Consider the following 281,727-nt stretch of genomic DNA (forward strand, 5'->3'; position numbering starts at 1 on the left):
AATTAAATACTGCCGGAGTCGGAGCTGGTGCCGGATAGCCTTGTCTATTCATTTACATAATATTTACATACAGCTAAATGTTTTACATTGGGTATGGTATTCAAATTCTCGTAAAAATTATAGGGTAATAATATATACTCACAGTACTTCTACTACTGAATAGTTGGAAGCTTATGGGATAGTGAAGATGTATTTGTCAAGGATCCCTTTACCTTAAAGCTTTTATTTTCATAAGGAAATCAACTAAAATAACCATTGACCCATCCCCTCCATAAAAAAAGGTTTGATTTTGTATAGTCTAATGGAATAACGATATAAATTGAATTACACTTTTCCGTGTTGGTGTGTCCATTAATATTATGGTATAATTTAAGCGGTCAAATTCCATCAAACTCAACTCTCTTCATCAACATCTCTTTGGCAATCGATAACCACAAATGATGGGGTCAACGTCAACACCTCCAGTGCAACCAATACCAAACCAATTCAATCCCATGTTCAATACTCGTAAAATCCCCACTTTTTGTGCCTCTAGGCCCCTGTGTCTGTGTCTAGCCTTTAGTGTTCCGTCTGCCGTGACCATCAATTAAATTCATTGCCAAACAAATATTGTACAAAGGAATTATAAAAGCAGGCGTACGTCGGGAGAGACACATGTTCCACAGTAGCCCGTGTGTTTCCGACAGATGTACACGAGAACAAGTACTCTACTACTGCTCGCATGGAACCCAGAGAACCATCGAGAGGTGCTTTTTTTTGTTTTTGTTTTTTCCAACTGCCAAAACCAACATACAAGCCAAAAGAGATGCCAGCATTGTGTTGATTGAATGTGCAACTGTCTGTCTGTTCCGTTCTCTCCATCATTGGGGATAGACCATGTCCATCCCATCCCATCGCATCCCTTTGCTGTTTTTGCCACGTAGCAGGCGTCGTCGTAGAAGAAACGATACAATTTGCGCCGACATTCAGTAAACAAAGACTGCCAAAATATCTGGTGGGTGGGCCGTTAGTGGGACCGAAAGGGGACTCCAATTAAAGTTTTTATACTGTTTCCGGGCTGCACTAATGCTCGAACAAGCATGTCCCCAAGCTGCAGTTCCCCACGCAGTCATTTCGTTAATTTTTTGGAATGTTTCTCTCTTTCTGTGGAGAGTGTGGAATGTGGAGAGTGGAGTGTAAGCTGGTCGATGGTAATTGTAATTGAAAGTTGCTGCTTTTGTCTGACAAGCCCATAGGCAGGCTTTATTTTCTCTCGGAAAACATTGAACAATATTGCAGCTTTGTCTTGAGACATGTTTTTGCATATTGTTTGAAAATAAATCGTGCAAAAATAGCAAAATAAACACTGACAGCAGCAGTTTGGAGCAGGGGAGTAGTGAGTAGAGTAGTTGGGCAGGGGATGAATGGGCTGCAGGGGAAATGCACTCATAAGATATACTAAATAAATGAAATGTATGAAAGTAGACAGCAAACGCTTTCCACTTCATTTCCCAGAGTCAACATAATAAAGGAAATTCGCTGAAAGCTTTCAAACGAGAAAAGCATCATCAACCCAGTAGAACGAATAATTTCCTGTTTAATTCTCTCAGCAGAATGAAATGCAGCAAATAATTTATAAGGTAGCAGCACATCCAGAAAATTTGTTTGAATATTTTTGCATATGGGCCATTAAATTTTTAGTTTTTTCTTTGTTTTCTATATAATTAAAAGTGCACACTTGGGGATACCTTCCTGCTCTTTAACAATTACACGAAATATTAGTTATTTTTTTTTAACGTTTAAAAAAATCATCAGTACAAAGCTCTTTTTGGGCGTAGTTGTATGTGAAGTTGAATTTTTATCATAGAACTCGAGCTGCAACTGCTGCAACTCCCATCATCCATATTAAAGTAGATAATAAATAAAATATCAGTTGAAACTCGCATCTACTATATGCCCCGAAATGCATTATATACTAGCCATATGTAGATGTCACCATCTCCGCAGGCTTGATCCTTTGCTTTTTTAAAGTACTTTTCAACCAAATCCCTTTCATAATTATTATACTACATTAACAAGCATTAATATAGACATTCGCTTCAGAAATTTCTGTAAGTGTTTATTGTGTAATTGGGGGAAAAAAGTTCTATAGAGCAAAAGTTTCTGAAACACATAATACTCGCACATTCTTTGTCGAATGTGTAAGAACTTGACAGGCAGTGGCAGCAGTGATGAAAATACAGATAAAAGATCTTAGTGGCTATTTTATGGTTTAAATACTTTGTGGCTTGAAACTTGAAATAATGCAACGAACGAAATAAAACAAGAAAATACGTCCAAAATCTGCAGCCGACTCAAGGGGATTTTATGCTGCCATCAAAGCCTCAGTAAACCTTTTATCAGCAGGCAGTAGGGAAACTTTTTGTGTTATTTTCGTGTTTTTCTCCCGTTGGAAAATCCTTCATAGATAAAGCGGCATTTTGCACTTGGTGAGCAAGACACTGTGGAGAGGGAGAGGTAGAGGTAGAGCTGCGAAAGCACGCAGAAAAGTTTATACAATTTTTATTACATTGCTTTTTATTTTGTCGAAATCTGGGAAATCAAGAAAGTCAAGCCCATATGCAAAGCTCTCGCTGACAAGTTAAGTGGTCTCTGAGCAAAGATGGCTTCGGGAACAGGCCCCAAGACACAACCGCATATGGTAGGTAGTACTTGGAAGCCCCCGCCCGCTTTCTGGCTTGGCATTATTTTTATTGTCAATAAATTTGATTCAGATTTACCCTGTCTGCGGTTGAGCTCTCTTAGTTGGCATCCCTTTTTAATATTTCAACCTTTGGAAAACAATGAACTTTCCTCACTACCATTGTAGTATTTCTATTTAATGTCAAAGTGCATCTTTGACTTTTATGAATAATTCAATTGGCATATTGTGGGCCGTACCTATAATTTATTTACTGGGGATGCTATGCGTGACATGAAGGAAACGAAGGACGTGAATATACCCTAGATCTCAAACAATTAATCAATTATGCAGCGTCGTCCAGGCCACGAAAACAAATCAAGGCTAACGAAATACAATGTTTTGGGAGGACTTTTCCTTTTCCCCATTTGACAGCTGACAAGATGACAAATTTCGGACCGTGAAAGTTGTGCCTGATTGGCACCACCAACCAACAAACGTTTTTCTCTATTCTCTGGCATATACGAATCGTTTTTCCCTTTCCTCTGGCATGTAAATTATGTCCAAGATATTTGGTTCTTTTGATTGCCAACAAAAAACCTAATTGACTGGCTTTAAAATTAATTTTTTGCTGTGTGATCCTTGAACTGAACATTCAAAATGGCAACTTATAGCCATGCTGTGGCCTTTTGGCCTGGCCTGTTCTTTTTGTTTTGGGGCTTGGGGTGGAATGTTTGTACGTGATTGGAATGGCAAATGTTATGAAGAATAAGGGAAAATTGCTTACGAATGCCGCTGACAGCTTGTATAATGTAAGTGAAAAGCCTGAAATGAATCGGAAAAGTAATATTGCTCAAGTGTAAAGATATTGCTGCGGTTACCGAATAAACGTTTGAAATTGGGAGAGTAAGAGGTCTTTCAACATGGGAAGATTATTTTATGTTTTTTGGAAACTTTTATCAATCGGTTACTCTATTTAACTCTGTATTTTTTTTTTCGATTTTAGCCCTTCAGATACTGGTTCAAGGCAATGAATATCTGTGAATGATAATGCTAATTGGCGCACTGTCAAATCGGGTAAAATATTGTCTCTTCTCTGGTTTCAGAAAACAACAACAACATAACTAACATTCTTGCTTTTTTAATTAACAAACATTTTGCTCGTCAATGCACATTAAAAGCCGCTCTACTGGAAAAATCTTAATTAAACACTTGACTTTTGGGTTTGGTGGGGGGAGGCGAGTTGGGGATTGGGGCTTGGTGTTTGGCTTGCTTTGTTGTTTCAGTTGGAAAGCGTCGGCAACTATGGCAACTATTTGCGGAGAGGAGGTTTTCAATTCACAAAAGTTGTCGCATGACTTGCGCAAAAGTTTTCCTCTCAGAATGTTTGAGTATGTGTGTGTGTGTGTGTGGTGGTAGGGGAAAGACTGCAAAACAGTTTCACATATGACGATGATGGTGGGGTTGAATGGCAGTCCAAGATGATGGCACTTAACGGCAACACATGGGGCTGCCGTCGTTGCTTGAATTAAATTTTATATTCCTTTTAACTTTGCGTTATACTTAGTCAAAGGCGAAAGCCAAAAGCCCGCAGAACCAACTTTGCCAACTTATTAAAGCAACGTTATTATGCATATACATACATATATCGTAGTACTCGTGTGTGTGTGTGTATGTGTCGCAATTGACGAAAAGTTCCGTCATTAACATAAACTTTCGTCAAAGCACACAATTTTCCAGTGGCACAGAGAAAACGACCGCGCCAAAAAGAGTAGCATATTTCCCTTCTCTGATCTTAAGGTGATGCATTCCTAGATACTGTATAGACACCTCAGTCTTACTTATAAGTAGGTTTAGAATGGACAACACCCTTGACATGTTTCTTGTAACAAATTACTTACCCATTTATCATTCAAATTTACTGGCACTAATCTATTGGCTTTCAAAACTGAATATCGATACAAGCACGAGCATAAGGAAAGGTGCTATATATTCAGTATTGCATTCGACTGCTGTGTGCACACTCGAATGTGTGGCAGCAACGGAAATGAGGTCGCTGCAACGAAGGTGCGGTGCACTTCTGCAGGAAGCAGCGCCAATCCAGTTATTCTGCGCGGAAATGAAACACGCTTGTGGACCGTAGGGACCTGCAAAGGGACCTTTGCTGTTCCATCTGACAGTTGGTACAAATTTTAGTTGAATTTTAATCTACAGGCAATTTGGGTGCCTCGATAAGGTGTGAATTGATGAAAGGAAAAAACACTGTTTGTCGTACGTTTTACAATTTATTTATTTACTTTACTTTTCTCATAATTTAATTAATGTTTATGGTTTTTATATATACTCGAGTCTAAGTTGTTTATTTCAATTTAATTACACTTTTTATTTGGTTGCTCTTCGCTTCGCTTGGTTTTCGCATCTCAAAGTAAATGCTGCATTTACTTGCACGATAGAAATATGTGTTGTTTATGTTCATAGAATGAATAATAAATTATATATTTAATTAATTACAATAAATTGCATAACAAAAATGAGCCCCCTTCTCTTTTATAATTTCGCTCATTGCTTGGTTCAAAACATACACTCGAATATTATATTTTTATATCCGATATTTTTACAAAATTATAAATTTTAGTACTATTTATTATTTTTTTTGTTCGATTTAATATATGTATGAGCTTTAATTTTGTATGATTTTTATTTTGAAAATGGGTCGTCGTCCATATGCAACAAAAATATTGAAATTTCCATTTAAAAATTACAATTTTATTGCAACGTCAACGTTTTTCAGAATACACTTTTATCTGATTTATCTGATTTTTTTTGTGTACATATGGTAGTATATTTGTATTACTATTGGTTTTTATGTCTCTAAGTACATTACATTATCTGATGATACATAAATTTGACTGTGAAAAATGTTTTCTAGTCCAATGCGGCAGCTTCTATCATATTTTATAGCAATTACAATGACTGTGTTACTCGCTTTACTAGTTTAAGAAATTCGTTATTCGTTTTTGTTTTGTTTTGTTTTAACCATTTCCTTAGTACTTTTAACCCCATTTGAAAAGCTCATTTGATCAGAAAATAGAATGATAAAATCAAACTGAATTATAAAGTAAGAAGGAACCCCGCTACAGAGTATAGAAAAATGCACTGCTAAGCAGAAGAGGGTTGCGCGTCGCTTCTCTCCGGCTTCTACTTGAGCTCCTCCAGAGCTCCCGTCTTCTTGTTCTTCTTGACCTGGGCATACAGGGAAGCCGCCTTGTAGTTGATGGGCCCATAGTGTTGACTCTCGAGATCAGCATAGATGAATTCATCATCGAACCTGGTGGCATTCAGTGGCTGTTTTTGTTTTGTTTTGATTGATAAGCAGACACATTACTTCTTTAGACATTTTCTAATTGCTTTTATGGCTGGGCTCTGGGTCATGCGCGCGGCTCATTGGTTAGGTGCAGCTTCTCTCATGCATTTCAATAATCTAGTAGTGCCATTTTATTGTATTTAATTGCTGGGATTAATCTTTAAGCTTTCAGTAAACAAATGGTAGCTGCAGGGGGACAGAGAATTATAGAGGTTATGTGTCAGTACAGATACACAATTCTGGGAGGATCGGTATCGGACTTTGGATCGGATCGGATGGAAGATATCAAAAGCAGAAAACCATATACGAAGACAGCGGGTGCGACAGTTGAAATAAATTAATTTGTTGTTGTTTGATTTATGATAATTATAACAAAGATTATTGAACGAAACAAAGAATTTACCTTTTTTTTTCTATTGTGACATATAACATTTAGCTCAGTTTTTTTGAAAATATATTTTTTGGATTTTTGTTTTGATTTGAAATTTAAACAATTAATAATTTAGTATATATAGGTATTGCTGCTTTTGTAAGGATCCTCAAAGTCAGAAACATGCTATAAAAAATTACAATTTGTTTAATTTAGGAGACATTGTGATAGCTTTTTTTGTATATTTTGTAAAGTAAGTGGGAGAATAACTTTCCAAAAATCAATATAGTATGCCGCCTAAGAGACTTTTCAAGTTGCTTTGGTTTCAAATTATTGCCATAATAATAAGTAAGAACTAAAACTAGAAAGTACCTAGAAAATGAGGGTCTAAATAAAAAAACGTATGTATACCCTCATTTATTTTGTATGCCCACACATTAGCTACATATCTGTCTGCATTTATTATTAAATTATCTTATACACATGACTATCAAACTTAACACACACAGTCTGATTTTCCTACAGTACTAGAGTACTTAATTAACTTATCTAATTCATGTTTTGCTTATGCTAATAGTGATAAACGATAGATGTACATGTCGATAGTTAGCGCCAACTAAATAAATGCTTTTTGGTTGTGTGATTCGATTCGGTTAGTGTTGTTAGACTGGTCTAAGTGCATTTGCTTTTGTAATTGTATTTCTGTATTTTCATTTGCATTTGCATATGCATTTCAATGGTTTCGATTTGCTTCTTCTATTGAGAATAATAAATCTTAATGTTAATGATATTTATGTCGGAATGTCAATGTGTAACTATCTATATACACTAGCAATTAGTGCGAGTCTTCGAAGATTAAACACTTTTTTATTTAATCCTATTTGCAAGTATCATGTTACATATATATATTTATACGACCAATGGATGATTCATTCTGGCTGAGAATATCGGCAATGTGGGAACAGGAATGTACGGACAACGGACTCTGGAAATATTTCTTTAATGATAAGCCGATATTTTTTGATTGTTTCAATCTAACTTATACCTTACCATATTTCACTTTTTTTCGGTTTGCCAAGCTTATATAAATGTTGCAGTATTTGGATCTTACAATCTAAGTGAATTTTACACTCGCACATCTCATTGCCTCTGTTCATATAATATTTAATACCTTGTATGCGTCGCGTAGGCCTGTTTTTCTTTGGTGAATTTCGAAATTTTGCTTTCTAAATGTGAACTTCACGATAGCTTTGGGTCATAAAGTACTTGAGTGCACCTGCAGTGGCATTGGCAATCGCCGATTCCTGGTTGGAGCTACGTACTGGCGTGTTGGTCGGTGCTGTTGTGGTCCGCAGGCTGCTGGCATCATCGTTGTCGTTATCGTTGTCCACCATGTACTCCTCTTCGCAGAAGCTATAGCCCAGATCTTCGTCTTCCTCCACCATCTCTGGTGCAGATGATGGCTGTGCAGATAATTCTATTGCCTCCTGCGTGGTGGGCTCATTCTGTGGGTAGCTTGACCGCGGAAACATAAAGTCTGGATGCGTTTTAGTTAGAAGCTCTAATGCCTCTAATGAGGCGGCGGGATTTAGTTGTCCAGTTGCACCAGAGGGCTGCTGTGGCTGCACCAACGGGGAGGCCTTCGACTCTTCTGTATGCTCTGCTTCGGCAGCTGCCATGGCTAGAGTTGGCGAAATTGGCTTGAAGGCATGCCGCTCATTCAGAGCCAATGGACGATACATCAGAGAGCCCACATCCTGCTCCATTTGCTCCCTCTCCCGCTGCTGATGCTGCAGTTGCTGGCGCAGCTGTTGCAGACTGCCGTTGGCCGTCTGGTTGCTCTGAAAATGGAAGGTGTGGTGCTTACGCAGTGGTAGGCGTATTGGCCGTCGCACCACCAGACAGTCGTAGGCCCCGCCATCCGCCAGGGGCCGAATGACCGGATTCAACGGCGGTACATATCTCAAATTCTCGACGGTGGTGAAAGAACCTAATCTGGATGCCTGCAGCAGCAATTCATTTGGCATTAGCAATTGTTCTTGATGTTCTCCACTGGCACTAGCACTGGCATTTGCATTTGCATTGGCATTGGCATTGGCACTGGCGCCATTCCCGATCTTGATGTGGCTAATGTCCGTGTTGCTGTTGCCAATTTGCTGCTGGCGTGCTGCTGACGTTGCTGCTGATTCAACTGTCGCAGATTTGGTGGGGCAGCTATCACCGTGGGCATTAGGGGCTTCTGTATTGTGGCTGTGGGTAATAGAGGCGTCGACATCATAGTCGGCTGCTGCGTTTGCATACCCATCGTACAGCCGCCGTTTGATATGTGCGTAGGGGTCGCTGATGGTTTGCCGTCGTAGTTTCTTGTTCCCGAGGCAGCCGCCGCTGTTGTTCCGTTTATTGGCTAGAAATGGATTAGTAGCCAGCGTTTTGTTGGTCTATTGTTAGTCGAGGGAGTCGAGGTTCAAGTTGAATCATGCAACAACATTAGTGGCGTAGTGGTGTGGCGTGTTGTGAGTGCGGCAGTGTGATTGTTTTCGGTGTGTATCCAAGAGATACAAAAGCAAAACAAAAAGCAAACATGAAAGTAAATTAAAAAAATAATACAAATCAACCATTTGATATAAAGATCATTGGGGAAGACGTTCGATGTGCTCTTTGCTGAATTATAATCCTTAAATAAGTAAAGCAGTTCGAAGTACATTTTTACCCATTTTTTAATTGAGTTTTAAATATTAATTTCTCGACCATTTTTTAATAAATAAATTTTCAAAAAATTACACAAATGTGAAATACAAAAACTGAAGTAAACAGACGGACAAATCGACTCCTCAGAGGGGTAAATTCCCCGATAAAAGCAACCAAAATTGAAATGGTGTTAGCCATGACTTTGATAAATAAACTAAAGAGCTTCCCTTGGGGGTTCTGCAAACTTCTGTAAATTCTGTAAATAGATACGCACCTCGTGAGCATTGTACTGGGGTGGTGGCCCTGTTTTACATTTGCCTCTTCCGGTGGCATTAAGACTGCTGGCCACGGAGAGCGTGGAGGCCGAGTGCGTCGGATGGTGGCCCAGTTGGTACTGCTCGAAGTCTTCGGGTGTCGTGATTTCATTCGCCATGGCCGCCTGATTGTGCTGATGCTGGTGACGGGGGAAACGGAGGGAGGCAGCTGTGCCGCTGGTGCCGCTGCTGTACAGCGATGTGCAGGATGAGAGCGTTGTGGGATCCGCAGCGAGGGCCACTGCATGACTGGTGGACGAGGCGGATTCATAGGACGAGTGCACATGTGTTGGCGACTCTGCATGAATCAATCCCGCACACTGTCCATCCATATTAATGTAGACCGTTTTCCGACATAGTGCACCAGATGCGCTGGCATTGGCCATTCCCCCTGCCCCTGCCCCTGCCCCAGGCCCTGATTTGTGGGCCTTCGATGGGCGGTGCTGCTGCTGGGACAAGCCCGATGGCAGTTGGGACTCGTAGGAGCTGTTGGATATGCCCGAGTCGCTGCGGTAAATGCTCAGGCGTTCGGGCTCCATCAGCTGGAACTCCGCGCCACTTCCTCCACCTCCTGGATCATTTTTTTGCTGGTGATGGCGATGGTGATGTTTTTTCTTTTGCTGGACGACAGCAGATACCCCTAGCCCACCTCCGCCTCCACCAGAGTGCGTGTGCAGCTGCACAGTGGCCAGATTTGGGTTTGGATTGGTGTGAAGGTTACTGCTGCCGCCGCCCATGTCCATGGCCGCATCATGGCCGTTGCATTTCTCCACTACGTTCTCGTAGACGGGCGGATCATAGAGGCGCATGGGCTTGCCACCGGAGTCAATATCGCTATGGCTATTGCCAGCAAAGGAATGATGTCTCTTGCACTTCGACGCCAAGGATGTGTCGGTGGCCGAGGTGGGGGACGTGGTCGAACCCAGTGGAGTGCTTATATTCCCATTGTACGCTGCTGGCTTCTTGACCTTGGTGCCGCCGCCTCCCGGGAACTTTAGAGAGTAAAACTTCTTGTCCATGTCCACGACTCCTTTGCTCTTCTTTCCCCGCTGCATGCTGCCGTGCAGCTCCTCCCCCGCTGCATCATACTTGCGGAAGTTACTGGCCGCCAAAAATGGGTTCGTGTTGAGCAGCGCCGTGCTGGGAACGGGTGGCGGCGGCGGTGCCGGAATGCGCTCCACCACGGCATAGGTGGGCTGATAGTCGTGCTCGATGGCATTCAGGAGCTGCACATTCGACGAGGAGTTGGTGCCGAACTTTTGCTGCTGCTGCGACGTGGCCGGTGGTAGTTGTTGTTTCTGGATCTGTTGATGCTGCTGATGCTGCTGGTAGTATTCGGTGTAGCTCTTGGGGAAGCAGTTGCTCAAATTATATTGCACTTGATGCGTGCCAGAGTCCAGTCCCTGATTATGTGGGGCTGGCAGGTGGTGCATGGTATTGTATTGTTGTCCAGGTTTCTGGTGCTGATAGTGTTGCTTCTGCTGCTGTTGCTGCAGGTCGCAGTAGTGTTGCTGCTGGTGTGGATGAGGATGTTGCAGAGTCTGGTGATGCTGCTGTTGCTGATGCTGGCTGTTCGATGGCTGACTGATACTTCCATTGAGTCTCTTGGGTCGTGGAGCTACGCGCACCACATTTGTGTTGTTATTAAAATTTGTGGGGGTAGTAGAGAACTGGCATATAGGAAGCATGCGGCGTGTTGTTGTTAGGCAGAGCCGAGCAGACCGGGGAACAGCAAGAACAAGGCGAGCGATGGTGGAAAAAAGACACTTGGATTAGTTTTTGGGTTAGTTCTGTATGGTTTATATTATTCATATTAGTCATATGGAAAAGCTAGGCAAGCTAAGAAATTTTTGGGACGTGTTTGAGCAAATCTTTTGGGAGGAGATTTTTTTTTTTTTTGGTTTTGTGTATTACTAGCGAACAACATTGATGGTTCAAGGGATGGGTGTGTTTTAAATTAGAAGAAAATGAAATATAATATAGTCTTAATTTTACACTAATTATACCCAAATTACAAGAAAAGAAATACTTTAAATCTAATTATAAACGTAACCTATATAATTATGGTGTATAATCAGCAAATAATTGAAAAACCAAAGGCTAAGATTAACTTGGCGGCACTTAAAAAAATATACATATATGAATTAATTTTCTTGTCGTTAACTGAAACGAATGTCTTGAAAGTTTTCGCTTCAGCATGGTAAGGAATGGAAAAAAAAATACTCGGAAATGACCTGTGTGAAACATATTAAAAATGAAGCAGAAACAACGCTAAACAATGTCAAGAGACACATTTCGAGGGTCGCTATAGATTAATGCAAGTGTTCTACGAGTATATGCTATAGATAGCTCTATATATGTATTTATGTAGGCCAGAAACAATATAGATTTTTGGATAGTTTTATAGCAAAGAATTAAACGATTCCCGACTTTCAAATGAAATCAATGCAATGCAAAGACACTTAAAACGGGAAACCAAATCAAATCATAAGAGAGATATACATCGATCGACAAAAGGCAATATATATAGAGAAAGCTTGGGCATAGGTATAGTATTTGTATATCATGTATAAGGTTTTTTTTTTTAGCTATATTAAAGAGTGTTTTTGAGTGCGCTTCTCGAGTGACAGGTGTGTATATAGTATATAGTATGTAGTATGTGGTTTGTGAGTGAGTGGTTTCCAGTGAGAGCAGTAACAAATTCTAGGGATATGTAGTTAGGGTAGCTGAAAAATTCGTTATATCCGTACCTTGTTAGGTGCCGTTTGCAGACCATGAAACGGTAGATTCTCATACTCGCCAGGTTCCGTCAATGGTTCCCCCAGTGAAGACGACTTGTCGTGTACTATATATATCGGGGCACACACGGGTACGGATCGGTTGATTTTGCGATTAGTGTTTTTGGTTGTATTTTTTCATAACGATTGGGGTTTATTTTTGTGTCCATTTTTATTGTTTTATCATTTTTTTGATTGGAAGCAAACGAGATAAAAATTAAATCAAATTATTAGAAAGAAATGGAAGGATAAATAAATTGTATTGAATGGAAATAAGTAAAATATAAATTATAGGCTAAAACCGTTTCACTAAAATGAATTGTTAATTATCTTTTTTGTTTTCTTTTCTTTTTAAACTAATCTAAAGACCTAGTGTTTCCCTATTGAAATAATATAAGTTTTTTCTTGATTTATTCAGGGGTATTTTACTCTTGAATTGAATGCTGAAACATGCTTAAATTTGAACATTAACGAAGCATGCAACATCGAGGTGCATAGCAAACTGAAAAGTTAACAAAGAAACATTTAATTATACAACAGCATTTGATGGCTTGTGCTGTCCTTTTTTTTTATTCGTTTCTTACTTGTCGTCGTGTGGTGTTATATGAGCATCTCGGCGTTTGATTCATTATAGTAAATTACTTACGCAAAAGATTTTTAAAAATAAATTAGAACATTGAGGAATTTGTAGAGATTGCAATGATGTTTTTTGGCAAATGATTAATGTTGGATACCATGAGATAATAATATCAAATAATATTGAATAAAATCAGAAAAGGTAGCTTTCTTTTTCTTGCATATTTTCATACAGATGAAATCTCATTTACTTGATCGAATTTGAAAGTCTATTCACAGATGCGTTCCATTTCGAGCAAGTCACCTTGTATCAATAAGCTTACACAAAACAAAGTCATGTTGGAATATTTGTTAGCAATATATTGCAGAAACATGAAGTCAAAATAAAGGAGAAAGCTACTCGAAATTAAGTTTAAAAAAAAGTATACAAGAAACGTGTAATAAAATGTAAAATGGTTCATGGACAAAAGGGCCAGGAACCATCATGAGTGATGGGCTCGAATGAGAATGCGAATGCGAATGAGGATGAGATGAGATATAGTACCTATGAATGGTTAAAGTGACTTGCGACATGTATTCTTACTTTGGACGTGTTCGACCTTGCTGTGGGGGGAGGAGACCAGTATGCTTCGTTTGGCCATTGGTGGCAGGGAGGAGGAGCAGGCGGTGCCCATGCCCTGCTCCCTGCTGGACCTGACTTTGATTGGAATGCCGCTGAACGGACTGCTGTTGCTGTTGGTGCCTTTCAACAGTGCCTTCTGTGGGTGGCCAAGGCCTGGTGGCCTCAGTGGCAATGTGGGTGGCGGTGGTCGCGGCGGCGGCGTTCGACCACTCCGACCGTGTGGTGGTGGCTGTTGCTGAGGGAGCGATGAGGTCGCCGGCTCGCCAGCGACGAGTTGTAATGAAGAATGGGCTCCCTGTGAGGGAATTGCGAGTGCTTTCCTGATTACGTCTGTTGTTGCTGTTGTTGTTGTTGTTGTTTTGGCCGGATCGGTTTCCTTGTCTAATGAAGGCGCTTGAAATGTCACAGAGGCACGTGATGGGACACTGCTGGGAGGACTTTTCACCGACGTCGTTTCCCCTGCTTTTGTGGTTGTTTCATTAGTGCCTGAGTTTGCGGGCGTCTTTTTATAGGTGACTATGTACAGGTGATTTTATGTGCGTGTTTATGGACGTTAGGCATTGAGGCAAGGCAACGTAATATGAAATGTAAAATAAAATCAAGCGAATAAATCAAAATAAATCATAATCCAAAATGGTAATGGAATATCAACAAAAATACTCTACCACTGCCACTGCAACGTATCCCCTTGAGCCTATGCTGTGCTCCGAATGGGGAGGAGGAGGAGGAGGTGCTATCGTTATGGCCACCACGTCCCCGCCAAAAGGTCTGCAATAGGCCCACATGGCTCCGCTGGCTATCCCGAGTGCCATCATCCGATGACTTCTTAGTCCTCTGAAAAACAAATGCCAGAATGCGCTCCACTTTGCTGGCATTTGCACAGGACGAGGATGAGGACGATGCTGTTGCAGCTCCTGCTGCTGGTGCATCTGTTAGGTTCTCCAGGCAGGCTGCTCCCTCTGGGGCAGTCTCCGCCTCATCTGTTGATGGTAAATGTTCTTCTTCAGCCTTCAATCTCGTCACTGCCCCCAAAGTGTGGCTCCCCGTTCCCGTACCCGTTCCGGCTTCCGTAACCACCGTCACCTCAGTTAGCATTGTGCTGTTGGAGTTGGTCTGGCTCTCGTTCAACACGGCACTCAATTGGGCCGACAACTGACTTGCATTGGCCACATTCACATTCCCACTCGTATTCGGATGCGGATTCGAATTCGGATGGGGCTTCAGTGTCATCCGATTCACGGCCAGATTTTCCTTGGTATCGCTGCTCACGTGGAGCATTACACCCGGACGGAGGGGCCAGCGTGGTGGGGATTTGGGTGCATTGCCATTGAAGCGTGTGACAGGAGGGGGTGTGGATAAGATCTCATTGTTATTCTCAGTTTCGGGTTCGGTATCGGGCACTGCCAGTATTGGTTGGACCTGCTGCTGCTGCTGCTGTTGTGGCCTATGATTCGCTGCCGATAAGGTGGCTGGCAACAGACTAGCCGACGTATCTTGAATAGGCAGTGCCGCGCCCACTTTTGGCATTACTGGCTGATACGACAGCACACTAGTGATCATTCATTTCCGATGTAACGTATGCAGGCAGGTGTAGGCAGTGTGTAAGTGTGTTCGGATAAGAATAAAGCAAGCGGGTGGGCAAATGGCAATATGTCCACGTAAAAGTGTCGTTTCGTTGTGTGAAATATCGGTGGCAATACAACAGTACATACAGTATTAAATTTGTTCGCAGTGCACACAATTTGCAAGTTAAAAATGTACCGAGGCAAGCGTATTATTTTGTGGAACGAAACATAAGAAGAAATATAAAATTGTAAAAATATGGAAATGGCAAAATACAACAATCCGAAGATTGATACATAGCATGCAAATACTTAATAAAATTATCAAAAATAAATTAACATGAATATAAAGCTACAGTCGATATTCCGACCGGAATTATACTATTTAAGGTACCTAATTAAATACATATGTATGTACTATACATGAAGGGAGATTGTAATACTCGAATATTAATCATGAAAAGAAAGAGTCCCACAGTTCAAGTCTTATGGATGCTGTAGGCCATTCTTCACCTTTGGGGAGGTTATTATAAAAATTGGCATTTTGATTTCAATCAGACTTTAGGTGCATATGCACAGCAAAGGATGTCATCCATAGCTCATTTAACTCCTAAATCCAGATATCAAAACAGACAGACACGACTTATGGTTCTTATAGAAATTACTTTTGAACATGGTCAGTTGTAGAAGCTCGACTTTGTATTCCCTGTCCTAAGCAAGTTGCAAATAAAAATGCTCTAATTAATATTCTCAAAATCTGTTGTAGGTACAATTGTTAGCTACATCAAAGCAACTTCAATTACTTTTACTATTAGTTACATATTTCCAAAAGCTACACAAATCGTATGAATAGTAGGAGATTGATTATTCACTTACCTTTGGCTGGCGCTTATTGATACTTCCGTGTGATCTTTATACATGTTGTAGATGTGTAGTAGATGTGTGTACGAGTGTGTGGGGATGTTCGAGTGTGTGTACGTACGCATTTCATGCATATTTCGTGTTGTTAGCGATTAAAACAGCGTGTAAAGTTGCACCGAGCAGTCGAGTCGGGAGGCAAAGCGGAGTAGCATAGAGACACAAATACAATGGTTGTACATATGTTGATGGATATTCATCGAGAGACATCAAGCGATAATATTATACATATGGACAAGCAGTGGGCGTAGCAGGCGGTCGCAGTTTTGTTTATTTGTTTGTTCATATGGTTGTTAATTAGTTGTAGATGGTAGATGTATAGGTGGTTGTTGTTAAATTCAAAATAATGTTGATTTGTAGCATGTTTTGTGTGTGTGTTTTATCGAGTGTACGAGTGTTTGCGGTTCATGTTTGCCGTTGTTGAAGAATTAAAAAGATACAATCGAACCGAACGAATGTGTTCGGATGGGAGACAATTTTTATGATTGCAAATAAAAGAGAGAAAAAAAAGTGGTCATCGTAATTAAATATTCTCGTTTTAAACAAACTCCTAGTGTTTACTATATCCTGATCAAATAAGCGCTTAAAGTCGCTCAAAGAATTTAATTTGAATAAAATTCTGGTTATATTCTCGAACATATTCATATGTCTGCTTGTTCTCATGCAATCTGGGGCCAATTCTCAAGTTTTTGTTTTTTTCAGGGGAACTGAGATATGTATCATATGATGATTAAAAGAACATGCAAAGAGGCAATACAAAAAGCTCAGCACATGCTTTGGGATAACATAACATAAAAGATAAACTAACTCAAAACTAGAAGCAGGTTAACTTAAATAATCGACATAATAAACCAAAATTGATTGTATATTTCGGGAATAGGTTCAATGTTTTTCGAGTTGGCCTTAACATATATTCTGCACGTATATTCTGTTTTCTAATATTGTTCGTTTCGATATTTTGCCTAAAACTATGCGATTTTTGAAAAGGGTTTCCATTAAAGCAGAACTTTTTGTCATCTTAGCGAATTTATGTAAATACATATATTTGGTTGTTGTTCTTTGGTTTGCCAAAGAGTACTCGTACTCACATTTATCTTGGCGCCGGCGACGACGGCAGACGCATATGATTATGCAGCAAATGATAATGACGGCCAGCAGCAGTCCCAGTATGGCTGCAACCAGAATGATGAGTGTCGTCTTCTCCCAACGCTGCCACCAGGCCAATTGTTCTGTTTTTGAGGAATAGTGAAGAGCATATTATATATTTACGATTGCAATCATTGGTAGTGGAAACGGAAAGCTCTAAAGGACAACTTAGAGTGAATGGTATGGTATGGTGGGTGGGGGGTGGGGTTGCGAAAAGTAATTTATAAACACATGCAAATTTCTCAAGAGTGACATTTGGGATTCAAGTCTGACTGCTTGAATGTGAGACCGAGCCCCCCGACCCCAGCCCCAGCCGCAGTTGCATCCTCTTCCTGCACAGACAGGACAAGTCCGTCTGGCTTTCCGCCTCTTACATTTATCATCTTGTCACACGGCTTTTCCTTTGAGAACCAAACTCCCTGCTCTTCACATGTGCCCTGACAACATGTGCTTTAGTTGTCTTTCATTGTCTTCTACTATACATATATCGCACATAACTCAGATGATTATCATCCGAACATATGAATAAGTCTGTGACCACATCGGTAGGATTTCTCCCCCTCATATTCCGTGCCTAACAAGGCCGCCAGCAAACAGTTAGCGATGCGACAGATTTCTAACTGAACTAATGGGACACTCTCTACAAATGAAAATTAAATGGTGTTCAATATGGATTTACTTACTCTTTGGGCGCACTATTTCGATAGAAAGCATTCAGTTAGTGTTTAGCATGAGAGGGGATTACACACAATTTTGGGAGTAAAAATATGGCAAAAGAAAAAAACAGCATAATCAAAGAGAGTTTTTAGTAAAATTGTAGCATACTTTGGGGTTCATTGAACCGTATAATGAGAATACTTAAAGCATTAATGGAGGTTTCTGTGTTCAACAAATAACAAATGGATCTATGCTTCGGCCTTTACCTTGCCACCAAATAAAAAGCGCTGAACCAGCTGTCAAGATAATAAATAAAAAATATTTTGCAAATTTTGCTGTAGAAACTTGAAAGATATTTAGGCCGATTGAAATATTTTTGGAATGAAATGAATATGTGTTTTGAGCAGCATCTGATTAAGCAGGAGACGAAATATATGCTGTATTTTTTTTCGGCAATCTTAACTATTTTTGTGTCTTAAATTATGAACCAATTACAAATATTAGCCCACAAAGGCGACCAATATTTATTTAGACTTTTAGTGGTTAAAAAACGGAAATTTCATCAGAATCGATTCTCTTCTCAGAGTAAAAAAAATACCTTTTTCATATTAAGAACTTCTTAAGAATATTTTGTTAAATGTAGCATTAGTTTATAGAAATATTCGTCAGATTTAAAGGGCTTTTTTTTGGTGTTGAAGCGCAGCGACATGGCAGTAAAAAGATTGTTGTTCGACAAGTTACAGTGAATATTACTTACCAGCAACTTCGATTTCACAGAATGCACTCGACCCGACCGTATTATTGGCCACGCATCTGTAGGTCCTGGCAATGGCATAGTCTTCCTGCAGGACATAAAAGCTCTTGTCCGCGTGCGCTTTCTCATCGCCGCTGCCCAAATATTCCACAGTTTCATTTTCCGCCTTAATTGACCATGAAAAGTCAGCCTGAAAATATAGAAAAATGGAAGAAAACATATTCATTGTACATCCCATGCTCCTTTTTAGTTATATATGTTTTTAATTAAATCTGTTTTAAGTTCATGTTGATTCCTTTTCCCCATTTAATCGATGGCTGGTTGGGTTATTGAATTTTCATCTTGTCGCTCGTTGAATAATTTCCAATCAAATAATTTCAACCGACTGACTCCTCACCTCCGACCGCTGTGTGCATACATCCACGTACTTTCCGTGGGCGTCTCTCTGCGGTTCTTGGCTTATATGCGTGGCTATAAATTTCAGTGTTTTCTTCTCCCTTATATTTCTCCTTCGCTTATTCACGTACTTCTTAAATTGCCACGGTGTGGCACCGCCACAACTCTAGTAACGGTAACGATGGCGGAGGAAATGCAATTTCAGAGTTGCAGGAAAAAAGAGCCAATCGAAAAAAACGAAGTGAAAATAATTCCGAGCAGAAATGCTGCTCTGATTTATGCGGCACATGGTTAAATGCGAATTTTAAAATGTTTGCAAGTTGCTACCAAACCCAAAACCAAACCCCGCGACTGAGAGGTAAACTTTGACAGTTACCAGAACCACAAATAGTATTAGAATATTATGAGAAAAGTGAGGAGATTGCATACCTCCACAGGGTTTCCGAATGCTGTGCAAATCAGTGTATCCTGATCGTCGATCTCACGTCTCTCAATTTCACAGCGCGGTTTGACTAAAATCAATATGAAATCAAACAGAATAATACGATTAATGAACAGTCAAAATATGCATATATAGTAATTATTTTATACTTACACTGCACATCGATGACTGTTTCGGCCGTGCTCTTGCCATGCTTGTTGAAGGCCAGACAGGTGTAGGTGCCACTGTCGTTGCGTTGCATAGGAGTATTGATGATCAGTGTTTTGCCCCTTATCGTTTTGTCCTTGAAACGCCATTCATACGAAGGTTCTAAAAGTCACAAATTGAGTAAATATATGCACTCCTAGGCATTGCATTGCATGGCCAAAATACTGACCTGGTTTGCCAAATGATTGGCATATGACCTGATCTGGTGTGGTACCTTCCTGCACATAGACAGTGGTATTTGCAACGGTCGTATTGATGGGAGCATCTATCACATCAAAGAGATATATAAACTGTAAATATAAATCCATCTTTTGCGCTCGACTTTTACTCACATTCAATGTTCAAATAGGTGTCACCATTGATGCCAGGTCCCACGGAATTGTTCGTCGAGACGCATTTGTAGTTCGCATTGTCTGCCAAGATATCGAATTTCGAATTTGGCCAATTTGACAGGTTAAAGTGCTGCAATCGATTAGAGGAACACAACACAATATGTCAGACAGTGGTAACAATTTGCACAAGATACTTTTTGATTTGGTAATCGGATATACACGCGTATGAACACAATTCGAATACAATTTGCGATTGATTCCATTTATTATGTGAATCCGACAACTAATTGCTACGAAATTCGAAACTGCAAGCTCATTTTCAATCAGATGTTTCGACTTACCAAAACCGATAGCATGCTCTCAAAGTCGCCCGTTGCCGGTGAGGCATCCATATACTTCTCCTTGACAAAGTAGCGGGTATCGTTCTTCTCAATGGGTTTGCCATCCTTCTGCCAGGATATCTCACAGCGCGGAACGCACTCAATGCGACAGGTTAGATTGGCATTGCGGGTGGTGTGCAGCACACCCGTATACTGTGGCAGGTTCTTGATGAAAAATGGCGGTGCGTGCACCTCCAAATTGACTGTGGCCATTACGCCCTTGCCGCCCTCGTTGTACGCATAGCAGGAATAGTTGGTACGGCTGTCGAGGCCAACAGGTTCCACCGTCCAGTCCCTGGTGACAATGTCCTGCAGCGGACCGCGACCGCCTCGCAGCCAACGATATCTGTTGGGTTGCAGAACCATTTGAGCGACAAACGTAAATTTGCCCATTTTGCGGTAGAGTGCATAGGACGAGGGCGAGGACGAGGATGATGTCGGTTGTTGGGCCCCCGTGTATAGGGTCAAGATTTGCGATTGTGGCGTGTAGGTGGTGAGCGTGAGTAGTGTACAAAGGGAATGATTCAGATTTAAATCAATTAGAGCGTGAGTTTCTTTAATTTCATGGACTGCGGGTCGGGATACGGATGCGGATGCGAATGCGAATGCAGATGCAGATGCGGATGCGTCGCTGCTTGTTAATGTTCTTGATGATGATGGTGGTTGCAGCTGCAGCTGCAGCTCTTGCTGCCTTTGCAACAGCAGCGCCTCAAAGGCCAGGTCAGCCTCGTGCGGCTGCAGTGCTTGGACGGTGTGGTAGGCGATTAGTGGTGTTGGATTATGTGGTTGTGGGTTGATTTGGTTGTGAGTTTTTTGTTGTGATTCTTGTTGTTGGCTGGTGGTGGCTGTGTTGCTACAAACCTATTCGATTCCGGATAGCCCGGATCGTCCACAGAGCAAGAGAAGATGACGCTCTTCTTTTTCACAGCAACGAGGGGGAAGTGGGTAAGCGTAGCAGGTCCTGGCTCGTAATGTACCTGACAGAGAGAGTGGGTGAGAGAGAGAGGGAAATAAAATACAAAATAAAAGAGGGGGGTCGATTGAACCCACCATTAGCTCTTTCTCTTCGCTGCGTGGACCCCAGCCAGCAGCATTGAAGCCCTCGCAGGAGTAATTGTAGAAAAATCCACGTCCAATGCTCTCCAGCAACAGTTTGCTGGGATCAATATGGCAGAGATCCTCCTTTAAAATAGACGCACAATAAACTAGTAATAAATTCAAATGGCTAATGGATGGTGTCTTGGACTTACTCTAGTTTCCTCGCAGTCGGGCAGCTCTTTAAGCAACGTGGCATTGGCGTACCAACGCACCTTCGTGAGTACTGAAGGATTAGCCTCTAAAATATTGCAAAAGAGGGTCACGTTCGACTCGTCGCTTTCCTTCACAGGTCCCTCGGGTATCATTAGCACCTCCACAACGGGCACATCTGTTCAAATAAACATTGTCTAAGCAATACATTCTCTTCGTGTAGACTTAGAGCTTCTCTTACACTGGACATCAAGATCAATTTGCTGCTCCGATATGCCTTTGCCAATCGCATTCGATAGCTGGCACGAATAGTTGCCAACGTCTTCCTTATCGGTGGCCTTGATAACCAGAGCCACATTTTCCGAATTGCCGCCCTGATAGTGATCCGTATCATTCACATTGACAATGTCGCCATTGCGATACCTGAAAGTAGGATAACGAAAGCAATTTTGTTATGAAAACTTCCCATAAAACGTTTCATCAGCAGTGAAATGCGCAGTGAAATCCTCCTAAATCCTAGGATGGCAACGAATTCCAGATGAAAAATCACTATTTAAATTAAGTTTTCCGCCTACTCCTACTCTGGCTGGTGGCAAATTCTTTGCACTTTCCGCTCACATGAAAAACAAACATGAAAACCCCTTAAATGCACACACAAACGGCAGGCAGCGCAGCGACGTAAATGAAATATATGCCTTCTGCCCACATCTCGTGGGTGGTGGATGGTGGATGGTGGGTGGTGGGTGCACGTCACTCTATTCATTTACTGTGTAATTTCTCAGTTGCGAAATTACATGTGGTACATGTGGCATGGCATGGAGAATGGAGCCACTTGCCACAGATGACGACGAGGACGACGACGAGGACGACGACGAGTGTGTTTAAGTCTGGTGGCAGGCAGCACAGTACCCCAGTACCATCCCCATTCATCATAAACGCGAGGCTCACCCATACCCATCTACCCCAGCCCGCTTCACTCTCTCACTCTCTCACTCTCTCTTTCACTAATTAGAAGCGTGTGTTTTTCTGACAGTTTTGTGCTCTAGATATTTTGCCCCAAAGTGGAAGGCAGAGGTCGAGCGACCGACTCCACTAGCATACTAGCATACGCTGGCGGGAGAGGGAACGAAACGCATATCTTTTGAGTTTCAGATTTGACAAATTCAATATGCAGAACGCATATAATCATCGTACATTCATCGTGGTGTTGGGAGGATTCTGCGTGTGCAGGCGGATTCCCATCTCCAATCTCGCATCTCGAATATCACCAAAAATTGCAATTTGCGTGCCGTGAAATGAAGTGATGCGCTGCATTCGCGAAAATATGTCTGGCATTTGGCCGATGAAATTCGCGGAGCGGAGCGGAGCTCGTTAGCCACGTCCCTGTCCGCGTGTTTTGGTCACGAAAGCTTACTTATCCCGCTATGATTTTGCTGATTAATCTGTGTGGCTCTGCTACTGGCAGGGGCACGTGGATCAATTTGAAAAATGGATCTATCAGTCCAACATCTTGTTTAATTTAAAACGTATGCCGAAAATTGGTTGGTTGAGTCTCGCCCAATTCGAATTCACGGAGAGTAGGACATCGTCAACCCCGGCAGGATTCGATCTAAATTCACATTACGCATTTTCCGTTTTGATTTTCAGCTGCTGAATGCATCCTCGCAGTGGGAATGGACCGCGTGCGATGATGGGGCGGGGGAATACCGAGGGAGAGCGATGAGGTCCTCGGAGAGGAGATACGCCACGCCGTGCGCACTTGTCTAAACAGAATGCGGTTCGCACCGCACGCACCTTAACCCTGGCGGTGTCCGTCCGTTTGACTCCCCTACCTCGCCTACCTCCCCTACCCTCCCGTACCAGAATCATTCATTCTTGCGCCACGGTGTACTGCTGTCAATTTGCTTTTGTATTTGTTTTTAATTAGATTTTTGTTTACTGTGGAAATTGTAGTTAAATTGAGTCCTGGATACAGCCGTTCGTTCTTCCCCATCGCTGTCAGAGTCAGAGATTGCCAACCCTTTGAATGTCCCCTGAATGCAGCTTACACCTAGGTCAGACACATGTATGGCGCGTCAGGTCCTGCCTTGGGGGGCTCTCAGCACACAGGACACACACGACTTTAAGCAGTCGAGGACAGAGTCAGAGACCGGGACAGGAACAGGGACAGGGACAGAGTAGACGTCTGTCTCGTCTGTTTGTTAGCTTAATTTCATCTCTGCCTCATAAGTAAGTATTTGCTGAGGGACTTGAAATGAATTTCAATTTCTTTGCATTTAATTTCCAAGTCACACTTTCTTTGGGGGATTATTTACTTACCACACAACTTGGGTTAAAGATGCCGGATTGGCGAAATATTCACAATTCAGGAGGACTATTTCACTGGTATTTGTGACCATTTCAGGCGGACTGACCCTGACAACAGGAGGATCTGTTTGGGAGCACAAAAGTTGTTTGAATATTTCCATTGTTGATTGTTGATGATCCCTCTACTACTTACACAACACTTCCAATGTTTTGGTCGATGATATCGGCTTCTCTCTGTTGATTTGTAGTACGATATTCTCAGCCTCACATTTGAAAACACGATCATTCTCAAAGCGAGAGGCATTAAAGACGAGCTCTGATTGTGTGTGATAGGTGCCATCCTCCTTCTCGAACTGTAATAAATCAATTTAATTAAAGATTGCCCGAAAGATTGAGTCAAATTCACTTACCGCTTTTGTTCGTATCTCGGTTAAGTCATTCTCCTCTGGACTTATAGTCGATGTTGCATTGTACCAGGTGAGGTTAACAGCAGGGCGAGCCCCGTAAATCTATTAAAGCATTGAAAACTGTTCACAACTTGTCGACATATGCCCATTTAACCCGCCCTAAACATACTATGTATGTTATTATATTTCCATTAGACAACAAGTGCATATTTCCCCATACACACATTCGACTACACTCTGCAGTACCTTGATGGGATTGGCATAGAGGAGGCAAAAAGCGATTGCACAAAATTCCATTAAAACATAATACGCAATCAATATACAATTTTGTATAATTTTGCAGCGCCGAGAAGCCTTCTCTAGCTGCCTACTAGTATATTTCCCTACCACCAGCTCCTGTCGCTACAAAATTGCTCGACTCCTTCGATAAAATGCAACGAAAAATGCTTATACTCGAACAGAGGACAACGAAATCATGTAAAATGGCGGAAGTCCTTACGAGGCCTGTGACAATGCCTTGTCGAAGGTAAAAGGCACACACGTCAGAACACCAGAATACCGGAAAAGTACGAGTAGTTGCCTTGCCTTGCCGGTGGTGGTGGGGGTGAGGGTGGGTTTGTTGCTCCAGTTAAGGCCAGTGAGCAAGCCCTAGTCGACATAAGGCCATATTGAAAATCGTACAATAATTGGCAGTTAATTGTTATCAATTGCTTGAATGTGATGCTAACGATGCGATGCTAACACGCTTACAGGTGGCTCTCGACTTTTTTATACACTGCTGGAAAATCTATTTTTCATTAAGTTCTCCATTTAATATAAAATTCCCTTTATACTTTTATTCCCTGCATTAAATTCTCTATACTTACGTCACATTGTAGCACTACTTTGCTGCCCTGAACCGTATGATGTTCCACTCCCTTGATGAGTATGCTCTTTGGGGGCACTGTGGAGTAAGAGTAATATTCAGAAGTTACTTTAGTAAATTGCTTCAAATGTCTGCCATTGTAATTGGCTTTTGTCGGTACTTCCGGTGCAAGGATTCTACATTTTCCGGCTTGGCTCTTTTATAAACGAAACGAAACGAAACGATAATAAAGGCAATTTGCATTTGGGTTTAGGAATCAAAAGTCCTTTCTATCAACAAATTGGACTACTTTTTAATGTAATTCCTGAAGGAGGTTCAACAACGTTTAGGTCGTTGAGTTATTCAGGCTTTAGTTTTTTTCGCCATTTAGACTAGACTTTCGATTTAACATTACCTTGCAAGTCCACGCTAAATTTGGTAACAATCGCTGACTTTACCGCCGCTGATTCCACGCGACATTCAATGTCCTGAGCCAGATCCTCACGGGATAATTGCCAGTCCAACTCCAGTGTCGAAGTATAGAGGCCTTCGTTCAAATCGTGAGTGGGAGAGTCTGTGGATGGGCAAAAGGAGCATTAAGAAAGTATTCTACATCCAGTGAAAACAATGAAAATAATTTAATGGGAATCCTGACATGTCTTAAGAGTATTTGGCTAAAGGTTGTTAAACATTAAATGTCCGTTTTGGGATAATAATGATAAATATACTGAAATTCGAGAGGATTTTCTTTTAGTCTTTAGCCCAAGACTACTTGGGCTTAAAAGTATATGCATACTCGTATAAATAACCCTACTTTAACCTGGTTTAATTTTGAGGGGCTGGTCCGGTAGATTTATTTAAATCTCTCGTTCTAGTGCCGTGTACTTAAAAATTTAACAAAATTGCCTCTAACTTTACGTTTATGCTTCACAATAAAAGGACGTAGCATTTTTATGAGCTGAGCGCGGTTTGCTATGGCTATTCCTATTCCATATGCAAACTGATACGAATCAGGGCGGAGAGCACTCAAATCCCAGCCAGGGCCGCTCTTTATAGCCACTCGTCAGTCGTCGTCGTCGATGTCAGTCACTGCATTAAACTTTGTGGCGCATCGTAAACCCACCCACGGATCCATGGACTCACGGACTCACAGACCCACAGAGACTTTAGTTGGTTCGAAGGCTTATGCATCAAATTGGCTACTTAGCTCTGGTCTCCGTCCTGGAAATCAATAAACGCGCTTCGGTTGCTTTTACGACTATGATCTGGAAGCCAAAAACTGTTCGCCCCGCTACCTTTTTCAAGGAGTTGTCATGCTGCCACTTGTGGGGTTTGGAGTTTCTCTTAGGAATGGATAAATGGAGGGAATTTTTTTTTTGTACTCACACGTTGCCAGGCGCTTGGTGCCACGGAACCAGCCGACATCTGGCTGGGGTCGGGTGTTCTTCACGGTGCATGTGGCCTTCAGGGCCTGGCGCTCCTGCATGGGACCCACCACGCTGCCGTTCTCGATGCGATCGCCCTTTGCATCCAAAATCACAACCTCAGTGGGTGGCACTGCAGGGCCGACATCGGTCAGTGTTCGAAAATCCGACATACATATATGTAGAGGTGTTTTTCGGTTGGTATTCGGTTTTGTGTCGGTGTGTTTTGTGCGTAGGTGTTTCGGTTTTGGGTGTGAGTGTTGTTCAATTATTTGAAAGGTAGAAATTGTTGAATTCGTGTTTTAATAAATCATATTATTTTGGTCTTTGGTTTGCATCCAAAAAATTATAGCAATATCCCCCAAAAACTGAATAAGTTTTTAAATTAACATTAAATAAAAAATGAATAAATATTCAAAATGAATTAAATGAAATATGAAAAAAAAATAAAACAAGACAAATCCTAGAACAAGACTCTAAAAAAATGAATTTATTTAAATAAAAAACCAGGCCTATGGCCTAGAAATAATAATCCATAAAATTCCAAAAAAATATGTTAAGATAAAACGATACTTCTCAAGCATAAAGAATAAAACTAGGTTATTTTCTCTTCAATATGCTCATTGAGATTCTTGTTCTTGCTTAAGGTTATAACTAAAGAGAAACCATCGATAAAGGTATTAATGATAATTTATGAGTTTAATTTACCAATGTTTTCTACGTTGTTAGCACGTAGATATCATAGCCAAACGTTTTGTAGGTTGGTTTTTTTTTCGTATTTTGTTCGATTTGTTTTTTAAATGTTTTAATAGCAATGCGTTGGATGTTTTTAAATATCGAGTTTAGTTTTGCAAACATATTTCGAATGAAGTTTAAATTTAAATTGTTTTTAAGTTGAGTTCCACATATTGGGTTTTAGTTTTTCGGTTTTCGGTTTTCAGTTTTGCAGGTAAACATTGCACACAATATTGAAGAGGAAAAAACAAATTTGTTTGTTTTTTTTTTTTGGTGGGTGAGTACACGGTAGTAGTTGTATTTTTTTGTGTGTCGGTTTTGGTGCCGATGGGTTGTGATGTGAAGCAGATCGTGATGTGTCAAGAATTTTTTTTGGTTGAATTTCAAAATTTTTTTATTGTCATGGAATTTTGCGAATTTTGTTAGGTTGAGTATTAGATAACGATGCATGTATATGTATATGGTTGTATGTAGTGTGTGTGTGTGTGTGTTATAGGATGGTATGTACGTATTATAGGGGGGAGGATTTTCCATGTCGATGTTGACGAGCGTTTTTCATTTATTTTGTGGGATATTTTTTCGAAAAGAACAATCAGTTAAGAGAAAATATTTTCATGAGTTTTGACACGTTCAAATGTTTTTTTGGAAAAAGTAAAGAAAGAGAGAGAAGAGAGCGGTTAAGGGTAAAGTCGGTTGGGGTTGCAATTCGAAATGATCAATCATCAAATTTCGCACGATAGAACAATAACGTACACAAGACTATGGGGTTATATTAACAGGAGAAATGCGTGTAAAATTAGATATATGTATATCTCGCGATTAGGGGACAAGCACAATAAGCCTTATAAACAATTCCAAATCGGAGCACACATGCACCTCTGTACAAAATTTTTTTTTTTTTGCTTGGTTTTAGTTTTAAATTCAATTCTCATGCATTTGTATCTTAATTTGTACAGGTATAAGGGTTTGATTAAAAATGAAAGCAAGAAACACCAACAACAAATAAAAAGAAAGCAATTGAAATTGATATGAAAGAACATCAAATATTACAAGCGTTGGTTACATGCAAGAAAATGCTCCAGGGATCATTCCCTGGAGATCATTGAATGGGTGACTGACTGGTTGAATGGTTAAATGGGTGACTTACCTAAGACTCTCAATTCCACTCGATAGCCATTGAAGTTATCACACGTTTCTTCTGGTATAAAAAATGTTGTATCACATAGATAAATATCCTCATCACCTATTTTCAAGTCCTTAATAACTAGTCTGTATGGATTTTGTTCAACAGTTACTCTGTAAAAGGATGAAGGGGATTTTTGATTACAGCTTGATTTAAGCGGAACTCTTTTTACTCCTTAATTTTCTTACCTATCCTCAAATTCTTTATTCACACTCGTCACATTGCTATCGCCGAGCAGCATGGCAGCAATGCGATCGTCGCCTTTGAACCAATTCAATGAATGCAGTTTGCCGCATTTTTCCTCATTAACAGGACAGGGAAGGACCACAGACTTGCTCTCCTGTTCACTGATGGTCCGATCTGGAAAGATGAAATATTGTGGTTTAAGATGAGTATAACATAAAAGATAGCAAGTGCTAGGATTGTTTTAATGGCCATAACCATTAAATCAGCTTCTTGCCAACATTTAACTGTCTAGAAATTCCTTGCATACTAAGTTTATTCCCACAAATCCCTCATAAATTTCAAGAATATTTGAATAGTTCTTCTTCTTTCTCCATCCTCCACTCTGTCCATCTACTTTTGCTACTTTTTCTTGCTTTGGCTTTTTGCTCGACCCTAAAAGCATAAAAATACAATTTTCTTATCAGCTTAAAAGCCTATAACATAATTTGAAATTTACGCTCCATTTAAGTCGCTTCTACTGGTGTGTGCGTGTGTGTGCTGTACGAATACGTACGTGTGTGTGTGTGTGTATGTTCTGATTACAAAATATCATTTATTCCACACGTTTCCATCCATCCTTCGTACTATAAAATCAAAATAGCTATCCTGTCCATCCTGTGGGCTGCTTTTGGCGCGAAGCATTTCCTAAACTTACGGTACATCAGCCATAACCGACAATCACTTTACCGTCTGGCTGGCTGGTCGGTCGCTCGGTCGGTTTTCCTATTTTTATATCCTTCTCTCTTCCATATCCCTCGAGTTTTTTTGCCCCTTCGATAAATTGCACTCTGATATATTATATTATGCGGCTAGCCGCTGCTCTCTTGGTCAGACAATTTTATACAATTTAATAGCGATGTATGTATGTACCTTTCAGGTATGTTTTATTTGTGAATCGAATTATCAAGATACAAAAGAGTTCTAATCGCACATCCCACATATTTTTAACACCAATGAACAGCAAAGGGTAAAGCCACATTATTCGAATAGACGCCTAAAAAAAGCCACACCCAGAGTCTACATATCGGATGAAATGAATGCGACACGACACACACACAGAAGAAGTTGTTAGCAATCAACTCAAGCATCAAACTTTGATTTGTATGACCATAAATCGCACTTTATTTTTGAATCAGCAGCCCAGCCCCTTTGTCGAACATCTGTCTGCCCAGTTTCCTGCTCAGCAGTACCATATTTGTGGCTGACTGTTCATAAATTTTACCCTTGGCAAGAGAAGAAAGTTGGCCAAAAGTTGCACACACACACACACACCTTTAGTATAGCAGCAGCATCCCCCCGCCCCCGCTTTAAGCCATTGGCAATCAGTTTTCTTATCTGCTTGTCTTATGTGTCCATCCCCACTTGTTACATGGCCATAACTTTTTGTAGTCTGGAAACGCCTTTAGCTTGGCTTTTATAATTCTATTTCCGTTTCCGTACAAAAAACTTTGTGCTTTTTCCCTACGCTACGACGATGTGAGTATGTATATTGTATGCCCATACATATGTATGTGGATATGTATGTATGTATTTCTACACATCTTTTTCACATGTTTTGGGTATTCCATTTTCTTTGTCTGCTTTTGGCAGTATGGGATTATTATCGTCTCTGCCCTCTCCGGACTCTGGACTGCTATACTCCGTACTCCAACTCATGGACGGGGTGGTGTACGTGCTATACGTTTGTGGAGCATTGACACTGACTTTGTGTGTCGCTTAGTGGTTTGTCTCTATCTTTGCTACTTTGCCTGCCTTTGCGAGCTGATATTGTGGCTTGCACCATGCTCAAAAAACATGATTTAATCCCTTAACTCAAGGAATTATCACCGAGTTGCATACATTTTTTTTTGTCATTCCAAGCGAAAATGTATCCATGTAGGCTGCCATTTACTTCTGCCTGAATACCAGCATATCTGCTATTCATAGCACATGTTCATCAATCAATTAATCGATATATAAAATACTCTCCCTGGTCTGTGGCATAAAAGCATAAACGTGGGAGAGTTCCGAGTATAAATAATTAGAAAATAAATAAGATGAGCATGACAGCTGTGGGCGGACAGAACATGTATTTGATGTACATATACTTCTTGAATTTTCATTGGGAAAAACACTGTACTGTATATCTAATTAGTGAAGAGACTGCGGGGTCTGTCGGTGCTGTCGGTGCTGAGCTGTCAGTGGGCAAATTATGAAACAAATGAAGTTGAACCAAAAATTAACCTCGAATATTCATCAAATAAGTCAACGCATACAAAATTATATAAACAGAATCAATTTAAGTGAAGCGGCACACTTTGGGAGTGTGAGGGGTGGGCAGCACTTTCGCCCAGCAGGTGGCAAAGCCATTCCGACAATACTAATGGGTGGCAGGAGGAGGTGGAGGAGGAGCAGACAAGCGGGGAGACTCTTGGCATAATTTCAATATGGCGTCTACTGCTACAGCGCGTGGCCAGCAGCCGAAACTGCCACTTAGAGGCGGCCGTCAGGTCTCCTTCCGGTACTGCCTACGCGTACACCTCATCTCATCGCTTTCCGGGGGAACCCGACGGGACGAGACGCGACAGGACGTGATGGGATGGGATGGGATGGGAGGGGGGCATTTCATTGTGCGATGAGCGCGGAGATTAGAAAATAACAAAATAAAAATTTGCGTTTATGTTTCACTTGTTTTTATTTTCGCTGGATTCCTTGCTCACACCCTCTGCCCCTGCCCAAGCCCTCTTTCGTTGACACTCATTTCTGACAGCTTAAGGACATTTGAGGGTCATGTTCCCCACTCCAGCGTCAGCCACTCAGACTTTCTTGGGACTATATCCAGATTTAAAATGACATTTTCATAATTCAAGTCTGTGATTCAGCGCCTCCTTTGTAATAAACTTGCCACTTTTCCCTACACTCGAGTGGCCACTGTGGCAACGTCGCCGTCGCTGTCGCTCTGTTGACTCCTAATTGTGTGGGTTTCCCCTTTTTGCTATTTACTATGTCTCGAGTGGGGAAACCCTCTCTATCCCCCTCCTCTGCTTTATTGAACCCATGCTTAGCAACAGCTGCCCGTAATGAAATTAAATTATGGTTTCTCTAAAGGCACACACACACACACACTGCAGGGCTGGAGGAGGTTCCAGTGCCCACCGGGTAAGGGAAAGATTTTCTCATATTTTCCGGGGTTTGTCACATTAAAATTTAGTGCTTCTTTTAAGTGCCGGTAATAAGATATTTGTATGCTTTTAGGCGGTTGGCTTTAGGCAGACAGCCCAGCCCTGCCCAGCCCAGTCAGTGAAATGAGCCAAGTGCCAGTGCCAGTGCCAGTGCCATGTGTTGTGTCGGCTCGTCTCTCTCTTAGTCCCCTCTCTGCTGGGCTACAAGCCCTTACTCGTACTAGTACTCGTGTGCATGTGGCGTAGTCGTTGCCTTTGCATAATTTAAAAGTACCAGAAAGCGACAATATATTAAGGATTAGGACTATAGTAGGATGCTGTTAAGAGTGGCAGAGATCAAAGTGGGACGCAGAAGAATATGTCTAACCGTTGCTTTAAAACTGGGCGGAAAGTCTAAAGTTCATTAGTGGAACTATTTCTGATTAATTTGAGTGCCATGTCGTTTCATTTTTCATGCGCAAATGCTTTTTAATTGGTCTGTTCCTTGGGGCATAATTAATCGACAGGGAAAACATCAGCACAGACCAAAAAGAATTTGTAATTTTATGTAAATGTCTGGGGATAGGAATAAGGGAAGATATGATGCGGATAATGGACCTTCGTTCTGAAATGCTCTAGGAGCGTAGAAGAGTTGAAATCTTCACACTCGACCATAGGATTCTCTGCTTTCATTTTGTATTTTTTTATTTTTGAAGTCCTTTTGATAGTCTTGTAACTAAATGTCTGATCTTTCTCCATAGGCGTTAGCGTCTCGTAACTTCTGATAATATACTGTATGTATCTGCGACCAACTCCAACAGACTGTACTTTCTGTTTGGTTTTTTATTTTGTTTTAATTCTGCATGCAAACTGCAGGGGAATAGGGTCTGAGTCTGACTGTTGTTGTGTCAGGGGTCTGGGGTGCCACTGGGACCCTTGGAGCGTAACGCTGACAAAAAGGAACGACATTTGTTTCATTACCCCGAAGTCTTGACCCCTGTTATCGGGGGCAGTCTTCCAGTTGGTGCCGCATCAGTGCACCAAGTAAGAGGTTCTGCGGAGGGGTGTTACGAGTAGCTGTTGCTGCAACATAAAAAACACTCCGCGTGCTAGATAAAAATTCCTTACTTAAATGTTAATCTTACTGCACATGCACTAAAAAATCTATATAGAAAATTCGGAAATTAAAAACATAAACTTTAAGCAATTAAAATCGAATTTTTAGACGTAACGAATGCTGATTAACAAATAAAAAATGCAACTTAAGGCTTAATCAATCAAATTGACGTTTAAAAGCAGAGCCACGTACGCCTTCTGTCCAAGACACGGATCGCCACCTACTGCCTCGAAAAACATTATGTAACGACACCCTTAATTCCGAAAATGCTCAAAGTCAAAGTGTAATTACGTCCGAAAAACATTGACATGAAAAAACGAAAGCAAAAATTAAGAAAGGGAAGAAAGATGGGAAAAGGAAGTGAAAACAAAGCGTCTATGGGTAAAGAGGGGGCAAAGGGGAAAGTTTTTAGAGTTAGTGGCGAAAAGTTGGAATACTTTGAGTGGAAATCAACTGAAAGAATAATATAGATACGAGGACTCGTACCTAGCCTTCGTTTTATTTGAAAACAAAGATTGAACTTCCATGTGGAGTGTGGAGTGGAGGAAAGAGTTTAAAGAGTTTCTCATTTTCATAAAAATGCGATGTTAATTGGGCATAAATAAAATGTATGCAGAGGAGGTCTTCTCCCTAAACAGATTTGCAATCAAAAAACCTATCTCGACTTTTGCTCACTTGAACTCAATTTTCCAAGCGGCCTGAGTGTCTGTCTACAGATTAATTTTTATCTTTTCAATGGAGCTTAAGGCTCTAGAAACACACAGCAACGAAACCATATTAAAGGCAGGTCAGGGGCACGGACAGGGGCAGTGGCAGTGGCAGGGGGAAATGAAAACTTTGGTCCAACAGAACGACCAAACCAACGATAAAAGCGCACTCCTCTTCCTATTGACTGGTTACCACTTCCGACGCGAACTCCATCCTTCCAATCCACCACCACAGGCAGCACAGGCACAGGCACAGGAGCAGTCAAAAGGTAGACCCCAAGAGGTATGCCCTGGTCTGGTTTGGTCTGGCTCTGGCCCATGGCCCATGGCCACTGCCCCGATCCGGTTTTACTCGTACTGGTACTCGTACTCTTGCTCGACTTTCTCGTGGTCCGGGGTTCTTGTTTTGACTGCTAGAGCAACATATGCAAATTTAATATTTTTATTAAAAAACTTTTTGTTGTGGACCGCACAAAAGAAGAGGTATTGTACAAGTAGGTAGGTGGAGAGAACACACAACAGAGAACAGATGTGGAGATGGAGATGTAAGGAGTATTCTTTAGACACACGAGTGGTGAAGAGTAGTGGGGAAAATGGAGAGGATTTTGGGGTGTAGTCGGTGGTTGGAGCTGGGCTGTCTCTGTTTTGATAAGGAAGCGAATTAAGTGCTGCGGTGCTTTGGTGTTTTTAAAAGCCGCTACCACGCTTCTCCCCGTTCCAATGCCACATTCAACAAAAGTTTTTTTATTCAGGACATTGGCACTGAAAGGATATCGCATTTCGTATGTGAGAGAGTTTACCATCCCCTCTTTGTGTATACCCTGGCAGTGTGGGTGGTATGTTTTTCGAAGAGAGTATCTCAACAGGCAGCTTGATATTCGTTCGATCTGTGGGCATAGCAGTCATAACTCTGCAAGAGTATCTTGAGGAAGCTTTTTCACAATATAAAAAATGTATAACGTCAACTAAATTCCCTTTACTGAACTCGATGAGGGGTCCACGTCCACCTTGATTACATTTTACGGATATCTGTGGTTTCGCAACCATCAACTGTCGTACGTCAAATTGTTTGTGAAAGGACAACGAGCAGGTATAGAGGAACAATACATATATGCATGTATGTACCCTTTGGTTGGTCTGAAAAACGTCAGTCGTCGATAAGCAAAAGCCGCTTATGCAATACTCAGAGCAAAAATATTCTTTTTCGTTTGACAGAACCTTAAATGTTAGCAGGAGAGGAGCATCCGTCAGTACTCATGTGTTTTTGTGGTCATGGGAACGAAACTTTGAAGATGAAACAAAAAGCGGATTGCATCTCTGCTGTAACCGATTTGAAGAAAAGGTTTAAAGTGGTTCGAAATCGATTTAATTATTTAAGGGAATTCAACTCCATTCAGAAAGAGTAATAATCCCTTACGCACTGTGGAGACTTTGACACCTGAACGAACAAATCCTGACTCCGAGGCAATACAGTTTTCTGAATGTTTCTTTCTGGGGGGAGGCAAAAAAAAAACAACAACAAAATGTTGCTGAAGTACAAGAAAAAGTTCTAATAATAAAGCAGTTCACGTTATAATGATGGGAGCATGTTATTCCTACAACAACATCACACAACTAACAAGCAACAAAAAGCAAAACAAAATTGCTGTCAGCAAAAACTTTTACCAGAGTAGAGAGCGGAGAGCAGAGGCAGAGAGCTGAGAGAAAACTTTCCATCATCATCAAAATGCGCTCAGGCCTAATTTAAATATGTTTGAACTTTTTGCTGTTTTATTTTGCCGCCTCGTTTCCTATTATTTACATACGACACAGAGTACGAGAGAGAGAGTGAGAAAGTTCTGGGAGATTTGCCGACTTTTTTCAAAGGCAACAGAAGCCTCTCTTTCCGAATGCTTGGACAGCTGTAAGTTTGACACAACGAAAAGTTTTGTTTGCTAAGAAGGGAAAATACTGGCCTGGCCTGGTCTGTCATTCTTTTCTTTTCCTTTCTTTTCCTTTCCTCTCCTTCCCTTGTTTCCCTTTTGCTTTTCCGAGTGTGTCACATTAATGCAAATATAATATGCCGCGCCCCCTGTGTTGACATGCGACAAATTACAAAATGAAAGCTTCTCAATCTTTGTCGTCGCTTCCTTCTTGTCCGATTTGTCAGAATTATCCCTTGGCCTGCTCCTGCTGACCCCAATGGATGGCCCCAGTGGATGCTGGCCGACACCTTAGGAGAAACTTTAATGCAGCCGCAAGTCAACATCCAACAAAGATCTTCGGTGCCACACAAAACTAAACCAAAGTTAGGGTTTCAAGAGTTTTTAAGTTCTTAAGCACACACACACACACTGCAGCCAACGACTTGGTGTGGCAGGGGAATGGCAAGGGGCAGTGGAAGAGGAAGGTGTTGTTTTGTTTGAATTCCAGATTTAAGAATTTTCTTGTACTTTCTGAAGTATCCTATAATTCCCACAAGGTTGGAATTACTTATTTACTGCAGTGGATCCGGAAGGGAAGGATGATGGCGAAATGATTCATGAACTGCTTTCCCCAATGCTCTCTACACCAAAAATGAGTAATATCTCCATATTTCCGGAAATCGGATATATCTAGAAGTAATTTAAGTAAATCGCTGGCCAGGCCAGGAAGCAATTCTCTCTCGAAGTAAAAACCAACTAAAAATAATAATGAAAAAATCAGAAAAAGGAAGAAGCCGTACGTGTGCTCTCGTACATATGTGCTGCAGCAGAAGTTGTCCGACTCCGACGAGCAGTTGTTGCAAACCAAGCGAATGTTGCATGCAGCAAACAGAAGGCAGAAGTGCGAGTGCGAGTGCCAGTGCCGGTGCCGGTGCCAGGCAGGTCCCCGAGGTATTAAGTTTCACTTTCAAAATTTGCCAACTGTTCAACTTGTGCTGACAGTTGGTTGAATGGTCGCCAGTCGGTAGTTGTTGGCAAATATTTTATGCTCATTGATTTTGTGGCATGTCGCAAGCGACTAGGAGTCTACTATTGGGAGTAGCCGTAGAAGGCAGTGTGCAAATCCCCAAGAAGAGTAAACACAGTGGGGGGGGACCCCTGAAGCCTTGACATGCTAAGGTGGAATTTGCTCTGCTGGAATAGTCTGCTCGATATCGGGTTACTAGGGGACTCTGAGGATCAACCAGAAACTGATTTATGAAAAGCTGCCTGGTAAGCTCTATGCCGCACCCCAACCCGAGTCGACTCACTGCAACGTTTCTATGGTAAAAAAAAAACCTGAAACTCAGCACAAGAAACGCTCCCATTTTCTTTTAAATTTTGTTCATCCACCTACCGGCGAGAAGGAAGGGTAACAAAGCTAGGGAATGTCAACTTTAAACTTAGTAAACGCCCTCAGCGGCAGTGCCTTTAATCAATGTCAGTGGAACAAGAGGCGGGACAAAGGGCGGGGAGGAGTTGGATTATGCACGAGCGCTGTTACACCCAAAGCGGAACATTAGCCAATATTTGCACTTCACTTTGGTTGAAAAATGCACTCACATAACTTACGGTGATGGCGGGGGGGAAGGATTCTTAGCCGAAGGAATCACGAGCAGGTGCATGAGTCACGGGAAAATGCCATTTCCCTCCACAGAGTGGGGAAAATCACAAGAGAAGGATCACAATGAGCTAGTTTTTACGTGGATGGAGGAGAAAACAAACCATTTAATTTGACCTGCCCTGACACTTTCAGGGCCATCTACAAGGGGCGAAACGCATTCTGCAGTTCTGCATTCTGCAGTCTGAACATATTCTGTATCTTCAGACACACAATTCCCATCTCTACACTTTTGTGTATGTCCTTGTTCCTTTCCAAATTAATGGTTAACTGTCAAATTGTACAAACTAAACGACATTTTATGCATTGTCAAGAGAGAGAGAGAGCGAGCGAGAGAAAAACAATCAATGTGGAAGCACAGAAAAGTTCATGTCTATCCCCTGAGGAGCCCACAAGTCAACATCCATAAAATGATGATTCAAATGTAAATATTTTGATTTATTCTGATTTCTGTTTATGTATTTTGAACAGGAAACCTCATACGGTTTTCAAAGAATTTTGATTTGAAATTTGTGGCACAGATGGCGGCTACAGAGAATAATATAACATTCTCTTAAAAATATGAACACCTAAAAAGCAGTTACAGGCGGTACTCTAGGGTGCCTCACCAGTGGGGACAATGTATCTTAATTTGCGACAGTCGTTTGAGCCACAATTACAAACCAAACCCTGCCCCGTTTGTCCACATTTCAACTAATCAAAGTCCGAACTGTTCCAAAGGGAAATGCTTTCATTTAAAATGCTAACAAAAACTGCCAGCCCAGCTAGCCAAAGACACACAAAGAGTAGAGATGGAGAACAAGTACACTATTTATAACAATTTTATGAATTTTTCTGCCTCTGTGGTCGCAAACGGCGGAGGAGACACCCACTCGATGGGTGATGCCTGATGGGCGATGGGCGATGGGGTGTGTGTGTGTGCTGATTGGAAGCGGATGGGAGGAGGAGCTACTACCAATTTGCATATTCAATTGCTAGAGTGGCAGTAGGAGACAGGAGAGGAGACACAAGAGGAGACACAGAGACTGTGTAGAGTAGTACGGGTATTATTGGTAGACAGCCTCCCCGAATGACAACTGACTTGATTAGAGTGGAAGACTGGCGACTTCCTAATGGACAGAGTGCTCTCCTACATAACAAATATCCTGAAATAGTACTAGCACGAGTACGGGTAGTAGTACCTGTCCATAGCACAACTTATCCTGTCCCGTCATGGGGCATGGTCTGGCCACAACCTCCAGCACAATTTTGTTTTGGCGTTAATTAGCATTGCCTGATTGCTGCCAGCTGCATGCTGCCAGCCAACAACAACATCCTACAAAACAGCAATATAATCGAAGCGGAATGCCACCAGAATGGGCAACAGGAATAGCATTTGACAACAATTCAATTATCGCATTAATTGATTTGCCTTTTGGTATTTGCCTACCGCGTGCTGCAAGACCACACAGATTTGATGAGAATTTTGGTGAATATAAATCAATAATGGGTATTCCTGATTTTGGCTTTGGAACTAGCCAGGTTAAGAGCGTATCAACGAAAGATGAACTTAATAAAGCCATTGCTATTTGCCACTATCATTCAATTCACTTAAGCAACTCCCCTAACTTAGTTGATTGCCAGCAAAGCAGTTCTTAAAACCCACATCATAAAAACATCCTTCAGTTTAAGGCCATTCAAATTAACATCATTGACAAAATGAGCAGTTGAATGTTGAATGGGGCGGGGCTACGGCTACATTGACTAATTCAAGACACCTGCTTCCCATTTAATACCGTGAAATACACGAAATCCGTATCTCAGACGCGCAATGCGAACAATCAAAGCCGTATCGAAAATTTGTTTACCGAGAGAGATGCGAGACGACACAGACAAAGACACACGCAATAGTAGGACGCGACACATACAAAGGCGTAGGAGTACAATCTCTCTCTCTCTCTCTCGCTCTTTCTCTCTGTGGCATGGGGTTGTATTGGGGATAATGGTGTGTGCTGTGTGCTGTGTGTGTGTGTGGTGGGTCTTCCATGTGTTGCTGATAATGTTTGTGCTGTCAGTTGTTGTTGCTGCTGCTGTTGCTGTTGCACATGACATTCAATTGCCACAAATCAAGATACGGCTATGTGGGGAGAAAGAAAAGCGAGCAAAACGAGCCAAAAGCCACACAGTCTGTCTAAGGGATACGATTTTCGGGCGGGTGGCGGTGGGCACTGGCAGCAAGAAGGATACTCTACTCGTACGCGTACGAGTGCGAGTGAGTGTATGTGTGGGTGGGTGGGTGTATTATAGTACTCTCCCTACCTCGCCTACGCATTCTCTTGGAGGCACGTGCCAAGCGTTGCGTTGCGTTGCGTTGTGGAGACGTCTCCCGATTTTGGCTTTTACAAATGACAAGCCCAGTTTGTGCCACACATTTGAATGCTTTGTGCCTGTCGCTGTGTCGCTGTGTTGTGGTGTGTGGCATGCTGCATTGTATTTTAATGTTCCTGCCGTTGTGTTATCATAAAATAAAATTTGCCGCTGCGTACGATTACTTGTATTCGTTCGTGTTTGCAATGCAGGAGAGGGAAGGAAAGACGAATGGACGGGAAAAGCCCAACATGGGCATGGCATCATGGCATGCAGTTGTGCTTTTGACTTTTAAAATGGGTTTAAATTTAAATGGATTACTGCCCTGGCAGAAGCCACGCCATTCCATGTCATGAGAGGGTTTCAATAGAGATAGGGTTACACAGATACAGATACAGATCTGAGCGGAGTATCAATCCATCCTGTTATCCAAGTCCAATTATATGCCCTCTCCATATAAGCTCGTATAGAAAGGAGGCGGAACAAGCAATGAAATGCTAAAATGAAATGCGTTTCAATGCAATACAAAATAGAGAAAATAATACAACACTCTGACTGTGACTCTGCCTCTATCTCTGCCGATAGATGAGTAAAAATACATGAAATGTTTTTGTTTTGCCATGGCATCCTGTAAATGTTGCACATGCAGCATCCGCCTCGCTTGTGGTGATGGGGGGTAGGGGGGGAATCACTCTGCTGCCTCTGATGAAGCGCAAATGTTTTCTCTTGCTATTATTTATAGACTAATTCATTTTGTGCGGCAATTGAGCAGAGTTTTTCGGCTTCTCTTTTCATTTGAGGTATTGGCCCTATGCCGATTGTATGAAAAATAAACATTGGGCCATAACACGACAGACACACACGTACACTGTACACTGTACACTGTCTGACCCAAGCCATATGTTGTTGTTCGTATTCGCATTCGCATTCGAGATATAGCTAAAAGTTAAATAGCCCGTGCGGACCATAAACTAGGCGAAATGAAAAACTCTAATGAAAGTCATAAAAGTATAAAAGATATACGAGTAAATATATACATACCTACATATATGTATATGCAGATATTTATACACAAAGTGGGGGACAGAAAATTTCATTAAAAAAAAAAAAGCGAAGAAAACGGCGCCAAGTTTGCACATAAAGTTTGTTTTTACGCTAAACGTGTGAAGAATTCGCACCCCTCGAGTGGCTCGAGCCTTTGGGCCAACAACACACAGTACCAGGGCTTAGAATATTTAATGTTTTTCCCGGGGGCTCGCTCGCTCGCTCTTCTTTGGGAGCGTCTATGTACTATAAAAGATGTACTATAATGAAAACTGGAGATCATAAAACATATGCAAATGGCGTGGGAGAAGCAGACCCAGAGCCATTCGCAATTGCAGCTCCGCCAACATTTCTCTTTCCCATGCACCGAACCATGGTAGCCCAAGTCGAGTCGAGTAGAGTCGAGTCGAGTCTCGCAGGTCAGCCGCCTCGAAACAAAGCTGGGAAAATGTTTGTCTCTCTTTCGTGCTATCGTGCTGCGGAAAGCATTCCGTAAATGCATTTCCCATGCACTGGCTGGGAGCAGCAGCAGTCAGCTCAAAAAAGCCAGAAGTTACGCTATAGAAGCAAATAAATGCCTTTGTACAGCGGAACAGAAAGAACAGAAAACAGCAAGAGTAAACCAGCAAACCTCTTGGAATAACTCGGAAGATAAGTTACAATATTTAATTAAATGAAGAAGATCATCATTCAGACGTAATCATTCTGCTTCCTCGGCATACCTTCCAAATCTCTTCTCGGTTTCTCACACACTACTCAGTACTCGAAGAAAAGTACCTGCAGAGTCTCTCAGTTGCTTTATGATCATCTCGCGTGTGCTGCCCAATTCCATCGTCACTTTCTTTTAATATGTTTATTCCGCTTTGCCTATCACACAGTTTCGGTTGTAACAATGCCCCTGAGCGCCCTTGAGCATTGATGCTGTTCTGCCAGCAATTGTTTGGAGTGGTTTTAGTTTCATTTTGTGATTATGGAAATGTCTCTAATGAGATTCAGTAAAATGTGAAAAGAACAAATGGAAAATACCATCATAAAAAACAAAGCAGTAAAATTTGTTGAATATAATAATAAAGAAATTGAATATTTTCTCTCTACCCCAAAAATGGAATTCTCCAAAAGGGGGGTGGGGTGGGAGGGTTAGTTCCATAATAACATTTTCCATGTCCTTGCTCGTTAAAAACTCTGCTCCTTTTTGGCATAACCGTCGAGGCCTTAGTCGCGACAAAATGCAACAACGAGAAAAACTAAAAAAAAAGTTGTAGTTGCACTATGGAAAAATGGGAAAAAGAACAATGGGGAAAAAGGGCTTCAAAGGGATGGATGAGATGCAGTGCTGAAAAGTGAACCGACGCGACGGTTGGCTGGTGGCTGGTGGCTGGTGGCACAGGACGACGACGACCCAGCCAGTAGCCGATGCCAAACAAATGCTAATGAAAAGAGGCAGAAGCAGCGGCAGCAGCAGCAGCAGCAGAAGAAAAAGATCCACAAACACTCAAGAGAGCTCTCTTTTTTATGGCCCTTGCCACTGTTTCCATTTTCTATTTTCCGTTTTCCACTAGTCTGCTAAATTAATAATAGAAAGTAACGAAGGAAAGGCGCTACGAGTGTATAATTAATTAAATAATAAGCTAGCGCCCACCCATGGCGAATATTCCATTCCCTGAATCCGAACGGACTTTTTACTCTTTAAGTTTGCTGTTCATTTAATATGCATGATCTTGTTGTTCGGCAGCAATGTTACAATGCAGCTCGTTACGATTTCATGGACTGCACAAATTTGGGAATCCCCGCAACCAAACCCAAAAAAATCATTTGTAATATTTTCCATTCCCCCGTGCAAGTGCTGCTGCAGCTGCAGCTGCCAGTGCTGCTGCATGTGGCAGCATAATTAAAACTCTGTGTTTTCGCATGTTTCGGCAAATGCCGAAACTATGGACAAAAGTCCATAATGCTGCGTTTTGCAAAAACCAAACTATGCTACGGCAAACGCATAATTAATGCATTAAGAAGAAGCTGCATGCCAAATTGTGGGGCGGTCGCAAGGCTTAATTTATATGTGTTGTTTAGTTGGGCTTATGTAGCCACAGTTTTCAGTATCAGTTCTTACCAAATTGTGCACTGACATGACCCACAAATGCCAGGCAGAGTAGCAGCAGCAGTTGCAGTGGCGTCGTTGGGTGTGATGGGTGTGAGGGGCGTTGAGGCGTGGGCGTTCGACCCGGCGACTTCTTGGGGATGCCGCCGCTATGTGGCGAGCGTCTCAGCAACATGTTTCCAGTGTTACAGACAGTTGTGGCGCCAGTGTTGTTCTGTTGCTGTTGCTGTTGTTGTGTTAGCCGAGAGTATTAAACACCTGCTTACGGATTTGTCCTCACTCACGAGCATTCAATATCTGTGCAGGGGGGCGGAGTGTGGGGGTGGGTGTGTCGGTCGAGTCGAGTCGCTTCTTTCGTTTCACAATTTCTGGTTTCTCCCTTTTGCTGTTTCGATGTCAGTTTTGTATTTCAATTTTCAGCCGCCGCTGCCGCTCGCTTTGGCATTTAGTTGATTTCTTTTTGCGTTTGCTTTTACAATATCATTTCCTTTGTTTCACATTGATTTTTCACTTGTATTTTATTTTATTTTCTTTTTTATTATTTATTTTCTATGATTTTGTTGGTGTCGTATTTCAATCATTGAACATTTAGCACTTGGGTCTGCAAAGAAATCAGAGAAAGAATAATATAAAGATTAATATAAAACAGAGAGCCAAAATCATCTAAAGTTTCCATGGAAATGGAAATAAATGTTCCCATTGGACTATATTTTATTTCTCTTTAAATTCAGCTTAAATAATTATAATGCTTTGCAAATGAATGTTTCGAGTTCTATTTGATGTTCTCATTCCACACACATTCTATCCTTAAAGACATTCGTGCATTGTAATTGAAACCAATTCGCGTTTGAAGCAAGCTCACGTATCCATTACTGATTAAATTTTCCAGTTTCGCGGAACCAGAGGCGGAGCTGATATATTTTGTTATGCTCGCGGATGATTGAATAACAATTTAGAGTGTAAAAAGCCAATTCTAAAGCCAATTAATGTTACCCTTGGGTATTGAAAAGTTAGACGCAACGAAAGCCAACTGCTTTCAACGAAAGATTCTCAATCTCAATTTTGGTTTATTTGATTTTGGCTCGGACACACAAATACACAAAAACAAACAATATTGATGCGATGCTGGTCAAAATCAGGCCAAACATTGTATTAGTTCTTTCCGGCGCAATTTCCTAAAAGTATGCTCCACAATATTTTGTAATTTCTTTCGCTTCTTGTTGTGTTTGTGTTTGTGTTTGTCCAGCAAACTCTTGACTATTGGTGAGGGGGGGATGTGAGGAAAACGGCAACGGCAATGGCGATTTGTGTATTTTCGAGGCCACTCCGATATTGATTCCAATTTGTGGGTGCATGGGGCACAGCGTTGAGGCACAGGCACAGCCCCGAAGGCCATCCCGCCGCCATATGCCCACTGTTTGCTTGCCGTTTGCTCTCTCTGCCAAAAGCGAACGAAGCGGGAAAAATAAATAAATCCCCTAGTATATGTATAGAGCAGGCGGGCGGGACCAACAAACACTGAATAGTATTAACAAATACTAAGCCGAAATTCTGTTTTCCAATGAAAACGTGACTAGATGGGGGCCCCCACTGAAAACCGCATGAAAATATTTATGTATGCCATCGCAAAGATAAATTTATATGTATTTTCCCATATACTCGAATAGATATTGGCATATGTATATGTATAATACTTGACCAATATTTGGCACCCCACTCCACCACACCCCACCCCCCCCCCACTATGCCACATTTTCCACACATTTTGTCTACTCGCCCACATATGTACAGCGCCTGCTCTGGGATAAAATTATATGAGAATGCGTACGAGATCTTTGCTGAACAAGGATATGTTCGGTACTTTATGGATAATTTTCCAAACACCAAAAAGTATATCAACAGAATATATGGGAAAACCTCAATATTCCAAGCCATGGCTCTCTGCACAATTGAATATCGAGAAAATATGAGACAACAACACCGAACTGCGTACGGGAAGGCAGGAAGAAAATCAACTTAATAATCTTAAAGCCATTCAGTTTAAATGGCTGTCAGAATGGACTGCCATCAAGAGGGAGCATCAACAATGTCTAGCTTACTAACTATCAGTCCATTTCCCATGCACAGTATCCCTTATTCCCCCCCATAAGCACCTCCCTTGGGGGCCACAGCCACCTCAAGGATCTGTTTCCGTGCGGACATTCTTGATTGACAGCAGCTTTTTCTGCTGGGAGGCCATTAATCAGCTTAAGCAGCCGGCGCGTGCGAAATTAAAATATGGCCAAAGTGAGGCACCGGAATCGGGAGCTTGATGGCCAAATCAAGTGGCATCAGGTAGCACAATATATATCTTAACAAATACGAGTATATAGCTTTTAGCATACCGAAGATGCTGCCATAGGACTTTTTCTTTTTATGAGGAAAATAAAGTTTGCACTAAACATTCTTTAGGTAAATTTCGTAGCTCCTTTTACGCTTTCCGAGTGTCTAATTTTTGCCACGTAATTTATCTCTTTCTCTCTCTGTGTGCTCGGACACACACACACACAAAGAGGTGTGTGTTTGTTGGTTCATTTATTCTCATCTCTCATCTCATCTACGAGACATTTCTCGTTTTTGCTACCTTTCTCTACCGACCGTTCTTTTTGGATCTCTGCATGCATTGCGTCCGATTCGTGTGGGCCTTGTGGCCATTCAACTGTGAGAGAGACAAAAAACCAACGGGAAAACAACACATAAAAAATTATTCCTGTTTCTTTTCGTTTCTTGGCCCTGGCGACTCGACTTTTTGCTCACACATGAGATATGCGATTATTGTCGGCGTATGCCTTTGTATGCACATAGCAAAATGATCTAAGGAACAAACGCTTACACTGACACATCCTCTCTCACACATCTAGAGTCTTGTACACCGACCGACAATTGTGGGAAATTAGGCAGAAACATAGTTAATGCGATTTTCTTGATGAGATATCGTTTAATGGGCTTTTCTGTTTATATTTGCCGAGTCTCTTGCTTTCACATTTCCTCTCTGACATTAAGCCAGAGTGTCGGAAAGAATATCTACCATACCCGACCATAACTTTTACTCGTCCTCTTTTTATCGATTCGGATGTGGTAAGAGATGAGCTTCGTACGTAAATATATTCGACTAATGTACTCGTAGATTTCTCCACGTTATTCCCAGCACTTGAATGCGATTCCGGGTTACTACTTCAAAGGGAATTTCGTTGGTTCATAAAACCAATTAAAGGCAGTTAAGATATTTGTGTGGGAAGTCTTTCTCCTAGACAGCTTTCTCCCGTAAACGACTCATTAGAGTGGCATAAAATGTCTTGGGAAATCAAACGAGAAAAAAAAGGAAATCCTCTTCCCGGACTTGCTGCAGTGTTTAGCAATTTTTTGCAAGCTTTCAGCTTTTAGTTAATGAATCGCGAATACACAACTTTAACCTGAAACAATAAATATTCTGCGAATTATGCGTATGGAGGAGGTTTTCAACGACTTGTCGACACGTGAGAGCCGCATTAAATAATTTCCAGGTGGCATCATATGCGGGTCGGGTCGGGTCGTTTTCATCATTCACAGGGACGAAAGCGGTTGGGACCTTTCACAATTAAAGTGTTGGAGTGAGGGGGGGAGTGAGAGTGAGAGGCGAGTGAAAATATATCATGACTGGCCACACTTTTCACTGTGTAGTGTGGAAAACGGAGGCTAAACCAAGATTGGATGGACGGACGCCTCTGCCACTTCTCTTCCTCTCTGTGGGCTGCCGTGCAGAGACAAACCCATAAAAATGTCACAATTCATCAACGACGCTAAGTAGTTTCATGTTTTTTGCTTCTTGTTTTTTTTTGTTCTAACGTCATGAGGAGAGTGGCTACAAATTTGTTGAGCTTTTAGCGTGACCTCAGTGAGCTTTTGTTTCCTCTTTTTTTTGGTTTTGTTTTAAGACTCCACTCCTGCATGGGAAAAAGGCCAACAACTTTTCCCCTGAAGCATGCAGCATACGAGTGTCTGTATGTATTTGCCAAGAGTAGATATAATCGTTTGAACTTTAATGGAGCAATGTCCTGACAACGTCATCATCATCATCAGCAGCAGCAGCAGGAGCCACAGAAGCAGCCCCTACCACCAACCATGGAAACTTATTATCAAAACAGCAATCAACAACTTTTAATAATTTTCCATAGATGCCAAAACAGAATGGCGACGCGTCGTTACGCTGCACACTCGTGATGGAAAAAATAAATAATCTTTTTTATCGATGCGTGGACCCACTGCGACTAACTATAAAAAGCGAAAAAATGAAAATGTAAAAAACGCAGGAAACAAATGGGATATGGGAAATGGAATTTGCGGATAAAATTTATACGCTGAATATGTCACAAAAGCTTTTAAACAATTTTCACCCAGCTTTTTTGCTCACTGTGGTACGAGTATCTTGTCTTATTTTCCTCCATTCTATTTTGTATTCTCTCTTTTATTTTAAATGCATTTATATCTATTTTTGTTTTATTCTGGCGAAAAGCTCATGCATTTCAGTTTTTATATTGTTTACGCTATTGGAACTTTTCAGTTCTTGTCGGTTTTTGGTTATTTTTGCGCTCGTTTTGGGGAACTGCGTGTGCGAATCCCACAACAAAGTTGCCTCAGCTCTGCTCTGTGTGGGAGCACGAGTGAGTGTGTCTGGTGGTCTCAACGAGAGACGAGAGACCAGAGACCAGACACCATAGAGAGAAAGAGAGAGAGAGGATAGACATGGCAAAAGTGAAATGGTTATCGCGCTTGTTTGATTTAATTTATTGGCTTAGCGCCATTGTGGCCTGATGTGCAACACTTTACACAACACTTTTTTTCACCCCTCTCCAGCCACGGCTACAGTTGGTGCCACTGCCACTGCTGGTGGTGGCTGGTGGTGTCTGTTGGCCAAAGGGGCAAGGACGATCCCAGTGGAGTGGCTTTTTGGGGATTGGGGGCTGGCGCTGCCGCTGCCCGACAGGCAAGCAGCGTTCGCTTCCAGTCAATCTACTCGGTCTGCCGACTTTATACCCATAGTGGTTGCATGTCGTTGAGTTTTTATATGATTATTCTTTTCATTTTTTCCGCCCGTTTTTTCTCTGTGTTTTCCTTCTCTGATAAGAGCTGCTGATTGCTGGCTTGTCTTGTGGGGAAGCAACTCCGTGTTCGGTTGTGTGTGTGTGAGGTTCGGTGCGGGAAAATGTGTTGTGGTCTTGTGGTTTTGGTCGGACATTGATGACAGAACTCAATTTATTCAAATATTGTATGGTGGTGGTTGCCACCCACAAACTGATTGTCCGGCCCCATTCCTTTCCGCAGAAAAATCTGCTAATAAGAAATTGAAAATGTAATAAATGTACGACATTTCCCGTTTCCCCATCCGCATCTGAGTTCTGGCTTGATGGTGGTTAATTTCCAATTTGTCCCCATAAAACAATGCTCGAAAAGCGCACTTGACAAGGGTTTTGCACCCTGTTTGGCTAACCTTCGTGAGCATTTGAAAACAAAAACATGGCTTTTTTGGGGAAGGAAATATCGCCACAGACTGGCTAACAACTTCAGCCCAAAAATATATTAAATTATAACTTCTGAATACAGAATGGATGCATGAAATCCGTTGGGCAATTGATTTCGCCATAGACTTGGCGATGTTTTATGCTTTACACTGGCCGCTGCTCTCTTCTCTCTTCGCTCGACACACACACACACACACACATTGACATTCACATTTTGTGTCTGAGAAAGCTTCTCCATGTACCCAAATGTCACTCATTGAAGTTTGATTCGGCAGGCCGTAAACACTAAGGAGTCATCAAGAGTCACGCACATTCCATTGGATTCCGGCGGATGAATGGTGCGATGGAGGGGTGTAGGGGGGTGGGGCGGAAAGTGCGAGGCGGCATGTTCCTGCTCCTTTTGACATTTGCTGCCAAAGTTGATATTATTAATTTACAGCTCGCGTACACACAGACAGACGCATGCAAAGGCTCCCACACATGTGTGAGAGGGGGGTCATGCGGGGGCAAGTGCCGCCCTAAAATATGCCGCACGCATTTTCTTGGCTTTCGAATTTTATCGACGAGTTTGCCAACGGACGGAGTCATGTCACGGGGATGGTAGGGGAGCCGGAGAAAGTCACACACTCTGGGGCCATAATCATAAAATCATTTTATTGCGTTGGCAATTTCATTATTTAGGATTTTAATGTAATTTCTCCCCATTGGGGCACTGTAGGAGTCGGAGACGGAGTCGCTGCCGCTTCGCTACTTTTCGGTGGATAGGCAATTGATGGGGCGGCCCGGAGCGGGGCGAGGCGGGGCTGGGTGGAGAATTCTTGATAATTAGCAGCGCGGTCGACAAAAGTTGCAGCGAACAAAGTTCGACGTGGCCCCAAAACAATTTCACTAATTAATTTGCAAAGTATTTTTATTGTGCCGCAATTCTCGAATGTGTGCTTAACCCAACTCTTGCGTGTGTGGCAAGAGGCAACACAAAAAAAAAAGAACAGCGAAAAAAAGGTAACACCAGATAAGGATACACAGGCTAACACTTCCATACGCGTGTGTATGTATAGGTTTCACACAGCCACTCTTACACACCCATAAATGTTGATTAGAATGTAGAATAATAAATTTAACTTGTACTCGTCGTATGACGCGGAACGGTACCCCAGTTGAATGCATGTTTTTGGCTAATTCATCAACCAACAACTTTCGAGTGGCCAACAGCAAAAGAGAACCGCTGGACTTATAAATGTGGTTACTCCTTTGGGATATATACATAGCTCAGATTTGGATCGAATTTCGCTTAGCATTGAAGAAACAAAGAGTTCAATGGGATACCCTTCGGAAGTAAGACTGCAGCTTGGATCAATTTGGACCAGCAGGACTGTTGTCAGTATTTTTGATATTTCTTTAGCTTTGTGTGTCTCCCAAAATCTCTGAAAATACTTTCGATGCCATAGAATAGGACACTGATATTGGCATATCGACTGATGATGATGATGATTAAGTAAGTGTATAGTTTCCCATTTTAATGGCAATTTCCTGGTCCAACTTGATTTACCCTGTGCCATGTGGCTGTCATAAACCATGTTTCGAAAACAAGGGCAAAGCAAGTCATTGTCCTTGGGGGCGAACAAGAGCCCTAGAACAATGCACTTGCAAAATGATATGCAGCTAGCAAAAGAGACTGCAGACAATGCCAAAAACGAAAATATGATGCATGGCTGGGCGGTTAGCGAGTTGTCCCCCCAGTGCCCCCTTGCAGTGCTCGATCCTTTCAGTTTTCTCCCGCTACTGACTGTTTAGTTGGCAAACAACGCTGCACAACGCCTAGATGCAGACTACAAATTCCAGACCAGACATTGGGCAAATAATAAATAGCCAGAGCAGTAGGATGTAGAATGTACATACATACCATACAGAGTAGTGTAGTAGGATGTGCAGCGGGAAAGGAAAAGAAAGGCGGCTGAAGCAAAAACTATTTCCCCTCCGTCAACATCATCATTATGAAGTCTATGACACATGGCTCATATGGGTCTCCAGGAAATGGATGGAGACACGGACACAGACATGGACACCCGGACGCCCGCCCAAACCCCAAATGAAAAATATCGTTTAATGCGGTTTTCTTTGTTGCTGGTGTGGTGGTGCTGGCGGTGGCCTTTCGGTCTCCGTTGCCTTTGTTTGTGCAGCAATTTATGACATGCAAAATAGAAACCGAAACAAACATATCGAAAGGACCGTGGGGACAACGGACAGCGGACAACGGACAGTGGGTAAACATGTTCATGGCTTTAACCGTAATGCGTCCCGCAAATATTTATGTGGTCGAAAGGCCTACAAATGTGTGTCTGTGCGGTGGTGTCACCCACTTGGTGGGGTGTGAGAAGAGTCCTCCGCGTGAATGGGGATTGCGGATGGCGAATGGAGCGGATCCCATTAATATTTTTATTCGGTTTACTCCAATGTTATTACGATTTTGTCCGCTGGGTAAATGTTTGATGTTCGCTTGATATATTATTTTATTTTTTGTTTAGCCGACTGCCGGTCGCATCTATGGGATTCAGATAGATACACTTGTGGCTGGTTTGCTGGCTGTCCGGCTACAAACGGGCAGCAAGCACACTTTGATTGCGACAAGCGCATTAATTGCTTTTTTATTTGCTTGTTTATCGTTATCGCATGTACATACTCGTACATCTTTATATATGTTTCTTTTTATGTTATGTCCTCGTTACTGGTACATAAATACGCCAATTCGAATTACTAAAGCTTACAGAATCCTCTGCCAAACGATGCAATTTGGTAGTGAAAGTAAAAGATACTATGTACTGCCAGCTAACAGAAATTTTCATTTCCCATTTACACAACTCCGAGTAAAAGAATCAAGGGGCGAGAATCGAGAAACTCAATTACAACTTTGGGAATCAGAAGAAGATTCCCAAGTATCAAAGGGGAAACAGAGGTCAAAATCAAGTGTGTGTGTGTGTGTGTGTGTGTGTGTGTAAGATCTGGGGGAAAAGATCCGAGAAATTGAGTTGCGCGCTTTTAATGGTAATTCTCTGCCTCTCTCTCTCTCTCTCTCTCTCTCGGTGGCAGGCAGACCCCCAGACCTTGGGAAAATTGCGCCAAAAGGCGTAGCCGTAGCTGTAGCTCTAGCGACTCTTTCGTTTTCGTTGTAGCAATTGTATTCTGTTTTGGCTTGGTCACGACAGGTGGCGAAGTGGAGGAGGCAAAAACCTTTGAGCTTTTGTTGTTCTTTGCTGTTGATTTCTGATTCCAAAAGAGGAGAGAAAAAACAACTTTGAGTTGCGTAGAAAATTAGAAAGAAACTATGCTGAACGCGTGGGAGCCAGAGCCAGAGCATGAGCCCGAGCCCCCGCCCAAAACGAGAAGGAGTGAAAGAGAGAGATCAAATGGGAAAATATACAGATATTCTCTTTGGAGATGGAGATGGGGATGGGGTGTAGGGAGTAGATGGAGCTCAGTCATCCTTTCACTTTAAACAAGACCGTAAGAAGGACTTGCTCTTTGGCCTTCTCATCCGCTTGATTGATTGCACAAATGAAATAAACTAAACGACGTGGCTGGCACACCTGAAAGTATGCTACAATTTACTCAGAGTCTCTGACTGGCAGAAATTCTATCTCCATCGAAAGTAAACTCCCCCGAAGCGAAGTAACAAGGAAAAAAACAGGAAGTGGGAGTCGAGTTGAGTTGAGTTTTCGAGTAGGTGGAAGGTCCCCCTGCAACCCCCCTGTAATTGTAACAAATGAAGCGTCTTTCCCCATGATACTTGTTCTAGTCTGTGGATAATACAGTCTCGTTTCGTACGTTTTAAGTAGTCTTACGCAATATTCAATGACTGATTCAATTGAGGGACATACAGGCAATGGTAGATGTATGTACATACATATGTATTTATGTATTTATGGTTTCATTTTCCAATTTAATTTACTTACACAATGAGACTTTGAACAATTCTCATTTGCATAAATCCATAAAATTGAAAGCTCTGATTCTGATTGCAGTTCCAATTGCATATTTTGCGTATGATTTATAATTTGGGATTTATAATATTTTATGCTGCATAAATTACATTATTTATTATTCCATTTTCTATTTTTTGTTTTTGTTTTTGCTGTTTTTGGTGTACTGCTAAAGGCTTAAAATGTCAGAAAAATATACATAAAACAATTCATTTTTAACGGGCCTCTCCGTTAATTGAATCTACGTCAATGGGTTCACGATTATTTGTGTTAATGTTTTTAAATGGTAATTACTTTGGGCCTCAATATACTTTGTTGTTCTTTGTTTTAAATATTGATATTCCTAATCATTACGAAAATTGAATTTCGATTTAATATAATTAGGTATAATAATATGATATGCAACGAAAAGTAAACACTCTGCATAACACTCCCAATTATTGGATCCAATACGCAATCAGAACACTCTGACAACAGGCAGTTAAGCCTGCATGAAATGCAACATTCCCAGGGGTGAGAAGAAGATGCGAGTAGACCTCGTCAGACCTCCGGTTCAATTTATTTAGGCCGGTTCCTGTTCCAGGCATCGGGTTTCGGTTTACCCCCGATCACCCATCCAAATCTGCACCCACGTGCACTTGTCTCCAGCCTGGCCTGGCCTAGCCTCCATTCGGAGCAGACCGTCATTGTCCGCGTCGTCGCATGTGGTCATTAAAGAAATTTCCGTTGTGGTCATCGAACCGTGAATTAAAATGTGCACAACCTGTTCCCGTCCCTCAAACGTTTTTTCGTTGTCTTTCCTGGCCGAAAGAAGGGAGGGGAGGAACTGGCAGCAGGCAGACCTCCTGGCTGAATTCCCGGAATGGGGTTTTTGGATGGAACAATAACGAAAAGTTATTCCGTTTGATTCCGGCCTCTGTTTTTTGTTTTTGGTTGTGTGTGTTTTCATTTACCGCAGGGAGGAGGTTGCAGGTGCTGATGGCACTGCAGATGACGCTACGCGTAACCATATTGACCAATGTTTTACACAATTTATTTATGTGTTTATGTTGTAGAAAGGGGAAATCTATCTGGAAGGAGCTACGAGAATATGCTGCTCCAAAAGAAAGATATAGCCTCATTCCATGTACAATTACATATATTCACATATCTTTTGGTTCGGGATTATTTGTATCTGCGGCTATACATGTAACCCCGATTTTACGATTGAATATATACATATGTAGTACATATGTTTTTTTATTTTACCAGGCATGACACATATTTTTTCTTGAATTATACGAGAAATAAGAAAAAATCATTGCGCGCTATTTTTAAAAGTGGATTCGGCTATGATATAATTTCTGAGTGGTAGACCCGCGACTTCTGTTTAGCCGGCACATCTCGCACAGATCGTCGCATACACCACGAATCCCATATCCATACATACATACATATCTATCTACATATGTACATATAGAGGGTGTATAGAGAGATTTTCGGTTTCGCTTTTAGCACACATATTTAAAACATTCGCTCATTTTCGAAAAGAATATTTCTCAATGTTGTTCCTATGACAACATTTTCAGATTTAAATATATATGTGCATATATTTTGATCGGTGATTTACTTGTTGCTGCTACCACATGACACATGAAATTATGTTTTGAAACTGCTCCTCATATTTATATTATTATAATTAGAAATCCAAAACATTTTCTCGTAAAAGTTACGAGCTTATTCGAGGGATATTCTCTTTTTAGATCGCCTTTTTTCCATTTTGACCGGAAGCCAAGTTTTCAAGGCCAAATTCTGATGCTAATTTAGTGCACATTTTTCGTCAGAGAAAGTCTTTGATGGAAATTATAGTTTCCCTTCCCTTGGAAATTTTATTTTTAAACAGATATACATTTATGTATAAATATATATGAATATATATAATTTAAACCATTTGTTTTATATATTCTTCGTTTATTTTACACTCTCCCTCTGTATTTTTTAGAATTTTAATTCTATTTGTTGTTAATCTCCTTTTGTTTCGTATTCCTTACTTTCACGTTGCTCTTTGGTTTGGTTCCGTTTAATGCCACCATTCAACAAAATTATTATTATTTCTTTTGGTTCACACGCGTTCTACGCGACGGCTACTACGACTCGAGGCGAGCCGAGGGGCAAGAGACCGACAGAAACAGATGCGAAACCGGCAGTACGTCCACGTTCTCAGCGCACGGCGTTCAAAATGAAACTGAAATACACTCGAAGGTGGCCAGAAGCCAAAGAGCCAAAACGGTAGCAGCCAACGCCAACGCCAACGTCAGCAGCTGCGCCAGCAGCGCTGCCACTGGCTCTGCCTCTGCCACTGCCTCTGCCTCTGCCACTGCCTTGCCGTCAGTGGCATGTGGCAAGTGGCAGAGACAACACTGCTACGCGAAGCGGAGAGAACAGCCAACCAACCCTTAAAGTGGCTCCCGCGCGAAACGTTGACGCTGAAGCTGAAGCTGGCGTCGTCGTTTTCTTCCCACAGCTGGTGGCGGCGGTTCGGTCAAGTGTTTTGGGCCAGGCCAGCAGCGATACCGTCGGCCACATGTTAGCCGTCTCTTGTAGACTTTTCAGCGGCTTTCAGCTGCTTGTACCAAAATTTGACTTTGGCATCTGCGGCTGCTGCATCTCCTCTCCGGACTCTGTTGGTTTGCTCTAAATGCCAAAAGTGCTCGCATCTTAATTGCCAAACATTACGGCACGGATCGAACGGTTGTATTTTGTTTGCAATACAAAGATCCATTAATGATTATTACTAAGTAGATTTGGCCAATAGATCAGAGACTCATTTTAGTACAAAAATACAACAGTATAGGGGGATGCATATAGGTGAATCTTGACCTTGGAAATTTACATGAAATGAGGCGAATACTTCTGGGTCACACAAACAGACAGAGACACCGCAGGTTGGCTGGCTGCTGGATATATCTTTGCTGATTTTTCTGATTTCTCACCATATGCCAAACGATTTAGAAGCCTACGAGAGATGTATCCCAAGCAATTTCGGACGATTTACGCTGTGTTTATTTTTGGCGCTCAACAAAACGACAGCGACAAGACACACAAATCGAGAAATTGGCTTGGGACGGGGTTGGGGACGGGTACGGGGACGGGACATGCACACGCAAGAGAAATGCTAAAACCAAAACTGGCGAATGGCCAAAGCAAACGAGGCACTGCCTCAAAGGCACAAATACACCCCCCCTCCCCACATACTCTACAGTGCCACAAAAAGTCTCCACAAAGAGACAAGACAGCGCCGCTGAGAGATGACTGAGAGAGAGAGGGCCGATTGCTGGGGAGAGATTCAAAGAATGAGCATAGCAAAACAAAGGGCCGATAGCGTCTTGTATTACAGGGTGGCGGGAACTGTCTGACACCTGTGCGTCCTTCCCCCATCCCTTGCACTACGCACGTTCTGCCGCCACACAAACACTCACACAACATACGTACATACGTACATGTATATCAAAGGTGTATTAATGAGGCACGGGGCTGCTGCTGTTGCTGCTGTTGCTGCCACACCGCTGACACAGCACACGCCTCCACTCGATAGTGGAGTGGCAGGTGGGCAGGTGGAATTGACCTTCTACCTGTGGACCACATCGGATGTGTCCACCCTGCGGCGGACCCTTCGCTGGTAATTGAGTGCGCGACTGCTTGTTGTATTATTTATGTTTTACTTGGCTTGCATTTATTTTAGTTCATCCCCAGGGAACAGCCATTGGCATTGAATGTCGCAGCCTGCTTACACAGGATGAACACAGGGAATCCAAGCAGTTCCCTCCCAACTCCACAACTCCACTCACAGCCTGAATCACTGGCAGATTTGGTTTGGTTTGGTTCTTTTTAGCACTAATTCAATTGCCGCAAAATGGGAATTTTACTTTTAATCCTTTCCACGGCACGCGACAAGAAATGGCGCGGAGGAAACCGTTACGGAAAAACGACGTGAAAAGCAATGGGGAAAAAGGGAAACGAAACCGATTTTATTTTACCCACGCATCACACAGTGGGCCCAACACCTTGTCCCCGATTTGCTTGGGCTTTAGTTTCTATATAGCTATGGCAGTAGAGGAGCACATCTTGTCGGGTCGGGTCGGGTTGTGTTGTGTTGGCAATGTTCGCGCTTCGTTAGCTTTAATTCCTGTAATTTGCTGCAACGATGTGCCAAAGGGCGGCCGCCAGACAGGGATGGCAACGAAAGCGGAAGGAAACGAAAGCGAACAGTGAAGAGTGAAGCACAAATGTCGCGACATTTTCACAAATCGAGAGTCGCTAAATGGGAATGGGAATGGGAATTACGGCAGTTCCCGAGCGTCTGTTCTGGTCTGGCCGTGAGACGGAGACCGACCACCATTCTTCGCCAAAGGAACTTTCGCTCTCGCCTGAGCAAACAAACCACCAGACAGGCAGGCAGGCCCCCACGCTCTAGGGCGCATCGGGAGCAACCTCTTCCTTTACCGCTCGCTTAATATTTAATGACCAGCACTCGCCGTGGACTGGAGAGAGAGAGGATTCAGGGCCAAACAGAGACGAGAGCTGTGCCCTGTAATTGCAAAATGTTTCGCCATGGAATTTTATTTACATTTTCCATGAGCTCTCCATAGAGCTTTCCACCCGCTGGCGCTCCATTTTCCCTTGTAGCGTTCCGTTCGTCTTCATCTGCGTTTATACTTCCACTAGGGCCTGCGTTTCTAATGTGATATTCGTTTCGTTTGAAAGCATTTCATTTTCAAGCTGCCAGATGCGTTTTGTTTCCCCAGAACGAACGAACGAACGAACGAACGAGCCCCCGGATAATGAAGTGTACGAAGAAATTCTACCAAAAAGCTCTATTTCCGACATTTCATTTCCCTTTTATGGGGATAGAAGGGGTTCTATCGTCCTCTATTTGCACGTGTCTAAGTATATGTATGTACAATGTACAATGTACATACATACATATGTATGTGGGTACGGGTAAGTCTTAACAAGTTTAGTGCCAAAGGCTTGGCCACATTTGATTTAGGTTTTTCGAGTGCTGCAGCACTCAAGGATGTTGCAACAAGGAATGGAAAATCATAATTCATGCAAAGACCAGAGCATTTGGTACATATTTGAGCTGAGGCTAATCAAAGAGAGTTGGTATATGTACACACGAGTACATAAGTGAAAGAGAAACAGTGAGAAGTGGTCATCAATTCACCTTCTTCTATAGAGCAGAATCACTCAGGGCGATTTCCCTAATGGAACAGCCCCAAAATACTTTTCTGAATCCATCAACGGTTAAAGCGTGGCCAATCCAATGGGTTGTTTCGTGCACCCATCCCTTGCCCGCAATTAGTCGGGACTGCCAAGTACGACTTTACTCATTCAAAAATTAAGTCACAAAAGGGCGCAGGCTCTTCAATTTCAGCAACTTCCGAATGCCGTGAGGAAGTGTTCGCTTCCGAACCTCTTTCCCTGGGTAAACTTGAGTTCTTTTCACATTTAAATGAGGCAGCCCCCGAACAACCAAATCCGAGGCCCAGTACTAGTTTGAGCGCGTGGCCAAGCGGCAGCATAAAATAATTTACCAACCGCACAAAATGAGCAAAAATTTGCATAATGTTGGGGGGGGGGATAAACAAAAACTAAAAAAAACTAATTTAAACCAAAAATTTAAACAGCAACAGAATGAGAGGGAGAAATATTTAAATGTTGAACGAATATGATAGAATTATTATTAAAAACAAAAACAGCAACAACATAAATGTTCTTGTTCACGGGCGGAAGGGGGCGAACGGAGGGAGTGGCATGGGCAGGGCACAGTGATGGGGAAATGGGGTGAGCGGAATACATTGTTTTCATTTTTAATTAAATAAACAACTCCCGACAACGACGACAGGGAAATTTCTGCTGCTGCGAAGTTATTTTTCCGGCTGCAGAACGAAACAGGACGAAGTGCATCCGCAGAGCTGGGAAACAACGGAGCGGAGCGGAATCCCCGGTACCCAGTACCCGGTACCAGAACCTGAACAGAACAGGGAATGCAAAAAAAAAAACAAAATGAAAAAAATAGAAATAATATGAACAGAGCCGGGGCAAAAGAGTTGTAAAGAAATGGACCACAATGCCAGAGCGGCACTGGGGAAAACGCAGGGTAGAGGATAGAACAGAACAGGACAGGACACGGCAGGACAGTACAGGAAGGGGACGTACAGATCCAGCTCCGACTCTGACTCTGACTCCATTGAACGTGAACTGACATTAGGGATTAAAAGCGTAGTATTTTTTCCGGCTATCCTTGCCGCCGGAGAGCCACACACTCGTGCAAACTCGCAGCAACAATAGCAATAGCAACAGCAACAGCACCAGCAGCTGGAAACTGGAAACAATTCGCCATTCATTCGTTCATTCATTCATTCATTCATTTGAACTGCGCGTGCAACTGCAACGTGCATTGGGGAATCCTTAGCCGGATTCATTAGTGATTTTTTTTTTTATGTTCTTTATTGTCTCCCCTCTCCGCTGCAGGATATGTTGGGCCAGGAATTGTCAGCGTTGTTTTCGTCTTGTTGCCATTTGTTCTATTATTTATTTGTGCATTTTTTTCCCCAGTGCTTGTTTGCTCATTACACACGTCATCATGTCAACCGCCAGCAGCCACGCTGGAGTCCCCCTTCAGACCACCTCTTTACGGGGGCTTAGAGTGGGTTTTAGAGTGAGTTGATTGACCAGGAGAAGAGAGAAACAAGAGAGCGTAGAGCACAATGGAGCATGGACGGCCATGCCCCAGAGCCATCGAATTTAAATTGAAGAAAAGCTGGCCCGAGGAAATGACCGGAGAGGGTGCTTATGCTGTCATACACATTTGTAACTATTTTTAGTATTAATACTTTCCAATAAAGTCATACATAAGTCAGGAGTAGAGTAGAGATTTTTCAGAATTTCCCATCATTTTGCCACAAGTTTCCTTGGCAATAAGATGAGCTTTGAAGTTCATTCCTCCCCCCCCATCGTATTGCTGTCCCGTGTTTAGCCCACAGCCATTCAAGGCAATATCCCTGCTAAACAAGAGAGCGCCCAAACATCCTGCCCTACAAAAACATGTCCTAAGTCAGTCCGCGGGCTAGTTTTATGTTGGAAAAGTATAAAAGAAACGCAAGACTGCAGAGGCAAATCCTAGAAGCAGGACTAGTAGCTCATTATACAAGGCATGCGGATCCCACGATAGAGATTCGGCAGAGTCCAGGGACTTGAACGGGTGGGAGGAGGAGGAGGAGATGTATGGGCGTGCCTGCTGGGGGGTTTCTCCAAACATAAATCAGAGCGCCGCCTGGCAACTTAAAACGCACGTGCGCCTCGAGAGCATCAGCAGAAGGAAGGAGCACAAGAAGGAGCAGCAGGAGCTGCAGGGGCAGGAACAACAACGAGTCCTGATATAATTAAGCATCATAACTCGAGGGATATTTGCTGGAGAATGGGGAATGCGGATGGGGATGGGTATGGGTATGGGGCAACCGGAAATGAGCGAAAGCTTCCGTGGCAAGCACGAAAGTTAATCAAAAGCTGTTGCCTGTTATTGCTTTGTTATTGTTGCTGCTGCTGCTCCTTGAGCTCGAGAGCAAGCGCTGGAACACAGTTTAATGTAGTGAAAGATTTTTTTTTTATAAACTTTACGCAAACAATAAGGTAACCGAGAGAACGAGACAGACAATGAGAATTATGGCCAGGAGCCAGCAAACAGCCGAAGCAAAAGTTGTAAACTTTGATTTGTGGCATACGCAAACAAAATCAGAGCTGAGCCACAAAAAGCAGCCATGCCATCGCATTAAGTTGCCATTCCATTCTGTACGCAATGTGCACCACCACCACCACCATGCCACATCCCCCCACATTCCACATTTCACATGCCACATCCTACAAGTATCCCACAAGCCCCGCGTGCTGGTCAGTGGCCGACCGAGGCCGAGCGGGTGGACTCAAGACTCGGCGTAGTGGCCTCGGGCCACTCGCAAATTGGTAGCCCAAATGGCTGACAACATGTCATCCAAGTCCCTGTCGCCGTTTGATGTGCAAAACGTACCGCCAGGCTTCAGAAGTTTCATTTTGTCTTTGCCTCTCTTTCCGTTTTGTTCTTCTCCTTCTCATTCCTTTCTATGCCTTGCCTTTGGTTTCACCGTTTTTTTTTTGCTGAACCTCTTCCGTTGACAAGCAGAAAGGAAAGTTTCGACCCAAAGAGGAATCCAAATTGCCTCGCGGCACCGCAAAATGCAAGACAATGACAAGGCAGTGGGTGGAGTGCAGGTGGAATACAGAATACGCCCCCAAATGTTTTTCTCATGTAACTGAACTTCCTTGAGAGAGTCAGTATCGAATTTATACAAAAAATACTTGTTATTTATTTATTTATAAATAAACCATTAAAATTTAAATTTTATTGGTGACATTCTCCCTATTTAAAGCAGGGCAGCAGTTCAGTCATTTTCATTGTCATTTCCTAGGTAAAGCTGGCATATTTGACAGTGGGCTGGACACGAACATCTGGGGGGCTGGCTGGACAACCATCCTCTACAGCCGACCGTCCGGGCAAACCGTATCATTTGAGTCCTTTTCAATTATATGTCGCACTAATTACACGCTTTAAGCCGCCGACGGATCAGAGGCCGTAATTAAATTCAGACCAACAAAAGCGGCAGCGGCAGCAGCAGCAGCAGCAGGAGATACGTTGGCCATGGGTTCAACGGGGGAGAGTGCAGAACAATATTGTAAATTTCTATTAAGCGAAATTCCCTAAGCTGATTTTGATGTCTGACTGTCAAGCGACGCGTCGGGCGAAGATAGCAACCGCAGGAAAGGGGGCAGCCACGCCTCCAAAATAAAATAAAACAAGCAGGAAAGGATATTAAGGGAAAAGAATAGAGGAGACCAACAACTCAGATACCCTAGCAGATACACATTGTATGAGTAATTATTATATAGACATAAAGATGTATTTGCTGCTGGTAAACATCGGGAATATATATTCAAAAATACTTCCCTTTTCCGCGTCACATACAGCTCCACAAATTTAGAATACCCATTTTAGGAGGGAGCAAAAAGGAAGCTAGCGAGCCGCATAAAATTTGTATAATGTAAAAAAAGGAAGGGAAACGCGGGGATTTGACTGTATAAAACAAGAACAAATTTTCGGCAAGCCCTTAATGCGTGCAAAAAGGATTAAGTCGTACATACCATACATACATACATACACGTACAGTTGCATTCATCTCTCGAGAAAGGGAAAGGAGCAGGGCAGGGTAGGGCAGGGCAGGGCAGGGCAGGGTGGAGTGACATATGTAGGATTCTTCTTGTATGCAAATGTCATTCCGTGGGATGTAAAGCGCCTTTCGTCTGTGAGGCGCGAGGAGAATACGATTTACATACATTTAAATTTACATGCGACGGCATCATCGACGGGGGAGCCAGCCACCAAAAGAGTGGATGTGGACGCAAAGACAGGCCGGGACGGGCGAGACGGGCGGCACGGCACGGCAAACACACGTATTCCGATTTCCACGCGTTCGGGGTTCCGCGGGACTTTGGCGACAGGCAACAAACATCATTAAGCGGCAAACATTTGCCTCTTTAAAAATCAACCGTAGCAGTGTCCCGCTTCCTCCTGCCCCCCTGCCCATTGGAACCTTACTGATTTGTTGGCCCACAGATTGATTTGGGAGGAGGAGGAGCAGGAGCAGGAGTGAGGCAGGCGGCATATCCGTGCAAGTGACAGCCCGAAAACAAAAACGCATCCAACGGGCACGTAGCACTCCCCTGTCCCCTGCTTGTACCAGCAAACACACTCCACTCTCTCACACTGCTAATGCTTCTGCCACTGCCACAGCCACTCGGATTCCCCCCATTCCACTCTCCGGCACCATCTCCGGGGCCCATTTAGAACCGTGGACGTGGCAGAGTCCTTGCTTAAGTGGCTTCTGTTCCTCCTCACTGCTGCCATTTCATTTATTTTTGCAAATTGATGTGATGTGTACATGATATGACAGAGGTAAGGATCCACACACACACACACACACACACACACACACACACACTCGCGCGGAGACGGACACTGACACGACAGGGAGGGGGGCAGGACAGGAACAGGAACAGGAAATGTGAGTTGCGCGAATGGCAAAGATGTTCCATGGATGTTCTTCCTGTGGTTGCCGCTAATTAGATTTCCCATACATATGCGATAATGGGGAAAGTTAATCAATGAATCCCCGATACAGATTTACCGATTGAAACATATTTTAAAGCATACTTAATTCGGGGGAGCACGCTGCAGCTCCAGCTGCAGCTGAAGCAGTAAAAGTCGTTTGCTTTCTGGGTGAAGAAGTTCCAATAAATCCGTGCCACGCCCTCAAGAAATGACGCTACCCTTAGGGTAGGGCAATTTCTTATAGGCAGCCAGCCTGCCGCCGCTCTATAATTTGTTGGAAATGCAGCAAGTCGCCTGGCATTAATATCTATATACATTTTTCATCTCTCTGTGCAGGAAAGGAGACAATGCAAAGAGCGTCATCTGGCCCAAAGACGGAGCCAAGTGCCAGGGTAGGGTGTAGCGTGTAGACGTACTGGAGCACTAGAGAGAGCTTTTACATGGCTGGGTGGCCTTTCTCCTTTGGCATTTTTGAGATATTTCATTGCCAGCATGATGGCATTTTCAGAGTCGACTTTGTCCGTGTCTGGGTCTGTGTGCCCCACTCGGTTCCGGAGGCTGCACTGCTTTTATTGTTCCTTTTCTCCATCTCCGGACCCGAGCACACTTTCACTTTGTCATCTTCCGGAATATTTCGTGCAACTGGCAATTTCGATGATGAAATTTCTTAAGCTCTGCGTCCTGAGTAAAACGCTTGGTCCTTCTGGTTGGACCTGCTGAATATACGAGTATGTACATATCTACGGCTTAAACCGAATTCAAAAGGGCACTGGCACTCGAAGTCGCATTGGGAACTTTCGCAAAGGGAGTTTTCGTTTCCCCACCATCATTTAATTAGCCCAATTAGCGCCCACACACGACGCAGCATCGTCAGCTGCCTCTCAAATTGGACAGAGAGGAGAATTTGGTTTTCGGCTCATTTGCCTCGCTGCTCCGAATGCTGAAAGGTTTATTTGCATTAATCTGTCAAACTAATTGACTTGCCGAGTGGAGACATCCACGAGACTCTCTCAGCTACTTTTGGGCAGGAATTCGCCCTGCCCTCTCAGTGGCTTTTTAAAGGTGTGCAAAATTGAATCTGCATACGTAGCTCGAAATCGATAGGGGATGATGGATAATGATAATGGTGATGGGGGGCCTTGCTCATTGTAGTGCTGGGAGTTTGATTGAATTTCCTTCGGATGTCAGACATGTGTAATCAAAATTTTATTTATTATTGGAGGGGGGCCACTGATGTGCCATGGAATTTATTCAAAATGAGTTCTCATCATATTCCCATCATCTACCATTCCTTTCAAGTTACAGAATGCTGAAATTCAATTTTTTCAATCATTTTTGAAACTTTTTTGAACCAAAAAACAAAACAACAATCAGCAGCAGCAGCGGCAGCGGCGGCGGCGGCGAAGAGTACTTCAAAGTTTTTGCCGTTCACCTACTCGAATTCGCACTACGTTTCCGGATTCGCTCATTTGCATCTGATTAAAAGTAACAGGGGGGTAAAAAAAATCCGAAACAAAGAAAAATATGTAGGTAAAAGTTTTGAACTTGTTAGAAGGCAAGGTGCTACCCATGGTGGTGGGGGGAGTGCAGATAATTTTAAAATTCAATTTCAGAGTCGGGGCTCATATTTCACATGAAGGAGCAGCAGCAGGAAGCGCAGGAGGTTGGATCGGATCCCACACCTCAGAAATTCTGCGCGCTCTGATAAATCAGCCGCATATCTCTTACATAACAGACATTTGTCAGTGACATGTGAAGGCCCCCCACCCCACCCCCGCTCGCCGGCAGCTGTCAGTGAACCAGGCTGACATGTAAAACTCTCGAAAGGTCGAGAATCGTGAAGCGGCGGGAAGTGGTAGGGGAAGTTCCCCATCCTTCCGACTTATGACTTATTTGCCAATCAGAAATTTAATGATTTCCTCTCGCGCTCTCTCTCTCGCTCTCTCTCTCGCCTCTCTCTCTCTTGAGCATCACTCAAATTATAATTACAGCCACAGGCAGCCAAAGGCAGGCATCAGTACTCGTACTCGTATTCGTACTCGTCCAATACCTCCCTTGGTCCTTGTCTTAATTCCTGGCTTTATTCTCTTTTGGCTCTTTCCTTTTCGTTTGATTGCTGCACTTGACATTTGATGCATTTCCAATGGGGCAGCCAGAAAGGGGCTGCAAGTGGGGCTGTTCTCATTTGCCGGTCGACTGAAGTTCATTTATCTAAGGAAAAATGCCGTGCAGTCCAGGAAAATATCCCAAAAAAAAAGGGAAATAAGAAAATATATTAGTAGTATTTTTTAGCCGCAGACGTAAACAAGGCAAAATCGACACAAAATGCCAGATGGAAAGCGGCTCCAAAGGGATAAACATCCACTTTAAAATACCCTTCCATCTTCCATCTTGCATCGTCTATTGTGCATGGGAATGCCAATTACAATGCAAAATTCATGGCTGATGTACATACATATCTCTTCAACTGCAGGTCCCCAATGCATCCCCACTCCCCTCTCACATTTCATATTGCTCAATCAGAGCTGCTGTTGCTGAATGTAGTTCTATCTTTTCTTCAGAGACTACTGATTCATGCGTTCATGCCAAAATTCTCGACAGTTGCTGTTTCAGTTGCAGCAACGAGAAAACAAATGGCATCCATCGCCCCCGAAAGACAGGCGAATATATAAAAATCTGCCAGTTTGGAAAACCGCACGAATTTATTGCAGGGCAGGGCAGAGGCGCCCAATTTGGTTCCGTCTTTTGTTGCCTTCCACGTAATTCCATGACTCCATGACTACATGCCCCACGCTTGCTTGCTTGCTGGCTGGTGGCACGTCAGATTTGTTTGCGCATCCGCTCAAAGGCGAAGGAATGCTCGTATGTACGGAATGGCGGGCCAAAGGATTCGTTCGTTTGCCACTCAGGTGCACGGATAGCCGCTGACTTGGCAGTCGATGGATGGATGGATGGATGGATGCGGCGGCAGGCAGCCATCACGATACTCGAACACTCCCTCCACTCCATGCACATGCGAATGGCTACAAACAGTGGCAGGACTGTGGACTGTGGACTGTAGACTGCCCGATTCACTCAATGACTGCCTCTGCCACTCGTACGGTTAGACAGTTTGTTTAGCCATTCAAGGGAGGAGGCCCGACCCTGAGCCCGAGCCAGGCCCAAGCTCGACCTTTATGCCTCTGAAGCTGATAAAATGTCTACACAAGGGTGCAGTATGGATGATGGAATCGAATCGGTAATCCGTATAGCAGGTGAATTGATTTGATACGTTGATGCGTTGCAAGAGTGCAGCCAAATGTGGAAAAACTGCAATCAATTTTGAACAATGAAACAAAATTGGCGTTGCACAATTTCCAACTACATTCTGGCATTTATTTTAGACTCATTGTGTAAGATTGTGGACGACCCTTAAATGTCTTAAGTGATCCCAATTAGTAAGTAAACACAAATTTGATCACGAAGTTAACACGAAATCTGCCAAAGAAGAAGGGGGAGGGTGGCCAGAACAAGTGACATCCTGTCGAACTGCTAAAAGAAATCAGTGTTCAATTAATGGTAATCATGTCAACGGAGCCAAGTGCCAGAGGGGACCGGCACCGAGAGAGCCGAACCATCTGGGCGTTAAACGAAGCAAATAACAATCCAAAGGCGGCCAAACAATTAACGGAACAGAACGGAACAGAACGGAGCAGAACAAAGCGATTCGAAGAAAAGCGAGGCCAGGGAAGGGCAAACAAAACATTGACAATTGCAAAATCCATTTACGAGCAGTGCAAAAAAGGATAAATGGCGATAAACTACCGCACCTGAAAGATGTAGAGACAGAGTGCGGGGTGGGGTGTGGTGGGGTGGGTTGGGGTTTCGGTGTGGGATTCCATCGAATGGCGACTTGGCTTGGCTTTGGCTTGGCTTTGGCTGATTGTGACAAATACTTACAACAGAAACAACAACAACAACAAAATCGCCAATGCAATGTAGCACAGTGTACAGTGTACACTGTACCGATGCAGCGCTAATTCAATTATCGCTTATTGACATCAATTTGCAGCAAATGAGACACGGGCCAGGAGAGAGCCACGGCATAGGGAGACGCCCCAGAATGGGGTGAGTCTGTGTGAGTGTCTGGAATCGCTGTGCATGGCAGCTGAAGTGCAATTGACACTTTTTGTGATTTAGTAGCCAACGTTTTGGATTACCAAATGCGCAGCAACTAGAACAACTAGTCGCAGAGCATCGGCAAAGCTGGAGGAGGAACGGGGTCTGCCACTGCCACTGGCACTGGGAACAACTGGATGGAACAACAATTGCTAATGCGACAACGAGTGGAAATGGAAATGCAAAACAGTCGACAGCAGCAGGTGCAGCCATTCGACGTGCTATATGCAGGACCTATACCCAGCACGAGCCCATGGCCCAGCACTGTGTCTCTCTCTCTCTCTCTCTGAAGTTGCCGTAAATAATTCAAGTGCTCTTCAGTCCGTAAAGTGGTTTATACTCGCAGTAGAGTGGTGGGCTATGGTATGGGAATGGGGATGGGCATGGGCATGGGCATGGGAGGAGTTGCTTTTGCATTGACAAACGCTTAGTTTTAATTGCATTAACTGTGATTTATTTGCCTTCGCAGGCAGTGCCACGGCATTACCGAATGAAATCCCACAGAGAATATTGTCATACATCATGTGTGTGTGTGTGTGTGTGGGGTCACCTGGAACGAGTATTCTAGATTGGATGTGAATGGGTAACTAACAAGTAAATTGAAAAGCCATATCTAGCAGTCATATTTCATTTGAAGCCGGCCAACACAACATCTTTATTGTGATTGCATGTTGCCAAAGGCCACTGCAACAGGGGGCAGTGCTGGGGTGCTGCTACCACCCCTAGTTACACATCATTCAATTTGCGCTTTAACACCTTTTCTTGCCATCCAATTAGACGTTTTTACTGGCCCACATGCCTCTGCTATGCCACCACGCACAACAAGTCCTCCCCGCCCCACTGCTCCTGGAGCTATGTGTTCCTTACCGTTTTTTTATTTTTATATGCAATTTGCTCAGTTGTAATTGCTGGCAGTTTGATTGCAAACAAGCCCGTTTATGGGTCCTCCACCCTCCACCCTCTCCACTCTCTTCTGGCTGATACTCGCACTCGTAGTCGTACTTCGTATTATAAAATCATTTTTCACACCGCCAAGAGCCAACGCCAACATCAACGCCAACGTTAACTCATTCCATTACAGTGCTCGGGAGTGCAAATGGCATAAATAAATAAAACGCAAAATAGTAAAAGAAAAGGAAGGGAGGTTCTGCGTTCTGCGTCCTGCGTCCTGCTGCCTGCCTAGACTTGGCCATAAAATTGGCGTCAAATTACTTTGAACGCAGCCAGCAAGGATGGACGGCTGGACGGATGGAGGAACACTGACGTTGACGGCTTCCAAGTTTCATTCCCCGATTGGCACAAGACCTGGGTGGGTGGTGGTAGTGGCTCTCGCATATTGTTTCTACAGGGGAAAGACCGAGCGAAAGGAAAGGAGTGGTTGTGGCGGAGATGGAGGTGGACTGGCGGGAGAGGCCTGTTATTGCAATGCAAATTCATCACGTAATCGTTAACAGGCCATACCCTTGCAAATGGCAGAGGGGGCAGTGCAATAGGTGGGGGTGCCACTTCTCTCTCGGCAATTCATTTCAGTCAAGTGCAGTGCAAGGCAGTGAAAAGACACACGGCCCAAGTCCTGAGTCCTGAGTCCTGGGTCCCTGGCTCACTCTGTGTCCTGTCCTGTCCTGAGTCGTGAGTCCTGACCCTGGACTTGGCAGCACTTCAGCCTGCTGCCTCCTCCTGCTTCCTAGCTGCAGCTCCTGTCATCAGTTGCCAGTTATGCTGCTGCCTCCTTTTGTTTGTGGGCCTCGGCCTCGGTCTTCTGCTTCGTCTCTCTGCTGCATACTCGAACTCGGAGGCAAAGTCCTCAGCGCTCAACTCTTTGCTGCAATTGATTGTTGACCTTCATGGCATTGCATAAGAGAACTCGTACTCGTGCTCGTACTCGTACTCGTACCTCCATGTAGGCAGCCAGCCCATTGTGCGAGTACGTAACGAGATTGCTGGCAATTTTCACCTACATTCCTTGGCAATTCTTCATATTTTCTCTCTCTCACTCTCTGTGGAAATCAACGCCTTTCACAAAAACCAAGACACGTTCACGGCACACTTTTCAAAACGATGCCGACCCGACCCGACTCGACTCGAGCCGACCCTCTCGGCTTGGCCGCATTTTGTGGCGATTTGTAACAATTTTATGCAAATATATAAACAAATATACGAGTATGTATACAAATTACCATTTTTCAGAAGGCGGAAGAGCTTCGCTTCGCTACGGTTCAACCTTTTGCTCTTTCTCTTTTGGCTTGTTTGTGGGTGTGGGTGGCGGCTGTCTGTTGACAGCAGGTGTTGCAGATTCAAGACAATTTCTAGGATGACAAAAATGTTGTTGCAAAGGCGGGGGGTGTGGGGGGGTAGGACAGCAGTAACACAGCATTGACGAATGAATGAATGGCATCTAATGAATGTCATTTACCACTGTACCTGCACCTCCACCCTCCACCATCTGACACCTGACAACGCAACCGACTCCAATCAGCAATGTAAATCAATTCAACAAATTCTGTCGCTCTGCCTTCGATTCATCTGTTTCAGTTTGTGCTTTAAACAATTTTAAATTCGATCTTTTGACCTTTGATGAAACCCTAACCCCGACCCATGCACTGCCTGGACTCTCCATTTGAATGGGTTACACGGATTAAACAACAACATAAAATACTTGGAAGATACCCAATCCAATTCCCTGCGACTCGCAAAAAGATGTGCGCACACCCGAGACACTTGGCTATTGATACTGGCAGCTTAATGGGGGGGTAGGATGAATTCCGCTCCCTGCTTACATTCACTAGAACACAATACATGTATGTAACCCTGTAGCTGTTACTTGTACCGGGAGTCCAAAAATATTTATAGCTCCCACAGCCGCAAATATTTACCACACTCGCTTACTGCACGCGTTCCCGTTCCTGTTCCCGTTCTCGTAGCCCTGTCCCTATTCGAGTTCCCGTTCCAGTTTTCAGTTGCAGTTTCTCTCCCTAGCGTCCAGCCATTATTTATACGCTGCTAATCTTCCACCATGTGAGATTGTGTGTGACTCTGGCTCTGGTTCTGGCTCTGGCTCTGACTCTGCTTCTGACTTTTTGGCTCGATCTGCCAGGGGCTACACTTTCACACCGCCACACTACTATATTGTTTATTGCGGCTCCAGCTCCAGCTCCACCGACTGCTCCTGCAACGAGAGTGCCATGTTGGCCCTGTCCTAGAACGGTTTTTGCAGTGCCGGCTGCAGCTCTTGTGGTGCATTGCAACGAATATGACCGCAAAATGCTAAATGCCTTTTCAGTAACAGTTTAAGTTTGCCGCATTTTAGCCAAAGTGCAACTAAACCAAGCTACGCCCAACGTCCTGCCTCCTCCTATGGCCTCCTGCCCTCCTCTTTTGGTACGTACCTCGGCCCTGTGTCAATTATGGCAATTGCTTTGTACACTCGCCGCAAAATGCTACCAGAGTTCTGTGCACCTTCCACACACTCGTAAGATGTGCTCCGAGCGAGGAGGAAGAAGCTCTGTTTGCTTATGCCAAGGCATAATTTGTACAGACAGAGCAGCAGAGCAGCAGAGCAGTGAAATTTATGCTCAACCGACTTTGAGCAGACAAATTGATTATCGCTTAGCTGGAATATTTAGATTTATGAATACACGAGTATACGAGTAGGAAGCTACATAATTGGGTTAACATGACTTCAAATATTGTTCATTTCTGAATTCAACTCCAAACCTTTTCATGTTAATTATGCACAAACATGAACAGGATTCTACTTTCAACGACTCTTGATTTATATATCGTACAAATCCGATAAATCTCTATATATTTATCCATCAATTTAGCTCACCAAGTGTTGTTCTTTCTCGTCTGTTTCCAGTCTTCAGGTACGCTTACAGACCCATACAGACCACCCTAGTGCTCCACGAGTACTGTGTACTGAGTATAGCAACAATAGCCATATGCAGAGTGGAAATATTTGGGTCACAGAATGCAGAAAACGATTATATGTACAATATGTAATATGCGAGCGACATTAAAGGGGCGGGAAAGGGGGCTGGTGTAGATTCGCAGTGGCAACAAACTGCACAAAATTTTTCCAGTTTTTGGTGGTGCACAAAAATATGATCGCCATGAAAATATATGGTATGTGTTCATTTAAATTTATAGTTTGCCCAAAAACAGCATACAAATGTAGCAACAGTTTTAGGGCTCTGCTTTCAAATTCTTTTACATACATACATATTTACATAAATGTACAGCGGTGGTTAAAATATAGCAGTTAACAAAAAACGTAATAATTAAATAGCTATCTTCAGATTTCTTGATTTAAATAAAAACTGCAATGAATTTATCAGTATAATAGCCTCATAAGGTCAAAGGGTTGTTTTTATGCTCTCTCAAGATTTTATTAAGTATCCAAATACTATATAAATATATTATAAAACATTTTAAATCCTTGTGCCATATTTTAAGTGCTATTATTTTGACCTTGGCTGTATGTAAACACAATTTAACCATGCCAAATGAGCAAAACAACAAGTGAAAGCTGCTGCTGCAGTTGACGCCTTTCAGGGCTCACAAACTAGAAAAAGGGGCAACCACCTGCTGTTTTCTTTCTTGGACATCCGCTTTAAGTAATGCCAACAATCCCTTTAAAAACAGCTATTATTTTGATGTGTACATTCAAATGTTCAAACAGCTTACATCTTTTGTGCAGTTTATTGATTATATTCATCCAAATTCCAAATAACTTTATTTTTGATACGACTCGCAAGAGAATATTTAAACAATTTTGAAAACAAACCACAAAAAATGCTATCATCCGCTCAGTGGCTCTTTTCTAAAGAATGCATTTTGAGGAGCTGTCCCCTGTCGCCTGTAGATGACAAAGTGACTGTGGAACAAAACACAACCGCCACGGCCAGGGACCAGCGTGGACCATGAACCGTTGCGGAACGAAAAACTCTTTCGGGGCGCCGCGCCTGGTAGGAAACACTGGGCTGTGTGGTCTGTCCTGTCGGTGCATAGCACAATGTTTTAGCGAACAAAAACTGAATGGACCCGGACCCTCAACGTCCCTCGAATGCGTTGACACCACGCCGTTGCCTTGGATTTCCTTGCTCATCAGGAGCTCATTCTTTTATTTTTTGTGGATTGTTATGCGCAAAATATTCCTGCAAGCGAGAATTCGGACAAAAGTTTTGAGCGGAAAACTTTGCTAATTACACGCGAAATGTTTGGTTTGTGGACTCGACCTCCGTTGTTCCCCCGAGCCTGTGTAGCGTCTGGGAGAAGAGAGCTCCAGGAGCAGCGGAATTCTAGCTGTTTGTCATAATTAATTTCTGGCGACCATGGAGTGTTAGCAGCTCCTCCAACAATGTTTTACCCCTTGTCGCAACCGCGCGATGACAGCGTGAAAAACATGGAAAACTTTTAAATATTTGCACTGTTCAGAGAGTATCACGCACTAGTCATAGTTGGCAAGCTGCAGCTCCACAAATGCTAATGTGACTATAATGCGAGAACATTGAAACATTTATTTCCATCTCGCTGTGTGACACTCCAATCCTATCCCATTACCGACTCGCCCATAAACATTAATTAAACTCTCCGCGCAATAAAAACAAATAATGCTACACTCGTAAAGGCTCAATACCCGTGTGTTGTGTGTACCCTGCTACATCAACAGTTGAGCAAATTATAGCGCACTTGTAACTTGCCAAGATAACACTAAAAATACACATTTGTACGATACAGTTGCTGCTCGTGTTTTCCCATAGAGCTATAGAGAGCGAAAGATACACATACATAACATGTTGGCATATGCGCACGACCTCACGGCATTCATAAAAGAAAGAGAGAAGGGTCCTGGTCTGGTCTGGTCTGGTCTGGGTAGCAAGGAGTAGAGTAGAGTGGAGTACAGTGGGACAAGTGCATTTGAATGGCGTTGAGGAATTCTTGCAGACACAGCTGTCTATAGATTGGCAGAACGGCCACACTGCGACTTATTTATAAATCAGCTGCTGCAAATCAGTCCCAGTTATACCATTATGAATCATGCGTTGAGAGTATTCATTGTTGATCTACCCAGTAGATGCTCTGCTCATTAGCGTTCCCCAACATTCATTCGCCATCACATGCCGCCCACAGTAGCTGCGGGTTTGGTATTAAAAATCAGTAAAAAGAAATCAACAGACATTAAAAGCGATGACGACGAAGGCGTTAAGGATGATGACGCCGATATGGCAAGGTGCCAGGAACCCAAGCGCCCCAACCCCAAGTCTTTGCAAAACAGGACGGGACGTCGACAGGGTATGGTTGGGTGGATGGGGGGACGTGCATGAAAAATAAACAAAACTTGGGGCCGCACAAACAGTGTTGTGTGTATGCGGGTGGCAAGGGTGGTAGGGAGGGGGTGGTTCCGAGGATAACCCACCTGTGGGCACCCACTCGAAACTGTCAATTATGTAATGCTATACAATGTTTATTATAATTTTTATGCTGCCCCCGCCCACGCTGAAGTACGTATGCCGTATCCGGCGTAATTACATGTCTTGCGCTAATATTTATGGAGCTCGTAATAAGCAAAAGTCGTACACTTTTATGACTGTATTAATGAGGCTGTATTTTCAGGCTCGGCTTGGCTTCAGTATCGTAGGTTTATTTGTAAACACCTTTGGGGGTTTCGCTTACGTCGCGACGTGAGTGTGCTGCGACTTGTGGACACAGGGACTCCGGGACTCCTGGACTCTGGCTGTCCAATTAATGATGCCGGGCAATCACGTATACGTAACCCGAAAACTAACAAGCTAACCGTGTAGGACAAGTCGGGGGGACCATAAACTTTAAGCTATCAACACGTTCGGAATCAACTTGAAGCTCGAAACTTTGACTCAATTAACATGTGGCGGGGGTCGGTCCACGGGGAGAGCCATAGTCCTCTACCTGCCTTCGGGTCACGTACACAGTCGCGACGAGGACAAGGACGAGGGCCGCCACCTGGACACTTGGCAGAAATGTAAGCAACGAACTGCAGACTGCAGACTACAGACTACAGGCATGGCTACGCTTTCAACAATGAACTCCACGTGGACTTATTAAGTTGAACATCTCCTCGCAGTTGGGGTCAGCCAGTCAGCCAGCCAGCCAGGCAGCCAGCCAGCAGCCAGCCTGCTCCACTTTAAACGTGCCCCATCCATGTCGGTGATTATCATCCAATGGCTGTCATAGAAACACACAGTTAAATCTGCTTTATATTATTTAAAGCCATGGCCCTGTCGTTTGTTTATCATTTTAATTTCATGCTTATTATACCTCAAGTTTGTCTCCTGCTGCCCCCCCCCGCAGGTGCCGTGCAAACAGGCAAACATGCCAGATGATGAGTTATGCTCGGCACTCGGCACTCGGCACTTGTATGTATAGCCACCGCAAAGCAAACAACTCTCAGGGCGTGAGGCACCACCATTCATGCACCATTCCCCCGATGCACTGCAGCCGCACCCACCTCATATGGTCTTGAGAGCAGCAGACTTTGTGCTCTTTGAATCTTTTTGCATGTGCGTGTGCGCTGGCTGGGCTATTGAATTAAATAATTTAATGCTCGACGAGCACAAAAGTGCACCAACATACACAGAAGGACTGACAGACATGTCCTTGAACTTCTGTGGAACGCCTTTAAATTATAGAAATTACGAGTAGGGGCTCGCTCCGCTCCCTCCGCTCCCACCGCTCCCTCCGCTTCCCTACGAGGCCAGCACACAAAAATGTGTAGAAGAGCCGTCAAAAAGTTTTGTTTGCCGGCCATTTTCCCCCAGGTAAAGGAAAAGTCTTCATGCCAGGCCGCTTCCACCTCTCTGCACTCTTCACTCATTACTCAAACGCAGCTCTAAACTTTTGCCATGTGCCTCATGCTGCATGTGTTGCAACCGCCTAAAAAGTCAATGTCCTGTCGAGGGGCGTCATGTGTGTGCCTGTGCCTGTGCCTGTGCATGTGCATGTGCTCGAGTGTCTAACTGGCGTCGTCGGCAGTTCCTCGTGGCAATACCCATAGTTTCCTGGCCACTTGTTTACCCACGACAACGACGATGGCGGCGCTGCGGTTTTCCACGATTTTCCTCGCTTTTAATGGCGCACTCCAGCTCCAGCTCCAGCGAGTGCTTTCGGGAAATTCGCCCTGCCTCGCAATGCCTTCGCTTTAAACGTTATTATAGCGCCTTTTTATGGACATATAAATATCATCGTTAAGTTCGTCATGAAAAAAAACCAAACTACTAGCACCAGGGCCTGGCTCTGACTCTCGCTTTGGCTCTGTCTCTGGCCCTGGCTCTCTGTCTGTCTGCTTGCCATGTGCGTGTGTCGGTTGAGGCGGTTGTGTCGGGGTCTCTAATGATCGCTCCGGCCAGATAGCCCGGTTGCCCCACAAGGATTACTTAGTGCAGCGCAAACAAATTACTGTTAATTAAACTCGAATGAGTTTTGCGGCGTACTTGAAGGCCCGGCCCCCGCTGCGGGAGATGCCTCAGCTGTGATACGAGACGCCACGAGCCGATGCCATACTCCCAGAGGCAAGGCAGGTTACGATCATATCACGTCTATGCGGTTGCCCCCATCTGTCCATACCTTTAACTAGCTAATTTCGAATTATAATTGCCATACAGCCCGTACAGCCCACTGGGGGAAATCTTTTCTTGCCTCTTGTCCTCGTGCTGGGGTCGAATCAATGCAGTTTGCAGTTGGTACGTGCTGATCCATTTAGGTTAAACATTTTGGGCGACCAATTGGCAATTTAATGCTCCAGTTCTTGCGAGCAGCAAAAAGGGAATCGAAAATCAGAGTCCCACCAGAGCAAATACCCGGAATGTTGTGGCCGCCCCAAAAACAACTATGTATTCCCTATGGCTGTTCCCCTGGGCCTGCTTAGTGCCGTAAGAGTACTCGAAGGATTCATTCATATGGATTATATACGCACACTTACTCTTGTCGTCTTCTGTCCACCTGTCCCGTGGTCGTTTTTCAATTTTGTCCTTGGGTAACGCCCTAAAGTATGCAAATGTGTTCATTAACACATTTCCTCATCTAACATGCCATTAGTCAAAAAATTACGCAGGGTCGACCGCAGACGAACGGCCACAACGGAAACTCTGCCACTGGCTGGACGGAAGAAAAACAAAAACAAAAAAAAAAAGGGGGAACAAGGAAATCAAATAGTTTACCTACCATTAATTACAGCCAGGGGGGCAGTGCTCCACGTTGTTTGTGTGTGCACGCCCCAAAGAACAACCAGGACGACGAGGCGGGACGAGGACAACTAACCAGCTAGCAGTACATGGCGGCAGGAGGGGGAGGTTAGCAAAAGTTTCGGGCAAACACCGAGTAGGTAGCCCCCGATACCAAACTTTGTCTTTGCACACACACACACACACACACACACACACACACAAACGGGGAGAGAGGTGAGAGTGTGTTATGGGTATTACGGGGTTAGGATTGGGGCAGCTTATGCGTCAGCCACAAGGTATGCAGCAAATATTTAGATATGCCTATGCCATCGCCTATCATCGGCTTACCTTGTGGCAAAGAAAAAGTTGTGAAACGAGCAAAAAACTAGAGGGAAGGGCGAAAGAAAAGCCTTTCAGCGTGCAGGAGGGTGGGGTATGGCAAGGGGATATATTTTAGAACGCTTAATTAACACTTTATTAGCTTTACCTTGCCCGAAGCGAAGGCTTAACCAGGCTTATGGCTTAGCCTTTTTTTAATGGATGTCCCGACGACTGGCAGCTTGGAGGTAGAGTTGCGGCTCGTGTGTGTGTGTGTGTGTGATTTTTGCGGTAAATATGGGGAGCTGACCGCAAAAATCTGTAACAAAAATGTTTAAAGGCTGGAAAAACTATTTGAGGGGCCGCCCACACCCCCGGCCGATATAGGATTCCGGCTCGGGTTTGGCCATCGAGGAGAATGTGTGTAATTTGATAGGAGAAACCGACCGGAGCGTGGCATGAACCCGGCGGCAGGTAATCTTTGATGCGATAAAAATCATATAATTTAATTAGGCTCATGAAATTTCACAGGTCCGGAATGGCTCTGGGACGGGGCGGAACTTCAAATGGCCAAATGGCGAGCAGCAGGGGATTGCCTGTCATTTTAAGTTAAATTTAATAAAATTATCGCAAGTGTTTCCCTCACTGGCACCTGTGCCATAATCTGATTAGGCTTAAAACAATTTGAGTTAATTTAAAACCCAATAAACATAATAACAAGACCTCGGACAATGTACCATTATGCAGTGTGTACTCGGGGGGGGGGGGTTCTGTTCACTACACTGTTCTCTAATGAACTTTAAAATAAATACACAGCTAATATGCTAAACGTTGCAGTAAACATTCAGTTTTATGTCTCAACTTTCCACACGGAAACCCTCTTAAAGCGGCCCCGAAAGAAACTCTGGCGAACACTGAGGCACTGAGACAAGTTCTGGCCTACGTAATTGAATGAAATGCCCGGGTCGAATGTCCTCCCCGCCAGGAATGACCCAAGTAAAAAGAGAAGGCATAAACTTATCTTAATTGAATTATCAAAAATTATGCGCAACACTTAAGACGACATTGGGGCCGCCTTCCCGCCTTCTCGTCCGGAGGGGCTTCAGGCCTAAAAGAACTGTTGCTCTGCTCTGCTGATGGTATAAGTAGATATTGCTTTAAGTATTCTCCCCTCCCCCATTACACCACCCGAAAGAGAGACGTGCTGGGGCTACGCCGCAGCGGCTAAGTCGTCAGGACAAAATACGCTTAGAGGTAAATTTTGTGGCATTTAACTTTTCAAATGTCAAGAAGACGGGGAAATGGCAACGCAACCCTCCAAGCGTATTCTCGATTGCCGCTTGAGAACTAATGAAGACGCTCCTTATAATTTATGGTCGACCAACACGCAACTTTGTGCGTCTTGTGGAGGCGGCACGCCACACGCCGAGGCTGAGGCTAAGGCTGAGGCTGAGGCCGTGGCCGTGGCAGGACAGCCATTGGGACAGGAGTCTGTCGCTATTCGTTTCTTGAGGGATTACGTCAAGTGGGGTATACGTATATTTGTAATTAACAATTGTCTATCTGTCTGTCCATCTGGGTTTCCGGGCCGTTCGAACTTGTATCCCCCAGTGGGGCGGATGCGTTGCACAAATGCTTTGTGTTGCGTTAATAAAATGGCGTGTAAGTGACATATTTAACTCGCAACTCGTTAATTGTTTGCGTTGTCGCATTGGCGAGACCATAAATCATTTGCCTAGTTTGTGGCATGATTAATGGGCAGGACGAGGAGAGGGCCACTCGTGGAAGGGCCACTGTCTGCATGGGTTCTTTCACCTCTTTAAGAAGTGGGTTTCCGTTGCCTCAGTGCTCCACGCGAGCACAGATTTCATTACCCACTTTCCAGCACGTACTGGTAGGCCAGTGTAGCAGGGTTTTATTGATTTCCATTGTGCCCAGACCCAGACCCCACCTTCCACCGCTCTAATTTTCCCTTTTCCATTCCCTTTTTGATTTATGCGCAACTTTCGCCAGCACCAAAACGAGGCGCTGGCTTTTGGGGCCAACTAATTTGACCGCAAAATCTATTAAAAACCAGTTGCGATTCCCCCCGAACCCCCTACCAACCACCCAGCAAGTTGAAGTGTTTGACCTGAAAAGTATTTATGTTTTATTTTAGTTTTATTTTCCATTTTCCATTTTGTTTATTATATACCCTTTTACCGTTCTGTACCTTTGTGCAGTAGAGGGGTGGGGAGGGGGAGGGTTATGGCTTACCTGTCTGTCGTGGAAAATTGAAAAATTTGTTTTCTGGCCAGCGAATCATGGCTATGGCTATGGGGTGGGTGGGTGAGTTCTGAGTGCGCTTGACGCTTCAAATGGAGCGTGCCAAAGTTGCCCCAGGCAAAAGTTTTTAATTTTAATGGTGCACGAAATTATTGTGTGAATAGTTGGCCGGCTGTAGGAAGGAGGCTTCCGCGTGCTTCCTTCCCCACTGCAGGAGGTACCTGCCTGGTACCTACCTACCTACCAACCTACCCACCTGCAGTGTTAAATTCCCTTGCACTCCCGCCCCAATTGACTTTGTCTACCTTTCGACTGTGTACTCGTATATTAATTACATTGCGGGCTGGTTGACAGCCAAACGATGGGGAAGGTAAGTGCTGGTGCGAGGAAATGGAGCGAAAAGAAAAAGCTCAAATAAAATGATAGGGAAATTGGGTCTGGTAGATGGTAGATGGTAAATTTATACAACCGACACTCGCTGGCAGAAAAGATTAATTACCAAAGCATTTAGTAGAGTTTGCCGAACACTTAAGATAATTAACTTCCACACAAAAACTCTCGTACTAGTATGTGTGCCGCTACACATACATACACACATACTATACGTATTCGTACGAGTATATGGGAAGGTATTTGGTTTCCAGCTCTCCGATCGTCGAGTGCCATAAGTAGTTTATAAAGAAGAACACCCCCCCTCCTGGAATCCTCGCCCACTCCTTCCTCCTTCCTCCATCCGTTCCATCTAAACTTTAGCAATAAAAATTACGGAATGTGGAAAAACTCGCTGAACTCAAGTGCATCATTCAAAAATTGTTGGCCGTCTAGACTGAGAAATTCGTTTTTGTGCCTTGCTGATACCCGCTAAAAAAAGCCCCCCCCCCCCCCCCCCCCCCCCCCCCCCCCCCCCCCCCCCCCCCCCCCCCCCCCCCCCCCCCCCCCCCCCCCCCCCCCCCCCCCCCCCCCCCCCCCCCCCCCGGGGGTGACACACATGCACCCAGGGGAATTGGCCCCCCCCCCCCCCCCCCCCCCCCCCCCCCCCCCCCCCCCCCCCCCCCCCCCCCCCGGTCCCCCCCTTCTCGTTTTTTTTTCTTTTTTTTCTTTTTTTGGTTTTCGGGTGCTCTTTTGGTTTATTACAAAAATTGTTTACAAAGTTGTTGCAGGGCCAAAACCCTGCCATTAGGGGAAGCATCAAAGTGGAGTTCATTGCGGAACTCAGGGTAAAGGGGCAGGGCAAGGAGTCGGCCGATTTGGCCAGAAATGATGGAAAAGTTTGCTTGCATTTTTCAGAAAAGCTTTTTGGTTCTGTTGTTGTTTTTACTTAGCCTCCGATTTGCGATTGAAGGGAGCTTGTTGTTTTTGCTGTTGGCTGGGAAAGGGGGTTGGGGGAAAAATAAAAGCAGTTCTAATTTTATGTTTAGCAGAAAATGCGATTAATTCTTTGACAAGGAGAGAGAGGGAGAGAGACCGCCACTGGCCCCCTCACATAATCCTCGCATTCTGCACAACGGCACGTCGGCGGGTGGGCCTGGATGGAGGCCTGGACTGAGTGAGGTCTCCTTTGAGTGGCACATTCCTTCAGGCCAAAGCTATTTTGATTAGAGGAAATTTAAGAAAAGACTTCCCAACCAGTTAAAGGGTGTGTATGTGTATTCAAAAACTCGACTGACTCTACGGAGCTTATGAGTTTGCAGAATTTCGAGTTTGACAACGAAACTAATTGACATTCGAAGGGATCCATGGCTGGGGTGCCTAAATTGAGTTTTCTCGCAGCACACACGAATCCATTAGCACTGCGTCCCACGAGAGCCCAAAACGGAGGAGAAACTTCAAAGGGCAGCCGCATATTTTTTTGTGCCTGGTCACTTTTTTTTAGTTTGTTTTTTTTTGCACCGCCCGTCGGCGAAGTTTCGCTGGCCTCGGAAATAATCACCTCGCTAAAAGCATTGACCCGACCCGACCTAGCGTCGGCGTCACCCTCGCCAACCCACCTAGTCTACTAGTCTCCTGGTCTCCTGGGCTCCTCCTAGTGCCCTCCCATTCGATCCATTAATGTATCGCAGGCAGGACCGACTGCAGTTCCAACTCCTCTAGCTTTCCAGCTTTTCTCCATCTTAAACTTTTGCGCCTTGCGGTGCTTTGCGGTATTTTCGTGTACGTGCTCTTCATGCCAACAAAAAAAAAGTAGAAAAATAGAAGCAAGTCGAAAATGCAGGGCAGGGCCGTGCAAAATCCATCTGGGAATGCGGGACCGGGTAAGGACACGCACTTCATGGCGCTTGCTTTTTATTTTAACATCATTAAGTATTTCTAATTGAGCGCCGCTTTGAAATTAAAATTAGATTTTTTTTTGCACTTGAATTTAATTTGAAATTCTGCCAGGCGGAATGGGGGCAGGGCGGCAAGTGGGCTGTGTCATGGAGATAGTAGGAGAGACAAGCCTGACGCGGCATGCCGCAACATTTAAGACCTACTTATTTTCTGTGCGGTGCGGCATACTCGCACTTGCTGGATTATGCATATGCATGTGCATGGTCTCCGGTGTTTGGCCCACTAGCGGTGGTTGCTTATCCTCAGAGTGCTCCAGAGTGCCAGGGTGCCAGAGTACCAGAGTACCAGAGTGTCTGTGGCCGGAGAATCCAACTTTGCACCAGTCACCTACAGAGAGGAAACGTAATTTATTTCAAGTGACTGCACAGCCGCAGCCACAGCCGAGCAGTGCACAGCAAGCAGAGCAGAGACCGCGAGCAGAGACAGCGACAGCGACAAAGAGACACATGTTTGTCTCGGCTCGCGCCTCTGATGATGACTCTTGACCAGCATTCATGCCGTGGCATTTTAATTTCATGGCATACTTTCAGCATCATCATTTCGTATGCGGAGCATGTATTTTGTTACGCCTGTCAGACAGCCATTCCAGGAAGTAAGGAGATCCACAGCGAAAAAGCTAAATAATTGTGGCCAGGCCAGGCCAGGCCAGAGACAGGGACAGGGAAACCTTGCTGGCCGAAAGGAAAGCACTGGCTCTGAATATGTTTTGATTTGTGTACCTAACCTCCAGTTTTTCTTCATCAGTAAGAAATTGTTTCGCGTGCCGGGCTAATTTGCTAAATCAAATGTTCGTAAATAGAATGTGAGGAAATGTGGGGGTTGGCTAAATTGATTATGTACGAATCTGAGATATGACGAATAAATTGTTTCAGTTACAGCGGAAAGGTTCTAATTTGAACCCCGTAATTGGTAGTAAAAGATGCGATGATAAAACTTGAGATAACAACTAATTTTCGCTGCCACAGCTATGATAAATGGATATTCTACATATCGTATATCCAATCTCCTGGCCATTAATCAGGATATTGTTTCCACCAACTAAAATCTGAAGAAAAAAAACTTTACTGAATACAAAATCAATAAAAAAATAATGAACAAAATAGCCACAAAATGTCAACAATTTTGCATACAAGAGTATGGTATGCAAAAGTATTTGCCAAATGGGAATTTCTACTGTAAATTTATGTTCTTTTTTTGTCCAGCAACTAATTGTCTACGTAAAATTTTTGTAATCGCTTTCTGTTCTATTAGAAAATATAAATATTTAATTAAAAATTAACGCTATGTGATTGCGTACCACTTTTCTGTTTTATTTCCACTGTTGGCAATTAATTTCAAATGCGTGTTCGTGTTTTGCAGAGAACATGAATGAACCGGACAAAAGGGGATTAATAATGCAGAGCTAATGAAAATAAAATTGATTAAAAACTGCCTAAATATATATAAAATATATAGCGCACACACATACATACATATAACCATTTCGAATTCAGTTAAAATTACGAAGGACATAAAACCTTTTCAGGTGAAGTCGCGTTCAACCGGAAAATTTCCAATTAATTACTAACAAAAGCGGAAATTGATCATTTTAAATGACAAAAAGGTGTCGCATAGACATCGGAGCCTGAGGATGGACAAGAATTTTCACTGGCTGCGAATTGCAAAATTTATTTCGTAGTGAAGCATTCTCAGCTTATTTAATACTTGATTGGAGAAGAAAAATCTGTTGAATATCCAATACAGGAATGTTCCTGTACAGTTATGAATGCCTGAAGCACCTTCTAATTCTCCTATAAATGCCGAATGTCTTTATTAACCTCCAAACTGACACAAAAGGTGAAACTCAATGAAGCAATCCAGGAATTTATTGGGCAACGATGTCCCAGCCCCTGGTACCCTCCCTCTTTTAGTTTCCTCCACAATCGATAACAATAAATAATATTCTGAGGCCTGGGCAGCAGTTGCGCCTCTCCTACTTTGAAAGGATACACTACACCCATCTATGCCCCCCCACCCACATAAAAGCATAATTTCAGTGGACACCGGAAAACCTAATACCCTAAGAATAGTGTCAATAGTTGGGTGGTTATATTGTGTCTTCCTGTCTTATACTTTTTGATGATCGGATCATATGATATATAATTATCACAATGTCTGTTTAAAGAGAGTGTGTTATGCTTCGCTTTAAAAATACCATATCCCTCGTTAGGGTATTCACATATTTTTGACTGCTGGCCAGAGTACCCAGGCCAGAGTTGGCCCCAACACAGGAGACTCCTTTCGCCATGAATTACGTCGTTTAGCTTTGACCTTTGACGGGCCCGCTACATATTTTCTACCCTTGAATTTCCCTCCATTGCCCCTCACCGTTTACGCTGCCTGTGTGCGTGATGTGTTTATTAATTCCATTCATTTTGGTTTTTGTTGGTTTTGCTGTATTACAGTACTCTGCCTTTGTCGCTGCTATATGGAGCGGTCGACATTCAATTACGTTTTTAGTCCAAAGCATTTATGGAAATTACAAAAAACAAAAAAAAGGAAAGACAATAAAGGGCACACAATAGCAAAGCAAAGAGCAAAACATCCCAAAAAGAGTGACAATTTGTATAATTAGTTCGAAGAGAAAGGGGCGGTTCGGTTACGGTTTCGGTTTGGTTGGGGGGGAGAACAAGGAAACTTTTACCATCGAGGCGTATGCGTTATGGTTCAAATTGGTGAGGGCCCTTCGTGATTAGGCGCATTAAATTTTCACTTTAGCTGGAATATGCCTATTATATTTTTGGTCTTTATTTCGATTTGGAATTCAAATTCTCCAATAGATCCACGTTGGACTGTTTTTGTGGGAGAGGTACCCGAAGCTCAGTACTTTATGGTTAGTAAATGTGGGTAGAGTACATTCCGTTACCTCTTTCAGACACCATAAATGAAACAAACAGCTAACACACACTCACACACACACAGTGTATGGTATGGTATGGTATGGTAGTATCCCTTGTAGATGGAAAAGAATGCAACGTTTTCCATTTATTCGCCTCTTCTACGGGCTGCACCTGTGCGTGTGCTGCATAGTTTTAGGCTGTTGCACTTTGTACATCTGATAAGGCGCTGTGCCTAATGGCCTCTGGGTGTTGCTTGTTCGGCGTTAGTGTGTGTAAATGTTTGAACTAGTCCGTACTCTACACTCCACTCCCCCCAGATACTTCTATACTCCCATACCATACTCTCTCTCTCTCTGCAAATCGCCTTCCATGTGCGTGCCAGCGACCGGAAGTTATTTCAGACGTTTTTATGCCTTTGTTTCGGGCCAGGTTCTCCTAACCCTTTTTTGGTCACTCGTTGTTTTTGGCCCTGCTTTGGGCATGGCCATGGCATGCGACCCGACCCTGTGCGTGAGCACTGCCAGTACTACGAGCTACTACCGGGATTCCATGTGCCGTTCATTTTATTCAGCTGATAATCGTTTAGACTTTAACAGACACATTCAGTGGCCCACACAACTCGGCGTTCTCCCCCCGTTTTCTCGGTTTTCTACCCGTGTGGCGCTCGAATCGCTCGCCAGAGTGTGGCTAAACAGCGGAAGCGGAAGTGAAAGCGCAGTTTCTGTGTGTTGTTTCACAGACGGTAGAAATGAGCCTGAAGGGAGACGAGACCAAGGACCAAGCAACCTACGGGACGACAACGATGAAATTTACCCACTCGTGTTATGTTTTAAGCCGAGTTTTATTGATTTAAACCAATGCGCGGTAAGGCTTTGAGCTCTGGAAGTGTTCGGAAATATAGAAAAGGTTCAATGGTTCGGTTGGGGGCGTTTTCAATGGCAGTTGAATTATATTTCTGCACTCAAGTGGTCCAATGAATATACGATAATCCTGAATCAACTTGTTGGCTCGAATATAAAGCCTTTCTATCCGTTGATTATATATTACAGCTAACGATTTATCAATCCCAAAATGGTAGACAATTTCTTCTCTTTTTTTCGCTTTAAAAAGTTCTTGAAAATTAATTTAATTAATAATATTGAATGCATGCTGTATACAGCATGTCCGGTCCCCGTTTCGGCAAGCACTCAACAATGGGAATTACAACCAGGGTTAGAGGACATCAGAGCGGGAGAGGTGGGTACGGATGAGTACGGATATTTTCACACGCCGTCGGGCTGTCAGAGAGCTGTCAAAAAGATCAACTAGTCGTCAGAACGGGGGCCAGGACATAACATAACAAGTGTCAAGTCGAAAAAGGATGCGTACTCCTCTACAAAAAAGGACACAAAGTTTTCCCCCTTTTTTTTAATATTGTTGTTTTCGGTCCGGTCCCTTTTGTCGCTTTTCAATGAAACGCTGCGAGAAATGGCCAGAAAATGAAATAAAAATTTGTAACGCCATGAAAGTTTTCCCCCAATCCCTTATTCGGTTTCCTCCTTCTCCAGCCGTAAGCATCTGGTCTTTTCTTTTCCCTTCTGGCTGGGGCCCCAAAATCGCATTGAGGAAGCAATAAAAATGTCGCCTAATTGCAAAAAGTTTTTGCTTAGATTTTCATTATTTTATTGCGTACTTGTTGGATTCAAGTTGGCGGTTTTTCTGCCCATGACGCGGGTCATTGCGTGCTCTTATACTTGGGGCTCATTCGTAGTTTGCTTTGCCACTCCAGGAATAAAGTGTCCGGGTAGCTTTGGTTGGTGAGCCACGGGAAAGTGCAACCAAATCTGCGAATGGCATAAATATACACCTCGTTGTAGGGAATCCTCATTAGGACTGGCGACCGCAAAACGTGTGTCTGTATTCTGATATATTTTGATTCTAATGGATTTTTACGGTAATCACATACACATTTAAAAAACCATATCCGCCACATTGTATTTATGGAAATGATATCCCTTTAAATATTCCATAATTCAGTTAAAGCCTTTGAGCCTTCTCTCCCCCCACTGCCCCATAATTTATATGATTTTTTCCCACTGCAATTCTAGTTTGAGTTTTATTATTTTTTCGCTTATTCTACACCTGCTGCTACTTCATAACGATTTTTTTATGAAAATTAAAACCATATACGGGCGACTGCATTCCGTGAACGTGAGCACACACACACAGTGGAGTTTCGCTTTAAATAACTTTGCGACTATTAAATGCATACGTGGCATGCGGCATTTAAACGGTCGTTGTTTTTGTCGCGGAGATCTGGAAAACTGAGTTGAATGTGAATACATTTTTTATGGAAATAAAAGCCCCACCTCTGCCTTGGCCACTCTCCACGAGTAGGCAATGTTCACACTTTTAAAGGGATTTCCTTTTTGCCCTGATATCGCGAAACGGGGTAGCTGTGAGGCACACAGAGTTTTCCTGAACTTTGATTTCATTTTGATGTGCACAATCTTTAACCCATACAAGCTCTTTTAATTTGGAAACTATATTTATTTTTTTTCGGCTTGTTTGGCCAACCCATTACGTTAATTAAAAACGCTCTTGACCTGCGCCATGTTCCCTTCCGTTCCGTTCAGTTCAGTTCAGGTGTGTGTAAAAATTTACATATAAAAAAAAAAAAAAAGGGAAGCAGGTTCTGTTGAGGACGTCTATACACACACATATGTATGTATGAACTATACACATACGAACAATATTTCACGATGGTATTGGTGTTGAGCGCCGCTTTTTTCAAGTTTGCACTGCCAACGAAAATTAATTAAAAGCGTATTTTACATTTTTAGCTGCTACAAAAAATTACAAACAAAAATTTGTTCGCTGGAAAAGTATATGAAAGGGAATAAAGATCACAAAATGAAGCAAAAGAGATACATGCAGATGTATATTGTGACTACTAGGGATCCACATAGCTGTACACGTAGCAGCTGCACATTAATTGTGTCCTAAAAACAGGATTCACGAAGCACTCACCCATTACAGTTCAATCTATTTCGAATATAGTGAGAGCCACTAGAGAGCGGCTTATGGCTGTAATAATTATTCTACCGGGAAAGCTTTCTTCCCCCAATTACACAGAATATAAAACGAGCTCGTGTGCGGGATAATGTAATTTGATAATTTTACAATTTCCAGAAGTAAGATGGGGTTGCATAATACCCCAAAAACCAAAAGAGGTTTTTGTAAACCATTGAAACTTCTTAAGAGCTCTTTTCTCCGCAACCGAACGACTCGGGGCCTGGCCTGGCCTGGGTGCATTACTTATGCAAAAGTTTGCCAAGAAAACGACACGAGAGGAGCAATTCAATGGTTCCCCTTTGCAGCCCCAGCCACATCCCCTATTCCCTATCCCCTATCGAACTGATGGAGCTGATTTAATGGTGCATTTATTGGCAATCTATTCCACGGCTATGAAGAGCTTCAGGGCGCGCACCCCCCCGTGCGGTATGTGCCCGTGACGTTGATACATTTGCCAGGACGCGACTCCTATGGCACGTGTGCCGAGTGCCATTGAAACTAATTGAAAATGCGTCTCGCCCAGACATACAGGCACGGCAGAGGCAATGGCAGAGGGAGAAAAACTCCGTGAAAACCCTGTCGGTAAAAGTTTTCTCCATCTTAGAGTTGCTTTTAAAATGCAAACTCAGCCACACACACTCAGCCACACACACACACACAGATGAAAATTATAAATAATATATAATGCAGCATCTGTTTATGATGCATACATAGGTACACATACTTGTATGTACATACATATATACAAAACTATATCCCCAAGTTGGGGGGCGGGTGTTAATTCTGAGCCCTGTGTGGAACTTTTTCTACACCTTTCTATATGTGTGCATGATTTATGGCAAACTGACATTGATTGATTCGGAATTGATGGTGTGGAAAAGCGGCTGATGAGCGAGAAAACTTGCCTGTCTGCCTGCCCGCCTGCGCGGCCATGCAACACTATTCCGACAGACAGCGCCATAATTATTGTTCAGATTCCATTGTACGCGCGAATTTACCAAAAACATTCGAATTATGCGAATGGAATTTCGCATATTTTGCATACTAAATCGAGCGAAAGGAAGGCTGCTGCTGCTGCTGTAGCTGTTTGGCAGTTTGAGGGACAACTTAAAGGGGATATGTGGCGGTATGTTGGATAAGCTGCATTATCCTTTCGCAATTCAACCCCTTCACGCATGTATGTACATATGTATTTGTTGCATCTTAATTAAATTTCTGCCTCCGTGAAACATTTCTCAGAGAGCCTGTCCGCACATGCATCCATCCGCATCCCCGTGCCGTCATCTGTCACAAGACCACAGGTGACTGACAGTTGCCATTTGGTTCCTTTTTTGTTTGTTGTTTTTCTGCACTTATTTATTTATGCAAAAGGCAATTGTTTTTTTGTTTCTGTTCCTCCCACACCCCGGACTGTGACTGTGACTCCGGAATAAATTTGTTGTGCAATTTAATAAAAAACGTTTTTAACGTTGCCACAGAGTTTGTTTTCGGCCTTCCTCCTCCCGCTTTGCATTTGCAGTGTATTTTATTCATTTATTTGTTAAATAAAATCAATAAAAGTTGATTGATTGGTTGGAGGGGTGGTGGGGAGGAGTCTGTGGAGCAGCATTGCAGGTCAATTTTACGAACAATTAAGCAGGGTACACTTTAAAGATGCAGACGGCTGTGTGTGTCCGTGTGTCCCACTCTCCAGCGCCTTTTAAGTTAGGACACGTTCCAGGCTTTGGCTACGAGGATTGCAAACTCCGGATATCGGACCCCTGGACAGACTCAAACTACGGATTGTCGATGGCAAACAGTCGTCGCTTGCATTGGTTAAACAAGCCCGAAAGCTCCAAGACAGGCGTTAAAGCACGTCCCAGTCATCGGCAGCGTCAACGGTTCATTCACTTTCCCAGAGCACTCTCGGAGCTCCATCTGCACTCGCTCCACTCGCTCCATCCGCTACCGCAGTTTGTGTCAACATTCTCCAAATGACGTTGATATTATTTGGCGTGTGCCGCAGCGAGAGAGCTTTCTCCCTCCCTTTCTCTCTTTTGCTCCATTCGCCCCTAATGAACTCATCGTTGCTCACTTGACGCTGGTCACGCTGACTTTTGCTCTGCGGCAAGATGGTTTTGGTATAGGAAAGGAGGATGGTGAGGTGAAGTGAACTGAACTGAAACGAAGCGAGAAGAGAAGCTGCTTCCGGGCTTAGTGGCGCATTGCATGTGCTAATTAGAAATACGTGCTAAAAATTCGCATGAGATTGCCGCCGCCTCGAACTGGCGTCCTGGCATCCTGGCAGTGCTGCAATTGCCATTATTAGGAAGCTTCGGGACACACGATAGTTAGGTCATCGAAGGTACATCGAATATGGCAAAGTTCATGCAACCAGTGGAGCAATCAGTCTGGGAAATTGTAACCTCATTAGAACGCTGAAAATATCATGAAATAATTTCTGGTATTCCTATATTTCTATTAATCAAGGGAAAGGTGTGGCACATCGTGGTTAAGATAAAAGGGTTTTATTTATTTCCAAAATTAAATTTACTTTGGAACTTCGTTTTGGCTGTTGTTGGTCAGCTAATTGTTTGCAATGGATCCACAAAAGGGAACACTACAGAAGGGACTGGCAGAGTACTTGCGTTTCTGCTTTAGAAAACTCAAACTATTTCCAAACACGATACCTTCTCCCACCTTCCCACTACCTTCTTCTGCCATGTGCAAGTCTATGCAAGTCTGGTGTGGACAAAGTTTTTAAAACCCCGACACGTGCTTGGCATTGTAATGCAGTATTAAAATGTATTTTTAAGCACAAACAGTGCCCCCAGGTATGCATATTAGCCATATAATCGTACACTCGTACACTCGCACACTCGTATGAGCAACAGACAGCCAACAGCAGTCCTAGAGGGCATCTTTCTCTCTGTCTCTCTGACACAGCAACTGCAATCCAATGGAGTGGTGGAGTGGCCGTTTTGGCGGTGGATTAATGTGGCATTCGATTATGTAAGTCGTGGCCTGTGGCAAGACACACTCGTAAATCAAATCGATATTTTGAAGAGTCTCCGCCTCAGCCTCTCAGACGACACATGTTCAGGGCTGGGTATGCGATGCCGACTTTGGTTAGATGACTATCAAAAACCACTTTGGCCGGAAATAGCATAATATTTGCTCACGCCAGCACAAACTCAAACTCCAACTGAAACGACAAACACAAACACAAGCACACACACACACACATACACACACACACACGTGGGGTCTGATTGCTTCCAAAAACGCGCTAAATGCTCGTGTCGCCAGCGTCACCATTCGCCCACCAACGGTCCATACACCTTCCCCGTGGAGACGGATGGATGGGGCACAGACACAGCCACAGACAACGCCAAAGTCGCGTGCGAGGGGGGGCGCACATAAAGCAAATATTTTTATGATATTTTATCATCTCTCGGGCTTTGGATTTGGTTTTTTGGTCGCCTTTTGAAATTCCGCTCACATGCGCCGCCTCCACACTAAAAATGCGCTGAGCCCTGATCCCTTGCCAACGTTACTGTAGGAAATGGATTTCTGGTTTATTTTCCATCCGCCGGGGCGGCGAAAAGGCAAAATCCCAAATTCTATTTGTTAAAGCAACCCCTACCCCACCCACTTTTGACAACCACTTATTGTTCAGCTCTAAGGTGTCCTCCGCCAGCAGCAAGCAGCTTCTGGCATACCTTTTCCCCATTTCCATCTTAGACATTTACCTGCTGTGGAAATCGATATCATTTACAGCATATGGTAAATGGAACGTTAACATATTTGATTTCCCTTCGGTGCATAGCAACCAAACTGGAACCCATTTTATCCTGATTTACTCAGCAGCTATCGGCTATAGCTGGTCCGCACAACTCCTGTTACGAATTAGCCAATGAGTCTGGATCCTAAATAATTAGCATGCCTTATCCTGCATCTAACTACCACTCAGAGCTCTGCTCTGGGTCTCTGACGGCTGCCACACTACAGGAAAAAAGCTGCAACAAGCACATGGCATGCATTAGCCTGACACACAGAGAGAATGTCCCACAGAATGTCACTCTGTCCCGCTCCGCTGTCAAGGGATGTGCAAAACTTCTCGCTATACGAGTATGAATAGTTTGCATTATCACAAAGTAGCCGCGCGTTAAGTCGACGACGCAGGGAAAACAATTTTTAATGCCTAATGAAAAACAATGCAGCAGTAGCAACAGCAACAGCAGCTCGGGGATGTGTAAAAACTTTCTCTGAAATGCAACTAAGGGGCGAAAAATTGGAGCAAAAACCAACAGACAAAAACTGAAACTGAAACAGAAGCAGAAGCAGAACAGAGCCCCCCAAACAGGAAGGCAAGCACGCACGTGGAGTACGACTGCCAGTATGAGTACTGCGGCTAAACGGGGAGGAGGGTAAATCGTAGGTAAACGGAGTGACTGGCGTATCTATTTGTTTTTGGCTGTTTAGAGCTAAAAAGTTTCCGGCTTTTTGTGTGCCATTCCTGTGGCGCGATTCGTACTCTGGCACCGGGTACTGCCGCTGTGGAGCGGTGCAGTAACAAACAGCAACAGCAAGCCCATTCAGTGGCTGCCAGTGCAAAAAGTGACAAAAGAAGCTGTCAGTTGTTGCGTTGCCAGCCAAAGTGAGCTAAAACAGTTGCGAAAAATGCAAGAAATGTTGCGCATACGTCCCCACGGGCGACATTGCGAAATTCAAAATATAATCCCCTTTTGATAAACCACAAAAATTAGCATGGAATTCAACTTGATAGGTGGATTCTCATATCTAAATGCGTTTCACCATAGAAATGTTGCAACATGTCTTCATAATGGGAATGAACTGCAGCTCTTGTTACTGGAAATGTTTCATATTCGATACTGATAAATTCTGTACAAAATCCCCTTTGATAAACCACAAAATTAGGGTAGATATTCAACTTGATGGGTTACTTGAGGAGTCGTTTAATATCGCCTCAAGGCCTGGCCTGACGTTGGTTTCATGTGCGAGAGACAATTATACAGTGGCCGAATAATGTCTTCGTGCTGCAGCTGCTTTTAACTTTATACACTGGAAAAATCAGTGACTTGGGAAACTTCAGTCTGAAAGTATCCAACAACAGCTGTCACTAACTACAGAAATAATGCGCAGATGGAGAAATTAGAAAAGTATAAAACTAAAGTCAATAAACTTATAAAGTAGAGTCTAGAAATCTTGTAGGCAGCTGCTGTATACGCATACATTATTCATACATTGTGTGTACGTACGTTTTGAGTGGAACGAGTGTCAGCATATTTTGAGCCTTCCTGTCGAATTAACCAAGAGGCGGATTTGGGTCGGGTTCGATGGTTGAGTAACAACAACCATGAGCCATGAGCCATATTAAGAGAGTTGTGCGACATTGAGCAATTATAAGCCAACGACAAGCAAAAACAACACCACGAAACGACAACAACAAGAGCACTAATGCCATGACACAAATTCCTAATCAATCTTCACGACTTATTCATGCACATAAACCTGAGCGACAAACAAGCGAACTGGAGAGCCGAACCCAAAGCTACCCCAAAGTGGGGTGGGTAAGGGTGGCGGGCGGTGGAGTGGAGGGTGCCTACTGCTACATACACATACGAGTATGTGTATATGTAGCTGAGGATCTGCGTGTGTGGCTGTTTGAGTTTTGCAATTACAACTTAAGCACACAATCATTATCATAATCCTTAATCGATATTATGGCTTACGACTGGCAGACACACATACCTACCGACACATATGCATGTACGTATACGTGTACGTGGTAAACTGAAGGGGCGGTGGTTCGATGTGTGTGTGTGTGCTCTGCTTTTAACCCACTTCCGTTGTCTGGCCTGTCTGTTGGTGGCTCGGCTCCTTCGTCTGGCTTTTGGTCTCTCACTTTGGCTTCTGCGTTGTCCGCATTTTTCTTGAAGCCAAAGCCAGAATGAGATGAGGGAAGCGCAAAAGCAAGATAATAATCCTTGTAAATGGATGAACCAGAAAGCTGCCTTGCCTGGGCACAGCCAACGGGTTTCGTTAATAGTTAAATTGCTGTTAACAAATTTAATGTCCTTTAAATTTATTAACAAGCAGCTGCCGTGGCTACTCTTTCGTTTGTTCACGGTTCACGGTATTAAATGATACAAACAAAAAAAAAGTGTGGATCATCCCAGAGACGCGACGCAGGGAAGCAGGAGCACCTGCTTAAAGTTGCCACCATCGTTGCCGGTGTCGACATATCTGCCAGGACGTCGTCAGGGATGCCTTACAAAGCGTTTAATGACGGTGGAAAATTTGATTTTCTTCCTCGACTGCTGATGGCCTGATGGCCTGACGACCACCACGGGCTGCGCTGCACAATGGTGCGTATGATTGTTATTGGGGCACAGGGGCGAAAGCGAGGGCGTAGGAGGTCCTGGGCGGTCCTGGCTGTTTGCGCTCTTGACGATGTCGTGAACGTGTTAAGTGGTTATTGGTTTAGCGCGATGGCTCCCTAAAGCAAGCGATATGCGATGGCCACTGGAGCAGCGACTCCCACTGATATTTGCATTAAAATTTGTTTATACTGCATATGAGGGCACTTGAAATGATCGGATGAATAAGTGAATGGCACACTAAAGTCGGAAGATTCTTTAAATCACAAAAAGATTAAAGCAAAAGGCATCTTTGCTGCACGTTCCGTAAGCTGAAAAGGAACAACTATAAAAATGAAAAACTGGGCTAGAAGCTGTCCTTTGCTAGTCGATGGTGAACACTTACAGACGCGAATGCCGAAGGGGGAGCACATAAACTGCCAATAGATGGCACTTGGTTTCGAAAAACGATTTACGACACCATGGCGACGCATAATTTGATACATGTGACGGGGCCTGAGTTGGGAAGTAGGTGCTTGGGGAGTGGGCAGTGGGGAGTGGGGAGTGGAGAGTGTGGTGGATGTCTGCCCCAATGACGCATCATTTATTACTTGGCACTCAACAAAAATTGTAAAACAGGAAACGGAAGCAGGGCACACGACAGCAAACGACAGACAAACGGCAGCCACTTTGAACGCGAATTAAAGTAATAAATTAGTTTGGGCGTGTGTCCTCGACATGACTCTGCACCACCACCACCACCACCGCCATCACCAGCCAGTAGCAGTAGCAGTAGCAACATGCTCCTTCAGTGCCTCACTGCCTCGGCCTCTGCCACTGGATCTGCTTGTGCCCACTCATATGCCTCCGTGTATGCTTGCCTCGCTTTGTGCCTTCTCATTTGATTTGAAAGCAACCCACCCACAAAGCCACAAAGCCACAAAGGCATACCAGAGAGGCAGAAATTTCCCTGTTTCCAGCAGGCTGCTCGCTCCGCTTTCCTTTCGTTTCCTTCTCCTCCTACGAGTGTCGATGTAGAGGCTTCTGCCTCTGCCTCTGTCTCTGTTGTGGCTTTTTCCACTAAATTGCTTTGCATTTTTAGCCCCCAACATATTTTTAGGCGTGCAACATTTTTCATAATGCCTTGACATTGGTTGGGATTGCTGCTGGGTGTGGGTATGTCGTATGTCGGTCTGTGGGTGTGTGGGTGTGTGGCCATGCCATACCAACATGGCAGAAAGAAAAGCCAAAGATAAACTGTCGTTGATATCTAAACTCAAACTTCTCGAACATTGGAATAGCCATCCCGCACCCGTACCCCACACACATTTCACGAGATAATCTTCTCCGTTTTTTTTCTTATGGCGTTTTCTTTTATGATATTTATATGCGCGATATTTATCTCAATCGTTGTTCCTTTTCTTTCCTGGCATAATTTTTGCGGTCTGACAGTTAATATATTGAAAAGGTTTCACAAATATGATAAAACACAAATAAATAAAGCAAAGTCCTTGAGTTTTATTGTATTTTATATGCTGTATGAAAATTTAAAACTTACCCAATTATCTCCTTAGACTCAGTTATCTCTTAACGTATCGTATTGATTATCTGAAACGAAAAATAAACATATATTTTGTGCATTAATTTACTTTATCCAAGCAGGTCCCAGGGAAGTTTTCCCACCACTTAAAGTGAAACACGAAAGACTCCGGCTCTGACTCTGGCTGTGGCACAGCATGGGTTGGGCTCCGTCCTGCACTTCAGCTCTGCCAATTTCTCTTTATTAAAATTTGCATTTTCACCTGCATAATTACTGAATATCCCAACAGCAACAACAGCGTGAGGTAGAGTCTATGAAAATAGCGAAATAATATGCTTACTTCCACGCTGCTAAACATAATGTCTGCCTCCTTCTTTGTTTTCACCTTTTTTGCTCTCGCTTCTGCGGAGCACAACTAAATATTACGCTTATTTTGACGTCAAAAAGCTTGTTGAGAAATTAAAAAAGCGGCAAATTCTGTGAAAAGGCGGAAAAAACTAAAGCGAAATGCAAATAGAAAAGCAGGAGAAAGAAACAGGAGGGCAAAGCGGAAGGGTACAGGGTAGAGAGAACGAGAGAAAAGGAAAGCCGCAGCCAAGATGGCGACGGGAAGCTCTGTAGGCGAAGAATATTTTCCAGTGCTTTTGTTGCATTTTTCTAACATGTTTTTTGTTGGCGTCTTTGTTTTTTTTTGTTGTTGTTGTTGTTGTTGTTGCTGTTTGCTCTGTTTTTTAATTTACTATGTTGTATTTTTAATAGCATAGACAGCTTTGCTTTTTGTACCCACACACATTTTCATGTTTTCCTCCACGCATAAGAATTTCCTCCGACCGTCTCTAAAAAGGTGGAAAATGGCGGTCGACCAACGAAATATTAAAAAGAAGAACTCAATCGTCTGCAGAAGCAGATGCAGAGGCAGAGGCATGAGGAGTTATAAAGAGTCGGCAGCAAAGCAGCACTTTTTGTTCCGTTGCGGCGGCGTATACGTAATACACAATACGTATACGTAATATTTTTTTGCCTGCTGTCTCTTTGCTTTCTCTGCGGCCTTTGCATTCATAACGCGGTCCGCGAGTTGCTAAAAAATCTTAATGAATTTGCATGAATGAATATTTGAAAAGCTGCTGCAGGCCATCAACAAAAAAATATTTGCATTCCCCGGACCAGTACCCGGCCCCGAAAAATAACAAGAAAGAAAGGCTAAATTCAGCGGGGCCGATGCTTTCTCATAAAAAAAAATAAATAAAAAACGTACGGAACAGGCAAAAAACAGATTTCCAGTGGCACAAAAATGCGAGCACACAAAGGCAAGCGAAAATTTATGAGCGCTAATATTATCAGCAGATTAGAAAGTAACTGGAAATTATGGCCCAGTTGTTGAATTTTTTTTTGCCCCGTTCAACGTTGGCGAGAAAGCATTTTGCATTTGCATTTGGCATCATCCATGTCGGGGCCATTGCATGCTCACTATCAATGGGGATTGGGCAGAGAACGAGTTGGATTTTTGGAGTACATTGCGATGTGTGTTTAAATTGCCCCAAATTGCATTTTAATGCTAATTGTGTGAGATTTATGGTTTTATGGCTTGGGGCGTGGCGCTCTCGCATTTATATTTCTATTTCTATTTGCTGCACATGTGGGGCAATTAATATTCATTGCATGTCCAGTCGCTCAATGGTCATTATCTGCGTGTGCTAGAAACTACTTAAAATTTGAGAAAAATTAACTTGGACTCGGCTTTATATTTTATTTTTGTTTTTGATTGTATTTAATGTTTTTACGAGTAAGAAATGAATATTGGCCAGCTCCTCCAATCGTCATTAGCGAAACCCTTTGTTTCGAAACTCCACAGTGGTGCTTTCCATCATTTTGTGAATGGCAAGATCCACCTCGTGCAGGCTCGAGGCTTCAACTAGGGCGAATCCTTCCAGAATTGGATGAGCGGGGGTATTAGAAGGCAAAGTCGGAACCGTGGTTGTAGTTGGTGCTATTTTTCCCTTGACAGGAGCTACGGGCGTAGGGGAAATTATTTCTCCCTTGATAGAAGCCGCGGGCGTAGTGGATATTATTTCTCCCTTGACAGGAGCTACAGGCGTAGTTGTTATCATTTCTGGCTTGGGAGTCTCCAGGAATTTCCAGATCGATCCATTGCCGTTGCTGACTACATCAGGTTTGAGGATAACAGTTTCATTGCCATGGCTGGAACGGCGATTCTTTTGAGTTTTCGCAGGAACTTTGGTAGTGTCGGTATGGTTGGCATGGATCTTGGGGTGAGGCTGGGTCTTGGTGTGGCCCTTGGAGTGGCTCTTGGGGTGTGGCTTGGCATGGGGCTTGGGATGAGTGTTCGATTCGATCTTTGAGTGGGGCTTGACGTGTGCTTTGGGATGGGTCTTTGGCTCGGTCTTGGCATGTGTCTTCGTGTGACTCTTGGTGTCCGTCTTTATGTGGTTTGTGGTGTCTGTCCTCGAATGAGCTTTAGAGAGCGTCTTGGAATGGACTTTGCTGTCCGTTTTAGAGTGCGATTTGGTGTCCGTTCTCGAATGGGTTTTGGTGTGCGCCTTCGGATGGGTTTTGGTCTCCGCCTTTGAGTGTGTTTTGCTGTTCGTCTTCGTCTCGGTCTTGGTGTCTGCCTTTGGCTTGGGTTTGGTGTGCGTCGTGGCCTCCGTCTCGCCGATGGGCATGTGATCGGACTTGCTCTCGGACTGTTCCGTGGTGGCTTTGGTGCTTGGTGTGGGTTTTGTGTCGATCACAGTAGGTGTATTGGCGGTGGTGGTCTTGATATCACCTTGGGTAGGGGTCGTATTTTCTGCCCTAGGAATTGCTGTTGTGTCGGCCTTTGCCTGGGGGCTGGTGGTGTCTGGTTGGGTGACCTTGATGTTAGTGGGTGTGGGCTTTGTGTCAATTTTAGTTGGGACATTGGTGCTGCTCTCCAATTCACTTTTCGTCGTTGTATTGTGTTCTGGCTTGGGGTTAGGTTTTGTGTCCGTCCTTGGGGTTGAGGCCTTGGGGTCGGGCTGAGGGGTCCTGATGTCAGGTTTGGCGGTAGGTTTTGCATCCATCTTGGTGGGGACCTTAGTATTCGTTTTAGTACTGGCGGTGGGTGGTTTTGCATCCATCTTTGTGGTGACCTTGATATTTGGTTTGTTTCTGGGGGTGGCTCTTGTGTCGATCTTTGTGGAAGCCTTGAAGTCGTGCTTAGGAGCCTTGGTGTCGGGCTTGGCGTGGGCCTTGGTGTCGTGCTTGGGAGCCTTGGAGTCAGGCTGGGCAGTGGATTTTACGGCGATCTTGTTGGTTGTCTTGGTCTGCTGCTTGGCGATTGGTTTGCTGCTGGGAGTTAGCTTTGTGTCGGTCTTTGCGGGGGTTTTAACCGCGGCCTTCAATTCATTCCCTGTCGTCGCTTTATATTCGTTTTTGGGCTTCGATTTCGTTTCCGCCTTTGTGGGGGCATTGATGGCCTTGCTCAAAGGCTTGGCAGTGGGTTTTCCGGCCATCTTGCTGGGGACCTTGGTGTTTTCTTTGGTGCTGGGAGTCGGTCGGTTTCTGTCCGTCTTTGTGGGGGTTTTCGTGGTGCCCTTCAGCTCATTCTTGCTTGTTGTCGTAAAAACGGAATGTTTGTCCGGCTTGCTGGGTATCTTTTTGTCGATCTTAGGGGGGGTCTTGGTGTCGGGAATCTTGGAGCCTTTGGTTGGTGAGGTGGTCCCGGACTTGGCTGGTCTGGTGGTGGTCAAGCGCTTCTTGGCTCTGGCTGCAGTTGTCGGCGGTGCTGTGGTGGTTGACAAGTGCCGGAAAAAGAAATGCATATGGGAAAGCGTCGTCGGTGGCTCCGACTTGACAGGAGCTTTGTTTGATTTCGCCGTCAGCGAAGCTTCGTCATTAGAAATATTCGCCTGGTGGAGCTCTTCAGTGCTGGCCCTCGGCAGGACCAAGCCGGCAAGGCAAAAGGTGACCAAAACAATGATAAGGAAGCGCATTTTGAATCCACTGCGATTGTACATTGCTTGGTGTTGTGGAGAGAACTGATTATCAGGTGCCGGAAACCAAACTTTTATACCAGCACACACGCAGTTGAGAGCGACTGTGAGAGTGACTCGTGCCTCGTGAATCTCTGGCAAAAATGATAATTGGAACAGAACAACTGTTTTCCCCAGCACAGAAGCCTCACTTAAAATAATGTGTTGTACTATCTATTCGGGGCACCTGTCTTCCGGCGCTTCTCTTCCGTATAAATACAGCGAATGATTTTACACAAATTCAGTTCCCCAGCAGCAGCAGCAGCAGACACAGCAGCAATATGAAATATCTAACCATCCTCAGCCTGATCGTTATTATAACGCTGTCCTCTCAGTATAAACACCAGCGACGTTTCAGGGGATCACGAACCACTGAAGACATTAACGCCTACTTATTTACCTCTGGACCCACGAAAAGCATCTTCATGGAAAGAGAAACCATGAATCTGGGCCCTGAAAGGGTGGCTAATCGCCGGCCGCGTGCCATTGATGTGCCTGTCATGAGTTTCCAGGGAGTGGCCTACGATCAGTTGCTAAATGACGCCCTCAGCACTACAACCACCACCACAACCACCACCACCACCACCACAACTACCACAGAGGCACCTAGCACCACCGTCAAAACCACCTCAAAAGCAGCTACAACTAAAAGAAAGCTAACCAAGAAAGCCGTAAAAGCATTCAAAAAGAAGGCGGCGAAGGTTGCAAAAAAACACTAGGATCATTTGAAAATTAAATATATACTAATCGAAGGTTGATATATCTAACGGAAATTTGTTTTTATATTCCTCTGGGTCAGTGTCTACAAAATATACTGAGTTCTCAGTCGTGCACCAGTAGAACGGAAGAAACTCCGGAAGAAATAACAAAGAACGAGATAATTTCTAAAACTCCAAGACTTAGCTCTGGGAGTATCAGAGTATTCATAATCCACTGAATATGATGCTCAAAACAACCCAGAAATTATTAGATATTTCAGACCCTTCACCCAGGGGTATATTTAAGATCCAATAAAGCACAATTAAAGCATTTTTTAAATCTCCATAGAAATGTCTACCGTTTGAGACAGGGAGATTTAAGAGCTCTACCTCTTGCACAGCTTTTGGCTCCTTGCGTTGAGCGGACAAAAGTTTGGACAACTTTTTGGCAGCCATGTTGCAGTTGTTTTTTCTCCATTTTTCCCGCGTCAGCTGTGTCAACATGAGCCAACAGTGAAAAGAACTTGAACTTGACGCTACCCAACGACGGAAGTGCATCAAGGAAGGGGTGAAGGGGCTTAAGGAACAGGAACCCATGCAGTCAGTTGAAGGTGAAAATGGGGCCAATGGCAGAGCCAACAGATGCGCACAATTTTTGCATGCCGGCGACTTCTGAATGGCATTTTGATGGCCGCTTAGGCACACCAAAGTATTTCACTCTCTCCCCCACCTCCTCACGCTCTGTCTCTCTCCCTCTCTCTCTATCTGAACTTGACACCTGACAGTCTGTTTAGTTTTTCCCAACAAACTTCGATAGCCGTCGGTGATGTCACGCCCCTCCTAATGGCAAACGTGTATCAAATATTCAAAATATGGGACTCTATATGTGTGTATGTATCTGCATGTGGGACTATCTATGTGCACATGTGTGTATTTTTATTTATATGCGAATGTGCGATTTTTGTCTGCCGCGCAATATATGAAATTCACTTTTAAACGCTAAATAATGCACCTGCAATTCTGTTCGTGGCGCCAATTTCATGCGCTAAATGAATTTATGAACAGTTTGTGACATATTTTACTATATAAATAAATATATGTATATGTATAAAGTACATGCTCGTACATATCTGCATTTTTGTTGCAATACACTCAGTTTTTTGCCTGAACATTTTTTCGTTGATTTAATCCAATATTCTTTCAAGTTTTTTTCAGCTACAATTTTATTGAAACATCACGGAAATATAAATATAAATGAAAATGAACTGAAACTTAAATTGGTATTTTCGTGAAAAATTAATTAAAAATCCCATTTTGTCTGCTGTTAATCGTTCATTTTGAATGTCACTTGCATAAACAGGAAACATATTTTAAGGAAGAATTCATCAAAAAGTTAACAAATATATACAAATAATTAAATTTATTATACTAAATAATAATCCTGAGAGATTTTGAGTTGATTTGAGGCATAAGAACTGCGGAATCTCAGCTGATGGAATATAATTATTTCATTTAGTAATTCACATGAGTAGTATTAATGGGAAAAGATGTCTCAAGTAATTAGTTAGTGGGTATTATTTATTTAATTGATATACATATCATAACACAACATTAGATAAGGAATTACATTATTAATTGGGAATATTTAAACAAACTAAAGAATTTAATTTCCCATTTGAAATGTCACTATGACAGTCACAAACAGAATCAGGGGCTGCAAGGCTCCCAGCATCGCTCCACTGCCAGCACACCCTTCCATCATATTGGGCATTGTTGAGGGGGTAGTGGAGGTGGTGGTGGTGGTTTTCAGGTTGCCAGAGCCGAATAGGAACAGGCTCTCTGGAGGTAGCATCACTTTGGTGGTTCGAATGTTCGTTGATGCAGCTGCTGTGATCCTCGAGGGGTGTGTGGGAGATCTGTGGGAGCCAGTGCCAAAGCCCAAGGAGAATGTGGATGTAGGTGTCTGCGGGGTTACGAACGTTGCCTTGAACAGCTGTTGGCGAGTATTATTAATGGTCTGTTGCTGCTGCTGCTGCTCCCCTGAGGTGGGCGAGTATCTTTTGTATCCAAACGGATCCGTCGTATTGTTCGATCCGAGCCGAGTGGTGTTCGTCCGAAAGTAATTTTTCACATCGAATTTCTGTGTTGGATTCTCATGGTGGAGACCGTTGTGCATTCGCGGGGAGGTACTTGACGTTGTACTGCTGCCTGGAGTGCTGTGTTTTTCCGTCAGGGAGCGGTTACCGGCGAGTCCTGGCTCTGGACTCTCGCTTGCCGTCACTTGCAATATGTCTGCGGTAACCAGAGCTCCCATAAGCGGAGAGAAAAGAACCAGAAATGCTACCAACTGCATCATTTGGCTGCTTCTATGGTACTGAGTGCTCTGGCCATTTTCTAGCCAGCTTTTTATAGCTGCAAGCTGCCGTATCCGTATCCCAGTCGAGACATCACCGGGTTTTAGTCATCTCACTTAGTCACAACATAAGACCAGAAGTCCGAAAATTAAAACAATTTCCTGTGCATGTCACGCATTGGTGCAGTACCTTTCCCCAGTCCAGCAGCCCAGATGGGCCTCTGACTAACAGCACAGCCGGGTTTTCGAATGTGTAAATAAAGGTACGGTTCTGTAGAGCAAGCCATGCACATTTTTTATGGCCTGAAGCACTTATCAATGCAACTGCCAATCTCAGGAGCAGCCAGGCGAGTCAGAGCAGGGCAGTGCAGTTCAGGATTGGGGCATGGTGATGGCGGGGGTAGAGTGCCACCACACATCGACAGCAGCAGCGAAGCGACCGCATTCTGGGCATCTGTAGCATAAAAACATTTCATGCTCCCTGCTGACACGAACAATTTTTTCAATTCATTAACTATTTTAGTCATAAATAATTGTGGCAGCGCAGCAACAACCACCAGAAACAGCCAACAGCAAATGCAAACAGCAGGACATGACTTTGCTTTCGCAATGATAAAACAGTTGCATGAAAGTATTACTCAATGTTGAACTCAATTAAGTGGCTACAGAGATATTCAGTTGATTGTGGCTTCACCCGTTATATGCCTCAGAGCGTAGCTATGCCTACTCTTTGATAGAATGTTACACATTCGCCAGCTTGCACATTCAGAATCGTTTTATATTAGCTTAAGCTTTTATTTTGCACAAATCTCTTCTAAGTCCCTCGATCTCTCATCGAGCAATACACGATTTAATACCAACCAATTCATATTTTGGCACTGCCAGAAACTAATCCCTAGACCCTACAACCCACAATTCACAACCCCCTGCCCTGCCAAACCTCCCCAGCGAATAGCTCAAATATTGAAAGCAAATACAACAAATAGCCCCAAAATTCATAGCAAAAGTCCAACACATACTCGCATAAATGTGCAATAAAAAACCTACAGCACAACAGCAAAAACAAAACAAAAACAATAATAAAGTAAAAATAAAAAAATAAAAAAGGAAGAGAATGAGGAAGAGAAGAGGGTAAAGAATTTGTGGAAAATATATTGCCACGTATATATTTTACATGGTCCTGTCGAAAAACATTTCCCGAAGCGTTAAAATTCATATAGGAAACACTCTGGCTCTGGCTCGTAAATGGAAAATATTTTGACACAGATTAAAAGCACCAACACACAGAAGGACAACACCAGCAACGGAATACAATGTTGTTCATCTAAATTTAAATGAAACGCGGATGCATTCGTTAGAATAACCCATAGCCAAACACACATTCCCATTCCCACTCCCACTCCGATCCCATTCGCCTTGGGGGCTGAATGCCGAGAGTTACGAGGAGTGGAAGCTGTGAGACCCTGTGTCGCACTGACCTAAATCAAACAAACGCTAATGCCCGATTTTCAGCGCCACAAAATTCTGTGGCTCCGGTTACGAGTTGGCTGGATCGGCTGGAGCTTCAACAATTCATATTTGTTGCATAAAGATGGGTTCCATTCCGAATTGGAATCTGAATGCGAATGCGAATGTGAATGCGAAAGCGAATGGGTGTAGGAAATGCAAAACAAAAGCGTATCGACAGAGGAACAGAGACCCGTGCAATGTAACCAGAGTCTGTCCCTTCCATCCTTACACCCTCTCAGAAGGTGGTTTGTCTTTTTCAATACCTCTTGCACTTGTATACGCTACATACGCTATGCAACTAAAATACGGAAAGTTAACCGATTTACTTCGGCATAGATCTATTAATGATTCTGTCAGACTATAACAGATTAAGCAAAATGGTTCCCTAGATACGTTAGAAGAGGGTATCTAACAGTCGCAACTGTAAGAGCACTTACACGATGGCTTCGAATTTCGCTTTCGACTCAATGATGTAGTTTTTACCGATGAATATTTATGAAAGGACGGAAAAGTATGTGAGTCTGGTCTGGGGTTTCTGCTTTCACAATAATGAATATGTGGTGATGCCTCCTCCAGCTGCGAAAGAAGAGAGAGTCAAGTGGAGAACCTCTCGCCTCCGACACGAACTAAAATGTTTGGCAAGAAATGTCAGAATCGAATAAAACCAAAATTCTGAATGCATGTTCAAATAATATACAATATTTCTATGTATTTATTATAGTGAAATATCCAGAGAGTATACAATATTATATTAATCTATTTAGAGATTCGCTGAAGGTGTCACTCCTCATCGGGTTCCGTGGTTTTCTCTTCGCCTTCATACACTTCTGTCGTTGTTGTCAGTCTTTTCCTTTTCTTCGCAGCTTCATTTCGTTGCCGCTTAGTCTTTCGTTTACGATTTTTTCCCTTCCTACGCGACTTTCTACCTTTCTTTCCGCTTGCTGCAGATTTGTTCACCCTCATTGTAGTGTCGTCAGATGATTCTTCTGACGGCTCTGTAGTCGTCTGATCATCATCATCATCGACAGGTTTCAGTTTGTCATGGAACCCTTTTGGAACTGATGGCCGATCGTAGGGAAACCTGTAAGTTGCTCCCTTGAAATCATGTGATCTAGATGCATGCGTTTGATGTTCGAATGGTTCCATCGCGTCCATCAGAGGCTGTTGATGCACTGACATTGGCGCCATTACATCCATTTGGCCCTCGTGTTCATCGTTCGGTTTGCTCGCATATTGGGAAATCTTAAGGTTCTGAAGTATGGGTTGGTCTTGGGTATTTACATTCCTCTCAATCGGATTATCGATCTGGAACCTACTGCCCCTGTCCTGATTTTGGAAAGAGCCCTCCTGATAATCTTTCTGATGATCGGATTGTCTTGGTATTTGCTTTAGTGGTTGTTGTTGTACCGATTGATTCCATTCAGCTATCGTCTTGTCATTGTACTGTCCCTTGGGGAGTCTGTGCTGGGTAACAGGCGGCCCGGCGTCATCGACGGGTTTGCTCGAATGTTGGAAGGGGCTGTCCTGGATAACCATATGGGGCTGACGATCGAATTTATTTATATTTCTTATTCTTTCATTTGGACTATCGTTTTGGAGCGATGGATTCGAGTCCTTCAACGTTCTGCCAATGTCCTGGGCCATTGAGAATTTGTTGTGTTGTCTGTCCATCGGATTATGGAAAGAACCCTCTTGATAATCCTGCTGATCGAATTGTCTTCTCCTCTCCGTTGCGTCCCCTTGCACCGATGGACTCCACTCAGCTATCGTCCTGCCACTGTACTGAGCCATGGAGCGTCGCTTTTGTTGAACTGGCGGCTCGTCCTCATCGCTCGAATGCTGCAACGAAATGTTCTCGGAAATCACATGACGCTGAGGATTGGATCGGCTTTGAATATATCTATTCCTTTCTGTTGGATTTTCGTTTTGAGGGGATGGATTCGAGTCCTTTATTGCTGTCCCACTGGGATGAGGTGGGAGTCTGCTTGGTGGATTATGCTCCTGACGATAGAGTTGGCTTTGGTTATCCACATTACTTTCTATTGGTCTGTCGTTTTCCACGGATGGTTCACTGTGGTTAGCTGTTGGCATTTTGCTATGCTGAATATGTGGGGCGAGGTTGTCGTGTGGATATTTCGGATAATTGAATGAATCCTGAGAATGTTTCTGATGATCGAATATTCTGGACATTTTCGTTGAATGTTGTTGCTCGACCGATGGATTCCAGTCTACAATCGTTTTGTCCTGACTGGTAATCGGATTATAACACTCCAGAAAATGCTGCTGTCGATTGAATTGCCTAGAGAATTTCATTCTCCGGTCCTTTTGATCCCCTTGGACCGATGGACTCCACTCAGTTATTGTCCTGCTACTGTACTGAGCCATGGGGGGTCTTTTTAGGTCATCTTTGGGCTCGTGGAATGTTGTTGGATGTTGGAAAGTATTGTCCTGGATCTCCGTGGGAGGCTGACGATTGGGTTGTCCTTGGAAATTTCGATTGCTTTTTAACGGATTATCGTTTGGAAGCGATGGATTCGAGTCTGTCAATGTCCTGCCACTGTCCTGCGTAGATGGGAGTCTTCTTTGTTGTTTGTTTATTGGATTACGGAACGAACTCTCCTGATAATGCTGCTGATGATCGGATGGCCTTGAAACGTCCGTTTCCCTATCCGTTTGATGATTTCGCTGCAGCCATGTATTAAAGTCCATTCTAGTCCTGCCCCTGTGCTGAGTTCCTTGGAGTTTTTTCTGTTTCACGGCTTGCGCGGTCTCAGCGATGGGTTTGCTCGGCTGTTGGGTAGGAAGTTCCACGGAGATCAAATGGTGGGGCTGAGCTTTGGATTGGCTTTGAATATCTATATTCCTTTCTGTTGTATGATTGTTTGGGACCGAATGATTCAAGTCTGTATTTTTCCTGCCGCTGTTCCGAGTTTTTTGGAAATATTTAAGAGTATCGGCGGGCCTGGCTTTAGCGATAGGTTTGCTTGAATGTTGAACAGAAGTGTTCTCTGAGCTCACATGGGGCTGAGGATTGGTCGGACGTGGGATATCTCTATGCCGTTCTGTTGCATGTTCGTTGTGGACCGCTGGATTCCTATGAGCTGTCCATTTTGGGTCTTTTGTGCTGGTAGCCATTGGATGTTCCTGTTGGACCGATGGATGCCTGTCAGTTCTGTCCTTGCCCTTACCTTGTGGTCTGTTATGTTGTGTCACAGGTTGGTCTATCTTCTTGCTGGGACGGTGAGAAGGCTTGTCCTGAATATCCACAGCCACATCCACATGGTGCTGACCATCGGCTTGTCTTGTGCTTGCCGTTGTATCATCTTTTTGAGCAGGTGTAGTCAACTCTTTCGTCGTTCTGTCACTTTGCTGATGGAAGTTTTTCGGAACTTTTTCCAGTCGAACGATGTGCCGGGGGTCCTCGTTTGACTTGGTCGAAGGCTGGCCGAAAGTGTCCTGCAAATCTGTTGAATTGTTTGCTACGGCTGCTTTGGCTGCAGCAGTCGCATAACCCTTCTGAATGAGTGGAGTTTCGGCATTGATTGACCTGTCTGTTTGGCCTGCTCGGATGTCAGGCGGCAATTTGGCTGTGGCTCCATCTGCAGCGACGGTGGGAGGCGAGCCCAAAACTACTGCCGCACAAATTGTTAGCAGTACAATGGCTTTCATTTGTATTTCGACTATAACACAAGGCTTACCGTGTGCGGGGTTTTATAGAGGACAGAAATCAAAAAATTCCAGCGACTCGTTCCAGCTGTGCAACAACTGTTTCGCTGGCCATGGCCATCGACATGGGATTAGGATGTTAGTATGTCTCTGCTCAAGATTTGCACTTTGAATTTATCAGAGTGCACTTTTGTTCTCCATCGGAAGTGGCAGTGGCAGTCTGTGTTTTTCGGCAGATTGCAGACTGACTCACGTCGCGCTACTACACAGAAGTCCCTCTCATTACGATGAACATTGCAGGTCTATGAGTCTGCGAAAAAGCATTCGCACTGGCACTCACTCGTATCTTCGAGTTGATTGAGGTATCCCTTCGCAGCCGCACTAACGACTACACTTAAGCAGCCCGAATAGCAACTTAAGCCGCTAACTAACTACCCAATTCTCATTAAACTTTTGCCATTACACTCGAAACTCAATTGCGAATCCAGACGCCGCCACAAGGGGGGTGGAGCGTCTCCGCCAAAGTAGCTGCTGCGGCTAAATGAGCACCGAAGAGGCGTGAAGAGTGAGGAGGTGGGGAAGGGAAAAGGGAGGAGAAACTAAAGAAACAGCCGGCATAAAAATTACAAATTAAAAAACGCTTGAAAATAATAATACTCGTAAGAAGAGCAAAAGAAATCGGGGAAATGGTATGGGTGGGGGTAGCGGTAAGGGTAAGAAGGGGGAAAGTAAAAAACTTTTTGCGGAGCAACAAAAGCTAATTAAGCCACGGCACACAGACAGACACACACTCACACACAGAGAACAACGCAGATATGGAAAAACAAATGGGGAAAATGGCAAATGAAAATGGGTAGAAAAACTAAAGTAAATTGAAAACTAGCAGAAAGGAAACGAACCGAACCGAACGGAAGAGAGAAGAAAGCTCAAGGAAGCTGTTAAATAGCTTAAATGGCGTTGAGCGTGTACGACATGTGTTTGAGATGCACCCCAGGATAGTGGAAGATACACAGATATGGGAATCTCTATGGGTTGTGCCGAGGGGGGAATGTGGTTGTGGATAAGATGGGGAGGACACGTACACGTACTCGTACTCGTGCGAGTGCGTGCGTGTGTGTGTGTGTGTATTCTTGCTCAAGTCGGCTTGCTGCCAGTCAAACAAATCCATTTTAAACCTTAAGCCTTGAGTAAACAACACGCACACGCATACATGGATGTCGCCCACTTTCTAGGGGCGTGCCAAGTAGCCGGCACAGCTGCTGCACAGCCCACCCACCGCCATTGCATTTTGTTTGTTGGGTGCATAACAGTACGAGGAACAGCAGCAGCAGCAGCAGGAAATTGAAATGAAATTGTAATCCCTATTCCTCAAGTGCCGGGAAGAGAAGGGTTAAGAGGCGCACACGTATGCATATTTATTTGTATTAGTTGTGTGTGTTCGTGTGTGTGTGTGTGTGTGCAGGTGGCAAGGGGAAACGGAAAACATTGCCGCACGGGGCGGTAGTCCCCACGCGGAAATGCAACCGCTAAGCAGACGCTTCCGGGCTGCCTACAATTGGACTTGACTCTTGTTTCTATACGCTTACACAGAGGGTATAACGGTTTCAGAAGATGTCTACCAAGCAAAGAAAACAAACATTTGCAACCCTTTGAATCAGAAACTACAATAAGCAGCCCAACTGTGGAGGCTTTGCACTTTCTCTTCTACTGTTTCTGCTGTGTCCCTTCCCAATTGAATACCGAACCACATCACCTGTCTGACGAATAGAATCTCCATATAAATGCACACAAATGATCTTTTTAATACGACTCCTGAGATTTGGTGTTTCCGAGGGTAATTCTTATTCGTAGTTGCCGTTTTGCGAGCTGTTTCCACTCTTGTTTTTTGCCATTGTCGTTAGCCTGCCAATGCGATTCGACAGACGTCTTGCAGCACATCCAACCAGCAAGGACCCAACGCTCTGAGGGCACTTTTGGCGCAAAGCTAACGCGAAGAAGGACGAGAATCCACGTCGTTCTCTCGTCGAGGGCGCCAATGTCGACGACTACCAGCGGATCCATGAACGAGGGAACGAGTAGGAGAAAAATTCAGTTGGCTGCCTTTTGGTGCGCTTTGTTTTAGTTTTAGTTTTTGCTGCCAACTTTGTTTATGTGTTTTTTACAACTTCCTGCCTTGTTTATGTCCCGGCGATGTCTGCACTTTTAATCGTCGTCGTCTGCTGCTGCTGCTGCTTCTTATTTGCTTCCGTTTGCCCCCTCATCCTCTGTTCCTTCTGCTCCTGCTGCTGTTGTGGCATTCAATTTTTTGCTTGCCTGCCCCTGCAGCAGGCAGCAGAGACTTTGCAACTACCAGACTGCAGACTGCAGACTGTAGACTGCAGACTGCATGTGTCGCTGACATGTCTAAGGAGCAGCAGGGTCCTGGCCGGGGTCCAAAGTGGCAGCTTCGATGCGCTGTGTTGCAATGCGATGCGGAGACACGAGAGGCAGATTGCGGCAGCAGGGGGCAGGGCAAAGACTTCTTAGCTTCTAGGGCAGCAAAAAAAAGTTTACAAGTAAATGTGACAATGAACAGACATAAACACGTTTTGGCTGCACAAACTGTTAAGCGGGGGTGACGAGCCGGATGAGCAGGATGGATTGTAGGCGGGGGGCACGGGCACACGGCACACAGCACACAGCACAATCTTCACAGTTTATCCAGAGTTGAGGGAGAACACACATGTACACATCTACACATGTACGTGTGCCTCAAATTGTTTATAGTCGTTGGTTTTTTTTGACATAATTTCAATCTATTATAAAGCTCCTTACCCCACGACAGAACGGCTGACTGACTGGCAGATTCAGGCAGAGCACAAAACGGCTACAGCATCGTTTCGGAATGTGTTGGAAAATATCCAATATGGATATTGGAAAATTCAAGCATAGAGTGGCGGAAATGGGGCTTTCACTTTTCATGTGTGGCAGAATGTTAGCGAGACAGAATGATCAGTTGGATTATATTTCCGGTTTCCGGAAACCTAAAACTGATCTCTAGCTTGAGGAGAAACGAACGAAACCTTCAGGTTTCAGCGACGCACTGCTTGTACCAAAGCTTCAGGTTTAGTGGATGAGCTGCTTGCAGGAGCAATTCAAGCAGCACTGCTTGAACCAAAAATTCAGGTTTAGTGGATGAACTGCTTGCAGGAGCAATACAAACAGCACTGCTTGAACCAAACATTCAGGTTTCAGGTTTGCCCGATGAAGGAAATGTACGATCATTTTCTTGTACGAAACGGAGGATATGGATCTGAATAGTAAGCGTAGAATGGCAATTTATTTTGTAATTCGTGAGTGGCTGCTGAAATCAGATCAAGTTGACTCAAAACCTCCTCGTGGTATCCTCCGGATGCTAGTAGTTCGAATTTATTTGGACTACTAGTAACTAATTTGAGCAGCCAAACAAGGGTAGCCCATCCCAGCTTAAAGGGTGTGGTGGGGAGGGGCAAATTATGTATACAAAATGTATTTAGATAAAGCATTCCATCTCTCCATTCAATGAGATTGAATCGCTGAAACCGAATCCGATGTCAGAATTTAAACACAAAATACACAAAGTAGATGGACTGCCTCCACTTCTCCGGCCAGACATCTTTAGTCTTCTTTTTGTGGGGCAGTGTTATTAGCCACTCACAAAGGGACTTTTCGCTGACGTATGAAAAATGCTACAACTGTTGTCAGTCTTTGTGTCCATCGGATCCCTCTTTGCAGTCAGTTCAGTCCCTTCATGTTCCTGCCACATGCCGCCTCGCTGCTCGTCTCATCCTCATCCTCGTTCTCGTTTTCGTTCTGTTTCTGTCAACAACAGTTGCTGCAACAGCTAGTAAGATGTCAACAATTTATACGCTTGCTTCTCGTGTTTATTAGCAACTGACAAAAGGGATAAGCGTTACCAGAAGGAGCCACGACAGAGGACTGAGGACTGTGTGGACATGGGACAGGGACTATAACTGGGTGCTTGGGATCGTTATGGGTGTGTGCAAACGAACGGACAACAGGGAGGAGAGCGTATGAGTGACCGGGATAGGGTGCCTTGCCTTAGTGCCGTGCGAAGCGACAACGTCTTTGTTGGACTCCAATTAGAAGATATCAACAGAAGGAGGAGCTGCGGGTACGGGTACAATGGCTTTCAACTTTACAATGTGTGTAATGGCTATTACCACGCCCACGCCCACACGCCCACACTCCACTGCCAGTCGTTCGTTTGCCCCTTCATTTTTGTATCATTCGCCTCGTCCTCGGCTCCACCACTGCCGCCGCCTGGCTACACTTTGCGCCAAAGTGTAATTGAAATGCACATTGAAACTTTGAGTATAATGCTCTTACAAGTTTTTCTTTTGCAAAACTATAAAATACATTTTATATGCATGTAGGTGAGGGGTGCAGCAGGGCAGCAGGGCAGGAGGCGAAAAGAACATAAGTAGAAATTATGTGCGCATAAGGATGATGCTGCTGACGGCATAAAAGTCAGCCTCCGACTAGGAGCCGTAGATGGAGCTGGAACGTTGAAAGTTGAAGTTTGGCAACACAGCAAATAGTAGTAGAAAGAGAAGCGGAAAATATGATTTAATAGAGGAGCTTCTCCGGCAATGATGATGCCATCGCTTGCTTGCCTTGTTGCCTTTCCACCCAACCTCCAAGTTCCGAGGGTAATTCTGTTAGCGAATAGTCTGGGGCCAGAACCGAGCGCCGAGGAGAAGTTTCTGCGGCTGGCCAGCGAAGCGACTGACAGCCAGCTGTCAAGTTCTGCGGCTTGCACAAAATTTAAATAAATTGATGAATGGCTGGAACGGGAGCGGAAGTGTGGATGTGGATGTGAATGCGGATGCGGAGATGTGGCCCCTAGATGTGGGATTGGGTATGGGTATGGAAGCGGAAGCGACTGCAACTGCAGATTGTAGTTTATTCGCCCCAGCCAGCCTCGGGCCAGCGCAGCGAGCAGTACATTTATGGAGGGAGGCAGCAGCACCAGCCGCCAAAACTTGCTGCAAATTGTATTAGAGAGTAGTAGAAACAGCCTGAAGATTGGGGAACTGCAACTAAGAAAATTGTATTATGCATAAGCGAAGGAGCAGCAGGCCCCATGCCCAGGCATACGAAGTTGAAATGTGGTTAAGAGTTGCCACATGGTTGGATGGAGCTGGTTGAGTGGATCGATAGTTGGATTGGAGCTGCTGCGGTTAAGTGGGCTAGGTTCATTGGAAGGCCTCTACGAAATGCGGTTCCCGGTTCCCGCATGCATATTCCAGCGAATGCGAACGAAATTGAACATGGAAAGAAAGTTTATTAAGCAACAGTTCGAGTTCTATCCCATTCATCCAACAACTAAGTATCTAAGTCCCCCCACAACACCCCACAGCCAGACACACGTGTCCTCCTGGCTGCCACAATTGGCTGTCATCATTATCGGTGCTGTCATCGTCCTTGGTCCTTGGTCGAGCACCTTTGCTCCTCGTCCGTGCGGCGGCTTCGACTTTTATTTATGGCTCCGTCGAGTGCACGTGTTAAACCCTTTCTGTTTTCTGTTTTCTTCTGCTTTTTTCCAGCTTTTTTCTACTTTGCTTATCTCAAGACAACGCTGTTGCTCCTTTCGTGGGCGGCCCGGGATGTCAACATGCGGATGCCACGGAGCAGGTTCAAGTCCTTGCAGCATCACGATTTGGCCACAACTCAGCTTGCACGGGATGCCACTCCATTTTCTAGCATCCACCATCTTTTATCTTTTAATGGAATTTTAAAATCAAATAATTGGTTTTGTTAAATTTTTAGTTGCCAGCCAGCCGGCCAACTCAGCCAGCCAGCTCTGTTGTCTGCTGCCTCGTTGTCTCCGGGCGTGTCTCTGTGTCGCTCGCCCGTGGCGACAGCAAAAAGATGTCGCAGGTGAGAACATTCAAGTCCTGTCCAAACTCCCAGTCGAGGACTTAGTTTTCATAACAGCTTTTTGTCCCATTTCGTGTTTATTGCGGTAGAAAGATAGCCGGGATACGTGATGGCCTTGCAGATTATAGCACTCCAAGTGGGGTGTGGGGTTTTTTTTTTTTTTGTATTCATTTATTTTTTAACTCTAGCGTGGCTTACAACTAGTAACAATAACAATAACAGTAAGGGTGGTGGACAGGAGGGTGAAGGGGTGTAGGGGTCGTGCGTCGAGCGGTACTGCCGCAAGGCATTGCTTCGCCGCCGCGAGGACACCTACTCCGTCCGTTCCTTCCGCCTTCTCTCCAGGGACCTAAGCGTTGTCATCACGCTACAGGCGAACACCGCGGCCGCTTCCCAGACTCTTGGCTCAGCCAGCATCAGCGGCACCAGATTTTCTGCACTTATTCTTTCCCCTGCAGCGGCTTCCAACTCCTGCCGCTCGTAGTCGAACCTATGGCACTCAAAAATAACGTGCTGAGCGTCTTCAACTATACCCGTGCCACACTCTGGACACCAATCCTCCGTCTCGTGGCCGAAGCGCTTGAGGTAGCTGCGGAAGCAGCCGTGCCCGCTCAGAGCCTGGGTGAGGTAGAAGTCTACCTGTCCGTGCTTCCGCTCCACCCAACACGCTATGCGCGGGATGAGGGTGTGCGTCCAGCGCCCTTTTTGTGAGCTGTCCCACCTTGCCTGCCAATTCTCCAAGCTGCTCCTCCTGGCGGCAACCTTCAGCTCGGCCACGGAGTGGGCCGCTGCTCTGTCGTGAGTGGCGTCGTGAATGTCCTTCCTCTCACGTATCAGCTCCCCGAGAGGGATTTGCCCGGCGATAACCAGCGCTGCTTCGTCCGAGATGGTTCGGAACGAGCACGTTATTCTAATGGCGCATATCCTATACGTGGCCTCCAGCCCTCGCATGTAACTTTTTACCTTCGCTGCCTCCGCCCACACTGGCGCGGCGTAGAGCATTTGCGACGTCACGACGCTCGTCAGTAGCTTCCGCGTTGCCTGCTTTGGGCCTCTGGTGTTTAGCAGCATTCGAGAGAGCGATCCTGCGGTCCCGCTGGCCTTCCGGTTGGCGTATTCCAGGTGCTCCTTGAAGGACAGTCTCGTGTCGATGTGGACACCCAGGTACTTAATCGACCTCTGCGATTGGATCGTGGTCCCTCCGACCTGCACTCTGGCTGTCTCGACCGCTTTTCGGCTCGAAATAAGCACCGCCTCCGTCTTTTGGGCCGCCAGCTCTAGTCCTGCGACCTCTAGCCACGACTCAACGGAGTGGATAGCCTCGTTGGCGAGGTTCTCCACCGCGGCGAGTTCCTTTGCGACCACCACTATCGCAACGTCGTCCGCGAAGCCTACCATGCTTGTACCGGCTGGCATCGGAAGCCTCAGCACTCCATCGTACATGGCGTTCCAGAGCAGGGGTCCCAAGACGGAGCCCTGCGGGACTCCGGCTGAGACTTCGTATGCCCTGGAACCCAGACTCGTGTCCATCGTAAGCACCCTGGCGCTAAAATAGCTATAGGCTATGTTCAGCAGGTAGCCCGGGATGTTGAAGCCTCTCAGGGCCTCCAGCGTTTGGCTCCAGTCGGCCGAGTTGAAGGCGTTCCTGATATCTAGTGTCACCACTAGACAGTAGGACTTGGTCCCGCCTTTCCACCTGGTTCCTGCGACAGCCTCCTTTGCCCTTCCGACGACCTTCGAGATGGCGTCCAGCGTTGACCTTCCCTTCCTGAAGCCGTATTGGTCCGGGGAGAGACCGCCAGCAGCTTCGATAGCTGCACTCATCCTCGTTGCGATCACCCTCTCGAAGACCTTCCCAATTGTGTCCAGGAGGCAGATGGGCCTGTACGAGGAGGCCTCTCCTGGCGGCTTGCCCGGCTTGGCCAGCAAAAGCAGCCGCTGCCTTTTCCACCTATCGGGGAAAGTGCCCTCCTGCAGACACTGGTTGAAGAGCCCAGCAACTTCCATCGGGAGCAGCGATAGTGCCAGCTTCAGCGCTCTGTTGGGAATCGCATCAGGGCCCGGTGCCTTCTTGGGCTTAAGTTGTCTGCCCGCCTGTCGTACCTCCTCTACCGTGACCTCGGAGATCTCGTCTAGGCCAATCTCGGGCCGTGGAAAGCTCTCAACCTGTTGTCCTCGCGGGAACAGGGCGCTAACTATCCCCTCCAGTACCACGGGATCAGTTGGGGCTTTGCCGCCCGCGTTGAGCCTCTTCACCACCATCTTGTAGGCGCATCCCCAGGGATCTGCTTCGGCTGCGTCGCACAGCCTGAGGAAGCACTCCCGTTTGCTGGCCCTGATGGTGTTCTTCAGCTCATTCCGAGCCGACTTGTAGCGCTCGATGCAGTGTTCTAGGCGCGAAGTGCCCCTGGCCCGTTGCAGTAGCCTTCTGGCGCGGAGGCACGTTCTGCGGAGTTCTGCAATCTCCTCACTCCACCAGAACACCGGGACGTGGTGCTTCCTGAACGACCGCCTCAGAAGCATGCTCTGGTCACAGGCGCCTTCCACTGCGGCAGCCAGTCTATTCGCCCTCTCGTTGGCTCCATCCGTCTCGGTTGGCGTGAAGCTCTCCAGAGCGCCTACAAAGGGCTGCGTCCTCAGGGTGTCCTGCCGGTACGCCTTCCTCTGCCGGGGTGGAGTCCCGCCTCCTCGCCGGGGCATGCCGACCGAACACTCGATGGCCTCGTGGTCGCTGGCGGTGTAGACATCGCTGATCCTCCATCTGGTGTGGCGTGCCAGCGAGCTGCTGGCGTACGTTAGGTCGATTACCGACCCCGCGCCTGCCCTGTTGAAGGTCTGCTGGGACCCTTCGTTGAGCAGGGCTAACTCCAGAGAGGCGAAAGCCTCTAGCACCGTGCGCCCTCTGGCATTTGTTCGGGAGGACCCCCATTCCTGGGCCCAGGCGTTGAAATCGCCCCCGACCACGACGTTGCACCGTCCTCGCAGGTCGCTGCTCAGCTCGTCCAGTATCCGGCTGAATGTTTCCAGCGAGAGACTGGGTGCCAAGTAGCAGCTATATAGCCAGATCCCGCCTACTCTTGCACGGACGAATCCTTCTGCCGACTTGGTGTCGCGCATCTGTGGTGCCTTCGCTCCGCAAAGCCACAGGGCCGCTTTGCCAGAGCGGTCCGTGGCCCATTCGCTGCTGTTGCCCACCCTATAAGGCTCGCTGAGGATTGCCACCTCCGAACCCAGTTCGCGCACCGTCTGCGTCAGGAGATCCTGCGCAGCTCTGCAGTGATTCAGGTTGAGTTGAATCACCTGCATTTTGGCCTGGAGTTTCCGACCCCGCTGATTGAGGCTGGGCAGCTTCTACTGCCTGCCTGGTGCCTGACCTCCTTCTTTCCAGCTGCTGAGCAGATGAAGCACGAAGGCTCATTGCTGCACTCGGCTGCCTTGTGCCCCTTCTCTCCGCATTTGATGCAGCAGCCGCTCCTATCCACCGTGCTCTTGCAGTTGCCCGCAATGTGCCCGGGTTCCAGGCATCTGTAGCACCTTGGGAGACCTTCTCTCTCCCGGATCCTGCAGACGGTCCAACCGATCCGCACCTCACCGCGCTGTAGGACGGCTTTGCCCAGGGAGAAGGGCAAGCTGACCACTGCCAGCTGCGACTCTGCGTAGCCCCGGCGCAGGCTTCGCACTCTCACTCGTCCCTCCTCGATTTCAAACTGGCTCGCGATAGCGGCGCAGATCTCCCGCTCCGTCGCGAGGGAGTCGAGATCTCGTACCTCCAGCACCACCACCTTGCTGTCCTCCGTCATGGCGCGCACTGACGCTACATCGCCGAGGACCCGCGCGATACTCTCCTTCATGGCCTCAGCGCTCTCCGCGCTATCTTTGGCCACCTCCAGCAGAAGATTGCCGTTGATGGTACGGCGTACCTTGCTGACGCAGCTTCCCAGGTCAGCCAGCTGCTTGTCCTCCCTCCTAGTCACCATGGCCAGCACCTCGCTGTATGACTTGCCGCCTGCCTGCACCACGATCGCGTCTGGGCGTGCGCGGCGTGTGGACCTCGGCTTTTTGGCTACCACGTTCCATCCGCTCTCCGAGTTCTCTGGGCTCTCGGGGTTCCTAGCAACGCTGTGAGTCGCGTCCTCTTCTTGAGGCTCCATTTGGGGCTTTCTTCGGGTCCTCCTGTGTGCTGGGGCGCCTTTCCGCTGCGCTGGGCGTGGGGGTGGCGGAACCAGCTCCGCTACCGATGCTCCCTCCACGGCCGGCTGGCTCAGCCTTCGCCATGGCTCCGTCTGCGCTGCGGCCTCCTTGGTCCAGACTTTCGTCGTCTGCTGCTCCTTATCAGCGCTCTGTGTGCTCTGCGAGCATTTCGGGCACATGAACTCGGCGTTGTGGCCTTCCTGCCTGCCGCCTTCGCCCTTAGCGGCTGCTCGCCTCGCATCGAGGATGCTCGAGTGCAGCACCTTCATGCGCACAAACGTCGCCCTCGTAGGGATGGTAATGTGGCGCGAAGCCTTATCCATCATTTTGGTGGTCACCTCCTGCAATAGTTCCCCCAACTCCACGAGGTTTTCGAGGCACGTTGCCTCCTGGGAGGCCTTGCTCTTCTTGGGCGGCGTCGTTCTCTGCGAGCTTGCCGGGCTGGCAGGGTCTCTCGTCCTCTTAGGGGTCTCCCTAGGGTCCGGGTCCGTGCTCAGTCCCGCTGCTGGAGTTGACGTGGATGCTGGCGAACGGATGAGCGAGCTGCCCGCGAAAGGGTTTGCTGCTTCCATCTCTTCTGCTTCCTGGTATGCACTGGGTGGCTCCCGCGCTGGCCACAGATTTCCCCTTGGCTTCACGATGGGGGATATACCGCCCCTCCCCGGTCCCCGACGTCCCGTTGACCGGGACACCGCCTGAGCGGGGGATCGGAGGTTGGTCGGGTCCGTGACCTTTTCCCACGTGCCACCTGTGCTGCCTGGTTAAGCCTCGAAGTATGCACTTCCTTAATTGCCTTGCGCTCAGCCTGGGGGTATGCAAGGCTTTTTGCGTGATCTGCAAATTTCTTGCACCCTGACCGCTGCTGCCTGCTACGGTGGAGTCGTAGCCGATGGGTGCCAGCTGGTAGATTTGTGCGCTACCCAGCACTATCGGACGCAGTCAGTCAAGTGGGGTGTGGGGTGGAATGGATCGTGTGAGTTGTGATGTGCATGTGTGTAATGCATATTGTAGATTTTGTAAATCATTGAGTTTAAGCCAGTCCCAGGGTGCCCATTCTGCGTTTATTGATACCTGATGTCCCTTACTTACTCCTCAAATATTTTATTCGTTTGTTTGTATTTTTATTCTGCGTTTATTGATACCTGATGTCCCTTACTTACTCCTCAAATATTTTATTCGTTTGTTTGTATTTTTATTTTGATTACTTGTATTATTTGCGTTTGTATTATTCTCTATGGGTATTTGAGATATTTCTGTATGCTTTGCCTGACCCTCAACCTCCTTCTCATACGTGTTTCTTCATCTTACGCTGCTTGAGCTTGGCTGGCTGAGCCGCGGCTTGTTTCGTGGTGCTCTGCTCAGTGGTGGCTGTGGTGGCTGCGGCCTCCGTGGTGGTAACAGTCACAGTCTCCGTAGTGGGCGCTGCAGACGTAGATGTATCCTCACTAGATGCCGCTGCTATGGCCTCGGGCACAACGGATGGTGCTATGTCGACGGTCGTCGCGGATCCCTGGGAAGCGCTGGCTGGCAGGTCCTTCAACGTTGTCATTTTCACGGGCTGTGCTGTGGGTACTGTACCGGCAGTTACTGTCTTTGCATGGTTAAGAGCCGTGGAGCCTTTGGTTTGGACGCCCGTCGTCCAGTGCACCACCCCTGGGCTAGTGCCCGCGGGCATTGGCATTGGCACTGCCACCGCAGTGCCGATCAGGCAGATCCAAGCGAACAGAGTGATTGCTTCCATTATGTGTGGTGTTGGTCGTTCAGGTTGGCCGCTCGCACTGAATTGATTCTCCGATTCATTCGTCTTTTATAGCGTTTTTTTATTGTTGGTTTAGTTGGTGAAGCAAGTGACAAATTACAGTCGTAGTCATGCATCTGCTCTGACTGTGATTATTGCACAAAACACTTGCAGCTTAAGTAAAACAGTTGCCACAACTATCGACATGTGTGTGTGTACTCCCCGTATCATTGTTATTTTCCACCTACCCACACACCCCTTTCAAGACCAAGAAACTTGACCTGTATTTCAAATGCAACTGCAACGGCAACAGCAACGGCAGTTTTTCTTTTCTAGGTAAATGGCGCACACACACACACACACACACAGATTGTGTGTGGATCGGCAATGCATATAACGCATGCAACTGTGTTACTGTGTTGAGTTTTCCACATAGCGGACTATATATATGCATATATGTATATGCATATATGGATATAAATGTGTGTGTGTGTTTGCATATAGAACAAGTTCTCATATTTATGTTTATAATGCAAAGAGAAAACAATTTGAATGGAGAAAAGGAGAAACAAGGCGAGAAACAATCTGCCCCACGGCGTATGCGCTGGCAAACGACTTACGCAAATGAAAGTTCGCCGGTAGGGGAAGCGGTAGGGGGAGACGGCAGGGAATTGTGGCAACAATGTTCAATGTGCATCAAACGACAAAGGGGGCCAGGCAGCAGTACGAGTGCGAGTGCCAGTAAGAATACGAGTCCAAGACCAGGCAGGGCAGCAGAGCAGTGAATCCATGGCCAAGTTTCTTCATGGCCCAGTGCAAAGCCCTTTCTAGAGTTTGCTACTTGAGCCACTTGTTTCTTCCATATGGAGAGCCATTCTCTCTCTGTCTCTCGTCTCTGCCTCTCCTTTGAGAGTGCGACAATGTCTGTCGTGCGTGGACTCCCCATTTCAGGAGCTCCATATTTGCCAATTCACGTTATAAACTTGTATTCAATTTCAAATTCAAATCCTGCCACACAAAGAAAGACCGGGTGTATCCAGGAGCCAAAAGCTTTACAAAGTCACTGCAAAACTTGTCTCTGTGTGTGTGTGTGTGTGCATGAAATTTCTTAAGTCTGCACCCGCTCTGGGACTGAGACTGTGACTGGGAGGGCGGACTGCATGCATCCTTCGAATCCATGTAATGGGAGAACGTGTCCCAGTAAATTGCTTCACTTTTTACACATTTTGATCGTTTCATTTTCATGTGCGTGTGTCGTTCGTTTTCCACATTTTTGTATTTTTTGTATTTTTGAGACAAGTAAAACTACGATGAGCAGAAGGGAAGGGAAAGCTGAATTTCCATTTCGCAAAAGTTTTACGAAATGGAAAAACTTTTATAATAACCAGCCATGTAGTTATTAGAGGCGCTGGGACAGAATCTTTGGTCCACTTGTAATTTGTAGGAATTAGTTGGCACAGATAAACGTTTCCAGTCCCCCGCGCCCAACCAGCACACAGATCTTGGCTGGGTTGTTGTCATTTTTTCAAGAGAACGTCCAGGAGTCATGGAGTTGGGCCGTTGATAGTCGAAAGGAAGTGTCTGTCTATCTGTCTATGTGGGTCAGTTGTGTAAAACTTCTGCAAATTTCTAGTTCAAGTTTTTGAAGACGAGTAAAATCGAGTTTAAGTTCAGATTTGGATGGAAAGTTTCTCCCAGCCAGCATATCCCTGCAGCAGAGTCTGTTTTGTTTTTTGTTTCTTGATTTGCATAGATTGTAGATTCCATGGTGCGTTTCTGCACTTTAATTCAGTGCCTTAAATCTTACCTCAGGTTTCTCGGGATTTGAATGCCACACTTGCCATAATTTCATGAATTCCACTGACGTCCAACCGAGCAAATGAAAGGATCTGAAAGGAGCAATGGATTGCAGCTCCCTCCCTCTCTCTCTCTATCTCTCTGTCACTTGCTGCTTTTCTTTGGTGTTTCTATGGGAAAGCTTCAATCTTTCATGCTGTAAAGAAACGAATTTGCAGAGGATATAAGTGAGAGAACGAAACGACACGAAAAAGGTGAATTGAGTGTAAATAATGCTCAGCAGAGTCGCACGCAAAAAGCAAGCTTAAATTTCTTATGCAAATGTTTGCACCAGACCCGGCACCAGTACCAGCACCTAGCCCAGTCGCCCAGTCGCCCAGCCGCCCAGCCGCCGCCGAGTACGAGAGTATTTAAACAGCTTAGGGGGAAATTTTGGGAAATTATTTAAATACGCATTTTCCCTCGCTTCCATTGAGTTGAGACTTTAAAGGAGCAAAGCTTAAAAGCTGATCAGGGTAAGCAGGTTGGAAATGTTTTTCCGCCCACCTCCCCCCCTCAGCTAATATGCGGTTGCTGCCCCTGCCTCCTGCCGTCCGCTTCCTGTCGCTCCCGGCCAAAAGCCCAAACCAAAGGCACAATTTTCAACAACAATGTACTCTGGGAGCCAAAAATGCTTTAAAGGTCACATGGACACACACACACACACACACACACGCATACGTGTAAAGACATGTGCAAAATATACGGACAATGGAGAGAGAGTGGTGGGTGGGGGGTTTGGGGGCTGACACACCTCAAAGACATTGCTTAGCATGCTGGCTACGCATACTCGTACTTTCGCCAGGATGTGTCATCAGCATGTGCCTAAGTAGAGCAGAATTCGGCGATGGTGTGGGGTGGGGGAGGAGACGACGCAGAGTGTGTGGAACAGCTAAGGGGAGAGGGGAAAAGCAAACACCTTTAAAGCAAAAGTAAGGTAGCTGCAGGTTCTGTAGACTTTAAGAGAACTCAACATTTGCTTATGGGGAAAATGTATTTTCTGTTGCCAGAATCACCGGAATCATTGCTAATACCTTTCGTTGGTGTCATTCGGTTCGCAGGATGCCATTCCCGTTCTACAGCGAATGAACATCATTCGACAAATGATGCAGAAAGATGCCAAATGGCCATTTCATTTCACGCAGCAGCCATGCATGGGCCCTTGAGCCATGGTTCGCCGCACAGCAGCCGAAAAACTTCGCCTCACAATTGAATATTAATATCCCATAAACACCTCGCTAATAACCCACATAGGCCAAAGAAGCAAACGAACTATTCGCGCAGACACAGACACAGACAGATGACGAAACCCACAAATGGCTCGATTTAGCTCCCATGCTTTTTGCCACTGAATCTGCTGCAGCTCCCACATACATATACTCATAGTCAGCTGTATATACGAGCGCGAGTATATGGGAAACTGGAAAGTTGCTCTTCCGGCAAAACCGCTTAACCGAACACCTTGCCACCACACACACCCACACCCACACACACACTATCACCCCTTTTTCCGCTGAGAGCACACACACACACATCAACGCACTTCAATAAACATCAAATGCTGTGTAAATGTCACAAGCAATAAAAATCTTTGGGGTTTTAGGGAGCTGCCTGCCAACTTCTCTGATTCTCTCAGTCCTCTCATCCATTGAGAGTTCCATCAGCGGCAAACAGTTAACCAAGAGAGAGAGAGTGTACACACGGGAGCACACACACACACGCACAGTCTTACACTTCCTAGGGTGTCTCCCGGACACCCTACAACTGGCTGGCCCCGCCATTTGCAATTGTCGTAGTTCGCATCTAATTGCGAAAATTTTTGGAAAACTGTCAAATTTCCAGCAATTGCCAAACCACAGAATCCCTGGGCCTGTGTCTCTCCCTCTCTCTCTCTCTCTAAATTGTGGAGCTGTGGCCGCCCCCCATTTATATATGAGACCGTTAACTTTATTACGCGTGCGGTTTTTGCACGCAGCACACAGGACGCAGCACGTAAAACGGCGCGCAAGACTTTTACTTTTTTGGGTTCGCTTTCGCTCCTCAATTTTGGTTCCCCGTCTTTTACTGCTGTGTGCTAGCTTTTAATGGCTGCTGTTTTATAGTCACCCCACCCACTTGCCCATTTCCAAGTTCAATTTGTAAATGAAAATAGTTTTTGGGTTTGATTTATGTTGCCTACGTTTACGGCCACTCCATGTGTCGATACTTGAGGCAGCAGCAGAAGCAGCAGCAGAAGCAGCAGCAGCAGAAACCTTAAACCAAAGCTACTGAAAATTTAATACTTAATGTCTCGCCGTCGGTGGCGGCAAAAAAGAGTGACAGGGCGAGAGAGACAGAGAGAGAGAGACTGCAAAGGGATTTGCATCTGCCTAAGCCCCAGAGATGCCATCGGAATAAGGCAACTCTCTCCCAAGCTGCAAGCTGATACTGGAGGTGGTTGGAGGGGGGGGTGATGGTGATGCCACCACCAAGGAGGGAGACGCTTGGGTGCTTGCAGGAGCCCGGGGACAAGGATTGTGTCCTGGAACTTTGGTTGGCGGTACTGGCGCGTGTCGTGTTGTCCCAGCCAAAGCGGAAATGGCAGCCATTACGCAGCCGAGGACGAAACTTTGACATCCTCCTTGGCTTACATTTCATCAGCACTAATGATAAGAAAACAATTCAACAACAAGAAAAAGGACACTGCAGAAAGGGAGCAGGCGACAAAAAGTCAAATGCCAGGACAGCAACGCCAGCACCAGCAACAGCAACAGCCAAGGACACGTCTAGGAGTATGGCTCTGGCGCTGCTGCTGCTGCTGCTGCTGCTGCTAAGCGCGCATAAATATTGTAATAAGCATGAAAATTACAATTTTCAACTCGGGATGACAACGCCACTTGCCATTTTACCCCATTTGCCAACAGCCCAGCCCCCTCGCCCTCGTTGCCCCTCGCCAGCCCGTTTTCTCTGGCATTGCATTGAAGCATTTTGTAATTTACATTTAATTAGGGGATTTTGTGCAGCAGCAGACATCAGCAGAGAGCAGCAGAGCAACAGAGCAGCAGAGTGGTGGGTGCACGTGCACACTGCCAGTCAAGGCTCCAAGGATCTCCAGGTGTTGCCTTTCTGGCTTGTTTTGCCAAGTGTATTTGCATAGGGCGATGATGGCTTAAAGTCACTCAAAGGATTTGCCAAGCAGGCACCCGTGTTTGGGTACAAATAGATGAAGCAGCAGCAGCAGCAGGAGGAGGCCAGAAGCGAGGGCTAGCTTCTGTTTGTACCCCGCACACCGTTGCGTATGAGCAACATTTAATTAAGTGACTTGCACACTCTCCTCTCCGTTTCCTCTCTCTACTTCTCCTTCTCCGTCTTATTCCTTTTTTTCCTTTTTTCCTGTTCCTCCCGTTGCGTGTTTGACTAAGGCCAAAGAGCCTTACGGAGCACTGGATATATTCGCAGAAGGAAGAGGAAAATTCACTCTGCCGCCGCCTGGTTATGAGTGGAAACAGGAAATTAAGTTCTAAGCCGCTTGTCCTGGCCAGGGGTAGTAGTGGCAGACGGATGGATGGCAACGGGTTAGCCGACCTGAGGCCTGAGGTTGCATATGGGACATGCTGAAGGCATAATTGAAGGCATTTGGGTGAGGCTTAAGTGAATTTATTGTGGCAAATGGGATTACGAATGGGAAATAGGTAAAGTGAACCCTGGGGTTAGGTGACGACATGGGTGGACTCAATGGCGGCTCTGCGGGACTCTGGGGACACTTTTAACCAAGTTAAGGCCATAAATTATTTATCGATGGCGAGCACAAGACATGAAACAGTTAGGCGCTCCGATAGTTTACGTAAGTAAACGTGAGATTGTCCATGATTTAGGGCAACACATTCCAGACCCCCTCCCATTTCACTTTTTTTCTTACCCTTTACGCAAGCTTTTGTTGCGCCCGCGTTCCCCATCCTTCTGTTTGTCCATCTGAATGGCACTTGCCGAGGCTAAAACAATTGACCGCTAACCGTCCATCGTCCATCCAACAAAAGCACTGATATACCCCCAAAAGGCGCCGCCAGAAGAGAAGGTCATGGAGCTGTAAAAGAGTCCAGCCAGGCAGCCAGCACTCAACTTTTGCTCCTCCCCGGCACTTGACTACAATTGCGACTATTACACAAAGCGTAGCCGAGGAAAAACCTGGCGAAACTGTTTTTTGCATTCCTCAACGACCTTTTGGTCCATGCGAAGGAAGGCATGGCCATAAACGGTGCTGAAGGAGACGCGAAACACGTGCGGACGGCTGCTGCGAGTATCGACACCCGACCAGGGACCAGGGACCAGGGACCTGCGACCAGGATTGTGGCTGTGCTTCCTGCTCCTGGTGAAGTTTTTGAAGCACACTTTCAAATGCTGAAACTCAAACATAAACAGGAGCGAGCGTAAGATACCCAGCCAACAAGAAAATTGCGTTGAAAATTACATGGAAGTCGGAAAAAACGAACAAGTAAAAGAAAAAGAAATGAAAATGAAACGAAACGAAAAATCCGCAGAAAATGCCAACGCAGCAGAAAACAAAGAGCGGACAAAAGGGGCAGGCAGGCAGGCGGGAAGGCGGGAAAGCGGGAAGGCGGGCAGGCATTGAAAAGCAGCGTGAACATACATAACACTTGCTAACAAGAAGTGTTTGACGTTGACAGGCATACACACCCACACCCACACACACACACACCTACACCTAAAAACGCACACCCATACCCATACAATCAGGCACACACCCGAATACAGAGATACAAAAGATACACAATGGAGAGCGAGAGAGGCGAAAAAGCATTTGAGTGTTATTGGCAGATTTTTGGTTCGATTTCGATGCTTTTTGATGGAAACGAAACGGATGGGACTGCGAAAAAGGAGAAAAGTTGGCGCCTGTTCATGACAAGCGGAATGGGAAAACTTTCGACTACGAACTTGAACACTGAAAGAATGTGGAAATCTAATGGTTATGGGTACGACTAGGGGTATTGGTGGGGGTAGGGGTAGGGGCACGGGTAGGGGTATGGGGCATGGGGTTTTTCGGCAGGCAGCAACAATTGAGATTTGTGAAGTGATTTGGAACAGAGCGACCGACGGAGCGACCCGTTCATGATAAACCCTTCCAATTAGTTCGAAATAACTCGGTCCTTCCGCTTGATTAATTCAATTTATTTCAGTGGGATTTCCCCATTCACATTCCCATTCCCATTCCCATTCACTCCTCAACTCATCAGAGATACTCGAATAATTTCCTCTCAACCAGCCGCAGACCCTGATCCAGAAAGCTCTCTCTCATTTCAATTCGGACAATGCCTTCTATAAATCTGTGGAACATGTCCGAAAAGCGCCATCAGCAGGCGGCAGTCCCAAGAATGAAAAGAAATTAAATTCTTTGTCCATCTTGGCCACTTTTGCCCATCAAACATTTTCCCATTATCCATTCCCCATTCCTCATTCCCCTTTCCGCTTTGCGATTCTTTCGTTTTGTTCTGCTCTGTTCCGTTCTGCAAGTGTCGACGTTGTTCGTTGTCGTTGTCGTTGTTGCTTTCCTTCCCGGAAAATCACTCGAGGCAGAAAAACTTGTGTAAACAACGAACAATCATTTAGAAGCAATAACTGAAAAACCTTTATGGGTTTTGTCAGCTGCACAGTTGCCAAACTACGAGCACCACTTGACAGTCCCTCATCCCCTCCTCGTGGGGGCGGGAGGAGAGACTTGTGGGCTTGCAGCATTAAATATGTCTGTTAAGCTGATTAAAGGCCAAATTGGCAAGAGCCACGCCCCGAAAGCAAGCAGCTGCTAAGCCCAGACACGCGTGTGTGCCCACATAGAGAGACAGAGAGAGAGAGAGACCAGAGAAAGTTTTTTCGTGTACGCCCAATGATTGCTTCACTAGATCTGGGGAGGGGGGTAACTTGTAGTTGGAGCTTACCGTAGGGAAAATATCCTTCGATTTACTTCGATATATAGGAGGAGCCACTGGGAGTGGCATGGGTGTGGCAGTTGTAGGCGTCGCCAGTCAAATTTCGCATGTGCGCATCAAATTAGATATCATTCAGAGGCAATAAAAATAGAAGGCACTTTCCTTTCCTTCGTGCATCCAAAGCAGTGGATGGGTTCTGTTCCACTCATAGAATGGTTCCACACAAATCAAAGCTTCAATCTAAAAAATGCTGGCTCGGAATGGCAGTAGGGGTGGTTTTAAAAACTATCCAATGCCGGGGAAAACCTGAAACCTTTCTCAAGGACAAATATTATACGATTACTCGTAGTGTTGGCATTCAGCCCGGCCCCATCCAGCCAGGTTTCAAACTCCTGCCACATGCCACAAAAGTTATCTGAAAATCCTGTCTAACAAATCAAACCAAAAAAATAGCAAAAAAAAAAAGAGAGAGCTTGGAGTAAACCGCAGTTTTTTTTGTTGTTGCTGATGAATGTGAAAATTGTGCGCGCTTTTGTTATTTTCGACTGAGCGGAAGGCCAGGGAACCAAAGAGGAGCGCTCTGCCATGCACAGGATATGACTTGGAACCACTATCCGGGTGCCCCACACACACACACACACATATGTACTTATATCGCGGTTATATACCCGCACATATACGCACATAGCCTCCAGCCACGCCCCGCTCATGTGTGGCCACGAATTGAGTGCTGTGCTGGCCCCTTGCCCCTTGCCAGCACACGCTCCGCTTCTGCCACTCGCTCAGGGCTATTTACGCGCCAGTTAGACAAATTCAAATAAAGTAACAGCCAACAAAACACACACAGGTCTTGGCTTCACCCCCCTCCAACTGATACTCCTACGCAACGGGGGGGGGCAGGGAGGAGCAGGCGAAAAAAACGGGTCGGAAAAATCAACTACGATAGTTGTGCAACGAGGCAATAAAGTTTATTGGATTCGTTTTTGCTCTTATGCCTAGTGGGTTTTTCAGCTTTTCGGTTTTTTACATGCCAGTCGGCGGGGATGTAAAGGGCGTGGCAGGCAGGGTGTAGGCGCAGCTTTTCGTCTAACTAGTTGTTGGGGGGCGTAAGAGTTTTTTCTTGTCTAGGATTGGGAGGGGAAGCTGTGCCCTGGAGTGGTAGTGGGAAAAGCCGGGCTAATGGATTTTGATCAATCTACTGAGAGCGGCAGTTAAAAGTACTCGAATTTCAATAGCCAGAGTGCCTAGATACCCATACAGATCGATCATTTCTATGGCTAGTACTACAAAAGAAATGTCTGTTGAAAGATTCAACAAGATCTTATACAAATCATAGTGTCCCCACTTAAAAGGTATAACAATAATGTCTGAAAAAGGGACTACTACACCCAGACCCACACCCACATGGATGCCCACATAGAACTCAAGTCAAATGGTAACTGTGTGACTAGTCGTTGGAGTTTTTGGTTAAACTATTTTATTCCCCATGCAATTAGAGTGGCCAGCGCCAGCACTTTATGGCCTTAACAATAACCACAAAGCTCACCTTTTGCCAAATTCAATTTCAAACTGCGCCACGTGACACTCGAAGCTCTGAGATCCACAAGGAGCAGCAGCAGCTGCTTCCATATGCAGGACACACACACAGAGACACACCAGCGCAGGACACGTGTGTGTTCATTTTGGTAGCCGCACCCAAAGACAACGAGAGACAGAAAGAGAGAGAACAAACACTGCTCGAGAAAGAAACATAAAATGAAAAGACAACAAATTGACCTTGACAATATAATTGAGAGAGGAAAACAAAATAAAATTTACTTAACCACACAAAAGCAATGGAGAGCGGCGGGAAAGCAGCAGGAGGACACACACCAGGAGGAGCTTTTTTTTTTGGGACAGTCTTAGAAAAAGGAGATAAAAGGAAACAAAACAGAGACAAAACTTTTTAATTTTAACACATGGCAAAAGTTGGCGGTTGTTGTGGAGAGGAGTGGAGAGGAGAGGAGAGAGGCCACCACGCATGCACACCCACACGAACACACGCACACTCGTAAACGGAATAACTTATTTTCGTTGGGGAATTAAAGCAATTTGTAGCATACTTTTTGGGGGCGCCTGGCGACAACGCACAGGTGCTTTATGACCCGACCGACCGACCGGCTTCCACATCCTCTCCTCCGCCATCCCCTGTCCACACATGCCCACATCCTCCACATCCGCAGACCGTTGACCGTTGACCAAGAGCGGACATCACAAATTAATTTCACGCACATGCAGAGTTCTTCCCTCTCTCCCATGCAGGCTGAAAGTGTTGTGGGGAGCGGGTAGGAGACAGGACGGGACGCCATGTATGCATTGCACACTTTTAGGCAAGCTTCCATAACAGAGATGCCAAGTTCTTCCACACGGCAACTGGAAGGGGTAGCGCACGGGGACGGAGACGGGGACGGAGACGGGGACGAGTCTCCTGTTTTTAATGTATCTTTTTTCCGAATTCGAACCAAGACCAGGGGGAACATTTTAACGGGTCGTTTGGCTGGCCGTTTCGGCCGCAAACAATAGGACCAAAAAGACATACGCCCCCAAACCCACAAAGAGAGCGGGAGAGAGAGTGAGAAGTGTGTGGCCAGACTTGGTCATTTTAATTTGGTTCCCACACACACACACACACACACATATGTAGGTACATATACACCCACACTGAATTCTGACTGTGTCCTTCGTGTGGTGTGCGTGCGTTTGGCTCATTTTGAGCTCGTTTTAATTTAAAGCATACTTTCAGGCGCAGCGCCCATTCCTTTTGCCTTCCTTCCATTTGCCACGTTGCCTGCATTTTCAATTTGATTTTATAAATTGTTCCCACTCTCGGGCCAGTGCTTTCTCTGTGCACTCTGCTCTCTCTCTCTCTCTCTCCCCCGTTCATCACGGTCCTGCGTGTTCGCTGGCCATTTAAATTTAATAATTTTCTTGTGTAAAAATGATTTTAATTGGTGTTCAACACATTAAAAATTTTGTTTCGCAATGTTCTCTCTCTCTTCTCTCTCTGTGCTTTTTTTCTGTGCTGCAATGGTGCTGCACTTAGTTGCCAGATCTTGCCTCACAGATTGCAACAGAACGCGGAGGCATACTCATGTTTCATTTTAGCCTCTTTTTCTGATCGCAGATTAGCGATAAGCTACAAAAGTTTATGATTTATGTTAAAAGAAAGATTTATGAATGTTTTTGGCCCAAAGCCTCAAGTCTTCATCTCCTTCTGGGGATCTCGATGGTTAGATATGTATGGTGTGATGGGAGGCAGGAAGTGGGAAATGTGTTCATTAGGTGGCAAAGCTCTGGTCCAGGTCTGCTTTCTCTCTCGCTCTCTCTCTCTCTGGACTCGCATCAATCGCACTTGGAATGTGTGCACACACCTTAATCACATTTCGTGCTGCTGCGCTTCTCGTTGGATGAAAATTCCCATTACCGCTAAAGGTATGCAGCATAATTTTAAACCTCACGCCACGTTGTGCAACATAAATTTAACAGCTACCCAACACTGACTCAGCGCAGGAGGAGCCACGCGAAGATTAGGGCTGTGCGCGAGCATAAATAACAAGTGGGAGAAACTATTGAAGAGCAGCAAAAGAAGAGTGCAGCAGAGGGAGGGGCAATGCCGGTGTGAAGGCGGAACCGGGAAGAGCAGGCGAATAACAAAGCCAAGGCAGGACGAAGGATGAATCAAGTGCAAATTTATTTTTCATAAGTAAATCTCTTCGGCGGCAAAGCGAAACTTTTACATTACGTGCCAGGGGCAAGTGCGAGGGACACAGGACAGGGATACAGAGAGAAGGCAGGAGTCGCTTCTCCAAAAAAGTCAAAGTGACGGCTAAGTCAACACGAGAGGGAAATTGCAACCCTGCATTAGCCGAATGAAATGCCCGCGGAGGAGCATCGTGGGAACTGAACTCCCTCGTTCGCAGAGCAGAGATCTAATAAAAAAAAAACCTGAAGTACGTCTGTTTGGTAATCCCATTTTAATATTTATAGTAATAAACGCCTTTACGCATTCGCACCTTTGGGATGGGGCGGAAACAGAACAGAAACAGAACAGAAACAGAACAGAAACAACGGTGACCGTGGGGCCGAGCCGAGTCGAGCGTATTGCCAGCCGTTTCCGCAGGGCACAGTGTGCCCAGCAATCCGGCAATGCTATCGCGTCTTTTTATTAAACCACTCCTGGCTGCCATTTTATTTATTTATGTGTTCATCAAATCAAAAAAAAAAGCCAAAGAAACCAAAGAAACCAAACCAAAACGAACCGAGCCGAACCTAACGGAAAAGAAAAAGTCCTTTCCGGATGTTGGGGCGGAAATATTGGCTGAGAGGAAGCTCGCATGAAAATTAGATTTGCAGTACTTACATATTTGATTTTCCCTGATTGCACACAGGGCAGAGCGAGGCTGGCTGGAGCGTGGTGGGGCGGGGCAGGGCGGTGTGGAAAACAAAGGTTTAGTTTATTTTAAGAGAATTTTTACCAGCCACCAACCTCGTTCCTGTTTGTCCTGTCTAACGAAAGTTGTAAGAGCCGTCAGACGGACAGCTTAGTTTTTTTTTTTTTTGTTGGTAGCCCGAGCAATCCAATTGTCTGGTGTCGCTTTGATGCAGACTAATAAAAAGCGTATTTTAGGACATATGCTGAATTCATGTATTTCTAACAGTAAACTCCAGACGAAGGGCTCACTGATTAGAAATAAACAATAAGCCTGAAGGAAACCTGAACTAGCAGGTCAGCAAGCAGTTCGTTAACAAACCTGAAGGCTTTCCCTTGAAATTAAGTATCCTGCAAGCAGTTTCCACTGCTCCGGACAGACACATATTTATGTCTATGATATCAGCGCCCTTTAAATCTCTTCTATTTCCCTTTGAAAAGACTTAAAGACTCCTCTCATAGAGCTCGTGTATCCTTTGCCTACTATCATTTTTAATTCCATTTTCATTTCCCCCTATTGCATTTTCTTTTCGAGAAAACTTTTTCCACTCCATGTGAATCGCCACGGCACCATGCCCGCCGTTCCACGTCCTCCGGTACCCCGGTCCACCCGGCCCACCAGGCCAAAGTAAACACAAACGAGACAAAAGTTTAATTTTCGTGGTTACTTTGGCTCTTGTTTCTGGTTCTGTTTTAGTTTCTGTCCCGAAAACTTGCGGCGTATTTCATTTTGTAAATAGCGCAAAATGGCAACAGGATATTGATGCAGCTCCTGGGCGGCCTTCTCGGACAGCAGCTGGATTCTATTGTCCTCCACTACCATGTGAAGGCAGATGCCGCCTCGAATGCTAGGAGTAGCCAGGGGTAGCCAGGGGCAGCCCCTCCATGACCAACTTTTCATTAAACTCACCTTAAGGCGACGCAAATGGAGCAAACTTTTCCTCCTCGCACACACACACACACACACACATGGCTGCGAGTGTATCTCTTGGCTCTCCTTTGGCCTGGCAGTGGCTGGCCTCAACCCAAAGTAAGCTCAAACGAAATTCTCTTCCTTTACTGTCTATAAGGTATTCGGCCATCATTCCCTACACCGACACCCGACAACCGACATCGACTGCTACTGCTACTGCTAGTGCTAGTGCGACTCCGTCATCAGGTTCGCCGTGCAAATAAAAAGCGGAAATGAAAATTGTGTGCCTGCAAGGGGACGCAGACAAGGAAAGAGTTTCCCCATCAGCTGAATAGGTTAAAGGCAGCTACTGCTGGTGGCTGGTGGCTGGTGGCTCGTGCCTCGTGGCTCTCGTGGTGCTGGAGAAGCACTTCCTTGACTCAGTGTGTCGCCTTTTGTTGCTGTTACATTTCATTTCATTCCGTGTGTCACGTCTCCCTACTCCTTTGACAATTCCCTTCAGAGGAAGCTTCAAGTTGAAGCGTGCAAAAAATTGCTCTAAATAGCTGCGAATGTTATTACATCCCTTCTGTTTCCAGCCGGAGGGGAGCGGCACAGAGCAGAGTCTTTTCACCAGTCTTTTCACTCCAACTTGCACTTTTCCTGCTGGGCTTCTTTTCACTTTGCCTGCCAATTCAATTGCCATGTGAATTGTGTGAGTTTTAGCCAACAGATACAGAGAGACAGAGGCATGAAGAGTGAGTGTTGGCCAAAGGGATGGATCTCCTCTTTAATATCTGTTTCAATCAGGCAGTGCATTCAACGTGTATTTTTATGAGTGTGTGAATATGCATCAAAGGCAAGGCACAAAGGGAGTGGGAATTGAATGCCAAATGGAATTACACATACGAAAAGAGTGTTAACAAAGCGAATCAGGGCCAGGCTAAAAGGGTCCTCCATTGCTGGATAGGTATAATCTATAAATCAATTGAGCAGCCATAATGATCTGCTTCACGTTGCACAAATCCCTTTTTGGGTTGCATTGATAAGCAAATGGCTGGCATTAACTTCCGCTACCAAAACACAAGCAAACAAAATCCCCACAATCCAATCCCTATGCTCTCTCTCTCTCTATGAGAGAATTCACGCCATTTGTAATCAATGTAGAAATAATATGGCAGTTTCGTTTACGTAGCTTCACACTGCCTCTGCCACTGCCACTGCCACTGCCGCTGCCGCTGCTACTGCCTGCCTCTCCATCACTACCGAGTATTTTCCCCACTTGAAGATAGTTCTTCCAACCGCAGAGATGAACGCATTTTGAAATTCAATGCGCATTGCAAGTTTGTCCCCCAATGCCAGGGGATTTGCTCTGGCTATAGCTGGGGCAAAAAAAACTTGGTCCTCAGGTTCTTAACACCATCTTCCGTCTACCCAACATTATCTTTTTTGGCAATGCCAAACACTTCCGCCAACGACAACGACAACGGCAGCGGCAACAAAAACGATAAATTGTTGCGGCAAAGTGTTAAGCGGGAAAGCGAAGAAAAGTTCAGGCCCAGGCCAAAGTTTCTGCGAGCGCACTTTTATTTAGGGTTCATTATGCTCTGCCCCCTTCCTTCCCGTACATCCTCAGGTCTCCTTTCTCTTTCTCCTCTTCCTTTTACCACTCTGCAACTTTGTCTTTTTCCTTTGTTTGGCCAGTGAAAATAATGATTACATGCTTACGCTTTGCTTTCTCTTCTGATGCTTCTGCTGCTGCTGCTGCTTCTGCGGCGCGTGTATGCGGAAAATTATTGAAAGGGAGCCGTGGAAAAACTAGGGGGGCATGGGGGAAGTAGACTTTGAGAAATTGGCTGGCCAAAAACTATAAGCCGATTATCAGCAGATTTTTTGTTCTCCGAATGGCCAATGAGGCGTATTGTGTGAGATGAATTGCTCTTTGAATAGTTCCGGATGCGGATGTGGCTGGCAGATAAGTGGGGAGGCAGTGGCAGAGGCAGGGCTCTGCTCCTCCTCGGGCATTGCATGTCATCGAGGTTATTAGCGGGTTTTTCCCATTAATAGAACATTCTAAGATGCTGGGGCAGAGCAGCCCACAGCAGAGCACAAGGTGAAACATCCTGCATGTCCTGGGGCCATGGAGATTGTGGAACATGTAGAAAGCCGCCTCGCTATTTGTCTTTAATAAGCAGCCAAATATGTAGATGCAACCACTGAATTGAAGGTTAAGCTTCCGCCAGACCATGAACTAATTATGGCTAAAAACCTTAAGCACTGGGGACAAGCGTAAAAATTAATTGGTTTTCGTAAGCTACAAAATTCTACAAACTTAATCTCTCGCACACATAAAATGTTGGTCTGCGAGAACGTTTTACAAGCTTGCAATTAATGCATCTGCCATCGCGTTGTCTGAATGCCCTTCCACTGCCCTCTGATGATCGTCGTCGGGGCACATAAAATTTTGCAGCGCATACGTGACAATAATTACGAAAAAAGAAGAGGCGAAGGGAAAAACGAACGATGAAACCGGTCATAAAACAGAGACACAAAGTCGTAAAGAACATGGAGACAACGATGAGCAGGGTGTAGATGGAAAATGGACATCAGGAAACAACCGCAAAGCCGTAACGGAGGCCAGGCCGAAGGCGATGGTGGGATGCTGGCGACATAAACTTGAAAAGCTGCAGGGCTCCAGATGCTGGGAGGAATGGCAATGGCAATGGCACTGGCACTGGCACTGGCGATGGGAACAGCAGTGGGAACGGGAACAAAGATGGGATCGGCGGTGGGACAAATGCAGTAGTGGCAGCATAAAATGAAGGATAACAAGGATTTACATTAAGCGAGGAGAGCTGCTGGCTGGCTGCTCGTCGTAAATGTCGTGGCATTCCGCTGGAGTCTACAAAGTAGTTGTCGTCTTTTAGGCGCTGCTGCCACTGCTACTGCCACTGCTGCAACTGCTGCTACTGCGGTTAGCCAAGCGGAAAATTCATCAAGTCAAAGTGAAAAGTGCAAATTGAAAAGTTTCCCATTTTAATTGAAAACTACTTTCGCTGGCAGCTGTCATCACTCATTGGGCGCTGGCTGAGGGGGTGTAGGAGTAGGTGTGTCTCGAACGACAGAGCGGCCCATTAATCAAATGTGGCCATGATAAACTTGATAGGAAAACCTTCCGGAAACACACGCATTTTCCATATACTCATACCACCCCCATCCACACCCCCCTCCCACCGTTTTGCGGCTTTTCTTTTCGGGGTAGCAAGCAATAAAAGCCACATTCATTTATTAAATTTTTTGTTACCCCACCCAACTGTGGGATAGCAGCAATAGACAGCTATCAATCAAAAGGGAGTCCTTTTTGGGGCGTCCTGCTCTGAGCCTTAAAGCAGGCGGCAACCACACAATATTTTCAATTTAATAAGTGCCGGCCGCTTGACGCTCCGCTCAAGCATATGATGTCGCATTGAATCGATTTTGAGCCCAGGCTCCCACGCCAGAACAGAACAGAACAGAAGAGCACAGAGAGACATGCCCATGCCCATGCCCCCCCACCACCCTACCAAAACGTAACCCCAGTTGGCAGTTGCGAGTCCGAGGGAGGCCCCACTACGACCACTTCAAGTGTCACTTGGCATTCAAAGCTTTGCTTTGGGCACGTCCATTGACTTTTTCTCACTGTGCGTAGAAATCTGCATTTTCCTTCGCCTCAGTCCGGGCTCGGGAGTACGTAGAACACAGGGACGGCACGCAACGACGGTGGGGGGGCACACTTTAAAGACTGGGTCTGGGACTGGGACTGAGACTGGGTGGAACTTGACTTAGCATGCTTTTAGGCGCAAATGCCAAGAAAATTGTTGACATTTTCTCCTCTTTTCACACTCCTCTGCCCCCTGTGTGCTACTCCTCTGTAGGTCCCCAAGTGTGACGTGAAGGATGGGGCCAAAGGACTTGACAAAATGGATGTTACAGTATTTTTGTTTACTTGTTTCTTCGTCTGACGGATTTTCCCTTTTCCAATGACCCTCTGCTGCTGTCCCCCTCCCCACCCAAGGGTCATTCGTTCTCTCCCTAATGCCATTGTAAAGTTTGACAGTTTGTTTAGATCTTATAGAGGATTGGGACAGCGTGGGGAATGGGGAATGGGGAATGATGGGGGCTGATGTTATTTTGTATGATATTTGCATTTTACGAGCATGTGACTAATGAAAAAAATGATGCTGATTATAGTGCCAAAAATCTAGGCTTAAATTATATAATATTTAAATGCCTTTTTTTTGGGGGGGAACTTGAAGCTATTTTCCACAGTCTCCAGTGAGCACCTAATGCATAGTTTTAGCAGCCTTGCTGATAATTTCATTTGAAGCGAACCGCTCAAGTTTTTAAATTATTTTCATTCACACTTTCCGGACGGACTCAGACACGGAGCGCCAGACGCAGCTGCATTTGGCAACAAAGAAAACAATGAAAGAAAGCCGAAGAAAATTGAGAGAAACCACTGCAATGCAAATGATTGGAGAGAACAAAAAATATAATAAAAAAGAACTGAAAATATATATATATATGTATGTATATCCAAGACCAAGACAATTCCTTTTATGGTTTTATATTGATTGAATTTTGCCACCTGAGAAAGCTTTTGTGTTGGGCAAACAAAAGAGATTCAAATTGAATTTGAGATTGCTTTTGAATGCTGTTGGGCCGGTCGGTGTGAACGTGAACTTTGACCTGCCCAGCAGTTAATTGAAATGCCAGACGTCACCTAATTTCAATGTGATTAATTTTTCTAGTGTGGCGACACCAGGCTGCTGCTGCTGTTGCTGCTGCTGCTGCACTAACTGACTAATCGATCAATCAATCAATCAGTCAATCAGGCCATCAAGTGCAAACAACAAATGCGGAAACGTGAGTGGGAATGGGAAGTGGGGAAGGGGGGGGAATGCGGAAGGCCAAGTCATTCAATCTGTATGCAATTTTGACCGCAAACATTTGTTAATTGACCCCAGACACAAGGGCCAATGGCGGCGTGTGGAAGTGACTCTCTGACACATGCTATATATGTACGTACTACCAAGGACACGCACACACACACACACACACACATATATATACAAATAATTAATTATGTACGCTCAGTTGCATTTGGAAGCTGCTGCAGGAAGCGAAACTTCGCTCCGGTGGCTGCACCGGCAGCTAAATTATGCCAACTAGTAGCTCCGAGTAGCTGCTGGCATCCATCCTTCCATCCATCCGTCCATCCATCCTTCTATGCTCTCCAGGAGCCAGTACCCGCCTACCCGCCTGGCACTTCCGGTCCGTTGGACACCGCCACGCTTAAGTGCCGATAATTGCTCACCTTTGGTTAGCCAGCAAACTGGCTGGCAAGCTGATAGCAGACAGCGGGCAGCAGGGAAGTGGCAACTCCTGCTGGGATGTGGAGATGCAGATGTGTGGCAGCGGGCATGGGCATCGGCATCTGCCTCAATCTCCCAAGTCATCTCCAAACATCAACGTGTAATCAAATGACATTCGAGTGACATTTAGAGCTTAATCGCTTAGCGTTTTGTGGGCGTCTGCGGCAGACTGCGGCGGGTAAGGGTTGACAGTCGTTGTCCAATCTGTGCAGGTGTTGTCTGTCAGCCAACCCCCCTCTCCCCCCAGCAGCAGGACACTGCAAATGCAGTCAAGTGTTTGATGTGCCAACCCCTACCGTAGTTCTAATCAAGTTTGTGGCTAAACATTATGCTCAGGCCATTCCTCATTTCCGTAACGCAGAAGAATGGACATCTTTAAGCACAGTCAGACGGAGGCCATTGAATTATCTTGTGTACTACATTCCCAATGCTATGGCCAGACACCTCTTGACTTTTCGGCACCCATCAAACTACTTTGGACTGTTGTTTATGGCGTCCAGCCAGACAAATTTCGCCCCACCCCGCCAGACGAACGAAGGGAATTCCGCAAAGGTTTTTCGGGCAAAACATGTGCATAAATTTTACAAGCTTAGTTGGACGGGAACGGGAATGGGGATGGAGACGTACACACACATAAAACCAGCCAGTCAGCCAGCCAGCCAGCTACTTATGCCGGAAAAACGCCTCAACAAAGCCACACAGCCACACGACGGGTAAAAGGCAAACGAACGGACAAAAGTAGCTGCCGACAGGGCCGCTGCCGCTAACGAAATTGATTTTCAGGCAATTTGTTCGTTTATGGATTGATGCCCCCGCAGACAGGCTAACCGGCCACTCCCCTGGTCCCCTGGACCGATCTCTCACCTCCTCTTTAGAATGGGGAGGAAAAACAACGATAAAGGACAGCTGCTTCAGATGCTATCGTCGTTATCGTCCTCATTGGGCAGCCAAAAGCCCAAAGCCCAAAAGAAAAAAAACAAAAAAAAAAACAAACTAAACGTGAGCTGGCAACTGACAAGAAGAGGACTCCACCGAAGTGTAGGAGGAGCAGCGATGTAGACATGTATAAGAAAAGCTCATTGACTGCAACACTTTGACACCTGACAGCTGCACACAAAAGCGTGCGACGTATTACGGGGCCGTAGACGGTAGACTCCACTCGAGAAATGCCGCAGGAAATTGGAGCTGAGACCAAAAACTTGGCCCTGCTACTCCTAGCTTGGGGCTTAGGGTGATATGCGGTCGGAGCAAAAGTTCAACTCGAGATTTATTTGTGTTATGGCCACAGAGTTCACAGTTCCTTCTACGATTCTTCGCTTCCATTAAAGGCATCCCCAAAAATATTCTACACACATATGTATATGATGGGTATATAAATTACTCAGTTATGTTAATGAGATTTAAAGGTGGCTTAAATATTGGTGGCCATCGGGCTGCTCATTTATTTTGACTCCGATTTCCTGGCATTAAAATTTAGAGTCTAAATTCATTTAATATGTGCATATGAATATCTATGTCAGCCGCGTAACATTTTCCATATATTTTTGTGTATATTTTTGTGTATATTATGTGTATATTTTTGTGTATATTTTTGCGTGTGCCTCTGTTTAAACAAACAAAAGCGAATATTAAATGCAAAATATGGATTGTTATGCCAGATAACAATTTGAGCAAACAAGCAGGGGGAAAATATTTTGGAATTAGGCGGAAAAGAGTAGCCAAGTGTCGGAGCACCACATACATAATTCAACGATTTAATTCAGACATTGATTTCATTCCGGGCTTGTGGCACACAAAAAGGAACGCTCTCCTCTCTCGATCGGGGCGGCCCGTCCATAAATCAAGCCACGGACAAATAGGCGGACAGAGTGAGTGAGAGAGAGAGAGAGCGACTCCGAAAAAACTGCAGAAAAATTGTAAGCCAAAAAGCCAAATTGACTGAGTGATTGCCGGCTATTTGACAGCAGCATCAGCGTCAGCATCTGAGCCTGATGTTGATGTTAATGCCAGTGTCGAGGCAGATGTGGATGCGGCTGTAGGAGATGTGGCATGTAGCCGCAGTCTGACTTGGTCCAGCCGCTGGCTAATGGGCCAGGCACGGTCACGCGGCGTTTAATGCCATGGCGACAGTTGCCCTAATGGAAACCAATGCCCCCCAAATCACACAAAAAATAGATAGGAGAGTCCTCCTATCGAAATGCAGGTACTGTCAATCTTTTAGCAGAAAAATGTCAGAAAATAAAGGAATATTTCGTAGTTGAAACTTTGGCTCAGGAATGACCCTTATCCCTTTTTAGCTGATTGTGGAACGATTAAATATTATTAGCGTCATTAAAAATATAGTTTACACACTTTCTGTATGCTCTGAATTTATCTTTGAATAATAATATTTGATTGCCGTCAAATGGCATTTTAAATACGGTTTTGATCGTAAGGAAAAATTAGTTATGTTCCATATTTATGAGCCAGCAATGTGTCTTGGAATATGGACATATTTAAGGATAAATCCGCGCTTTTAATGCCCCCTCACCAACGAGAATCTTAACCAGCTTTTGTTCATGTCTCTGCCCTCCCCCTTCGCTGCTATCATTAATATTTATTTATGCACCCAATCACCCATCACCCAAACAGCCCCCTTTCCCACTCTCTAATAAAGTGCATAAATTTAAATTATGCAAAAACCACAAGAAGCCTCCAAGGACAGAGAATCAAGCGAGTTTCGAGGCTACAAATTGCGGTAGAACAAAAGTTGTAACAAATTACCAAAACATAAATCAACAAATAACCAAATAAATGACACAAATATTATTTTTATGCTCTCTCTGCAGAGTGGAAGGGAGAGTGGGTGGGGGGGCAGGGCAGACAGCCAGACGACGAAGGCGTGGACAAGAAGGAAGTAGAGGAGGAATAGGGATGGATAAAAACCCATTAGATTTTCTAATAAATAGCGGCATTAACTAAACATAATGAGCACTTAAGCGCGCACTTCCGCTGTCTCCCACCGAACTCTTATCCCCTCGAAGCAAACCGCACGGACAGCACCAGCAGCAGCAGCAGCAGAGAATCTGTCCTGTCCCCGGCCCTCTGCCTCTGTCTGTCCCTGGCTCTGGACTCGACATTAAATTCAAACTTCCTGTGTGGGCGTAAACTTCTATCTGTTTCTGTTTGCCTCTCTGTGGCCAGGACTCTCTCTCGGTGGCCCCCACAACTGCTTTAAGTGTCGCCTAATTTACTACTACGACAAAGGGAAAGCCGACGAAGAATGACACTAAGAAAATACACACTGAGCGAAATTTGTGGCAAAAGGAAATACTAATTTCACAGCTGAAGTGCGTGCAAATTATAGCGTTGCCTACATTCTCTCTGATTTGCATGCCCCAACTAAGAGGGGATTGTAGAATTGTAGTGTACACAATTCAGAAATGCAGAACAATGGTTGGGCTGTTGTTTTTAATACCCAAACTCTTTTGGGTTTTCTTAGCAAACAAAAGGAAGTACGAACATATATTCGATAGGTGGCAGGGAATTTCACAACAAACTTTTGGCCAGATTTATACAATGCAATACAATACAAAATTATGGTTGGTGTGCCCGTTGGTTGGTCTGCCTCGCACATTAAGCACATTAAATCCGCATTATTCATTTTCATTTCGTACCCTGCCGCAAGACAATGACAATCGGCGTCGGCGTCGGCGTTGGGGCCTCTTTTTTCTCTACTTATTATTAAAGCTGTTTCGGAGGAGGACTCACGTGACGCGGCGGGCTTTGTCGTTGCTGTCGGAGGCGTAGCTCATACGCCCCGTTGACCATTTGTGCGATCATCGTAAAATGAGTAATTGCCGAGCATGTTTCAACGCATTTATCGCTTCCTTCTGGCCAGTCGTTCCTTCGCTTCGCCCCACATTAATGAGCTTTGTGTGTGTGTGTGTGTGTTTTTTTGTTTGTGCGAGCTTTCATTTTGATATGTGCAGCATTTTTATGTTTAATCATTTTTCGGCGCCTGCCTTAGGTTTTTTATTACCTTTCACATCTTCCTTTGCTCATTTTCCCTCATTTTCGGGTAGGCGGGAGAAAGAGAGAGAGAGATAGAGATAGAGAGAGAGAAAACACTCGCCAATAGCCACAGCAAACAGTCGCAAATTACAAAATCGTGACTAGCGTAAATTTGGCCGTTTTGTGGCCCATAAATTTTTGGCATTTGTTGAGAGTTCTCTTCTGTTCTGTTCTGTTCAGTTCAGTTTGGTTTGGTTTCTTTTCATTGGCGTGCTCTTCCTTCATTTTTGGCCACCATTCAACGAAGGAAAAGCGCTCCGTTCCGTGGTCAAGTAGTCGGTAATTTTTGAGCGGTTATTAGTTTAAATAGCCATGGAGAATGTTTAGTTTCCCTTTATTGTTAGCTCAAATCTCTGCAAATTTGTTGTAAACGGTTTCTTGATGGGTCATTTGAGGCTTGTTGTGGATTTAATCGGTCTTTAGTCGCCCTGAGGGAGCGAATGGAATGGCTCCCACTGCTGTGCGGGCTTAATCGAAACGGGCGGATAGCTCATCCAATGGGTTTACTAATAGTTTATGGAAACTATAGAGGGAGATAAGACCCAGTGCCTGTAATTTCTTTATACCCAACTAATTTCAGGAGTTCTTTTCTCTTTTCTCATCCCTTTTTCCGCCATCAATCGACAGAAAGCTCTTTATATTAGCAAGCAAACATGGCACGTATATTTAAAATTAGGAAACAAAGAGACGGCTACAGTAAAGAGCAAAGAAAAGAAAAGCCATGGCTCCAACTGCACAAAAAGGAACCATTTGCTTTGCTAAGCAAACAATACGAATAAATAAATACACATATACTCGTATGAGGGAAGAAAGGAATATGCATGCTAGTCGAAGGGAAATTCAGCAAACAGAATACGAAAAATAGAAACAAAGTTTTCCAGACAATATTTGGCTGAACAGCCCGACTGAAAGCAGCTACAACAAATGAAATCGAAACCGGAAATCGACAGACAGCAACAGGACAGGACAGGTCCCAACCGTTGCTTGCCACCTTCTCCCGATATTACTCTGTCTGTGTGTGTGTGTGTGTGTTTGTGTGTGTGTTTGTGTGTGTGTTTGTGTGTGTGTTTGTGTTTTCCCCACTTGAATTGCTGCTCATTCAACATTCATCCACATGACTACGGGACGAGTGAAATGTAGGAGACACGAGGCACGGTGCACGGTGCACGGGGCCCCCGACAGAGTCACGTCATCGTCTGCGGCGAAAGGCAAACATCCTGCCTGGCATGGCATTGGCATCTTCAGCCAGCAGCAGGAAGGCAGGCAGCCAGCTTTGTCCTCGTCGATATTCAAATATTTTCCGTTGACAGATTTCACAATTTTCCACTTTCATACCTTTTTGGCTCTTGGCCATGGCCAAAGACACAAGAATCTCCTTTTACTTATTGTTCATTCATTGTGTCGCAGCTCCCTTCCTGCTCCCTGCTGCCTGCTCCCTGCTTCCTGACTCCCCTCTGTTACATTTCGTTTCGCTGGAGCTGCCACATTTGGTGGCCGAAATTGGAAAACTCATTGGGAACTGAGGCGGCATCAATCCTGGCATCTATGCGGAGCATAGCTCTGGTAGCTGGAACTTGGCATAGAACAATTGATGTGTAAAACTTTGATTAGATTTGTTAAGTGCGGCCAAAAATAGGCAATGAATTTGTTTCGTGTCGCCTTGAACTTTTTGTTCCCTTCTTTTGTTTGCCTGCTTTAAGAATTTCGATTCAAGTGGCTACACGGCTGACTGCAGGCTAAATCGAACTCGGGTCTTGGGTCTTCGGTCTTGGCCATAAAACACGCACCAACGCCTTCCCTCCATCATTCATTTTCCATTCATGTTCTCTTTAATTTGCTGCAATTCCCACTCTTACCTCTTCCGAAGTTGAGCGAGCAGAGCATGCCACAAATTGGCTCAAACCCATTGCCAAAAGCAGTAACGAGTCCACAGTCCGCCTCTGCTCCTGCTTCTGCTCCTGCTTCTGCTCCTGCTCTGCCCCTGCCTCTGCTGCCTCTGCTGCTGCTGCTGCTGTAGTCGTAGTAGTTGTAAATGCTTTGTGCACCCGAACGTACATACTCTTATGTGTGCTGTGCTGCCTGCTCCCATAATTTCCGTTTTGATTAATGAATGTTGAAATGTCGAAAATTGTTTGTTGACGGGCGATGGCGCTGGCGCTAGGCGCTGGGCGCACATTGAAGAGACTTTCACATGAGTGGCAATGGTGGCAAGGTGGCACGGTGGCACGGCCACTGCCGAGTGTGGGGCAGATACATAGGTTGTGTTGTTGGCCAAATACTCGGATACTCGGGTAGTCGGGTAGAGCATAAATGTCAAATATCAATCAAAATCGCACATTAGCAAACAAGGGATCAACATGGGACACGCCTCTAAGCACACGTCCTGAGTCAGGTTAATTGATTGCTGGACTCGGGCTGAGGTTGACTAGGGGTCAGGGATCAGGGATCAGCAGTCAGCAGTCAACACTTGAGCCCACAGTCAGTCAGTCCTTTTCCCTGCGGCCTTATCTGAGTGGAAAATTACAATTTAAGAAAGTTCTCTGCTGTACAGTGTACAACCCTCCCCCCCGATTGCATTAACCTGCAATTTGTTTAAGCGCACATTTTATCAGTGTACTGAGTACCCTTGTCTGGCACAGTCGGCGCAATAAGTATATGTCTAAAAGCGCATTTTCCCCACACAAATTACAGTGCATGAATGGGGCCAGTAGGAGGGGAGGCCGACGGGCAGGCCCGCATCGCATGTCAATGAGGAATACGCTCCCGCTCCCACTCCCGGTCCCCCCTGCCACTTACCAAAAGCGTTTGGTTGTCTGCTGGCAGTTGCCAAAAAGTTTAAACTGTTTTTACCAAGTTTTTGCCCGGGTTTTGTTTCGTTGTTGCATGTTGTTGTTTTTGTGGCTCTTGTTTTCTGGCTTTTTGGCCAGAAGTTAATTGAACTGCAAACGCCCACGATATTTATATGGCTCGCAGGGGGATTTGGCGACCACGACAGTTTTGGAGCTGCCTCCAGATTGGATTTCAATATGTTGAGAGCCCCAAAATCGATGGAATCTAAGCACAAGAAGTGTCCCAGTTAAAGCCAGATGAAATAATCCAAGGAAAAGCCACAGCAAAAACTGCCACAGAAGTTGCAAGTGTGAAAGAATAGCAAAGGCCGAAAGAGTTGAAGGCCAAGACCGCACTCAAAACTGGCCACGCCCAGCACCAAAAAAAAAAAGGCTCTTCTACTTCCTGCCTAACTGAAAACTTGAAAAATAAAAGGCGGAAAGATAGGAAAATTCATTTAAATGAAGAGTGGGAGAGAGGGGAGAAAGGGAAATGGGCAGCAGGCTCATGAATAAAAGAAAACACGCCTCGGGGGAGTGAGTTGGAGGACAGAGAGGACAGTGAGGGATACGTAGTCCCAGAGGATGTTCGTTCGACGATGGCCATTGCCGTTTAAATGTTCATCAAAAAGCCTTAAGAAATGTTTTTATTTTCCTTGACAGCCATAGCCATAGCCACAGACACAGGCACAGCCACAGACAGAGACAGAGACACACAGATACAGACAGCGACACAGATGCATGCACCACCGACATGTGCATATTTAAGTGCAGTTGCATTTTCCTAACGGTTTGTCTCGCTAGAACTTCTCTTCGCAGAGAACAAAGTCCGAGAAAAACTAGTAGGGAAACTTTATCTGTGGCTTGCATTGTATGCATATTGTTGGCATTGTCGCCCTGCTACGACCCCCCTCTATTTGGGACTCCGCCCGTATGTGCCCTGTACATGTGCACGCCACACGAGTAAGTGTGTGTGTTTGTCTCGTTCTTGTGTGCTTAGTCATTGTCTTTTGCGTACAACTTCCGTCTGCCATCCCATCGCGCATTGACGTCGCCTTCGCCCGCTCGCCCACTTCCGTATGGCAAACCTAGAACTTCCCTCGTCCCACCAGACGGCTAAGCAAATGTCTAGTCGAAACAAGAAGGAACACTGCCCGTATACCCGACGAGTTTACGACTAGGGGATACCCGCTAGTCGGGGAAATATATCTAGGAAATTATCCAGCAGAGAGATCCACTGATTCTAGGGACTACCACGAATACAACATACCCCTTTGTGTGTTGTGCGACGACTGCTGGGTGCACAAATTTCCATTGCATTCTTTTGCGTGGAATTTCAAACATTTTTCTTGTAGCTGTGTGTTTGAGGGAAAAACAAAAATATTTTCGCTATTTGCGGTTTGTGTGTGTGTGTGTGTGTGTGTGTGTGTGGGGAGTAGAGGCACGAAAAGCAGCTGCAGGGGCTAAATGTGAAATGGTAAATTAGAAAATGCTATTCGTTTGGACATGCAGGCAGGGTATGTGTGTAATGTGCCCGAAGGTGACTAAGCAGGTGGGTAATGCAAATACGCTGTTTATGCGGCTGCAATAGAAAGTTTTCACTTATATTTGCAATAGAGGGGTAGGAATTAATAAATATTAAAGCTATGATAGTGCACAGACAGACGGGCGGGCAGAGATCATTGCTGAAAAGTGCTGACAACACCCCAGTGATGGCGAAAACAATTAAGCTGTCCATCATTTGGTTTCGAATTTGTGTTGGACTTATTTCGATGAATGAATGAGTGAATGAATGCCTTGCCTATAAATTAATAATTGTCAATTGTGTTGCCACGACATGTCGTCGGTTGACAGAAGGAGTATACAGACAATATATTATTAATATTAATACGCATCGTATTAACGGGTCTGCATAATAAATTAATTATGTGAGTCCGCTTTCAGAGGACGATCCTTTGATGGCTTCCCCACACACTCTGGCTCTGGCAAATGCACTTCCGTCAAGTAATTAAAAATCGTTGCTCGAACATTGAATGCTCGCAATGAGAATTTACTGCTCGTATATAGAAGCATCGATCGGATGGATGGACATGTAAATCATTTGAAATATATGATTTTTCAGCATTTACTGGCACAATTATTGCTGTTGATTCTGTTGCTGTCATTGGCACTTAATGAAGAATAACGGTGACAGGCCCAACAGGCCCAACAGGCCCAACGGGACATAATTATGGATGCCAGGATGTGTGTAATTTTTTTCGTTAAATGTTCTCGTTTTATTATCTCATTTTACGCCAGCGTAACGTAGCTTCGAAAATTAATTAATGGCACACTTTCCATTGTACAAGGTGCTCTGTACTAAATTTATTTATCAAAACTGATTCACCGAAAGTTTTATATTTATGCGATTGTCCAGAGAAACCCTCCTCTATACGGTGGGGTACCGTTTGCTGCGCTGCAGGGGCTGTTCCCCCTAACTTCTGGCCAATATTAATTTTTATTGCATTTTCGGGAAAACAATTTAAAATATTTCGCAACGAGTCAAAAGTGAAAAACGAGCGCCGGGCAGAAGGCGGAGCAGGCGGACCACCGCACACTGGACGAATGGACGAATGGACGAATGGACTCTGGAACAGGGCTAAAATTTCATTTTCCAGCCTGAAAGTATACAGCACACAAAGTGGTAAGAGGGTGCTGGTGCTGTTGTTGCTGTTGGGCAAGCGGCGGTAACAATGGTTTTTCCTTTCATTTTTGTTTGTTGCCTTCCATTTTATTAAAAACTACAAAAAACCAAGCCAAGGCATGGCATGGCAGCAAAGACTGATAGATGAATGCAGAACTGGGCTCGAGAGCATCGCAAACCATCCCATCCCATCCCAAGCCATTCCCAAAACTGGCCATAATGCTGGCCAAAATCGGGACAAGCAGTAAATATGAACTGGCCTGTCTGTGTGCGTGCGTGCGTGTGTGTGCGGTGTAGTGTAGTGGGGGAAACGGATAGTGGCACACAATTGGAACCATCCGCACGCCCCAATCCAGCACCCCATATCCCGTCCGCCCGTCCGCCCTCTATGCAGGCCATTAATAATACGCTTACGCGCTTTTGTGTGTCCCATGCTGCCCGTTGGCTGTGCGGCTCACTGAAAAGAGGCGGGGGACACAGCACCACCAAAACTGAGTGCAGCCTTTCAAACGGAGCAGAGCAGAGCAGAGCGACGCCTGTGGCAGGACAGAGCAAAGCCAGAGGCATTTTTTGTGCGGCTTGTCGCAAGGATGGCGCCATGCAAATATTGGCGGGTAGCAGGGGGCGGGGCAGCAGGGGCCAGGCCAGGCCAGCACTCCAGTATGTAGACAATATATTCATGCCAGGCGCAATGCAGTTTTTTGTTGCTTCCTTTTTTGCGATATTGAAAAATACGAGTACGAGTATATATAGTTTAAGATGTGGCATAACATAAAAGAACCGACCAACGACCGAGCGACCGACCGCAGTGGGGGTTCCTTTCCAGTAACCAGATTAAATGGCATGCAAAATAACAAAACAAAAACAAAGAGAAACCGAAACAGAAACAGAAACAGAGAGCGAAAATCCTGTAAGGCTTAAACAAAAGTACGATACAAAAGTGCCATACGAGTGTTTATATGGAATCTTCTGTAATTCCTCGAGGTTTGACATTCGCCCGTCGACAAATTGTTGTCAAATATTTGGTCAACACTTCAACAATGCTTTCCACAATTTTCATGCAAACCCCCGCGACCAACTCACCATCAAACATTTACATGGAATCCCAATCGAAGCAATTTTCTTTTCATTTTTTTTATTTGTTCCTTTGCTCTGAATGCCTCTGACGCTGCGTGCCAAACGCCATCAATCGATTTGCATGAACAAAAATGTGAAAAATTACAATGCATAAAAAAGGAAAAATGGCCAAAACGCGTGGAGTGGGAGCTTTTCGATTTGTAACAATTATTGGTCGTTACGGGCGCAAGTTTCAAACCGATTCGTGCGGCCGTGCCGCCGCTACAGCGCTCCAGCTGCTCCTCCCACAACCCGAGCTCCAATTATTGCACCGTTTTGTGGCATACTCTGTGGCACGAATCATGCTTCTGACACGGCCTCTCCGGGCTACCTGCCCCCGCTGCTATGGTATTATACCATTGAAATAGTAATAATAAATAAATGTTATTGACATGCAAAAATGCCACAAAATGTCAGGAAATATATTTATTGAACGCAGCAGGAGGAGGAAATGGTCAAAAATTCGAACAAACTGGATTCTAGTTAAGCCCCCCTCCCCACTAGATGGGGTGGTTGGTCACTCTATTTTTTACAGGAACATCAAACATACATCCAATTAAGAGGGACGGGGAACCCCGGCTCCTTATTCTCTAACCCTGAACCCTGTGGCACGCTCTCTAATTGTTTGGAAATGTTTGAACAACGTCCGTGGCCGTAGGCATGAATATTAGCATTAGTGAGTGCAAAGGCCGAGAGGCGTGTGTGCTTTAATTTCGCATTTCGACCAGTTTATTTTTAATTGAAATCCATGTTGACACTTTTATGCGTTTTTAGTATTAGTTTGGTTTATTTTTCTGTTTCGGTTGGTTTTAGGCTTCCGTTGGACAAATTCACAATTTTTGGGGTATTTTTGCCAAACATTTTCACAGTTTATTTATTTAAATTTATTGGCTTTGGTTATTTGGCGTTTGTCGGGGTTAAGCGAAGGACATTTAAAATTTAAACAATTGCAATAAAACGATACTATCGTATAGAATTACCTAATTTTGAATTGCACCACAAAAAATCAACATCCAAGCAGGCCCAGAAATGTCATTTTCTTTTGTGTGTCAAAATAAATAGAATTTTCACATTCAACCGGCAGCAGAGGTGTTGTAAAATTGTATTGTTTTATTTTGGAGCACGTAAAAGTGTTTTGATTGCTACAAATTTTGAACATTCAGCAAAGGGAACTGTGTGAAATATTTTCCATTCCCAAAACAATACCGGATACAGTAAGCGGTTTTCCACTAGAGTTTCCCAATCAACTTACATGTGCTGCAAGTCCTTAGATAATTGATTAGATAAGATCAAGAGATCATGGACACTGTGGTCATCTCGAGTGATGAGGAAGAACCGGAGAGCAAGCCTGTGGTCGCCACCCGAAAGCGTCCAGTTGCTGCATGCGAACCCGAAAACGAAAAGGAAGTGACAATCCGGAAACGTTCAACGTTCCTTACCAAGGATGATCGGTTGCACGCAGAATACTTGCTCGATGGCTGTCCCGACGATGTGATGTGCACCAAGTTTAATCTAACGATCTTCCGACAAGACCTCCACTCCCTCGCCCCGGGCAAATGGCTGAACGACAATGTTATCAACTTTTACTTAGCAATGATAGCTGATCGGTCGCAGGAGATGGGCTTCCCCTCCGTGTACGCCATGTCCACCTTTTTTTCCAGTAAACTACTGAATGGCGGCGGCTACAATGCAGTCCGCCGTTGGACACACGGTATGGATATATTTGCCTATGAGCTCATACTCATCCCAGTGCATTTGCGTGTTCACTGGACTCTGGCGGTAATAGACATTCCTGGACAGTCTATTCAGTACTATGACTCTCTGGGGGGAACGCATGACCAATTGCTGAAAGCGTTGGAGGTATATCTGGCCAAAGAGTCCAGGGACAAGCGCAAAAAGAAACTCGACACAACCAAGTGGTCCAAGGAGCATGTTGCGGCAATGCCCAGACAAACAAATTTCAATGACTGTGGCGTCTACGTGTGCTTCATTGCGGAGCACCTGACCAGACAGCGACGGTTACGTTTTCGCAAAAAGAATGTCCCCGACTATCGTACGCAAATGTTGCTGGAAATTTACGAAGAATGCCTACGACTCTAGTATAAATAATATATAAATAATATAAATAATGTAAATAATATATAAATAATATATAGCCATTAAAGTCAACGATTTGCTGCTTTCATAGCAATTTGGGGAAACAATTGTAAATCAACTTTAATGTAAACTGCAAATTCCGAGGCAGTTCCGCCTGTCATTTCCCTTGCCCGTGCATTACTGCCGATATTTTTGCACATTGTGTTTTCCTATTGTTTGTTTCTATACCTTTCGCATAATTTCTTTCCTTCTGCCGCCCCCCTCCCACGGGACAGACAAAAGCATCGTCTATCTGCAGCAGTTGTTGCTTCTTATTGTGCTGCTGCTGCTGCTGATGATGGTGGCTTGCATCTTTGCATCATTTTCCCTTTCCTCTTCAGCACTCTTCAGGCGCTTTTCCACTTGAGCAGCGAGCTATTCTCTGGTTGCACTCCAACGGCGCCTCAATTCGCACTTCACCTGAAGTGGGAAGCACTTGCTCCTTCCTACTCTCAACAATTCCGTTGCCAGCCTCATCGTTCCATCCTTATCCCTTCTCATCCCCCCCACCGGTGAATAAATGACAATCGATGGCTCCTGACGCTGCTCGCACAAAACATGCATTTTCAGGGCCTCAGCAATTAAAAGTGCGCCAAAAGCAGGCAGCCCCACTTCACTCATCCACCATCCTTTCAATCTCTCTCTCTCTCTCTCTCTCGCTGTTATTTGTGTTTAATTAAAATTCTTTCGTACTTTTCGCACTTTGTGCATTGTTTATTGTAATTTTGCGAGAATTTGTGCTGTTGTTTGCTTGCTGATTGACTGAATGACTCCCTGACTCCCTGACAGCCCTGGCTGACTGACTGACTGACTGACTGAAGCCTTCCCAACTGAATCCCCTACTGACTGAATGAATTGCTAAAACTTTTCCTCAGGGTAAACTGCGCTTTTCATTCACTTTTCCGCAATGCAATTGCAGTTTGAAACGATTTGCATATTCGTTTTTCTCACCTCCTCACCGCCTCACCGCCTCAACGAAAGTATTTTAATATTGTTTGCATGCGAATTTCTATCCGTCCGTCTCTCTGATATTTAGAAGCACTCCAAGTGCACTTTTCATTTTAATGATGAGCCGAGACTCAAGGCAATTCCCAAGGCAATTTCCCAAAGGATGAGCGGGAGAAGCAACATTGTCTGAAATCGTTTGAGTGGAAGCTCCCAATGGATTTCGGCTGGGATTTTCGCACGACAAATTGAATTTCCATCAAGCAACCACCACCAGATAAGTAAATAAAATCTCTGACATCGACAAAAATGTGCACTTACCCCAAAAGAAGTTGGTTGAGCGGCGCTGCTCAGGATTGCAACTTAATTGAATTTATCATCTCTCCTAATTGAATTGCAAGTTCCGACACCTTCTGTCTTACTGGATTATGATTTATTGGGTCATTCTGTGTGGTCACACGCGTACGAGTATGTCTCTTGCGGTTAATATTTTAATATTTTAAATCTATTTAAATATGTATGTATTTTAAATGCAAATCAAATGAGCAGCATAGACATGGACACATTTTCGTATTTAATTTAAAGTTAAATATCGAATTGCACAGGCTGAATTTTCTGTCTGTTTCTGTGCCACTGATTATAAGCTCATTACCATCAATCAGAACTTTTATTATCTCTAGGCAGTCATACCTGGCCGTGCATCAGGAACTGGGGGGCTGCCAAAGTTCAGGCACGTGCCAAGCCTTTCCTTTGGCCCTCTTTTGCCATGGATTGAAAAGCAATCTAATACGAGCCGAATTGAAGGTAATTTTTGGGGCAGGACTCGGCGGATTTCCCAAAGGGAAACAAGCTTGCGACAGAAGCTTGTTACGACTGATGCACTGTCAGAACAACAACTGATGGAGAAACGTGTCTTGAAAATCTCTTAAGCATAAACCTTTCTTTTTTTTGGATCTGCTGCCCCGTTGTCGCTTATCTGCTTTTCTTGTATGTTTCTCTATGTCCCGTGCAACACTTGACACCAAAATAACGAACCACCGATGCGATGCACCGTTGGTCAGGCGGCGGCACACTCTCTTAGTTAGCCGCGTACTAAAACCGGAACTTAAATTTATTGCCTGCTTTTTTGGCCAGCGCGTGGCACTTGACGCTTTTGGGCTCTACAATTACTCGCCAGTTGTCTTGCAGTCGTCTTTGATTTTCAGTGAGAGTTGGGGGGTGGCCGTGCGAGCTTTCGAACCCGTCGCCTAGGTCGTTCGTTTGCAACTGAACGGAACACGGAACACGGTACGGCGGCAAGTGCAGGCCAGGCCAGGAACTGCTTTGCTTCCTCTGCAACAGCCGTCGGGAATCAAAGTCGCGGCTGCCGATGTGCAGCCAGTCAGGCCCGAAAGGCTTCCAGTGGCGAACCGAAGGAGAGCCGACACCGAAAGAGTAGGAGCCGAAACCAGTGCCAAGCGAGGGACCCCTCAAAGAGAATCCCTGTGCCATCTGATTAATTCCATAGATATATATATTAAATATTTCTACAAAACGGAACCCATTTTATGGCCTGACGGAATAATCAAAGAAATGTTTGATGTTCCGTTGGGAGCACACAACGTAAATGACATCCAGAGCGGGAGAGTGCAAGTGCATAGCCGAAGTGCATCCTCTCTCTCTCTCTCTCTCTCTCTCTCTCTCTCTCCTCTCCCTTTCCCTTTACCCTTGTGTGGGGCGCGCTGTTGCACACTCGGCTAATTTCATTGGAATTTCTGGAATGTTTTTGGTTGCTTTCAAGTGTAGAAATAGCAAGGCAGATTTATTCGTCTGCCAGCGGGCCACGTTGAAGGTTCTCTCTTACGGCAGATAAACATATGGCGGGAAGTGCATTTAATTAAATAAATAAATGTACACAACCGAACAGCATTGGCATCACTACACTCCCCTGTTAATCGACTTAATTAAATATAAATCACAATTAATTGCATTTCTATCTTGTCGGTTTGCCACTCTTTGGCTGCTCTTAAGTAAACAATGGACTCTCTTAATTCGCGCTGCCATAAACTGAACCGAGCGAATTCCAGTGTTTATGGCACTCTTTGCCATAAAACTTCCAGGGGAGCGAGAGAGGAGAGAGAGCCGGCACTCGGCTCGGCTCCACTCGGCTGTGCTCAATGTCTTACTCTCTCTCGCCGTCGTGCTCCACATATCCAAGCCGGCCACAAACTGCTGACAGCTGACGTTCTGGCCATATCATTTCTCCAGCTACCAGCTCCCAGTTGCGACTCCGCGGACTCCACTTTGGTGCGATTTACGAGGTGGGGTCCGAAGTGCGAAAGCCAAATGGGACACCAGCCAGAGGACCTGCCCCAACACTCTCCATGGGTGGGCAGTCGTCAGTGCACGCGGTGGGTTGGGTTGATAATAAATAAGCTAGCCAGAGAAGACGACAAAGAACTGCTTAAGTAATATTGTTATCTGATTGTTCAAACACCCTGCCAAAGACCCCGTCCAGAGGGCAGAGGTACGGGCAACAAAAAACTGCCCAAAGAGCAGAGCGGAGCAGAGCATCTGCTCCAGCTCCAGATGCTTCTTGCGATTTTTCTTTATCAATTTTTTTTTTGTTTCTGCTGCTGCTGCTGTTGTTGCTGCTGCTGCTGCCCCTTTTGGCTCGGTTGTCTGTAATCAGCTTTCATTTAAAATCCGTTGCAAAACGAGACGCACGCACGACTACCGACAGACGCGCCACTGCCGTGGGTGGGTGGCAGTGCAGTGCCATCCATTTACCTCCCAATCCCCCAATTTGCCTAAAATCTTATATAGTTTTCATGTTCATCCGCTTACAAATGACGCAACGCGGCATTTGCTCCCCTATACCAGGCGCTGGAGAAGGCGGAGGCGGAGGCGGAAGGAGGACAGGGAGCATCTCCCTCCTACTGTTCGTGCAACGGGCTTTCGCTCCAATTCGGCATTCCCTCAAGGGCTTGCACTCGTAGCGCAGCCAGGTGCCTTCCTGTCCGTGTTCCGTGTCCGTACCCAATCCCCACCCCTCCAATCCTCTGTGTCCGTGTCTGTGCCGTTGTCCGCGTTCTCGTCCACGTCCGTGTAGGGGCCAAATCAATTGCTCGCAACACGGCTAAATCTTTCGAATACATGAAATTTGGTTAGTGTGTTCTGCTCTGGCGCCCTGTGGCGCATCGAACGGCCCGAATGGTGATAGTAAAAGTAGAGCCAGAGCGGCCCGGCCCCGGCCGGGCATTGATTACAACTACCAATTTTTCAGCTTGTTGCACATTTCGCGTGTTAACGTTGCATGCGGCCACCTCTGCATGGTCTGGTGTGAGTGTTCCCTGCCCAGGGACGCGGCGTTTGTTTTCCAAACAATGTCCGAGTGGGCGACGGAGGAGGAGAAGGAGGAGAGTACGAGAGTTGTACCAGAGAGTAACTAGTTAAACCGAGTGTCAATGAATCGGCAACAATGGGGATAATGGTTCGTGGGCTACACAAATCCAACACAAAATCCCAACTTACATGGTTGCTTCTATGGATCAATCGAGCTGCACCTTTAAGGCAAGCAAGCGCTCAGAGAATTGCCAAATTTATTTCGAGTGAAAGCTCAAACCCAATCGAAGACCAGTCAATCGGACATGCACCCCGATATAGAACTGCTCATCCAATGTCTGGTGTTTCTGTTCATCTTTGCCTACGCTTACATCAACGCTGCCCAGTGGTTCTTCCGGAACCTGGAAATACTGCTCCCCCACTGAACCCAGGCTCAAATAATTTGTAAGTACTCTCGCCACACTCTCCACACACATTCTCATTCTCATTCTCGGTTTACTTTTGGAAAACTTTCAAAATTAAATCACTCAAACAGATCCCAGCTAAATCAACCTCAAGCCAGGCCAAGACACAAGCCGAACCTCCAGGAAAATGTCGTTGAATACATGTGCCTGTGGTTGTGGATGTCCGTGTGGATTTGTATGTTGTGGCAAGCCAAAAAAAACAGATGAGGGGCAGCAGGAACATGGACCGTCCGGTAGTAAGCCTGCCCACAATAAGGCGGAGCCGGCGGATAAGTCAAAGACACACGATGGAACATCCCAGGGTAAGGAGAAGCATTTAACGGGTAAGAAATCCAAGGATCCGCATGGTCACCAGAGAAAGTCAACGGAGGAGCTGAAGCATGTCTCGACCCATTCGATGCAGCGATCGTCGCAGTTGTTCCACCGTCGCCAGCGATCGTCGCACTCCAGCTCAGAGTCAATGCACGCGTCCGAAGCGGATGGAGAAGGAAGCATGGCCGGACGACAGCTGACCCCGTACGAGTGCCAGCTAGAGGACGATGTCCAGAAATTGCAGGAGGCTCTCTTCACCATGACATCGCAGTATGCCAAGGTGCAGTTCCGCTTGCGCCAAATAGCCGCCGCCTCGGACTCCGAGAGGATTACGCTGCTCAAGGAGCTGGAGCGCATGACGCGCGAGCCACTGGATGGATCGCGCCGCGACCAGGAGGACAAGCTGGCCACGCTACAGTCGGACGCCATGTCACTGGGCAATGTGCGTATCAAGCAGCGCAAGATTATCGCACAGCTGCGGGGACGTCTCCTGAATCTTGCCGATTCGGCCGACGACTACTTTGTGACGGACAGAGAGGGCCAGAGACGTGGGGACCAGACCATGGGAGACGGTGCAGACGAACAGGATTATGTCTTGGGTGAAGAAGAACTGCAGGGAAATGCGTCCAAGGCAACGTTTCTCTCAGAGGCATGGTCGGACACCATCCACGTGGACAGCGAGTCTGATGGGGAGCAATCTCGTTCCAAGTCCAAGTCAAAGCACCGCAAGGGCAAAGGCAAGAACAAGAAGGGCGGAAAGAACGCCCAAGGTGGCCAAGGGGCGCATGGCGGTGCCGGCGACAGACATTCTAGGGGCGAGTGTAGCAAAGATTGCCCCTCGTACCGAGCACGCAGAAAGAGTGGTTCAGTCGGCAGAAGTTTGCCCAAAAACAATTTAAGTAAAAACATCGGCAGGATGTCCAGCAAGGATGTGTCGCCAAATTCCGGCCGACTTTACTCTGTGCTGCGTCAAACTCAGTCCGTGCCGCATTACCAACGACGCGCGGCTGAAGAGGGGCCCGTGAAGAAGGTTCGATCAGCCGCCAAAAACCATTCAGAAACGGTGCCGAAAAGGAGCCGCTGCAAGCCGGATCTCCAAGCAAAACGCCGACAAAAAGCGAGCGCCACTCCGTCGGAAAATCTGGCCAAGGGTTGGCCACTCAGCTGGCGGTACCTTCGATTGGACGAACCACCGTGTACCAAGAGCTCGATGAAAATGTTGGAGAGTCAACAATCTGTCCAGTCCACTGCTGCAAGGAGCCGGTAGGCCTGATGTGTGCAAGGCAAAGAAACCGCTCAAGAAATAATGAATCAGAGATTTAAATTATAATAATAGTATAGCCTTCAGAACTTTTGCATGAGGGCTTTACACGAAGTCCCTGCAAGAGGGCTTTAGGCTAAATTAAGATTATAAATTGCAAATTCTTCTGGGCCAAGGCGGGCAACGAATCTCTATATATTTTATAACGAAATGTAAAGCCAATTAAAACAGTGATTGATGTTGCGTTCTTCACTTCCGAATCCAGCCTACAGCCTACCATTATGGCTGTGTGTGTGTGTTTCAAGTAATCATTTTTCAACGCTATCGACTGCCGCCTCAAGTTCTTGTGTTACCCTCGAATTATAGCCATGGTCATTGAACCCCAGAGCCCGTCAGCATCCAGACAACATGGCAGCATCCCTTAAGCGGCTCTCAAAGAGGGCCAACAAAAGGGTCCATCCATCCAGCCATCCGTCCATCCAGCCATCAACGCTATGGGAAACCAGTTCTGAGCACTCGGCTCTGTCGTGACCGGGGACCGCTTTTGGCAATTTTCCGCGCATGCGCGACGCGATTTCTGCAGCTCCTGAGGGTTTGAGGCTCTTTGTTGCCTTAGGCAGAGGCCTGGCCAGGCCAATTCCCATTTTAAGGGTTGGTTCATCTTGGTTTTTAGCATTCGCCACAGCCCAAATGTGCTCACTCTGTGTGTTTTGTGCCCCCATTCCCTTTGCCGGCGTTTCATTCATAGCCAGATCTCTCCTTCATCTGCTGCGAATGATGCTCTGCCTGGTCCCAGGCGGGTCTGTATCGGTTTTGGCTGTGGCATGTCCACATCTGGTGGCTCTCCGCTCTGAGCCGTGCGAGCATGCGAGTAGAGCGTCTCAGGCCCAGGCCCTGGCGCATGCGCATGTTCAGGCTCTAATCTTTTGTCTCATTGTTGACTGGTTTTTATGACGCCTTCTGTATTAATGGTTCGGTATCTCTCTCGCCAGTCTCGTGTGTGCAGAGGGTTTCTACGGGCCATGTAGGTATGTGTGACATCTGGCCAAATGTGCGACTTGGTCATGGTCTATGCGGGTCTGTACGCAGATGGGGAGGGGTTGGCTGATGATTCGGTCCGGCGTTCATTGATATATGGAAAACAGTTTGAATACTGCGAGACAAATTACAGCACAAACAATAAGATTACAGCTACAAAATGTTGATAAGGATCGAGGGGACAACTAAGCTAGGGGAAAATCCAATTGTATTTATCACACGCACACACACGTATCTTTAACACACATATTTCATCCTTATTTAAAGTTCATTTCTTTACACGATTTTGTGTGTTTATTAAACCAAAAATGTTGTATATTCTCTCCAGGATATTTGGCAAAAAGTATGGCAAGCTATTTGCATTTAGGTTAATTAAGAAGAAGATAAAGGAAACTATAAATAAGTTGTTCATATGAAATTAAGGCTAAGACATATTCTGTTCTGTTCGTGTTAGAGCGAACTTTGGCGTGTGTTTTGAACTAATATTCTTAGATGATAACAAAAAATATCGGGATATGCTACTTCGTGTAGCGTGTTTCCTCTCTTTCATGTGATGAGACGTTTTTGGAGCATTATATATTTATACGAGTATGTACTACCACATATGTATGTGCATATATGCTAAATGATCCACAGTCGATCGGGGCTTAAAACGAAATTAACATTTACATTTACACTAGACTAAATCTCTTAACCTTCTTACTTTCTTTGTCTTTATCTTTGTCTTTCTCTTTGTCTTTGTCTTTGTGCTGTCTTTCTTCTTTGAGTGTTTGTTTTCCGTTGCTTGAGATGCATTTATTGATATGAGAGCAGGAACGATACGATCCCTAAGGTATAACCAGTTCCTTCTGTTGCATTTTTGTTCGATTCTTTTTGGTATGGCACAGTTTTGGCATTTCTTTTTTTCTTATGGCAAAATTGGAAGGGTGTGGGGGAGCAAAATGATATGGCAAGAAACTATCTGCTATCTGCTATTTGCTATTTGCTTTGAGCAGCCGCATTAATCCATAATGGGCTTTTCTTCGCTACTAAAAACTAGATCCCGACACCGGCTCTACTTGACAGATCCTTCGCATTGCTGCATTTGCACGAGTAGCAGGAGAATGCGATTCATCAGATTGTCCGCCTCAGAGTCCTCCATGCTGTTCAGTTTGGCGGAGATGAAGCCACAGAACTTCGAGTTGAGGACCTCGCGTACCGTTTGGGGTGGCGGCAGATCCAATCCCCCGGTGACCACACCGGCATTCTGTTGCTGGCGCAAATGCCGATGCTGCTGCAGCATCTGCTCCTCATAGTCATCGCCGTCGATGACACCACCACCGACATCACCGTCAGCATCGCCGTCGTCCAGGTCCTCCTGCTCGCCATTGCGACGACGCTTACGTGAGGAAGCCACCTCATCCACGCCGGCATTGGTGCTCCCCGGCGAGTTCGAGTCGAGTATGAGGGGATAGGGAAAGTCGGCATCAATGGCCTCCAGCTCCTCCACCCCATCGGAGGCATTGCCGGCATCCGCATCCTCGTCGCCGCTCCGCAACGAGCTCGCGTCCATGTCGTCGTAGCTCTGCTGCAGGTGATGATGCTCATTCCTGGTGGAGCTCACCCGACTGTCGTTATTCGCCAGATGCTGATGGGCAGGCTGGGGCAAAGCGGGCGCCCCTCCGCCACCTCCCGAGCAGCTTCCGCTGCTGCTGCTGCCAGCCCCGCCGCCCGTCGACAGGTCCAGCTCCGGCTTCACGTAGTAATCGCAATAGTAATCGTCACCACTCGCATTCAGGGTCGAGCACTTGGACAGATTCAGTGCAGAGGCCGAGTCGTTGAAGGATGAGGACAGCTTCATGGCGCCTCCTTTGCCACCAGCTCCTCCTCCCAGGACGCTGTGGTTGTTGTTATTGTGGCTATTATTGTTGTTGTGCAGATGTGCAGCATAGGCGCTCAGGCTGAGATCTGTGGCATGTGAGGCGCCTCTGATGGGAGCAAAAAAAAAAAGAAACAACAAATTTAAAATTTATTTAAAGACAAGAGCACTGGGAATCCCTAAAAGAAAGCTTCTACCGCCTGCAATTGAATCAAAAACGGATTTAAATCCATTCGACTATTTTTCCTACCAATCCAAATGAACCCAGAAATAGACAAAATCCAAGACAACCCCCAAATAGTAGCCCAACAACGAAGAACGTGCTCAAACAAACCCCAAGAATCACATTCGATACAAGTACCAAAAGGACAGAACAGAACAGAAACAGAACCAGAACCAGAATTTATTTGAATGTCCCAAAACAGACCTGGCTCTCTCATTCTCTATGGCTGCCCTCTGGGTTCGGCGGGGCTGGTTTCCTGCTTCTTCCTTGCAGGCGTCTCAAATTTCAAGAGCATTTTCCCAAAAACAATGCAGCTGTCAGGGACTCTACTCCACTCCACTCTTCTCTGGGTGCCCTGAGTATCAGGAACGCCTGAACGTGGCTATTTTTAGCGTTGCTGCCCCCCCAACTCCAAATTTTGCTAAATGTCGCGGCTTGGCCCAGTTGTGTGCCCATTGACAAGGGGAAGAATGAAGAGATTTTTCCTCCCTCCCCCCTACCACTCTTCCTAGACACTCTACGCCTTATCGCTCTCTTACTGCTCTCTCGCAGGTAGTTGACAATTGGAAAATTTGTGTAAAACGATATGCCAGGCTCAGACCGAGTCCCACCAACTGACGACATGCAGGACGACTAATCAGGGCCAAATGCATTTTCACATGTTCCACTATCTGGAAGAGCTCTATTTGCCTGCGGCTTCTGTGGTCTTGGCTCGAATTTGAGTTCGAGCTGTTCCCTTGGCTTATCAATATTTGCTTCCGCTCTGACCCAGGACCCTGACCAGACAAGACCATTAGAAAGTTTCCACTTCCACGCTGTGGCATATTCAGGAAAAATTCCACAAATCGGCGCGTTATCTGCACTTGGCCCGATTATTCTGTCTGTTGTTTGTTGTTTGGCGTCCGTACAAATCGAATAATTATGATGATCTTTAAAAACAATTTCCCAATCCCAGCTTATTGATCGAGTGATAAAAGTTATAATAATCCTCCAATTGCCTAATCGGGTGCAAATATTTGGCAGTGCAAAGAATTGTGGGAATGGAATGGAATGTGGGGGTAAACGCCCACTTTTTGTCAGTGACGCACTGGAAAAACATTTTGTACAGAGGGGGGAGATCGCCCGACTGTGATTTCGGGGCGTGGTTCGGCGGCTCCCGTGGTAGTGCACGGGGCGGTGGCAGGGGGGTAGGGCAAACAACAGTTTCATCAATTTTGCAGCTCATTTGCTTATTAAATCATAAGCGTGACACACGGACAGCCGAATGCAGAGAGCCGAACAGGAACATTCATGCTCAACAATGTGTGGCACAGCAGCGGGCAAAATAATAGCAACACAGAACATTTAATGCATGCCAACCAAGATTGACTCAAAAAAAGTCTTTAAGAAAAATCCGATGTAGACAGACATTTGCCGAAAACTGTGCAAGCAAATATGTAGCCAGAACTTTAATTTGCATTGCTATTAATTTGACCACAATTGTGTTTACGCGTTTGTACGTGGACGCAAAAAGAGACGCGATCGGGGAGCAGCAGAGAAAGAGAGACAGAGAGAGACGGAAGATGGCCGAGCAACCCCACAGGCCCGGACTGATGTGATGTGATGTGTGAGATGTGGCTCTGCTGTTTCGCTTGTCCGTCCGTCCGTCCGCTGCTGGGCTGGTCGTGGGCATATTTTTAACCCTGGCCGAAGTCGAAGCCAAAGCCGAGGCTGAGACTGGCTGTAGAATGTTCAATTGCTCACCCATATACACACACACACAACACACACATACAACCATGTCAGTGCCTCATTTTCTCTCTCCCACAGTCGACCGACCGACCGACCAACACTCGTCTGCGATTCTTTTCTAAACTTGGTCCACGATTGTCATTTTCATATTGCTCTCATTAATTTATCGCTCTTTCCCTGTCTCTCTGTCGCTCTATCCCTCTATTCCTCCTTCTCTTACACTCTCACTGTCTCTGAGGCTTGCTGCGCTACCACCACCAGCAGTACTTTTTTTTTTTTTTTTTTTTTGTTGGTTTTGCAGCTTCCCTCAATTTTGTTTTTGGTTCAAGTGGCGATGATGCTAAGGCTAGAGGCTGGCGGATGGCGGCTGGAAGCTGGAGGCGAGACCTCGCCACTGTCGTTGTATAATACTGTAGAATATTCGCTGCTTGGCGAGATCTGTTTTTATGGCTATGGCTCTATACATGGGGCTCAAGCGCTGTACCGGGCCGGGTCCGTTCCGTTTCTGTGTTGTCTGTTATCAGCTCAAAATAATAAAAATTTAAATATATATACATATGGACTCTGTGTGTGTGTGTGTGTGTGTGTGTGTGTTTGTGGTGTGCGGGCATGTGTCGGGGCCGTCGACTGCTTGTTGCCCATGTGGGTACAGTCAATTGAAAGGAAATGGCCTTATTTCATATAAATATGTACATAAAGTACAATCCACACACACACACACACCAACAGACATTCTTATACAAGTAGAGCTCCGCTCCTCCATATGAGCCAGAACATTGGTCGGGGCAGACCAGACTCTCGACTGGCGGGTCTCCTCGGTCTCTGGCCTGGTCATTCCTTTGTTCGGGATTGGATTGGTTTTTTCCACGTTACCGCTCCGATTTTGCGCTCTGCCAGTACTTGAATGTGCACACGTCCATCCCATCCACAGTCCACATATGCTTACATATATGTTATTTTTTTGCTGTATTGGGCAGATGTTTTTCTCAGATACTGAGCTGAGATTTGTCCGAGTTCGGAGCTCCGAGCCATATGCAAATCATCAGCGATGCCAACTGGTTGGAGTGTTTGAAAGGATGTGCGCGACAGGGCTCACATTTGCAGATTTCGTTTAAACGTAGATCCCAACTTTGAAGATCAACTAAGGGTAAAAATAACCCCACATTTTTGCCTATTAGCGTGACTCACATGCGCATAAGCCGTAAGGAAATCTACTGCAATGGGGCTGGCGACAGCAGGCGCTACTACCCCCATGAACTGATAAGTTTCCAAGAAACACTTCAAACAATTATTTGGGCTATGGCCACCCCACCAGCAACATAACATTCAACCACAAATCGACTTTGCATGGAATTTGCTTCACCACCGATCACCCATCACCGACAACAACATTAAAACGGGGGGAGAACACAAACCTTACCCCCAACCCCAACCTTATACGATATGTCAGTGTGTGTGTGTGTGTGTGTGTGTGTGTGTGTGTGTGTTTGTGCGGCTCAGCTACAATAACAATTTATTCTGTGTGTGCCATCTTGTCGATTACCAACCAACCAAGATCTAGCGAATGAGTCATCCAAAGGAAATATGTATAAATGGGATCGACTAGCAGTTTGCACCCGCGCTCTGCACACACACACACACACACACATTTGTGTGAGACAAAGCCACGGGACAATGGGAATGAGAATGCGAATGACATACCAGACCCAGCCAAGCCAAGCCAAGAACGAAAGCCATTATTCATGACTTGAAGGTGCACTTTGACCGCACACCCCAATGCCTATTATGAATCGATCAAGAGGGCAGACCAGACAGACGCTTATCGAAACTCTTTGTAATATTAGTCAAAAGCGCAGACACAATGAATGCACAAAGTGAGTGTAAGACGAGCCAACGACTTGACAAACACGAAATAACATTGAAAATATCAAAAACAAGACATTCATGGTGCACGAACTGGGATATACCCCATTTAACTTAATCGGGACACAAAACCGTCACCAATATGTATCGCCAATACGATCCTTTTTAGCCAAATTCTATACCGAATTCAATTCGTACTCACTTTCTCTCTCGGATGACATCTCGCAGAAAATCCATGGCCTCGTACAGGCTCCACTTGGGCTTGAAGCCGGTGCCCATCATCTTGACGTGGGCCAGCTCCCGGCGATAGGATTCTCGCAGAGATTTGAAGGCGCGCGCCACTCGGCGACCCGGAGCATTGAACTCCCGTCCGATGTGCTCCCAGGCGCGGTTCTTCTCCTCCTCGGCGCCCTTGAAGTTGGGCAGCCGCGAGTCCCACAAAATAGGGTTGTCGTGCACCATTTGGATGAGCTTTAGCTTGTCGGAGGCATTTCGACGCACCACTACGGATGAGGGGAAAATGTAACATAAAAGAGGGGTTGGTTTGGGGTGCAGGCGAGAGGACTACGCACATTTCTTGATCTTCTGCGCGGGCGCCACAGCCGTGGAGGAGGACAGGGGCATCAGCTCCACCTTGGGCGTCATGTCCAGGGCAATGGCAGCGGCGGCAGCGCTCAGATCCTGCAACGAATTGGTGGCGCTGGGCGATCGGCCAGTGATAGCGCTCACGGGAGCCATCAAGATGTGCTGGAGAATCTGCAGATTTAGGTTGGCGGCCAGTGTTCCGTCTTCACTTTGCACTTTTTCCACTAAGACGACACGACACGATCGCGGGCAGGGCGGATTGGAGGCTTACCCTCTCACGACCAAGTTTAAACGGCGAATAAAAACGGAAACCAAAAAAATAACAACCACCGCAACGAGCAGCGGCAGAATACCGAGCGGCGGCGTCGACGCTGGCAGCAAGCCCGCATTCAAAGCCAGAAAATCACGCGCACATGAAGGAAAGGAGAGCGCAACAACACAGTCCTCTCTCTCGCTCTCTCTCTCCGTCTCTATTTTCGGCTCTCAGTCACGCTCTCTCTCTGTCTGACCCGCTGCCTAGCTTGAACACAGTGTACCGTTATCGGAGTAAGTCAGGCCGAGACAGACGTCGATCCAGACGACCAGGTCACAATCGCTCTCTTCTGCGCTCGCTCTTCCGCTCTCACCAGAATGGGAAAAATGCCGTTTAATTGCAATCACACAACAGAGCAACAGAAAGTAAAAGCAAACGAAGAACGACGAGCGAATGAACGCGAAAAGCAGCGGCAGCCAGCGCTCACACACACACACAATCAAGAGGAGAACCGAAACAGAACAAGAAAATGTGTGTAATACAAAAATCCGTCGACGCTTTACAGTAGCCGATGGACGAATTCGCCGTTTCTTCTTCTTCGCGACAGAGATGGCAATATAATACCCTACAGTTCCAGGCTTCTTAGTTCATTTAACTAATAAGATGTGTATTTTTTTTTGTATCCTGCTTGCAGGGTAATTTTACTGTTGAATCACATGGTTTTAAAGTAAAGTTAAGGTGTAGTCGATTTCATGGTAAAACGCACAAAACCTCCAGGCTGAATCATAGTACCCTATTCAAGGGTATAACCCACACTTTGGTCGGCTCTTAAGTACAGAACGGTCTAGTACACCCCATTGAATACTCGCATACTCGTACCCTCCACAGATTAAATTTATTTATTAAGAGCGAGACAAACTGTTGCCGGGACGGCACTGACTATCGGCCCACTCGTAGTGGTCCAATCACATCGGGTACCAGTGTACTTCCTCAAACACCCTCTTTCTTGTCCCACAACAATTGCAGCACCACTCATTTCAGTTTCCATTTCGTATGCATCACCCTCCCCACCCCAATGCCTATCAGCCAGCTGCTGTGTGTATGTGTGTGTGTTCAAGAGGGGGATCTCTGTTGGAGGGTGGTAGGGGGCAGATTTGAGCCCGCTTAAGTAATTTGGATCCACGGAGGGAGGGAGGGAGGGTAACGATGAATTCGTTTCTGTCTCTGTCTCTTCTTCGCGTCTGCAATTGCGTTTTAGTTGAGTTTTTGTTCTGTTTGTGTTGCTTCGCCTTTTCGCCGCGGTCGTCTTCTTCTTTCGCTGCAGTTACCGCCGCCGCCGCCGCGATTTCAATTCCAATCCGAAGTCTTAGTTCAGTTCATTATCTTACTTCCTCGTTTGTAAAAATTTACAAGAACAGAACATTTGGATCACACATGTTGGTGGCTACTGCCAAGCAGCAACAGAGACAGAGGACTTGCGGCGTAAGAGAGTAAGAGAGCGAGCGAGATGAATGTACTATGCCAGAGTATCCGTTTGTGTGTGCGTTTGTTGTGGCCCTGCGCTTTGCACTCACATTCGCTGCAGAGCAGCAGAGATAACAGCAATAGTTCGTTCCCTATTTCCCTGTCCATTTAAGCCGCTGAAAAATCTAGCAGCTACAATCGACAACAACTCGGACTCTCGAACTGGAAGCAAATGGCAAAAAGCGAGGCGCAGCAAGAGAGAGAGACAGAGAGAGAGAGAGGGATCAGAAATGCTTTGTCTGTACGTAATTTATGCCTAATGAACTATTTCCGGCCAAGTGTCAATTAATGTATTCTGTTTTGGGGCAGCAAGCAGCCAGCAGCCACAACGTGCCCGCACAAATGTTGTCACGATCAATTTTCTGGCAAAAACTCTGGGCCCCCACTTCCACACGCAGCAGATCCCATCTCCTTCCATCTCTCGCGCTCACAATCTTCTCGACGGACAGCCGAGGCCGCTTCCGTTGCAGTACCCTCTGTGACCCAGCCCAACGCCTCAATCTGGCCCGATCGCATGATCTCTCGCCAGATGAAAGACCTTCGTCTACCCCGCGCTTCGACTTTTCGCTTTTTGGAATTTTTCAAGCCAAATTGAAAGCCATGCAAGCGGAATTTGTTTTCTACTTGACGGCTACTGCTGATTAAATTCTCATACATGTAAATACATACATATGTACATATGTATGTATGTACATATGTGCACAAGAATAAATATGAACATGCATATGTATGTACGGATGTATTTATGTGAACTTTTATGGGGCAAAATGAGTTTTCTGCCCTTTAGTGGGTCTGGTCTCTGGCAATAATGCGCAGTTAATTGGGCAGCCATAAAATGTTAAAGTAAAGTGAATTTGAGAGCCCAAACGGACGGCAGGAACAGGAAGATTTTTTACAATGAAATAAAATATGAATTTGTTCATAAAAACATACATATGTATGTACATACATTCTTTTTATACGCATATTTAATACGAGATTATCAAGGATCTGCATTGAATTGGTCCAATTGTTTACCAAAAAGATTGTACCAACGTTTTTTCGCATGTTTTTCCACTGCAGAAGGTATAGTAACGTAGATACATAATACATATAGAATATATGTAGATTCGAAGCGTATTTGGTTCCTGAAACTAACCTCTTTAAGCCTCCTTCGACCGACTCCAATATACATATCTTCTTCATATGGAAGGCAGTAGAACTGCCGCACCCATGAGTATACCCGTACAGATGTACAGATGTATGCATGTTCGTACTTATTCGAGTATTAGGAAATACCAGAGCCCTTCTTCGTCCGTCCCCATGCCATGGCAAACAATCGGGTTGCCTTATCAGTGAAATTAATCACTAATTCAATGCAAATAGAGTCTTGGCTGTAAATACAAAGTCAATAAATATTGACACAGGTCAAAACGCCAGGCCAGGCCAGGCCAGGCAGAAGAGGAAGAGTGGAGAGGAACATGAACGATCGTAACTGTTGGCGTTTTTTGCTTGTCTTCTTACCCATTCGATAAGCCCAAAACGAAACGAAAACGAACCCTAATTGAACGCAGCTCACAGCTCACAGCCCAACCCCAAACCCAACTCAACTCAACTCAATCAGGCCATAAAATTTATAAGCGAGGCGACTGCGACTGTTTGTGTCCACAAAACGGGGGAAACGATCCAGACCATGTTGGGAATAATTTTAACCAACATTTTTTCTGATGAACCAATCGACTGAGACAGAACCCGGGCCAAAGGCAGAGATACTGAGACCTCCCCCGCCTCCCCCTGCATTTGGCAATACGCGCGTAGATAAGGAAAAAAAAAAAATATGACGACTCGATGGGATCTTTGTGGGATGGGGGAATAGGCAAATGGATCAGACGGGGACTCATGACAAATCAAGCAGATCGAGCCCGAAGTTCCAAGACCGAATCTGGGCTGGAATCTGAATCGAAATCGATCGTCCATCCCGCCATCCGCCCCATCCGTCGTCTGTCGATCAGTCCCGTCCCGGTACCGGGCGAAAATCAGTTGCCGTTTTATACTTTGTTGTTGTTGTTTTTCCGATGGTGATATGGCGGTGCGGTGCTACTGGCTGACTGACTGGCTGCCTGCCTGCCTGGCTGGCGCGTTGGCGCGTTGGAATATTTAAATTCTGACCCAACCCCAATCCAAATAAATTTGTGGCGTAATGTGCAGCTGTGTGCGTGTATTTTCAGTTTCAGTTTCTTGCTGTGGCTCTTGCTGTTGCTGTTTGGGGCCCTCTGTACGGCATTCTCTCTCTCTCTTTCTCTGCCGGTCTCTTGGGGTCAAAATAGTCGCATATCGTTAAGAACCCACCAGGCGGGAGAGACGCTGGTAATCGAAGTACACTCAAAGCGGGGCGACATGGGAAATAAGAGAAACTTAAATATCATCGCAATTGGGTAATGGCCATGTGCCTGGGCCTGTGCCTTGGCCTGTGCCTGCCGATACGGAACGTCAAGCCAGCAAAGTTGCTTTGTTCAAAGATGCAAATGAAGGTCACTATATGTACACACATATGTACATACATACATATGCATGTATGTAGCTCGATAGCTCCTAGGGGAGCCGTTTAAAAGCCATTTATGACACTTTTTTCAATTCAGTTCAACCGAAAAAGATGAATTTTGTATATGCTGATAATGGATGTTGCAGTGTGGCTCAAAGATTCTACATAAGTGTGTACATATGTGTATGTATGTGTATGTATGCCGTGCCCGTATGTGTAACTATCTGATGAACATATCTTTTGTTCTTATGCCTGATTAGTTTCGATATATAGCAGATATATCTTTGTCTCTGCGTCCGATTAGTTGCCACAACTTGAACATTTTTCGCCACAGCTTTTGTTGTTCTTGTCCAAGCCCCCGCTTGTGTAATCGCGGTTGTTGGTTTCGTAGTAGGCCCAGTTCCCAGTTCCCAGCTCTTGGTACGGACTTCCCGTACATACATATGTTGACTCTGTCATCGCTTATCGTTTATGCGGCGACGGCCGTTGTATTCCGTTGATTGTTGTAATTGCCACTCGCTCGTACAATTGCTGTTGCGGTTGGCCCAGTGGCCGTTGCACTGATAGTGGGCACAGTCTGGGTCCAAAATAAAACTATGCCCAGCGACCCTCATAATGCAATGCATTGACATGAACAGAGTGGGAGGGAGAGTGGGAGTGTGGGAGTGGGAGATACAAAAATTAAAGGAGCTCGCTCTCCCATGATCTAATGCAGTCGTCGCTCCGCTCCAACCAGTTAGTCCATCTTCATCTTCTTTTGTGGCGGTTTCCGTTCTGCTGTCGTGGAAAACCAACATTTGCTGTTAATTACTGTAACTCACTTTCAGAAGGAGCGAGGAAATGCTCGTAGGACTAATGTGGGGCGGGGGAAAGCCGACACAGACAATACCCTAACTAATTAAATTAAAACTGGAGACTGCTAACTGGCAAACTGGCAAACTGCTGCCGTCAAAGGAATAAGTGGAATATTCCGCATGCCGCCAGTTGGCGCTGGAAACACAAATACCCGGCACCCCTTCAAAGGGAATACAAAACCGTTAGCTTTAGCTGCAGACAAAAAATAAAAAAAAGAGTGCACTGCTGCGCCCCACTATTGTTGGAGTTGTGTTGCCTGCCCCCCCACCACCCCTTCCACATGTCCGTTAGAGAATGAGAACACAAAAATTTAATTAACAATTTAGAGCAACATTTGGGCCACCAAAAACAGAACAGAAACAACGCCAACGCCAACGCGCGGTGCCGATGACGACCCTCGCTCGGAGTTCCCTCGGCGAGTCCAAGGCGAGTTAGTTAGTAGCCACGCCCACGCCCCCGCCCACTGTTAGCCTGCAGCGGATTTGTTGGCTAGGAGTCTGGCAAGGGGTGGAGAGGGAGGTCTGGTCTAGTGTGTTGGTGCAAGTGAAGGACAGGACCCTCCTGCGCTTCAGGGGCAAATGCTGCCATGTTCCAAGCAGACAACTGCAACAGCAACAACAACAACTGCAACAACAACAACTTATCACTCAACAATCAGAGGCAGCCCCCAGTCGGAACCCAGGAACTGGCCAAGTAATTACAAGAGGACATGCCAAGAAGGCGCCCTCTCATGTGAGAGAGCGAGAGGGTTTGTTCGTTCGTTGTAGGCCAGGATGGTTGACTGAGGGGGGACTGGCAGTGTGTGTTGCGGTTACCATCTACATTTAAATGGGAAAATTGTTAGTTGAAGCAAACGGAAATCAGGCAGCGGCAGCGGCAGCCCAGAGATTTCTTGGGTTGACTTTTGGGTTAACATGCGAGTACCAGAATTATCCCAAGATTTATATATGTATGTACGAGTCCAGTGTGTGCTGTGTGCTGTGTGCGGTGTCCTTGTAGGAGCCATGGAGACATGTGGCAAATTATAACATTGACCAACCAACCCGCCCCACCAACAATAAGCAACAAGAACCCGGCGTACAATGCTTTATACGTACTTGTTATTGTTGGTATCACTCGCATTGTTTCTGACATGTAAGCCCCACTGTCATAATCAAGGCAACTCGCCCGCGGGGACACCACTACACACACACACACACACACACACACACACACACACACTACATGCAGCTGCGGAGAATGAGTCCGAACACTGCTGTTTGTAGTTTTAAAATGGAGCAACAGTGGCAACAGCGGAGGAGGCGAAACGGAGGCGAAAGAGCCCTAAACTTGGGGTATTTTCGGGGAGGTCCACAGCCCACAGCCCACAGGGTTGACCAACTAACTGAAGCTGTTTGTTTAGGTTCCAGATGCCAGATTCCAGTTGTAGCAAGTTGCCTGCAACCGAACTATTTGCCTATCGATACTGGATACCGCTTAGGCAGTGACAATCCTCTAAAGGATGTACAGCATCCTTCCGGGCGTAGAGTATGGCCTGCCCGCACACTCCCCAAGGTGAGCTGCCAACTACAAGGACATGAGGCGTACTTTGGGGAAATAATTTGGCCTCTGCTATTATTATGTTATTAGGGGTCCCAGTTCTCTCTCTCTCTCTCTACCTCTCGCTTGGAGCTGGAGACCTCGAACTCCTCTGCTCTGCTGCTGCTCTGAAATGTAGCACACATTTTTTGTTGTTGTTGTTTTGTGGCCCAACGATGAAGACGTCCTCACTTTCGCCCACAAATGTGTTCTATAAGTTTTTTCCTTGCTTTCTGCTTTCTTTGGTGCTTTCTTCGTATGTGTGTGTGTGAAGCATTTCTCTTGTTCCCTCATTTGTGTCGACTGTTTTTCTTTAGTCGCCTGCCTCTGTCTTTTCTCTCGAGTTTTTTTCGTAGCTGCTGCTGATGCTGCTGCTGCTGCTCGGCAAAGTAAACATGCACCCAAAGCGCAATCTAATTAAGTGAAGTGTGGATAGGGGAAAAAGGGGCCTGGGGAATGGAGTTGAGTTGCCGAGCAGAAGATGAACTGAACTGATGGACTCGGAGGACTCTCGCCCCCCCTCTGCCTGCGTCGTCGTATCTGTTGCGTGGGATGCGTCGTCTCCTGACGTCCTTGTCGTGCTGCTGCATGAGATTTGCTGCTTTGCTGTAACTTTTTCCCTCTGGCCTTTGCTGGCAGTTACACCCACTGACTCTCTGGGTATATCTGATTCAGGCAGGAGAATGCAGCAGTGTCAGATATACCCACAAATATTCCTCGTAATGGCAGGATTACGTTCTCTCATTTTTCTTCTCTGTGTAAAATGTTTTCCTGGATAGAGGGTGGGAGGGTATCTCGTGGTCGAACATTCTGCCGAGTGCTTGTTTCTTGTTGATTCCTTGGTTTTGTCTATTACGCTGCGTTTTTGTTTCTCGCTTCGGCTTGTTCGAACAACATTTAAATTGGCTAAATGGTTTTCCATTTGCTCAAACCCGCCCTCAACCCCCTCCCCAACCCCCAGAGCATCCCCTTTAATCACACACACTGCCACGCCCTCTCTTTGGTCTCCCCCCGAACCGCCTGCGCTGGTCTGCCCCAATCTAAGACAACGCTGAATGGCGTTGGGCAATGGGAATGGGAATGGGAAATGGGAATGGCTTTTTTGTGGGTTGCCCCCAGCATGCGGTCTGCAAGTTTATTGCGGGGAAAACAGGAACATTCAGAGCGAGGAGCTCTGCTCTGCACTGCTCGTAAGACTTTACCTTAAGTTTATAAATTTTTAAATAGACCGAAAGCCGTTTGGCTCGAAATGGTCGTGCTTGACATTAATGAAATGGGGCTCCATACGATAGGTGCGATAGGTACGAGTTTTATTAGCTGCAGTTGCTGCAATATTCCTGCCTGGAATAGTCTGCTAATACAGTCTGCATGCAGTCGTCCCCGTAGGTGGGGCGGGGGTTCGGGGAGGGATTGCTCGTTCGTTCGGGTGTCCGTTATGGCCTTTGGGCTTTATGCAGCAGCAGGCTTCATCGAATTGATTGAAAATTGCTTCTTATGCATTAAAGAGGCCAGCCACGTTCGTTCAATAAATAGGGGCGCCCATGGCATCTGATAGCAGCAGCAGCAGCAGCCAAACTGCACAGCCATAGCGATGTCCTTTGTTGCCGGTTGCCCTTTGTGAAATATTGTCATTATCGTATTAAAACGCCTTCGGTTAAATGGCCATGTAAAGTTTTTATTTACAAGCCAAAAGAAAAACCCGACAAGGCAAGCCAGCTCATCCCTCTCATCGGAGTTCGAATTCCGTTCGAATCCGATGCGAAGGTCCTGCCCAGGAAGCGGCACCCAATCGCCAGGTCATGCATAAATTATGCGTTAATTATATGAAGCGCAGCAAACAACGGCCAACAATGATTCTTGAGCAATGGAAAAAAAATGATAGCAAAGTGCAATGCACTTTTGTAAAATGCAAGTAAAATGCTGTTCCTGCCCCTGCTACTGCCTCTGCCACTGCCACTGACCCTGCCACGATGCCCCTTCAAATATCAGCGGCAATTTATGTTGCAAGTTTATTTACCGCAAATTGTTATAAATCGAATTTTAAGTAGCAACAAAAAAAGTGCTCGCAATGGCGGAAAATGCAAATAAAAATGCGTGTAAAAATATGATAAATTACGCATACGCCATGTGGGCGCTGCTCCTCTTTCATTCTCCCCGTCTCTCGGTCTGTCTCTCTCTCTCTCTCTCTCTGTCTCTGTCTGTCTGTGCGTGAGTATGCAGTTAATTGCCATTTTTAACAACATTTTGGCCTTTCGGTCGGTGAAGTTGGTATCCTCATCATCATCGTTATCGTCATAGTAATGCCATAAATGTCTGTCTCTCTCGCTCTGTCTCCCTGTCAAATGGCTTTATTCAGCAGCGAACTCGAACGGGGGTCGCTGCTGCTGCGGCGGCGGCTTACATGAATTGTGCATTACGACTATTGAAGTCTTTAAGCAGTTTATGCGTTGTAATCGGACGATTGCGCTGCAGATAAAATAAGGCTTCCGTGGAGCAAGATATATGGCCAGCCACAAAAAGTTTTGTAGTGGCTGGCTCTCTGCATCCCAGCGACTGCGATAAATTGTAGAAATATGTGGGTGGGGGGGGGAGTCGTGAATAGCAAAGTAGAGAGCGGCGACGTCCTTGAGTGGAATTTACTACCCCTTTACTAGCCCTTCACCGGACTCTGCTCGAATTAAAGCTGCCCCTGTCAGCCAGCCCCCTGCTGCCTGCCCCAGTTGGGGGAGGTGGAAAGTGGAAGACTCGCACAAAACTTCCTGGCGATTGGCAAGCCATAAATTGTAAATTTAATGTGTCCATAGGGCTCGTTCCCACTCCCAATCAACCTCCCCCCACCAATCACACAGACAAACAACCGTCTCAATCTGCGTGGCAGTCATTGAGTTGTCAAACAGTTTTATTGACTTTCTATACAAGTTGATTTTAGGCCCCAATTTCCCCGCCCCACCCCACCCCTAATCCACAATTCTCCAAAGATAAATATAGTACCTCCAGAGAGCCTGCTCTGCTCTGTCCTGTCCAGTCCTGTCCTGTCCTGTCCTGTTCTGTCGTTCCCGCTGAGTGCTGTCCTGTCCTCTCCTCTCGGCTCTCGGCCATCCTCGCCCCAAATATATATAGTGGGAAAGTAAACACTTGCGTGTCCGACACACAGTGCACAACAAAAGATTTCGGATCAATGGCCAGGGCCGTTTAAAAATCACAAACGAAAATCAACCTCCCCTCTCCACACTCTTCATACTCGTATCTTCTCTTGCCTACCAGAAAACAGATTAGAAAACTTCTTCGGCTGACCGAGAACCTCCCCCACCCCCAAGTTGTTAAAAAGTTTCCAGCCCCAGCTACAGCTCCAGCTCCAGCTCCCTGTCGGCGCCAGACCCACAAATCGGAGGCGTCTCTGAAATTGAGTGTGGAATACGGAGTCTCAGTGCTGCGGAGCTGCAGAGTTTTCGTCGTTTTCGTCGTCCCAGCGAACGAGTTGTAACAGCAAATTGACATATGGCCGCCAAAGTTGAGTCTCGTGTCTGGAACTGAAACTGGAGGAGCGGAACGCCCGCAACCCCACCCCTCTGCAAGTTGTCAATGCTGATTTTTTCCGCTTGTCCGTTTGCTTATTTTTTGGTGGCTGGGACAGGCGTTTGGCCAAAGTTTTTTGCGTGTCCGACCGGCTTAGGTCCGTCCAATCCCGTTTCTGGTGCGCGCAGAAGACCCTTAAATTTGGTTTGAAGTCTGCGCTTAAATCTCAACATGAGTGCGGCTGTAAATGTCTGAGAGAAATGAGCTTCGCCTTCTGGCGGGCTGCCCGACTGGCTGCCCCACTGGCTGCCCGACTGGCTGGCTGTCGAAATTAAATTACACATTTTAACACGTTTTGCCAGGGACCACTTAACACACAGCGCGGAGGAGTGCCGCCCCGCCGCACTTCGAACTGCCAATGCTCTTCTCAGCAAGAGAACCGCACAATTTCACTGCTTTCTTCTCTGTCTTTGCATGCAACAGAGGCACAGGCATACCCTTTGCCGCGGCTCGCCTTTGATGGCCTTCATCGCACGAAAGGGTGAGTGGAAATGGCAGCGAAATACCTTCCACACATTCGAGCAGCATTTTATATCGACTACGGGATTGTACGACTGGTCGGGGCCGGGTCCGGGACTTTAGTACCGACAGACACATTGGAATTCGCGAACACATCCCCGGCGCATTACAAAGAAGGAAAGTTGCTGTTGCTGTTGCTGTTGCCGTTGCTTTGAAGTGGTTTATACTGATTAGTCTGGTGAATTGGCTTAAAAACGCGCGGCTAACATGAGTAGGAGAAAAGGAGCAGTAGCAAGTAGCAGAAGCAGGTGGTGGGTTGTGGGTGGTGGGTGGTGGAGCAGCGAGGCGGAAAAAGAAATTCTGACATACCCGCCAGCGTACCCGTAGCCCTACCACGCCGCCTTACGTTTGACGACAGAATCGGAATTGTGGGTGCGGCACCCCGACCGCCCTTCCTCTCACCCCACCCCACGCAGTTTAGTTTATTGGCAGCGCGTTGCTAATTGGCGGTTTTATAGTTGTAGCTTGTAAATGGCTTTGAAATTTCGATGGGCCCCCAGTGCACTGACAAAACCCAAACCGACAGACGAGGAGTCAAACCACGTTCACACCACGATCCCCAATCCAAAATCCTGGCACGGCACGGCATGGCAGGGCATGGCAGGGCATGGCACATCCAGCTCCACACCAGCACTAATGATGATTGGCAGCTGTTAAAATGATTAGAGGGTGCACAACTGTGGATGTGGCCCCGGGTTTTGGTCTGGCTCTGACTGTCCGACTGTCTGCAAAGAGACAGAGAGAGAGAGAGTGTTCTGCTGGACACACGGCTCCTCCTCGGAGTGTGAACATTTAAAAGTTTTTTTGGCTAAAAATTAGCGCCAGGTTAAGTCCTCCTCCTCCTCCTCCACCTCCACCTAGAAGTGTAATGAAAGGAAGCTCGCACTTGCACTCAGCTGAAGCGAGTAATTTGTAAATGAGGCACAGAGGCATTAAGTAATCTCTTGGCGAGAATTCCCATTTAATTTGGTCAATTCTTTGGCCAAATAATGGACAGGCATCGATCGAGTGCTTTGCCTGCTGCTCCTGCTGCTCCTCCTGCTGCTCCTCCTGCTGCTGGTCCATCATCATTCTGCGCGCACATCGATCAGTCTTTGCATATTTTGATTAGCAATTCCATTTGGCCAAAGTAATACCGATTTGTACAACCAATCGTCGTGGGCCATCTACTGCTGCTCCCCCTCCCCCTCCCGCCACCGCAATTGTTATGCATTCTGCCCCGGGGGGGTGGGGTTGGGTTGGGCCTGGAAAGTGCACCAATTTACTGTGGAGTGCCGAGTCTTTTTGCGTGAGAAATTTTCAATTAATATGCGCAATTGCAATCGAGTACCCGGGTTACGACGGGGAGGTACGGCAGCATTTTAGCATTTTTCGCATAGAAATTTGTTGCTTAGCAAGCGCCGGAATTTGCCCTGCCACTGCCCCTGTCCTGTTCCCTGCCCAGCCACCACCTGCATCGCAATTCCCGGAATCCCCAAGCGTGAATCTGATTCGGGTACAGGTTTATGTTTTTTTTTGCTCTTCCCCTCTTTTTGTGGGTTGTTTTTGTTTGCGGGTGGGAACAACATACGCAACATTTCGTATTCAAGTGTAAATTGCATTGCAGTTGCAGTGACGACGGGAAAATTTTGGAAAGATTTTGCATTTTTAGTGGAATGAATGAATGCAAACAAAGTGGTGGTAGGCAGGCAGGGAGGTAGAGAGGGAGGTATGGATATACCGTGTTGGGCCAGGTGACGCCACACTGTGGTGGCACATGTGACGAAGGAGCTACCACCCAAATGTAGCGAGTAGTTTGCCACACTTGACAGACACCCCCCATTCATTCAAGCATTCAAGCATTCAACCATCTATCCATCTATCCATCTATGCAGCCATCCATCCATCCATCCATCCACCGCTTCATTCGTTCATTCAGTGGAGAGGCAGCAGCCATTTCTTCGTCGGCACTTGACGCGCACAAATTTACAATTCAAAATGCCGCAAAATTGTCTTCCATTGCCGCCAAGGCCGAGGCACAGCCACAAAACCGTGCTACATAACATCTATTTGACAGCTGTCAGTGGCTGCAAAACTTTTCGTACCGCACCGCACCACCCAAGACGCCCAAAGACCGAGAGAGAGAGAGAGAGAGAGAGAGAAGAGGCGCCAAAGCAGAAGAGAGTCAGCCAGGCCCAAATGCAAATTTTCAATCAAACTCCAAGCCGCCAACGTCGTCACTTGTGTCAGTGCTTCATCAACATCTTTGGCTTTTGCTGCCACTTCGGTTCCTCTTGTTCCTCTTGTTCCCCTTGTTGTTGTTGTTGTTGTTGTTGTTGCTGCTGCTGCAACTGTTGTTGGCCTGCCTCTTTGTCGTGCGTGTCGGGGCGCCTCTTGCATATGCAACACATTTTCATTCTGTTCCCCAGTTGGCAGTTCCCCCCGGTTCCAGTTCCCTTCCCAGCTCACCACCCTTTCCCAATGCGTGGCCAAGAGAGGCGCGAGCAAGCGCCAGCAGAACCGCAAACAAACCGCGAGAGCTGAAATTTTGGGTTGGGGCCAACAGTGGGCCCAACACGCAGGAAACTCTGTCAAAAATAAGTGCACATAGCTGTCCGTTATTCTTAGCTATTCGCACTATTAATGTCAGCATGGAAAATTAATTTTTCCCTTGGCTTTCTGTTCGCTTTTTCGTCGATAAAACCAGCACAATTCCCAGTAAATGCCGCTAAACGTTGCCATCAAACAATCAAATCCGCAAGATCTTACGTACTGTTTAATTATGATTTTATAATAAATAAATACAAATTTTAATAAAATCGAAAATTAATCTAAATAATTCTTTTAAATATTGTCCGAAAATCATAGAGTGGTCCACTGTGCCCCAGCGCTGGTTCGCTGGTTGTTTTCTTTAGGGTTTTCTCTTCTTTTTTGGAGGGTTTGGTTTGGAGGGGCATGCCCCAGCTGCCACAGGCAACGGAAGTTGTTTTGCATGTCCCACAATGTAGATGAGAGAGTGGCAGTCGAATTTTGGCCCGTCTACGTCGCCCGTTTCCACATTTTGTCACTGGGTTTCGGTTCTCGGATAGAACGCAAACGGACAAATGCGATCCGAACCGAAGGAGATGATGTTTTTCCATTTCAACGACTTAAAGTTTGTCTGTGGCCTTTGGTCGCCCATGGGCCAGGCAGGCAGGCAGGCAACACCTGTGGGCGCTCCCAAGTTTATTGATCCTTTTATGAGCCATCAAAGTGACCGCGACCCGAAAGGACTTCGACTTCTGGGGCTGCTGGGACAGGCAGTAAGTCTCCAAAGGTCTCCGTCCACTCAAAGTAGTTTCTACCCCACGCAAAGTGCCAGAGAAATGTCAATAAATGGCTGGAGCCCAGGCGGCATGAGGCATAAGGCACAAGGCACAGGGCACAAAGAATACGCAGATACAAAGAGAGACAATCCCAGAGAGAAGCCACGCCAATTGGCCGCATTAAAAGCAGAGCTTGTAAAAATATTTTCCAGCCAAGTAATGGCCCTGACAGTGAGCCCCACCAGTTCCCAGACCCTCCCAGTCACCCCCCCGCCACCACTGTCCAGCTGCTCCTACGCTCCACTTTCAGGGCACAGAAATATCCTTTTATGATTTATCCCAGCGGTGGCAGTTAAAAGTTGCACAAACATGCGACCAACTATGCCACCCGCTCGCTCCAGCGCGCTCTCCGCTCCGCTCGGCTCCTTCGCAGCTTCCTTGTATTATCCGGGGACATTTTTAATAAGATTGTGTGGGCGTGGCTGCGTGCCCCTGGCCAGTGGCTGGCTCGGATACTGGATACTCGCATCTCCCACGAGCCCAGGGGCTTGTAAGTAAGTTGTTTCAAGTTATTTATGTGTCAATTATTGGGTATTCTGGTGCGGCCAGCAATTCGAGATTATGGATAGTAGTCCGCCCCCCTCCCCCCAAAACACTTGGGCTATTCGTGGCAGACCGAAAGTATTAAATGGTCAAATGAACTCTTTTATTTGATGGCCTGGCCCTGGTCCCCAAACGACAGCCTGGCCAGTGCGCAAAAAATACAAAGCCCCCCCATAAGTGAGAGATTTTTGTATTATTTATTGCAAAAATATGACTCACAAACTTATACGAGTGGATATTGTGGAATGGAGGCGACGCCACACATGTTGCCCGCATTACGGGCCAGCTTCAGATAGCCGTCTATGCCCCAGGATCTGCCCATTGAGTTCTTGAGCAGCCAGTAGTCGCCTAACTTTGGGTCGCTGCCAAAGCCCACCAGCAGCATGGCATGCCGCAGATTTGCCCTATCCGATCTGCACTCTTTTACATTCAATACGCCCCGCGAATAGTGCTGAAACTCTGGATGAATATGGTCAATGGAGACGGTGACGGGGCCAACGTTATAGACCAATTCGGCGAGTTCCCTTTCATTGGCAGTCAGGGTTACGTAGCCGAGCACACTGCCCGCACTTTGTGACTTGCTGTAGCGACAGTCTTCCGTTTGTGGCCTATACGGATAGGACGACCTCCTGGCAATGCCATTGTTCTTCACGTAGGTGTATGCCACACTCACCCACCCGCCCCCGCAGCCCCTGTTGAGCAGCTTCGAACAGTCGAGCAGCTGCTTGGGCGAGAGCTGCACCAGTCGATTACTCTTCAGTGCCAGATGTGCCTCGATGGCACCCGCAGCAGCAAAGGCCCAGCAGGAGAGGCATTCGTTGCCCTGGTTACCCACCGGCGATATAATTCCGCAATTTCGCCAGTCCCTGCCACATCTTATCTGATCGTAATACTTGTAGTTGGGCGGTTTTCGGATGCTCGATACGGGTATATCCGATCGGTACGGCTGCGGGGGATCTTCCGCTTCGAACGGGAGCAGATTTTGCATGGTATCGGAGTACTCATTGAGTCCCATTTCGAAGCTCACACTGCCCGCAGCAAACAGGCTGTTGTGCTGCTGCACCATCTGCACCGTCCGATTGTATATGCCATAGTGGCGAATATTGTCATATTCGTTGTACCACTTGCCATACTGCGCCTTGAACGACTCCCATTCGTCCCTGGACACCCTGGCAGTGGCGCATGCGATCCACAGCAGCAGCAGCAGCAGCAAAGGTGGTTGAAAGTCCAAGCCACTCCGAGGTAAATTCATTGCGATCTAACGGCACCAATGTTGCAATAGAACTGCCGTGAATCTCTGGCTATTTATGCTCATTTGAGCTCAGCAGACTGAGAGTTCAGTTCAGCAAAAGGCACACTGATTAGTGTTCCAGCGAAAGCTATTAATGTCTTGGGCAAACAGCCCCGGCTCAGGTTATCGTTTGGCTTTTCTAGGAAGCTGCAGGAAATCCACGAATCCGAAAAACTGCACTCGAAATATTTTGGCTATGAAATCAGCACAGCTCTAAATTAATAAAATAAAATCTGCATAATTATTATATAATATATATTATTATATAATAATATTATATTATATGTGAGTGCACTTCCCCTAAATGTAGATATTATTGATCTACATTAATAGCCAAAACAATATAGTTATGTGCATATGTTGTGTTCCTATATGCACCTGCTGAAAAGCCTTATTTAGAGACATTTTCTAGGCATCAAACTGGCAGGCCTGGAAGGAGCAAGTATACTCGAAGTAGTTCCAATATAAGTAATAAATATTGTGGCTTAGAGAGGTATCTTTCAGTCGTAATATCATGAATACCTTTGCTTATTTGTTTTCGTTTGAAATAAAACAAAACAAATTTGCAATGATGCGCATAAATTATGTTTGTAATTCCATTCGAGCCGCATATCAAAGACTCGAACACGCTGCACTTGATGTCAATTAGACAAAGGGCATGGGCATGGGCATACATATTTCTAATCTCATTGCAAAAACCACTAAAAAGGCAAAATTCCATGAAAAATTCAGTCAGCACTGTCGGACGCTCGTTGAACAGTCTCTTTTTGCTGATAAGGTCTGGCAGGCGATTCAAAGAGGGTTCAGTGTGCAGTGTGCAAATCATAATCCAATTAGTCAATAAATTATTAATTACAGGACACGCCCTGAATGCCTTTAATTGTTGTTGTTGTTGCGTGTTGAGCTGCATTTTTGTGTGTGTGGCATTTACTTTATATATTTGTAAAGCTCGGCGCTCTGCTGAATTCTGAGTATTTATTTCGCAAAAAAGCAAGATGAATTTAAATGACTTTTTCTGTCCATATCGATGGCACTACTATCACCATCCATATCCATATCCATATCCATGCATCCATAATTTCCACACAATTGACTCAATTCGCAGGACCCAAGCGAATCCCACATGATGCACTCACTCCCCACTCCCCACACACTCTCTCTTTCGCCTCATGATTTATGCAGTGCAGTGCCAAACAGGAGACAACAGGATACTGAGAAGCAGGGGTGGCAGCAGGGGGGGATGTAAGCAGTAATTTTATTTTCTGTTAATTTTGTCAGACAATCGCAAAACAACTGCATATGCCACAACATAACAGCGGAACGGGGACGGGGGCCACTGAATAAAACGAAAACGAAAACGAAAATAATACAACAATTTATTTTATTGATGACAATTTCTATCTGCCACTGGGCTGTTTTTGTGCATACGAAATCAGCATCAGCAGCAGCAGCAGCAGCATCATCAATAGAGGGGCCAAATTTATCTCCCACACTGGCCAGTTGGCCAGCAGCTACTGCTGCTACACTCCTCACAATGTGGACCCGCGCACATATGGCCCAGCACTTCAATTGCATTATGGACTGGAATCCTCCTATAACGAACAACACACAAAAAATACTCCCGGGCCAGAGGACAGCAAGTGCATTTTCGGCGCCCCTCATTGCTGACATTGCGCATACCCTGCAGCTAAACAGGGACTACCCAACTCTAATAAATACTTACCTATAAAATGACATTTAAACAGCAGATTAGATGGGTAATAATACTTATTTGAGGCGGGAGACAGCTTATATTTCTTCAAACTTCTTATCATTATGAGCAGTGGCTGTCATAATCTATTAAATAGCTAATGGCATCGAAGACAAATGTCAGGGCATATTGCACAAAAGCTGATACACAAATACACAAATACACAAATATAAGAGTAGTATTTTGTACACAATAATTCAGTTGAAGCTCTTTGAAGCGTTGGGTTGGGCTCACTGCCATTGTTAAAATTTACAATTGCGATTCATCAAAAATAGATTAGGTTTTCATTGCAACAATGCATATTCACAACGACAACGATGGTGGGGATGTGAGAGTGGTTGTGTGTGTGGATGGGGACACTCCAGAGATACTCCAGTACATTCATCCACATATGTCGTGGCCTCTGCCTCTGCCTCAATATTCAATATGTTTGTCATGGGTGGGTCCATGGGTTCAGCTAGTAATCAAACAATTGCAAATTGCAATGTTTATTGTAAATCAAAAATGTATTTACGAGTGTGTATCTTGAGAGAACATTTTGCAGGAAGTCAACCCATCTGAGCTTCCTTTTGGCAGCTACAAATTAGATAGTTGCAACGCTCTTCTAATGCCACAAAAATCGTGAACGTGTTTAAATATGCGGAGCGGAGCTCCGGCACACAAAAGTGCCGTAAAATAAAATAAAAAGAGAGCGGAGCAAACTTTGAACTTTAAATAAATTTTTTTTGACTTTGCCTTTGCCGCGGAAAAGTTCTTAAATAAAATAGAATATGAAAGAGGCAAACGGGCGAACGGGCAAAGAGAAAGCAGTAGAAAGCAGCGAAAAGAAGCAGCAACTAGCACACTTATGTGCAACAGAAAATTCGCTGAAATAATGGGCCCAGAAGCCTGGCCATTATTTTGGGCTTAAGCGAGCTCCACGCTCCGCGAGGAGCAGTCATCCAGGATATGGACTCTAGGAGTAAGAATACTGGCTTGGGTATGGGCTATGGATATGGCTATGGCTATGGCTATGGCTATGGGTATGGGTATATGGGGGAGGGGAATGTGCATAAAATTTAATGCCTGCTTCACATCCTCCTACGGCGTCTGGCGGTTGCCAAGTTTTAGCAGCAGTTTCTGCAACGAATATGTCAAAGAGTACGATGGCACATCCTCGACTCTGTTGCATTATGAATGCCGCATAATTTAAGCGCATACTGTGTCGGGTCTCCACTGCATGAGCCATAAGAAGTTTTCCAGGATCGGAATTGGGTGTAGGAGGTAGGCAGGGGGGGCAGAAAACTTGCGCTTTAAGGTACTCCATATCCCCGTGCTGTCGCATCTACTAACGATTGCTTGGACCCAGCTTTGGGCTTTGGGCAAGTGCAACGGCAACTGCAACACGACTTGCCACTTCTAGTTGCCCTTTCGAAGTGTTTGCTTGACGCTTCCAAATCTCTGCAGGAGGACCTTACTTGAGTTGAGCTCCCTGCTACTCCTCCTTGACAGTTGCAGCTGGCAGCTGGCACAACTCTTGGGCAAAACTTTACTCTTTCCGTGCGGTGTTGGTGCTGTGTTGGTGCTGTGTTGGTGGTGGTGGTGGCCGCAAGTGTCCTGCGTGCGTGCCGTGTCCTCTTCCGGTCAATCGCTTTGTAATGTCCCAGGCACTTGTCTTGCCCTGCCTTTGGCTCGAAGAGGGACAAGTGCGGTCCGGAATTGAGTCGCTCGGAACGTGCCCAACGACAGGATATTACATGCATAAGTGAGTGCTGATGGAAGGCAGTTAAAAGTTAAAGGCAACGCCACACAGCTCGAACGGATGGATCATCTGCGATCCACATTTGAATTCCCGATATATTTTATGCGTCTTTTACCTCTCTGAATTATTGCTAAATTTCTTCACTGACTTGCATATAGAGTGGGCTGTGGGTTGTGGGATGTGTGCTGGCTCTCTCTCTTATGCGGTGTGTAGTCCTGTCGCTCTGGCAACTGTCGCAGTGGCCCACATTTCCAATCATCCTCGCCGCTGGGACTGCATTGGGGAGCTGCTGCACTTACGCAGCTGCTCTGATTGCTGGCGTTCCGTAACTCATAGAAGCCGCAGCTTAAAGTGCCACCCCTTGCCGCCCCTTGCACCTTAGAGCTGCGGCGCTGGGCTGACAGTTTTTCCTTTAGTTTTACGCGCTGTTGAAAGTCATGAAAAAAGTGGAAAAACAACGCGCCCAGGACGCGCACGTGTGGCAGAGTCTCCAGTCTCCAGTCTCTGCATCTTTTGCATTTGCTACTATCCGTGGCTGCCCCCGGTTTGCAGCACGTGCCACACGTAAAACTTAAAAATGCCGCACCAACAGCTGCCGCCAGCTGCAGCCAACTTCTAGCCACTTCCTGCCTGCCAGCCTGCCTGCCTACCTGCCTGCCTGCCTGCCACCCGCTGCTACCAACAACTGCAACTGTTGCTATCGATACTCGCACTCGCACCAGTTGCCATTCCCGTAGACAAGCGAGCGAGCGAGCGTCCTGCCACTTGATACCCTTCACAATTGAGGTCCTCCCGCCACCTTATCGGGCCATTTACGACGTCTAGTTGAGCTCCTCCTCGAGATTTCCAAACCAAATTTCAAAAGTTCTCCAATCTTGCTTCCATGGCACAAAAGTTGTTAGCAAAGCCCATGGCTACGGGGCTATTCGGGCCATTTAGCGGTTGGAAAGAAACGCTGCAGTGGATAAGTCCGCTTGGCGAAGGGCATTAAAGATGCCTCGTTGAGGCCTCAAGTTCAGCCAGCCAGCCAGCAAGCCAGCCAGCCAGCCAGCATCTTGTCTTACTGGGGCAAGGTGGAGCGAGTGGCGGGGCCCAAGTGCGTTGGCACTTTTGCGCTTTTGCATATCGCGCGGCACTGCCACTCCCTGCGCTGCGCTGTGCTGCGCTGCTCTGCGCTGTGCAACCTGCGAGGCGACTGCACAGGTTGCCATCGTAATTTACCAACTATATCCGCCTTGTTACCTCTCCCAATCTCGCTGCGAGGAGCACTGGCACCCACTGGCACCCACTGGCACCCACTGGCACCTTCGCTGGCTGGTTTCCGGATACGGAAGCGTGCCATAAAAGTGGCATATTTGCCGCATCCTGTTGACAATAACTGAACTGGTCCACGTCCGTGTTGCCCCAGCAGCACGCTCTCTCTCTCGCGATGCGCGATTTTTGGTTAGTGGCTGGAAAACCCTGGCCTTGTTTGGTTTTTATCCCCCGGGGGGTGGCAGCACGCTTTGGTGACTTTACTAGAACTCGGTTCATTAGGGCTGGCTTAGCTCGTGCAACGAGCGAATTTAAACCACATTCTGACGAAGAATTGAACGTAAAATGGTAAACTTTATTTTCGAACTTCATCAAGCAAACAAGTCAAAGGCAAAGGCCCAAACCCAAAGCCCAACTGATGTGTTATTCTCATACAGCAGAGGTTTTCACGCGTTCCATAAAGTTTTCAAGAATTCCACCAGCAATATTTCATGTCTAGAGAAAGTTTCACCGCCAGATTTTAATTGAAGGAGAAACCACATTTCGAAATATATTTTCAGCTCACTTTCTCATACATTTTGTTGTTTAAGAATTTTAAGAATTAAATTGCAAGCGACAATTTTCAATGCTTACCTTTCTTTAGGTTTGAACTCTTAACTCCTCTTGGCTGCCCGATAAGGGGGACGCCCAGCTGAAATGGGCGACCATTAATAACGGAATGAAATCAGATGGAAACAGGCACACAGGAGAGAGACATACACTCGAAGAGAGAACGAACTCCTTCTAATAAATATGCCCAACTAAATTAACTGCCCCAAAGATTGACGACGAGAACTCAGCAGAATTCAGGCCTAGAAAAACCACCCCACCCACCCACACACCCACACAAACAAAAAGGGGGAACATTTTGTGTCGTAAATTTTGCCAAGAATGAGTGGGGACAGAGCAAGAGACAGGGGAGGAGGGTAGAGGAGAGGAGAGGAGCGCAGGCGAAAGCTGACAAACAATTAAAACAATGAAAAGTGGGCAGGCAAACGGTAAAGATCCCAAAGAGACAGGTGTGACCATCCTCCGCCCAGAGTGTGTGGGGCAGTAGATGGCAGAGCGATGTGGTGTGGTGTGGTGTGGTGTCGAGGCAGTTGGCAGTTGGCAGGTGGGTGGCTTATGGGTGGTGAGGCGTGGCAACTTCATTGCCTAGTAACGGTCTGCTGTCTGCACTTCATCAACTGCCGCTGGCATTTCTCAAACAATATTCAACCTCTGTCGCTCTCTGTCTCTCTCTCTCTCTCTCTCTTTGACACTCTCTCGCTCCTTCTCCCACCCACAGGGCTGCGCACTTTGCTGTTGTTGCTATTGCTGCTGCTGTTGCTGAGCTTATTGTTATTCTTGTAGGCTAGACAAAGGTGTTCTTCCTGTATCCTCCTCCCCGCCATCTCTCCCTCTCTCTCTCCCTCTTTCTCTGTCTGTTTCCTGCCTGGTGACGACAGAAGGGCCGTGGCTGGGCCTGCGAGAATGGAGCAGGTGAGGAGAAATTATTATTTATAAATTGCTGTACCCTGGCAGCGAGGCAGGGTGTAATGCCTTTGAGCAGGCATTTGGGCCATACAAAAGGGAGTACAGAGTACAGAGGATTATGCATTCCCTATACACAAATTCGCAGCATTAAATATAACAAACACTTTTAGACTCTTTCCTAACAGAAAACTGGCAGCTTCACATCTTCCCCGAACATCTGGAAAGGGGTTTTCCTTATTGACTCTGGGCTCTTTGGTTTGCTTGATTAATCCGAGGCCATAGACCGGCAAAGGGTATCCAATGATTCGGTAGGGCGACGCTTAGCTCTTGTCTTCCCTTATTGTTGATTTTGTTCCTGTCCCTCTTCGACAACACCTTGCCCTAGGCACCGCTCTCGCTCCCCTTATTTGGTCTTTTGAATAAAGTTTATGTCGGTGATGGCTCAACTTTCTGCCCTCTTGCCTCCACAGTCCACACCTCTGCCTGCATGTCCTCCCATTGTCCTTTCGGGGGGCCTATTGTCTGATAGTTGAAAAGCATTTTGCACGCTTTTGGCATCTAACATGAAAATTATTGCGTCTGTCCTGCGTTGGCAGTTCAAGTGCACAGCGCTAGAAGGAGGAAGGGTAGGGAGAGGGGGTGCTAGCGATAGGAAGAACCCGCTGCATTTTTAATTAAATTCAGGCTTTTGCAATCGCACAAATAACAGCTAGAAAACGATGAAAATGGAAAAGCGCAAAGTGCAAAGCAAAAGGAAATACTTGGAGCGTATTTGAAATTATTTTTTTTTTGCCCGCCACTTTTCACTTTTTCACATTTCAATAAACAATTTTTATTGCTCTGATCCTTCGCAAATTAGCTGCTGGGCCGGGGAAAATGCCTATCACTCAGCTCCACACCACCCCAGCCCCCGTGGGCTCCGTATCCTCTTCGCATCGCTTCCCTCCGCACACTTGTAATAATATTTTTTGACCCATTTTTTGCGCTGCTCTTCTTGGGGGGAGTGACATGGCGGGGGCGAGAGTTCGCTTTAGATTTCTTGGGGAGTCGCTTTTGCTAATGAGTTTTCACTTGATTGAAGCTCGCAGCCTGGACAACATAATATTATTTCAGCACACAATTCTGAGATATATTTTCCAACATTTACGAATGAATTTCCCATCAGCTCGAGAGCCCGAGAAGCTCTTTGTGCGGCGGGGGGGTGGAGGGGAAATGTCTGTCATAGCCCATTATCTATACTATAAATTCTATGGCAAAAGTCCATGAAATGTATGTTTTATGTGGAGCAGAAGAAAGCTCCACTTTGAGCTGCCCAAATTGAATGTGTAGCTGCAGCAGGCAATCCTTTGGGTACGGGCACGGAGACGGAGAGCATGAAATTCCATAATGAAATTGTGCAGAAACCAAAGGACATCCGGACAGACGACATCCAACATCCGACAAAGACGACAGACGACGGACGAAGCTAGACGAAAGACGGGAAAGACGGTAAAGACGATAAAGAACATGGGTGCGGGTGGGGGCTGTACACCCACTTAGCCCATGGCCATAGGCCTGTCACGTGCCAAGCCATGGACCAACTCTACCCACCAAGCCGGACTCCTTTTGCTGCTCCTTTTGCTCCTTGTGCTTGGGATGTCAATGCTGTTTGCATTTTTCGCATGAAATTGACGTTTCATTTGTTATAATATGCATTGAGGCAACATTTCGATACTCATAAATATTTAACAGACATTCATCTGTTGGGAGAAGCGATGAAGGCGGAGCATCCGCCACAGCCACAGGACCAGGCCCAGGCCCTGGACCGCCTGCAACGGCAGCAATGCGATATCCGCACAATGGGACGGCGAGACGGCGAGGTGGCAGATGGGCAACTGGGGAGCATGGGAGTCAGTTGGAGTGTCAGTTGAAGCTCAATGGATGGGCGGGTGGCTGGGGTGGCTGGCGGAGAGACTCGTACGTGTGCTTGCACATTATGGTCATAAAAATGCTAGTGCCGCCAAAAGGAGACCCCAGACGAGGCTTCTCCTTTGGACATGGGCGTTGACACATGCAACAACAGCAACAGCAGCGGCAGCAGCAGCAACGTGGAAGGCCTTTTGCAGGAAGCAGAGTTCGCAGTGCAGCGAGCGGATCAGACTCTGCTGCGGAGGGTAGTCAAGTGCATTAATTATTGATTTAAATAATGCCCCTCCACACTCGTAAGCTGCTGTTGCTGCTTGGTTGGGAATTCAATCGTCTCCGCAACCGACCCAGCAGCAATATCAATCCGGGGATATTATAAATTGTGCCACCAGGGAGGAACTGTAACTGCAACTGCAACTGGAACAGTTTGTATCTATGTATCTGTTCGTTTGTAGCTCCAGCCGTTCATCCATCTCCGACTGGTATTGATTTTCAAATGCCAGTCATTCTTTTCATAACGTGGCAGCGTGCAAAATATCCACGAGGTAGTTCACCTTTTCACACGCACTGTTTGTTTGTCTGTTTGTTTGTTTTTTTTCCGTTAAATCGAAACAATCAGCGCTAATTGGAAATTTAACAGTTCATAAAAAGTTTCCACACCTTTCTGCACTGCACTGCACCTGCTGCACCTCCTCATCCTCGTCCCCCATTAACGTGTGTAGACGCCCGTAGTTGACCCAAATAGCGCTTTGAGCCCAGAGAGGCGCATGGGCTTAGCCTTCGAGCGCCCCTCCACTGCTATGGGTAGAAGGATGAGTGGGTGGGTGGTGGATGGTGGATGGAAGTGTGTGTGGGTGGATGGGAGGGGGAGGGGGATCAACTGCAGATGTGTCTGCATTCATACATCAACGAATGTGCACACACATTAAAAAACTATCAGCGTGTATGGGTGGTGTGTGTGTGTGTGTTTCATTTCACTTTCGAGTTGCTTTCATCTCTCTCCTGCTTCTGCTCCTGCTCCTGCTGCTGCCACGGCCCCTGCCAGGATAACACTAATTTCGCACCACTAATTACAGTTTTTTAGCCCAAACTACAGCCAACACGACCCACCCACCCCGCCGAACCCCACACACTTTGTGTAATTATGCGAAGTGAGTTTCGCTACTTAACTCAGTTGGGAAATATCGTAATAAAAATTACACCAACCAACCAAATGTTGTTTTCGGTTGTGGGGTGTGAGTGTGGGGTGTGCGTGTGGGTGGGTGGGGGCTTGTAGTTGTTGCTAATGTTTTAGCCATTGCTGCAGTTACTTTTCATTTAAAAGGAAGCTTAGAAATGGGGCGGAGGGAGATGCGAAAAGTGTAAATTAAGTGCAACATACAAATACTCCTTTGCAGTGGGCAAAACGAGGTTAATAGTAGCAGCACGAATCTCAAGATGTGTTGCGGACACAGAGGAGCCTGTGGGTACGATATACCCAATAATGTAACATATAATATATCCTGCATTTGTTTGCTACATTTTAAGGCCCTTGAACCCTATGGGTACCCCGCCTGGAATTATGAGCCGAACACAACTTTATCTGGCAGTTTGCTGTGCGAACTTAATTTTATTTCGTTTCTTACTTCACACTCCTCTCCAAGGAGCGCCTCCGTCTCAGGTTGGCTGCTGCAGCCAGAGGCCAAATCAATTTCAATTCTATGGAAGTTAAGTCCGTAAGTTAAGTCGAACGCCTAGACTCTAGTGCAATATACTACACGAGCCTGCCTCACTGCCTCACCTGCCTGCAGAATTCAGCTGACGGGTGGCATCAAGACAACAGCAACAGCAACTTTTTTGGCCAGGTGGTGGCACAAGCTACACGTCACTCCATGCCTCCGTGCACAGCCTTCTCCCGGCCACGCCTAGCCACAACCGACAAATAAGTAAGGAAAACTTTTCTATGCAACAAGAAACAGTTTTTGGCCTCACCCCACCGCACATTGCGCATCAGGAAAAGGCCTTAGGCTCGCCACGGCCAAAGTCGTGCAGGAAAATAGAAAAAGTTGGCGTGGAGGGGCTGGGGAATTTTTCAAATTGAAATAAGCTGCAGGTCGCAAGTAGCAAAGATTAAGCGCAGAGTTTAAGAGGGCAGACGAGGACGCGGCACTGGAATGGAGGGCAAGGGCACCGACAACGGCGCGGGCACGGGCACAAAGGAGACAAAAAGTCCGCCGTAATAATCGCTTTAATTACAATTAAAACGGAACTGTAATCACATCGTTGTTGGTGCTGTTGTTTTCACTATGAAGATGAATGACTGCCCATCCATCCAGCCCTGCCAGCAGGGCAACGAAGGAGAGACAGGAGGAGGACGAGGCTCAGAGCCAGCACTGAAGCAGACAGAAAGGTGAGTCGTCGGGGATGGATGGATGGACCCAGACTTGTGGAGTCAAAGTCGCGAAAGTAAAATGCTATTATAATGCTAATGACGTTTAATCGTTTTTGGTTGAAGATTCCTGGGAGCTTCACAATTTGCATAAAGTTGAACCGTTTAGTGGCCTTTTGGAGCACTGAAACTTTGCCAACTTTTCCTCAGTCACTTAAAGCGATAAAGTGGCCAGAAGTTTCACTTGCCTACTCCATGGTTCCACTGATACTACGAGTATTTCTGCTGTTCAGCAATGTGTGGAACGTACCAGCCATAATGTAGAATAAGAAAAAAAAAAACCGACTCAAACTCTTTCAATTATTTCGATGAAACCAGAAATATATTTCGAGTTCTTGCAGCTTTTGTGCCTTTTAAAAATCACTTCAAATATTTTATATAGTGTTGGATTTATCATACAATTTAACGTTTTGTTTTGTTTTGTCTTCCATGGCACATAATACAGACTTTGATGCATACAAATTATTATTATTAATATTAAGTTTATACTAAAAGTTAGCCTTTGGGCTGGGAGCTGAAATGAGAAGAGTAGAAAAGAGAAAAAATTATTAATTAGGCAAAAACATTTATGGGTAGGTGTGGGTATGGCAGGTCCTTCCTTTTATCGATCAATTCAAGTGAGTTTTATTCAATTTTATAGCCGTTTCGGTAGCCAATTAACAATTCCCATCACAGGCAATAAATCAATTTTAACGACCATTTCGCCTAATTAAAAAGCCTCACAAAATATTAGTCATAAAAAAAGTTTATGACACTCGTACATTTGTGTGCCCCTTTTGGGGCACTGCCTGCCGCACCCAAGTGCCACAAAATGTAGCAGGCAATTAGGCGCCATACAAAAACACCAAGAACCAGGCAGAGGAGGAGGAGGAGGAGGAGCAGGATGCCAGGAAGTGGAGTAAATGACACAGAATGAAAAGCAAATATTATTACGGGTACAGATGAGTGTCGGACAGGGGGACAGGGGGACAGAGGGACAGAGGCACAGGGATCGAACTCGGGATCCCTGGCCAAAAGTCGGAACAAAAAATACTCATGTGCAAGTGGGGGAAAAATTGTTCTGCATTGACAGTTTTCGAACACTTGGCCAAATAACTGGAGGGGTGACACCTGCCACGACCCTGGCACCCATGGCACCCCAGGCAATTTCCCTATACGGCTGCTGCTGCTGCTGCGTATGGTAAGAAGCGAATGGGTTAGAAGAAGGATGGACAGGACAGCAGAAGAGAACTAACCGCTTGCTTGACACGTTGTTAACTTTGAGGCTACAACAGTGGAGGAAAGGAGAGCAAAAAATTCTTTGGGCCACACGGACAGAGACACAGACACACAGACACCGAGAGAGTCCAGGAAGCACAGGCGAGAAATAGCAGAATCTACTACTGCTCCTGCTGCTCCTTGACATATGTGTGTGTGTGTGTGTGGCCTCGCAAAAAGAGAACCGCAGGACGAGAGTAGAATCGAAGGAGCAGGAAGCAGAAGGAGCAGCCGGAGGACGCTGTGGATTTTACGCACTGCTAAATAAGCAATTTGCAAAATGTCCAAACCAATAACATAACAAATGACACAGTGGCTGCCCTGCCCTGCCCTGCCCCAACTTTGCGGTCTGTTCTGCCACTGGCTGCAGGCACACAGTTCGCACCCAGTGAAACTGCAGCTAATGAAAATTAAGGCTAAGGCTAAGGCTGAGGCTGTGGCTGAGGCTGTGGCTATGGCTCGATGGTCTGCGGATGGGAAGTGTGAAAGTTTTTCCAGCTAAAGAAACATTTCCGCTACGAGCTACGAACTGTTGAAGGGGTTTTCGAGTGACAATCAAAGTGGATTATTCAAATGAAGCTGCCGAACCTGAGAGCAGGGCTACTCCAAGGTGCACAAAGGCACAACTTAACGGCGATTACTACTCATCATCATCATCATGATGATACACGTGGCTCTCTGTGTTGGACCACCTTGACTTGCGGAAACGGAACCCTTGAAGCTGCAAAAGTTAGCTGTTGTTCAAGCTCTTAACTGCCGCATGAAGCACCCTTTGGAGGGCCCTTCCACCTTTGTGTGCAACCTCCAGGGCAACCTTCTTGTCTACTTGAAACAAAGCCAGCACCCATGCGCTCCGCTCCACTCCGCACCGCTCCGGTCGATGCGATGCGATGGGATGCTCGCATTGTGGAAATCTCATTAATTGGCACCAGCACTGGCACCGCAAAGCGAAAGGACAATAACATGTCGGCAGGATAATGGACAAACTGTGGCCTAAAAGCGCACTTTAAATATTAAAGGCCACCCAGCACTGGGTGGACTGTACTGGACTGGACCCAGTCCTTCACTTGGCTGCTCATTCTCCCCCAGTCCAAGGGACAACGTCAACACAACCGCAAAACATCAAACTGCCGGACTGTCCGGGCAGTAGGGATGCGGGGAGCGGGATGCAGTTGGGGATTCCTCCGAGGCTGGGACCCAGACTACAGACTACAGGTCTGTGGCGGAGGCTAAACGCAAAAGCGTATAATTTACAGCACACCTTGTGGGGTGGGAGGCAGAGAAGTAAATGAGTGGGGGGCCCAGGCCCAGGCTCAGGCTGCTGCTGCTGGTGCTGGTGCTGCTGCTGGTGCTTTTGACAGCCACTGACGCAGGGGGCGTGGCCAACACTTACATACTGCAAGGCTGCCTGAGAACGATGATCACCATGGCGCCTGATGACGACGACGACGATGATGATGATGATAATGATAATGATGATGGCATTGACAACAAGGGACATCGTCTGTTTATGAATATACCGCTGACGAGCAGAGGATGGGCCCCTACGCATAATTGGCGTAGGACATCTTGGAAGCCCCCATGTGGAGTAATGTGTGAGCGAATGGACAGGGACACAGGGCGAGAGCGAGGGCGAAGGCGAGGGCTCTGGTGGCAACGACAGGGGGGCCCCAGACGTGCCGGAAATCAACTTAACACAACCGCAAAAGCGCAATCTCATTTTTGGGGTGCCCAAACCCCAACCCCAACCCAAACCCAAACCCCAAGCATTCTTATGCCTGGGTTTTTGCTTTTGTGTGTGTTGGCATTTCTGGATAATTGGTGTGTCCATGTTTGGGGGCTCCTCCTGCCGAGGACCAATCCCATTTCTGTTCCTAGTCTTGGGGCCTTCAACTCCCCAGCGTCCCAGCGTCCCAGGGTCCCCGACTGCACATTAAGTTCGCCGCTTTGCCCCTCACAAATTGACTTAATGACGCTTTTGGTGCAACTGCAATCCTGCAGCTGCCTCCTGCGCATTTCCGCTGTTGTGTGGTGCCACTTTGTGCGCTCTTTGGTTTTACGCATTCGAATTGCAAGCAGCAGACGGAGATCGAGCAGAAGTCTATCTTCTGCAGCAGCACCAGCTGGATGCGAGTATGTGCCCTGCCCCACGGCAGGGAGGTCAAGTCGGTGGTCCCTGTGGTCTCGTAATGATGTGGTAATGTGTCTCGCTGACACAGCTTTTTTGCGTGCAACATTTGCTCGGTCTGCTGCGCTGTGCTGTGCTGCCCCTCGGCTGCCCAGTTTGGCGCCTTGAAGTATGCCATGGCAAATAATAAATTACTCATGCACACTAGGAGACTAGGAGACTAGGAGACGTGTCAATATGCAAAGTGAATGCGGTTGCTTCACACCCCCAGGGCTGCACAGTCCTGGTCACACAGTGACTCATGGCTTAGTGACTCAACGACGTGTCCAGGACCAGGACCAGGCCAGGCCAGGCCAGGGTCTTAGCTCCAAGTTACTCTATTAATATCCCAAAAAGACTGCCCTTAAGCCCCCATCCGCTTACCCAAATCAATTGTCAAATCCGAAACACATTATCGAAATTAAATGGCAGCCCAGTCAAAGAGCCCGGATTTTGCGCTCCAAGTGTTTGATTTACTGAACAACGAAAAAAAAAACCCAACAAAAATACTCGTAACTCAATTTAAACAAAAACGTGCGGGGGAGTAGGGGGGGGGGGGGTGCCGGGGTAGGCAAACAATTGAGAAATTTTAAAATATTAAAAACATTGCAAGAACATGGAAGAGGCGGCGCCTCCTCCTGTGTTCGAATACCCTGCCAGATGGTGCTTTGATTTTGATGAGCTATATTTGCAATGCCATAAAGGAGACCCATCAAATATTAAAGCTTGATCGGGGGAGGTCTCCACTCGTAGTTTTAGTTTTTTTGGGAGGCTGTCTGTAATCAATTCAATTTATTCTATTTATTATCTGCTAGGGTATCCATTGTAAAGTGTATGCCCCTCCCACACAGCAAAAGCCTTTTCTTTTCCCATTTTCCCCCATTTTTGTTAGCTATTAATCAAAGCAAATAGCTATGGAGAAAATAAATATTTAATTACCACTCAGCCACAGCAGCAGCAGCAACAGCAGCAGCAGCAGCAGCAACAACAAGAAGAGCTCTCCTGAAATTTACATTGCCTATCGCAGGGCGGATAACCTGAGCTGTGGGGCTGTGGATATTGCTAGGCTGTAGCTCGCTTTGTTTTCTTTGCATTTCATTAGGGAAATGCATAAACAGCGAGCTTCTCTCCTCTTCCACTCCCACTACCACTACACCCCCACTCGAGTTCCTTTTGCCATCCACTTCTGGCTTTCTCAAGAACTGTTGCATGCCTGTTGGCGCAGTCCTACCTGCTACCTACCGTATGCTGTCATCATGTTTCCTGGTGATTTGTGGGCAACATTCTGAGGAACATTCTGCAGCATTCCAGCGAGAGCCAGCGTCTGCAGGCTGCACTACAGCCACAGCCTGCAACATTTTGATTGAGTTGGGAGACAAATCGTTGTGGCAGCTAATGTAATTAGTCTGTTTTTGTCTCTGTTACTGCCTCCCTCTGCCCACCCACCCTCTCTCTCACTCGTTCTTACAGCTGGTCGCACTTTTTAGTGGTAATTAATTGTGGAGCCCTGAACAAACAATCTGCCAAGTCGAAGAGACAGTTGGCTGGAGGCAGCAGGCAGCAGGCAGCAGGCAGAGGAGTCTGTGTAGTCGCCTGGTAAATGGAGAACGCACCCAGCAATTGATATTTTGATTTTTTGGCCAAAACCAATCCTCTCGCTCTCGCTCTCACTGTAATTTATTTATAAATGCTGTGTGCTGTGTGCTGAGTGCTGTGCCATCGTTTGCCGCAAAAAGCCACAGCACAAAAATAGCACAAATATTATTTGCCTTGCTTTTTGGCATTTACGGCAATCAATTTTTGTGGCCAGCCAAAATATATACGCTTCGAGTGGGAGTCGATTCGAGTCGACTGAATTGGAGTGGAGTGGAGTGGAGTGGAGTCGTGTGGAGTGGCATCAAGTGGAGGAGTGTCCTTGATGACTCTGCAAGGCTCAAAATATTACCCGAAAAACCATTTTGTGCCCTGGCAAATTCTGATGTGATGTGCGGTGAAAATGTTTAGAAAACAATAAGAATGGTTTTTCCCTTAATTGGCAACAAACCCGAAAATGGAATTTATTTGCAACATAATCTTGGCTAATTCAGCTGACACTACCCCACACCCCCTTCCTGCTCCCAGTCTGTTCTGCTGCATTTGCAACTTAATTACCAGCCTTCGGGATATTCATTAGCTTATGAGACAATTTATTTGCCTAGTGGAAACTTTTGCAGTGGCGCAGCCAGAAAGAAAGCGCCGCCCTGCTTGTCCCCTGATTGTCAAAGTGACGTCGAGGCAGGCAAAGCAAGGCAAAGTTCAAAGTTCAGGCACTAATGATGATAATTTTTCGCAGGCAAAACTTAAACAACTGTCGCATAGCGGAGCAAAGTTGCTCTGCAGCATCCCAAAAGGCAATCAAAATTATTAATTTAGGAAAACGAAAACGGGGGAAAACGGGGGAAAAAAGGGGGAAAACTCGCTCGAGCGGCTGGCCAAATCCGAAAGGTAAATCTGGCGATAAATTCTGTGCAATTATTTTGGTTTCATCCTTTGAGCAATCTGCGTGGCAGATGGTGATTTTTCTTCTTTTTTTTTTGTTTTTTGATTGCCTGATTGATATGCAGGTTAGGCAGAGGGCAGTGCAGGGGCCGTATTGGACTTGTGGCACGGACAATAAGTATCTAAAGAAAGCATCCAACCATCCATCCATCCATCCATCCATCCATACCAGGGGGCCTCATCATCATCATCATCATCATGAGGTTTGGTTGCCATGATTGCAGTCAGTGCACGTCGGTCTGGAGACGCGGCGCGTCATCAGTTCCTTTGACATGTCCTCCGGCCATTAATACGAAGGAGATACGAGGCGGCATCCAAGACGAGGTCTCCAGTTGCCGTGTGTGTCTGCGCGCTTCCGTTTTGCCTTCCGCATTTACCCCCTGAGCTGCCCCCAGCTACCTCTGAAATTAACCTGCCACCCCTCAAAGTGCCTGCCTCTCCCACACACGGTAGGGGATTGGCAAATTTCCAATCGCAGACGGAAGCATTTCCCCAGTCATCAGGCAACAGCGGAAGCCCCGGCCGAGGTGAGGCGAGGCGAGGCGAGGCGCCTCCTGCACTGTGCAGCTCATTAAAAATGCAGCATTGCCATGAGACAGAGACAGAGACTCAGTCTCAGGCGAGACCCACTACCAATCCCAGGCCCGGACTCCGCCTCATCAATGTCTCTGCTTATTGCATAAAATGCCATATTAATGGCTGTCAATATTGATACTAGTCATAGTTATAGTCATCGAGGACTTACCATGCCCAGGCCTAGTCCCAGGCATCGACACAGCCACAGCCCCCGACATTGCCATCCTCTGGACAAGTTCTTTGTGTGCGCCGGGCTTGGGTTAACATTATTATACATACAGCAGGCAGGCAGGCAGGCAGAAGGAGTACCCAGGGAGTATATAGTTGCACAAGGAAGTTGCAAGGACATAAATTATGCACATACGTATCCGCTGCAGTGTCGGACCGGAGCTTTTGGCTGGAGCTAAGCAGCTATTGGGTATCCTCGCATTCGATCACCCTTAAACACATCCTGCTGCTAGCTGCTGGCTGCTCGCTGCCAGATGCTTCGATTTGCTTCGATACATATGATGGTTTCTGTTTTGTGGCTTTGCCACATCCTTTTCCACACACAGCCAGCCCCCTCTAACGGGCCGACTGCCGACTGCTGCCTGTTGCCGGGTTTTTGTGTTGCCCTTTCAATTTTGGGGCGTGGCGTGGCGTAGCCCCTCTCTCTCTGCACATACACACACACCATGGAAAGTTATAATTATGTTGATTGGCATATGCATTTCATTAGATGATGGACCTGAATGGAATGCACTCAATCACAAACAGAAGTCGGTCGGTCGGCCAGAGACAAAGGCCAAATGATAAATTCATATGGAAATCTTGTGTTTAGTTTTGTTTTCGGCTTGCCATAATTTGTCAATTGCACTCTGCTTTTCGCTCTGCAGCTTAATGAATTAGTTTTGCCACTTAATTGTGCAACGCAACGCAACGGCAGCCCTTAAAGCCTGCGCCGCTCAAAATCAAGGCCCAGCCCAGCAGCCCAGCCCCACTTCAATGTTTGCCGATTGCCAGACTCTAACAAATATTAGTACAACATAATCACTCCGCACATACGCTGGGGACTAAAACAATGTCCCAAGGGACAAACTAGGGGGAGCTGGGGACTGACTGCCCCACCAGCACGCTGGGGCAAAAGTGTAAAAGTCAATGGGAAAACAAAGGAAAATTCCAAATTCCCCCAAAATAAAATCAACAGAAGCTTTTCCAAATATTTTTGGGGCAAATGTTGGCGGGGGGGAAAGGCGAGAGAAAGATGGCGGCGTATTAATCAAATAAATGCATTTTGATTATACAAACAGCGCGAAAGTTTTTGGGGCCTGCCTGCCTGCACACACACACACACAAACACACACACACTCCACACCCCCTGCCATGAGGCCGTCACTCTCTCTTACCCTCCTCTCCCTCTCAGTGACTGCGAAAAAAACTGATTTCGAAAGTTACGATCCTAAGCCCCGTGCAGTAGCTGGCAAAATCCATTAAACTTTTACGACTATTGTAAACATTAACTTGCATATGCATTTTATGTGCAGAAAGGGTACGCCCCCGGGGGTGGTGGTGGGGGTGGTGCTTGCAATACTTTTTAGCGCCGCCATTTAAAACTTGCCCCATTGACGGGCAGAGTGGCGGAGACTACGGAACGGCCCGAGTGCCTAGGAAGGGAGAGTGCGTATATCAGCATCCTCAGACATTGTAGCCAACTGAGATTTGATGTTTTTTTTTTTTTTGAGCGGAAATGCGAACGGGCGGAAGTGTGGAAAGTGTTTGGGAAATGTGGCAGGCTGGCGGGCTGGCAGAGGCACTCAGACAGCATTCTAGACAAGGAAATGTTAAGTTTATTTACTGTAAGTTCCGAACACTGGAGAGTGGAGAGATGGGATGGGCTGGGAGAGTGGAGAGATGCTACGATGGGATGCGTCGCATGTCATATTTCTGCAATTTATCGATCCCTACAAATACACACTTCAATGATGCCAGCCCTGCTGTGTGCCTCCCCCCCTGTTTAATGCTCATTTCAGATCAAAAGTATCTTTTGTGGCCCATCGTGTCATCAGCTGCGACCATAAAATGATAATTTATGGCAGATTTATAATGTTGTAAGTGCCAACAAACTTGCTGTAACTATCCATAAAAGGTCGGACATGCCACCCACTGTGCTGGAGGCACTGTATGCCGCACCCGCACCCCGTTCCCTCTGATTTTCCCTTGGTTCCACTTTCCACACTCAAATCCGAGGCTGCGTCTGTGCTCGTAAAGCAACTTGGCCCAAACCATAGATAAGAGTGGGCTGTGGCGGGGTGTTGGGGTGTTGGGCTGTTGGGTGCATCGAATGTATAGGAAGGGCAGCCGCAATGGCATCTAAAGGGCACACACCAAAGGCGTCGCTGCATAAATATTACAAAATCGTAAATACACACGCTCCTGCATGCCAGCGACGCTTTGGAGAGGAGAGTGCCGCAAGAGTGTAGAGTTGCAGCTACTAGATACAGATACAGATACATATACAGATACAGGATATAGATACAGATGCACAGATACACGAGCACAGTTTGAACTGGTTGTGGCCCTGTGGTGGTGGGGCATAGAGGCACACAACACAGCTGCCTGTGCAGCCTACATCACATGTCTCAGCCTCCGTCTCCGTCTGCATCTGCATCGGTGACACCCTGCTCGCAGCTAAACCCAGGAGTCAAATCGTACATTTACTCTGAGCATAATGTTCATTGGTTTATCAACATTCCAGTGCGACTCAAGCACCAAAGATGCAACTGATCCTTTCGCTCCTGTGAAGGCGAAAAGTAATTCCCAGCCTGATTCAATGTAAAGCAAAGTAGTTTCGCCTGCAGCCAATCAGCTGTTTTATATCAAACGGAATGGCAATTGGCCAGTCACTTGTAAACGACAGATATGTATGCAGCATCCGAATGGAAGCAAACCCCCTTGAAGATGGGGCTAGGCTAGGGTGCAAAAATGTTCGCATACATATCCGGCAGTCAGGCAGCCAGGCAGTCGGGCAGCCAGGCAGGCAGCCTCATTCACAGCTCTTGGCCCCTTTGCCCGCCATACCGTCAGATTGGCCAGAGTGGCCAAGTCCGAGCCGAGTTCCGATTCCAAAGCTAAGAGCTGTATTCTCGTTGCTTTTTTTTTTGGTTTGTTGTTCTAATTTTTGAGTTTCGGCTCCGCTTCGCTCATTGTGGGGCCAGTTCCGTCAGTTAGCAGCAGCTCTTCTGTGGGGCCTATGCGGGATTTAGGGATAGAGCTTTGGGCGAGGGACTGAGACTGGGACTGGGACTGGAACTGGGACTTGGCTGCTGTCATGTTGCAGAGTCCTAGGCATTTTATTTATGCGTGAAATGCTCTCAAATCTCCAAACTTGCATCGTTCCGTCCGGTTGTATGCGAGTGTGTGTACTGCGTGTGTGTGTGTGTGTGTGTGTGTGTGTCTGGGGTCCACTTCAACGTCCGGAAATTAAAACTTTTTTATGGCTCTGGCATTTTGTGTGTAAATAAAACTTGAAATTTAAATATTTGTGTGCGTGTGTGTGTGTGTGTTTGTGTGTGTTTTTGTTGTTGCTAAATAAATTGGTCAGTGCAATAAATTTCTAGAGCAAGACCAACGCCAACTAGTTGAAGAATTTCGGGCCTGGCCAAGAGCATAAAAGCAACATATATGTATATAGTATGTATGAGCATTACAACATTTTTGGGAACGATTTGCACATTCGCATTCCTTCAACAAATCCGGCAGATCAACATCCATCCACACTCTATGTAGATTTACAGGAGGAGCCGTGGGCTTGAATTCCAGCATGGAGTGTGCTACTTATACTCGAAAATATTCTAGTAGGAAAGGCTATCCACCGATCCTACTAATTTACACACTAATTAATTAATTAATTAATTGATAAATAATAACTAAATATATAGTATAATTAATTGGGCACTCCACTCACCACTCCTTTGTCGATTCAATCATATTTGCGAGCGTTCCTACTCTGTCTCTGACGGCCGCTCATTTCTCTGCAATGAGCAGCAATATCTTGTTCATCAGCTCATTGGCCACAGTCTCGTTCAAGGTGTTCAGTCGGGCAGCCAGAAAGTCGCCGAACTTCATGTAGAGCAGCTCTCGGGGGCTGGGCAGATGCCGGGGCTGGGAATGCGAGCGACCGCCACCGCCACCGGCACCCACGCGCGTGTAGCTGCTGCCGCCGGGCGAGAAGCGGCCGTCGGGCCCCAACATATCCACATCCACCACGGGCGAGTATCGACCTGTGTCGTCGTCATCCTCGTCGTAGTCATCCAGATCATCGTCCAGGTCCCCAGCATCGGCATCGATCAGCTCGTTGTTCGCATTGATAATGAGACGTGGCGGGGATGTCGCGTAGATGGAGGCGCTCTTGAGTGCCGGCGCCTGCAGACGCGCCTTCAGCTGCTGCTTAGTCTGTGGACGAATGGTGGCCAGCTTGGTGCCGCTTCCATTCCCGTCTGCATCCTCTGGAGAGCCCGGCTCGTCCTTGATGTAGATGGAGGGCGAGGAGCTGCAGGAACGTGAGCTGGACAGCACCAGGGCAGGCGACACATTTGCTGCGGGCACTGCGCATGAGGATGCGGCTACGGACGGCGGCTGCTTCGGCAGAGCACTCAACGAGGTCAGCGTCACATCCGGCTGCAGCTGGAGCGCCTGTAAGTGCTGCGCCTGTGGTAGCAGCGCGGCAGGCAGTTGGCTGAGGCTGGGCAGGATGCTTGCAGGATTGCTCACTGACGTCACGTTGGGCTTTGGCTGCGGCAGAGGCTGCGCCTGCGACTGCGCTTGCGGCTGATTGTTGGGATTGTTGGGATCGCTGGGTGCAAAATATTGGTACTCGTCCATTGCCACACTGTTGTTGTTGTTGTTGTTATTATTGTTGCTGGTATTGTTGTTGCTGGTATTGTTGTTGCTGTTGTTGTTGTTATTGTTGTTATTGTTGGTGGTGGATATGGACCTGGGGACAGGATCAGTGGGACCCTGCTTAATGCGTTCCCGTGATCTGCAAGAAAAATAAGAGAAATTACAGTCGCAACTCCCAGAGGCCCGCTCCTTATACGCTTAACTTACTTGCGCTCTCGTATCACCTCCTTGAGAAATGCCATGGCATCGTAGTACTCCCACTTGGACTTGAATCGCGTCGTGCCCAGCATCTTCTCGTGGTTCAGCTCCCGTCGAAAGATCTCCCTCAGGGAGGTGAAGGTGCGCTGCACCCGCTCCCCGGTCACGTTGAACAGGCGCCCCAGCTCGTTCCATTTGATGGCCTTCTTCTTGTCGGATCGCTTGTAGTGTGGCAGGCGGCAGTCCCACAGGATGGGATTTAGGCGCACTAGCTCGATGAGTCGGCGCTTTTCAATGTTGTGGCGCGAAAAGGCCATTTTCTCTTTTGACTTTTGTGCGCTCTCTTAATCCTCTCTCACAGTGCAGCTTCTCTCTCCCTCTCTCTGGCTCGCTCTTAGGCGCTATTAACGTTAACTTTTGTCTTGCTACCACTACCAAAATGGTATTTGCGCATGTCCGCCTTTTGGTCCACTTGTCGGTGAGAGTTTGTACGTGTGTGTGTGTGTGTGTGTGTGTTTGTTGGCCCACTGCGGTGGGATGCTGCTTGCTGCTGCCTGGGGTAGGGGAGGGGACGAGAAGTGAAGCGAAGTGAAGTGAGAAAATCGTTAATATTAGTTTATGCCCTGATGGTCCATGGCCCGTTGCATACTTTTCGGCGCTCTTCTTGGCTCCCAAAAGGGTAAGGGTCGGGTCGCTGAGGTCCTTGAGGCTGGTTAGGGAGTTCAATGAACCTTGGGTTCGTTCGGTTCGAGGTTCTTGGCGCGGAGGTGGGTCTTATATTTGTTTTAGAAATAAATTCAATTGACTTTAAGCGGAGAGCAGGGAGATGATTGAGATAATAAACAGTAGAAGAAAACAATGTAAATATTAAATTGATTACCAGCCATGAAAGAGCAGCAGCAATGAAGAAGTTTGGGGAGAAAATCAAATGATGGAACAAAAGCTGGAAAATTTCGCATTAATTCGCTTGCCGTTCAGGTGTACTTTCCGTAGCACCTGAGGCACTGTTTCTGTTGCTATTCTCCCCCTACCGAAACCCGCAAAAATATATATTCCACTTGTATACAAATGGAAAGAGCTCTTTGAGTTCGAGAGGCTGAAATCAAAAACCCACCGCAATCGCCTAAACATAAACAATTGTGTGTTGATTCTGCGAATCCAAGTGTGATTCGAACGTGGAACTAGGCGCACTCGTGTTTATTTATTTGGTTTATCTTAAGAGAACTTTTTGCTTACGACTGCGTGGTTAAACTTTTCTCTGAATGCTGCCAAGAGGAAGATCTGAGTTCGTTTCGCTTAACAATGGAATGGCAGATCGGTTCACTAAAGGAATTGTGGAGTTGTTCTGGCACAGGAACAAAACATCTGCAAATGCTTTGCACTCAAACTTGTGCATGATGCACGTTGGAAGCAGTCGTCTTTCTCTCTATTGTTTTTTTATTTTTGTTTTGCCAATTTCTTGGAGACTTATTTTCAACGAGGCTGCTATGCACATTACTCGTACTCGTACTCGTACGAGTCGCTGTACACTTGTTCGGATGGCACACACTTTCGTCTAAAAATAAATCTACTTGCCACGCATTTGTCTTGCCGCTGATACCAAAAATCGAGAACACACAACTAAACGCAAAATTATACGAGCTGGCGAACGCATTTGCTGATTATTTGCAACTTGAGAATTTCTCCTCGGGGGTCAGTCAGTCAGCCAGTCAGCCAGTCAGCCACATTCAATTAGCTTTTAATATTTTTTGTGTAAATAAATGCTTGCCTGATTTCGGGTTGTTTTTATTTTATTTTAGTATTTCGACTGGGTGGTTCACTGTTTTGTTTATGCTGGTGATTCTGTCGTGCCGTTGCTGCTGATTCTGGTGGTGTGCTGCTGCTTTTCTTTATTAACAATATGAGCAGCAAACGTTGTGGAATTTATTTCAATTTATTTCAATTAACAACGTTGTTGTGGCTGCCGCTGTCGCTGCCACTGCCACTGCTGCTGCTGCTGCTGCTGATGTGTGCGTCAGTCGTCGCTGTTGCTGCCACTTATTGGGGGATGGATGCTGGCTGTTTGTTTGTTACTGCTCGAAGGCCTTGCAACAACTATTTGCTGCCACCACACAACGCACACAGAAATCTCCAAACGAGGTTCGGCAACACGGCAAAATTTACCGCACACATATGAGCATCTACGTATGTATTATTGTATCTATGTATGTACCTCATGTGCATGTATGCGTGCGAGTGCTTGCCAATGTGTTTGTGTGTGTGTGTGTGTATTATTTAAGCGGCAGCGAGAGAGACGACCGCAGCAACAAGCTCATTTCCACAATTTAAAAACACGACAATTTATTTCTAAGCTTTAGCTTTGTTTTTTCACCACTTGGTAGTTGAGTTTGTCCACTTGCCACTTGTCACCGTGCTGCAAGTTGCTGCTGCTTCTGCTAGCTGCTGCTGGTAGCTGCCACTTTCTGCTGCGTGTTGGCAACTCTTCCTTTTCCTTTTCGGATTGGTGTGCTCTCTCCTCGATGCGATTTTCACAACTTGCCCACAAAAACCAACTGTAAACGAACTAAATTTTCTTGCAAATTGGCGGCGCATCAGCAGCCAGCCTCTGCGAGAGCGCAGAGCAACAATTGCTTATGCTCTCTCTCTCCCTCGCTCTCACTCACGTATAGTGCACAAAGAGAGCATCCCTCTCTGAGGATGCTTTTGCTGTTGCTGTTGTTGTGGCTTTGCCCACTCTCTTCGGTGGGTTGTAAACAATCCGAGAAGAGAGAGCGCGCGAGAGCGAGAGAACTTTGGTAAAACACACATTTTCGCAGTTGGTTCTCTTATCGACGCCGTTTGTGGCAGCAGTGGCACGTTTATCGCCGCTGCTCACACCACTCCTCGCACTTTGTGGTCGGTCAGTCTGTGAGTAATTCCAAAACGCTGATTAATATTTTCCTCCTTCCGATAAGCGCGGGGCTCTAACATCAACACTCAACAGATTCGTCGCCAATTCCTGAGCGAGATTTTTGATTTGCTTGTCAGGGAATTCGTAGATCAGCTGTTTCTGAAACTGAAACCCACCGTCGAATTGTGTCCAGTTACTTGAGCGTCGTGCACATGTTGTATCAACGACATTTCTCCGACTATTTTAAGCTCTCTGGCTGTGGAGACTGTCAGTACATTATGTACATACATATGTACATCTGCTTTGTTTATTGGAGTTTGAATTCGAAAATGATCTCTTTCCAAGTATTTCCAATGCACACAAACAGCTGATCGGATAAGCTGTCAAGCTACAAAGCTGCTCATTGATCGACTCAACTAAATTGTGTTCACTTCGGATTGCCCCTAAATCACGAATATGTACATACCTACATACCTCCCCTGTTCGATACACTTAAATTGGGTGCAAGAGCACTCGCACTTACATATACTTATGTACATATATAACAAAGACGGTGTGTAGGGTGTGGGGAGGGGGGAATGAATTCGGCAGCTTGTACTTGGAACCTTATCAAGAGCTCGACTCAAACAAATAAACAAGAAAGAGCCAGTCGAACTAGATTACGAAATCTAAAAGGGCTTCGCACACACCCCCGCGGCAAGGGGTCCAGTAAATTAAACAAAAGAAAATCGATAGAGCCCAAAGATTGGCATAAGACGCGGCCTGGCTGCTGGGCGAATGGAGGAGATACGAACGAACAGAAGACGAGAACAAAAACAACAACAAATTGGACTACAGTGGAAACAGGCGATGAAGCAACAGCTGAGAGAGAGAGCGGAAGACTACGGAGAGCAAGGAAGGGTTGCATAAAATGATGAATTGGTAGCTAGAAATTCTTAGGGACAGACAGACCCAATCTACAACATCCACTCGCGAGCAACCGTTAACAATGGTGGAACACAGTTCCCAGACCAAGAGAGTGCCGTTCTCGCTGCTCTCTCTCTCTCTCTCTCTCTGACTACTTTGCATTTATCATCCAGATATTGTTCCGCTGTGGATGCTGTGGATGTGGATGGTGGGAGCGAACATTTAACAATGCGAACAAATACTCGGGCAAACAGAGAAAAAAGAGACTGACAGAATAAGCATCGCACTCACTCACAGAGACAACACACAACGCTCTCTCTCACATGCGGGCAAATATTCAATTTGCCACCGACTGCTGCAATCAACTTTATTACAGTGGAACCTCCAGCATAGGTTTGCCCCCTCCCACACATTTACAATTAAATGCTCTCGAATTAAAATATATTCTGCTAAGGAAGGAAAGAAAAAGTCTACTTGGTGCCCATGTACTTAGTTATCTATTCGGTTTAGTCTTCGGTCTAAGGTAGATCTTCTTACCTTTTGTAACATTTAAACAGAACACTTATCAACTTTGAATGGACCCAAAACCAAGTACTTTCTACTGAAGGTTCTACTGTACTCGCTGGCTTTGCTGCTCTTGTTTACTTATTTTTGTCGCCCGTCGCCGTAGTCGTCTCCCGCTTGGACATCTGAAAAATAAGCTTTAAAAACACTCTGATATTTATCAATTGCAGTTCTCTGGGCCACTCACTCACACACCCTTGCCGCACCCGCACCCGCACCCCACACCATGCACCATCGCCATTCGATTTGACTTATCAATACTCGTGTATATGGATGGACTCCCAACGCTCCCATCCATCCAGCCATTCAGCCATCCATCCATCCATCCATCCAGCCAGAGACGAACACGGTCCACAATTGAAATTAAATCAATTACTGCAATGTAAATCTGTGGCAAGCAAATATTTTTCGGCTCGCTCGCTCGCTTGCTCGTTCGTTCCGTGTGCGATTTTAATGGGGCAGCAACAAGACGTCACAGAAATGACAAATTGTTTCCACAGATAAGATCTGGGATGGGAATTACACAAATACGAGTATGCATGAATGTTTTACGTATGAAATATAAGCTGCAAAAACCGCACAATTTTGACCAAATTTCCATTTAATGGAGTCTACATATTTGGGAAAAAATTCTTTCAACCTATTTCGAGAATGTTGTCAATCCATTAGCAGGGAAATTGCATTGGTTAGGCAACTGTCCAGCGTCCATTCAAATATTCAGGCGAAAACAATTTCTGACAATGACAATCGAATGAACCGGAGACAGCCACACAGCAGACAGCAGAAGAATGGTCTGGACCATAAACATTTCATGGGCCACTTAAATCAATGAAACAATTTGCCTGCTAATTTCATTGTTGCCACTTGTAATTGCATTTGTAAGTGGTGCGTCAAACGATTCGAATATTTGTGCCTCAGAGGCGGCCGGCCATACGACAGAAAGTTAATCAAGATGTTTAGCCAGTGAAGGGCCAATTAATAAAATCAAATTCGAAATACTTAAAGCAAAGCTCATTAATGCAAAGGAGAGACTCGACTCCTGTCGCGGCATGCCCGTATCTGTAGCTGAATCTGAATATGCCGAATGTCTGTCAAGCGGATGGTCGACTCATGTGGATTAGGCCTAGGGAGTCGGTGGAGATAATATTTAAATGGTTTTTTAATGGAAACAGTTGGCAGTGTTCTGCCCTGCAAGAGACACACTTTGGAGAGGAAGGAAGAGCAGCGAGAAAATCTCTGACAAAGCAGATAAGCAACAGAATGCGAACGAGCGAGCCAGCCCCTGCAATCAGAGTGCGACTGCCAGCTGTCCCTCAAAGCTGCCGGGGCCCGGGTTGTCTCATCGGCTTATGAGTGGGAATCGGAGACGGAGGCGGAGGCGGATGGCTGATGGCGGAGCTAGGGTGGGCCTCAAGCCGCTTTGGCCTTAAATACTTCACCTCAATTTGCTCTGCCTTGGCCCCTGGTGGATCGCTTTGCATTGCCTCTGCCTCTGTTTTGCCTCTGATTTGCCGCTGCTTTGCATTGCTTTGCTCTGCTCTCGAACCGAGAGAGTCGTAAGTGGCTAAGAGGCGCAATTGAAATGGCCTGCTGCACCCCTGTCGCATTGAGTGCCTGATGCACAGCCCCGACCTGGGTCAAGCCTTGGTTTCGCATTCGCATTCACATTCCTCGTGTTTGGCCATAATTTTAAATATTTCACAAGTTTCGAGCTGCTCGCAAAACTTTTCCGCTTGGTCAAAAAACAGAAAAAAAAAAAAAGTTTCCTGCATCTGGCTTTTTGTGTGTTTGACTTTGACGACTTTTTCTTGCCGCTGGTTCTTGGCTGCTCTCTGGCCAATGCCAATGCTCAATCGCTACTAATTGGGCCAGAAAGTGAAGTAAATTTGCAGAGCCAGAGCCAGATTAGACCTGCCTGCTGCCCATTAAAAGTGTGTGCTCTTCAAATGGCAACGATAGACGGCATGCCCCATGCCCCCGCATGCCCAATTGGACAGCCTATCAATATCAATTAGCAATGCATGTGCCTGGCTTTTAGCCTATGATTTTTTTTCAGATATCTGAACAGATGGCCATCCCGATCGAACGCCTTTCACGGATGGGCAGAAACTGCCACCTGCCGCAAAGGAGAGTGCTCCACCTTTGTTGGCTAATTTCAATCTATTATGCAATGAATATTCATTCAACTTGAACTCGTCGATAACCTTTTCTGACTTGGCCCAGACCCACACCCGTGGCGTGCCCGAACCATCAGCTTTCAAGAGTCAAGCGCTCAATTACGTAACTTTATGTTTGGCGCACAGAAAAAAAATGTTTTATTTACTCTTTTCCAGCAGCATGGATTCCAGAGCCCAGCGAGGAAGGAGCAGGAGCAGCAGCAGCAGCACCAACCAAGGATCGCTACAATATTGTAATTTGGCTGCCAGTCCGCAAAGGGAACCGAAAGAAAACAAAGAAATCAGAGGAAAAATCAACTTTGTGCAAATAAATGCAAAATAATATTACGAAAAGTTGACCGTAAAAAGATGCTGGAGCAGTCGTGGAGTCGAATAGTCCGGGGATCCGTGGAGGGAGTCGTTGCACTTTGAGTGGATGGTGGGACCCTTCTGCAGCCCCTGCTGGTGCGCCTAAAAGCGCACACTTCATTTCTAAATAGAATTTCGCTCGGGTTTTTTTTGGCGCAGGCCAAAAGTTGTTCCCTTTCCGCTTGCCTCTCGTCTCCTTTCGCTTCGTTTTGCTTCCTTTCTTTTATTTTGTGCCTTTCCGCCTTCTTTTGGCCATTACTTGGCCATTGATTTCAATTCCATTTCGGCCATTGGCTTGGCTTGGCTTGCCTCTGTTCTCTCTCCTGTGTTCCTCTGTTCTCCCGTTTTTTCCTATACGGATATTATTTAATGTGCAATTTAGAAAATATGTTAATTTCACTGGGGTTCTGGGGTTTCTTGGCAAGCCACACGATTGGGGAGTGGGGCTGCTCCAGCGAACAAAATATTCAACTCGATTTCAACTGATTTTTCGTGAATAAATTTTATTATTCCATATGCTGGGACAATTGAAGGTCTGTGTAGTGTATTGGGGAGAAGGAGGGTAGAAAATTGCTGTCGAGTCAGCCGGGCAGGGGCGCTGGGGCCGGGAGCCCGGCTCTACTCTGTGTACTTTCCAGGATCAATTTGGTTCAATATTCCTCAGTTCGTGTCCAGTCAGAAGCTTAGTGGCGGCGGTACCGGATGCGGCGCACGGTCTTGTAGCGGTATCCATCCTTGGCCAGCTCGGTTCCCTCCTCAGCGGCAGCCTTGGGCTCAGCCTCGACGGGTGCGGCCTCGGCCGGGGGCAGGTACTCGCCATTGGGGGCACTCTCGGCGGAGGCCTCCTCGGCAGCGACGGCGACCTCACGACGGTGGCGGCGCAGCTTGAGGCGACGCACGGTCTTGTAGCGGTAGCCATCATCGCCCAGGACGGTCTTCAGCTCGGGAGCCAGCGACACCTCCACGGGGGGCAGATACTCGTTGATGGGCTCGGCAATCTCGGACACATCACGGCGGTGGCGGGCACGGAACTTGAGCTTGCGGACGGTCTTGTAGCGGTAGCCATCATCGGCCACTTTGGTGTCTCCAATGGCAGCAGCGTCGACTGGGGGCAGGTACTCCTGGCTGGGTGCATTGTCCACAGGGGGCAGGTACTCCTGGTTGGGCACCTCGCGGCGGTGGCGCAGCTTCAATCGTCGCACGGTCTTGTAGCGGTAGCCATCCTCGGAGAGCTGAGCGGCCTCGGCATCGCCAACAGGTGGCAGATACTCTGCCGAGGGTTCCAGACCCGCTGGATCAGCCGACTGGGCAGCTGCGAGGGCCACCAGGCACAGGGAGAGGGCACCAATGAAGAGTTTCTGTGGCACAAAAAAGCAGGAGGGTTATGCATTATGCATTATGCATATGCTGCAGCATGATGCTGCCAGCTGTGGATTCACTCACCATTCTGTAGCTATAGTTCTAGTGGAGATTGGCAAACTATATACGAACTGACTGAAGATGTTACTGTGTCGAAGGTATTGAACCCAATGATGTCTTGTTCCAATTCGCGTTGAGTATTTATAGCGAAACCTCCGATCGGATGTGGTATTTGAATCAGGTTTCATTACCAATCTCCGTGTTGGATAGAGCCAAGTCAAGTGTGCGTACAACAAAGCGATCAGCGGACTCTATTAACCACTTGGAAGCGACCGTTGGCAACCAAAATCAGTTGGGTTTGGGTCGTGCTCCATTCGCGGACGCGTCCGTCCATCCGTCCGTCCGCCCTCGACTCGTTTTCGGCCACGCACTTGAGCACAATTATTTTTGGATCTGGTTTTCAATCTGAAGTGTCTCTCCACATCTTGGACGAGTATCAAAACGATGATTTGTGAATGTTTGATGACGGTAATATGTGGCTGGAACCCTTTCCAAGCAGCCATCCACAAATGCAGCTGCTACTGTTTTTCGGGGCTTTTCTTGCACTCAGTTCCCCCAAAAGAATCATCCACCTGGGGGCACACTTTCCTCTTGGGTTTCCAGCGTTTTCTGGCAGTCCCCAGGTACGGTGCCCCTCCATTTCTAGCCACTTGACGAGTTCTCTGCTCAAGCATCTTGGCAAAACTCTTGAGATGTTCTCCGACCCGACCTTGAACATTGCTACACTTTCGGCAAATTTGTTTCCTGCTCGGGCACGAGTGGGCACCACTTGAGGCTGTTCATCGCATGATCGATAGCTTTTCCTTGTAGAATGGAAACGTTTTGTCATGTAATTAGAATGACGAGGGAATAATGTGGCAGTCCTCAAAGAATATTTCAGCATAGCTATAGACATCCTCCCACGGCGTCTCTTGGATATTTTTGGCCAATTTTTCTTTCTATTTATAAAGCATTCCAGCCATCAGTGTTAGTGTGGTTCCTGGAACTGCTTTAATCCCTAACTAGGAATTGCTTTAATGTATTCATCCACGTAACAAATCAAACCCAAATGTAAGCAAAAGCTACGTAGCATTCTTGTATTTTTTATGCGTGCATTTTATAAATATTTATATGTATGTCATAGGTATCCTTTCAGCCTCCTCAGCACCACACCCTCTCTTCTTGTCGCGCTAAGTGGTGCCATAAAATTTCGATTGGCACTCGACAAACACAGACAACAGGCAAATACAAATGATGACAGCAGCAATCGGCAGGCAGGCCAGGGCGGGCGGGCAAGTACAGTAACAACAACATGAGTAATATGCAACTCGGCCAAAAATTATGCATTAAACGGACTTCTGCCATTTAATTGCCACAGCAGCAGCCTCAGACCCAGCGCCTGTCCTGTGGCCCTCTGTCCCTCCTTTGCAATCAAATGATTGCTGGGATAAAATACAATTGTTTGCGCTCGGCATAAGGACAATGCCCGGCGGTGCTCTCGGCAATCGACAATGGGCCGGGACACCTTCGTGGAGGATATGTTGTGCATTAAAACGAAATTAAATGGATGCCACTGATGTTGCTGTTGTTGATACTGTCATTGTTGCAACAAGCGTTGCTGCTGCTGCATATTTTATAAGCGGCAAGCATATGCGAAAGAGGCGTGCGGGTTGCATGCTGTTTGCACTTCCCCTTTTCTGTTTTTCGGTTTTTTAGCCAATTTAAAACGCTCTTTGGAACGGGCCAGCAGGCCTACAGGTCGTATGCGTAAAATCAGCAGAAATAACAGTAATAAATCGACAGTAAAGCGCAGAGAATGAGGTGGGAAAGGCAGAACAGAACAGTACAATGGAAGGGCTTTGCTGGCTTTTTATGGGCGGAGCACAGATACCCTTTCTCTGGCTATATACTCCTCCTCTGATCCACGAACAAGCTGGGAGATGCGAAATATTTTCATTGAAAATGCAATGCCCATATGATCGGGAATCGCATTTCAATACGTGTAACCATCTTGTGGTAGCCTGCGCGAACAAACGGCTGCAAGCGCATCTCCCATGCATCGTGTGCCTGCCCCACTCACTGTCCTTCCCATCCCCCCCTCTTGATCTGCTTATGCGTGAGCTCATTTGTTCCATGCATCACCCATGCAAATGTGTCTACGCCCTGCCCTGCCTTTGACATCGCCGCCGCTGCCTGCGCCATGATAATGTGTCATTATATTAAAAGCTTTGCAAATACGCCACCTACCGGGCAGAGGTTGCATAACGGGCACTCCCTTGGCACTCCCCGCCCTCTCTCTCCACCACTGCACACAACCTCCCCTGTCCTTGTCCACCCTGTGGGCTGAATGCCGCAGCGCCGTCGCTTGGGCTGGAAATTTCATTAACGTTTCTGCTTTGTGGCTGTGTTGTGTTTGCCCATAAAACTAAGACGCCATTGGGAATATGCCTAAGAGCGAGTATGCAGAGTTTGTTGTTTCTCTCTGTGTGTGTGTGTGTGTGTGTGTTTCAGTGTGCTTGTGTGTGTGTGTTTGTGTGTTTGCTGCCTTCAAGTGCAGCCAGCAAAGTAGGCAATTAATTTGTTAATTGGCGTGAATATTGTTAGTCAAATTGATGGCAGTTGACGAGACTAAATGGAACTCGAACGGAGGAGTCGGACACTGGCCTGCCCGGAGAGCCCCCCCACACACTCCCTAGATCCTCCTAATCGGATCCCCGAGCTGGAGACATTTCAGCAGCAAATTGAGTTTTCGCACTAATTTAGTCAGTCGAGTGGATTTTCGCATAGGGTTGAAGTCCAGGATTGGTTTAATGAAGAGCCAGCCGATATTGGGTGTGCGAGAGCACGCATGTGGGTCTGCAGTCACTCCTATCTCCCGACACTTTATAACCCATTGGCATAACCCACTTAATGGCCCCATTACTCTCCACATTATATGATAACTTTTTGCACCTTTATTTTTTTTTATTTCTCTCTGCCCATTTGCATTTTAAATTTTATGCATCTATTTTTTTGTCTGTCCGCTTTTTTTTTGTTTGTTGTCTTTTTGAATGCCACACATGTCGTTGATATATTTTTGTTAGTGCCCTGCGCGGGAGCTGGCATTTTATGGCCTTTTGATCTTTTCATTATGGTCATCAAAAAACATAAAGGTCCATGCCATCCGCATCCCGAACCCTAACTCTGGGCTTTGTTTCCGTTTCCCGCTCCGCTGATTTGATTTACACAAAATGCCAAATGCGATTTTATGACCATGTTTGCTTTCCGCACATATATTTGGTGGCCTTGTTGCTGCGTCCCCACGGAAACCTACCGACTTAATGATACCTCCCCCCTGCAGGGTAACTGTCAAAGGAAGGAACTATCAAATGGTGCAAGAATAACTCAAGGTTTATTTAGATCTGCGAGAGCCCAAAAAAATAAATATTATTCGTACGAAATTAACTGCTGTACTTAGCTTAAAAATCCATTGAGTTCCAGTTGAGAGTATACCCTTGTACTGTTCGACGAGTACCGTGTGTACTGGGCACAATACTATAATCAAGAGGTGCGAACCATGCAACAGTGCGTATGATGCATTTGGTTAAATGGCTCGATGCGTCAATGTTGTTGGCTGAAATCTAAAATGCCTCTCAACCACATTTTCCCTCATATACCTACTATATATTTATATACATAGTATGAGTGTGTGTGTGTGTGTTTGTGTTTTGTGGTAGTGTGTCCATAGTGGTATACGTATAGCACGCATTTTTGTTTGTTTTATCAGCAGCACCTGCTGTGCTGCTCTGCTCAAATAAATACAGAAAATGTGTGTATTTATTTAGTTGGTGGTGTTTTTGTTGTGATGAGCCACGTAAAATGCAATTAGTGTGGAAAATGTGGAAAATACTTGAAAATGTTAATTGAAAATGAATGTTTATAGCGTAGAAGGGATCAGCTGACGGAGCATTCACGGACTCTTGGCCAGCTTTTTGCATGAAAAACGATCCCCCCCCCCAGTCATAATTATCGCTGTGCAACTCAACAGGGAACCATCGAAGCGTAGTCCGTGCATCCAAGTATTCCGAGTATTTCGAGTTCATAAATGTCATGTCCTTGCATGTAGCACCTGTCATCATCATCGTCGTCATTTACACCAACATCCGGAATGCGCTTGGCCAGAAGCGTCATCATTACGACCGCACAACATGCTTCTCTGGTCTCTGCTCACATTTTTTTTCCGCACGCTTAGCATATGTGGAAAATGTTGGCTTTATTCCCCCCGCCTGACTGAGAGGACTGTCCCTCGCTGCTGACAGTTTTTTGTGCCCTCGTCGATGTCAAACAATATTTATATACTCGCACTCACATCCTTCCACCCAGTCGCAGCAATCGCACTCGCAGTCGCTTTTCCCCATTCAAATAATGCGGGGATTATTTTCTTAATTGATGTTGATCGGCCTATTATATGCACAAGGCGCCCTCTCGTTGTCCACCCCCCCCCCCCACCCCTCTATTTCATTTAATATTAAATTTTTTTTAACTATTACCACGCTCTGTGGTCGCGCCAAAATGTACGCGCGCTAAAAGTTAATTTGATTTTGTGACCGCATGTAAAATTTTGAACTTTCTGACTTTGACAAAATTGCGGATTCAAATTGCATTGGGTCATGTGGGGGGTTTTGGGGCTTGGGGGCTTGGGGGCTTGGACGCTTGTTGGTGCGGAAATGACGGAACCAGAATCATTAGCAATTTTGGTTTATATTCTATTTGGGCAAATGCGAAATATCAGTTAATTGGTTTGAAGCGTGGAATCGAGGGGCTGTCAAGTACTTTGATTTGGGCAAACAGCAAAATGTTTTTGCCATGAAATAAATGAGCAAAACTGCATGTAGTATCCCCACAAAACTTGACTAATAAATATCAAATAAATAATGGAAAACTCACAGAGGCAGCAACACCAAAGCTGACCCTCCCCACCTCCCGCCCTGGCCATGGCTCTTCTGTTTCGATTTAGTGATAGTTTATAGACTTATGGAATATGCATGCAAAATGCAAATCAATATCCGGTGCGCTCCTGGACCCTGCCCTTGGTTCACGTTCCGCTTCCTGCTGCCCTCCCCGTGTATGCGTGTATGCGTGTGTGCGTGTGTGTGTGTATGCTTTACAGGATTAAGCACTTAACAACAATTTTACGCACGCACTTTAAATTAATTATGCATTATTTATAAATAAATGAAATGCACACGCACCGAAATCTTTTGCAAAGGATGTGCGCGTCCCTGGGATACACGGGATACATTCCCTGCTGTGCTGCGGGGATGCGGGGATTTTGTTGTTGAAAGCCGCAGGACGAACATGTTGCTCTTAAAATACTTTCCTAATTTTTCGCTAATATTTACCAGGTGGACGAATCCGCCAGTCGCGCTCCTTCTCCGCCCTGTTATTCTCGTTGGTCATTCGCTGCGCTGCGCTTCGGTTTCGTTTGGTTTTGGTTTTTGGATTGTCTGCCTCTGTCTGCCGCTGTCTGTCGGAAATAACAAATATTTAAACGTATTTAATTAAAACTCACAAATGAAACCACAAACGCAGAGCGCACGCAATGAGCGGCCAAAATGGCAGGGCGCGTGCCTCCTCCCACAATCCGCCCCTAATCCCTTGGCCCTTACCGGACATTTATTGTTTATTTATTCGCCTTTTACTGCAGCCCTCTCACTGCATCCATCGAATCTGATACTTTTAGGCCGAACATTTTATTTGAGCGCAATTGTAACGCAAATTGCATTGCATACTCGGAAGTCCCCCTCCTCCTCCCCAGCCCCCACACGCATCCACGCATTGGACTTTGCGATTCGATGGAGTGGAAATGGGCAACTGAATGGAAATATGGCGATTTAATGGGGAGATCGGACCATCGGTGCAATGGATCGGCCACACGTCAGCATATAATTGTGCAAGACTACCACGGACTCCCACGGATTACACCCTTGGAATACACCTTCCAATGAGAAGAGAAGTTCTGATATATTTAAACAAATTCAATTAAATTTCATTGAGTTATTATTGTTATTTCTATTGATCCATGTGTGGCGATATAGAGGCGCAAGAGTGTTGAAAAACCTAATAATACTTTGCCAGAGCATAATATGCGAGGATATGCTGAATTACGAGCATGTGGCATGCTCGATTAGATACATTATACCCACGAGCAGAGCGGTTTCTGACCCCCCATATTCTCCCCTATATGTATACTTTCGGGGAATGGGATACGAGCAAGGTATTCCGTGGTTTTGCACGCGTTGCAGTTTCAAACAACAACAACAAAGACAGAACAGAACAGAACAGAGAAATAAAACAATTTCATTTAAGAACAATTTGAATTAAATTTGCAATAAGCTGGGCGGGGCACGAGGAGAAATTCCGGATGTTGATCGAAAACAAAATGGACATACTTTCAGGCTGTCACAGTTGCGTAGCGTACATGTAGAATACTTGCTGTGCGTGTCATGGCCATGTAATTGTAATGTAGAATGTGCAAATCAAAAACTTCTTTCTTGATAAATTCCATTTAAATTCCATGCTAATAATGGTACTTGGATTTTAATCCCTCTGTGTGCTTCCTCCTAAAATACTTCTTAGAGTGAATGACTCTCTATGTAGAGTGTACCGGGGGCTATTGATTACCGAGCAGCTGGGGCAAAATAGAAAAAAAAAAAGGGAACAAAAAGAAAGCAAAGTAGATTCTGTGTGGAAAAGCTCTTCCCTCAATTGCTACAATGGCAGCGTGTGAAAAATTGCATTTTTCCGCATATGTGCACAGCAAAGACACAAAAGTCAAATTACAATTCCCTCTCGGAATATCCTCTTTGCTGGGCTGGCTGGCTGGCTGGCTCTATAGCTGTATAGCCCTCCCCCCAACTCTACTCCACTCCACTCCACTCCGCTCTGCTCTGCTCTGCTCAGTTCCGCTTCCACGTAAGCATTTGATATGCTTTTAAAATGCATAAATTAGTGCTGGGGAAAAGATTGAAATAGAAGGGGTTAGGGTTAAGAGAAAATCCGGGCAAAACAATTGTATTTTCTCAATGGACGACGCCTTTGTCGACCATCCCCCATCCCACATCACCCAACCAATCCTGCTCCCCCACTTGGCATATTCAGGATCCCCATCCCCCATCCCCGTTCGTACTCGGCTCTCTGTGTGTGGCTCTCTACGCTTGTGCTTGCTTACATTATCCCCAAGCAACTTTTGTCTGGCTTTTTGGCTCCGAGTTGCGAATTTTTTCGACCCGCACCGACTATTTACTCTTCAAGTTCTCCCAGGCTTAGAAATTAGAGGAGAAGCCGAGTGGGGAGTCTAGATTCTTTGCCATTTAACTAAGCTGGTTAGCACACAATGTGGAGTCGCAATCGCAGTCAGAGTCAGAGTCAGAGTCGGAGTCCAGTGCGAGTTGCCAACAAACAAAAACACACAAAATGCATATGGAAGAGCGGCTGCACAATCTGTGAGAGCCTGAAACAGACGCACTCCGGGGACCCAGTAGACCTGGACCCTCTTCCTGGATAAATATTTGGTAGAGCAGAAAAGAAGACCCATAGGTAAGTACGTTGGGTGCATCGCATAATCCAATCCCCGGCACAAGCCAACCAATAAGACAGAACAATTTCAATTAAATATCTCTCATCCGTTTTGTGATGAACAACATTTGGATTTTATTAAACAAGCAAGTAATGTGGGTGTGGGTGGGGCGGGGGCAAATTCGTTTCTGGTTTTTGGCAAAATATTAAACAAATGTGGAAAAGGGCTTAGAGCGGCTAAAGAGCTTAAATACTAAGTGCAGGCGACTGCATCTGCAGCTGCAACTGCAACTGCGACTGCGACTGCATCTGACATACATAAAATAGTAGTTTGCTACCGTATTTCATTTACATTAATTGTGACACAAAATATACAAATATGGGATCATTATAGCTCTATACATACACATACATACATACATACATACAGTATATACATATGTGGGTAAGGGTATACACATTTACAAATATCACAACAAAATGGGGCATTGCGAAGAGGGGGGGGGGATTCATAGGGGGAATTTAGCGCAGCAAACAGTTAAAAGAGTTAAAAGAGTTAAAAGAGTTCAAAGTTGGATGGGATAATCTGGTAAAATAAATGTTAAAAATGGTTAAACAGAGTCTGGGTACTGGAGCTCTCTCTAGAAGTCGCTTACGAAGCGTGTGTGGCGCATAAAAATAACAGATCCGCAGCGATAGATGTGTAGGTGTGCGGTGTGCTGGGGGGGGGGGGATGGGGATAGTTGGGGAGGGGGTCGGGGGAGTGCGGATCCATTTAATTTTTATGCGCAATCTATTCATCTCTCTCACATACACGTGCTAGCTAGGAAGGCAAGAGTCTTTGTTCTATTCAAGAGAAAATGTCGAGGCGTATGTATATGAAGTTTAAGGGGGGAGGGGTTGGGCTGTCGGTTGGGGGGTAACAAAAAGGAACCTATAATACTTTTGGCTGCTTCTGTGGGCTTAAAGCTTCTCGGAGTACTCGTGCGGTGGCAGCTTGACGCCATTCTCCACCTTAAAGTCGGGCTCAAAGCCGCGATTCTCGTGCTGGCCAATATATGCATCGCTCTGCTGCTGCAGGGCATTGGCCGCCACCTCGGCGTGATTGCGATTTCTGGTGATCTGTGTGGAGTTACGCAGTCCATAGCAGAAGTAGATCACATAGCCGATCACAATCCAGATGAGGAAGCGTATCCAGGTGTTGAGGTCCAGCTGGAACATCAGGTACAGATTGGCAAAGACACTCAGGCATGGCACGAACGGCACCAGCGGCACCTTGAAGGTCAGCTCAATGGTCGACACGGGCTGCATGCCAATGATCACGCCAATGAGGATCAGCACCACGCCCAGCAGACTCAGCGACACAATGCCACCGGTGCTGCTGAGATCGAAGACCTTCTGCAGGGAGCACCACACCAGGCACACGATGGCGAAGACAACGATGCCGATCTTGGTGATGCCGGAGGTCATGGTGTTCGGTTCCCGATACGAGTTGCCGTTGAAGAACTGCCGCAGCACATTGGGCGCCTTCACCGACACCAGCTTAGTCATGTCCTCGTCCTGGTAGCGCAGCACCAGCACACAAATGGCCACAATGGTGTAGGCCAGCAGGGTGCCGATGGACATCATGTCCACCAGCTGATCCAGGTTGAACAGCATCGCCATGACAGCTGCCAGGAGAAACAACACAGTCAGCGAAATTCAATTGAGGCCGCGTGGGCATGCAACTCACATGCAAAGAGGCCCGAGACAACGGTGGCAATCAGCGGCGTCTTCGTGTAGGGATGCACCTTGGAGAGCCGCTTGAAGAGGATGCCGTCGTTTCCCATGGCGTACAGGATGCGGGGCAGCGGGAACATGGCGCCCAGGAGGCTGGTGCACAGGGCGAACACCGCTCCGATAGTCACGATCCACTTGATGGTGATCCAGCCGACGGCGTCGAAGGCGTGCGGGAACGGGGCGTCCCTGTCCTGCAGGTAGTACGGCAGCATCATTGTCAGCACCGTGGAGACACCGAAGTAGGCCAGGAAGATGATGATCAGCGAGATGACGATCGACAGCGGAATGTTGCGCTTGGGATTGATGGCCTCCTCGCCCGTGGTGGCAATGCAGTCGAAGCCCACAAAGCCGAAGAAGCACTTGGCCGCTCCGGCCATCACGCCGGCAATGCCGAATGGCATGAAGCCACCCGTGCCGAATCCCTCGGGCACCTGGTCCTGGGGGATGCGCCAGTTGTCGCTATTGGCTGTGCGAAAGCATTAGAAATGAGTATCGGCCGAGACAAGAGCACCGCACCGCACCACTCAATGCACTCACCATTCATGGATCCGGCAACCAGAACAATGCAGATCGTCACCAGATTGACGCAGGTGAAGATGTTGTTCAGGAAACTGGACTCCTTGGCGCCAAAGGCCAGGATACCGGCCAGCAGCAGGACCATACCGAAGGACAGAAAGTCCGGATAGTCGCCCAAGAAGTCAACGTTCATGTGCATCGACCCATTCAGCGCCTTCGACATGTTGTTGTCGATCAGCGCATCAAAGTAGCCGCTCAGGCCACGCGCCACCGAAGCAGTGCCAATGACATACTCCAGGATCAGATTCCAGCCAATGGTGAAGGCCACAAACTCGCCAATGGTCACATAGCTGTACACATAGGCGCTGCCTGCTTTGGGCACGCGTGCCGCAAATTCGGCATAGCAAATGCCCGCAAAGGCGGATGCGACGGCTGCGATGAGGAAGGATATTGTGACCGCCGGACCGGCTATGTTGTAGGCCACCTGTCCAGCCAGCACATAGACGCCCAGGCCCAGTGTACTGCCCACGCCGAGGGCCGTCAGATCCAACAGATTGAGGACACGCGCCAGCTGGGACTCGCTTTCGTGGACGTCGTCCGTTTTGCGGCGGGTAAGTGCATTCCAGAATTTCGCCATTGCTAAAAGAAAGATCAGTAGAAAAGATCAGTTAGACATTGTCCAGGTCATGTTCCTCAGCATATCTAATCGCGACAATGGCAGCCACACAATGGATTTTGGGTAGGGGTTGGGGTTTGGGTTGGGGTTGGGGCTAGCTGGCATATCTCGACAAGTGGTTCGGTTCTTCAATGCGGCTGTGACAACAGCTAGAGAAACAGAGCCAGAACTCTCGGTCTGTCCTGATAGAAGCCCCGATATGTACGTATACCATACCCCCAGCCCATATTTCGCCAGCCCTAATAACATTTGTTGTCTGTCTTTCTGTTTCTGTTTCTGTGTCTTTGTCTTTGTCTTTGTGACACTGATTCACTGCGGAGTAAATCGTAACTCTTAAGTCGCAACTCGCTACTGGGAACAGGTCGAGGGGAAAGAGCAATAACATATGTACATACTCGTTTAATTAATGTCTGTTCAATGTACTCCACCGACTGTCACCGACTTGGGCCTTTTTTTGCCGCTCGCTTTCAACGAGAATAATTGATGAACTATACGAGTGCGGGTACAGGTAGGGGTTGGGGTACGAATGCGGTTTATAAGCTGTGGAAAACGTGATGCTAGAAATAGCCCACCATATAGCAATTGATGTGTCAGCTAGTAAATCAAATCAGGAATACAAAGTCATAGCAGACGTCTTACAATGTCTAACGAGTCACACAGATAGACACCGCTGAGGGCGGGGAACGCAATGCCAGAGATATTTCGCCATCTCTCGATTGTGCTCCAACCGATTTGCCAGTTAGTAACGGAGCTGCGATAATGGTTGATTATTTATGTGTGGAGATTAAACCACAAGCGAAACGCAATCGAGGAGGTATTCCATTCCAGCATTTTCCTCGAATGTAATCCCATCGGATTAATCGGCTATCAACACCCAGTAGGGTCATATATTACCGATATGTCTTGTCCCAATCAAGAACCCATTTCGTGGTACTACCTACTCGTATTTGGTTTTACCCAACCCCCATCGTGGGTTTAAAGTGTAATAATTTCGACCTCTTAGTAATCCTGATAAGGCTCCCTGCTGCCCATCGGGTTCTCGACGAGCACGCGCCTGCCTGTTGTGTTATCTTATCGGGGATTGAAAGGCTGATTAGCACCGAGAAATCGGTGTTAATACGAGGGCTAATAGAGCGACTCTCCATTCAAGAGTCTCTCGCCGATTTCAAGGGCAGCGCAGCGAAAGTAAACTCCTTTCAGATAGCGATCGCTAAGGCTTTCGCTTTTCCCAAGTTTTTCCACACGAACACAGACGTATCAGGGTCAGGGTCTGTCTGGCTACAAAGCTGGGCTAAGAGCCAATACCTGTTTCCAATGGCCTATCTACCGGACAAAGGCTTAGCCGAAAGCCTATCCCCGAGTGTTAGGGCTGCGTGATATTAATGTTAAATCATCGGAGCGAAGGTCAATCGTGTATGCGGCTGACCAGTTTATAGGTCACTCCAAAGCCCAATTAATTCAAATCTGTCATGGGAATAGACGGCTGGCAATCGAGTCAGAATATCGGTTCGAGTTTTATGCAAATTTTTGTGGCATATAAGGGGTAACGGGGGGGAACTTGGGGAGCCCAAGAAACTTCCTCGAACATGCTGCCACTGCGTGGTCAGTCAGTCATCTGGAGGGAGTTAGCCCGGGCCGGGCCGGTACGGGCCGCATTCCTCTTAGTATTTTTTATTATATTTTTTTATTTCGTTATTTTTCTTGTTCCTTTGATAAAAACACACACACACACGGGCGGCTTGGGGGCCCCAGCAGTTGGCAATTATAAATTGCACAATTTTATAATCACCGCATATTGTATACTTTATGATCATTCTCTTTGCTTTAGGTCGGTTCGAGACTTCGGGCCATATAAACAATAATTCCCCCCACTAATTAGGTGGGATTTGGCTGCTCGCTCGCTCGCTTGGCTTAGGCTTAGGCTTGGGCTTGGGCCTGGGCTGTTTGGGATTAGCGCGAGAAAAAGAACGAAGAGGAGGAGCAGGACGAGCAGGAGGACAGGACAGGACCTCCTCTCGACATCGCCTGGCATTTACACATACTTTTTAGCTCTTTTCTTTGCTCGCGGTTTGGTTTCACTTTGGTCACACTCGAGACACCGATCGGTGGGAAACTGTTTGTTTTGTGGGTTAAAAAAACGAACTAACTAACTAACTAACTGCCGATCAAGTTACCGCGCGCGACGCGCTCCAAAGTGTTTCTGATCGTGGGGCCGCTGGCGTTGGAACGGTTAAAGCTTTGGATTTCGCTTTTGACGCTCTGCTCTGCTCAGCTCGGTGCTGCTCGGTGCTGCTGCTACTGCTGCTGCTTGGCCAACGTCGGGCAAAAATATTGTTAACAACTTTTTCCCAAAACGAAAGCAGCGACGCCGACGCCGACTCCATCGCCATCGCCAGCGCCAGCGCAGCGCAGTTCGTGGATGTTTCCGGTTAAATCCGATTTAATGGGGAGGGCGCGATCGGGCCTTAGTCCCGATTTGAAGCACTTGAAGTACACGAACACGAACACGAACGAAGCCCAATTACATAAATCTACATACCATAAATCGCACCGATAATAACTGTGCTGTAGGTATTTAAGCAGGTGGGCCCTAATCGTGCCTCATCCATTCCTGACGTCACCGCCCGATAAGCCCCGTGTTTTGGCCATTGTTTTACGATTGTTTCTGGACTGGCTGTCAGCGCTCGTGCCATTGATTAGCCAGCCCTCGACGCGAGAGTCGTTAGCATTTGAGGCTGCCACATATCACTGTGTGTGTGTGTGTGTGTGAAGCAAGACATTTACAGCCCACTTTTAGGTCTTCTGATAGCCGCTCGCCCCGCTGAACATTCAGACACGTTCGCAGCGTACCCCGAATACCCCGAACTATGCGCTCGCTCCACCTGTGGCCAGGCCAGGCCAGGCCATGAATTCAGAGTGTAACACTTGTAAGCGGCGGCGGCGAATGCGTTCAGAATGCAGGCCGCTGTACCCGCTTGACACTGATCGAGACCTACAATGAGACGTGGACTGCCGTTCGACCTTGACACAGTTGGGCGGTGCGGGAAGCGCCCAGCCAAAGAGCTGACTTCGAGACGGCAGGCGGCATGTTTCGATCGTTCTGGAAACAGTTGTGGGGGCGCAGCTGGTCGCACTTACCAAACAGTTTTCACATTTACCTTTGGTTATTTTCCATGCGGATTGGGCGACCATTGAATGAAATGAGACTTTGAGCAACATCACGTCCTTCCCCGCCGCCCGCCGCCCGCCTTCGATATGCTTACGCGTTGAAAAACCATTAAAAAACGCGATGGTCTGCCTAGAGAGACGCAAACGGAGACGCAGCCTCGGGCCAGACCAATGACTTGTCAAAAATACTTCTCGAGTGAAAAGCTCGGCTCAAAGCAGTGTGGCAGCAGCCACGCGGAGACCGGCTGGGTCTGGGGCTGGGGCTGGGTCTGAGGCTATTGGCTATGGCCTGCGGCGGTGGCGGTGGCGGTGGCTGTGGCTGTGGGGTCTAGTCAAACTTGAAAAACAAATCAACGAAGCCGCCGCAAAACATCTAAAAAATCTCGTTTTGTTGGTCTATAGTAGGTATATAGGTATATATGTAAGTAGTAGGCCTAGTTTGCTGCAACACGATGAAACCCGCCCCGCCCCCACCCCCGCAACAACTGAAGCATATCCCACAGATACGAAAAACTCGTAGCTGAGATTTGAAATCTTTCAAGCGGTGGGTGGGTGGTGGTGGTGGCATCTAATTTGTGACTAACCTAACGATATCCCAAACGTCTCTATTTGGCGACTGTCTGTTCCACACAGAGTGGTGCCACTCCACTCTACATTCAGTTAACACTTCATTTTGACGTCAGTAGCATCGCTCTGTGACGTCACTTTGGTTTGATCAACAAATCAAATCACAGTCACCGGCCGTAAGATGGCCTAATTGATTGCTAATTTATGTTCGATTACTAGCAAATATTTGATCTTCCCATTGAGCAAACTCTTTGATAAACATTTTCACACCTTTTTCGCAGCATGGGGTGCTGTTAAGTCCCCATGGATAATCATATCCCCTGTACACCAACAACACCAACAACGAATTTCGCCTACTTCGTAGATCAAATATGAAGCCGATATCTCTTTTTGGGGATTTTGGCTGGGGGGTGCACAGTGCATGTGGCCCAATTGATTTATGAGTCCTGTCCAACATTGTACGATATTTGTTTGCCCTGCTTTAATTTATGATCGCATCGCTCAACCGGTGGACGGTTGAGCTTTACGACTTCCCGTTGCAGACATTCTGCCCAGGAATTTTTGCCTAATCGAGAGGTCCATTTATATGGCCCTTGCACTGGTTTTGAAGCACGCTCCATAAATAGTTATTTACGCATTTTGCAATTCCTTTTTATGGCCCACAATAATCCTGTGTGAATTATAAATATTTTTGCCAATTTTATTTCATCTTTCCTGTAGTGGTAGATGGCATCAGTTGGGGGGGTTTATAACATCCACCCAGACGGTCCATAAAAATTAACCGAAAATTTTTAAGTATAATCGCCTGAGTTCTCGAATATATGTATGTATATGTATATTCGTTCATAGCTATATTATCTTTCGCTTGTGGCCTGACACTTCTGGAGATTAATCGCCCGAGAATTCTTGACGTAGCAGAAGGCACTCCATGCGTTGGCTTAGTGCAAAGTCGGCCTGCGGGGCCATATAATTTCATACGTCTAAATCGTCTACGAGTATCTGATGCAATTAAAGTAGGCCCTCCATCCATTCGGCAAGACTCCTCGAGATAAGAGCCAGGCTAATAGCTGCACTCTACATGGCTCGACTCAGCGATATTCCCATGATAACCGGAGAGAGAGCGAGGGAATGATAGCGGGAATGGGGAGTGGGGAGTGAGAGTGAGAGGGAGACACTATGAATATCGCCCCAGTTTGCCACACATTATCTACAGCACAGAACATGGCACGGGGGTGGGCGTTATCTGTCCGGTAGGATGTCGGCGTCTGTGTTGACACGAAGAATGTCCAAATGAAGAGACAGTGAATTGGCTGTGATAAGTGAAGAGTGTTTCGTTGTAGTACTACATACTGCCTTTCTAGTGCCAGCAGAACGCCAAAATAAATTGTTGCAAAAACGATATCTTTTCCAGGCGGACTGATAGCAGCCATCTATTTTCGCGACCCAAACGGTAGAGAACGCTGCCCATTCACCCATCTATAATTACGGAGATTACTTTTGCCCCCCTCCTAGCCTGCCTCTTTATTACACTCCGCGAGTCACTGAACTCGCCTGGAGAATCCTCGCCTAAATGTTGTATGCACAATAAACGCTACGCGCATTATACTCGAATATGAATGGCCATTTTTATTTGTTGTTGTTTTTTGTTTTTGCTTTTTTTGTTTCGAAAAGTTTCAGTTTGACTGGAGTAGAACATTGTGCCGTGGTACTTTATAATATTAACAATTTTTATTAGCTGGTTGTCAGGTGAGCATTGGATTGTGGGGGGAGTCGGGGGAAGTCCGGGAGATGGCTGCCACAACAATGGGCTGTATTTTAATGCGGCTTGTTGAGTGCTCAGTGTGGCTTGCAAATTGTTTGTGACTTTGAAGCCGCCCCGGCCCGCCCCGCCCCGCCGCATGCGCTTGCATTTTTTATTTGACTGCTCTGCTTGGGGTTCCAGTGGGGAACGGAACTTTTCTTGACTTGACATTCGCAATGCAAACGCAGTCGCAAGGGTTACTCAGCCGGGCTAATTATGGAGATGGGAATCTGTGTGTGTTTGTGTGTGTGTCGGGGGGGTGCGCGCTAAAAACCAACTCAAATGGAATACCGAGAGCCCCAATCCGTGTAATCGTTCTCCAAGTGTACTTGCAATGGTAGGTTATCACCAGTCAGCGATTACAATGTAAGCCCCCATTCAGATATCGTTTATATTTAGTGCACATATTTCCAATTGGAAATGCTTGGCTCACGACTCGTGGCTCCTATTCTCAGAACAATATTTATATGGCAATCAGTTGATGGAGATTTTCTATATTGGCCGAAACACAACGAAATCTTCACTTGTGTAAACCCTGTCAGTATTATTTTATCGGTCAGTTTCTGTGGTTTCTGTGTGCACCCCCCACCTCCACAGTTGCCATGAGGCCTATTTCTTTTCACGTTATCATTGGGTTTATATTCGAAGAGGGTTTTTGTGCTTTGGTGTTTTTGCAGTGATAGCAAGTACTTTGAGGAGGTTCTCTCCATAAATCACAGTGCCGGAAGGGAACTGGTTTTAGGCTAAAGCCAAATGAATGATCATTAATACGGTTGGAATGGATCAGCATTAAGCAGAGGCTCCACTTCTAATTTTAAGTCGTTAATGATGGGATTGTGGGTGACCTTCCAATGTATAGACAGAAAATACAAACTACAAAACAATAAAAAGCACTACAGATATACAATTCAATATCCATACATATATACATATGTATGTATGTATATGTTCGTGTACATCTCTCTTTGTACAATAAAAAAAAGAACTTTAAATGATGTCATTTATGACACAAATGCGTGGAATACAAAATCAAAAGGAAAGTCCAATAAAAACAATAAGCAAGATCCGAAAATGTGAATAAAAAATGCAAAAAAAAAAACAAAAAGAATAACCAAAATTTTGAATAAAAAAAGCAAAGCAAAGGTCTCTCGGAGAGACCCATGTATATAAAAACTCTCTGAAACCGGAATAAACGTGGTGGAATTACCGTAGTACCCTCCGTTGCAGATTCGTTTCGTATTTTATTATATGGTAGAGCAGCAGCAGGCAACTCCGCGTAAGATTACAGAAAAGCCAACACAAACGACAGTCACGCGACGGCACTTTAATCGAAGTATTATCCGTTTATCATTCGCGCCTTATTTTATACATAAAACCCCGAGATCGAACCGAAAGCGAAGGGACAAAAAAAGATTACATTTATTGAACACGAACTGCTGCCAGCGCACACGGCTGTGCGGCCTTTATTACGCTAAACAAACTGCAATTAAGATCTGTAACCGCAGACAGAGAGCCAGGCAGGCGATGGAGATGGAGAAGGAGAAGATAAAGGGGAAACCAATAACCAGATGAGCGAGCATTGATGATCAGATGATGCAGGCCGGGTGTCAGAGCGTAATGGCAATAGATCTGCTTACAGTTATTTCATCTCTTAATAGCATGGCATTGCCAAAGCTGTATTAACCCTAGAAGCCTTTCATATACATAGATCAGCCAACTGCCGACTTATCTGATCATGTGCCTGAATGGAAATAATCTTTCAATTCGAATCTATTGCCAGATTAAATATGCGAATTGCCCCAATAAGTATCCATCTGTTGCAATGCTGCAAGTGCGTAACTCCTAAAGTTTTTCAAACGCTCAAATGGCAGACACCACAGCCCCAACGCCTGCTGCATTGGTGTTTTCCCGGGCGGTGTTCGGTTTTAGCCCAGGTGGTGCGGCCACGCTTCATGGAAAACGGGTTAAGGCTATCACCGCCCGTTGTAAGCTGCAATTAAACTGCAGCTACTAACTAAAGTATACATATACCTTTAGTACAGAGAGACGGGGGCTGGGCTTGCACTCCCTCAAGCCGTTCGCAGATTTGCATTCGGCGCCGCATTCGCAAATTAGTAATTCAACATTTATAATTAAAAAGTTGTGCAAACATTGTGAAGCATTTATTGCATAATTGCGTTTGGAGGTAAGCCAACAAAAAAAAAAAAAACAGAAAGAAAGAAGAAAAAACTCCATTTACCGACATTAATCGAGGTTTATTTAATGTTTTTATACCCGTACTCAAAAAAGAGTTAAGGGGTATATTAGAAAATATACACAGTAGATGTAGGTAACATATGCAGCAAAAAAAAATGTAAAATTTAAAATTTTATTTTTTAATTCTAAAATTCTAAAAAATTATCTCAAAAATGTAAATACTGACTAAGTACGGGTATCAGTAGAGTCGCGTCCCCAGAAGCGACTCACACGTTCCTTCTCGTTTTTGTTAAATCCTTGTCATATTTTTTCTGTACGTTGGAAGGAGGATGGACTGAATGGATAGCTGAATGAATGCGATGGATGGGTGGGGGGTGGTGGGTGGCGGGAAATAGGATTATCAATTTCATTTCAATTGGCCGGAAGCTATTTTCCGTCTGTTGATGATGTGTTTTTGTTTTGTTTTGAGAAATGAAAGCGGAATTCTTGTTTGTGGCTTTTCATAGATTGTTAATAATTTAAAAATTGTATGATGCACAGAAGATAAAAAAAAACAACCACTAGAATGATTAATATCTATTTGTGAGTAAATTAATGTAATGTATTTATAAACAATCCCCCAAGCCCAAACAACTGCACTGTAGAGTCGGCTGGTGTTTTGATATTAATTAAATTATATTTCGATACAAGAAACCATTTCTCATTTACGCTGAAAACTTGCTAATTGGATTGCCCCTTTATTCAATTAATTTATTCATTTAGCAATATTTAAAATTAAACCCAGACCCCACCAGAAATGGGCTCGACATCACATGGAGGGGCTGGGGCCAAGCCCATCCCAGCCCATCCAGAAAGCGAAACTGCTAATGGGACTTGCATAACTTCCGTCTTATATGTTAAGTATTTGATTGCCTCTGAGGTATGTACATATGTACATACTATGTATGTGCTACTCGTGTAATTATTCATCTCTTGAATTCGCAAATTAGTTGTAGCTTTTGAAGTCAATTTCGCAGACATCATATTTTAATCAGTGATTGCAAATTGCAAGAGAGTGTATTTATATTAATATTCACAACAATTTCCCCAACTAACTTCTAAACAATGCAAATAACTTTGCCCCAGGGAAAATACCAATCCATCGATGGTGGGATGTTTCTACATGGGTTGCGTTGCTGGGCGCTGCCGGGATCCAACCCTTTTGCTACCGAACATGCCGTAACAAATTACTTAACAAGTGATTAGCCGCAGAAAAGTTTTCAGCATCAAAGTCTGCCACGACGGCCGCCTCCCTTTGGCTTTTCCTTGTTTCCTTTTGGCCAACAAGCCTCGTAAATTAGAGAACACACTTTCAGGCTATTTCTGCATAAATTATTATTACGACCAAATTTCGGTTAGCGTTCGGGCAGCGTTCATTTCATAGACGCCGCCTACTCCTCGCTCTGCCTTCTGTGCAAAATATTTGCCTATGCAATTTTCCAAATGATGATGATGGTAGATGGTAGAGACCTGAAGCGCCCACGAATTTCTTGGTGCTTCAATTAGGCCCTGACACAATATGCTTTTAATTGTCGCGAATTGTCACAAGACCATTGACAAAAACGAGAGTGATATTTATTTATTTTTATCTGATTCATTCCACTTTCACACACAATTATCACGGGGCGATTTGTGATTTCTCGCTTGACTTTTTTATTGTTTGGCCCCACAACGCGGAAATGTCTTTATTCCGCGAATACTACTCGGTACGAGCATGTGTGGAAATAAGTGGGGTATATGCAGGTATGCTACTGGGATAGTCGGTAATTAACTGGATAGACTGGGCTGTCTGTCTGCCAGTCGTTTAACTGCGATTTGCGTTTTAAATCAGCTTCAATGAACGAATATTACAACAAATGAACTGGGAAGGACACAGAAGGTAAGTACAGTTTTTCAATGGCTATGGCAATCTATATTTCAGATGTACATACATATTACAGATCCAAGCTTAATAAAGGCAAGTCCAATATATTGTCTTAGAACTGTGCAAGTTTTAGGACCTGCATGCCAGTGTCTCACTCGAAACTCTTCATTCAAATCAGCTTTCAACCCGTAATAAATTGATCAATGATGTTGGTGGTTTGACTCAGATGAAACCAGTTAAATACTAGTTTAAAGCAGCGCCATAATTATTTATGGGTGCCATAGAGTACGCATATGTATTATCTCTGCTTCGGACTCCAAAACAAACTCAAAACTCTCTGGGGGTCGGGGCTCAGGGGCTCTGGGCTGGCTCTTGACTCTTCACACACCAACGCGTTATTATTATTACTCCGTACCTTGTTCAGACGTCAGACAACAAACAGATCACAGAGAACACCTGTGGAAGCCGCGAGAGCTTTGGAATCAAATCAAACGAAAACAAAACAAAACAGAAAATATAAAAAACACAACCCAACCGAATGCTTCGAGCGCTGGCGATGAACTCAAGCGGGCTCTAGAGTCTAGACAAAAGTCCGCCCGGTTGGCACAGTGAATCCGTGAATCGCAGCAGCAAACAAGCAAAAAATTAACTATGAATGTTAATGGGCACAGCCATATAGATTCTGCGTTTAGTTCACCTTCACGTTTATTAGCCAGACCAAAAAGAGCAAACTTTTTATAATGAAGCAAAACACGAACGAACATGAATTGAACTGTATCGGTCGGTGTGTGTGTGTGTGTGTGTGTGTGTGTGTATACGCCCTATGCTACGATGGAGTTTTTTTAGTTAAGGAACTATTTACAGTGCAGATGATGAGATATGCGCGAATGGTTAGTTAAATGTTGAACTGTACACGCTGCTTGGACGTCCCTGGGTGCACATCATGCGCCTGCTGCTGGTGAGAGTCCGAGACGGACTTGGAGCTTTGCTGGTAGACCAGTCCATCGACGCCTGGAATGGTGTTACAGCCCACACAGGCGTGCAGGGTGTCGTGAATGAAGATGTCACAATCGAGGCAGAAGAACTGCTTGCAGAAGCCGCACTTGAAAACCGTCTTGTCTGCGACTGGGACAAAGAGTTTCATGCAGGCGTAGCATTCCGTGGTTCCGGTGCCGCCACGATCCGAGGAGGCTTTCGGCAACGACTCGAACGGAATTTCATCAAAGTTGGGCACCGGGAACAGGTGGTGGTACGAGCGGGCAAGATGTGGCGCCGAGACCAACGTGAGACCACACGACTGACACTCGACGGGCAGTTCGCAATACTTGCTATTGCATTGCGGACAGTGGTGTCCGGTGGTGCAGAGCTCGCTGGGCTCCTCCAGATTCTCTATGTGGCACATGCACATCGAGAGCGGTGCATCCTTGCCCTCCACCTCGTTCTTGGAGTGCGGAAAGCCCATACGGATGAGGGAGTTGTGCTGCGTCTTGGCCGCAGGCGGCGGATCCACCTGCGACATAAGTTGATCCCGAAAATGAGCATCGTCCAGGACAGCGCCGAATGTTCCCCTTGTCTGTTGGGTCAAATAGCGGGCAATATGAATCTCTGCCGACAATGAGATGACCGAACAGCGTATGCCCTCCTTCTTCAGCTCATCGATAGTTAGATTAATGTCCACGGGATCACAGGTGGTGAGGGAGCCCATCACGATGACAATCTCCCGCGAAGCATGCGAGGGCACAACTTTGAGCGTTTTCAATGCCAAATCCAAGCCGTTCTGCAGCGAGGGCTCGCTGGTCAATGGCACATTGGCTAGGCTAAGACAAACGAAAGGATTAAAACGATGGCCATGGCATGTGTGGTACTAAGCCTTTACTTACCCTTCCAGTGCCTTAAGATGCACCCGCGAGGTGCCGGTCAGTTCGGTTATTTTCTCAGCCCGCTTCGCTTTTAGAGCAATAATACCCATCTGGCTAATGGGGTTCTGGTCGAAGAACTCTTCGATGAACTGATCCAGCAGCTTGAGGGTGCAGCGTAGCCGCGTGGGCTTCAGATCGGGCACGCTCATCGACTCGGAGCAGTCGAGTATGATGAATAGGTGGCGCATCATTCCCAGACGATTCTGTTTTGCCTTTTGCGCCTGCCGCTGACGCTTGGCCTTCTGGATAATATCCGCGATTGCCCCATCCAGCAGCCCATCCTCGTCGTCCTTGATGGCTTCCCTGAAAAGTTGCACCACATTGAGTTGAGTTGAAAGAAATTTATAATTTATTAAACAATATTGTTACCATGTCTTCTCATATCCCGTCTCCCAGCGGTACTCCTTCTGATCATCTCGGTCGTCGTCAGCCATGATATTTTACTTAATTTTCTTGTTTTGTTTTTTAATTTGTATTTCCATAGCCAGGGCAGAAAACCAGGGCGGCGATCAAACGAGACTTAACCCCCTTAACACCTCTTTATTTAAAAAGTCGAGCACCCTTTAACCCTTTAACAACCGCGGAAAATAATACTTTCTGTTTAGGATCCTTGTAGCTCCATCCTCCTCTTTACTTAAAAAACAAAAATGACCACCGACATCTTTCACCTGTAATGCGTAAAATATGTTAAAGTTATATAAATTTCGTGGAAATATTAAATAGCCCTCTGGTCGACAATGGGTTAACGTTCAATTTTATTGATTGAAATCGTATTCCATAATTTTGATATTCGGTTTAATATTACTAGTTAGTTAACCCACTCAGCCCTAAGCAAATAATTTTATCCGATAGATACATAAATTTTCTACAAGATTGGCAAGTTTTCAGAAGTCCTTTTTATTGGATTATTTACATATTAAGGTTCAAACAAAAACAACATAAAACGAATGTGACGTCACTTTGTGGCGTTGCCAGACTGGTGCAATTCGTAGTTGCTGTGGGCTACCATACCATGATATTTTGTGACCCGTTTAAACTAACCTGGCAGCCCTAAAAAAAATCCGCTAAAAAGAAGAAGAAGAAAAAAATTTGTTTCGCAAGAAGAAAAATGCGCTAAATGGAGTTTGGCGGTCACTTTGAAAAGTATATTATTAATTAAATAATATACCGTAAATATACTGACGGACACGATAAGATGCGTTGTTATTCCTCGATTTTGATATTCCGTTTTTATTTATTACTCATCTTAGTGTGATTTAAGTTTTGTGGTTCTTTTAAATAAAATCACACAAGCGTGTGAGCTCTGCACCCTCCCTCACCTACTCACTTCAATCTCAATTTAAGATATATCTTAATATATTGAAAGATAAATATGTGATTTGACTGGAACCTCAGAAATATACCAAAATATACCTTCTCATTTTCATAATATACCGAGGGAAAGAGGAATTTAACCCACCATACCCCGTTCTACTTAAACATTTAAAATATCCTTGTATATTTATCATTTACTTTGCTTACAAAGATATTTACCACGATATCTTTTACCTTAAAAACGGAAGTTTCTACGCTGTTTAAAACATGCATAAAAGTGTGTACACACTGAGGCAGCGCCAAAACATAACGTCGAGGGTTGCCAATCCTTGCATTGGTTAAATATTTTACCCATCCAAATTAGTCGGTAAATTATTTACACTACGCCAATTTTACAACTATAATTATACAAATATTAACAGGGTGCAATCTTGAGATTTAAAATATTTAATTTAAATTTATTGAATAACATCAGGGTGCACAAAGTTACCATATCGGTAAATTAACTCACCACGCCACGCGATTGGCTTAGCAAGTGCTAATTTATGTGTACGAACGGAAAGGTCCACTACACTCTTGGTCGGGCATTTGAAGCTCTGCATTATTTGTGAAACTACAGAAGAAAGTACGCACGTGTAAGAGTTTTGTGACAGGCTAGCAAAATATGTGTTGAAATTGATTCACTTAATGGATACGACAATCCCAGAAATAATTTACCAAATAGGTCATTTCGCAAATATCTCAAAAAGAGCTCATACAAAAGTCACCCTGGCCGCAGCCAAAGCATCGCTGGCCTGTATTCCGTGAAACCAGACACAGTTTCTTTTGGCATTCAGAGTTCACGCGGGCAATAGAAGGCGAGAGGAGAGCTGCGCGTGTTGAAATTTGGAGAAAACAGTTAGATTAACATTCAAAAAGAATATAAACTTTAATTTGCAAATCGATTTGGTTTATGAAGGTGTGTAAATATTACGGTGAAAAAGTGGGTGCATTTGTTATTGATTTATGTGGGACCCAGATCAACGCAAAAAGTTGAGACATGGCAAACATAGCCTGGTGTGCAATTTGAGCGGGAATCAGTATACATATTAAAAAATGTGAATTACATGAAACAACTATTCAATTGCGATCTTTTATAAAGCAAGCATAATAAAACACGTGAAATATGATGGAGGAATAAACGAAATTTAAAATTGAAAAAATGATTATTTTTATATAAACAATTTTAAATGCCCTGTTCTGTGTACCCTCGTTAATTCCCCATTGCCTTTCCCTTTTCTGTGTGAGCCCGGCTCCGCTGCATTGTAGTGCATTTTTTGTGTATTTTGGCTCGTTGTAACCAAGGCGCCGCGCCGCTGCATTAGAGAAACCCACCATTCTGGGCACACACCGCAGACATTTGGGGTTGCCACCTATGCTAAGACAAATACACCACGGCACTGTACTTTTTCCTTCCCCTGTTAGCTGTTCCGTTTTAAAAAGCAAACAACAAATAAATAAATAATAGATATTTAATTGCGATTTTAAATGAATATTCGACAGAACCGTAGGCTTTGGTGTTGTGTATAATGTTGGCACAGGAGATAGCACCGACGGAAATTGGCAAGCACGCAAACATTATCGGAGGTAAGTGGAGGAAAAAAAAATGGCAGAAAAATGGCAAGCAATTCAAGTAACTCCTTTTGCTTTCACTCGCCCAGCTGCCCAGGAGGATCTGGCAAACATGGATGTTCTCGTGTGTGGACGCTGCCTGAAGGCCTACAACTTTGTCGAGGAGTTTCAGGCGCACAAAGAAGATGCCTGCGAGAAGGAGAATGCAAACCTGAAGGACTCGCTGGACACAAAGCCATCAATCTGGGCCTTTTCATTGTGGAAGGCCACACAGTTGCATGCCCGCAAGGAATCGAGTACGAGTAACTCGTGGGCCATGTACCAGCATTGGGTGAGGCTCGAGGAGAGCGTGAGGGAACCATGGATTGTGGCTGGCAAGACCATACAGTCCTTTGGCAAGATTGCACATGGACAGCTGCAGGATATGCCAGTGCGCATTACCAAGACGGTTGTGAATCCCAACAACAATAACAACACCTCTAACAGCAACAACAACACAAGCGTATCGCCAACCAGAAGTATGTGTAAAACCCGTGTATTCAAAACAAAAGCATAATCAAGCATAGTCGTGGTTGATTTAATGTTGGTAACCAGCAACATTCTTTCAATGTGACTAGAATGGCGAGATCGTCTAAAAAACTCAAGTCTTCTTTTCAGAATCGCCAGCAAATAAGCTACCAATCGTGTCCAACCAGCTGAAAGACATTGAGAACGAACGGCCCATATCCAAGCCAGGAACCCCAACCCTACCAGCAACAACCACTGCATCGAGTGGTAGTGCTGTCAAACCGAACAATCGCATAGCCACCCGTATTGATTCCAAGACCGAGCAGCGCACCGAAGAGGCGGTGGAAAAGATTGTCGCCAAACGCTTCAATCCGAGACGCAAGACTCACGAGTATTTGGTTAAATGGGTGGATCGTTCGCATAATGAGAATACCTGGGAGGTGATGTCCAATCTCGAGAGTGTGCCCTTCTTCTTGCAAATGTTTGAGAAGCAATTGGCGCGTCAAAAACTGACCAGAGAGAAGGGGCTGGATGCCTTGAAGCGTCTGCAGAATCCAGTGCCCTCATCGAAATCTGATACCACAGCTCCACTCAGTCCAGCCCAGCCGCAGGCACAGGTGTCGCCCACCTCTCGACCATCGCGCACTTCCAAAACCAAAGCCATGGATGCGTTCAAACAATGGGTGAGCGATACTGCCGGTGGCGATGGTTCCTCATCGCCCTCCTCGGGTAATGACGATGAATCCGCCAACGAGCAGGAATGGGCAGCCGCCTCGTCAGGTCCTGCCAAACGCAAGCTGAATCAAACTGATTCCAGTATTGAGGATACCACAGTGAATGAGTCGGCGGAAATGGAGGATCTCGAAGAAGATCTGCCCGCACACACTGTGAAGCGTTTAAAAAACGGCGGTAGCTCCGTGCAGCAGAGCAAGTCGCGTGTCCAGTCGGCTGATAGACAGGCGACATCCAAAATCAATGGAAACTCTGCTACGTCCGGAGCGGAAAGCAACAAAATGGGCGAGATCATCTACACGGACGACACCACCAGCTCTGGGATGTTTCGTAAACCCGAGATGCCAAACACCCTGCTATTGGTAAATAAATGATGAGATTATCTCTGAAAAAAAAAAACAACAATAAATCGAACTTCAATCCGTTACAGAAAAAAGACAAAGTAGAGTGTCCTGTACGCTATTTGACCCGCTCGGAAATAGCCAGCAATAATACAGGGGTCTTCCGCGTTGAGCACTCGGAGCCGACAGCCCCCGTCACACCAGCAGCCGCCGCACATAAGACCAGCGCCAGTAGCGCATCAGCCACGCCTGTGTCAGGAGGAGGCATAGCCAAGAGATTGAGCGTGGCACGCCCCGCACACTCCAATTCCAGTTCGCCTGTGACTGTCAGCCAGCGTCAGCAGGTGATAAGGCCCCCTGGTCAGGGCGGTCCAATAACAACGACGGTGCAACGTCGCCCATTGGGTGGCACACCACAGACACGCGCACAGCTACCGACGAGAGCACATCCTGGCGGCCGGCCCCTGGCACGCGCTGGCCCTGGAACGCCACAGCAACGGCATCAAGCGTCGCCAGCAGCTGCCACCAAAGTGGTCACACCGGAGCAGAAGATCCTGCAGCTGTCCAAGTCTGGAGACTTGAAGGTCACTCGAAAGCTGGTGACCCGGGAAGAACTTATTGCTCAGCGCCAGGCCCAGGCTCGCCAGCAACGACATGCCCACGCCCAGCAATCATCCCAGTCGCAGCTACAAAAGGTGCTGGCACCAGGGCAACGGCAAAGGATAGCGCCCAAGCCAACGCCACAGCCCACGCCCCTCCAGTTGGAACTGGAGGAGGAGTTGCACCAGCATCAGGCCCAGTTGTGCCCCATCACGGGCAAGCTGATTGGCCAGGAAGAGTCGCAGCTGCAGGCCGAGCAGGAGCAGATGCAGGAGGAACAGCGTGAACAGCTGGAGGCAGCGCATGCGCTTTTGGGCGGTGATCAGCAGGTGCTGACCAACGAAGACGGTTCTGCACTGCTGGTAAGAGGTGAAGACGGCACCGTCTACCAGGTGGCTGGCAAGAATGCCGAGGGGCAGACCATACTGGTTACCCAGGGTCCGGATGGCGAGCAACAATTTGCGTATGTGGCCGCCGCTGAAGGGGACGATCAGGATGTGCTTTCGCTAGACCATGCCGTGGCAGAGGCTGTCCAAGCTGGGGAACAATCTGCTGCAGCAGCAACATCCGATGGCGAGGGAGTATTTGTCTCCATGACCGAGGAGGACCTGGCCCAACATCGGGCAGCTGCACTCCAGCAGGAGAGTTCTGGCACCGGCACGGGAACACCGGTCACAGCTCAAATTCACATCACAACCTCCGACAGCGATGGCACCGAGTCCCAAATCCCAGCCGAAGTAGTGCAAGCGGATCTGCCATCACCTGGTAATTATAATAATACCAATAATCCATCTACTGTTTAATAATGTCCTGCCCAACTTTTTTCAGGGGGCACTCGTCGCGTCGTTTTGCTGCTACAGGATGGCACTTTTATGATGACTGAGATGAACGAAGAGCAGTTCAAGACCCTCAATATCCCGACGTAAAAACATGTTAATAGTCTCTTAACCTAGCACTAGGCGTAGCCCCTAAGCCCCGATATACATACTACATATATAGAATGAGAGAACACGGGCCGTTACACCTGCACGGCTTCGTTTAGGATAGGACATTCCCGAGAACACCCACTAATTAATGACATTTGGGGACATCCCCAGGACTAAACTGCACTTTGGTTTTGTTCCTTTTATTCTTTTCTTTCATATCACGGATTATTTGCCAACAATTTTTATTGTGGTGACGAAAAACCATTTGGGGATTAGCCAAACGAATAATTAAGTCAGAAGCTAAGCTGAACGGCAACCAATAAACAAACGACAAAATCATATACATATAGATAACATTTGATCAATCAATTGCGGGGGCGACTTATTAACTAAAGGAAGGAAGGGATCGGATGGAAGGGATTCTATGATTTTATGCTATTGAAACAGAACCCGACCCAGAGATAGGCCAAGGCCATGGTATTCTTTTTACCATAATCCTTAAAAACACCCTAATTATATAGTAATTAATTAATTAAATTATATATATAAATATAAATGTGTAATCGCCTGTTGGAAGGCGAAGGAGAGAGAAAAATGCATCGTTTTGCATTTAAACAGGAAAATACTCGTCTTAAGAAATGCTAAAATAAAATGTAGACTATAATTAACATTACGATAGATGTGAATTGTAACTTCTATAAGTCATTTTAAAATTTAGAAATCTAAACAAAATATCATTATGTGTGGTTTATTTCATTTATTCATCTGAAATTTGTGTCCATGCTACAGAGATCTAACAGATAGAAATCTCTCCGCTAATGTTTCCATAAAAGGAACCTCAAATTCAATTAAATAAACCCCCGATAACTTGAATAATCATTTAATATTTTTGAAATTTGGCAATAAAGAAACCTACAGTGTCCAAATCTTTGCAGGGACCAAAGCGCTGCAGCAGCTGCGATTGCGTTGCCTCCAGATCCGACAGTGGCAAGCCGGGACCACCGTACCGAGGTGTGGCATCCATCAGACGTAGCTCGGGATACTTTCGCAGCGCCCAGGCTACAATGCCCTCGCACTCGGCCTCGGTAACGGTGCAAGTGCTGTAGACCAGGATGCCGCCAGGTCGCAGGAGTTGGACAGCCTGCCCCAGAAGGCGACGCTGAATGTTTGGATAGGACTGCAGGACCTTGGCCTGCTTTATGCTGCACAACAGCTGCGGCCGGTTGCCCAGCCCGCTGCATGGGGCATCCAGAAGAATGCGATCAAAACTGCCGCATGGAAAGGGTGGAGCTGCTGTGCAAGACTCATCGCTCGACGCTGCCACCGCCTTTGTGGAGTCAAAGATGTGAGCCTGTATGCTCCGATACTTGTCCAGTTTCGCCAGCATGCCGCGCACACGACTCGCAGAGTTATCCAACGCCACGACACACCCCTGATCGCCCATTAGTTCGGCAATGTGAGTCGTTTTGTTGCCGGGAGCAGCACACATGTCCAAGATGCGCTCACCAGGCTGTGGGTCCAAGACACGCACGCAAACAATAGAGGGCAGATTTTGCAGCAGGGCATCTGCGCTGCTGAGGTCGCCCAGCGAGGGCACGCCACTGACATTCGACTGCATTTCAACGGCGATGCCTGTCGGAGCTGCATCCTTGTTATTGTACAGTTGGTAGCGCTGCATTAGAACCTTGCCCACACCCACGAAAACCTTATCCGAACTCTCGTAGCGCGTGGTTGTACCCCGCTTGCATTTGCCGGCCAAGTCTGCGTAGACATTGACGAATTCCTGCAGTTGTGTGTTCGACTCCATGGCCAGAACGCCGGGGGCATAAATGTGAGCTCCCCGCAGCAGAGCAGCTCCGCAACTGGTGTCCACAATGATCTCTCTAAGCGCGGGATCAGGCACCCGCAGCACCAGTTCCGCCTCGAGTGGAGCTATGCACAGTACTTCGGGCAGATCCGCCAGGCCATAGATCCCCGGAGCGTGCTGGCCATAGCGCCTTTCGAGATGCTCCTCCAATTGCGTCTTGTGTGTGTCCACATTAGTGCGCAGTCTGTTTACCCTGTAGGTGGTGACACGTGGAGTCTGACAGAGCCATTCCAATAGCTGGGACAAAGCCGCCGACTGCAGAAAAACAATTATAAGATCAACAGTTTAAATATTTGAAAACCAGTGTTGCTTATCGTTTCAGCGCACATGGTAGGGGGGAGATTCCTCACATTGACTTTAAGAATTTCGGCTTCCAGCAAACTGTTGCCCAGGAACGGAGTTTTTGGGTAAAACATGGGGCGCCAAGCTAAATAGTTCTACACGCATGTAATTAAACAATATATTTTTGTGCGTATATATTTTATATGCACATTTCGATATTTTTAGTTTTCCCAGCACTACAGAGAAGAAGAGACGTGGCAGCATTTCACAGCGTAGGCCCATCCGCAACATAGTTGTCCCACTCTAACACACGCCATGCAGCAACGTTGAACGTTTATGTTGGTGAGTTTGCAGTTTTTTCGACGGCAAGTGAATTCTCGGTCAAGTTTTATTTTGCTCTGTGATTTTCGACATTTCCAAGCTGAAATTTATAAAATTTCCGCTCAAATTTGTGTGCATTTGACTCAATTAGCTGGTGCGTATGTGCTTTTAGTCGAAATCAGGGGTAGTATATGAGAAACAATGGATTTATTTCCTTTCTTTGCTTCAAAATGTGGACAATGTTGGTGTGCTAGTATGAGTGTACACACGCACACATAGAACTTACACCGCTGTGGGGAGTTTGTGGATAATAGTATTGGAAATCGCCCAAAATGTATCGTCCGAGAATTGTTTATTGGCTTGGGCACTTCAAACTGCAAAAGTTCCTTAATTATAATTGTTTGTTTACGTCTCATCGGACATTTGGTCAAAGTATTATATAATTTTAACATTTTTGTCGACTTTGGCCCCTTGATAAGTGAATCAGTAATACTTATCGCTTGCCACACATTCCCCATATCGATATTTTTCCCATCATCAAATTTCTCATCACTATTCGGTGTGTGGTGTGTTTGGCAGCAGAGAAAATTTAATCAAAGAAAAATCCACAAAAGAAGCTTAATTAATCGGTAAATAAAACGTGTTGTGCAGTTGAACAAATCCCCACCTGGATTCATTGACACTAGTGCAGGATACACTGAATATTGCACTGCATTTAGCGAAACAAGGCCTTGCCGCCGTCGCATTTCACCAACCTCAAAGGGAGAAAAAAAGCATACGTCACTCGCACAGACGCACACTAACCACGTATAAGTTTCGGAGCAATGGCTCTCTCTGCAGCTAATTTGTAATTTACCGACATGGAAAACTAAATATGTACATCTACTATCCTGGCTATTCTGAAATCCTCTGCAATCGGGGAATTAATTCTAAGGCAGAGGGCGTCCGGTCCGACTCGAACAACGTAATAGGCAACCCTAGAGTGTGGCTCATGGGCGTGTGAGTGTGTGCGTGCAGGGTGTTCGCTTCTCGTCGTCGCTTGGCAAATAAAAGTTGCTACGTGTAGTTTTCACCGTTCATTTCTTCAATTTTATTATTTGATTCGAAGCAACCATCATAAACAGAAAACTTTGGTAATTATCACTAAATTTTAGTGTATCGGAAATTGCGTGATGTTGCTTCTCTATTTGCGCATTGTGTTTCGTTGGCAACGCTTTGCTGTGCTCTGCTCCTGCTCCTGCTCTGTTCGTGCGCGGGGTGGAGTGCGACGATGAGGGGGCAACGTCTTCGGATCTTTAATTAAAACTTTAATTGAATTGCATATTGCATATTGGAGCAGGAGAGACTGCTGTAACACACAAACAAAGCCACTTGGACTCTGTAGCTGGTCGCCGGGTGACTCACCGCAGATTTGAGAGCTTATAACCTCAGTTCCGCCGCTGAGATTGCGAATTTCCATCTAGCCTCTCGCCTCTGGCTTTATCATTTTACGCGCATTCCAGTTTGCACGTTTCGTGAATGAGACGGGGAGGGAAAAGGCGACCCTCTTGCAGTGCCGCCGCCTCGTCATCGCCTGCCAACAACAAAAATCGATATCTTATCAGCACGACGGCACCCGCCGACATCGAAATTCGCAGCCAGCCGCAAAGAGCAACTCACGAGCAGCGGGAAACATATTGAAATTAGGGGGAACAAAATGATACCTATACTATGTCAGATATTCCGAAGAGAGGAGCGCCGGACTTTTTCAAGAGTTACAAAATGTCCGTTGTCCGTTGTGACTCAGTTATGGAAGATATCAACACGTCAGCTTGGGGGGTAACGATTAAGCCAAACAAAAGGCAATGCCAGACAATAATTCAGTCGGCAGGTCAATCATAACATCGTTTGTTTTATTTGTCATTCGGATCAGTTCCAGTTTACAGACCGATAGCCATAGCCTGCATTGATGGTTCATTAAAACATCTGTTTTATTTGGTTCATTTACAGATTCTCCAAGTCCAAGCACACAAGTCCAGAGTTTGCATATTTTCACCAGCATTTGCAACTCGGATTTGAACTTGTTATAATTCCAGCCAAGCAAGAAGGCCAACAGCAGCAGCAGAACCGATTTCCTTCTCCTTTAATCAAAAGAATCGAAAGACAAGCAAGCAACTATGGGAAATGTATTCGCCAATCTATTTAAAGGCCTCTTTGGCAAAAAGGAAATGAGAATATTGATGGTCGGTTTGGATGCCGCTGGTAAAACCACAATTTTGTACAAACTCAAATTAGGCGAAATTGTTACAACGATACCTACCATTGGTAAGTGAAACTACATAGCTAGCAACTACAACCATTCTCTGGTACTTATTCTGTATGTTTTATTCTCTTCCCCCATCGATGCTCTCTCTAGGTTTCAATGTGGAGACTGTAGAATACAAGAATATTAGCTTTACAGTGTGGGATGTGGGCGGCCAAGACAAAATTCGTCCATTGTGGAGGCATTACTTCCAGAATACACAAGTAAGTGTCTGGATCTTGGCATCTATCGAAACAGAGACCCCTCCTATTCTAGATGATGTTAACAACTTGTAATGATTCATATTATGATTATTCAAAGTTTATTTTGTTTCAAGACGGGACTGATTTGTCAATATGTACTCCCAAAAGATCCTTAGCTACAATTCTATGCAGATCCACTAATTGGAATCCCTTTTGGTTAATTACAGGGTCTTATCTTCGTCGTTGACAGCAATGACCGAGAGCGTATTGGTGAGGCGAGAGAGGAATTGATGCGCATGCTGGCGGAAGACGAGCTTCGGGATGCAGTCTTACTAATATTCGCCAACAAACAGGTAAGCATGTGAAGTGCGAGACGAACCGAATCGGTTGTCGCCACATAACACACCAAAGCAGTGACAAATTTTGAGTTTCATTAACGAATATGTGTGATAAGGCAGTTGCAGACATACATATGCATATGCCTGCCGATACGAGCAATTGGCTGTGCACTTTGGTTTATTATGTGGGCCAGAAACTCTTCCTAGATGATGTTAATAACTTGTTATGATTCATACTATGATTATTCAAAGTTTATTTTGTTTCAAGACGGGACTGATATGCCAATTTATAGTCAAGAATATTTGATTTAAATTATTGAAAATACTAATGTAATCCCATTTTTGTTGTTGTTGATTCTTTGTAGGATCTGCCAAATGCAATGAATGCGGCTGAAATTACCGACAAGCTCGGTTTGCACTCACTCAGAAACCGCAACTGGTACATTCAAGCGACGTGTGCAACTAGCGGCGATGGACTCTACGAGGGACTCGACTGGTTGTCCAATCAGCTGAAGAATGCTAATCGCTAATTAAACACACCATAAAACTACAACCACAACAAGATAAATACACACTTACTTTGATTTCAAGAAAAGCAGAAGCAGAAAGAACCTGCATCAACGTCAGAAAGACCAACCAACAGACAGACAAAACAGACACAGGAAAACGGTGGAAATCGTCATCAAGAATGAACAACAACAACAGCAGCAGCAGCAACAACAAGAGCAGAGATCTTCGCATAACTTAAAAGGCTCCTCCTTTCTGTCCGTTTACAAAACAAGAAGTTGAAATTGCAAGAACCGAACTTTTCAAATCGCATATAAAAGAACGCTATAATTTAATTTAAATTTATATACATAATTATTGGATGTTTAAAAACGAAACGATTAAAAGAGAAACCCCAACCAATCGCAAAAGAAAAGGAAACACTAAAGTATATGGTCCGAAGAAAACGGTTATACATCGCCTTCTACAAGGACGCCACTGTCCGCGAGCGGTACCCGGTCAAGGTGCGCGCATGTCCCAAGTCCATGAAGGATAAGCTGCTCACCATGCCGGAAGCATCGGATGCGGATGGTGTGACGGTCGAAGTGGAAGGGTGAGCTGACAAAGTTGTTGGGAGGAGGTAAAAGCATTCCAGCTACCGGGTAAGAAACAATCAAACAAGTCTTGGGATCTTTCAGTTTCTAATTTTTTTTTGCTTATCTTTGAATGCTATTTTTTAGTGCCACATCCAGCCATCCGATCTCGCTGAGCTCCGCGGACCACTTTGATGTCGTTTTCAATTGGGAAAGGTAAGACACATCATCACTTTTTCTGGTACACCTCTTGTGTGTGGGTAATAACTCTCATCTTTCATTGCAGTACCTATCAGTATCCCGTGTCCTTTGAATTGTTCATGTTAATGTTAATGTTGTTAATGGAAACTACAGCACAGTGTCCAACAGCCCAGACGATTGGACTTGAGCAAATGGTTGGAGTCTTTGAGGCGCCGAGCAGCCAGGTAGTATTGGCCGTTTGGCCATTGGGGCAACCTAAACTAATCCCGCCTGTCCCTTAATAGTGTTCCTAATCGAAGTATCCACACAGTCATGGAAGTCACGACTGAGGCTGAACCTGAACCTGTGGCTGTGGCTAATCTGGACGAAACTCAAATAAATGAAACGACCGACCTCTGTGCGGCCAGGGTAGCCGAGATTGAGAGGTAAGTAGCTTGAGTTGCCTGGCAATTGAGTGTAATTTTCTCACCTTATTTCAGCCAAGTACAAATTATTCGATTAGATTCGGGGAACAGCGAATGCGCCTATAAATCCATTTGGGTAAGCTCCGCCTGCTCCTCTCTCACCTTCCCGACTCGAAGGATTGGATGGATTGGCACACACAGAATTGGAAGTCACGACTGAGCCTGAGCCTGAACCTGTGGCTGTAGCTAATCTGGACGAAACAAAACGAGAAGGAACGTGTGAGTCGCTTCATAGGGACGCGACTTTACTTATACCCGTACTCAGTCAGTATTTACATTTTTGAGCATATGTATGATTTTTTTTAATTTTAAAATAAAAAAAAAAATTTACATTTTACATTTTTTTGCTACATCTTTTATCTACATCTACATATACTATGTATATTCTACATCTAACATGTATATTCTACATGTACCATTTAGATTCTAAATCTCCTCCGCTATGGGTTGCTCGTGCCCTGAACGCGGCAGAGTGTGCGAGCGAGAAAGAAAATGAGTTGCGTTGTCGTTTGCGGGAGGGGGCAGGGGAAGCAACTGAAAATTGATTTCGTCATTCTGGCTATAATTATGATCCGATCTGATTCAGATTCAGCAGTCTGGTAGATATGGGCATTTTCTACGATACTGCGTTTGTAGTTTTATCGTATCTTTAAAAATGTGCCTGCCACAGATTTTCGTCCTTTGTGGGGGCGGAAGGGGGCAGGGCTGCTTCAAAGCTGCTTTGAAACCTAGGTAAAAATTAATTTACTTGTATTGGCATGCTTTTGACCTAAATTAGATTCTATACATGTCTCGATCCCGTTTGGTAACTGCAAGAATTGCAATATTAATTTTTTTATTTATTTTATTTTTATTTTATTTATCCATCTACTCATAAGCCTAGCACACAAATCCAAAAGCCAGCAAACAAATGTCATATATTCTTCTAGCGGCCAGTGGTTTGACCAGAGGTTTGCACTGCATTCCGTACGGTTACACTGTTCAGAGAGCTGCTTGGTTTTGATCAAAGTTAATAAAATGCACTTCTTTGGCTGTGGTCGCTCTTCCCTAGGCATATCCTGGGCTCCCCAATATTTTATTGACAAGGTTATGTGTCTGACTATCAGCAGCAGAGGATTGCAACGCCTCTCGTGCCAGACACCGTGAAGACAAACTGTTTGAAAACAATATTTGTTTTATATTTATGAAAATTAATAAAAATAATAAATTATAATATCCATATAATTGTCATTCATATAATACTGCATTAATTTAGTTAAATCTAATCTACTTAAACAAGCAAATACTTTTCCAGTATATACCGACCTTTTTGTTTTTTGATCTTAGTACTGCCTTCCGTACAGATTGCCTTTTAAAATTTTTAAATCAACATGTCTCCTCCTGTCTCGTTCGAGCAATTTAAAGCGCTGATAATGAACCTGCCGGAAATTGCATCCGCAATTCAAAGCGATCAAAGCGATGGCCCGAAGAAAACGCCGGAGGTGTGCCACGTGGTTTTACATCGCCTTCTACAAGGACGCCACTATCCGCGAGCGATACCCGGTCAAGGTGCGCGCATGTCCCCAATCCATGAAGGATAAGTTGCTCACTATGCCGGAAGCATCGGATGAGGATGATGGAAATGGTGTGACGGTCGAAGTGGAAAGGTGAGTACCGTACAACCCAACCCCAATGTATGCCACAATTCCCTAATGGCTAATTGTTTTGACCATTGACAGAAAGGGAAAGTTCATCTTTCCCGTCTCTTTTGAGACGTTCAAAAAGAGCGTGGATTCGAGGAAGATGCGGAAGCTGCTTTACCACAGGGAATTAAACGCGCCCGAAGGCACCCAGCAAGGAGATCGGATGCTGATGGCGTATAAGCACTTTTATGCGTTCCCGGTAGCTCGAGTATTCACGTATATTTTTAGTGATGATCTATCTGATGCCCAGCTGACAAAGTTGTTGGGAGGAGGTAAAAGCATTCCAGCTACCGGGTAAGAAACAATCAAACAAGTCTTGGGATCTTTCAGTTTCTAATTTTTTTTTTGCTTATCTTTGAATGATATTTTTTAGTGCCACATTCAGCCATCCGATCTCGCTGAGCTCCGCGGACCACTTTGATGTCGTTTTCAATTGGGAAAGGTAAGACACATCATCACTTTTTCTGGTACACCTCTTGTGTGTGGGTAATAACTCTCATCTTTCATTGCAGTACCTATCAGTATCCCGTGTCCTTTGAATTGTTCATGCGTTGTATTAACTACGACGAACTCATCGGCCCCTTGCTGAGATATTGGATCACAGACGAGTCGCGGCTGCCGGCCCTGTTGGCCAAACCGCATGACTATCACTCGTTCTACGTTGATCCCAGTATACGGAGACTATTCAACTACCGATTCAAGAACTCATAAGGAAGCTGCGTAAACACGCAACAATCTTGACTACAAGGGCAACGCAAGTCAGCCAGTTAATGGAAACTACAGCACAGTGTCCAACAGCCCAGACGATTGGACTTGACCAAATGACCAAAGGTAAGTAGCTTGAGTTGTCTGGCAATTGAGTGTAATTTTCTCACCTTCTTTCAGCCAAGTACAAGCGTAAACAGACTGCGCACTAATGTGGACACACACAAGACGCAATTGGAGGAGCATCTCGAAAGGCGCTATGGCCAGCACGCTCCGAGGATCTATGGCCTGGCGGATCTGCCCGAAGTACTGTGCATAGCTCCACTCGAGGCGGAACTGGTGCTGCGGGTGCCTGATCCCGCGCTTAGAGAGATCATTGTGGACACCAGTTGCGGAGCTGCTCTGCTGCGGGGAGCTCACATTTATGCCCCCGGCGTTCTGGCCATGGAGTCGAACACACAACTGCAGGAATTCGTCAATGTCTACGCAGACTTGGCCGGCAAAGGCAAGCGGGGTACAACCACGCGCTACGAGAGTTCGGATAAGGTTTTCGTGGGTGTGGGCAAGGTTCTAATACAGCGCTACCAACTGTACAATAACAAGGATGCAGCTCCGACAGGCATCGCCGTTGAAATGCAGTCGAATGTCAGTGGCGTGCCCTCGCTGGGCGACCTCAGCAGCGCAGATGCCCTGCTGCAAAATCTGCCCTCTATTGTTTGCGTGCGTGTCTTGGACCCACAGCCTGGTGAGCGCATCTTGGACATGTGTGCTGCTCCCGGCAACAAAACGACTCACATTGCCGAACTAATGGGCGATCAGGGGTGTGTCGTGGCGTTGGATAACTCTGCGAGTCGTGTGCGCGGCATGCTGGCGAAACTGGACAAGTATCGGAGCATACAGGCTCACATCTTTGACTCCACAAAGGCGGTGGCAGCGTCGAGCGATGAGTCTTGCACAGCAGCTCCACCCTTTCCATGCGGCAGTTTTGAGAGAGAAAAATGCATCGTTTTGCATTTAAACAGGAAAATACTCGTCTTAAGAAATGCTAAAATAAAATGTAGACTATAATTAACATTACAATAGATGTGAATTGTAACTTCTATAAGTCATTTTAAAATTTAGAAATCTAAACAAAATATCATTATGTGTGGTTTATTTCATTTATTCATCTGAAATTTGTGTCCATGCTACAGAGATCTAACAGATAGAAATCTCTCCGCTAATGTTTCCATAAAAGGAACCTCAAATTCAATTAAATAAACCCCCGATAACTTGAATAATCATTTAATATTTTTGAAATTTGGCAATAAAGAAACCTACAGTGTCCAAATCTTTGCAGGGACCAAAGCGCTGCAGCAGCTGCGATTGCGTTGCCTCCAGATCCGACAGTGGCAAGCCGGGACCACCGTACCGAGGTGTGGCATCCATCAGACGTAGCTCGGGATACTTTCGCAGCGCCCAGGCTACAATGCCCTCGCACTCGGCCTCGGTAACGGTGCAAGTGCTGTAGACCAGGATGCCGCCAGGTCGCAGGAGTTGGACAGCCTGCCCCAGAAGGCGACGCTGAATGTTTGGATAGGACTGCAGGACCTTGGCCTGCTTTATGCTGCACAACAGCTGCGGCCGGTTGCCCAGCCCGCTGCATGGGGCATCCAGAAGAATGCGATCAAAACTGCCGCATGGAAAGGGTGGAGCTGCTGTGCAAGACTCATCGCTCGACGCTGCCACCGCCTTTGTGGAGTCAAAGATGTGAGCCTGTATGCTCCGATACTTGTCCAGTTTCGCCAGCATGCCGCGCACACGACTCGCAGAGTTATCCAACGCCACGACACACCCCTGATCGCCCATTAGTTCGGCAATGTGAGTCGTTTTGTTGCCGGGAGCAGCACACATGTCCAAGATGCGCTCACCAGGCTGTGGGTCCAAGACACGCACGCAAACAATAGAGGGCAGATTTTGCAGCAGGGCATCTGCGCTGCTGAGGTCGCCCAGCGAGGGCACGCCACTGACATTCGACTGCATTTCAACGGCGATGCCTGTCGGAGCTGCATCCTTGTTATTGTACAGTTGGTAGCGCTGCATTAGAACCTTGCCCACACCCACGAAAACCTTATCCGAACTCTCGTAGCGCGTGGTTGTACCCCGCTTGCATTTGCCGGCCAAGTCTGCGTAGACATTGACGAATTCCTGCAGTTGTGTGTTCGACTCCATGGCCAGAACGCCGGGGGCATAAATGTGAGCTCCCCGCAGCAGAGCAGCTCCGCAACTGGTGTCCACAATGATCTCTCTAAGCGCGGGATCAGGCACCCGCAGCACCAGTTCCGCCTCGAGTGGAGCTATGCACAGTACTTCGGGCAGATCCGCCAGGCCATAGATCCCCGGAGCGTGCTGGCCATAGTGCCTTTCGAGATGCTCCTCCAATTGCGTCTTGTGTGTGTCCACATTAGTGCGCAGTCTGTTTACCCTGTAGGTGGTGACACGTGGAGTCTGACAGAGCCATTCCAATAGCTGGGACAAAGCCGCCGACTGCAGAAAAACATAATTATAAGATCAACAGTTTAAATATTTGAAAACCAGTGTTGCTTATCGTTTCAGCGCACATGGTAGGGGGGAGATTCCTCACATTGACTTTAAAAATTTCGGCTTCCAGCAAACTGTTGCCCAGGAACGGAGTTTTTGGGTAAAACATGGGGCGCCAAGCTAAATAGTTCTACACGCATGTAATTAAACAATATATTTTTGTGCGTATATATTTTATACGCACATTTCGATATTTTTAGTTTTCCCAGCACTAGAGAGAAGAAGAGACGTGGCAGCATTTCACAGCATAGGCCCATCCGCAACATAGTTGTCCCACTCTAACACACGCCATGCGGCAACGTTTATGTTGGTGAGTTTGCAGTTTTTTCGACGGCAAGTGAATTCTCGGTCAAGTTTTATTTTGCTCTGTGATTTTCGACATTTCCAAGCTGAAATTTATAAAATTTCCGCTCAAATTTGTGTGCATTTGACTCAATTAGCTGGTGCGTATGTGCTTTTAGTCGAAATCAGGGGTAGTATATGAGAAACAATGGATTTATTTCCTTTCTTTGCTTCAAAATGTGGACAATGTTGGTGTGCTAGTATGAGTGTACACACGCACACATAGAACTTACACCGCTGTGGGGAGTTTGTGGATAATAGTATTGGAAATCGCCCAAAATGTATCGTCCGAGAATTGTTTATTGGCTTGGGCACTTCAAACTGCAAAAGTTCCTTAATTATAATTGTTTGTTTACGTCTCATCGGACATTTGGTCAAAGTATTATATAATTTTAACATTTTTGTCGACTTTGGCCCCTTGATAAGTGAATCAGTAATACTTATCGCTTGCCACACATTCCCCATATCGATATTTTTCCCATCATCAAATTTCTCATCACTATTCGGTGTGTGGTGTGTTTGGCAGCAGAGAAAATTTAATCAAAGAAAAATCCACAAAAGAAGCTTAATTAATCGGTAAATAAAACGTGTTGTGCAGTTGAACAAATCCCCACCTGGATTCATTGACACTAGTGCAGGATACACTGAATATTGCACTGCATTTAGCGAAACAAGGCCTTGCCGCCGTCGCATTTCACCAACCTCAAAGGGAGAAAAAAAGCATACGTCACTCGCACAGACGCACACTAACCACGTATAAGTTTCGGAGCAATGGCTCTCTCTGCAGCTAATTTGTAATTTACCGACATGGAAAACTAAATATGTACATCTACTATCCTGGCTATTCTGAAATCCTCTGCAATCGGGGAATTAATTCTAAGGCAGAGGGCGTCCGGTCCGACTCGAACAACGTAATAGGCAACCCTAGAGTGTGGCTCATGGGCGTGTGAGTGTGTGCGTGCAGGGTGTTCGCTTCTCGTCGTCGCTTGGCAAATAAAAGTTGCTACGTGTAGTTTTCACCGTTCATTTCTTCAATTTAATTATTTGATTCGAAGCAACCATCATAAACAGAAAACTTTGGTAATTATCACTAAATTTTAGTGTATCGGAAATTGCGTGATGTTGCTTCTCTATTTGCGCATTGTGTTTCGTTGGCAACGCTTTGCTGTGCTCTGCTCCTGCTCCTGCTCTGTTCGTGCGCGGGGTGGAGTGCGACGATGAGGGGGCAACGTCTTCGGATCTTTAATTAAAACTTTAATTGAATTTCATATTGGAGCAGGAGAGACTGCTGTAACACACAAACAAAGCCACTTGGACTCTGTAGCTGGTCGCCGGGTGACTCACCGCAGATTTGAGAGCTTATAACCTCAGTTCCGCCGCTGAGATTGCGAATTTCCATCTAGCCTCTCGCCTCTGGCTTTATCATTTTACGCGCATTCCAGTTTGCACGTTTCGTGAATGAGACGGGGAGGGAAAAGGCGACCCTCTTGCAGTGCCGCCGCCTCGTCATCGCCTGCCAACAACAAAAATCGATATCTTATCAGCACGACGGCACCCGCCGACATCGAAATTCGCAGCCAGCCGCAAAGAGCAACTCACGAGCAGCGGGAAACATATTGAAATTAGGGGGAAAAAAATGATACCTATACTATGTCAGATATTCCCAAAGAGAGGAGCGCCGGACTTTTTCAAGAGTTACAAAATGTCCGTTGTCCGTTGTGACTCAGTTATGGAAGATATCAACACGTCAGCTTGGGGGGTAACGATTAAGCCAAACAAAAGGCAATGCCAGACAATAATTCAGTCGGCAGGTCAATCATAACATAGTTTGTTTTATTTGTCATTCGGATCAGTTCCAGTTTACAGACCGATAGCCATAGCCAGCATTGATGGTTCATTAAAACATCTGTTTTGTTTGGTTCATTTACAGATTCTCCAAGTCCAAGCACACAAGTCCAGAGTTTGCATATTTTCACCAGCATTTGCAACTCGGATTTGAACTTGTTATAATTCCAGCCAAGCAAGAAGGCCAACAGCAACAGCAGAACCGATTTCCTTCTCCTTTAATCAAAAGAATCGAAAGACAAGCAAGCAACTATGGGAAATGTATTCGCCAATCTATTTAAAGGCCTCTTTGGCAAAAAGGAAATGAGAATATTGATGGTCGGTTTGGATGCCGCTGGTAAAACCACAATTCTGTACAAACTCAAATTAGGCGAAATTGTTACAACGATACCTACCATTGGTAAGTGAAACTACATAGCTAGCAACTACAACCATTCTCTGGTACTTATTCTGTATGTTTTATTCTCTTCCCCAATCGATGCTCTCTCTAGGTTTCAATGTGGAGACTGTAGAATACAAGAATATTAGCTTTACAGTGTGGGATGTGGGCGGCCAAGACAAAATTCGTCCATTGTGGAGGCATTACTTCCAGAATACACAAGTAAGTGTCTGGATCTTGGCATCTATCGCAACACAGACCCACCCTCCCCCATTCTAGATGATGTTAACAACTTGTTATGATTCATATTATGATTATTCAAAGTTTATTTTGTTTCAAGACGGGACTGATTTGTCAATATGTACTCCCAAAAGATCCTTAGCTACAATTCTATGGCATATCCACTAATTGGAATACCTTTTGGTTAATTACAGGGTCTTATCTTCGTCGTTGACAGCAATGACCGAGAGCGTATCGGTGAGGCGAGAGAGGAATTGATGCGCATGCTGGCGGAAGACGAGCTTCGGGATGCAGTCTTACTAATATTCGCCAACAAACAGGTAAGCATGAGAAGTGCGAGACGAACCGAATCGGTTGTCGCCACATAACACACCAAAGCAGTGACAAATTTTGAGTTCCATTAACGAATATGTGTGAAAAATTTACACAAAAATTTACACATACGTTGATAAGGCAGTTGCAGACATACATATGCATATGCCTGCCGATACGAGCAATTGGCTGTGCACTTTGGTTTATTATGTGGGCCAGAAACTCTTCCTAGATGATGTTAATAACTTGTTATGATTCATACTATGATTATTCAAAGTTTATTTTGTTTCAAGACGGGACTGATATGCCAATTTATAGTCAAGAATATTTGATTTAAATTATTGAAAATACTAATGTAATCCCATTTTTGTTGTTGTTGATTCTTTGTAGGATCTGCCAAATGCAATGAATGCGGCTGAAATTACCGACAAGCTCGGTTTGCACTCACTCAGAAACCGCAACTGGTACATTCAAGCGACGTGTGCAACTAGCGGCGATGGACTCTACGAGGGACTCGACTGGTTGTCCAATCAGCTGAAGAATGCTAATCGCTAATTAAACACACCATAAAACTACAACCACAACAAGATAAATACACACTAACTTTGATTTCAAGCAAAGCAGAAGCAAAAAGAACCAGCATCAACGTCAGAAACACCAACCAACAGACAGACAAAACAGACACAGGAAAACGGTGGAAATCGTCATCATGAATGAACAACAACAGCAGCAGCAGCAACAACAAGAGCAGAGATCTTTGCATAACTTAAAAGGCTCCTCCTTTCTGTCCGTTTACAAAACAAGAAGTTGAAATTGCAAGAACCGAACTTTTCAAACAGCATATAAAAGAACGCTATAATTTAATTTAAATTTATATACATAATTATTGGATGTTTAAAAACGAAACGATTAAAAGAGAAACCCCAACCAATCGCAAAAGAAAAGGAAACACTAAAGTATATGGTATAAAAATGTCTTTTTTAAGTTATTTTTGTCCCCTCCCCCCCCCCCCCTCATCAATATATATTTCTTTTTAATTTTATAAATATAAAAGTAATATTAATGAGAAGTAATAAACAACAAAAAACCATTTTAATTTTTAACACTTTCGTTTCGTGTCGTCGCTTGGCATACAAATGAAAAACCATAAAACAAACACACACGCATATACATAAAACCATATTAAAACGGAAAACGTACTATTTAAAAGGTAATTCTAAATAAAATTTAAATAAATAAAACCGGCTGGACATTTTTATAATACGTGAAATGCACCATTTTTTGTTTCGTTCGTCTCGGTCTGCACTTCCTCCGTGGCCAGTCAGTTCGAACTTGCAGCCCACCGGGGCATTCTCCCGATGTCAAGGAGGCGAGGCATGTCCTGCTTAAGCCGAATATCAAGATCAAGGAACAAGATTTCGGATCATCGACAGAGAACTATTAACCCATTGTCGCCCAGGGGGGTACTTAATATTGCCTAGAAATTTATTAAATATCTATCTAAAATATCTAAAATATTTTTCTCATTTCAGGTGAAAGATATGATGCTCAGTTTTTTTTGTTGGTAAGTAAGCATTATTTTACGCGGATTAACTCAAGCGGTTCATCTGTTTAAATAGAAGGGGGCTTACAGGGCTAAGTTCGTTTTATTCATCGGTATTTTTCCGGTATATTTTGAACATGAAAAGGTATATTTCGGTATACTTTATCGATAGCCCAATTGCGTGAAAAATTTACCCCCGAATCGTCATATTTTGTTCAATCATTTAATTAAATAAAAACTCAACATGTCTGCAAAGCAAAATTCAAAGAAATTCAAGTGGGCGTTGGACTTTAACGGAAGGTAAATGCGGCACAGCGGCACAGTAATAGATATTATTTTCACACAAGATTTTGTTTTTCCCGTGCAGTAAAAATGCGGAAATTCCATCTCCGCTGGGCTACAATCCCAGTGCACTGGTGAATCAAACCGAAGTGGTTCGCGATCAGCGTTTGGTTATAAAGAAATCATGGGATCTGGCTCTGGGGCCGCTGAAGAATGTAAGTGCCGACTGTGCGCGCACAGGCTGCAGACCGAACCTAATAACCTTTGGATCCATTGCAGATACCCATGAATCTCTTCATCATGTACATGTCCGGCAATTCTATATCGATTTTCCCCATTATGATGGTCGGCATGATGCTGGTGCGTCCCATCAAGGCAATGTTCACAACCCAAGTAACCTCGAAAATGGCCGAAGGCGCCCAGGGCACGGGTCAACGCATAGTCTACTTCCTCGGCAACCTGGCCAACGTAGCGCTGGCCCTCTACAAATGCCATAGCATGGGCCTGTTGCCCACACACGCCTCTGACTGGCTGGCCTTTGTCCAGCCGCAAACACGCTTGGAATATTATGGAGGCGGAATATCCTTTGTTTAGTTTGTAATAGCTGGTAGCGAATATGCACATTTAACGTAACTTTATTTGACCATAGATAAATTTGTTTAAACTTTAAAGCCTAACATAGCGCTTTTTATCAATCATCCAAGATCTTCTTTGCCTCCTTTTTGATGTCATGAACGATCTGTTCAGCGGCCGACCTGTGGAGAGGGAAGTGTAATTAGAATGCGTTACAAGCGTCACTTTATTTAAAACTGAAACTTTAACCTAATATATTCGGTAAATGAGTAGTCCCCTATGATCAGTCCTTCCGCTCCCAATACTTCGTTCTGTTGCCTTCCGAGCCTCATCAAATAATAATTAATAGCCATAACTAAAGGTCAGTCGAAAGTTTTATTGTAACTATGGATTTTGAGTGCGAGGAGATGGATGGTGTTCAGAAGGAACGACAACGCCCGAGAGATTATAACGAATATGGAATTACTTTTTCTTGTTGTCGTCAATTAGCTCTCGTAGCTTTTCGTTCATTCTCTGGACCAGTTTTTGCGGATCATCCACACGCGGCACCTGCACATAGATTAGGATAGGGTATTATCAGTATAGACAATTTGAGAGTAGGGGGGAGGTGGATGTTAGCCGTACCTCATAGTTCTGCGATATGTAGATGCCCGTGTAAATTCCGGCTCCAAAGGTCAGCTGCAAGAGAGGGTGGAAAAGAGAAGCGGGTTAAAGCGGATTACATTGAAGCGTTTTCCCCCATTTCTGGCTGACCAGAGAGAAGAACATGGTTCTTTTAAAGTTCCAGAATGGCTTTTTTTGGCAATACGGAATCGTGTCCTGCATCTCTGGACAGCAGCTGTAGGAGCGCTGGTTGGGGCCCGCTCCACATCTGGCCTTCATCAGTTGCACACCGAGTCCAAGCAACTTCATTTTTGTTGAATTTTATGCACGATATTGAATTTGGTTTAAGGAATTTCGTCAGACTTGTGTCGCTTGCCAAAGCATCAAAGTGTACCAGTTGACATTTTTCCAAAATCCAACTGGGATCGGATAGGCCAAGGGTACCGTGCTCGCCTGGTTATATAACCTTGAAAGCGCTTGTCTCATATCCAAATTTGTATGTTTTTTTTGTCCAAAAGTTAGTTGTTGATGACGAGACAGGGGCCACAACGTCATCGCCGCAAAAAGAAAAGCCACAAATTGGCCATGTATCCATAATCCTGCCGCTTTCTATTAATGCACACACAAAGGCACTTTTTTCTGCACAACCACTGTTAATATTATTAAATTTAACTCACCAAAAATTTAAGCATTGTCGTATAAAAGCCACTTTTACCGTCGAACGCCGCCAGTTTTATGTGCAAATGAGACTGTGTGTGTGTGTGTAACAAACGTCAAGAGCAGATGTATGAGCGAACAGCTGATTTCACGTTTAATTTTCTGCAGAGATTAGATAATAACAGCTAGCGCCGATAACCTGCTCTGCTTACAGGTTGTGCAAATACTCTACGAAAAGGTGTAATTTAAACTGCACTTGATATCCGAGATATGTTAATTAATTTTTCTCTGTTCAAATTCAAACGACAAGCGCTTCTGACAGCGTGAAAATGATACACTCACAAAAACACAAACAGCCAAAAATAAAACCTGTTCGTGGTTGTCATGGTCGTTGTAGACTTTGTCTGGACAGCTAATCGGCCAAACTAATTAACATATTAATATTTCTTTGAATTTTTTGCATTAAATAATTAAAAATACCATAGCTAAAATATGGATATGACGAAAAAATGCCAAATTGTTAAAATATAGTTAAAATGTATGTATGTATGGGAATTTTAAATATCAGAAACATCAAGCAGCTGATTTCACGTTTTATTTCAATTTTGCCGCCAACTTTTTTTCAAAGCAGCCCTGCTGTGATAAAAAAACTTTTCGATAACTGCGTTTCATTATTTCATTGATAGTTTCATTTTTTCTTGATACCGATAACTTCGATAGCTACGTGACCGTGCAGCGCCCAGCCCAAAATACCGGAATTCAATAAAATACTGGAAAACTATTTTGGAAAATTCGACACCGATAAGTCCTGGGATGAAGTAAAGAAATCGGTAATCTATTGTTTTTTAAATATATTTATTTTTTTATTTGTCTTTATCGATCTCGTCAAAGATTTCAGGGAGCCCCTTCGACCAGGTTCGAGTCATAGACATTGGCGACACAGTCATGGTCATTTTAATGAGAGGAAATCCTTTTAACGATGCATACAACTATATTTGTACAATAAACAACTTTAGACACGGATTGCACACTGAACAGGTAACATTTAAATTCAGAAAATAAATAAACTTAAGACTATAAACGGTCATGGGACGGTGTGAATGTTTATCGTTGCACTAGGCAGTGACTGCAGGCCGCGTCTTTAGGTAGACGAACAGCACTAGAACTAGTGCTACGACGCCCATGGCCGGCAAAACAATTGTACGAATTTTTCCCTGTATTTCCACATTATCTAGTTTGCGCTCCTTCTTCTGTTTGCGCGTCTCCTTGACCTTGCCTTTCAATTGACGCATTCTCTGTAATTATCAAATTATTATACATACGAGTATTTGATTGTTTGATCTACTTACGCTTTGGGGGGAGAAACTTTGGTGACGTGTAGAGTTGTTTTAATGCGTACGCTTGCGTGTCGTGTTCTTCTGAGTGTGGATTTGTATAATTAGAATAACAACAACAACCACGTGCGCTAGAGCGACAAGTTGGCCGATTCTGTTGCCTATTCAACAAGTTATTACCCAGTGGACCAACAAGCTTTTACAGCAAGCTTATAAAATTAGCCGCAGAAATTGCTCATTTTTGCGTTAAAAGTATACCCCAGAAATTTGGTATACATACCGAGCAAAAAACGAACTTAACACTTAATCCGCCTCTATTTAAATAGTTGAACCACTGGACCTTTTTTTACCTGAAATGCGTAACAAATTGGTGCCCAAATTATTGACACAGCTGAAGCGAAATTCAGTGCTGTAAAATGACGCTTTGACAGTGCTGCCCATCAAAATTATTGCTGAGCGCGCATTTCAAATGAATTGTTCATGTTTTGTTGCTCTGGTAAAATCCTATTGATATTCGTTTTATAATATGTAAAATATCCACACTCGCCATTAAATCTTTTCAAACCATAAGAGGATATATATATCTCTCATGTTTGCTTCCTGAATACGTGTTGCTCTATCGGTATTCGGATTTATGCAGCTCGTTTTTGTTATTTTTCAATTTGCTGCTGCTGCGTCTGCTGCTTGTTTTTCATTTTCTACTGCGCTGACGTTGGAAAACATTTTCCCCAATGTAAAAACAGATACGAACAACCACCCACCCACACTCCCGACGACTCCCCGACTGATTGGTAACTGATACGGCTGCACCACTGTGTTGTAGTGTGGGCAGAAAGTGTGCCGCCCCACAATAGTGTGGACGGGGTGTGTGTCCCATATTTCTTTTTAATTACCCTGCCGCTTTGCTAAGCCCCTTTGGCTGCGTTCCATGTGGCAGCGAACTGACCCGAACCGACCCGAACCGAACCGGGCAGATATCAGATATGCCACTAACTGTTGCACCCTTCACCTCTAAATGCGATTTCAAAAATGTTTGAGCAGTTCCAAATGCTCTTACGGGTCGTGTCTCTCGTGTCTCTGTGTCTTGTGTGTCTTGTGGGTCTTGTGGCTTTGCCTTTGACCGATTCGCTGGGGGCACGCAGGCAGGCAGGCAGGGGCAGGCAGGCAGGCAGGCAGTCAGTCACTGCTTAGGTTTCTGCAGTGATTGGCATTCCGTTCTGGCCTTCTCAAATCCCCATCTGCTGCTGCTGCTGCTGGCTGCTGGCTGTCGGCTGCTGGACTGGACACTTGATGAAGCAATAATAATGCAAAATGTTTGGCCGAGAACCGTTGCTAATCAACCGAGACGCACACGCCCAAGTTTGTGCATCGGTAATGAAGCATCCTCCTCCTCGTTCTCCGCTCCTCCTGCCATCTGCCATCCACCATCCATTCGCAGGCCGCATTTTGGCATCTAATTTTCGTCCATGGCCATAAAAGGCAGCCCCCGATCAGTTTGGACACGGATTATTGGCAACTATTTAGTCGGGTGCCCCCAAAATGGCCCAAAGCTGCCAACTGTGGCTATGTCGTCACGTCAGGGGCCGCCGTAAATTGAGCCAGCTTTCCACCAGTTGCTCCTTTGATTTGGCCTGAATGTGCATGCGATGCGGCACCAGCAGCACCAGCAGCAGCACCAGCAGCAGCACCAGCAGCAGCCTGTCCAAAATGCATGTTTGCTGACCAGGCCCAATCTTAGGACAGGCCAGAGATCCACAGCCACAGCCAGAGGTTTCGGCGGGCTCTGGCTGAGCTGCGCTTCTAGTTCTGGCCAACAGTTAACATGACTCTCGACTTGTTCGTTAGCAAACCATCCAACCTGGTTGTCGTTGATTGGGCCAGAGTCAGAGTCAGAGCCAACTATTGGACTGACTGTCCGCCAGGCCAGTCCAGTCCGTCGTCAGTCCTGCGGGCCTGGCCAGGCCAAGCCAGGCCAGGCCATCGTTCTCTTTAGGCCGAGACTCTTTTAGTTAAACTCCTTGTTTTGATTGCCAAGTCGTAAAATGATGGATTACCGAGTTGGGATTTATTTCTTGTTACGGTCATAATAGATTATCTTTGCTCACTCATTGTCGGAGCAGCTCTCCCCTCCACTCCACTCCACTCCTGCCCTCCACCCCACAAGCTCCACAGATGCTCGTTAGGCAGGCACTGAGCGCAGACGGACTGTTGCAGAGCCAGAGCCAGTGCCAGAGCCAGTGCCTACCGTTCGGTAAGCAGCTTTCTGTCTGTCTGTTCCTCCTCCTAGGCTGGTAGCCAAGATTCGTTGTCGTCGTCTTGCAGATTTGGCATGTTGATGGAGCATGCCTAATCACATGGTTTTCGATCAGCAGATCCAAGCACGAGACGGGAGAAGCGCGCAATTAAACTATGAACAAGATTAATTCTGGAAGCAGCCGCCTCTAGGAGTCAGCGTCAGAGCCAGAGCCAGAGGCAAGCAGTGTGTTCAACAGTAACAATAAACTTTTATTAGAATAATTTCTATGGGGGTTAAGGTACGTGTGCCCATCCCCCGAGTGGGGCACTTATCCAAAGTACGCGGCATAGTACTGGGGCGCAGTCACATAGGCGGCTGTCGCTTGTGGCAGCTGCGGAGCGGCAATAATCTTGGCATATGCCGTGGGATGGACAAAGCCCACAGCTCCCGCCGGATAATAGGCGATTGTGGGTGTGAATGGAGCTGCTGCTGGAACAGGCACGGCCCCTGGGACTGGAACTGGAACTGGCACTGGCACTGGTGCTGCCGCTGGAACGGGCACAGGTGTCGCTACCTTTGACATGGGCACCTCCACTTCCTCGGCGGCATCGTCGAGATCCTCCTGTGCCTCGCTGTTGGCCACCAGGCGAGCGGACTGGGGCTGAGCAGCGGCTGCGGGTAGGGGAAACTGCATGGCCGGCTTGTAGCCAGCCGCTGGATAGGAGGACTGTCGCTGCTGTTGCAGGCGCAGACGCTGCTGGGCGACGCCCACATCCGCCTGGACCAGGCCCAGGCCCAGAACAAAGAGTGTGGCCAGCACACAGGCAAGCGTCGAGCTGAGTTCCATTGTCATGACTGACCGACTACACGGTGCACTGGCAGTGGGGCTGGAATATATACGAGAGACACCCGCCGAGAGCCAGGGGGCTGCTTAAGATGCGGATTGCGTGTGTGGTCGCAGATGGGTGGAGATGTGTGGGGGCGGGTGCAGGTGCAGGTGCCCCGACCTCACGCTGACACTGACCCCAAAACGCGCGACACAAAAGCGGGCCCAACACGATCCGCAGTTGAATCAATCACGGGGCGCTGGCTGCATTTGCATTTGCACTTGGATGGATTTGGATGTGTGGATTCGGACTTGGATGGTACACTGCAGCAGGCATCCATCCGTCCCCGCACCACATCAATATGCAGCCAATGTTCTAGCCTGGCCCCTGCCTTTGTTTCAATTGGTTTTTGGGCATTTTCCAATGTAATTCCAGACCGGATTATGCAGATGGTGTAGCTAGCAGTTTAGTCACGTACCCTCCCCCCCACCACCTCAGCACTACACACACGCTTGACACCATAAATAAAGCCATCCCGAGGCGTTGGGGCAGGTTGCGGATTTGACTGACATAATGGACTGTAAATCGATTGAGTGCTCCTCGCCCTCGCCCTCTCCCTCTCCCTCTCACTCTTTGAATATTGGTTTTTTTGTTTTGTTTTAAATCTAATAACTTGGCTCCCCTGAGCCCATTTGAATCCATTTGTCTTGGACGGCGGACAGTGCCCGTTCCGCGGCTGCTAATCAATACAAAGCGCCTTCATTAACTCCGGGCCGGAGGGACACTCCTACCGATTCCACATCGAATAAATTTCGCATAAGTTAGGCTGCCTGCCTTCTGCTTCTGCCCCTTGCCATTGGGGCGATGGCGATGGCGATGAGAAATGCTCCATAAATCCAGGCGGAATGGCAGACTGGTGCCACTGGCCACTGGCCACTGGCTGCTGGCTAGCCCAATATTTACAGCAATTTCAATAAAAATGCAGCAACTAATTGATGTAATTAATTTATTAAATTACATTTGCCACTTTTTGCCGCCGCTCTGGTAGTTCTGCCTGCTGACTGCCTGCCGGTTTTTCCTGCCTCATCGCCTCCACTCGAGTACGATTCGAGTCGCGACGCCATAGGAGGCATATTCGCAACAAAAAAAGAAAAAACGGACAGAAGTCGGTAGTTGGCAGTCAGTTTATGGGCCAGAGAAACTGCAGATTCACCGCGTTTAGGCCAGAGATCTACACAGAGCCACCAGAGCCACAGATCGAGAGTAAGAGAGAGAGAGAGATGTGGCCGTCATTAGCATGTGTCCGTAATGGCATTTCGACTGCGGACTGCAGTGGATGGCAGCAATTGACTGGCAGAACGTGCGGCAACTGTACTTTGAATCGATTAACATTCGTTTATTGTTAATTGGCGGAACAAGGAGGCTGCCAAACAATCTGCCTCCGAAATTGGTTCGGTCTGTTCCCTTGCCTTTCCTTCCCTTCCCTTCCCTACCCCTTTTTGATGGCCAACAATTGTGGCATAATTGTGGCAAATTCTAATCACACTCGCATGCATCACAACCAGCCACCATTCCAGCTTCATTTGCACAAATGGAGCATGGAGCATGGAGCATGGAGCATGGCGCATGGAGCAGAACGACGCCCATGTGCTGTGGCCCCGGCCTGGACTTGTTGGCTTCTCGGAAATGCACGCTGCATTCGCATTGCAAATGCACAGAATAGAGACTCGCCAGAGAAATCCATTTCCATGCGCACAAAAAACTGGGCGTCATATTTCAAAGGCAATCGGAGACTACATTCAGGTCCCATGCCTCATCCAGCCACGCATGAGCTGTGGCTCAGGCTCAGGCTCAGGCTCGGACTCAGGCTCGGGTTCGGGCTCAGGCAGACTCGTAGCTCGCAGCTCGCCGCGGGATTTGTTTGGGATGTGGAGAGTCCAAGACTTTGAATTGATGCGCCCGGTGCACTCACAATTAATATTCGGCCAGGGGATCTCTCGGGCAGTCGGTAGCCAGTAGCCGGTCTCTGGCCAGGCAAATTTCTCTAATGTCCGTCCGGTTTCCCCCGCATGCCGCATGCCCCCCCAATGCGCTCTTGTGATTTATTTTCGCTTTTAGTGTCTTTTATTTTATGATTTATGCAGCAACCGACCGGTTGCTCCTTGGAGCTCTCTCGAGTCTTTGCTGCATAGAATGATCGTCGTGAGTGCTCGGTACACCTTCTGCAGGTGATCATCTCATTCGCCATCTCATCCCAATCCCAATCCCAACCGAACCCAACCCAACCCAACTCATCCAATCGCTGATTGACTGCAATTGTGTTGCTCGTCACGTTCCCTGTCGGACGATCAACTGCTGCTGCTGCTGCTGCTGCTGCTGCTCCCCCTTGGGAGCATGGAGCAGGAATAGACGTAGACAAAGGCGGCGTTAACGACAATTGCGCGCTAATTATCGCCTCATGCGACGCACTGCAACTGCTGCTGCTTCTGGTGCTGCGGGGACCTGGGATGTTTGTGCACTCTCAAAGGCATTCCTTGCAGGCGTGAATTGAATTCCCTGCATCATGGACGATGATGATGGTGCTGGTGCTGGTGCTGGTGATGGTGATGATGATGAATGGCGTTCAATGCGCTGGCCTGGTCGATGGCAACTTGGTAACTACTTCATTTAGAGTTGGCTCTGACTTGGTGGCTGGCTGTCTGGCTGGCTGGCTGGCTGGGTCGCGGATTTGATTTATGGTGCTGGAAATTAAAGTTGCGCACACTTCGCTGCGATGTTCCATGAGTTGCAGGAATGCCAGGAGAGCTGAGCTAAGTGGCTCGCTCATTAGCCTGGACAATGCGTTGGTATTTGGGTTAGCGTTAGCCTCTCGGCCATTACTGTGTTGTGTCATTGAGGAGAGGGCCAACACGGCCAAACACGGAAGTTGTGATTGCATTCCGAATCTGAATCTCCTGTGCCGTCAGTCAATCTGTCCATCTGTCTGCACCTTATCCCAGAGTTCCCATTTCCTGACGCTGTTGGAGCACCGCTAGCAGACCAAACCCATCCAGCAACCAGTCAAAAAATAACTGACAAATAATGTCAGGCCAGGGTCCAAAGAGAACTTCGAAGGCTGCAGCGAATGCTGCAACACGGAACACGGAACATAAATGGTTTGGTGTAAAGTGTCAGTTATCGGCACTGACAACTGTCAGTGCGATAAGACCACACAAGTCCCCCAGTCCCAGTCCTAGTCCCAGTCCCCGATCCCCGATCCCGCTCCCCAATAGAAGACACACAGCTAGCACTCTTCTGCTGCTGCTTCTGCTCGGACTAGGACACGCAGCTTTTCAATTAGCTATCCCATGCCACGGGGAGGGGGGCCATGATATGAAACCAAGTTGTTGGAATTTTAAGGTACATGCGATAATTGTGAAATTGCCTTGGCAATTGCCAGAGGAATTGTGTTCCACATACTCGGATTAATAGTTGGACTTGTTGGCACGCCATCGCCATCGCCATCCCCATCATCTGCCAAGAGCCGTGAAGGATGGGGAAGGAGGGGTGATGGAGGGACGGGACTGCTGTTGCTTTGTGGCAATGCAAATCATCTGTCGCTTTGATTTGGCATTTGGCAGCCACTGAGGTGTCTTACTTTGAGGCGTGTGTGGCTGTCGCAGCCTTAATTAGCCACTTGCCTGCTGCCAGCCCCTCCCTCATACGAGTGGCCCCACCCCCTGCCTTTAGCCAGACACGTGTCCCCGGCTGGCGGCGTGTTGGCTCAAGTGTTGCCACCATCCCAGGCGGCTCTTGCACGAGAGACTCGTGCTGGGCCTTTGTCATCATCATCATCCTCATTGCCGGAGCTCTGGCTCTGCTCTGCTCTGCTCTGCTCTCTTTCCGGTTGATGCATTTGACAATTAAAAGCCACAGTGGAGAATCTTTTCTTTGGTTGCATTCGCATGCAAGATCCTTTCCAGGCAGATCTCCTCCTCCTCCTTCTCATGCACCTTCCCTCTCCCATGTGTGTGTGAACAGAAATCTTTCTGCGACTTTCCACAGGAAAATTTCTCCCCAGCAGCAGCAGCAGCAGCAGAAGAGGAAGAGGCAGCGGCAGAGGCAGCCTTGTTGCTTTTCACCGGAATGGATTGGCAAGTTCATGACACCACGTGGGCAAACACAGCACAGAGCACACCACAGCACACAGCACAGCAGCATTTGGCGACAAACAACATCGAGTTTCGGCTTTGGCTTTGGCTTTGGCTGTGGCTTGCAACAGGTTGCCATTGTTGGCTTGCTGTTGTACTCGTAGCAGATATCCAATTTCAAGTTCGGTCAGCCGACGCCGATTGGCGGCTAAAACAAAATGCAACAAAACGAAAAATTAAGCAAAATGTGCAGCTCCTGGGGGGTTGATGCCTTTTATATACCCTTTCGGATGTGGCTATTCCGATGGCACAGGATACGCAGGATACAGTTCGAATGTGTCTGAGGTCGAAGGACATTTGCGACGGGGATACATTGCCTGGAATATTTGCGAATTAAAACTTCCTTTTTTGCTTTGGCAACTCCTCTCTTCGAAAGAGTATAACGAAAATTGTGGACTCAGAAAAGGCCAACGGCTACACACCACCTGCGAACAGAGCCTGTGTGGGCTGTGGCAGGAGCAAGTGCTGTGTGGCAGGTGAGGCTTCGAGGTGAGGCGGAGAAATGGTGTTGCACTTTTCGGTTCGGTTCGGTTCGATTTGGTTTGGTTTGGTTTGGTGGCAAGCACTCACCACTTGAAGGTTTCATTACCGAAAAAGAGAAACTCAATTCGGGATTTTGGTGCATAGATCCACAATTATGTGTCATTCCCCTTTGCAGAGCCCCCCCTCCCCCATTCTGTTGCCAGTGCGCTTCAGTAGCCGCGCACAAAAAAATCGAGAACAAAGGGAGGCCCTTGTCCACGGGCCCTTATCTCTCCCTGACCTCTGCGATATCGCAGCGAAATGCAAGATCTGGCCCCGTCACTGGAAGAGCCTCTCTGAAATGCATCACCATATCGATTAGTGCTGCTTAGAGGCACAATGACACGAAGGAACGGAGCTGGAATGCAGGCAGGCGCCTGCTAAAAAAAATAGCTAATTAGGCTTGGGCTTTTTCTGCCTCTGCCTGGCAAATCATGCATTATAATAGCAATATAATCAACAATTTGTCATTCCGCTTTTCCCTGATCCGACAACATTTTCAATTAATTATAAAGAATTTTGGTTCCTCTTTGTTGTTGTTTGTTGTCCGACGAGAGCTTTGTTTCATTATTTATATATAGTGTGTGTGTGTGTGTGTGTGTGTGTGTGTGTGTATGAATATAAACCTTTGCAATTATGCTGGATTTTAATACGAAATTAAATTAATAAATCATCAGTGGATTCATCTATGGAAATTGCGCATGTTTGTGCAGTTTTTTTTTTAATTGCATCCCCTTCGTCATTGTTCAGCCGACATCTATCCAATAATTCGATACTGTTTAAGGCAGTATTTGTTTTTATTTCGAATTTATTATTATTTGCCTGCAAACAATGTGCACGAATATTAATAAAATTAATCATAAAATGCCACCAACCGCAGCGCAAAAAATCCACTGTCCACATAATACATATATATAATTTGTATGTAGAATGAGTAGACGGGGGGGACACTGGGGGATTCGCTATAATTAAAAGTTAAGTACAAGCCTGTGAAAGGCAGGCCTGATAAAGCAGGAAGGGAGGATCGCATCGGATGGGATACCTGTCTCTCGGCTAGATAAAAGTGAAGATCCCCCATCGGACTCCACCTTTTTGTTGCAATCATTCACTGCTAATTGAAGCCATGACTCTCTGCCGATTGGTCACACATTTTCCAGTTTTCCCAGCGACGCTTTCCTCGCTTTATCCACGCCAGACAGCTACCCACCCATTAATAGCCGATCATTTGATCGGCCCCGTCTCGGGCCTAATCATATCTCTTTTTTGTGCCAGTTTCATGAATATTCTCTAGGAAATGCCATATTAGAGATACTTGACTTGTGGTAAATCTCTTTATTTCCATCCAAAACCCACCCATCTCTGGCTCTTCCCATTTCAGCCCATTCTTTTCCATCAACTTGACGATAAGCATCGCAGAGAGAGGCAATTACACTCGTCCCCGTTGCGCATTCAAATAAATTGATTAACCTATCAGGCAGTTGCAGTGGCAGAGGCAGTGGCAGTCGCTCGTTTCGACATCTTCTAGCCACGGTCATGGCCATGGCAGCGAGTTATGTAATTACTGGCCTGAGAAGTGCCACTGCTATACGTCTTAAGCTGCTGCTGAGGCAGAGGCAGAGGCAGGTTGAATCCCAACCAACAACAGTCAGCGGTGAGGAGACAAACGGACGCCAACCGAGAGGCACAAGGCTCTAATTAAAATAAGAGAAAACAAATGGGGACTTGGAACAGAGAGACGACGACGACGACGACTCTTGGATCACCCTGCGTTGACTCTCAGTGAAATTCCGATCTGAATATTGTGAGAGTCTGCTCATGGAGACTTTAGCATGCCAGATCCTCCAAAGGACGAACAGTCTGTACTTCCAATGAATCAGAAGTGCCACTCCAGTTCCATCTGCTCTTTGCTGAAAGAAGCTGAAAAATCAAGCCTCCCTCCCCAAAAAGGCTGAGTTCTGGTTTAATTTGTACTGAATCGAGTATGCCCCTTGCAGCATATGTAGGAACATATTTTACTCGTATGTTACACCTCAGAGACCGACTGAAAGACCGACGGACAGACAGACAGACAGACAGAAACAAAGACTGCTGCTGTTGCATGCTACAGAAAGAGCAGCAAAAAAGAGAAATGCGAAACGTTTTCATTTCCCTTTGATGAGCGAACGCACGTTGTTGGCTAAGGTGGTGGGAATGGGGAAGGGGATGGGATGGGACGAGTGCGAGTGCGAGTGCCAAGGAGGCAACAGGCAAACGGCAAGTGGCAAGTGGCACTTATCATGCATGCGCCAAGTGAAAGAAGCAACCGCGCTGCAAACGCTGCGAATTTAATGGACTGTAATTACGCCTTGCAGTTGCAAGAAGCTCACTGATGGCGAGGAATGGCGTGGAATGGCGGGGCTCGGGCAAGTGGCCCAAGGGGAAAGAGGGAAAGAGAGTCCCTTGTCCGTTGTCTTCTATAGAAAATTAAGGCCTAAAATTTGCCAGTGCAACATTTACGACGTGTTTACGATGCCACAAATTATTGGTTGCACTAATGCGTTGCTGCAACGCGAACATAATTTCTTTTCTGCCTGTACGGCGTACTGCTCCCAGGGCGGGTCCACATAATCGGAAACGGAATCCCTGGCCCAGAATCACTGGCCCGAAAAGTAGGCCCAGACACCCAAACCCAGAGCCAAACCTGAGCCTAGAGCCAGAGCCAAGTGTCAACATCAAATCAGTGCCACAAATCATTTCAAATTCGTAACCATTTCAATTCATTTCAGACGAGCGTGAAACATTTTGTAAATTTTCGGTAAAATGGAATCGACCGGGAACCGGGAACAGCCCACGGACGACGCCTCCTTGGGCATCGGGGAGGCTGAACCCCTCAGCGAGGTGCTCTCCTCTGACAGTCTGATGACCCTGAAGGACGGTCTGACCCGCGAACAGATGGATGTTGATGTTGAGCTCACCCCGGATGACATTCATCTGGGCTGTATGGTGGAGGTGAGTAGTGCGCCACTGCAGCGAGCATCCCAGTAACCAATCCCCGGGGAGGTGCTGCACACTCGCAGAAGGGTTTGATCGAGTACGAGTCACTGGACAAGCCAACGGACGAGGATGAGGCCGACTGCGGTGACTATCGGCGGCGCTTGACCGCAGACTCTGCCGTTTCCGGCCACATTGAGGAGTTGGTCAAAGAAATGCGCAATGAGTTCATGAAGAAGGCTCTCTCCAAGGCCAAGAATCTCAAGTCGACACTGATAAAGGTAGGTGCTGGTCTCCGTAAAGGTATCCGCTCATGGAATATACAACCCACAGAGGGGCATCATGTGTGGCGGCCACAAGAGCGAGCAGCAGCTCCAGCCTGAGTTGTCCAGTGGGAAACAGGAAGACACTGAAACGGAGGAAACTCAAGAGGAGTTTCGCCCTGAGGAGATCAGCAAGGAGGATGAAATCAATCAGCTTGTCGTTCAGATCAACGAGTTCACAACTAATATGGAGGAGGGTGGCCCAGACAGCGCCGATTGGGAGCAGTTTCGTGGCAGCCTGTCGAAGGTTTGCCAGATTTATCAGACACCAAACGAAATGGAGGATCCGGAGCCACAGCTCGAGGACACAATAACTGAAGCTGAAGCTGAAACTGAAACAGAAACAGTCGTAGAGGAGCCGCTGCAGTACCTGAAGAGTCGCGCCAAAGAGCTCAGCCAGAAAATCAGTGGCATGGAGTGCAAAATGGTCTCATTGGACCAGAACATTGATGTGTTCTGCGACAAATTGGACAGCAGCAAGATCGGCAAAGAGCGGGCCGAGCGGGACATGGCCATTCTGCAGTGTATGCACGAGAGGATTGGACGCCGGCTGGCCCAAATGGAAGTGGACTTGCGGCAGTCCCGCGAATGTCTGCTCAACAAAACCAAAACAGTCCTGGACGAGATGAAGAGGAAGTGCTCTGCGTGCGGAGACGGAGATGGAGACGGAGACGGAAATCAGGCGACTAATGAATCCCTGGAGCTCCAGCTCCTTTCTCCTTTCCCTCAATCAACCTGATTAGGGAGCGTTGTGTTGTTGCGTTGTGTTGTTGTGTTGTTGGTTTTGTGGCAACATTGATTACACATTACAAGAAAAGACGAGGCATTTTTCTTTCGTTTCGTTTCGTTTCGTGACTCGTGACTCGTGAACCCAGCAGCCTCTCTGGCCTTGGCTGTGGGAGGACCAGGAGGACCAGGACCAGGAGCAGCCTTTGCCTTTTCGCTCAGCTTGTAAATTTTGTCTGTCTGTTCGGATTACGTCTCCGTACTTTCTCCTTAGTTTCGCCCACCAAATTTCCCGTTTCATTCCGTACACCCGTGTCCAGGCCCAGGCCCATGCTGGTGCACCGCGAAGTGCCAAAATGTGGCCAGAGATTGGCCTCAAGTGCGTGGTGAATTCCGCAGCCGCTCCAGGACCACCGCTGGCGACCCTCTTCGGTGCGAGGACGCAGGATGTTCAGTCAGCACGCAGAGGATGAGGCCGCCATCGTCGGGCTGATGAAGCTGCTCAAGGAGCCCGTCTCCCAGACCGTGCGCAGCGAGTCCATGACCTGGCTGGTGCCCGGCAACAGTACTCCGATCTGGAGTCGAAGACTGAGGCACAACCTCGAGGGCCGCCAGCGGCATCAGAGCGGCACCCGCTGGCGGGACTATGACGTGGAGATCGAGGACCGCCTGTGGTCGATATGGGGCGGCCTGCATCCGCGCGCCCCCTGGTTCGATAGCAAGGTGCGGGGTCGCCAGTCGCTCGGCTGCTACGTTGTGGCCTGCTGTGTGGCCAGCATCTTCCGGCGGCTCGGCGACTGGACCAGCAAGCTGCTCGACGCGATTGTCGTCAACGGGGACAAGTACTATCGGGCCAGTGTGGAGCACAGCCAGCGGTGGGACCAGAACCTCAGCCTGGACGATATGTGCGTACAGTGCGACTTCCAGGACATCCACTTCATGGTGCAGATGGAGCTGGTGGCCTTCGGGCATGTGTACAGCGCCCCGGCCAGCGCCTCCATGAGTCTGCTGGAGGGCCTCAGCTACTTCTTCACGCGCTTCGAGTGGGGCATCCTGGAGTGCCAGGAGCGGCGCTTCGCCTTCGGCTTTAGCTCCAGCCACGACGGCGGCTACTTTCTCTACGACTGCTCCGAGTGGGACAAGCCGATCTTCCCGGACGACATGGGCGCCTCGTATGTGCTGCGTGCCAGGCAGCTGCTGGTGCTGCTCTACTGCATGATCGTCACCCTCAATGTGCGGTGCAAGAAGGTCGGCTTCAGGCTCTACAACGTCGATATGGTGCGACTGCCCAGCAGACTTCCCAGCAACAGCAAAACCAGCAGCAGCAGCAGCAGTGGCAGTGGCAGTGGCAGTGGCACCCGAAAGGATAACGAGGGGGAGCCAGCAGAGGGAGGCGTGGCAGAGCCACCGACTTGACGGTGCTGGTGGTGGGGCAGTGGGCCACAGGAGTTCTTGAAGGGCCCCGGCCACTCCAGCACACGATCTGGACAAGCAGCCAACTGACTCGGAAAACCAGTTTCAGCTCCAGTTCCAGTTCCATTTCAAAATCAAAACAAAAGCTTTTCGTATTCCTTTTTTGGACAGCGAGAAATTCGAGAAAATAAAACAGCAAAATCCACGAAATACAAAACATAATAAAAAGTAAAACCTGTTCCACTCCGCAACAATATGCAAAACATTACACGGAAACTGTGATTCGTGTCCGTGTGTCCGTGTGTCCGCGTCCGTGTCCGCGTCGGGCAGTGCTGGGGAAGAGTAGAGGTACGAAAATAAACATAAACCATCCAATAAAATAAAAGCATAACGAAAGAGAGTAACCCACCCCACCCCAGAACAGAACTGAAGGGAAACTGCATTCCGAAAACTCAGTCAAATGTAAAAAAAAAGTCAGCTCCAAACACGAGACAACTCGAAAACTTCTAAAAAAAAAAGGGAAACAAAACTGGATGAAAGTGTGGGGGCGCGAGCGCGAGCTGGGGCAGAGGGGAAAAATGAATCAAAAAAGAAATCCGGTTTCGTTTTCAACCAGAACGACGGGGCCTGGAGCTGGAGCTGGAGTTGGAGCTGGGGCTGGGGCTGGGGCCACTCTGTGCCCGCTGCAGCCGCTGTCCCTTTCTGTTACCTTTATTTTGCTGCTTTATTTATTGCATAGGTTTTTCGCATTTTTTTCCTCCTCTTTTTCTGCGTCTCTCCCACGGCATAGTAGCAGAAGAATTTAGAGCTGTTGGTACGCGGTAAATAGGTTTCTAACCGACGGTTTTTGGAGGCCTAAACGATCCCATGGGCATTTATATTTTGCAAGTAAAATAAACTAATTCTCTCTGCATCTTCCCTTGGAAATAGAAAATGCTCTTATCAGCCAGTGGGGCCGAAGGGAGAAGTGTAATCCTTCCATCATCATTGCTGGCAAATGCAGGACGTATTCCTGTGCATCGGTGTAAAAATCATCGTGCAACAGTAGCTAAACCGACTGAATGCGGCTGCTGTGTGCCGGGTAGTGGGGGGGTCTACGCTCTGGCTCTAGTTGAAGTTGCCCGAAAAACTCTCTGCCAACTCGGATGAGTTGCATGGGAGACGAACTTGAAATTTAGATTTCGAGAGCAACCGCAAAATGTTGCAGGCATGCCAGTCGCAGCCGCTGCCGCTGCCGCAGCCGCAGCATGCAGCGCCGCTCTGCCATTTGAGAGAGCAGCGAACGAGCTGGAGAATTTGGAGCTGCTGCGTCCAGCCTTGGGGGCCGTCGCTTGCCATTGTATTGGTGAGAGAGAGAGAGCGAGAGAGCGTCGTTATTTTTGCACTGCCTGCACGAATATTATTGCAGTTTTTATTGCCGGTGTATCTGTGTGAAGGGTTGAGTGCCGGTTTGCCTGTGTGTGTGTGTGTGTGTGTGCCACTGTCCGCTCCGCTCTTCCACACGAGCTCTTGTCTGGGGCTGCAGAGTTTTATTGATTTTTATTTTACATGCAAAAAATTCGCATGCCATTTTTGATAATAATTACGAATTAGAGTTGGGAGAACTCTAAAGAATACTTCCGGAAAAGTACAGCAAGTGCCTGCGCCATTTCTTAACTGAAGCTGCCAATAAGCCAGAAAGGTGGCGTCGCCATCGCTGACAAGATAAGCAGCTATCAATAGGCAGGAGACCCTTCACCTCCCACCTCTCACCCACTTCTCCAGTCACCAGAGTCGAAGCACACAACTGACGGCGCTTAAGCCGACCAACTAAGCGACGCTGACCAGGCCATGCCCTGCAGTGCCTGCAGTGTCCCTAAGCCCTAAGCCCAAAAGCCCAAAGCCCACTGCCGGTAAGCCCAGATACGATATTACTTCCCACAAAATAAACACAAAACGAAATGGAAGGTCGCTGCTTTTGATACCCTAGCAGTTCCCGAGGCAGTTTCATTCAGATGCAACTTTGACTGAGTTGTGCCCAAGAACCTGCCATGCACTGCAGGCTGCTCAGATATGTTGCAATTAATTTTTAGAACCCAAAAGTATTTCTTTTAAAAGCTATCAAATTTAGTTGAGTGACTTGAGTGTTGATTCGAATTAATATTAAAGTGGTTCTTGCAACAACATTAATTTTAGCTGGCTATATCCATCTGACCAGTATGGTCAACAATATATATAAATACAAATTTATGTATTTATTTTCCCTGCTTTGCAGACATTTCGGTCAAGTCCACAGTACCCTTTATCTTCAAGGGTATACACTCCTGGTAGAAAAAAGATCTTCAAGATGCACCGATGGGCAAACGAAGTTCGAGGTCATTGCATCACACACACACACACACACACACACGCACACATACACATAGATACAAAAGCATAAATGAAATGCAAGCAAAACTCCTCAAGTGCTGCCTGCTGTTCGCTCTCTTTCACCCACTCTTTTTTTCTCTCTCGCTCGCTCGCTCACTCGCTCACTCTCTCTCTCTGTTTCTTGCTCTTTTCTGTCCCCACTCTCCGCCATTTCACATTTGTGGGTGGACAAGGAGACGTGGTGGTGGGGCTCGGCTCTAAATTGCAAATAAAATAAATGGAAATGACTAAAAAAGTGAAATCCCCACAAAAACTGACAAAAACCCAACAGCAAAAAGTGATTGCAGTTTTTGCCGCTGGCTCTTGCCGCCTGTCCTTCTGACTACTTGGCGGGCGGTGGGGGTTTTGTTGGGGGCAGAGGCTGGGTGGCATAAATAAAGTAAAGAACAAAAAGCGGGGAATACTCGTGCCCGAATGCGGGTGGAAGGGTGGCTTGGCATGGCATGGCAAATGACATACAAAAAAGGCGCGACAGCAAAAAAGAGAAGAGCAAAAACAAAGGCAAAAGGGAGGGGGGGCCAGCAACGGGGGCAATGGGGAGGGGGAGCTACGCTGGGAGTACAACAAAGCAAGATTGATGATCTCGTTCAAGGATTTTACGAGTGGACTAGTATCCGAGCGACCCGAATGCCGAGCCAAGAGCGAGAGAGCAGAAACAAGCAGCCCAGACCTTAGCCCCCTCCCCCCCAAAAGAGAAACCACAGACAGAGTGTGTGGGCGTGGGTGGGTTGGGTTGGGGTCTAGGCGACAGACAGATGCGCTACAGCCAATGTGCAGCATAAATAGAGTGGCTCTTCCCAGTGGCCTTCTCTGCGTCTCCTTTTCCACAGTAGCAGTCGTGACACTTTCTGGTTACGCCTCACCTCATCCAGACACACCTTGGCTGGAGCTCTAGGCTCGCTGTGGGAGTTGAACAGGAATAGGCAGATTAGCATGAACAACAACCCTCTCTCCTTTTTCCTCTCTCAATTTTGCGTGCATCTGCCCGTGCCTACCCCCTTCTGCCGCGCGCTCCCCTGGAATTGTTTTAAACGATGGGCCAAGAGTCGTCTGTGTAGGCGTAGCAGCAGTTTCCCTCGCCAGAGGCTAACATACACTCACGCACACTCACGCAAACACACACACGCATACACATGGAGCCTGGAGGGTGGTGTCTGTGTCTGGGTTTAGGTCTGGGGCCTCGCCCGAACTGGTCAGTCAGCACTTCAACCAACCCGCTGACTCACTTAATGACTGACCAGCGAAGCGTGCGCCGAAACGGCAGCACCAGCAGCACCAGCAGCACCCAGCACCCAGCAGCAGCAGCGTCAATGCCACTTCCACTTGCACTGCCACTGCGCTGGCCCCCCTTCAGCCCCACCAGCAGGCAGGCAGCCTAATGACGCATGCTGCAAATTTTGCATTCAGTTTGTGTTTAGTTCTCTTTTCTGTCTACTCTCCTGTCCTCTCCACCCATTTACCCATTTTGCCATTTGCGGTTGTGCCTCGCCTGCACTGGAGATGGCTACCTTTCATTCGGATGCATGAATAGACCTTGCCACATATACACACACAATACGATTATGGTATGTTGATCTTCTCCCTCCAGGCGTGCTTCCGCAATGACGAACACCCCGAGACTGTTCAGGGCGTGTGCCTGGTGGTATCATTCGGTATTATGCCAGGGTCAAGGGCACGTGCCTTCAGCACCCCCTCCCCCCAAAACCACACTCGTTCGTGGTATCTGTATTCAGCTGTATCTTCAATAATTTATTTAAATGTGGCCTGAAACTGCCGCCTTCCTATCCTTTGCGGCTGTCTGTGCAGACCCGTAGCTTGCGCAGCTCCTCCAGTTGCTCCAACGCAGATTTACCATCCCTGTGGGCCTGGGCGGTCAGCAGACGGCGTAGAGACTCCACTCCGGTGTTCAGCACCTGCGAGCGCTCCGAGATGACATTCAGGCGACTCCGCACCTGCAGCAGCTTCTCGCAAGTCGACTCAAAGGAGAGCTCCGAGGGAGTGTCCTCATGGCAATCCAATGAAACGGATTCGGATATTGTTAAATTCTGTTGGAATGGATCCATGTTAATTTTGGGGTTTCACAATTACTAAATTACTAAATAACTACAGAACTCTGTCAATGGAGATCTACTGAGATGTGAATGATCTTTCGCTGGCTGCTGCGACATGGCCAAGCTGCTGCACTTAATTAGAAGCGGAAATGCCACGAAAATTGTTATTGATCAGCTGTCCATGAGGAACTGACAAGACAGCCCAGCCAGCCCAGCCAGCCCAGCCAGCCTGGGCTGCTTGCGGCTTTTGGCGACAACATCGTTGGGTAATTAAAATTAATTTTCGCAAAAATCTCAGAGCTCGATCGAACATGGGGAACGGAGTACGGAGTACGGAGTACAGGGAACGTACCACACTCACACTTGCCACAAGACAACGATGACTCCCAGCCGAGCAGCAAAGTCTGGTAGCCGTGGCCTGTAGTCGGTCAGTGGAATCTAGTTTTCCCAGTTCTCGGGGCTCGTAATGATAAATGGTGTCTGGTTAGCGGAGCGCCAAAAGAGAAACAAGTTCACCTGCCAGAAGACAGAGTCCCCAGAAGCCGTCTCCCCCAGTGCAACGCCCGCCCCCCGGGAACACTCTACCGGACTACGTGTTGTATTTCAATTAGAGCAAAGTCGTCCTCGACCGCAATTAGCAACAAAGTATCTGGCAATGTATGTTTTCGCTATTATCATTTAAATTTATGTCGTGGTCCCACACACACACACACACACACATACATATCTTTAGCTGGACTCCCTCCCAGGTGCCATCCTGCATCTCTCCCATCTCGCCCATCTGTGGGATCCTGGCATGTCTTACGATTATGGTCGCTGGTTGTTGGGCAATTTGTTGGGAGCCAGCGATGCGAGCAGCCTGATAAAATATGTATGCACCTCCTCTGCTGCCGTCTCTTTTTGGAGGCGCCCCAATGGGACTCGACTAGGGACAAATTGCCGGCTTTGGCGGACTGTCCCATCGGGCAAATCGGCAGGCATCGAACGATTAACGGCCATTGGCGAATGTTCTTGGCTGAAAATTGCCGGCTTCTGGATGCATATTTCTGATGGAATGGCCATGGAATGCCAGGGATTAGTGGTCTGGTGCCCATGGAGGCTCTCAGGCGGCTATTCATTTGAATGGCTAATAGAATTGCTCATGCCCCCATCCAACCCCATCCCGCTTTACAGGAAGATCTGAGCACAGCAGCTACAGTCCCCGCAGCTGCTGTTGTGCTGCAGCTTTTCAGGTGCCACAATCTGCTGCGCCCCCAGCTCTGCCTCTGCCGCCGCCTCCGCCTCCCCGACTGCTCTTTTAATAAATGAAAATGTTTTTAATTAATATGCTTCAATATGTCGAGTGGCCCAGCAGGTCCCAGGTCCCTCTTGAAAAGTCAACCCCTGCCTGCCACACAATCCCCATCCCCATCGCCAATCCCCACCCACTCACCATCCAGCATCCACCCTTTTCCCCGTTGTGTGCTGTTGAAATTTTCATTGCATGCGGCCGAGGAGGCGCCTCGGCTTTGTTCTTGTTTTCATACGAGCACAAGCCTACGGGCTAAATTTCAATATTTCATATGCACAATAAGAATGCCACACCCCCCGTTGAGGCATGCACCAAAATAAATAGCACCCCAACCCGCACCGCTCGACTCCACTCTGAGCTTCTCTTTTTCGTTACGATTCACGGACTGACGTACTGATTTATATCTTAGGCTGGTTTTTGGTTTTTCCCACAAAGAGCCTTTGCGGGAATTTCGGGGAAAGAGCATCTGAGGCGCCCTGTGTCCACCAGTAGTAGTTCGGATCCAGAGTTTTTTCTTCTCGCTGAAAATGTGTTTTAAGCAGAAGCTAATGGATTTATTTTGTATCGCCCCGCAGCTGTGGGACTCCTTTTTTTGCGCGCGCTTTCAGGCAGTTAAATGTACATCCGTACGGCCCTGTTCCTCCCCGCCCCCCCACTGCAACATATGCCGCGGCTGCGTAATTAGATTTTTTTACCCCCCCACTCGCCACCACCAATCCCCGAATCAGGAGACCGAAACACCGCCAGCCATTATTTTGATTCATATATCATACATGCATCAATGTCCGTTTCGTCTATTATCCGAGTTTTCATATTCATCTCCTGCTCGAAATTGGACAGCTTCGGTCTGTCTGTCTGTCTGTCTGTCTGCCTTTTGCTGTCAACTGATGGATGATTTCCCGAATGAGCTTCATCGCCATGTTGCTGCTGGCAATGGGAGCATGCAGCTTGGAATGGGTTCTCGGAGTAGTAGAGGGATTGCTGACAGGCCTTGCCATCGCCATCGCCATTCCCCATTGACCGCTGCAACTGCAGTGCAACTTGGCCAATGAAGTGCGCTCGGAATGAATCCATTTATCAGTATTAATTACGAGCCAAGAGTGGAGTTTTCAATGGTTGGATCTACGTCTATTCGCCCCAATAGGGATACGTTGGAGGAGCACCCAGTCAGCCAGCACACTTTGGGGACAAACCGCAAACTTCAGCTGCAAAATGGCCATTCATTTGCAATTTTTATTTGGGGGTGGCAGGGGTGCAGCAGTGCAGTATGCAATATTATTTAAAAATGCAAAACTCTCCTCTGTTGCGGATATTGCACCTGACTGTACACGCAGGATGTGTCCATGCTGAATACTGCATCCGTGCATCCCCAATTGGCAATCGTCTGTGTGCGGTTGAATTGCTGACAACACGGCGAACATGGGCCTCTCAGCTCTTGGACAACCGACAACCCACCCATCTACATGTCCCCATTCCCATTCCCATTCCCATTGCCATTCTCTCAGCTATCCTCCTTCCACCGTTCAAGTGGGTTGTCAGGTGCAGCTGACAAGCGGCTTGCAACTTCATTAGGTGCGCCGGGACCTGGACCTGGACCGAGGCCGGACGAAAAGGCGGCTCCACAATTCGAAAAGCAGCTGCCTGGCATCAGAGGGGATATCCCGTGCCACCACCCCACCCCACCCCGTTGTGGGCAGCTGAGTGCAACCCTTTTGGGTGCATTTAAGGCAGAGTCTCCAGCAACAGCAACAGCCACAGCTCCAGCTCCAGCTCCGACTTCGACTAAGGATCAGGCCTCGGTTCGGTCTGTTGCATTTTTCGGCAATGCAAATGGAGGCAGCAGCAACAGCAGCAGCAGCAGCTAAGGGGCTGGTCGTGGGGTTGGTAGGCTTTCATTTCCATGCACATTTGCATTTTTTATGCTTACTCCATATATGCAACAGTCCCTGTATGTGTGTGTGTGTGTGTGTGTGTGCCACCCCGTTGCATGTGCATGCATACATATACATATATGTATGTATATGGAGATGGCCAGCAGCCATCTCGCTCTGTCGCTCTGGCCGTCTCTTTCCCTCCGCGAAAATCGATATCAACCAAATTTAAAATGCACTTCTATTGTTTTTTTTTATGCTATTTTGGGGCTGCCTCCTGCTGCATCCCTTACGAGAGACTGAGCCTTATTCATATACTACAATATATACACACACACATACACATATGTATGCATGTACGAGCATGCATGTGTGGGGTGTGGGGGGCACCCAGAGACCTTTATGGCACCCTCACGTATGCAACCTTGTGCTGCAGAGTGCAGGCTGCAGGCTGCAGGCAGGGTACTTTGCATTTGAAGTAGTCTAATTCAATCGGATGCTCGAAGCTAATAATAAGCACGGAGCAGGAAATTGACTAGGAAGCTGCGAGGGGGGTACATCCAAATATCCAATGGATAATACTAAATTTCAATTACAAGTACAAGTAAAATTTGCAGGAGATACGGAACTATTCGGACAATCCTTAGCCTTTTTAAAGATGTTTTTCTGCACTCTGTTTGCCAGGATCCTCTTCATTCCGTTCGATTGCCACTTGGCTGGACTTTACTTAACTTTAATTCACGTTTCAGTGGAGCGGCCAGAACAGGGACAGAGTACAGTAAATTTGGCTGGTTATTCATTCGCCGATAATCCAATTACGGGGTCGCATTATCCATTAGCTCGTATCTGGGACTGTGCATCGAGAGGCAATTCGATTGCAGCCAATTTGTTGCTGCATCTGCATCTGGGGCCTGTAATTGGGTTTGGGTTTGGGCTCTGGGTCTGGGCCTCGGTCTGGATGTTGGTAGGTGCTGCCGCCTAACGAACAATTAATTGAATATAACATTCAATTATTTTTTGAAAAAGAATTTCAAACAAACACCAGCGAGTTCTGGTGCGGTCTGGCCTGAGACTCGCTGGGATGAGTGGAACGTTAACCGCATTGCATAAACACACCGAGCCCATGTAAAGGCCTATGTAATACATAGCCAGATGCATGTACAGAGCCCTGCATATGTCCATGTCCTGACCTGTACATGTACATGACGCACTTTAAGCCCACAGTCCCGCGTCCCGCGTCCATATCCATGTGTCCACGTCGCCCCACTGTGTCTGTGCTGTTTCCCAGCCATCTCTGTCGCACCCTCGCCAATGCCACACAATGAGGGGAGTTGGGCCGGACGGAGTACGAGTATTAATGAAAATTTCGTACATCGGATTCGCATCATTAAAAAAACGAAAACACCGAAAAATTCGCATATGTGAAAGTCGGCGTGGATTTTTTTAAGGGTTGCAAATTGTTTGCAAAATAAAAACATTCGAAAATGTTGTAGAATAAAAATCAATTTGGTTTGTGGACTCTTTTTGCTGTAAATGGAAACAATGCGAGTACATAAGGGGTGTGGGTGGCGGTGGGGGGCCCACATAGCATAGTGGGTGCACGTACGTGTACATGTAACGATGTTTTTCCACATATAAAATGTATTTTTGTTGCATTGTTTTTCTGCCGGAGTGCGATGCTTGTGTGCGGGAAATACATTAACGATGGAAAAAATGAAAAGAAAGTAGAGTAAAAATGACAAAAAAAATTCTTGTCAGAAGTGGGATTCGAACCCACGCCTACAGAAGTAGACTGCGACCTGAACGCAGCGCCTTAGACCACTCGGCCATCCTGACTGTACCGATCGTCAGAGCAAACTCACTGTAGATCCATGAAACGATCGGCGATGTTCCCCTCTTTTCGGACAATAGAAACTACGCCCCTGATCGAGGTCATTATATTATTTCCTACGTGAGTGGAAAACTTACGAAAGAGTGATAGTATTTTGTATGGAATTAAGTAATGCAGATAAAGCGATTGATGCCATTTCGGGGAATTATTAATCAGATGGTTACTGAGATTTGTATTTTTTTTCTATATGCCCCACACCTTTGACTGCAGGGTATCCGCATTTTTTGTGCGCTTGCCAAAAATTAAACAAAAATGTTCAATAAGAATATGTTTTATTCAGATACATAAATTCAGCTGCTCCCATGCATGGACTGCACCCTTGCACTCCCACCTCCAGGGGCTATTTGTGCGTGGCCCAAAACCCAGGGACAGCGAAATGAACAGTTGACAGAAGGATGCACTTAATGCACTGGCGCTGCACTGGGTGTCTCCTGCCACTGCCCGAGTGCACTGTACTTATCATGGGATAATGATGTAGCAATGACGGAATGGATTTAAGTCAGAAAGAAATGCATTTCCCCCTTATCCGCGGATGCAGCCAATCGTTTGACAATTTCCCGATTTGCAATTAGCCAATGAGCGGTCTGTGTTATCCGTTAATGCGGTCCATTGAATGGCGCACACAATTATGGATGTTTATTCAATTACAAAGCTCACAATGATTGGATAGGGAGTGACTTATGTACTGCCGAATCAAATCGAATATATGTACATATACTATTTATACATTTGCGACAATTTATTTTAATAATTGCCAACTCCGAGGGCATCAGCCCTACCCTATATCATATCATTCAATTATTGCGTAGACACGTTGGCCACTATATCGTGCAATATGGCCGCAAGTACTGTGGATTTATGTACTCTCCGATTGTGGCGAATGTGTGAATTTATAGCC

At 46.0% G+C, this 281,727-nt stretch overlaps 24 protein-coding genes, 1 long non-coding RNA gene and 1 other non-coding gene across 52 annotated transcripts; 10 read left to right on the forward strand and 16 right to left on the reverse strand.

The window, feature by feature from the left end:
* Window positions 1-5,519: 5,519 nt before the first annotated feature.
* On the reverse strand, window positions 5,520-151,235 carry LOC111077461 (hemicentin-1). Of its 17 annotated transcripts, none has more exons than XM_041592186.1 (28): window positions 151,052-151,235; window positions 120,246-120,431; window positions 94,370-94,419; window positions 42,563-43,151; window positions 28,501-28,672; window positions 28,277-28,425; window positions 27,103-27,111; window positions 26,357-26,527; window positions 25,386-25,544; window positions 24,993-25,069; window positions 24,130-24,228; window positions 23,913-24,072; window positions 23,732-23,843; window positions 21,654-21,835; window positions 21,415-21,590; window positions 21,215-21,343; window positions 21,026-21,141; window positions 20,126-20,510; window positions 19,785-19,914; window positions 19,622-19,717; window positions 19,399-19,554; window positions 19,233-19,315; window positions 18,411-18,597; window positions 17,920-17,949; window positions 16,939-17,079; window positions 12,146-12,240; window positions 9,356-11,065; window positions 6,612-8,831 (listed from the first exon to the last, which is right to left on the reverse strand). In XM_041592186.1, exons 4-28 carry the CDS (start codon window positions 42,723-42,725, stop codon window positions 7,620-7,622), a joined length of 6,099 nt encoding a protein of 2,032 aa, XP_041448120.1. In that variant the 5' UTR covers window positions 42,726-43,151; window positions 94,370-94,419; window positions 120,246-120,431; window positions 151,052-151,235; the 3' UTR covers window positions 6,612-7,619. The 17 variants fall into 17 exon arrangements, with proteins under 17 accessions (XP_041448131.1, XP_041448126.1, XP_041448127.1 ...); XM_041592188.1 differs by lacking the exon at window positions 17,920-17,949 and adding an exon at window positions 17,680-17,691 and having other exon boundaries at window positions 6,613-8,831; window positions 21,215-21,346; XM_041592184.1 differs by having other exon boundaries at window positions 6,613-8,831; window positions 21,215-21,346.
* On the reverse strand, window positions 96,172-98,346 carry LOC111077466 (mucin-2-like). The gene has a single exon (XM_041592170.1). The coding sequence runs from the start codon at window positions 98,344-98,346 to the stop codon at window positions 96,172-96,174; it is 2,175 nt and encodes a 724-aa protein (XP_041448104.1).
* Window positions 103,702-106,590, reverse strand: LOC121403911. Its single transcript, XM_041592171.1, has one exon. It carries the CDS (start codon window positions 106,588-106,590, stop codon window positions 103,702-103,704), a length of 2,889 nt encoding a protein of 962 aa, XP_041448105.1.
* On the forward strand, window positions 148,700-149,834 carry LOC111077468 (sentrin-specific protease 1-like). Of its 2 annotated transcripts, none has more exons than XM_022371757.2 (2): window positions 148,700-148,863; window positions 148,921-149,834. In XM_022371757.2, the coding sequence occupies exon 2, from the start codon at window positions 148,949-148,951 to the stop codon at window positions 149,747-149,749; it is 801 nt and encodes a 266-aa protein (XP_022227449.1). In that variant the 5' UTR covers window positions 148,700-148,863; window positions 148,921-148,948; the 3' UTR covers window positions 149,750-149,834. The 2 variants fall into 2 exon arrangements, with proteins under 2 accessions (XP_022227449.1, XP_022227448.1); XM_022371756.2 differs by having other exon boundaries at window positions 148,914-149,833.
* A 3,079-nt stretch (window positions 151,236-154,314) lies between the features above and the next one.
* Window positions 154,315-156,351, forward strand: LOC111077464. The gene is made up of 2 exons (XM_022371753.2): window positions 154,315-154,498; window positions 154,590-156,351. Exon 2 carries the CDS (start codon window positions 154,646-154,648, stop codon window positions 156,095-156,097), a length of 1,452 nt encoding a protein of 483 aa, XP_022227445.2. The 5' UTR covers window positions 154,315-154,498; window positions 154,590-154,645; the 3' UTR covers window positions 156,098-156,351.
* Window positions 156,352-157,386: 1,035 nt separating this feature from the next.
* LOC111077465 lies at window positions 157,387-163,851 on the reverse strand. The gene is made up of 3 exons (XM_022371754.2): window positions 163,377-163,851; window positions 163,007-163,307; window positions 157,387-159,096 (listed from the first exon to the last, which is right to left on the reverse strand). Exons 1-3 carry the CDS (start codon window positions 163,540-163,542, stop codon window positions 158,184-158,186), a joined length of 1,380 nt encoding a protein of 459 aa, XP_022227446.1. The 5' UTR covers window positions 163,543-163,851; the 3' UTR covers window positions 157,387-158,183.
* Window positions 163,852-178,185: 14,334 nt separating this feature from the next.
* On the reverse strand, window positions 178,186-179,362 carry LOC111077459 (procathepsin L). The gene has a single exon (XM_022371742.2). The coding sequence runs from the start codon at window positions 179,352-179,354 to the stop codon at window positions 178,326-178,328; it is 1,029 nt and encodes a 342-aa protein (XP_022227434.2). The 5' UTR covers window positions 179,355-179,362; the 3' UTR covers window positions 178,186-178,325.
* A 10,967-nt stretch (window positions 179,363-190,329) lies between these two features.
* On the reverse strand, window positions 190,330-202,397 carry LOC111077458 (myb-like protein AA). Its single transcript, XM_022371741.2, has 3 exons — window positions 201,610-202,397; window positions 200,468-201,541; window positions 190,330-190,500 (listed from the first exon to the last, which is right to left on the reverse strand). Exons 1-2 carry the CDS (start codon window positions 201,915-201,917, stop codon window positions 200,527-200,529), a joined length of 1,323 nt encoding a protein of 440 aa, XP_022227433.2. The 5' UTR covers window positions 201,918-202,397; the 3' UTR covers window positions 190,330-190,500; window positions 200,468-200,526.
* A 6,577-nt stretch (window positions 202,398-208,974) lies between these two features.
* LOC111079036 lies at window positions 208,975-210,039 on the reverse strand. The gene is made up of 2 exons (XM_022374030.2): window positions 209,929-210,039; window positions 208,975-209,843 (listed from the first exon to the last, which is right to left on the reverse strand). Exons 1-2 carry the CDS (start codon window positions 209,929-209,931, stop codon window positions 209,169-209,171), a joined length of 678 nt encoding a protein of 225 aa, XP_022229722.1. The 5' UTR covers window positions 209,932-210,039; the 3' UTR covers window positions 208,975-209,168.
* Window positions 210,040-217,544: 7,505 nt separating this feature from the next.
* LOC111079019 (cationic amino acid transporter 3) lies at window positions 217,545-230,568 on the reverse strand. Of its 3 annotated transcripts, none has more exons than XM_022374007.2 (4): window positions 230,462-230,568; window positions 219,757-220,374; window positions 219,173-219,685; window positions 217,545-219,110 (listed from the first exon to the last, which is right to left on the reverse strand). In XM_022374007.2, exons 2-4 carry the CDS (start codon window positions 220,370-220,372, stop codon window positions 218,404-218,406), a joined length of 1,836 nt encoding a protein of 611 aa, XP_022229699.2. In that variant the 5' UTR covers window positions 220,373-220,374; window positions 230,462-230,568; the 3' UTR covers window positions 217,545-218,403. The 3 variants fall into 3 exon arrangements, with proteins under 3 accessions (XP_022229699.2, XP_022229698.2, XP_022229697.2); XM_022374006.2 differs by lacking the exon at window positions 230,462-230,568 and adding an exon at window positions 227,155-227,416; XM_022374005.2 differs by lacking the exon at window positions 230,462-230,568 and adding an exon at window positions 222,454-222,633.
* A 160-nt stretch (window positions 230,569-230,728) lies between these two features.
* LOC111079021 (general transcription factor IIH subunit 2) lies at window positions 230,729-232,485 on the reverse strand. The gene is made up of 3 exons (XM_022374008.2): window positions 232,335-232,485; window positions 231,927-232,268; window positions 230,729-231,863 (listed from the first exon to the last, which is right to left on the reverse strand). The coding sequence occupies exons 1-3, from the start codon at window positions 232,397-232,399 to the stop codon at window positions 230,942-230,944; spliced, it is 1,329 nt and encodes a 442-aa protein (XP_022229700.1). The 5' UTR covers window positions 232,400-232,485; the 3' UTR covers window positions 230,729-230,941.
* A 1,630-nt stretch (window positions 232,486-234,115) lies between these two features.
* Window positions 234,116-238,864, forward strand: LOC111079023. The gene is made up of 6 exons (XM_022374011.2): window positions 234,116-234,237; window positions 234,822-234,905; window positions 234,980-235,408; window positions 235,548-236,491; window positions 236,560-237,835; window positions 237,899-238,864. Exons 2-6 carry the CDS (start codon window positions 234,848-234,850, stop codon window positions 237,994-237,996), a joined length of 2,805 nt encoding a protein of 934 aa, XP_022229703.2. The 5' UTR covers window positions 234,116-234,237; window positions 234,822-234,847; the 3' UTR covers window positions 237,997-238,864.
* Window positions 238,861-240,716, reverse strand: LOC111079025 (tRNA (cytosine(72)-C(5))-methyltransferase NSUN6). Its single transcript, XM_041592198.1, has 2 exons — window positions 240,214-240,716; window positions 238,861-240,118 (listed from the first exon to the last, which is right to left on the reverse strand). The coding sequence occupies exons 1-2, from the start codon at window positions 240,277-240,279 to the stop codon at window positions 238,877-238,879; spliced, it is 1,308 nt and encodes a 435-aa protein (XP_041448132.1). The 5' UTR covers window positions 240,280-240,716; the 3' UTR covers window positions 238,861-238,876.
* On the forward strand, window positions 240,494-245,239 carry LOC111079028 (ADP-ribosylation factor 1). 2 transcript variants are annotated; one of them, XM_022374020.2, is made up of 9 exons: window positions 240,494-240,620; window positions 242,456-242,770; window positions 242,862-242,971; window positions 243,178-243,303; window positions 243,654-244,436; window positions 244,515-244,583; window positions 244,654-244,792; window positions 244,853-244,993; window positions 245,048-245,239. In XM_022374020.2, the coding sequence occupies exons 2-5, from the start codon at window positions 242,623-242,625 to the stop codon at window positions 243,816-243,818; spliced, it is 549 nt and encodes a 182-aa protein (XP_022229712.1). In that variant the 5' UTR covers window positions 240,494-240,620; window positions 242,456-242,622; the 3' UTR covers window positions 243,819-244,436; window positions 244,515-244,583; window positions 244,654-244,792; window positions 244,853-244,993; window positions 245,048-245,239. The 2 variants fall into 2 exon arrangements, with proteins under 2 accessions (XP_022229712.1, XP_022229711.1); XM_022374019.2 differs by lacking the exon at window positions 240,494-240,620 and adding an exon at window positions 240,995-241,095.
* Window positions 245,240-245,662: 423 nt separating this feature from the next.
* Window positions 245,663-247,692, forward strand: LOC121403914 (protein telomere ends associated-like). Its single transcript, XM_041592199.1, has 5 exons — window positions 245,663-246,678; window positions 246,751-247,008; window positions 247,088-247,156; window positions 247,227-247,545; window positions 247,600-247,692. The coding sequence occupies exons 1-4, from the start codon at window positions 246,491-246,493 to the stop codon at window positions 247,423-247,425; spliced, it is 714 nt and encodes a 237-aa protein (XP_041448133.1). The 5' UTR covers window positions 245,663-246,490; the 3' UTR covers window positions 247,426-247,545; window positions 247,600-247,692.
* On the forward strand, window positions 247,582-248,691 carry LOC121403912 (tRNA (cytosine(72)-C(5))-methyltransferase NSUN6-like; the record flags this gene model as incomplete). The annotated part of the gene is made up of 1 exon (XM_041592172.1): window positions 247,582-248,691. A coding segment is annotated over one exon (906 nt), but the record flags the coding sequence as incomplete, so codon positions are not given.
* On the reverse strand, window positions 248,688-250,543 carry LOC111079024 (tRNA (cytosine(72)-C(5))-methyltransferase NSUN6-like). Of its 2 annotated transcripts, none has more exons than XM_022374012.2 (3): window positions 250,184-250,543; window positions 250,043-250,119; window positions 248,688-249,945 (listed from the first exon to the last, which is right to left on the reverse strand). In XM_022374012.2, exons 1-3 carry the CDS (start codon window positions 250,263-250,265, stop codon window positions 248,704-248,706), a joined length of 1,401 nt encoding a protein of 466 aa, XP_022229704.2. In that variant the 5' UTR covers window positions 250,266-250,543; the 3' UTR covers window positions 248,688-248,703. The 2 variants fall into 2 exon arrangements, with proteins under 2 accessions (XP_022229704.2, XP_022229705.2); XM_022374013.2 differs by having other exon boundaries at window positions 250,043-250,129.
* LOC111079026 (ADP-ribosylation factor 1) lies at window positions 250,320-254,038 on the forward strand. Of its 3 annotated transcripts, none has more exons than XM_041592200.1 (5): window positions 250,320-250,442; window positions 252,272-252,586; window positions 252,678-252,787; window positions 253,000-253,125; window positions 253,508-254,038. In XM_041592200.1, the coding sequence occupies exons 2-5, from the start codon at window positions 252,439-252,441 to the stop codon at window positions 253,670-253,672; spliced, it is 549 nt and encodes a 182-aa protein (XP_041448134.1). In that variant the 5' UTR covers window positions 250,320-250,442; window positions 252,272-252,438; the 3' UTR covers window positions 253,673-254,038. The 3 variants fall into 3 exon arrangements, with proteins under 3 accessions (XP_041448134.1, XP_022229708.2, XP_022229709.2); XM_022374016.2 differs by lacking the exon at window positions 250,320-250,442 and adding an exon at window positions 250,820-250,917; XM_022374017.2 differs by lacking the exon at window positions 250,320-250,442 and adding an exon at window positions 251,397-251,421.
* Window positions 251,343-252,094, reverse strand: LOC111079031. Its single transcript, XR_002608295.2, has 3 exons — window positions 251,985-252,094; window positions 251,686-251,854; window positions 251,343-251,581 (listed from the first exon to the last, which is right to left on the reverse strand). It is a non-coding gene; the product is annotated as an uncharacterized LOC111079031 (long non-coding RNA).
* A 785-nt stretch (window positions 254,039-254,823) lies between the features above and the next one.
* LOC111079029 (ER membrane protein complex subunit 4) lies at window positions 254,824-255,619 on the forward strand. The gene is made up of 3 exons (XM_022374022.2): window positions 254,824-254,960; window positions 255,028-255,157; window positions 255,222-255,619. Exons 1-3 carry the CDS (start codon window positions 254,905-254,907, stop codon window positions 255,534-255,536), a joined length of 501 nt encoding a protein of 166 aa, XP_022229714.1. The 5' UTR covers window positions 254,824-254,904; the 3' UTR covers window positions 255,537-255,619.
* On the reverse strand, window positions 255,562-257,107 carry LOC111079030. 4 transcript variants are annotated; one of them, XR_002608294.2, is made up of 5 exons: window positions 256,269-256,532; window positions 256,140-256,193; window positions 255,982-256,064; window positions 255,765-255,870; window positions 255,562-255,697 (listed from the first exon to the last, which is right to left on the reverse strand). XR_002608294.2 is itself a non-coding variant. In XM_022374025.2 (4 exons), the coding sequence occupies exons 1-4, from the start codon at window positions 256,808-256,810 to the stop codon at window positions 255,634-255,636; spliced, it is 216 nt and encodes a 71-aa protein (XP_022229717.1). In that variant the 5' UTR covers window positions 256,811-257,107; the 3' UTR covers window positions 255,562-255,633. The 4 variants fall into 4 exon arrangements, 2 of the variants coding, with proteins under 2 accessions (XP_022229717.1, XP_022229715.2); XR_005967557.1 differs by having other exon boundaries at window positions 255,765-256,064; window positions 256,269-256,528; XM_022374025.2 differs by lacking the exons at window positions 255,765-255,870; window positions 256,269-256,532 and adding an exon at window positions 256,796-257,107.
* Window positions 257,108-257,746: 639 nt separating this feature from the next.
* LOC111079022 (single-pass membrane and coiled-coil domain-containing protein 4 homolog) lies at window positions 257,747-258,456 on the reverse strand. The gene is made up of 2 exons (XM_022374010.2): window positions 258,125-258,456; window positions 257,747-258,070 (listed from the first exon to the last, which is right to left on the reverse strand). The coding sequence occupies exon 2, from the start codon at window positions 258,065-258,067 to the stop codon at window positions 257,891-257,893; it is 177 nt and encodes a 58-aa protein (XP_022229702.1). The 5' UTR covers window positions 258,068-258,070; window positions 258,125-258,456; the 3' UTR covers window positions 257,747-257,890.
* Window positions 258,457-260,587: 2,131 nt separating this feature from the next.
* On the reverse strand, window positions 260,588-261,200 carry LOC111079035 (myrosinase-binding protein 2). The gene has a single exon (XM_022374029.2). The coding sequence runs from the start codon at window positions 261,196-261,198 to the stop codon at window positions 260,674-260,676; it is 525 nt and encodes a 174-aa protein (XP_022229721.2). The 5' UTR covers window positions 261,199-261,200; the 3' UTR covers window positions 260,588-260,673.
* Window positions 261,201-268,604: 7,404 nt separating this feature from the next.
* On the forward strand, window positions 268,605-270,010 carry LOC111079037. Its single transcript, XM_022374031.2, has 3 exons — window positions 268,605-268,872; window positions 268,941-269,135; window positions 269,188-270,010. The coding sequence occupies exons 1-3, from the start codon at window positions 268,684-268,686 to the stop codon at window positions 269,914-269,916; spliced, it is 1,113 nt and encodes a 370-aa protein (XP_022229723.2). The 5' UTR covers window positions 268,605-268,683; the 3' UTR covers window positions 269,917-270,010.
* Window positions 270,011-270,080: 70 nt separating this feature from the next.
* On the forward strand, window positions 270,081-271,574 carry LOC111079038. Its single transcript, XM_022374032.2, has one exon. It carries the CDS (start codon window positions 270,351-270,353, stop codon window positions 271,317-271,319), a length of 969 nt encoding a protein of 322 aa, XP_022229724.2. The 5' UTR covers window positions 270,081-270,350; the 3' UTR covers window positions 271,320-271,574.
* A 9,116-nt stretch (window positions 271,575-280,690) lies between these two features.
* Trnal-cag lies at window positions 280,691-280,774 on the reverse strand. Its single transcript has one exon. It is a non-coding gene; the product is annotated as a tRNA-Leu (tRNA).
* Window positions 280,775-281,727: the final 953 nt, after the last annotated feature.

Source organism: Drosophila obscura, unplaced genomic scaffold, assembly GCF_018151105.1.
Source record: "Drosophila obscura isolate BZ-5 IFL unplaced genomic scaffold, ASM1815110v1 contig_170, whole genome shotgun sequence".
In the NCBI taxonomy this organism is placed as follows: Eukaryota; Metazoa; Arthropoda; class Insecta; order Diptera; family Drosophilidae; genus Drosophila; species Drosophila obscura.

Excerpts from the sequence above, each read along its gene's own strand:
- LOC121403914 (XM_041592199.1), top strand. The coding sequence starts at position 246,491 with ATGGCCCGAAGAAAACGCCGGAGGTGTGCCACGTGGTTTTACATCGCC. Across the intron at positions 246,679-246,750 it reads GTGACGGTCGAAGTGGAAAG|AAAGGGAAAGTTCATCTTTC; the intron begins GTGAGTACCGTA and ends GACCATTGACAG. Across the intron at positions 247,009-247,087 it reads AAAAGCATTCCAGCTACCGG|TGCCACATTCAGCCATCCGA; the intron begins GTAAGAAACAAT and ends GATATTTTTTAG.
- LOC111079024 (XM_022374012.2), bottom strand. The coding sequence starts at position 250,265 with ATGTTGCGGATGGGCCTATGCTGTGAAATGCTGCCACGTCTCTTCTTC. Across the intron at positions 250,120-250,183 it reads AAAACTAAAAATATCGAAAT|CTTGGCGCCCCATGTTTTAC; the intron begins GTGCGTATAAAA and ends AGAACTATTTAG. Across the intron at positions 249,946-250,042 it reads CCGAAATTTTTAAAGTCAAT|TCGGCGGCTTTGTCCCAGCT; the intron begins GTGAGGAATCTC and ends GTTTTTCTGCAG.
- LOC111079037 (XM_022374031.2), top strand. The coding sequence starts at position 268,684 with ATGGAATCGACCGGGAACCGGGAACAGCCCACGGACGACGCCTCCTTG. Across the intron at positions 268,873-268,940 it reads ATCTGGGCTGTATGGTGGAG|AAGGGTTTGATCGAGTACGA; the intron begins GTGAGTAGTGCG and ends GCACACTCGCAG. Across the intron at positions 269,136-269,187 it reads TCAAGTCGACACTGATAAAG|AGGGGCATCATGTGTGGCGG; the intron begins GTAGGTGCTGGT and ends TACAACCCACAG.
- LOC111077464 (XM_022371753.2), top strand. The coding sequence starts at position 154,646 with ATGTCGTTGAATACATGTGCCTGTGGTTGTGGATGTCCGTGTGGATTT.
- LOC111079026 (XM_041592200.1), top strand. The coding sequence starts at position 252,439 with ATGGGAAATGTATTCGCCAATCTATTTAAAGGCCTCTTTGGCAAAAAG. Across the intron at positions 252,587-252,677 it reads TACAACGATACCTACCATTG|GTTTCAATGTGGAGACTGTA; the intron begins GTAAGTGAAACT and ends TGCTCTCTCTAG. Across the intron at positions 253,126-253,507 it reads TAATATTCGCCAACAAACAG|GATCTGCCAAATGCAATGAA; the intron begins GTAAGCATGAGA and ends GATTCTTTGTAG.
- LOC111079028 (XM_022374020.2), top strand. The coding sequence starts at position 242,623 with ATGGGAAATGTATTCGCCAATCTATTTAAAGGCCTCTTTGGCAAAAAG. Across the intron at positions 242,972-243,177 it reads ATTACTTCCAGAATACACAA|GGTCTTATCTTCGTCGTTGA; the intron begins GTAAGTGTCTGG and ends GGTTAATTACAG. Across the intron at positions 243,304-243,653 it reads TAATATTCGCCAACAAACAG|GATCTGCCAAATGCAATGAA; the intron begins GTAAGCATGTGA and ends GATTCTTTGTAG.
- LOC111079023 (XM_022374011.2), top strand. The coding sequence starts at position 234,848 with ATGTTGGCACAGGAGATAGCACCGACGGAAATTGGCAAGCACGCAAAC. Across the intron at positions 235,409-235,547 it reads AAGCGTATCGCCAACCAGAA|AATCGCCAGCAAATAAGCTA; the intron begins GTATGTGTAAAA and ends TCTTCTTTTCAG. Across the intron at positions 236,492-236,559 it reads TGCCAAACACCCTGCTATTG|AAAAAAGACAAAGTAGAGTG; the intron begins GTAAATAAATGA and ends AATCCGTTACAG.
- LOC111079021 (XM_022374008.2), bottom strand. The coding sequence starts at position 232,399 with ATGGCTGACGACGACCGAGATGATCAGAAGGAGTACCGCTGGGAGACG. Across the intron at positions 232,269-232,334 it reads ACGGGATATGAGAAGACATG|GGAAGCCATCAAGGACGACG; the intron begins GTAACAATATTG and ends GCAACTTTTCAG. Across the intron at positions 231,864-231,926 it reads CATCTTAAGGCACTGGAAGG|CCTAGCCAATGTGCCATTGA; the intron begins GTAAGTAAAGGC and ends CGTTTGTCTTAG.
- LOC121403911 (XM_041592171.1), bottom strand. The coding sequence starts at position 106,590 with ATGAAAGCCATTGTACTGCTAACAATTTGTGCGGCAGTAGTTTTGGGC.
- LOC111079030 (XM_022374023.2), bottom strand. The coding sequence starts at position 256,427 with ATGAAGTTGCTTGGACTCGGTGTGCAACTGATGAAGGCCAGATGTGGA. Across the intron at positions 256,065-256,139 it reads ACATATCGCAGAACTATGAG|GTGCCGCGTGTGGATGATCC; the intron begins GTACGGCTAACA and ends ATCTATGTGCAG. Across the intron at positions 255,698-255,981 it reads ATTGACGACAACAAGAAAAA|GTCGGCCGCTGAACAGATCG; the intron begins GTAATTCCATAT and ends CCCTCTCCACAG.
- LOC111079025 (XM_041592198.1), bottom strand. The coding sequence starts at position 240,279 with ATGTTTTACCCAAAAACTCCGTTCCTGGGCAACAGTTTGCTGGAAGCC. Across the intron at positions 240,119-240,213 it reads CCGAAATTCTTAAAGTCAAT|TCGGCGGCTTTGTCCCAGCT; the intron begins GTGAGGAATCTC and ends GTTTTTCTGCAG.
- LOC111077468 (XM_022371757.2), top strand. The coding sequence starts at position 148,949 with ATGGACACTGTGGTCATCTCGAGTGATGAGGAAGAACCGGAGAGCAAG.
- LOC111077461 (XM_041592197.1), bottom strand. The coding sequence starts at position 42,725 with ATGTTGCTGAGACGCTCGCCACATAGCGGCGGCATCCCCAAGAAGTCG. Across the intron at positions 20,511-21,025 it reads GGCTATCCGGAATCGAATAG|ATATCGTTGGCTGCGAGGCG; the intron begins GTTTGTAGCAAC and ends GCAACCCAACAG. Across the intron at positions 17,080-18,410 it reads CTGTGAAATCGAAGTTGCTG|AACAATTGGCCTGGTGGCAG; the intron begins GTAAGTAATATT and ends CCTCAAAAACAG.
- LOC111077465 (XM_022371754.2), bottom strand. The coding sequence starts at position 163,542 with ATGGCTCCCGTGAGCGCTATCACTGGCCGATCGCCCAGCGCCACCAAT. Across the intron at positions 163,308-163,376 it reads CGCGCAGAAGATCAAGAAAT|TGGTGCGTCGAAATGCCTCC; the intron begins GTGCGTAGTCCT and ends CCTCATCCGTAG. Across the intron at positions 159,097-163,006 it reads GATGTCATCCGAGAGAGAAA|AGGCGCCTCACATGCCACAG; the intron begins GTGAGTACGAAT and ends TGCTCCCATCAG.
- LOC111077458 (XM_022371741.2), bottom strand. The coding sequence starts at position 201,917 with ATGGCCTTTTCGCGCCACAACATTGAAAAGCGCCGACTCATCGAGCTA. Across the intron at positions 201,542-201,609 it reads GAGGTGATACGAGAGCGCAA|ATCACGGGAACGCATTAAGC; the intron begins GTAAGTTAAGCG and ends TTTTTCTTGCAG.
- LOC111079022 (XM_022374010.2), bottom strand. The coding sequence starts at position 258,067 with ATGCGTCAATTGAAAGGCAAGGTCAAGGAGACGCGCAAACAGAAGAAG.
- LOC111079038 (XM_022374032.2), top strand. The coding sequence starts at position 270,351 with ATGTTCAGTCAGCACGCAGAGGATGAGGCCGCCATCGTCGGGCTGATG.
- LOC111079035 (XM_022374029.2), bottom strand. The coding sequence starts at position 261,198 with ATGACAATGGAACTCAGCTCGACGCTTGCCTGTGTGCTGGCCACACTC.
- LOC111077459 (XM_022371742.2), bottom strand. The coding sequence starts at position 179,354 with ATGAATTTACCTCGGAGTGGCTTGGACTTTCAACCACCTTTGCTGCTG.
- LOC111079029 (XM_022374022.2), top strand. The coding sequence starts at position 254,905 with ATGTCTGCAAAGCAAAATTCAAAGAAATTCAAGTGGGCGTTGGACTTT. Across the intron at positions 254,961-255,027 it reads GCGTTGGACTTTAACGGAAG|TAAAAATGCGGAAATTCCAT; the intron begins GTAAATGCGGCA and ends TTTCCCGTGCAG. Across the intron at positions 255,158-255,221 it reads CTCTGGGGCCGCTGAAGAAT|ATACCCATGAATCTCTTCAT; the intron begins GTAAGTGCCGAC and ends GATCCATTGCAG.
- LOC111079019 (XM_022374007.2), bottom strand. The coding sequence starts at position 220,372 with ATGGCGAAATTCTGGAATGCACTTACCCGCCGCAAAACGGACGACGTC. Across the intron at positions 219,686-219,756 it reads GGTTGCCGGATCCATGAATG|CCAATAGCGACAACTGGCGC; the intron begins GTGAGTGCATTG and ends GCTTTCGCACAG. Across the intron at positions 219,111-219,172 it reads TGTCTCGGGCCTCTTTGCAT|CTGTCATGGCGATGCTGTTC; the intron begins GTGAGTTGCATG and ends TTCTCCTGGCAG.
- LOC111077466 (XM_041592170.1), bottom strand. The coding sequence starts at position 98,346 with ATGTACAATCGCAGTGGATTCAAAATGCGCTTCCTTATCATTGTTTTG.